Consider the following 243793-nt stretch of genomic DNA (forward strand, 5'->3'; position numbering starts at 1 on the left):
CTTCGATAAAATTCAACATCTCCTCATGCTAAAAACTCTTAATAAACTATGTATTGATGGAATGTACCTCAAAATAATAAGAGCCCTTTATTACAAACCCACAGCCAATATCATACTGAATGAACAAAAGCTGGAAGCATTCCCTTTGAAAACCAGCATGAGACAAGAATGCCCTCTCTTACCACTCCTGTTCAACACAGTATTGGAAGTTCTGGCCTTGGTAATCAACCAAGAGAAAGAAAGAAAGGGTATTCAAATAGGAAGAGAGGAAGTCAAATTGTCTCTGTTTGCAGATGACATGATTGTCTATTTAGAAAATCCCATTGTCTCAGCCCAAAATCTCCTTAAGCTGACAAGCAATTTCAGCAAAGTCTCAGGATACAAAATCAATGTGCAAAAATCGCAAGCATTCTTATACACCAAAAATGGACAAACAGAGAGCCAAATCATGAGTGAACTCCCATTAACAATTACTACAAAGAGAATAAAATACCTAGGAATACAACTTAGAAGGGATATGAAAGACCTCTTCAAGGAGAACTACAAACCACTTCTCAAGGAAATAAGAGAAGACAGAAACAAATGGAAAAATGTTCCATGCTCATAGACAGAAAGAATCAATATTGTAAAAATGGCCATACTGCCCAAAGTAACTTATAGATTCAATGCTATCCCCATGAAGCTACCATTGACTTTCTTCACAGAATTAGAAAAAAACTACTTTAAATTTCATGTGGAGCCAAAAAAGAGCCCATATAGCCAAGAGAATCCTAAGCAAAAAGAACAAAGCTGGAGTCACAATGCTACTTGACTTCAAACTATATTACAAGGCTACAGTAACCAAAACAACATGGTACTGGTACCAAAACAGATATATAGACCAACAGAACAGAACAGAGGCCTCAGAAATAACACCACACATCTACAACCATCTGATCTTTGACAAACCTGACAAAAACAAGCAATGAGGAAAGGATTCCCTATTTAATAAATGGTGTTGGGAAAACTGGCTAGCCATATGCAGAAAACTGAAACTGGACCCCTTCCTTAAACCTTATACAAAAATTAACTCAAGATGCACTAAAGATTTAAATGTAAGACCTAAAACCATAAAAACTCTAGAAGAAAACCTAGGCAATAAGATTCAGGACATAGACATGGGCAAAGGCTTCATGAGTAAAACACCAAAAGCAATGGCAACAAAGGCCAAAATTGACAAATGGGATCTAATTAAACTAAAGAGCTTCTGCACAGGAAAAGAAACTATCATCAGAGTGAACAGGTAATCTACAGAATGGGAGAAAATTTTTGCAATCTATCCATCTGACAAAGGGCTAATATCCAGAATCTACAAAGAACTTAAACAAATTTACAAGCAGAAAACAACCCCATCAAAAAGTGGGCGAAGGATATGAACAGACATTTCTCAAAAGAAGACATTTATGCGGCCAACAAACATAAGAAAAAAAGCTCATCGTCACTGGTCATTAGAGAAATTATAGACATACTCAAGCAAAAAGCAATAAATTGACAAAGATTGACCATGAGATAATAGAGATGATGCAATGAGCACACAAGAATTTTCAAGTAGATATTACAGCTATGCTCAAGAACTTTTTAAATGTTCATATGAACAAACAAATACAAAATCTTAACAAAGAAAAACAAAACTATAAAAAAGGACCAACTGAAAATTCTAGAACTAAAAAGTGCAATATCTACTATTTTTAAAAAATTGGAGAGTTTAACAACAGAGTGAAGATGGCATAAGAAAAAAATCAGTAAAAGTAAACAAGATCAAGAGTAGTTACGCAATTAAAAAACAGGAATAAAAAGACTTTCCAGAATTGCCTGTACAACAGTAATCTCCTTTCTGCCTTGAAAAACCTAGATTTTTTTTTAACTATCAGGCAGCATCATGTTCAGGAATGGTGGAACCACAGAAGCATGACATTTTGGGCTAATATGGTAACATCATCTCCTTTGTAACTGATGTTTTAGAGGTAGGCATATGACCTAGTTCTGGAAAATAAGAATGAGAATGAATGAGCTGGGGCTTCTGGGAATGTTTCTTACCCTGAAAAACAGCAATAAACAGGTACATGACCTATGTTCTTGCCTCATGAAGTGCAAGGATTTGATTTCCAGAGCTGCAAGCATACCAATAATAGCCAGGAAAAAGGAAAAAAATAAAAACAGCAAAAGCCTTGTGTCCTTGATGACTTTCCTGAACCTTGAAACCACCAAACTATGGACTTCTTATTATGTGAGATAACAAATACTTCATCATACAACATACATTAAGGTTGCATTTTCTCTAAATTGTATCCAAAGGAATCCTTGCTGACAGCAAAACTTACTCCAGGCCTGCTTCCCTAAGAGTTCACTGAGTCCCATGATCAGATAAGGTAGCAACTTCTTCCTTTGAGCCAGGACTTTTTCTTTTGAACACATGTCCTACTTGGTCTTGAATAGTCATGGTTTACCCTTTTCCAGCATAATTATTAATTGGATTGCCTTTTACTCTCAAAAAAACTGCATTTGGAGGAAACTTTTAAAATCTCCACATCTATTTTATTTTGACCCTTCTAATAGTTTCATTTTAGATTATCTTCTGCTTATTTACGTACTCCCCACTAAATGACAGGGCAGGAACTTATATTTTTATTGTTGTGTATTTTTTATTTTTGTTTTTATTTTATTTTTATTTTATATTTTTTATTGTTGTATATCCCCACAACAATGAGTGAACATATTTGGCATCAAAATTTAGCAAAAGGTCTGTCACATAGTTGAATATTAAAAGAAAAGGTAAATAGAACTGAAACAGAAATAATACATATTCCATGTAATTCAACCGCAACTGTTACTCTTTTCAAATTATAGGTTCCATCCTCTTATTTTATAGTGTATTTACTATAGATGTGCTGATGTTTTCACGAAAGTGAATGTTCTCCTAACTAAGGCCTACACAATTGCACAAGTGCTGGAAAAACATCAGTGGGATAGAATTAAAACACTAAAACCTGGAGTTGGCACAGCAGGGTCAGGGGCCAGAAGACAACAAAAGATAAGGGGAGTTAGAGGAGCTGGTTGAGAAGCCATGGCAGAAGTATGACCATTCCCTTGAGGTTGTGCATCCACAGCTTTGATTATTACACCCTTATGTCTGCTTCATCCCACTAAGAAAAAAACGTACATCACACTCATTTTCCATTCTATAAGAAGGACATTATGAGAATTTCTGACAATGAGAATTGGCTTTTATTCATAGAGAATTAGAATAAATGGAATCTCTGATTCCAGTCTTCCAACACTGTCTTACCTTCAAAAAGTCAAAGTATAAAAGTATAAAAGAGTTATCATATTCTGAGAATGCAACAGAAAACTGTTTCACTTCCACTTGTTATATGTGTTTCTACCCTCTCCATTTTCCTTTTTAAAATATTATAACATTTATTAAAATTGCTTAATAAAATGAGAAAACACATACAACATATTGTTAATTTTAACAGCAGGTTATAAAAAAGAATATGACGTCTGCTTTTAAAGTTTTTTTGTTTTGTCTTGTTTTTTGAGATGGAGTCTCACTCTGTCGCCAGGCTGGAGTGCAGTGGTACGATCTTGGCTCACTGCAACCTCTGCCTCCCAGGTTCAAGCGATTCTCCTGCCTCAGCCTCCCAAGTAGCTGGGATTACAGGTACGCAGCACCACGCCTGGCAAATTTTTGTATTTTTAGTAGAGACAATTTCACCATGTTGGCCAGGATGGTCTCGATCTCCTGACCTCATGATCCACCCACCTTAGCCTCCCAAAGGGCTGGGATTACAGGCATGAGCCACCACACCCAGCCTAAGTTTTTGTTATAGGTAGTATATGCATTAAAAAAAGTCAAAATATCAATAGTTATATCTGAAATTATGGGTGACTTTCATTTCCTCCTTTGGGCTTTTCTGAATGTCCCAAATTTTCTACAATGAATATGTGTTATTTCTATAATCAGGAAAAAAATGAATTCAAAGTTAAAGAAAAATTGCTGTTTAATAAGTAAGGTACCCTTAGGTCTTTGAGACATTATTCTTAATATATCTAAAAGTTGCCACCTTCATCGAGACTTAGTGATACAACTTTAAATCACTTGTGGGATTACACAGTCTCTTAGATGAAAACAAGGGAGGATTTAAATTGGCTACCAGAGCTACTGGTGGGTCCTCTAGAAAAACTTAGGGCCCAGAGGTTAGAGAGTACTTAGCTCGATGCAGATTGATTTACTATTGATTCAAACTTATGACATGAATTTCTACTGGGGATGAAAGCTTTATTTTCAGTCTGCCCCCTCACTGCTACTAACAGTCATCTGGATCTGAGGGATAGTTGCCTATGGTTTCTACAGCAAGACTGTAGTACAGAGAGAAAGTCACTATGATTCAAACAAATCTGAAGACGAACAGCCACAGTGACTTCCGTATATAGACAGAAAAAGATAGTGACACACTAGAGAAAAATAATGCTGAAGAGAAATGTCTGTGCTTATGTCTACGATGGCTTTGTTGTTTTGAAGACTGAAGTTGCAATAAGCCATGTTATTTATTGTATATGGCAAATTTGAGGATTTCTACACTGATGCCTAAATGAGGACAATTAGAGCAGAGTTTGTTTTCAGAAAGGAGAGGGAATATGTGAACTAGGAATTAGGAATGATTATTTTATTTGAAAAGTTTGGAATACAACAGTGAAAAAAAATCAAGGGAAATAAGGTATTACTGGATGAAGAAAATACTTGGATACTTATGCAGATCACTTTAAATTAGTTTTTCTCACCATGGAAAATCAAAGAATAGCAGCCTTAGGAGTTCAGATTAAACTAACATTATGTATTTGTACTCCCTTTGTGCCAAGACCTTTCAGGTATGTTATGTTAATCCTCACAACAACCCTACAAAGTACATACCATTACCTCATTGTACATCATCACTTCCAAGAAGACTGCTCTTTCCATTAAAACACAGTACTTCTCCATAAAGATTCCTTACTAGCAGGAAGAACAAAGGGGTAAGAGAAATGGATCACAGTGGGCTTCCATGGTGCAGCCCTAGAAATGATTAGAACATAATATCCTGATGTGCTAATAAATCCCAGAGGCATCCCCACCACTGAGATAGAGACTCCTACAACATAAGAGCTTAAAGCTTCGGCTGTATTCCTAGCAATGTTAGTGAAAAACACAGAATGATCTTAAGGCTGTGTAAAGAAAGGAAAAGAAGACTTAATTTTAACTCACCCAGTATTGCTATTATCAACTCCTTTCAGGGCTCCTAGAGAGTCATTTATTTGGACAAGCATTGGCGATCTCCTTGTTCTTCTCATATTGTGAAGAGCAAAGGTGTTTTATAAATGGTAGGAAAAATCTGGATGAAGCAGGATATAGAAGTAATATTTAGTGCTGAAATTCCCTCCTGAAGAAACCTTTCCTGCTGGGTGTAACATATCCTGCTTCAAAAGGTTCCTTGGGTTAAAATCAGGCAAACTGGGTGAGTGCTCATGTTTTACAACTACTGTCTCCTGCTAGTAAACATGGGAGAAGAAGGGTGAATGCTTCACAATCCACAGTTCTCAAATGAAGTTTGCTTTCTTCCCATAGGTGACGCCCAATACTGAGAACCAATCTATGATGGAGCCTTTGGGGAGAAATGAATAAAACCTGGAGAATCAACAAACTGAAATTCTACATTTTTATAACAAAGAAAAAAGCAGAGGTAACAGAAGCCCCTGATGTTTCCCTAGGCTCCCTCCCACCCACCAGGCATCACCTCTATCTTTTTTTTTCTTGTGTGATACAGCCGGATGCTTCCTATCAGCACTGCTAAGCTTGATCACGTTCTAAATGGTGGGTTCTAGAATCTTTTTGCAATAACTGAGGCTGTATCAGTATATCTGCTGATGGTGGATATAAGTGTTAGATCGATTGGTGGACATAAGAACACTAAATGGCATTGAATTAATCTGTGTAATATGATAGAACATAAAGTCCCACTCCAACTTCCTGTCCGTTGTCTGTTTTATTCCCTACTTGGTTTTTAGAGAAAACTGTCCATTCTACACATTCTTGCCACTATTAACTTCCAAGAAAAATGTGAAAATACTATTTCTGATATATATAGTAATAAAATATAGGTTAATTTAAAATTGTTTGGAAAATATGGAGAAGACAGATTATTAGTGCCCTGAGTCTCACATTCCAGAGAAAACCACAGTTAACATTTTGGTGTCATTTCTTCAGACACGTAAGTAAAAAATTGCAATCATTTATATTATTAGAAACTTCTTTTTTGTAATATTATATATGTGCATTGTCCCTTGTCCTTACTCTTCTCCAAGACTACAATTTGCAGTGGTGGTAGTCTCTGACAGATTAAATAGTCTCACATGTATACCATGCCCATCACATGCCAGACTGTCAGCATTCTAGAAGAAAAACTTATAGCTGTTAAAGCATGATTGAACTTGAAATATGATAGTACATGCAATGATATTTTTTCTGTTGTTGGATCATTCAGGGGAAGATGTTAAATAATAATGCATTTTTGAATGACTTTTAGGAAAATGCCTCCAATTTCTTACCATTTGTAATTATACTGACCAACTGTTAAAGAGAAATAACCTTCATTATCTTAATGAATTATCCTCCTAAGCTTAGATTACTGAGACATTTTACTAAGAGTGAATGTTGTATTCTATCAAATGCTTTTTGGCATCTAGTTAGATAACAATGTATTTTACTTTTGTTACCTATTTGCTTCATATATTGATAGATTTCTAATTTGGAATTCCATGTATTAATAAAAACAAATGACATTATTTTAATATACAGTTTGGATGTACTCTGTATTTCTGTACATGTATTTCATAAATTGGATTGATTGTAGTTTTATTGAGAGTTTTCAGTAAAAGGCTATCTTAGGTTGATAAAATAATTTGCAAACTGTACTATTAACTTCTTTTACATGAGAATAAGTTACATAGCACATAAATTATTTGTTTCTTATAAATATAAAATAATTATCAAAACCATTCTTTACCCAGTGTCCATTTTAGGAGTGTAGTACTCACAGTGGGATCCCTATTAGGTTTGGTTGTACTCTGTATTTCTGTACATGTATTTCATAAATTGGATTGATTGTAGTTTTATTGAGAGTTTTCAGTAAAAGGCTATCTTAGGTTGATAAAATAATTTGCAAACTGTACTATTAACTTTTTTTACATGAGAATAAGTTACATAGCACATAAATTATTTGTTTCTTATAAGTATAAAATAATTATCAAAAACATTCTTTACCCAGAGTCCATTTTAGGAGTGTAGTACTCACAGTGGGATCCCTATTAGGTATCACACAGTATATATGGCATAGCATGTGTTCAATAAACGAGTAAGTGAAGGTTGCTGTGGGGGCAAAAAGCACATCGTAGGGGCATCCTACCCAAAGAGGTGAAAAAGTTTTCGTAGAAAGTATCTAAATTGAGAGAAGTCCTTCCAGCTTAAGAAAACAGCATGTACAAATGAATGGAGAAAAAGGCACTATTTGGGGGAGGGAAAAAGAAACTCAGCATGCTCATTGCAGAGCATCAGGGGTGTCAGTAGGAGCTTTGGAATTTCTACATTAGGGGGCCTAGGGATGACAGTGTGGTCAGATGATGGGCTAGAGGGCTTTTCTTGAAGTTGTGTTGCATAGCAGGCATACTGTTTTTCCTCAGACTGTATTTCTCTGCTTATGTGTCTTTTGTGGGGAAGCTGGTGAATATTATTGAGAAGCAAACCCACTCAGTAACACCTTCCTTGACATTATCATGGGAGAAGAAATGGCTGAAGTGGAGAGAAAAAAAGGGAACTGAGGGAGTTAAGATAGGTTTTTTTGATAGGTTAATGGTTTTTTTGTGAAGTTATTTTTGTCTTATCTTATTCACCCTTAATTCTGGAAAAATATACTCCCTTACCTGGGACCTTTTTTGAACAGAGAAAATGACAGTCATTTCTTCTTCACCCCTTTCTCCTCAACAACCTCACGCCAGGATAGAAGTATTAAGTTTAGTACACTTTCTTTAACAGTAAAAATGACCCCTTTTCCTTCTCCTTCTTCTTTTCTCCTTCTCTCCCTTCACAACAACTATCTTCCAACAAATTGAAACTGCTGCCTTAACTGATTTCTTTGTGGAAATAAGTCCATGTGCCAATGTGACTAGAAACAGGAAAGGACGTGTGGAAGAAGGAAATCTTTTCTAATATACTAAGATAGTGGTACCATCATCTTTTTTCAACTTTACTAAAATCACTGTTCAGATGATATTCTCTAAGAGGAAGAGAAATGATAAGGAAAAGGAATGAAAAGGAAATAATTTTCCTGTATTTTCCCTTATAGGAAGACAGGAATGCTGCTGTCTATGACCAGACAAGAAATAAGCCCCTCATCCATGTCTTCAAGCTCTTTGGATATAGAAAGGCCAGAGAAAATGTGTGGTTTGGGGCAAGGATATGATCAGCAAGAAATATTTTCATTTACCACCAACACCCAAGGAACTCTAGCTATGACAGAGATAGTCTAACAAAGTTACACACATACCATACAAAGTATCCTTTATATAGTAAGTCAATAATACTTTTCTTGGGCACTTAACAGAATAAATATGAAACAACTGCAGGATGGCTGAGTTTTTAATGACATGGGGCTAAAGTTGTAAGTAGGCAGAACTAGCAAAAGATAAGTTGGGATGAAAAAGGTAGAAAAGGCAGGTACTAGGACAATTAAAGATCCTGAAATGCATATTGATTTGCAGAGTAAAAACAAAGGCTAGAGGATTCCAGGTGTGTGGCTGGTAGAAGCAAATGTGATAGTAGAATTCTCATGTCATTGTTCTTGATTATGCTAATTCTCATAATTATGAAATTGCCTGCTACATGTAGACAACCAAAAAGACCACATTCCAGCAGGGTGTGGTGGCTCACGCCTGTAATCCCAGCACTTTGGGAGGCCGAGACGGGCGGATCATGAGGTCAGGAGATCGAGACCATCCTGGCTAACACAGTGAAACCTTGTCTCTACTAAAAATACAAAAAAGTTAGCTGGGCGTGGTGGCAGGCGCCTGTAATCCCAGCTACTTGGGAGGCTGAGGCAGGACAATGGCATGAATCCAGGAGGCGGAGCTTGCAGTGAGTCGAGATCGTGCCACTGCACTCCAGCCTGGATGACAGAGTGAGACTCCGTTTAAAAAAAAAAAAAAAAACCACATTCCAAAGGCTACAAGAAATAAAAGGCTGTGATCCAGCTTTCAGAGTTTACTAGCATATCGTGTGTAATCAGAAATAAAACAAACAAGTGGTGCTTGCTATGTAAATTTAACACAGCAAGAAATATTTCTGTAATTATCTCTTGCTTAGAATCAGTGTAGGAATCTGTGAGAAGTAGTGTGGTCTAGTGGGTAAAAGGGTTGACTCTGGAGCCAGGCAACTGAATATTGGATTTTGGCTTTGGGATATATTATCTCTGTGACCTTGCAAAAGTCACTTAAACTTTTCTTTGTCTCTGTTTCCTCTCCATAAAATGGGAGTTAAATATGGTATCTATGTCAGTGAGTTGCACTGAAGATTAAGTGATTAATACATTCAATGAGCTTACAGCAGTGAAATGTGCTTACAAAAAAAGTGCTCAATAAAAATTAGCCATTGTCAGTTCTGTCACACATGGAAGCTTCCTGGCCAAAATTTAAAATAGTGTGGAAGACCTGGGGATGTGTCCAAAGCATTAAATACAAAAATCGAAAGAAAAGTATATATTAATAAGTACTTGTAAATAATATAAACTTGCCTGCAAAAGCATAAAATATGCATTTAAAAGGTAGAGAAAAAAGAATAGAGAATTTAGACCAATCGGAAAATTACAAAAGTTAAGAAGAAAGGTAATACTTGGTGACTAATATTAAAGGGTGAATTCTAGGCCCTAAAGAAAGCTGTACGTAATAGCAGTCCAAGATCCTTAGTTCCTGGGAACTAAACACCAATGATTCCCAGACTCTTAACTGGTTAGATGTCCCCTTTGGATCAGAAAATTGTTCATGTTTCATCAATTATGCTCCCAAATTTCAATTCCCTTGCCCTAAATTTAAAAAAAAAAATTTTTTCCTTCTGACCCAGTCAAGTAGACTTAAAAGTTATTATTTGTAATATATATGAACATATATATACTTACTGCTATTTTGATTCAATCATAATCTCCTTATAATTTTAGATGACATATTGGAACCACCTACTATACCTGCCACCTAATAGGTGTTATCTAAGTTAAATCTCACAATAAACTACCAAAGAGTTATAGCTTTCCTGCCATTTTCCTAGCTGAAACTGGTAGCTTAACTAGCTTAGACTCAAAAATGTTAAGTAACTGGAAAGTCATAGCGAGGATAACCGGCATGGTTCCAAATCTCCATGATACTTTACATACATCTTTACAAAAATAAAGCTTTATTTCAACATATTCATCAATAGATATTCTTATGTACCCACCTTTGAAAGTAGTTTGTCCCTAAATATTATGTAATTAGCGGACTGGCACTTCCCAGTATAGCCTCTGCTACTGTGATATTAAAAAGTATTGGGCTGGGCGCAGTGGCTCCCACCTGTAATCCCAGCACTTTGAGAAGCCACGGCAGGCGGATCATGAGGTCAAGAGATGGAGACCATTCTGGCCAACGTGGTGAAACCCCGTCTCTACTAAAAATACAAAACATTAGCTGGGCGTGGTGGTGCGCATCGGTAGTCCCAGCTACTCAGGAGGCTGAGGCAGGACAATCACTTGAACACGGGAGGCAGAGGTTGCAGTGAGTCAAGATTGTGCCATTGCACTCCAGCCTGGGTGACAGAGTGAGACTCCATCTCAAAAAAAAAAAAAAAAAGTATTGATCTCAGTGCCTTTTTTATCATTAGCAAAACTAATAGCCCTCCTCTTGCTGATTCCAGGGCCTGTTCTAAGAATAAAACAAAATGATGAACATGAAAGTTACTTGATAACTCTACATCAAAAATTCAAATTTCCCTGTCTCATGTTCTTTTCTAAACTCTGCAGATGACATGAACACATGGAGACAACAAATTACTCTGCTGTGACTGAATTCTTTCTGGTGGGGCTTTCCCAATATCCAGAGTTCCAGCTTTTTCTGTTCCTTCTCTGCCTCATCATGTACATGATAATCCTCCTAGGAAATAGCCTCCTCATTATCATCAGCATCCTAGATTCTCGCCTCCATACCATACCCCCATGTATTTCTTTCTTGGAAACCTCTCATTCTTGGACATCTGTTACACATCATCATCCATTCCTCCAATGCTTATTATATTTATGTCTGAGAGAAAATCCATCTCCTTCATTGGCTGTGCTCTGCAGATGGTTGTGTCCCTTGGCTTGGGCTCCACTGAGTGTGTCCTCCTGGCTGTGATGGCCTATGACCGCAATGTGGCCATCTGCAACCCACTGAGGTACTCCATCATCATGAACAGAGTGCTGTATGTGCAAATGGCTGCATGGTCCTGGATCATAGGCTCCCTGAACTCCTTACTGCAGACAGTCCTGACAATGCTGTTGCCTTTCTGTGGGAATAATGTCATTGATCATCTTACCTGTGAGATCCTGACTCTTCTTAAAGTCATATGCTCAGATATCTCCATAAATGTGTTTATAATGACAGTGTCAAGTATTGTTTTATTGGTGATTCCTCTTCTTTTAATTTTCATCTCCTATGTGTTTATTCTCTCTTCCATCCTGAGAATTAATTCTGCTGAGGGAAGAAAGAAAGCCTTCTCTACCTGTTCAGCACACTTGACTGCGGTCATCTTATTCTATGGTTCAGCCCTTTTCATGTACATGAAACCCAAGTCAAAGTTCACAACAGCATCTGATGAAATCATTGGATTGTCTTATGGAGTGATCACCCCAATGTTGAACCCCATCATCTATAGCCTGAGGAATAAGGAGATAAAAGAAGCTGGGAAGAAAATCCTCAGCAGACACGTGCATCTATGGAAAATATGAAAGGCCTTGAGGCATGTGATGTTCTCAACAAGGGATCAGATCAGGTGTTTCGTACTCACAGATAAAGTCACAGAATCTGGTATCAAGAGAGTGTGTATGTTTGTAAAGACAACTTTGGGATTCCCATTCTTTTCATCACAGAATGCTCATGTACGCCTTCTGAATAATGTCTTGTGTACAGAGTTTCAAGCTGTAGGTATCTATGCTCACTGATCCCATATAGGGATAAGGTTTTTCATCAAGATAAATCTCACTCTTCTCTACTCTTTATCTTTTCCTCTTTCTTACTCATTTTTCTCTCCCTCTTCTCCATGTCCTCCTCTTTCTTGACCTTCCTCCTCTTCCCTTCTTCATCTACTTCCTTTCTCCATCTTTCTTCTGTCTTCTCGGTCTCCTTTATCTGTCATTTTGAATAAAACATCTGTTGCTTTGTTGTACAGCATCCCCTCTTCTGGTAAAATAATATATCTTTTTTTTTTTGATATATCAACAGTCTATTCCTCTGAGTCCATGTGGTCTGCATGGGACTAACTCAACCTTCTGGATATAGTGGTAGATGTTGAACAAAAGCCTAGCCAATAAAAAAGCAAATTCCTCTCGCTACAGTGGCTCATTCAGGGTAGCAACTGAGTCAAGTCAGGTGAATCAAACTCAGCCCAAGAATGCTGTCCCAGTAGGGGGGAAAAAAGGCACTCTTTCCACTAGGGTTGCTTAACTGGAGAATTGTGAGCCTGGGGCCAATCTTTGGCAGTATGAGGAGAGAACCTAATTGAGATGCAAAGGGGAGTTCAGAAGAAGAGAGAGGGTATCTGATGCTGTTAACTCCTCGATTCAGCTGTGTCTAAAGTCATTTTCACATTCTTTTTAGTTCATGAGTCAATAAATTATCTTTAAATGAAAAGCTAATTTTAACATGAGGGGCATCATGGCAGACGGGAGGCAAGACTAGATTGCAGCTCCGGAGAGAGCAGCGTGCAGAAGCTTATACTGTGAATTTTAGTTCCAGATCGACTGCAAGAACAAACCAGCAATCCCAAGAGGACCCACAGACCCTCTGAAGGAAGCAGACTTCTCCTGCAGGACCCAGGAGACACCCCAAATACTCTGAGTGCCCCAACTGCAGAAATGGAAAAGGGAGACCCTCCTCTCCCAAACACACATCCCCACTAGAGAAGCTGAAGGTTTGTTTGCAGAAGTTTGTGACTTTACCTGGAGCTGACCTCAGTTAGAGAGCCGAGTGAAATACAGAGGTAGAGGAAGCAGCAGAAAGGCCCTAGGAGCTCACTGGGTCCCCAAGCAGCCCATTCCTGCCTGGCACCACAGGGATCCATCAGGAGGGTAGACAGAGGAGCAGGGGGTAAAACTCCACAGGACAAGGAATTCTCTAACTGAACTTTGTAACAATTTGAATGGGGCGAGAAGCCTCCTGGTCAGAACTCAGAAGACGGCGCGAATCAGGTGTGCAGAATTCACAGGCGGAGGAAGGACTAAAGCCCTTTTCTCTCGCAGCTGGGAGGCAGATAGCCTTGGACAAGTTTTCAAGCCTGTCTCACCCTCTGCCTGGACACAGACTTGGGGCTGTTGGGGGTGGCGGGGGCAAGGTGGGAGTGAGACCAGCCCTTTAGTTGGCATGGGAGCTAGGTGACACCTGTGACTGCCAGCCTTACCCACTCCTTACCTAGGAGACAGCCATAATCCTCCTAGGTACACAACTCCAGTGACCTGGAAATCACCCCCAGCCCCCACAGCAGCTGCAGCAAGACCCACCCAAGGAGAGTCTGAGCTCAAATATGCCTCGCCCTGCTCCCACCTGATGGTTCTTCCCTATCCACCCTGGTAGTGGAAGACAAAGAGCATATAACCTCACGAACCATCCCTCTCCACACTACTACAGCTGATGCTTTCTGGAAAATGCCACCTTCTGGCAGGACGCCAACCAGCACAAAAATAGAGCAATGAACCACCAAAGCTAAGGACCCTCATGGAGTCCATTGCACAATCTGCCCCCTCACCAGAACAGGCACTGGTATCCACGGCTGAGAGACCCATAGACAGTTCACATCACAGGACTCTGTGAGGAAAACCCCCAGTACCTGCCCTGAGCTGGGTAGACTCGCTGGATGGCTAGACCCAGAAGAGAGACAACGATCCCTGCAGTTTGGCTCACAGGAAGCCACATCCACTGGAAAAGGGGGAGAGTACTACATCAAGGGAACACTCCGTAGGACAAAAGAATGTGAACAACAGACTTTAGCCCGAGACCTTCTCTCTGACAGAGACTACCCAAATGGGAAGGAACCAGAAAACCAGCCCTCTTAATATGACAAAACAAGCCTCTTCAACACCCTCAAAAAATCACACTAGTTCACCAGCAATGGATCCAAACCAAGAATAAATTCCTGATTTACCTGAAAAAGAATTCAGGAGGTTAGTTATTAAGCTACTCAGGAAGGGACCAGAGAAAGGTGAAGCCCAATGCAAGGAAATCCAAAAAAAAGATACAAGAAGTGAAGGGAAAAATATTCATGGAAATAGCTAGCTTAAAAGAAATCAAAAATTTAGGAAACTCTGGACACACTTTTAGATGTGCAAAATGCTCTGGAAAGTCTTAGCAATATAACTGAACAAGCAGAGGAAAGAAATTTAGAGCTCAAAGACAAGGTCTTCAAATTAATCCAATCCAACAAAGACAAAAAAGAATAAGAAAATATAAACAAAGCCTCCAAGAAGTCTGGGTTTATGTTAAACAACCAAACCTAAGAATAATCGGTGTACCTGAGGAAGAACAGAATTCCAAAAGCCTGGAAAACATATTTGGGGGAATAATCAAGGAAAACTTCCCCAGCCTTGTGAGAAACCTAGCCACCCAAATACAAGAAGCACAAAGAACACCTGGGAAATTCATTGCACATTGTCATCAGGTTATCCAAAGTTAAGACGAAGGAAAGAATCTTAAGAGCTGTGAGACAGAAGCACCAGGTAACCTGTAAGGGAAAATCTATCAGATTAACAGCAGATTTCTCAGCAGAAGTCTTGTAAACTAGAAGAGACTGGGAACCTGTCTTCAGCCTCTTCAAATAAAACAATTATCAGCCAAGAATTTTCTATCCACCAAAACTAAGCATCATACATGAAGGAAAGATACAGTCATTTTCAGATAAACAAATGCTGAGAATTCACCATTACCAAACCACCACTACAAGAACTGCTAAAAGGAGCTCTAAATCTTGAAACAAATCCTGGAAACACATCAAGACAGAACCTCTTTAAAGCATAAATCACACAGGACCTATAAAATGAAAATACAAGTTAAAAAGCAAAAACAAAGGCCAGGCGCGGTGGCTCACGCCTGTAATCCCAGCACTTTGGGAGGCCGAGGTGGGCAGATCACAAGGTCAGGAGATCAAGACCATCCTGGCTAACACGGTGAAACCCCATCTCTACTAAAAATACAAAAAATTAGCTGGGCATGATGGCAGGCACCTGTAATCCCAGCTACTCAGGAGGCTGAGGCAGGAGAATGGCATGAACCCAGGAGGCAGAGCTTGCAGTGAGCCAAGATCGTGCCACTGCACTACAGCCTGGGCAACACAGCGAGACTCCATCTCAAAAAAAAAAAAAAAAAAGGCAAAAACAAAAAACAAAGCCAAAGTACACAGGCAACAAATAGCACAATGAAAGCAATGGTATCTCACATTTCAATACTAACATTGAATGTAAATGGTCTAAAAGCTTCACTTAAAAGACACAGAACTGCAGAATGGATAAGAACTCATCAACCAACTATCCGCTGCCTTCAGGAGACTCACCTAACACACAAGGACTCACATAAACTTAAAGTAAAGGGGTGGAAAAAGGCATTTCATGCAAATGGACACCAAAAGTGAGCAGGGGTAGCTACTTCAGACAAAACAAACTTTAAAACAACAGTGGTTAAAAGAGACAGAGGAACGGTACATAATGGTAAAAGGCCTTGTCCAAAAGGAAAATATCACAATCCTAAACATATATGCACCTAACACTGGAGATCCCAAGTTTATAAAACAATTACTAATAGACCTAAGAAATGAGATAGACAGCAACACAATAATAGTGGGGGAACTTCAGTACTCCACTGACAGCACTAGACAGGTCATCGGGACAGAAAATCAACAAAGAAACAATGGATTTAAACTATACCTTGGAACAAATGGACTTAACAGATGTATACAGAACATTTCATCCACAAGCTCAGAATACACATTCTATTCAACAGCACACGGAACTTTCTCCAAGACAGACCATATGATAGGCCACAAAACGAGCCTCAATAAATTTAAGAAAATTAAAATTGTATCAAGCATTCTCTTGGACCACAGTGAATAAAACTGAAAATCAGCTCCAAAAGGAACCTTCAAAACCATGCAAATACATGGAAATTAAATAGCCTGCTCCTGAATGAGCACTGAGTCAAAAACGAAATCAAAATGGAAATTTAAAAATTCTTCCAACTGATGACAATAATGACACAACCTATAAAATAAAAACCTCTGGGATACAGCAAAGGCGGTGCTAAAAGGAAAGTTCATAGCCCTAAACACCTACATCAGAAAGTTTGAAAGAGCACAATCTAAGGTCACACCTCAAGCAACTAGAGAAACTAGAACAAACCAAAAACCAAACCCAGCAGAAGAAAGGAAATAACCAAGATCAGAGCAGAACTAAATGAAATAGAAACAAAACAAAACAAAATACAAAAGATAAATGAAACAAAAAGCTGGTTCTTTGAAAAGATAAATAAAATTGATGAACCATTAGTAAGATTACCCACGAAAAGAAGAGAGAAAATCCAAATAACCTCATTGAGAAACGAAACAGGAGATATTACAACTGACACCACTGAAATACAAAAGACCATTCAAGGCTACTATGAACATCTTTACTCATATAAACTAGAAAATCTACAAGAAATGGATAAATTCCTGAAAAAATACAACCCTCCTACCTTAAGTCAGAAAGAATTAGATACCCTGAACAGACCAATAACAAGCAGCAAGATTGAAATGGTAATTTAAAAATTACCGATAAAAAAAAGTCCAGGACCAGATGGATTCACAGCAGAATTCTACCAGACATTCAAACAAGAATTAGTACCAATCCTTTTTGACACTATTCCACAAGATAGAGAAAGAAGGAACCCTCCCCAATTCACTCTATGAAGCCAGTATCACCCTAATACCAAAACCAGGAAAGGACATAACCAAAAAAGAAAACTACAGACCAATATCCTTGAGGAACATAGATGCTAAAATCCTTAACAAAATACTAGCTAACCAAATCCAACAACATATCAAAAAGATAATCCACCATGATCAAGTGGGTTTCATACCAGGAATGCAGGGATGGTTTAACATACTCAAATCAATAAGTGTGATACACAACATAAACAAAATTAAAAACAAAAATCACATGATCACTTCAATAGATGCAGAAAAAACATTTGACAAAATCCAGCATCGTTTTATGATTAAAACTCTCAGCAAAATCGGCATACAAGGGTTACACCTCAATGTAATAAAAGCCACCTATGACAAACCCACAGCCAATGTGATACTGAATGGGGAAAAGTTGAAATCATTGCCTCTGAGAACTGGAACAAAACAAGGATGCCCATTCTCACCACTCCTCTTCAACACAGTACTGGAAGTCCTAACCAGAGCAACCAGACAAGAGAAAGAAATAAAGGGCACCCGGAGGAGCCAAGATGGCCAAATAGGAACAGCTCTGGTCTACAGCTCCCAGCGTGAGCGATGCAGAAGACGGGTGATTTCTGCATTTCCATCTGAGGTACCATGTTCATCTCACTAGGGAGTGCCAGACAGTGGGCGCAGGTCAGTGGGTGAGTGCACCGTGCGCCAGCCGAAGCAGGGGCGAGGCATTGCCTCACTCGGGAAGTGCAAGGGGTCAGGGAGTTCCCTTTCCAGGGGTGACAGACGGCACCTGGAAAATCGTGCCACTCCCACCCGAATACTGTGCTTTTCCGACGGGCTTAAGAAACGGTGCCCCAGGACAGTATAGCCCACACCTGGCTCAGAGGGTCCTACGCCCACAGAGTCTCGCTGATTGCTAGCACAGCAGTCTGAGATCAAACAGCAAGTCGGCAGCGAGGCTGGGGGAGGGGCGCCCGCCATTGCCCAGGCTCGCTTTGGTAAACAAAGCAGCCTGGAAGCTTGAACTGGGTGGAGCCCACCACAGCTCAAGGAGGCCTGCCTGCCTCTGTAGGCTCCACCTCTGGGGGCAGGGCACAGACAAACAAAAAGACAGCAGTAACCTCTGCAGACTTAAATGTCCCTGTCTGACAGCTTTGAGGAGAGCAGTGGTTCTCCCAGCACGCAGCTGGAGATCTGAGAACGGGCAGACTGCCTCCTCAAGTGGGTCCCTGACCCCTGACCCCCGAGCAGCCTAACTGGGAGGCACCCCCCAGCAGGGGCAGACTGACACCTCACACGGCCGGCCAGGTACTCCAACAGACCTGCAGCTGAGGGTCCTGTCTGTTAGAAGGAAAACTAACAGAAAGGACATCCACACCAAAAACCCATCTGTACATCACCATCATCAAAGACCAAAAGTAGATAAAACCACAAAGATGGGGAAAAAACAGAGCAGAAAAACTGGAAACTCTAAAAAGCAGAGTACCTCTCCTCCTCCAAAGGAACACAGTTCCTCACCAGCAACGGAACAAAGCTGGACGGAGAATGACTTTGACGAGCTGAGAGAAGAAGGCTTCAGACGATCAAATTACTCCGAGCTACGGGAGGATATTCAAACTAAAGGCAAAGAAGTTGAAAACTTTGAAAAAAATTTAGAAGAATGTATAACTAGAATAACCAATACAGAGAAGTGCTTAAAGGAGCTGATGGAGCTGAAAACCAAGGCTCGAGAACTACATGAAGAAATGCAGAAGCCTCAGGAGCCGATGCAATCAAATGGAAGAAAGGGTATCAGCCCTGGAAGATGAAGTGAATGAAATGAAGACAGAAGGGAAGTTTAGAGAAAAAAGAATAAAAAGAAACGAGCAAAGCCTCCAAGAAATGTGGGACTATGTGAAAAGACCAAATCTACATCTGATTGGTGTACCTGAAAGTGACGGGGAGAACGGAAACAAGTTGGAAAACACTCTGCAGGATATTATCCAGGAGAACTTCCCCAATCTAGCAAGGCAGGCCAACATTCAGATTCAGGAAATACAGAGAACGCCACAAAGATACTCCTCAAGAAGAGCAACTCCAAGACACATAATTGTCAGATTCACCAAAGTTGAAATGAAGGAAAAAATGTTAAGGGCAGCCAGAGAGAAAGGTCGGGTTACCATCAAAGGGAAGCCCATCAGACTAACAGTGGATCTCTCGGCAGAAACCCTACAAGCCAGAAGAGAGTGAGGGCCAATATTCAACATTCTTAAAGAAAAGAATTTTCAACCCAGAATTTCATATCCAGCCAAACTAAGCTTCATAAGTGAAGGAGAAATAAAATATTTTACAGACAAGCAAATGCTGAGAGATATCGTCACTACCAGGCCTGCCCTAAAAGAGATCCTGAAGGAAGTGCTAAACATGGAAAGGCACAACCGGTACCAGCCACTGCAAAATCATACCAAAATGTAAAGACCATCGAGACTAGGAAGAGACTGCATCAACTAACGAGCAAAATAACCAGCTAACATCATAATGACAGGATCATATTCACGCATAACAATATTAACTTTAAATGTAAATGGACTAAATTCTCCAATTAAAAGACACAGACTGGCAAATTGGATAAAGACTCAAGACCCATCAGTGTGCTGTATTCAGGAAACCCATCTCACGTGCAGAGACACACATAGGCTCAAAATAAAAGGATGGAGGAAGATCTACCAAGCAAATGGAAAACAAAAAAAGGCAGGGGTTGCAATCCTAGTCTCTGATAAAACAGACTTTAAACCAACAAAGATCAAAAGACACAAAGAAGGCCATTACATAATGGTAAAGGGATTAATTCAACAAGAAGAGCTAACTATCCTAAATATATATGCACCCAATACAGGAGCACCCAGATTCATAAAGCAAGTCCTGAGTGACCTACAAAGAGACTTAGACTCCCACACATTAATAATGGGAGACTTTAACACCCCACTGTCAACATTAGACAGATCAACGAGACAGAAAGTCAACAAGGATACCCAGGAATTGAACTCAGCTCTGCACCAAGCAGACCTAATAGACATCTACAGAACTCTCCACCCCAAATCAACAGAATATACATTTTTTTCAGCACCACACCATACCTATTCCAAAATTGACCACATACTTGGAAGTAAAGCTCTCCTCAATAAATGTAAAAGAACAGAAATTATAACAAACTATCTCTCAGATCACAGTGCAATCAAGCTAGAACTCAAGATTAAGAATCTCACTCAAAACCGCTCAACTACGTGGAAACTGAATAACCTGCTCCTGAATGACTACTGGGTACATAACGAAATGAAGGCAGAAATAAAGATGTTCTTTGAAACCAACGAGAACCAAGACACAACATACCAGAATCTCTGGGATGCATTCAAAGCAGTGTGTAGAGGGAAATTTATAGCACTAAATGCCCACAAGAGAAAGCAGGAAAGATCCAAAATTGACACCCTAACATCACAATTAAAAGAACTAGAAAAGCAAGAGCAAACACATTCAAAAGCTAGCAGAAGGCAAGAAATAACTAAAATCAGAGCAGAACTGAAGGAAATAGAGACACAAAAAACCCTTCAGAAAATTAATGAATCCAGGAGCTGGTTTTTTGAAAGGATCAACAAAATTGATAGACCGCTAGCAAGATTAATAAAGAAAAAAAGAGAGAAGAATCAAATAGATGCAATAAAAAATGATAAAGGGGATATCACCACCGATCCCACAGAAATACAAACTACCATCAGAGAATATTACAAACACCTCTACGCAAATAAACTAGAAAATCTAGAAGAAATGGATAAATTCCTCAACACATACACCCTCCCAAGACTAAACCAGGAAGAAGTTGAATCTCTGAATAGATCAATAACAGGAGCTGAAATTGTGGCAATAATCAATAGCTTACCAACCAAAAAAAGTCCAGGACCAGATGGGTTCACAGCCGAATTCTACCAGAGGTACAAGGAGGAGCTGGTACCATTCCTTCTGAAACTATTCCAATCAATAGAAAAAGAGGGAATCCTCCATAACTCATTTTATGAGGCCAGCATCATCCTGATACCAAAGCCTGGCAGAGACACAACAAAAAAAGAGAATTTTAGACCAATATCCTTGATGAACATTGATGCAAAAATCCTCAATAAAATACTGGCAAACCGAATCCAGCAGCACATCAAAAAGCTTATCCACCATGATCAAGTGGGCTTCATCCCTGGGATGCAAGGCTGGTTCAAGATACACAAATCAATAAATGTAATCCAGCATATAAACAGAACCAAAGACAAAAACCACATGATTATCTCAATAGATGCAGAAAAGGCCTTTGACAAACTTCAACAACCCTTCATGCTAAAAACTCTCAATAAATTAGGTATTGATGGGACGTATCTCAAAATCATAAGAGCTATCTATGACAAACCCACAGCCAATATCATACTGAATGGGCAAAAACTGGAAGCATTCCCTTTGAAAACTGGCACAAGACAGGGATGCCCTCTCTCACCACTTCTATTCAACATAGTGTTGGAAGTTCTGGCCAGGGCAATTAGGCAGGAGAAGGAAATCAAGGGTATTCAATTAGGAAAAGAGGAAGTCAAATTGTCCCTGTTTGCAGATGACATGATTGTATATCTAGAAAACCCCATTGTCTCAGCCCAAAATCTCCTTAAGTTGATAAGCAACTTCAGCAAAGTCTCAGGATACAAAATCAATGTACAAAAATCACAAGCATTCTTATACATCAATAACAGACAAACAGAGAGTCAAATCATGAGTGAACTCCCATTCACAATTGCTTCAAAGAGAATAAAATACCTAGGAATCCAACTTATAAGGGATGTGAAGGACCTCTTCAAGGAGAACTACAAACCACTGCTCAAGGAAATAAAAGAGGATACAAACAAATGGAAGAACATTCCATGCTCATGGGTAGGAAGAATCAATATCGTGAAAATGGCCATCCTTCCCAAGGTAATTTACAGATTCAATGCCATCCCCATCAAGCTACCAATGACTTTCTTCACAGAACTGGAAAAATCTACTTTAAAGTTCATATGGAACCAAAAAAGAGCCCGCATCGCCAAGTCAATCCTAAGCCAAAAGAACAAAGCTGGAGGCATCACACTACCTGACTTCAAACTATACTACAAGGCTACAGTAACCAAAACAGCATGGTACTGGTACCAAAACAGAGATATAGATCAATGGAACAGAACAGAGCCGTCAGAAATAATGCCACATATCTACAACTATCTGATCTTTGACAAACCTGACAAAAACAAGAAATGGGGAAAGGATTCCCTATTTAATAAATGGTGCTGGGAAAACTGGCTAGCCATATTTAGAAAGCTGAAACTGGATCCCTTCCTTACACCTTATACAAAAATCAATTCAAGATGGATTAAAGACTTAAATGTTAGACCTAAAACCATAAAAACCCTAGAAGAAAACCTAGGCATTACCATTCAGGACATAGGCATGGGCAAGGACTTCATGTCTAAAACACCAAAAGCAATGGCAACAAAAGCCAAAATTGACAAATGGGATCTCATTAAACTAAAGAGCTTCTGCACAGCAAAAGAAACTACCATCAGAGTGAACAGGCAACCTACAAAATGGGAGAAAATTTTCGCAACCTGCTCATCTGACAAAGGACTAATATCCAGAATCTACAATGAACTCCAACAAATTTACAAGAAAAAAACAAACAACCCCATCAAAAAGTGGGCGAAGGACATGAACAGACACTTCTCAAAAGAAGACATTTATGCAGCCAAAAAACACATGAAAAAATGCTCACCATCACTGGCCATCAGAGAAATGCAAATCAAAACCACAATGAGATACCATCTCACACCAGTTAGAATGGCAATCATTAAAACGTCAGGAAACAACAGGTGCTGGAGAGGATGTGGAAAAATATGAGCACTTTTACACTGTTGGTGGGACTGTAAACTAGTTCAACCCTTGTGGAAGTCAGTGTGGCGATTCCTCAGGGATCTAGAACTAGAAATTCCATTCGACCCAGCCATCCCATTACTGGGTATATACCCAAAGGACTATAAATCATGCTGCTATAAAGACACATGCACACGTATGTTTATTACGGCATTATTCACAATATCAAAGACTTGGAACCAACCCAAATGTCCAACAATGATAGACTGGATTAAGAAAATGTGCCACATATACACCATGGAATACTATGCAGCCATAAAAAAATGATGAGTTCATGTCCTTTGTAGGGACATGGATGAAATTGGAAATCATCATTCTCAGTAAACTATCACAAGAACAAAAAACCAAACACCACATATTCTCACTCATAGTTGGGAATTGAACAATGAGAACACATGGACACAGGAAGGTGAACATCACACTTCGGGGACTGTTGTGGGGTGGGGGGAGAGGGGAGGGATAGCATTGGGAGATATACCTAATGCTAGATGACGAGTTAGTGGGTGCAGCGCACCAGCATGGCACATGTATACATATGTAACTTACCTGCACATTGCGCACATGTACCATAAAACCTAAAGTGTAATAATAATAATAATAAAATAAAAAAAAGAAATAAAGGGCACCCAAATCGGTAAAGATGAAGTCAAACTGTTACTTGTTTGCTGACGATATGACTGTTTACCTTGAAAACCCTAAGGACTCCTCTAGAAAGCTCCTAGAACTGAGAAAAATAATTCAGCAAAATTTCTGGATACAAGATTAATGTACACAAATCAGTAGCTCTTCTGTACACCAACAGCAACCAAGCAGAGAATCAAATCAAGAACTCAACCACTTTTACAATAGCTGCAAAAAAAAAATAAAATACTTAGGACTATACCTAACAAAGGAGTTGAAAGACCTCTACAAGGAAAACTACATAACACTGCTGAAAGAAATCATAGATGACACAAACAAATAATAAGATCCCATGTTCATGGATGGATAAAATCAGTATTGTGAAAATGACCATACTGCCAAAAGCAATGTACGAATTCAATGCAATCTCCATCAAAGTACCACCATCATTCTTCACAGAGTTATAAAAAACAATTCTAAAATTCATATGGAACCAAAAAAGAGCCCACACAGCCAAAGCAAGACTAAGCAAAAATAACATTTTATAATGTGACTTTATTAAATGTTTTGTTAGATTGTATTTATTCAATGTGGCATAGTTTTTTAAAAGGAAGAAATGGGTACAAACTAACACTGTAGTTTACTAGGATAATAAACCTTAACCTATCGGAGACCCCATTTCCCTTGACGTAAAATGTGGCATTTAGTCCCTAGCTTAAGGGGTCTTATGGGAATTGAATAAGGAAAAAAAAAGCAAAATGCCTTCTTGGGTGCTTAACTAAATGTCATGCAACAAAAAATATACATTCCCCTTACCTTTCTCCATATATGTCTATCTTGCCTAACAGACTGAGGGGGTTCCCTGAGGGAAAGATATGAAAGTAGTATGTACTTAAGAGTCCTTGGTACCCAGAACAAAATAAGCATTTATTGTAAAAGTGTGTTGAATGAGTGAATGGGTGATTGTCTTTCTTATGCTGAAGTTAAACCATTTTATTTGCCATTGCCTGAATAATTCTTATGACTGCTGCATGTGCATTTTTGCTAATACCATTCTCTCCACCTAAAATTGCCATCCCTTTAACCTACTATAAAAATTCAAGATTCTCCTCAAAAAAAGTCTCCTCTGACTTTAAAGCCTTTTTAACTCATCCTAGCAAGATTCTACCTTGTCTTCCTCTAAGTTAAATTCTTCTACAATCTACTTAGGCTTCGGGGTGTTTATTATGTTTTTATTATGTGTTTTTTGTTCTCTTCAATTATATATACAGTATGTCTGTTATTTTATTCAAAGGTCATCAGACACAGAGGCTGTGAGTTATCTGTCCTTGTAATACCACAAATGTTAACAGTGGGCTTCAATGAATAGATTCTTTGGATCATTGCATTTTGCTTTATTGTATAAAGTCTATTTGTTTATTAAGAGAATTTTATTTTCATAGAATATGAGCAATGTGACCGTGTTGTATGTAATACATATAGCTAGCAATAATCCTGCTTAAAATAATATTTCCTTTGTTGCATATACGGTTTTGTTTATTCTGGGCATCAGAGGTTTGACTGTAACAGATCAGCAAAGTCCATCTAACCTAGTTATACATAATCTGTGAACTACTTTACTATGCTTATAATTTGACAATGACCAAAATAAAATATTAACTTACACAACAGTGACTCCTATATATGTATCTCTAGCGCTGAGATACACTCTAGTAGGCATTTGAAATATAACATGTCCAGGCCAGGCGCGGTGGCGCACGCCTGTAATCCCAGCACTTTGGGAGGCCAAGGCGGGCGGATCACAAGGTCAGGAGATCGAGACCATCTTGGCTAACATGGTGAAACCCCGTCTCTACTAAAAATACAAAAAATTAGCCGGGCGTGGTGGCAGGCACCTGTAGTCCCAGCTACTCGGGAGGCTGAGACAGGAGAACGGTGTGAACCGGGAGGCCGAGATCACGCCATTGCACTCCAGCCTGGGCGACAGAGCGAGACTCCGTCTCAAAAAAAAAAAAAAAAAAGAAATATAACATGTCCAAAATATAAACCTTCATTTTCCTATCCCCAAACTACTTCTCTTCAAATGTTCCCCATCTCAGGTAGTGGCATCAACATATACTCACATCCAGCCCCCTAGTGAATTCTGTCAGCTCTCCATTCAAAATTTACTCTAAGTCTGACCACTTCCACTGCTACCGCCCTGGTCCAAGCCATCATCATCTCACGTAGGCTACTGCAATGGCTTCCCAAATCACATACCTGACTCCTCTTTTGTTTTCCTACAATTCCTTCTCTGCAGAGCAGCCAAAGCATTTTTAGAAGAGTATATACTGAAGTTATAAAACAGGTAAAAACGAATTAATGGTGCTTTAAAAAATCAGAACAGCGGCTGCCCATGTGGAGGAAGAGTTACAGCAGGTATCAACGGGAATGGGAAATGAAGGAACTTTTCTGAGGTCATGTTAACGTTCTATATCACAGTAGCAATCTGAGTGACAAAGGGATGTATTTGTCAAAACTGAATAATTAGGATTTATGAATTCAATGTATATAAATTTTAAATTAAAAGAAAAAACCATAAACAAATATTAAACTCTAGTTAATGATACATATGCTAAAGTATTTAGAGAAAAGTGTATGGTATCTGAAACGTACTTTAAAAGCATCCAAAAATGACATGGATTTAATGGGAGCATAGAGAGATGAATAGAAACATAGATATGAGGCTGGGCGCGGTGGCTCACGCCTGTAATCCCAGCACTTTGGGAGGCTGAGGCAGGCGGATCACCTGAGGTCAGGAGTTGGAGACCAGCCTGGCCAACATGGTCTCCCCAACATGGTCACCCCAACATGGTGAAACCCCATCTCTACTAAAAACACAAAATTAGCTGGGCATGGTGGTGCACGCCTGTAATCAATCCTAGCTACTCGGGAGGCTGAGGTAGGAGAATCACTTGAACTCAGGAGGTGCAGGTTACAGTGAGCTGAGATCGCCCCATTGCACTCCAGCCTGGGCAACAAGAGCGAAATGGAAGGGGAAGGGGAAGGGGAAGAAGAAGGAAAGAAGAAGAAGAAGGAGGAGAAGGAGAAGGAAGGAAGGAAATAAGAAAATCTAGTAAAATGTTAGTGGTAAAATCTAGTTGGTTGGTATGTGATGTTCAATGTAAAATTCTTTCAGTTTTGCTTTATGTTTGAAATTTTTCATAATACAGTGTTGAAAAAACTGTATAAAACCTGTCAAGAATACAGCTCTTGAATGAATGTTGTACGAGTGAATGAGGCAAGGGGAGAAATTGGATAAAAAATTGTATTATAAATTATCTTAAACAGACTTTAGGGAAAAGTTCTAGTTTAAAAGGGCAAAACTTTTTAATAGGTTATTTACAACTCTTACAAGAGAGAAATCAAAAATAAATTTTAATGGTCCCTGTGAAACTTAATTTCCTATACTGAATGCTTTTCAGGGTTTCCATTGCTATTCCTGGGGGATGGGTAAAAGGGAGGAGAAGGCAAGGAGAAATGAAATACATCAGAAGATTGACTAGAATCAGGTTGTAATATAGTAGGAAAAAAAGAAAACAGCAATTTTTGGCATAATGTGCTGTTTGTGATATTCCTTCATATATTCTTGGCTATTTCTGAGGGGATTACTGATTCCTCAGGCATATCAGATTGTACAAACCTTAGCAAAAAGAAATGTATTTTCTCCTACAACATTTATTCTGCAATTTCACCTTTTCAATGCAATGAAAACAATGAATTTTTTGATAATGCCATTTCTATATATCCACATGATAATCTCTTATAAATCTTATAACATTGCTACAAGATTGATATACAATAACAAAGGCTAAATGAGGGGGATCAATACCCCATCTTCCATGATGTGGTTATTACACATTGCATGCCTGTATCAAAACATCTTATGACCCCATTAATATATATACCTACTGTGTACTAACAAAAATTAAAAATTAAAAATGAATTTATACACAATTACCAATCATTCACATTTCCCAGGGCCTTTTCTAATCCGGAACCTTAATAAAAATTAAAAAGCTGAAGTTCAATTCAAGTAATCTCTAAATTGGCTGAACTGTTTCCTATGCTACTCATATTCTCATACCAGATGTGGGACACAAAATGATTTAACATGTGAGGCAATACTGGTTAAGGACAATGTAAGTAAACAGTATTTGTATTATAATAATGATTCAGGTAGTTACAGAATACAAATGTTAATATGCATGTCATAATGTATAAGATTATTTTAAAATGGGAAGTAAGACGTTACTCAATATAGTGAGCACCTCCAGTATTAGTGATGAAAGGACTACTGAGAATAAGTTTTACACTTCTGATCAAAAGCTTTAAATTTCAAAGCATTTTTTAAATAGCAAAAATGCATAATTCAGTCACTGAGTAACAAACAAGAGAAATTATCGAAGTAGATCAATCAAGACAATTAAATGGCAAAGACTATAAATCACATTTATCTTGGTTCAGAAGGAAAATATGTCTTGAGAAAAACATGCAGATTTAGATATCTCTGTGTTTAAAGTCTTTAACTTTCTTATATGGTAAACTGAAATTCTGGAAAAGAAGCTAACTTAAAAAAACAGTGGAAAAAGAGACAAGTAAAACAATTTTATATAAAAGGCACAAGGCAAACTCTATATTTCTTAGCTTTGAGTTAGGCTGGAAAATTTTACCACATTTTGAAATTAGTTATCTTACCATAACAATGAAATTATTAAAAGTCCTAAGAATGATTGAACAGACATAGTGTATGCAAAACTGCATTATGTTTCAATATGTGTGTATATTATGACAGTATTTGCTTTAAATTTCTTCTCTAAGATACTGAATTATGAAAGACAGAATTTACTTTATTCTTATTTATTTTGGAGACGGAGTTTCACTCTTGTTTCCCAGGATGGAGTGCAATGGCGCAATCTCAGCTTACAGCAACCTCAGCCTCCCAGGTTAAAGCGATTCTCCTGCCTTAGCCTCCTGACTAGCTGGGATTACAGGCACCCGCCACAACACCCGGCTAATTTTGTATTTTTAGTAGGGATGGGGTTTCTCCATTGTTGGCAGGCTGGTCTGGAACTCCCGACCTCAGGTGATCCGCCAATCTCGGCCTCCCAAAGTGCAGGAATTACAGGCGTGAGCCACCATGCCCAGCCTCCTTTTTATTTTTATAATATAAAAAGAAAAATGATAATTGTCAGAATAAACTTCTCTATACAGACACTACAGAAGATACCTTCCTTTTTGTTCTTTTATGTCTGTCATTCAGTCTAGATTTTGCAGTCTTATTTGGCAGGCACACTTAAATTTCAAAATCTAAAACTTATAAAAAGTGGTTTTCGATAAATATTTTTAAATATTTTTAAATGTTTACAATAATATCACTTTTTAAAATTAATATATAAGTATATAAGCATATTTATAAATAAGCAAAATATAATGGTAAAATGAGTATCTAAAAGGAAATATGGAAGTTGGTCTAAGAATGTTACAATGCTTCCTACACAGACTATTTATTACAGTTTTTAATAAATGAAGCATAGTCTGCTCTTCATAATGAATAATCTTATTATATTTTAATATCATATAGCATAGTGTTTACTTTCTCAAATGCTTTTCATAGAGTAAAAATGCCATCAATTAAAACAGAAGGCAAAAATTAATGGAATACTATCTTAGATTGTTCAAGCAAAAGCAATGAAAACTAGAATTGTGTATAAAACTATCTTTCAAGAGAGAAGGCAATATAAAGACATTTTTGGAAAAAAATGATTTTTTTTAACACCCAGAAAACTCTCGAAAGAAAGAAACTGTCCCTTAATAAAACAAATGGAATGGAAATCACTTTTCATAGAAAATAAGGAAATTGATAAATAACATGGGTAAATCCAAACTGTCACTGACTTTGTAAAAAATAGCAATTAGGGGACTTAAAAACAAGATAAAAATGAAATCTAAGATACAAATAACATGGAATATGATGAGAGGGATTAGAAATCAGAGATAAACATTTTCAAGTCCTTCTACTATTCAGGAGGATTACAAATATATTAAGTAGAGATCGCATTAAGTTAAACATCCATCTTAAAAATTGCAACAATCTGTATGTGTGTGTGTAACTTTGTGCACAAATAGTAGAAACTGTTTTAAAATCCAATGAAATCTTTATAAAACTAAGGATGCACTGGGAAAGAAAACAAGTCTCATTGAATACCAAAGAATCAGTATCATTCAAATCACAACCTATGTCCAAAATACAACATATTAGAAATTCATATTGAAAAGAGAAACTTGAAAAATATCTTTTTTTTTTTTTTTTTTTGAGACGGAGTCTTGCTCTGTCGCCAGGCTGGAGGGCAGTAGTGCGATCTTGGCTCACTGCAACCTCCACCTCCCAGGTTCAAGTAATTCTCCTGCCTCAGCCTCCCGAGTAACTGGGACTACAGGCATGCACCACCACACCCAGCTAACTTTTGTATTTTCAGTAGAGACGGGGTTTCACCATGTTGGCCAGGATCTCGATCTCCTGACCTTGTGATCTGCCTGCCTTGGCCTCCCAAAGTGCTGGGATTACAGGCGTGAGCCCAAAAATGTCTTTTAAATGTGGAAATTAAAGACATACTTTTAAATAATTCACAAGTAAAAAAGATCATGATAGACATTTCAAAATATGTATAACTTGATGATAACAATTACCATAAAAAATTGTGAGATAAAGAAATACTACAGTCAAACACATACATTAGAAAATAAGAGAGATTAAAAATTAATACACTAAGAATCTGACTCAGAAAAAAAGGAAATGGCCTAACATAGTACTGGAAGTCCTAGCCACAGCAATCAGACAAGAGAAATCAGAAAGGAATCCAAATCAGTAAAGAGGAAGTCAAACTGCTGCTGTTAACTGATGTGATCGCATACCTAGAAAAACTCTAAAGACTCATCCAAAAAGCTCACAGATCTGATAAATGAATTCAGTAAAGTTTCAGGATACAAAATAAACATACACAAATCAGTAGCATGCTATACACCAACAGCAACCAAGCTGAGAAACAAATCAAGAACTCCATACCTTTTACAATAGTTACAAAAAAAAAAGAAAAGACAGAAATAACATACTTAGAAATATACCTAACCAAGGAAGTGAAAGATCTCTACAAGGAAAACTACAAAACACTGCTAAAAGAAATCATCAACAACACGAACAAACTGAAACACATCCCATGCTCATGGATGGGAAGAATCAATATTGTGAAAATGACCATACTGCCAAAAGCAATCTACAGATTCAGTGCAATTCCCACCAAAGTACCACTATCATTCTTCACAGATCTAGAAAAAACCATCTTAAAATTCATATGGAACCATAAAAGACCCCGCATAGCCAAAGCAAGAGTAAACAAAAAGAACAAATCTGGAGGCATCACATTACCCAATTTCAAACTATACTATTATATAAGGCTATATTACCAAAACAGCATGGTACTGGTATAAAAATAGGCATGTAGGCCAACGGAACATAATAGAGAACCCAGAAATAAAGCCAATTATTTACAGCTAACTGATATTTAACAAAGCAAACAAAAACATAAAGTGGGGAAAGGACACCCTATTCAACAAATGGTGCTGGGATAATCAGCAAGCCACACGTAGAAGAATACAATGGGATCCCTCATCTCTCACCTTATATAAAAATCAACTCAAGTTGGATCAAAGACTTAAATCTAAGACCTGAAACCACAGAAATTCTAGAAGTTAACATTGGTAAAACTCTTCTAGACACTGGATTAGGGAAAGAGCTCATGACCAAGAACCCAAAAGCAAATGCAACAAAAACATAAATAAATAGATGGGGCCTAATTAAACTAAAAAGCTTCTGCACAGCAAAAGAAATAATCAGCAGAGTAAACAGACAACCCACAGAATGGGAGAAAATATTCATAAACTATGCATCCAACAAAGGACTAATATCCAGAATCTACAAAGAACTCAAATAAATCAGCAAGATAAAAACAAATAATTTCATCAAAAAGTGGGCAAAGGACATGAATAGACAATTCTCAAAAGAAACACAAAAGGCCAACAAGCAATAGCTAAAACATGGAAGTAACTCAAGTATCCATTGATGAATGAATGGATATGCAAAATGTGGTATATACATAAATAAAATATTATTCAGCCTTAAAAAAGAAGCAAATTCTAACACATGCTACAACATGGTAAAGCACTGAGGACATCATATTGAATAAGCCAGTCACAAAAAGATAAATACTGTATGATTCCACTAATATGAGGTAGTTAAAGGCATCAAAATCATAGATACAGAAAGTAGAAGAGTAGTTGCCAGTGGCTGGGGGAAGGGGAGAATGGGGAATTATTATTTAATGGGCACAGAGTTTCAGTTTTACCAGATGAAAAGAGTTATGAAGGCCAGACGTGGTGGCTCACACCTATAATCCCGGCACTTTGGGAAGCCAAGGCAGGTGGATCACCTGAGGTCAGGAGTTTAAGAACAGCCTGGCCAAGATGGTGAAACCCCGTCTCTACAAAAATACAAAAATTAGCCGGGCATGATGACGGGTGCCTGTAATCTCAGCTACTCAGGAGGCTGAAGCAAGAGAGTAGCTTGAACTCAGGAAGTAGAGGTGGCAGTGAGCCAAGATGGTGCCACTGCACTCCAGCCTGGGTGACAGCTCAAAAAAAAAAAAAAAAGAAAAGAGTTCTGGAGATGGATGATGGTGATGCTTGCACAACATTATGAATATATTTAATACCACTGAACTGTACACTTAAAAATGGTTAAGATGGTAAATTGTATGTTATCTGTATTTTACCGTAATAAAATATATATATATATTTTTTTTTTTTAAATTTACCAGGCCCAAATAATTTCCCTGGATAATTCTAACACATTTTCCAAGAACAGGTAACCCCTGTGATATATAAATTGGTTCATAAAATATTTAAAAAGGGAATGGGAAGCTCCCCCAACTCTTTTTGTAAGCCTGTATGTACAGCCCTGAAACAAAAACTGAACAGGGATAATGTGAGAAAGGAAAACTTAACAGCCAATCTCACTTATAAACACAGACAGGAAAATATAAAATACTAGCAAACAGAATCTAGCAATGTACAAAATAATAATACCTAACTTCCGGGTAAGGTTTATTCAAACGATGCAAGGAAGTCATAACATTGAAAATATTTTAATGTAATTCACTATAATTTCGATTGACAGATTTTAAAAATTATCATTTCATTAAATGCAAAAGATCTTTGATAAAATTTAATAGGCATTCATAATTTAAAATAAATAACTTAGCAAACTACAAACAAGCAAACTTTTAAAACTGATATAAGGGGTATTTATCAAAAGCTTACAACCGACAAATCCGCTTTAAGTTTACAAACAAGATAAGAATGCTGGCTTTCACTTTTTTATCCCACGCAGAGAAACAGTCTTGCTCTGTCACCAAGGCTGGACTACAGTGGAGTGATCCTGCCTCATTGTAACCTTGACCTCCTGGGCTCAAGTGATCCTCCCACCTTAGTCTCTTGAGTAGCTATGAGGTACATGCTAATTTTCTGTTTGTTTGTTTGTTTGTTTTTGAGACAGGGTTCTCTCTATGTTGCCCAGGCTGGTCTTCAACTCCCGGCCTCAAATGGTCGTCCCCCTCTGGCCTCTCAAAGGGCTGGAATTAGAAGTCTGAGCCACTGTGCCAGGCCTGTTTTCACCTCTTATAGTCAACATTGCACAGAGGTCCTATGTACGACAATAAAGAGAGAAGGGGGCAGTGGGAGAAATAAAAATCGGGAAGGGAAAGAGGGAAGAGGGGAGAAAGAAAAAGAGAAAAATGGGAAGAAAGGAAGGAAAGAAGGAAGGGCAGGAGGGATAAAGGAAGGAAAAGGAGTAGTAAAGATTGAAAAGGGAGAAACAAAATTGTCATTATTGCATAAAAATAAGATTATCTCTGTAGGAAGTCAGAAAAAAATCCATTAGAAAACCTTAAAATGTAAACTAATAAAAGGCTAAAGCCTTTTGTGGCAAGGCTGCCAACCACAAGATCAACTCAATAGTATTTTCCGCAGGAAATACACCTGGTTAGAGAATATACTTTGAAGTGCATCTCATGATATCACAAAAAGTATAAAATGCCAATGAATAAAAACTGCATAAGGAATTTTTAAGGAAAAATATAAATCGTCGTTAAAGCACACAGAAAAACCTCCCAAAAATTGGGGACACAAATTTTGTTCATGTTAGGAAATTCAAGAATAAATATATGAATTTATTCAGAATTTCTCTGTAAATCTAATATAATTTCCATCAAAATGATACTGAGATTTTTTTTTAGTTTCTCAAACTTATCCCAAAATTCATACTGAATAGCAAAGACAAAGAATAGCCAAGACAATGTTATAATAAGAAATGTGTATTTACTATACAAAATGTCAAGATGGATAATAAACATACAGTAATTCAAATTGCTTAGTACTGATACAGGTAAAGACAAATTAATCAATGGAACAGATTAGAAGGATCCAGAAATAGCCTAGGCATCTGTGGAAGTTTATATCCCAAGTGAATGGTCTTTGATTTATAATGGCATTACAAATCGGTAGGGAACGAATGAACTATTTAATAAACTGTTCTTTGGTAATGGACTACTAATATTGAAAAAAAAGATCAAATTAAATCTACACCTCACACTGTGACTAGAATAAATTTGAGAGAGATTAAATACCTAAAGGCCAAAAGCAAAACTGTAAAAATATCTACAGGAAAATATAAAAGAATATCGTCAGGCACAACGAAAAAGAAAGTACACCTTAAATAGGGGCAAAAGCACAAAAACATAAAAGACCAATAATTTAAATTTAGAAACATCTATGTGGCAAAATACTCTTAGAAAGTTTAAATAATAGCTACAAATGGGAGAACATATCAGTAAAACATACATCCAAAAAAAAAGATTACTCCGGAAGTTTTTGTTTGTTTGTTTTGAGATGGAGTCTTGCTCTGTCGCACAGGCTGGAGTGCAGTGGCACAATCTCCGCTCACTGCAACTTTTCCGCCCAGGGTTCAAGCGATTCTCCTGCCTCAGCCTCCCAAGTAGCTGGGATTACAGGTGTGTGCCACCATGCCTGGCTAATTTTTTTGTATTTTTAGTAGAGACAGGGTTTCAGCATCTTGGCCAGGCTGGTCTTGACCTCCTGACCTCATGATCCACCTGTCTCGGCCTCCCATCACTTTTGGGTGATGGGATTACAGGCATGAGCCACCATGCCCGGCCGGAATATATATATATATTTTTTACAGCATTCAAACCAAGCCAGGCATGGTTGTGCACCTCTAATCCTAGCCACACCTTGCGAGGCTGAGGGGACAGGATTGCAACATTCAAATCAATATGAAAAAGATGAACAACAAAATAAAAAGTTGGGCCAAGAATATAAACAGGGACCTCAACAAAAGAAAAACAACATGGACTATAAAATTATGAAAAGATTCTCAATTCACAAGAAATCAGAGCAATATAAATGAAATCAATGAAACATTTTTCATCCATAAGATAAGCAAATATCAAAGTCTTACAAGAATTGCAAGAATGTGCAGGAAGAGGAAATACGATTCACTGCCTGGGAGCATAAATAGCTACGGTGAACCAAAAATTGTAAAGTTGGCTCATTAATTCCACTTACAGGGATGTGCCTAAGGACATATCTACAAACTTACTCATTGAAGCATTATTTATAAACGTGTGAATATTTAAGTATCAAAAGAGGAAAGAGGAACGAAGTTACAATATGCTCAAATATTGGATTGTAAGAGAGCACTTAAAATGAGCCAACCAGCTCTAAATGGCTTATTTTGTTACCTTTGGCAAACCACCTAACTTCTTTAAGCTTCCTCTTTGCTGTGTGTTTTAGTCTGAAATGTAAATATCAGCTTTACAAAGTGAAATGAAAGACAGTAAGAAAGGACTTAAGTAAAAGGTATACTACATAACAGCATGTAAGAAATATCAGATATAATAAAATCTGATGACCCCTTGTCGGTAAATAGGCATCACTGACATTCTCTGAGAAAAAAAGGGATGAGAACCGAACATATGATTTGGGAATATTAAGTAAATATTTCTTAAAACCTTTAAAAAATGAAAGGGCAGCCAAGTAGGTATGAGAACTAACTAAAGAGGGCTCAGTTCTCAATAAACAGGTAATTATAAAAGAGACTTTAGTAATATAGATTAACAAATATGCTTCATTCCAAAAACAAAAAAGAGAAAACAAACAAAAAACAACAAAGAGGCAAAGCACCAACTGTTTTTGTTTGTTTTTGAAACTCTCACCCAGGCTGGAGTGCAGTGGTGCATACTTGGGCCACTGCAACCTCCACCTCCTGGGTTCAAGCAATTCTCCTGCTTCAGCCTCCCAAGTAGCTGGGATTATAGGTGCCTGCCACCACACCTGGCTAATTTTTGTATTTTTAGTGGAGACACAAGGTTTCACCATGTTGGCCAGGCTGGTCTTGAACTCCTGACCTCAAGTGATCTGCCACTCTGCCTCCCAAAGTGCTGGGATTACAGGCGTGAGCCACAGCACCTGGCAAGACCAACTGATTTTTAATAAAAAATAATATGAAACAGGACTTATACTGAAGTACCCTCTAAAGTTATGACTTTTATTACTTTCTTCCCAGTTTTTATTTTGTGCTAAGTGGAAGCTTCAGATGACTCCAAGGGAGTAGGAAAATTGGGAAACGTATTTTTTTTTTTTTTTTGAGAAGGCATCTCACTCTGTTGCCCAGGCTGGAGTGCAGTGGCCTGATCTCAGCTCATTGCAAGCTCCGCCTCCCAGGTTCATGCCATTCTGCTGCCTCAGCCTTCGGAGTAGCTGGGACTACAGGCAGGCGCCTGCCACCACGCCCGGCTAATTTTTTGTATTTTCAGTAGAGACAGGGTTTCACCGTGTTAGCCAGGATGGTCTCGATCTCCTAACCTCGTGATCCGCCTGTCTTGGCCTCCCAAGGTGCTGGGATTAAAGGTGTAAGCCACCGCGCCTGGCGGGAAATGTATTTTTTGAATACTCAGTATCTTTATATGAGAAAAAAATAATTTTTGATATGAAGGCAACTTCTAATAGCACTATTAAGCTATCATGAAAAGACAACTTAGAATGTTTTTCAGAGGGAATATTAATCTGAGAAGTTCTAATTTCCCATAAACTATTTCTGTTAACCTTCAAAAGCGATAGTGAGGCATTTGAACTTAGTTCAGAAAGAATGTGTCGAAAATCCTAGGCAGTATCCTGAAACACCTAACAAGGAGCAAAAGAGGCAATAGGCCCCTTTGGGTTGGATACAGCCTACTTGCCCCTTGCATTAAAGTTCTAGCTCTCAATACAACATTGAAAATAAATAAAATACAACAAACTTAAAGATGCTATAAAAACAATCAATGAGAGTCAAGTAAATCTAACTCAGATTAGAAAGTTAATCAATTACCCAGCTAGTAGGTACGTGGGACAACTTGTGGAAGTAAAGAAAACACTGGAGAGCATTGAATAATGAGTGTTCATTTGGAAGAGGAACTTAATGAAAAAAAATATGTACTAACAAAGTGTGTAAGTGCTTAAAGCTAGAAGATATCTCAACTTAAACACCTAGAAAAAAAACCGAGCCATATTTAATAAGAAAAATCTGAAACAAATAGCAAAAGGTTCAGAAATATTTGTCTAATAAAATTTCTCCCCGACTCCAGTTGTGAGGCACAGGGATTATTCAGAGCCAAAGATTTGCAAAGCCTATTTTAGGAAATAATTGTATTCACTGATATCAGGATTTAAAATGTCATTGGCACTAAAATTCATTTTCCAATGGAAAACGTAAAAGTCAATTTTTATATCTAAAAAGAGGTAATGGATATATAAACATGTTTATGTGTTTTAGAAATAAAAATATTAATAGAAAAAATTTAAATAAATTTCTAGTATATTTAAATATTTAGCTATTCACAAGTCTTTACTGCTTTACTCTAAGAAGTCTAGCTGAAAAGAGACTAATACAGAAATATCAAGACATGCTGACCACCTCAGAAAGAAGGATGCAGTGGTGTTTTTTTCTTTTTTCTTCGTTAAGGCATTTAATTCAATGTTCAACATACAACAGGTGCTTAACAAATATTTGGTGATATGAGGTCTCTTTTTAAAGAAAACTGAATAAAAATTGATTTTTTTAAAATTATTAACCCACCTTATTATTACTAGTAACCTGCCTTTACAGAAGTTTTTCTTCTATACATAATCCAGTATCACACACAAAAAAACTGTAAGTTAAGTCCACTCTATAAATAGCTATAACTTACATTAGAGGAACTCAAAAATAACAGAAATAGACATATGCACACACTGACACCTAATGAAGGAAAAGTGAGTCTATGCCACCATCTAGTGGCTGCAGAATAATAAAGCACCAAAACAAGAAAGTACCCAGGGATGTAGTACCAGAATATAAGCATCTAGAGTTTACATGTAGAGCTACTGCCCTCCTATTCAGTTGGGCCAGCATTGGCACTACCTGGCCTATTCAGTTGAGCCAGAATTGGGTCTACCTGCTTGCTTCTGCATGAGTCTGAACTTCAAAAAAAAACCAAGCGGGAACACCATCAAGTTTCCTTTGCTCACTTCATACAATTCCCACCGCCTTTCAACGGATACCTATTTGTTATGAAAGGTATAAAAATGCATCTTCACATTCGTCAGACCAGATGGGCAATAATAAAAAATTGGTCAGGAAAACCTCATACATTGCTATCAAACAGTCTGGCATTATGTAGTAAAGATGAATATGTACATAACTTATGACCCAGCAATTCCACTCCTGGGTATGTAATCCAGAGTAGTGGTTTGTAATCTCCAGTACACAGATCCTGAGTGAATCTATGGATAGAATTCAGAAGGTCTGATAAGTTGGATGAATAACAATCCTATCTTTATTGGCACCAACTTCTAACTAAAATTAATCATTTCCTTTGTTTATGAAGGTAGGCAACAAACCACAATATTAGCAGGACCTGTGACTTTGTAACCAATAAATATTATAGATAATGTCAAATTCCATTTATAGTTGTTGTAAATACATAAAAACTTCTTCCACACTTATCACTACTTCAAAATTACATCTTTCACACCCACCATTAGATATTGTTATTTAGTGCCCTAATAAAGAAGCATCTCTATTTCTTTTTAAAAAGTTTTTTTATATTTCATTATTCTAGTTCATTTTTTCATATTTCATTTTGTATTTTGATTATTCTAGTTCACTTTTTTCACTGTATTTGTTTTCTTTGCAACCCTATGTATTTGTTATACATTTAAAAACATTTGGGATCCACAGGCTCACAAGATTTTGAAAGGATTTTAAGACACAAAAAAAGGTTAGTAATACCTGCCCTAGAAAAATTCTTCTGGCAGAACCAGGAGACATCTACAAATAAATTCAAACAGCTTTGTTTATAATAGTCAGATGGACAAAAAAGCAGGGTATTTTCATGTAATAGAATAGCATACAAAAGGGATGTGAATTAATTATTACAACTGCATTAATGTGGTTGATTTGCAAAAGCCTAAAATTATAGCTAACAATTATGTAACAAAATAATAAAATTAGTTAATAAACAATCTCAAACAGGCAAACCATATACAAAAAAAATTTGTATATACTCTTTAGAGTTATATACAAATGTAGTTGAATTATTTCAGAAAAATCAATGTAATAACACAAAATTTGGGATCATGGTTACTTGAGGGAATTGGAGGAGAGGGTGGTAAGAAGAATGTGACCAGGAATGAACATATATTGAGCTTTTGAGCTGCTGGCAATACCCTTTTTCTTAAGCCTTGTGGCAAGAGCACAGACACTCACTTTATTATTCTTCTTTAAAGTGTACAGATATCTCATGCACACTTTCATACCTATGATGTTTGATATTACCTTCTTAGATAGGTCATCTCTGTCTATCCAATCCAAAATAACTACCCAGTTACTCTATATCATACGAGCCTATTTTAATAATCTAGTTTTTTTGATATGATTTTTCTAGCTTTGAACTATCTATCCTTTGGACTATTTGTCAGAATTTCAGGATACGCAACAATAATTTTCAAAATATTTATCCTATACATTTTCCATGCAGTTTAGGGATATGTTTTTTAAAATAGCCATAGATTATATTTTAAATTCTGTCTAAAAGCTACTTTCCACTGCAAATCTAAAATTACCTTAATAATCACATATCTTTTAAAAATAAATGGTAAACTGAACTGGTTTTACAATTGGGCTTCAAAGTCTGTGCCACTTTGTAGCAATGAAACTGAGAAAATTCTCTTTTCAGACTTCACCTTTTTCACTTACAAAACAGAGATAAAGCTTAACTCACAGTATTTGAGGATATTTAAAACCTGTGAGAAAGAGGAGAATATTTTAGCTACTTAGAAGCACTTAACAATGTTTAGCCATCTCTCAATTGTAGCCATGAATTTTGCCCCATCTGTATTTTCCTCTTGGAAGTTCCCTGTATCTTTCTGCTGGATGGATGCAGTTAATGATGAGAGTAGGGAATGGCAAAGCCACAGGGTAGAAGCCTGGCACCCTAATTCACTATGTATAGAAGAGCTACGTGCCAACTAGAAAAACCCACTTTGTATTCTTATAAAAAATAAACTCCTATAGTGTTTGAGTAATGAGACACTTTTTTGTGTGTTGACTTACAAGAGCTATTTAGTCTACCCTAATTAATATATTATTGAAAGATACTACCAAATGCTGAGTGTTCTGGCCTTCTTCCCTCCTCAGCCTCAGGAAACTGACAGCAAGGCTCTTCTCACACAGATAGGATACTGGAAGTTTCCCCTCCCTAACACTGACTACACAGATAAATAACTTGCAGATAACGGTTTGGGGGAGGGGATACAGCCTTCAGTGAAATACCCAGGTCAGATCACCTCACAGTGAAGCCCACTATTTGAAGAGATCCATCTGTGCTTACAGTGCTTTTAACATTTTTTTCTCACTCCAAAACATATTTTTAATGTAAACATCAATAAACGCAGGAAGGAAGGTGTATTTTGAGGGAGTGGTATGAAGAAACCTAAATCCTAATAATAGCCACGTCAATAGCTAGAATCCTGAGCACTTTTAGAATTCCATTAGCACTTTTATTCTTCACGTCTTACTTTATTTTTCTTTATATTATTTGACAATCCCTGATATATTTACTCTTCCTTTGTTTATCTGTTTCCTCCAACCTGGATGTTCCAAGAGGATGGGACTTTGAATTTTGCTCAATTCTGTACCCCAGTTTCTGGAAAAGTGCCTGGAACATGGAAGAAATTTAGTAAATATCTGTTGAATAAGTAAATGGATTGGCAATTACAGGGTTTAAAAAAAAAGGTCTAAGAAAATAATTTATTCATATAGATCCAGCCCTGATACAAATGATTTCTTTAGTCTTGCATGGTTACAAATAGATGTCTCTCTTCTAGAAAAACTGAGGCAACCCTTCCGAAATAACTAATTTTAAAAAGCCTCCCTTCCTGTGAACAGACAATTCCAAAGCTCTTCCACAAGGCACAACCAATACAACCACAGGTCATGGCCCTGTAATCCCTCCCTAGTCTTCATGATGTAAGCAATATTACATTAATGTGTACAATAATGTAATTATTAGCAAGAATAATGTAAACATTAATATAGATTACTGTTAATTAATAATGGAATTAATTACTGTAAATTAATTAACATAAGCATTATTAGATGCAGGAAGATAAGTGAATTTGGGGGCAGCGGCATCTATGAGACATAAATCCTCATCTGCCACAGAACGAAGTCAACACATACTATCCATAACTGAAAATGCAATAAACAGCAGAAAATACTTCTTACATAAAAATACAGAAACAAGCATTAAATGAAACATCTTAAAATGTTGAAGGCGGTTACTCTGGGAACCAATACTCCCGGACTGGGAGGACTAGACCAGGGTATGTTTAACTTTGACTTTTTCATTTCAGGCTCGATGCTGCCATTGCTCTGACCTCGTGGAAAATTTAATCTAAATCTTAATTAGGAGCCTTCTAAGATGGAGAACACATTCATTGCAGAGAGGTCAGGCTCAAATACACGTCTATCACAATATCTAAAATTAACTCAAGAAAAAACCTCCACGATTTTAAAGACAAAGCACTGCATATGCACGAACTCAACACCTCTCCTTCTTTCCCCATGGACAACACACCCACAATCCCTGCACATACACCAATCCACACAACTAAGCATTGGAGTGAATGAGGTGAGTGAGGGCCCAGAAAGTTGGAGCAGGAACGATCCGAGCCTTCAGTTAATCCTAACGTCACCTCTAACGTTTGGGGCAAGAACGTTTCAGGAAACCAATGGGGACCAACGCTCAGCACAGCAGAGAAAGACACCAAGCTACGGGACCCGCCGCGCCTCCCGCGCCAGGGTGGAGTTGACCCCGCCGAGCCCCGCCCCAGCCTGCGTCTGCCAATGATCCAGGAGCCACTCCTTTCCACTCAGGAAACCTTCAGAGGAGTCTCAGGACACGGCTGGCTGCTTTTCTCAGCGCTAAAGCCGCGCCATGCTCCTCCTCAGAAGCGCCCTGACTCGGGCGCTGGCCTCACGGACGCTGGCGCCTCAGGTACCGGCCGCGGGGGTGCCCAAGCCTTCACCCGACGGGAGGGGAGGGGCGGGGAGTGTTCCGGGAACGTGCGAGCAATGCGCATGCGCTCTCTGCCATGCGCGCCCAGACTTGGGGCCCAGCTGAGGTTCTAGCGTGAGCCCCGGAACCTCAAGACAGGGGTACCCGGAACGCGCGTGAGGAGGAGGCCGCTGCTAGGGGAATACCCCCAGCCGGGGTCGTCTCGCGGGCAGTCGCGGTCAGAAGGTTTTTCTAGCCTGGATGCCACACCCACCGGGACACTCCCATGGCGCCGACTGTTTCGTTTTTGCCGCCTAGCTACGTCGCGGCTGCGGCTCAGGGAGCGCTCCCATGTTGTCACCTGGCGCTGTGGAGCCGCGGTGGAGTCGTAGCTTTCCAAGCCACCGCCCTCTCTAGACATCAGGTTGAAGGAGGGAATTGCCAACCAGCCACTTGCCACGGCCTACCCCTTTTAAATGAAACACACAACTTCCGAGCATTTCGCGGAGACCCTTGAAGAGGAGGCCCAGGGTCCCGGTGGGGCTGGACCCTGCCCGCCACCCGCGCTTCGTGCGGTCGCTCCCCCAACCAGGCGGGACCCGAGCCTCTTATCAAACAGAACGATGACAGACAGACTCTTTTAACCTTAGATGAGAAATGAACAAAATGGAGCTTCTGATTCTGCCCTAACTTTCGGGAGTGGCCTATTCTGTGAATCCAACCTAGAAATTTATTTTCGTTTTCATGTTTAGGACTTTACTCCTTTCTGAAGGGGCAGGATGGGAAGGGGATTAACCTGTCCTAGAGACAGACTGAGGAACACTAAAGAAGAGCAGCTCATGTCCATTCACCCCGGGTTAACAATGCAGTTTTTACCCTAATGATTCTCCAGTGGGGCAGGGCCAGGAATGACGTCCTTATGGCATGATTCCAAACTTTTAAGTTTTTAAAAATGTCCATCAGTTATTCTCTTTTAAGTGAAATGGAGGTCGTTGCTGGGGGGAATGATCCCTAACTTGGAGATAAGGGAGGATGGACGACTCATGATTTCTGCCTTAGCAGCTAAAAGTCATCCCTGCAACAAAATTCTTAACACCCATCCGGCTCCCCCACCATACCCGGCTCCCCTGCGGTCTTCCTTCTCTGGCACCACCTGTCCACATCTCTCTCTCACTGTAGGTTCCCTACTGTATATTAATACTGCCCAAAATTGTAAAAATGTGTACCTTTGATCAACTGTTTTATCCTCCAAATACAAATTCCTCGAATCGACCTGAAATCCATTTGTCACAAATGCCCCATTGGCCTATCTCCTGATATATTTTATTACAATAATTTTGAAATTATGGATACTAGGCACTTGCTTCTTTACCAACATTGTTACTAGAGTTTGGTTTAAAAGCACAAAAGGAGTGTCCACGAAAGGCAGGGGCAGCTGCAGTTGTTTTTGTTGGTAGGCTTAGTCATTTGAGCAATAAGAATGTAACTCACACACGAATAGAATTAACTCTAGATAATTATCATTAAGCCTTATCATACACAGTTACATAATTTTGTATTTTGTAAACAAAAATATGTCGGAGCAAAAGCCTACTGCTTTCAGACAGACATACTGGCTAGTCAGTATAAGCCCTAATTTGTCCATAGCTTTGTAGGTATCAAAACTGTCTTAATAGATTATTCTGGTGTAATCAACTTCAGGAAATGGCACATGCTAATCAAACTTACGTAAGATGGATTTATAAGAATATCACGAGTGCCTGTGTGTATACCATGGGTGTATATGTGTGTGTGTGTGTGTGTGTGTGTATACATATATACACATAGATACCTACATAGAGGATAATCTTAGGCGAGGTATTTCTTACAGAAAGTTCAACCAGAACACAAATTAGAAATTTACAGTGCGTGTATGACTATTACAAAAGGAATTCATGGTTCTTAAGTGATATTTTCATCAATGTGGTATAAGTGGATTCATTAAATGTTGTTCACATTGCATCTGTAATTAGAAACTAATAATCAGAAAATTTTGACTCTGAATTTTCTTTTCTCAGCATTCATGTTCTACCATTATATTACAATGCAATTGGATAGGTCAGAGCTTTTTATTGCATTAGTTACATTCCAGTCCTATTTTTGGTCAGTGGTTTACTTCATTGAATTTAGGAAATACTTTGACCTGAATTGTAATTTCCATTTTTTTCAAGAACCTAAAAGAGTCTTCTTCTAGTAAACATTTTTTTCATTATGCCTGCCAAAAGTTACGTGCGTAGTTAATAAAGTTCTTTGATATGCATAACTGTAACACATATGCTCTTGACTAAAGATGCAATATTGGCTAATAAGAAAACTTTTGTGAATTTGTTAGAATCCTAATTGTAGTTCTTGGATAAAGAAGTATCATTAAGATCTCAGCGCCTTCTTATGAGCAATTTCTGAAAAAGTGGCTAAAGGTGACAGTGAACCCCCACTAGGAAACAGTAACTACACACTCAGCATATTTAAGAGTAGTTGTCTTTATTGACACCCTATGTAAACAAATGTATTTGTGAGGCAGGAGAATAGGGCCTCGAGGCAGGGAACCTAAGGACTTCCTAGAACTAAATCAAACACTTCAGCTATGACAAGAAATACCCTCTTCATTTGCATAGGGTGTACACAGAGTAAATGACTTTGCAACTTTACTTCATCCTCTTCATTTATATATGGCTTACACCAAGTAGCCAATGGGACACCTCTAGAGGGTACTGAAACCCTAGAAAATTCTGTAACCAGGGCCCTTGAGCCACTTGCTCAGGCCCCCTCCTACCCAGTGGAGTGTGCTTTCATTTTCAATAAATCTCTGCTTTTGTTACTTCATTCTTTCCTTGCTTTGTGCATTTTGTCCAGTTCTTTGTTCAAACACCAAGAACATGAACACCCTCCATCAGTAACATATTGAGAATTGACAACAGAAGTACAAACATGAGTAATGAGTCTATGAGTGTCCATTGTACCAGATTCAGATTAGGTTTTAACACAATATAATGAATTCTGTCTTCTCAAGATATTTACATTTGTCTTATCTTCTTCAGGTGTGCTCATCTTTTGCTACAGGACCCAGACAATACGATGGAATATTCTATGAATTTCGTTCTTATTACCTTAAGCCCTCAAAGATGAATGAGTTCCTGGAAAATTTTAAGAAAAACGCTCATCTTCGGACAGCTCACTCTGAATTGGTTGGATACTGGAGTGTAGAATTTGGAGGCAGAATGAATACAGTGTTTCATATTTGGAAGTATGGTAAAGAGTCATCCAATTTTGGCTTTCAGTATAGATTTTCATTTTTCAGTATAAATTTTCATTCTGTTAAATGTAACATAAAACTTAGTTCTTGGATGTATATTATTATAGATACATACAGGTTAACTAAGACTTTTGAAAAGCAATACCAAAAAAATAAATTCAGTTCTTATTCTTCCCAGTGGTACACCTGTAACCCCTTGCTTAAACATTACATTATATTATATTATAAGTTGGAAAATATGGCGTCTCATATATCAAGCCATAAAATTGTGAACTAGACTTTAAACCTCAGAAAAATGTTAAAATGGTTTGCTGTAAAGATAGTTCATGAAAAATTTAAAGCAGCAATAGTAAAAGTCCAAGTGGATTAAGATCACAAAAGGAAAGGAGAAGTATCTTTTCTTTTTTTGAAGCTAGGGGGCTGGATATCAGTATTTTAGCAGAAATAATTCAACCATTTAAGGGACTTTACAATATGGAAGTTTATAGGGGATGATGGTTAACTTTCAATCCTCACTGAACTCTGAGATTTAATAATTCTGTTATGTTTAGAGACCACATTTGTTTCATATCTGTACCCCCAGAGTTTTGAGGAATTCACTGTCATACTACTCTAGGGAGGTAAAAGAAAAGGAATGAAAGAGAGTTCTTCCCGTGTTGAAACTAACCTACGCCTGGTTTAGTAGAGGAAGGAGAATAAGTTACAAGAATGCCCAGAATGCTTGTTACTCCAGTGTCTACATCAGGACTTGATGATACCTAAAGAATTTTTAATAATTTCATTTAGTGTTTGGTTTACGGTTTTTCCCTGTTGTAACAGAAAAAGCCCCATTAAAATACAGTTTATGCTTTAGATGTGGTACAAGTTGTATCACAGCCCATTGAAAAAAACTAAGTTCTGATATACCTCACTTAAGTTGTAAGATAGGTATTCTTCCTTATCCCAATGTAAACCGTATGAAACTCTCTTGCCATTAGTCTTATGAGGTCCTAATGGTAATTATAGTACTAGGTCCATATGTTGGCAAATGTATATAACTGTTTGGGTAACTTAAATGGAAGAGAAATAAGTGCTGGGGAGAAAGAATGGATGACAATAAGAGAATCAGCATTATTTCTTTGAAATCTGTTTGTTCAAAGGAGAAGAGGCTTAAAAAGTACAGTTTTAACTTCACTCATGTTAAATTTGATTCAGGGTGTATCTGGACTTGACTACCCACCACCACCAAAGAAAAACAGTCTTTCTCTAAACTAGCACTGTAAGTTAAATGCCTCAATCAAGTAAGAATAGTTCACATATACTGAGTATTAACTAGTGCCAACCACTATATTCTAAACTCTTTTCATGTGTTAATTTAATCCTCATACAACCCTGGAGGTAGATGTTTTATTATCTCAATTTCACAGAAAGTGAGGCACAGAAAGATTCAATAACTTACCTAATTCACAAAACTGCCTACTATATGGTTGAGTCTATAAAGCCTATTATGTGACATTACAGTTAGTTTGCATTTCTACTGCCCTTTTTGTCCTTGAGCAACTTCAGGGCAGATGGTCACATCTGTTTACGTTGGTGTCTCCAAAGGCCTAACACAAGGTTCTTATATGGCATCAATGACCATTGCTGATTTGAATGAAACCCAGAAAAGTACAGGTGATTTAAAATTGAATTTTTTATTTTTCTTAATTATTTTCTTCCCACAGATAATTTTGCTCATCGAACTGAAGTTCGGAAAGCCTTGGCCAAAGATAAGGAATGGCAAGAACAGTTCCTCATTCCAAATTTGGCTCTCATTGATAAACAAGAGAGTGAGATTACTTATCTGGTACCATGGTGCAAATTAGAAAAACCTCCAAAAGAAGGTAAGTCCTTCCTTCTTAGTCACTGAGTTTTGATGAATAAAATACTAAAGAACTTAAGTGATAAAAACTGAAGTTCCTTTGGAAAAAAATAAAATTAATTCTTTGTTTTATATAGAAACATACAGTGATTGTTGTGGTAAAAATAAATGGGAGCTCTTACCCCATCCTTTAAAAAAATGAGCATAAAATAATGAGATATTTTTCAAATTGAGACCTTGCAGATTTGTAAAGCTTAACTGTGTTATAGAGAATGCTGACATGGTCAGTAGAGGTTGAGAATTTGTTTATTGGGAGCAGAGAACGTGTTGATAGGTAAGGGATAGCATATGAAGTTTTGCCATAATTTTAAAATAATATGATCTTTAAAATGTAAAAGTATTTCCATAAATTATAACTAATCTTAAATCATTAAATACAGCTTTGCTTATAAAACTGAATATTTGGGGGAAACAGATTAAGTGAAACTGCCAAGCTATATTACTTTAATCTAACTTTTGTGTCTTCTTTCTTGTTTCTCAGTTTGAAAGTAATTGCTTAAGATTTGTCTTCTTGCTGATTTCACTTCTTGCTGACTTAAAGAAACTATTACCTCAATCCAGTTTTAAATAAAGGTCAGATTAGAAAAGCATAAACTCATTTAAATGTTATTTTACTTCCCCCATTATTCCCAATTTTGTAGTGTATTTAGGTTACAAAAAATTTACAAAGTCTTCCTTGGATCTTTACCTCCTTAGGTGTCCCCTCAGCTCTCAGCACTATCTAAATAAAATAGTTCACTTCTCTGACAGTGTCAAATCTTGGTTCTCCTCCTCTGTGTACATCATTGCTTGGAAATTTTTACATGCTTTTCCTACTTGTCCCAGAGTTTCTTTCTCTCCACCAGCCCTATACTTCTGTCCAAAGTGTACAATACTTTTCAAGTATTTACCTGGATATTTAGGAAAAATAAAACCATCTCTGTAGGTTTGTTTTTTTTTCCTCCAAAATTCAAAGATATCACTTCAGGTCCACTCTTTGCTTTGCTGTTCCTGTTAAAAATGGAAACTTATAGGGAGAAATTATATGAAGAAAAACATAGTGGAAATTGGAAAGAATGAAAATATAGATTGGAAAATTCTTCTTTTATTCTTTTATTTTCTAAAAGCATAGACTTCTGCAGCTCAAAATTCTATATCATTATACGTTCTCAAGTTTTTTAACAAATGTTATAGATTAAAAATATTTCAGATAATAGTTTATAATAGCTTCCAGTTCTTTTTCTTTGTCATCTGTATGATTAAGCATAACAACTCACTCTTAAACATGGGCAAGGACTTTCTAAGCATAAAAGCAAAGAGAGTGCAAATATAGTAACATGTCTACATAATATGCATGTCTGATCCTCCAAATCTGTGTGTGTAGATAGTGAAAGACTTTTCACTGAGAAACGTGATTGGATATTGCTTGAATGTTTTCTGAAAAATTCTTTTTCTCCCTATTCCAGGAGTCTATGAACTGGCCACTTTTCAGATGAAACCTGGTGGGCCAGCTCTGTGGGGTGATGCATTTAAAAGGGCAGTTCATGCTCATGTCAATCTAGGCTACACAAAACTAGTTGGAGTGTTCCACACAGAGTACGGAGCACTCAACAGAGGTACAATTGTCCATTTCTTCTTATATGAAATTGTAATATATATTGTGACCTAAGTTCCTTGGGTAAGTTTCTTTCTCATTATAGAGTATGTTTTATTATTTATTGCCAAATGTTTAGTTTTTTGTAATTTTCAAAATTGAGAAAATCTGTTTTACATCTTATTTATTTAGAATGTTAACTTATGAAACCTTCAAATGCTGAATAGCTGTTTTCCCTCATACATCAAAATGATTAAATTTTTTAAACTGAAGGAACCTCGGCTGGGCATGGTAGCTCAGGCCTCTAATCCCAGCACTTTTGGAGGCTGAGGGGGGTGGATCACCTGAGGTCAGGAGTTCGAGACCAGCCTGGCAAACATGGTGAAACCCTGTCTCTAGTAAAAATAGAAAAAATTAGCCAGGCATGGTGGTGGGGGCCTGTAATCCCAGCTATTCCAGAGCCTGAGGCAGGAGAATCACTTGAATCCAGGAAGCGGAGGTTGCAATGAGCCAAAATCGTGCCATCGCACTCCAGCCTGGGTGACAAGAGCAAAACTCCATCTCAAAAAAAAAAAAATGAAGGAACCTCAAGAAATAATCTGTTACTTTCATCATTTCTTTTTCCTCTGAATGTACTTTTATTGATTTTTTAAAAATAATATTACTTGAGGTAGGAAGATTATCTCTAAGCAAAAAAGTAATATATGTTTTGTATAAATATTAAAGCCCTCCTCATAAAAATTTACCCATTTTACACCACAGTTTTATATATATCTATATAGAGAGATATAGTAAATATGTATATATATAGAGGTAAATTTATATATGGATATAAATTTATTTAATAAAACACATACTTGGGGTATTTAACTTGTAATGTTGAAAAACATTTCAATCAGAATTTCAAGATTTTTTGTGACAAATTCAGAAAAACATTTGTAAAGTTTATCTGAAAGGATAAAAGAGCTGATGAGGTAGCTCATACCTGTAATTCCAGCGCTTTTGGGAGGCTGAGGCTGGAGGATTGCTTAAGCCCAGGAGTTCACGACTAGCCTGGGCAACACAGCTTGTCTCTACAAAAAAAAATTTTAAGAATTAGTTGGGCATGGTGGCAAACACCTGTAGTCCTAGCTACTTGGGAGGCTGAGGTGGGAGGATTGCTTGAGCCAGGAGTTCAAGGCTACAGTGAGCTATGATTGCACCACTGCACTCCAACCCCTGAACAACATAGTGAGACCCTGTCTCTTAAAAAAAAAAAAAAAAGTAACGAAGAAAGAATAAATGTCTAGGAATAGCTAACAAATATTTGAAAGACTCATCATAATATCCTGTTGCCTTTCTATTATCTCTTTATGTCCAATGGACATCTCAAACCTAATATACCCATCTTTATGCAGAAATTCAACTTCTTGTAATAATCTATCATAAGAAAATAGAATATATAAAAACAGATGTATATTCAGGTTGGAAAATACATGGAGGAGAAACTAGTATGAAAATTATTAGATGCCTGTCTCACACCATATGCGAAAATAAAGCCAAGCTGGATTGTATATTTTAATGAAAAAAATTTAATTCATAAAATTGGTAAAACAAAATGTAGATGAATTTATTTAATAATGTGGATTGGGACTATATTTGTAAGCCAAAAGCAAATGAAGAAACTATGAAGAAAAAAAATCAACTTATGATTTTATTATACAAAGGCTCAAACTTTCTGGATGCCTGAAAATCACCATAAATGAAATTCAAAAGCAAAAATAAAGATAAAAATTTATGCAAAAGTAGATATGCACATGGCTACTAAATATATATTAAAGAAAATGGATATTAAAACAATAATGAGATGCCGTTTCTTTACCTTATAAAAGGTATACTTACATGGACATAGTCTTAGGTCAGGAAAAAATAAGTACTCATATTGTGTAGGGTTCATATTAGCTTAATCTTCCCCCAAAATTTGACAATAAAAATAAAAGCCTTATTTTTATTGTTTTTGCCAGTATTACTTCTAGAAAATATGTCTAGGTGTGTATGTGTATAGGTGTGCTAAATTATACAGAAAAGAAATTTGAAAGTATATAACATACATAGTAGTCATATTTCAGTGAGATAAATGGTTAAGTCTCTATGTTAATATTCTTTTTTTTTTTTTTTTTTTTTTTTTGAGACGGAGCCTCGCTCTGTGGAGTGCAGGTGCAATCTCAGCTCCCTGCAACCTCCGCCTCCTTGGTTCAAGCGATTCTCCTGCCTCAGCCTCTCAAGTAGCTGGGATTACAGCTGTGTGCCACCATGCCCAGCTAATTTTTGTATTTTTAGTAGAGACAGGATTTCACCAGGCTGGTCTCAAACTCCTGACCACAGGTGATCCGCCCGCCTCGGCCTCCCAAAGTGGTGGGATAAGAGGCATGAGTCACTACGCCAAGCCTCTACCTTAATTTTCTATACTGCACATATATAAGTTTTATTTTTTAAAAAACTACAGAAAATGTGTGTTCATACACTTTTTAATCTTAAATTCATTCTCAGTGTTAGGAGAATTGGTAATCAGTACAGCATTTCTGGAGGACAGTGTATACTATATACACTACATGTAAGTACATATATATAAGACATGCTGTTTGGTTCTCTCAACTTAAATTCTACTTTATATTAAGGAAATAATCAGATTCAGACTACCTGGGTTTGAATCCCAGGTACACTACTTACTTTTTGACTTTGGGTAAGTAAACCTCACCATACCTTAGTTTTTTCATCTATAAAATGATAGATTATTATGAGGACCTAGATTATGAGGATTAAATGAGTTAATACATTAAAATGCTTAAAACTAGGCCTGACACATAGTTATCATTCAATAAATGTCAGTAGTTGTCATCGAAAGTATTATTATAAACATATAGTTGTGCTCAAACGAAGTTTATGTTAATATTGTTTACATTAAAGAAACATTGGAAATGTAGTATGACCTTCTTTATGTAATACATACGTAATACAGAAATCGATATACATGTACATCATATCGTGTATTTACGTAAGCATAAGCAAATATGCTCATATATGTTTATTTGTATAAATATACAACTATATATAAAAATATAGGCCAGGCGTGGTGGTTCACGCCTGTAATCCCAACACTTTGGGATGCCAAGGTAATAGGATTGCTTGAGGCCAGAAGTTCGAGACCAGCCTGGGCAACAAAGTGGGAACCTGTCTCTACAAAAATAAAAATAAAATTAAAAAATAAAAATACATATATACACAAATACAGAAAGTGATACACCAAATATAAAAGAGATACACCAAAAATAAAATGATTACAGTTTGTTTTTAATCTGCATTTTCCTATACATCTAACATTTATATATTACAATTATAAAAACTTCATAAGCAATTTTGTACAAGAACATTTATTCCAGTATTTTATAGAATACTGAAATATTGGAAATAGTCTAAATAGTCAACAATAAGGGGTTGGCATAATAAGTTGCTGTATCTGTAAGGAGGAATTTATATAACCATTAAAAATTAATATTACCATAGAAAATACTGTTGATTTTTAAAAACTTGTTACTAAGCTAAATCTGTTATTATAATATACAATAAGACCCTGATTTGGTTTTACTCATATTTTCTAAAGGAAATACAATAAATTTCCATAGAGGTTTTCTCTATACTGTTAACATTATGCCACTTTTAATTTTCTTCTTTGTGTAACGTAAAATTTTAATAGTAAACACAATTTGCTCATAATTTTGCTTTTTTAAAAATTAAAGGAAAATATAGTAGGAAATCATAAAATTTGGGTCTTGTTTTGATTGTGCCTCTAGCTGTTTTACTTCAGTACTTCCATTTTCCAGCCTTGTATTTCTTCATCTATAAAACCAATTTGATTAATTTATCAATTTCTCTAGCAAGTCTCTGACCCCTCTGAAATCTTATCAGTAACATATTTAGTTTTACCTTTTTGATATCACTGTTTCGATTTAAAGAATAGGATGGTTTTGGCCAAGCGTGGTGTCTCACGCCTGTAATCCCAGCACTTTGGGAGGCTAAGGTGGGCGGATCACCTGAGGTCAGGAGTTCGAGACCAGCCTGCCCAACATGGTAAAACCCCATCTCTACTAAAAATATAAAAAAAAAAAAATTAGCCGGACGTGGTGGTGGGCACCTGTAATTCCAGCTACTCAGGAGGCTGAGGCAGGAGAATCACTTGAACCCAGGAGGCAGATGTTGCAGTGAGCCGAGATCACACCACTGCACTCCAGCCTAGGTGACAAGAGTGAAACTCTTGTTTCAAAAAAAAAAAAAAAGAATAGGATGGGTTTGATTCATTTTTCTGTTATTTCTTATTTGTTAAGGCCATATTTTTTAGAAACTACTTGTGGTTTATTTCTGCAGTTCATGTTCTTTGGTGGAATGAGAGTGCAGATAGTCGTGCAGCTGGGAGACATAAGTCCCATGAGGATCCCAGAGTTGTGGCAGCTGGTAAGCTGTTTGACTAGGCATGAATTATTTTTAGAACAAATGTGTTTCAGTCAGTAACTCTATATGCCTTTCTATGAAATGTTTTTCCAGTTCGGGAAAGTGTCAACTACCTAGTATCTCAGCAGAATATGCTTCTGATTCCTACATCGTTTTCACCACTGAAATAGTTTTCTACTGAAATACAAAACATTTCATTAACTGCTATAAGATCTGTCTGCTAATGGTGCTTAAATTCTCCCAAGAGGTTCTCACTTTTATTTGAAGGAGGTGGTAAGTTAATTTGCTATGTTTCTTGCATTATGAAGGCTACATCTGTGCTTTGTAAATACCACTTCAAAAAATAGTTCTGTTTACTTTCTGCATGGTATTTCAGTGTCTGTCATACATTAAAAATACTTGTCACTGTTTTAAGATCTTGACTCTTCATTTGTTTCAGAATAGCTCTTCTACTGTACTCTGACAACTCTTTGCTTTATAGCATTTTGTTGTATTCAAATGATAATGGTAGCATTTCCATGCTTGTGACAGCATTTTTAAATTATTAATATATTTTATCAACTTTTCCGTCATGTCTGTTTTCCTGTTTTTTTTTTTTTTTGGTTGTTTTTTGTCCAGCAAAATTTATTTTGTAACACCAAATAGGATTCATGAAAATTAACATATTTCTTTACTATGGAAAACCACATTGTCATTTGTGACATCTATATTAAATACGGTTTTCACATTAGTTATTTGTCACTTACTTGGAAAATGATGCTGTTAGGTCCTGGTATTAAAAATCTAGAAAAGACTTGTTGGTTTATGTGCTGAAATGTCTTTATTTATAATTAATTTTAACTACTATTTACTTCATTTTGGATCCTGTTTAACAAACATACTTGAGACATCCATTTGTTTTAATGGAATCTTTATGGATATGGAAATGCTTGCCCTAATAAAAGCCTACATATACATTCTGGTTCTTTTTGTTGAGTTTTATATATCTTCTCCGAAGCTATTGCTGTATTGCTATAAGGTAATGAGACAGTACCAATTTACCGTCTTTACTAAATATGAAGTTACCTCAAGAAAATTGTATCCCACTAACCCCAGAATCAGAGTTTCTTTAGTACTGTCACAGATGTGGTAGTGTTTTCCTACAAACAACTTTAATTTTTGTTTTAATTGAGTGCTTCCTATTAAAGTAGATTTGGTACTTCCAAGACTATGAAATCTATATTTACAGCTATGTTATTTTTACATTTCTATGTTATTTTATATTTCTATTTTACACTGCTGTTACATATAGCAAAGATAGTAGATTACGAATTAGCTATCTGAGGGAAATTGGAAAAGCAGAAAGCATAGTAACCCCTCATTTATCTAGCTCCCAGGGATTCAAAGGACAGATGAGTTTCCTACTAAGGCAAAGAAGACCCAACACTGGAGGTAAAAACCCATCACGGAAGTTAGAGGCATTGGCTCTGAGTTTTGTCTAAGAGTCTTCCATCTCAGTGTTTATTTGGAAAGTGTTCACTCAGGAAATTAAAGCATCTAGAGTTTACATATACAACTGCTGTCCTCCTACCCAGTTGGGCCAGCACTGGATACACCTCTCCTGCTTTTGCATGAGCCTGACCTTTAAAAAAAAAAAAAAACCATGCAAGAACATCATCAAGTAGATTGTTCCCTTTGCCCACTTCTTGTAATTCCCACCATCCTTCAATTAATACTTATTTGTTATGAGAGGTGTAAAAATGCATCTTCACACTCATCAGATCAGATGGGCAATAATAAGAAATTGGTCAGGAAAACCTCATACACTCCTATTAAGAATATACATTTATAGAACGGTTTGGCACGATTTAGTAAAGATGAATATGTACATAACTTATGACCCAGCAATTCCATTCCTAGTTATATACTCTAGAGTAGTGGTTTGTAACCTCTAGTACACAAATCCTGAAGGAGTCTATGGATAGAATTCAGAGTATGATAACTTGGGTAGGTAAAAGTTCCATCTTTATTGGCACCAACTTCTAAGCATTTCCTTTGTTTGTGAAGGTAGGCAACAAACCACAATATTATTAGCAGGACCTGCAACTTTTTAGTCAGTAAAAATCATAGATACTGTCAAATTCTATTTATAGTTGTTGCAAATACAGAAAATTTATTTTACCTTCATCACTACTTCAAAATTATGATACCTCTTACACCTACCATTAGATATTGTTATTTAATATCTTATAAAGAATAGGTCTATTTCTTTATCAAGAATTTGCTTTTAGCAGTCCTAAGCAAAAAGAACAAAGCTAGAGGCATCACACTACCAGACTTCAAAATATACTACAAGCTATAGTAACCAAAACAACATGGTACTGGGATAGAAACAGAAACAGACCAATGGAACAGAATATATAACCCAGAAATTAATCCATACTTCTACAGCCAACTGGTTTTTGACAAAGGTGCCAAGAACATACACTGGGGAAAAGACAGTCTCTTCAATAAATAGTGCCAGGAAAACTGGATATCAACATGCAGAAGAGTGAAACCAGACCCCCACCTCTCACTCTATACAAAAATTCAGTTCAATGGGTCAAAGAGCTAAGTGTAAGACCTGAAACTATAAAAGTACTAGAAGAAAATATAAGGGAAATGCTTCCGGACATTGTCTGGGAAAAAGTTTTATGAATAAGATTTCAAAAGCACAGACAACAAAAGCAAAAACAGATTATGTCAAACTAAAAAGCTTCTGTACAGCAAATGAAACAATCAACAGAGTGAAAAAACAACCTATAGAATGGGAAAAAATAATTGCAAACTATTCATCTGACAGGGATTCATATCCAGAATATACAAGGAACTCAAACATCTTACCAGCAATAAAAACCAAACAAATCAATTTAAGAATGGGCAAATGATCTGAACAGACATTTCTCCAAAGGAGACATACAAATAGCTAACAAATATATGAAAAATGTTCAACATCACTCATCATCAGGGAAGTGAGGTATTTTCTCACCCCAGTTAGGCTGGCTATTATCAAAAAGTCAAAAAACAAAGCTGATGAGGATGCAGAGAAAAGGAAAATCTTATACACTGTTGGGAATGTAAACTCTTAGAACTACTATGGAGAACACTATGGAGTTTCCTCAAGAAACTACAAATAACCCACTACTGAGCATTTATCCAAAGGAAAATAAATCAGTATATCAAAAAGACATCTTCCCTCCCCCATGTTTATTGCAGCACTGTTCACAATAGCCAAGATACAGAATCAGCCTAGGTGTCCAGCAAGATTAATGGATAAAGAAAGTATGTTATATATACACAATGGAATACTATTCAGCAGTAAAAAGGAATGAAATCCTGTCATTCACAGCAACATGGCTGGAACTGGTGGGTATTATGTTAAGTGAAATATGCCAACAAGAGAAAGTTGCACACCACATGTTCTCACTAATGTATAAGCTTTAAAAAAAGTTGATTTCAGAAATAAAAAGTATAACAGGATTGTAGAGGATGGGAAAGATTAGGAGGAAGACAAGGATGGGAGAGATTTGTTAAACAAAATTATAGCTAGATAGGAGGAATAAGTTTTAGTGCTCTATACCACTTTAGGATAACTATAGTTAATAATATATAGTTTCAAATTGCTAGGAGGATATTGAATGTTCTCAACACAAATGATAAGCCCCCGGGGGAGTGGCTTCTGTGAGACCTAAATCCTCAACTGCCACGGAAGGAAGTCAACACATACTCTCCATAACTGAAAATGCAAGAAATAATAGCATTAAATGACTATTATTTAAAAATACGGGCCAGGCGCAGTGGCTCATGCCTGTAATCCCAGCACTTAGGGAGGCCGAAGCGAGAGGATCACCTGAGGTCGGGAGTTCAAGACCAGCCTGCCCAGCATGGTGAAACGCCATCTCTACTAAAAATAGAAAAATTAGCCAGGTGTGGTGGCATGCGCCTGTAATTCCAGCTACTCAGGAGGCTGAGGCAGGAGAATCTCTTGAACCCGGGAGGCGGAGGTTGCAGTGAGCCAAGATCATGCCACTGCACCCCAGCCTGAGCGACAGAGCAAGACTCTGTCTCAAAAAAAATAAAAATAAAAAACATACGGAAACAGGTATTAGAAGAACAGCTTAAAATGTTGAAGGCGGTTAGTCTGGGGACCAGTACTCCGGGACTGGGAGGACTAGACCAGAGGTCGGCTGTTTTGCTGTTAAGGCTTACAGAACGATCTAGTTTCAAACTATCTATGTTTAACTTCGACTTTTTCCTATCAGGCTCGGTGCTGCTATGCCACTGAGCTTATGGAAAATTAAATCTTTATTAGGAGCCTTCCAAGATCACAGTGGGGTGGCAATGGGGGCAGATAACACAATGCAGAAAAGCGAAGGCTCACTGGTCTACAAATACACGTCTATCATAACCTGTAAAAGTTAACCCTGTCCCAGCCTGGCCAATATGGTGAAACTCCGTCTCTACTAAAAAATACAAAAATTAGCCGGGCGTGGTGGCGTGCGCCTGTAGTCCCAGCTACTGGGGAGGCTGAGGCAGGAGAATGGCGTGAACCCGGGAGTCGGAGCTTGCAGTGAGCCGACCGCGCCAGTGCACTCCAGCCTGGGCGACAGAGCGAGACTACGTCTCAAACAAACAAACAAACAAGTTAACCCTGTCAACATCTCGACTTTAAATGCAAAGCACTGCACATGCACACGCTCAACACCTCCCCTGCCTTCTCCAGGGGCAACACAAGCACAACCGCCGCACATTTACGAATCTACACAACTGCGCATTGGAGCGAATGAGGTCAGGGCCCAGAAAGGTGGGGCAGGAACGATCCCAGCCTTCAGCTAATTCTGTCACCTCTAACGTCTGCGGCAAGAACGTTTCAGGAAACCAAAGGTGACCGAGGCTCAGCGCCAAAGAGAAAGACGCCAACTACGGGACCTGTCGCGCCTCCCGCGCCGGGGTGGAGCTGACCCCGCCGAGTCCCGCGCCTGCCTGCGTTCGCCAGTGGTCCAGGAGCCGCTTTTTTCCACTCGGGAAGACTTCAGAGAAGTCTCACAAAGGACCCGGCTGGCTGCTTTTCTCAGCGCCGAAGCCGCGCCATGTTCGTTCTCAGAAGCGGCCTGACCAGGGTGCTTGCCTCACGGACGCTCGCGCCTCAGGTACTGGCCGCGGGGGCGCGCCCGAGCCCTGGCCGGAGGGGAGGGGAGGGGCGGGGGGTGTTTCTGGAGCGTGCGAACCACACTCAGGCGCTCCCAGACCCGGGGCCCCGCGCCGCCGCCGAAGTTCTAACGCGATCTCTGGAGCCGTCTGGCGCACAAGGAGGAGGCTACAGGCCGGGGTCGTCTCGCCGGCAGTCGCTGTCAGAGAGGTTTTCTAACTGGATGCCAGTGTTTTTGTGATTTTTGTTTTTGTTTTTGTTTTTGAGACGGAGTCTCGCTCTGTCGCCCAGGCTGGAGTGCAGTGGCGCGATCTCGGCTCACTGAAACCTCCGCCTCCCGGGTTCAAGCGATTCTCCTGCCTCATCCTCCGGAGTAGCTGGAATTACAGGCGCCCGCCACCACGCCCGGCTAATTTTTTGTGTGTTTACTATTTAGTAGAGTCGGGGGTTTCACCATGTTGGTCAGGCTGGTCTCGAACTCCTGACCTCGTGATCCGCCCACCTCGGCCTCTCAAAGTGCTGGATTACAGGCATGAGCCACTGTGCCCAGCCTGATGCCAGCTGTTTTCTAGCCTAAATGCCACAACCCCCGGGACACCCCCCTGGCGCCGGCTGTTGCGTTTTTTTAGGATAACGTCTCCAGATACAAATCTCCGAAAATCAACTTTAAAAGCAGATATTACAAATACCTCATTGACCCATTTTCTGAGGTAATAATATTTTTAAACTGTAGATACTAAGCAGTTTTTTATTTTCAGAATTTGATTAAATTGACCCAAAAAGAATGACCATCAAAAGAAAGGATAGTTGCAGTTATTTTTTGGTGTGAAGAAGGGTTTTCCAAGGAAACTAAGACACTTGGGCAATAAGGGCATAACTCATACTGGAGATGAATGAACTCAAGATAGACAATTATAATTAAGACGTTATGCACAGAAACTACATAGACATTTGCATGTTGTAACCAAAAATATGTCAGTGAAAGATGCCTACTGTTGCGATAGATTATTCTGGGTAGTGAGCCTCAGGAAGTTGTCACATGCTAACCATGCCTAAATGAATGGATTTGTAAACTAGAATGCCACGGGAGTGGTCTGTGTAAACACGTGTGTTTACATAAATATTTGCATGTACATACAGACAGACTGGATAATTTCTGACAGGGCATTTGCTACTGAACATTAAGCTCACTCAGGCTCAGAGGGCCAGATTAGGACAGAAATTTACCTATTGGGCGTATGACTATTACAAAGCGTGGTTCTTAAAGGATAGTTCCATAAACTTGGTATAATTGAGTGCACTAAATGTACATACTTCTTGATATTGCATCTGTAATTAGAAACAATGATGCAGACAATTCTGATTTGTTCAGTTTTTTTCCTTTTCGGCCTTTATGCAGTATACACCCATAGTCCAATGCAATTGGATAAGTTATAGCTTCCTTTTATATTAGTTACATTCCAGTCCTGTTTTTGACTGGTAGTCTTCATCAGTGGATTCAGGAAATACTTTGACCTGAATAGCCATTCCTGTTTTTTTAGGAACCTTTTAAAAACAAGAGTTTTTTGTTAGTAAACATATTTTTGGGCCTGCCAAAAGGCATGTGTACTTAATAAATTTTTTTCAATGTGTGGAACTAATACATATGGTATTGAGTAAGATGGAATATTGGCTAAACGGGAAAACCCTTTGTAAATTAAAGAGACTAAGTCTTAAATGTAGTTCTTGGGTAAAGGAGTATCATTATGATCCCACAGCCTTTATGAGCAAATTCTCGTGAGAAAATGGTTAGAGGTAGACCCCTGCTAGGAAACAGTCGCTATATATTCATCAGAATTAAGAGCAGTTATCTTTATTGACATCTGTATGTAAACAAGTGAATATGGAGAATTGACAACAAAAGTAAACAATGGATAATGAGTCTATGTGTGTTCCTTGTACCAGACTCAGATTTGGTTGTAACCAAATCTGTAATTGTACCTTCCCAAGATATTTACATTTGTCTTACCTCCTTCAGGTGTGCTCATCTTTTGCTACGGGCCCTAGACAATACGATGGAACGTTCTATGAATTTCGTACTTATTACCTTAAACCTTCAAATATGAATGCGTTCATGGAAAATCTGAAGAAAAACATTCATCTTCGGACAGCTTACTCTGAATTGGTTGGATTCTGGAGTGTGGAATTTGGAGGCAGAATGAATAAAGTGTTTCATATTTGGAAGTATGGTAAAGAGTCATCCAGTTTTAGTATTCAGTATAGATTTTCATTCTGTTAAATGTAACATAAGACTTAGTTCTTGGATCTATATTACTATAGATACATACAGGTTAAGTAAGACTTTTTAAAAGCAATAGCAAAAAAATAAATTTAGCAGATCTTCTTCCCAGTGGTACACCTCTAACCACCACTTGCTTGAACTCTTATGTTATCATAAATGAGAAAACATGGAGTCTCATATATCAAACCATAAAATTGTGAACTAGACTTTAATCCTCAGAAAAATGTTAGAATCGTTTGCTATAAAGATAGTTCATGAAAAATTTAAAGCAGTAATTGTAAATGTTCAAGTGGGTTAAGATCACAGTTGGGCCTGCCAAAAGACATGTATATTTAATAAAAATGTTTTAAATGTGTAACTAATGTATATGGTATTGACGAAGATGGAATACTGGCTAAATAAGGGAGAATGCTTAGTAAATTCATGAAATTCCTAATTGCAGTTCTTGGGTAAAGGAGTATCATTAGGATAAGAGAATTTTTTTTTCTTATTATTATTACAGCTAGGGCTGGAGATCAGCATTTTTGCAGAAATAATTCACCCATTTGGGAGCTTTATAAAAATGGAGGTTTTTAAAGGATGATACTTAACTTTTAAGCCTCACCCAACTCTGAGATTTAATAATTCTGTTAGGTTTAGAGATGACTTCTTCTTTCATTTCTGTACCCCAGAGTTTCAAGGAATTCACTTTCATACTACCCTAGGGAGGTAAGGAAAAGGAATGAGAGACAGTTCTTCCCATATTGAAGCTGACCTACCCCTGGTTTAGTAGAGGAAGGAGAACAAGTAACAAGAATCCCCAGAATGTTTGTTACTCCCATGTCTGTTCTTAACAGTCCACATCAGGACTTAAGGATAGCTAAAGAACTTTTAATAATTTCATTTACTGTTTAGTGATCAGTGTCCAAAGTTAATAGTCACAAAGTAATTTAATAGGAAAAGTGTTCATTCTATGCTTGACGTAATTCTTTAGTTTTTCCCTGTTATAATAAAACAGACCCTATTAAAGCATAATTTATGCTTTAGATAAACCACAGGTTGAAACATGTCCCATTGAAAAAACTGCTAATAAAGTGTTTATAATTCATTTATACGCTTTAGATAAACCACATATATAATCCACTTATGAGCATTAGGTGAGCCACAAATTTAATCGTGTCCCATTAAACTGCTCATAAAGTCTTTGTAATTCACTTGTAAGATAGGTGTTATTCCTTATCCTAAGCATAAATCATATAATTCATTTACTATTAGTCTTAGGAGGCCCTAAAAGTAAATATACTATAGTTGTCCCTCTGTATTTGCAGGAGGTTGCAGGAGGTTGGTACCAGGACCCCCTGTAGATACCAGATTCAGCTCAAGTCCGTTATATGAAACAGCATAGTGTTTCCATCAAACCCACACACATCCTTCCATATACTTTAAAGCATCTCTAGATTACTTTTAATCTCTAATACAATATAGATACTATGTAAATAGTTGTTATACTATATTATTTCACTTGTATTTTTTTTAAATATTTTTAATCTGCAGTTGGTTGAATCCACAGATGCAGAACCTGTGGAGAGGGAGGGCTGACTATACTAGGTCCCTATCTTGGTAAATGTATATACCTGTTTGGGTAACTTAGAAAGAAGAGGAATAAGTTGTAGAGAAAAAGAATTACTGACAAGAAATAAAAGAATCAGCACTATGTCATTGGGAGCTGTTGTTCAAAAAAGAGGCTTAAAAAGTGCATCTTAATTTCATTTATGTTAAATTTGATTCAAAGTGTACCTTGACCTAATCACCCACCACCAAGGAAAAATAGTCTTTCTCTATAAATCAAATGCTTCCATTAATAAGAATCGTTAACATATACTGAGTACTAACTAAGGTGCCAAACACCATTCTAAGCTCTTTTCATGTACTAATTCCTTTAATCCTCACAACAACCCTGGAGGTAGGTGTTATACTATTTTCTTCACTTCACAGAACAAGAAACTGAGGCACAGAAAGATTGAATAACAAACCTAATTCACACAACTTCCTAAGAAAGTCTTAGAGCCTATAAAGCCCATTCTATGTCAATTAAGTTAGTTTTTTACATTTCAACTCCCCTTTTAGACCATGAGTAACTTGAGAGCAGTTGTCACATATATTTATGTTGGCATCTCCAGCGACATAATAACATGGGGTTCCCATATGGCCTTGCACGTTTGCTGAACTGAGTAAAATTCAAGTAAAAATATGGGCGATTTTAAATAAAAAAAATTTTCTTAATTATTTTCCTCCCACAGATAATTTTGCTCATCGAGCTGAAGTTCGGAAAGCCTTAGCCAACTGTAAGGAATGGCAAGAACAATCTATCATTCCAAATTTGGCTCGCATTGATAAACAAGAGACGGAGATTACTTACCTGATACCATGGTCCAAATTAGAAAAGCCTCCAAAAGAAGGTGAGTTCTTCCCTCTTAGACTATGAGTTTTAATGAGTAAAATACTAAAGACCTAAAGCTATAAAGAGTAAAGTTCTATAGGAAAAAAATATATAATTCTTTGTTTTATATAATAATATATTATGAGTCTGGAGATAAAAATGAATTAGAGACCGGGCGTGGTGGCTCACGCCTATAATCTCAGCACTTTGGGAGGCCGAGGGGGGAGAATCACTTGAGGTCAAGAATTCAATATCTGCCTGGTCAACGTAGTGAAGCCCCATCTCTACCAAAAATACAAAAATTAGCTGGGTGTGGTGGTGCATGCCTGTAGTCCCAGCTACTCGGGAGGCTGAGGCAGGAGAATGGCGTGAACCCGGAAGGCAGAGCTTGCAGTGAGCCGAGATCTCGCCACTGCACTCCAGCCTGGGCGACAGAGCGAGACTCCGTCTCAAAAAAAAAAAAAAGAGAATTAGAGTTCTAGAGCTCTTTGCTTATCCTTAAAACATTGAGCTTATCCTTAAACATTGCTTATCCTTAAAACAAAAAATGAAGTATTTTTTTCCATATTGAAATCTAACGGATGCCTAACAAAAGTTGACATGGTCAGTGCAGGTGAAAAAGTGGGGCTTGGGAGCTAGGAAAACAAGTGTAGGTAGATGAGTCGTAGTTTATGAAATTTTGTCACAGTTTTAAAATGTATAAACTTTTAAATATAAAAGTATTTTTTCCACAAAGTCAGCTAATCTTAAATCATTAATTACATCTTTGCTTGTAAACTGACTGTTTTGGGGGAATGAATTAACTTACACTGTTAAGCTACATTATTGTAGCTTAACTTTTGTGTCTTCCTCTTTCTTGTTTCTCAGTTTGAAAAGATTTGTCTTCTTCCTGATTTCACTTCTTGCTCACTAAAGGAAATAATTACCTCAATCTAATTTTAAACAGAGGTCAGATTCGAAAAGCATAAACTAATTTAAATTTCATTTTATGTCTCCCATAAACTCAACTTTGTATTTTATTTTAGATTATAAGAGATTTGAAAAGTCTTGTTTGGATTCTAATGTACTTAAAACTCCCCTTAGCTTTCAGCACTAAGTAAAACAGTTGGCTTCTCAGTGTCAAGTCTTATTAACAGTTCCCTTCCTCTATGTTGTTCATAATTCTTTAGTAACTTTGTATTTCTTTCATTTTTCTTGTCCAATCTACCTTGTACTCTAGTTTCTTTTTCTCCACCCATCTTATACTTCTGGCCAGAAGGCAGAATGGTTTTTAAGCATTTACCTGGATATTTAGGAAGAATAAAACCATCTCCTTGAGGGTTTTCTTTAATTCCTTAAAGGCTCAGACATGGCTTCGGGTCAACTAGAAATAGAATCCTATAGGGGAAAATTATACAAAGGAAAAAGTTATTTCCTCTCAAAATTGAAAAAGAGAAGGAAATTTAGGATATCAGAAAGTACTTCTCTTATTTATTTCTTTTTTAAAAAGTGTAGACAGGCAGCTTGAAAATTCTGCTTCATTATACATTCTCAGTATCTGTTTTTTTGACAAATTTTATAGATTAAAAATATTTCAGTGTAGTTTATATATAGCTTCCAGTCCTTTTTCTTTATTTTCTTTATGATTAATTTTAACAACTGACCCTTAAACATGGACAAAGACTTTCTAAACATAAAAGCAAAGAAAAATAATGCAGAGAATCAATAAATATGACTGCATATGTATGTATACATGGATTATCCTCTAAATTCATTGGTTAGCCTTCTAATGAAATCAAGAAAACCTGGTTAGAAATTGTTTGAATGTCTTCTGTGAAATAATTATTTTTCTCCCTATTCTAGGAGTCTATGAACTAGCTGTTTTTCAGATGAAACCTGGTGGGCCAGCTCTGTGGGGTGATGCATTTGAAAGAGCAATTAATGCCCATGTCAATTTAGGCTACACAAAAGTAGTTGGTGTTTTCCACACAGAATATGGAGAACTCAACAGAGGTACAGTTGTCCATTTGTTCTATGAAGTTGCCATGTATATTAGATCAGTTCGTCTCTCTTTTTCATTTTGGTACCTGTTTTAATTTTTATCTCCAAATTTTTAGAGTTTGTTGTTTATAGGATTGAAAAAACCTATAAGCATCTTATTTTACATCTTATTTTTTTAGAATGTTAATACTTTATGGAGCCTTTTTCAAATGCTGAACTGCTGTTTTTTTTTTTTTAACTTTTGTTTTAGGTTCACGGGGTACATGTGAAGTTTTGTTACCTAGGTAAACCCATGTCATGGGGGTTTGTTGTACAGATTATTTAATCACTCAGGTATTAAGCCCAGTACCCAATTGTTATCTTTTCTAACCCTCTCCCTCCTCCCATCTTCTATTCTCAAGTAGACCCCAGTGTCTGTTGTTTCCTTCTTTGTGTTCATAAATTCTCATCAGTTAGCTCCCATTTATAAGTGAGAACATGTGGTATCTGGTTTTCTTTTCCTCTGTTGGTTTGCTGAGGATAAGAGCCTCTAGCTACATCCATGTTCCCACAAAAGATATAATCTGGTTCTTTTTTATGGCTGCATGGTATTCCATGGTGTGTCTGTACCACATTTTCTTTATCCAGTCTGTTGTTGATAGGCATATAGGTTTTCATGAAAAGATTCCAAGTCTTTGCTATTGTGAATAGTGCTGCAGTGAACATTCACGTGCACATGTCTTTATGGTAAAATGATTTATATTTCTCTGGGTATATATCCAGTAATGGGATTGTTGGGTCGAATGGCAGTTCTGCTTTTAGCTCTTTGAGGAATCACCATACTGCTTTCCACAATGGCTGAACTAATTTACACTCCCACCAACAGGGTATAAGTGTTCCCTTTTTTTCACAACCTCACTAGCATCTGTTATTTTTTGACTTTTTAGTAACAGCCATTCTGACTGGTGTGAGATGGTATCTAATTGTGGTTTATATTTGTATTTCTCGAATGATCAGTGATATTGAGCATTTTTTCATAAGTTTGTTGGCCTCTTGTATGTCTTCTTTAGAAAAGTGACTATTCATGCCTTTTACCTACTTTTTAATGGGATTCTTTGTTTTTCTCTTATAAACTTGTTTAAGTCGCTTATAGAGGCTGGATATTAGGCCTTTGTCAGATGCGTAGTTTGCAAAAATTTTCTCCCATTCTGTAGGTTGTTTACTCTGCTGATAGTTTTTTTGTTTGTTTGTTTGTTTGTTTTTTGCTGTGCAGAAGCTCTTAAGTGTAATTAGATACCATTTGTCAATTTTTGTTTTTGTCATGATTGTTTTTGGTGTCTTTGTCATTCAAAATTAATATCATTGACATAGAAAATTCGCACATTGTTGCAACATTTTAAAAAATCTTTTACTAAGTATAATATACAGTAAGACCCTAATTTGGTTTGCTCATTTTTTTTTTAAAGGAAACACACCATGTGTTGATAAAGGTTTATCTAGGCAGTTAAGATTATACTCATTTTTATTTTTTCTTTGTATCACCTAAGTTTTCTGCAGTAAACAATTTTTTATAATCTGCTTTTTTAAAAAAATAAAACATAGTAGGAAGTCATTAAACTTGGGTCTAGTCTTAATTGTGCCTTAGCTGTGTTTCTTTGTATTCTCTCTTCAGCCTTATGTTTCCAGTTTAACTTATAAATTTGTCTCCCAAATTTCTGACCCCTCTGAAATCTTATCACTAACATACTTAGTTTTACCTTTTGATTTTAATTTAAAGAATAAGACAACATTTCTGATTCACTTTTTCTATATTTCTTATTTGCTATTGCCATATATTTCAGGAACTATTTGTGGTTTATTTCTGCAGTTCATGTTCTTTGGTGGAATGAGAGTGCAGATAGTCGTGCAGCCGGGAGACATAAGTCCCATGAGGATCCCAGAGTTGTGGCGGCTGGTAAGCTGTTTGACTAGGCATGAATTATTTTTAGAACAAATGTGATTCAACCAATAACTGTATGCCTTCTTATGAAATGTTTTTCCAGTTCGGGAAAGTGTCAACTACCTAGTGTCTCAGCAGAATATGCTTCTGATTCCTGCATCATTTTCACCATTGAAATAGTTTTCTACTGAAATACAAAACATTTCATTAACTGCTCTAAGATATGTCTGCTAATGGTGCTTAAATTCTCCCAAGAGGCTCTCGCTTTTATTTGAAGGAGGTGGTGAGTTAATTAGTTAATCTGCTATGCTTCTTGCATTTTTGAAAGCTACATCTTCTCCACTGCTTTAAGAAATAGTTCAGTTCACTTTCACCTTGGCATTTCATTATCTGTTACACATTAGAGGTAGTTGTCACTATTTCATCATCTTGGTTTTTCATTTGTTTTAGAATACCTCTTCTGTATTTTGATAACTCATTGCTTTATAGCGTTTTCTTTTACTCAAATAAGGATTTTACATTTCCTTGCCTGACAGTATTTTTGAATTATTTATATAAAATATCTATCTTTTCATCATGTCTATATTTCCTGAGATTTGAAAAAAATTTGCTTAGTAAAGCTTATTTTTGATATAAAATGGGATTTATAAAAATATTAGATTGGTTTATTTCTTTACTGTGGAAAAGTACAATGTCATCTGTATTAATTATTGCTTTTACATTAATTATTAGTCATTCTAACTTGGAAAATAATGCAATTGGGTCACAGTGTTAAAAATCTAGAAAAGACTTGTTGGTTTATATGCTGAAATTGTTCACTTATAATTAATTTTACTAATTTCTACTTAGTTTGGATCACTAACAGAGATCTTGGGACATTTATTTGTTTTAAAGAAATATTTATGGTTATGGAAATGCTTGCCCTAATAAAAATCCTACATATTCATTGTTTTTTTAAATTCACATTTTATACTTACATGATCTCTAAAGCTCTTACTGTGTTGCTATAAGACAGTAATATAGTGATAATTTACCAACTTTATTGAAAATGTTGTTACATCAATAAAATAGCATGCTGGGAACCTGAGAAGGAAGGTTTCTTTAGTACTGCCACAGATGTCCCGGAGTTTTCCTTGAAACATCTTTCATTTCCATTTTACTTGATGCCTCTACCTACTAAAACTAGATTTGGTACTCCTGATAGTGTATATTTACAGCTATATTATTTTTACATTTTTACAGACTGTCTTCTGATAATCTGTATTTACAGCTATATTATTTTATATTTTTAAAATCTTATAGCTATAAAATAGTAAATTGTGAATTAGCTGTCCAAGGGAAATTTGGAAAACAAACTGTACAGTTCCCTCTCATTTATCAGGCTCTAAGTGATCTGCAGTTTATCTGGGCTATTATGCAATGTGAGATATTATTTATGAGAGTCAGGCAGTGGCAGCTTAAACAGACATGCCTCCTCAGCATTCTTTTCCATGCAGAGTTCAAAGAGGCCTAAGACATCTCACATTTATGTGAAATAGTTGAGGCACAAGTATGTGGCTAACTACACATAAATTACCAATAAAATTAAAAGTTAACTAAAATACTACAGAAGACATTTAATATTTTGCTTCAGAATGTTATAGTACCTTAGGGTTATGAACATCAATTACCTTTGATCCATACTATATTTAAAGGGAAGGGGAAGCTGACATTTTTATCTTTTTTAATAGATATACTCTAAGTTATCTTAAAGGCTTCCCTGGTTGAAGCAAAAATAGAATTACATGGTTTAAATCATATACCTTATTCTTCATACTTAGCTCCAAGTAGATTATGACTTTTTCTAAAACTTAACATGTCAGAGATTTGCCTTCCAGGGGGTCTAATTTGAAGAGGAAAGTAATTTACATGTATAGGTTTATATAATAGCATTATATTTTTCTCTATTTTATTCATTGTTTCATTCTCTTCGATGACTCCCAGCACCTGCTCGTCCATCTTCATTCTTAGCCAATGACCTTTCCTTTTACTTCACAAAGAAAATAACAATCAGAAGAGTCTTCACAAGTTCCCACCCCATCTGCCCGCTTTCTACAGCCAACCCCACATGCCCTGCCTTCTCTCCTCTCACTGTGGATGAACCGCTGGTGCCCCAAGCAAAGACAAACCCTCCACTTGAACACTCACTTGCTGAAGGATGTGGCTCAGGCAGTTTTTCTGTCTTGTCTCCTGAAGCCACAGTATTCCCCTTCAACTGGATTCTTCTCCTCAGCATACAAATATACTATTATTTTTCCTATCTTTAAAAAAAGTAAAATCACCCCATTTTTTTCCCTTACAATATGACTCAAAAGAGTAGTTCATACTTCCTGCCTCCATTTTCTTCCCTCACATTATCTCTTAAACATTCTCTGATCACGCCAGCCAGATTGCTTTTGTCAACTAATTTCCCCGTTCTCATTTTACTTGACTTGTTAGCAGTTGACCTCTTCTTTCTTCTGGAAACAGTTTCTTCGTTTCTCTGAAACACTCACTGCACAAGCCTTCATATCTCCTAGTCTCCATCTTGTCTCTTTGACCTCTGATGTAAGGACTGAGTCCTTGGACCACTTCTCTTTTCTATTTATACTTACTCCCTACGTCATCACCCCCAGTCTTGTGGCTTCAAATGCTATCTGTGTGTGGATAGCTCCTGCAGTCCACACCTCTTTTCTGAATCTTTTTTCAAATTCACACATGTGAATTTGAATTCCAGGCTCATCACTTCCAGGTGTGTTCCCCACACCTCCACCTGAATGTCTATTAGAAATCTCACACCCTTCTTGTCCAAAACTGAGCTCTTGATCTTTACCCAGAAACTTTATCTCAGCTAATGGCAACTCCAGGTTTCTGTTTTGCTCAGGCCACAGACTTCAGAGTCATTCTCACACTGCGTTTTCTCTCATACACCATTATGTACCTGTCAGCAGATCCCAAATATCTAGAATTTGATTGCTTCACATCCCTATAGCAACGATCCTGGTTCAAGCCAATCATCATCTGGATTTTTGGGAAGTGGTCTTAACTGGTGTCCTGCCCTTCCCCTCTGCTCTCAACCCTATTTTCAACACAGCAGTCAGAATAATCTAAAATATAAACCAGATCATATCACTCCTCTGCTCAACACCCCTTCCCAATACCTTCATATCTTCCTCAGAGTGATTGTCCAAGCCTCTAACTGTGGCCTACAAGTCTTTACATGATCTGTCCTGTTACCTTTTCCACTCTTGCTCCAGACCTGACCTAAGAGGCTTTTCTCTGAACTTGCTAAACATGCTCTTACCTGAGGGTCCATTCCCACTGCCTCTCCCTGGAATGCTCTTCCCCAGACATGCATCTGCATGGATCATTTCCATGCCTCCTCAGGTCTTTGCCCTCATGAAGCCTTCCCTGACAACCCTATTTAAGATTGTAATCCCCTCCCACGGTGGCCCCTATCTGCTAGAGACTGAATGTTTTTTTCCCCCACAAAATTCCTATGTTGAAGCCTGAATCTCAACTTAGGAGGCTGGGCCTTTGGGAGTTAGTTTTAGATGAGGTCATGTGGGTAATAGAATTAGTGCATTTATAAGGGCATGAAGAGTCCTCACTGTGAGGAAACCAGAATGTAAGCCTTCACCAGAACTTCTTCAGGCTGGCACCCTGGTCTTAGATTTCCCAGCCACTAGATCTGTGAGAAAGAAATGTTTGTTGTTTAAGCCACCCAGTCTATGGTATTCTTGTTACAGCAACCTGAACTAAGACACTATCCCTCTCCCCTGCTTTCTTTTTCTGTTATCACCATAATTAATGTTTTACTTATATATGATTTGTTAATGTATGTCTCTTCCCACTAGAAACCAAATTCTATGACAGCAAGGGTTTTTGTTTTCATTATTGTCATATTACCTGTGCCTGGCATGTGATAAGCCCTAAGTACTTGTTGACTGAATTAACATATGAGATGTGTGAGTTTGAACAAAGAAGTACATCATTCCTTCACATCTCATTTTGAGCCACTGTTAACAGATTACATAACTGTTATTGGAGGTGCCTCACTACTCCATTTGTAAAGTATTCCTGGAAGACACGATGAATGATTCAGCAGAAGTTCTGGCTATGGGGGAGTGCCATCAATAAATAAAAATAATACCATTGCCTGTTGGTTATAAGTTGCTGTCACAGACTATGAAGGTATTTGAATTGTATTTCCAGGAAGAGAAACAGATATGCAACCAATCTGATTCGGCTCCACCCCCTGCCACAGAACTCCCAAAGGATAAGCAAATGCCACTTGTAGACTCAAACTCTAGACTTCATTCTCAGCACCAGCTCTTAACCTACTGAGTAAATCCTATGAACCTGACTAGTGTGGCAACTGAAGTTGTACTACTTTCTGTCTTCAAAGGAGTGTGAACCTGGAGTATGTTGGAAGAAGTGTTAGGTTCATTAGAGAGACCTCTTTCATAACTGCTGTCACCTAGAATGTCTATTCTCTAAGCACCTTCTTGAAAGAAGCACATTGCCCCAGGAGGAGGAAATGGTTTGTTTTCTTTAGTGACAGATAGTTGGCCCAGGATCCTAAGGTAAAGGAGTATAGGCATTAGACAAAATGAGTTTTATAATAGTTGATTGGAAGAAATGGAAGTTGTTGAATCATAGGCTTCTACCTTGAAAGGGCAAGTCCGTAGTGGTCATGAACCACCCAGAGTGTGTACAAGGCTCCTGCCAGAAGAAATGCCTGTAGGATTAAAAGCAAAACAGCAAAGTCAAAAAGGAAGGGCACGATGATGCCCAGGTGCAGCCTATATTATTAACAGACAAGGAAAGAGTCCAAATAAAAGTTCTGTAAACCAGCTGTTGTCCTGTTTTCTGTTTCCCTTCAAAGCAAAAATATAGACTTGTGTATATTTGCGTCTCCCCTTCCTTGCCTCTCATTCTTCCCTGAAAATCTATTCCAGTTAGGTCTGCATCCTTGTCATGCTGAAATGACTCTTATGAAGGTCACCAAGGACCTCTGTCTTATCAAATTCAATAGCCATTCCTGCCTTTACCCATTTACATTCCTTACTCATCTTCTCACCAATGTTGGATATAATTGACAACTTCTGCCTTCCTGAAACAACAATTTTCTGAGCTTCAACATATGGCATTATACTCTTCAGATTTTCCTCTTTCTCGCTGTCCAGTCCCTCTCAATTTCCCTGGCTAGCTTCTCTTCTAAATGTTATAGGATCTCAGGCTCAAGAATGTTCCCTATCTTCATTCTCTCTAGGTAATCTCATTCAGTCCCGAGGCTTAAATATATATGTACCAATAACTTGCACATATTTTTTTTAGATGGAGTTTCACTCTTGTTGCCCAGGCTGGAGTGCAATGGTGCGATCTCAGCTCACTGAAACCTCCGCCTCCCAGGTACAAGCGATTCTCTTGTCTCAGCCTCCCAAGTAGCTTGGATTACAGGCATGCACCACCATGCCCAGCTAATTTTTTTGTATTTATTAGAGACAGGGTTTCAACATGTTAGGCTGGTCGCAAACTCCTGACCTCAGGTGATCCACCCACCTCGGCCTCCCAAAGTGCTGTGATTATAGGCGTGCGCCACCACGCCCGGCCAACTTGCACACATTTATCTTATTTTGCATCATTGACCCTGAGCTTCAGACTGAAATACCAACTGCATTTTTAACACAACCATCTACCTAGTTCAGGTCACAAACTAGAAGTCACCTTGCTAGCTCTTTCCCTCGGCCCTTACATGCAGTCTGTCAGCAAGTCCCGCTGGATCTATCTCCAAAGTGGATACGGAACGTTACCATAGCTCTCTATCTGTTGCTACCATCTTAGTCCAATCCACCATTATCTATTAGTCTTCCTACTGTCCTTTCTTCCCATATTAGCCAGTGTTCTTTCTGAAACAGAGTAGGTCACACCACTACTGTTTAAAACTCTCCAGTGGCTCCTTGTTTCACTAACAATAAAATCCAGATACCTTAAAAAGGCTGGCAAGATCCTGTGAGATGTGGTCCCTGCTCTCTCTCCAGTTCCACCCCCTGCCACTCTTCTCCTTGCTAACTCAGTACAAGAGACATAGTACAGATAGCTCTTTTACCACCTCAGCTTGCCAAGCTTTTTCCCACTGGGGCTTTTGCAACACTTATTCTCTCTTCCAGGAATATCCTTCGCACCCACCTTGAAAGGTTGCTCCTGCTCTTTTTATTCGGTTCTGAGCATGTCACACCTCAGAAAAGGCCATCTCTGACTTCTCTCCATTGTTATCCAATTACCATGTCTTATTTTCTTCTTAGCACCCTTGCTGTCAAAATATATTAGATGTGTTTGTCCACACATCATCTTTCACCACTGAAATATAAATTCATTAGAGCAGGAATTCTATTTTCTTCTACATTGTGCCCCCAGTACCTAGAGAAGTATCTGGCATACAGTAAAGTTCAATAAATATTTGTTAAATTAATGTATATTGATGCTGATGTGATTTTACAAGGTCGATTTTAACTGATACCTAACTTCAACAAAAAGAACCCTCTGCCACTTGACTGAACCTGTACCTTTGGACGAGTTTCTTATCCACTGAGCTGTAATTTACTCATATGTAAAATGGTACTTTTTACCTTATAAGGCAGGTGTTGAGAATTAAATGAAGTGCATGACAACACAGTAAACACTTGAAAACTGAAGCGAAGTGGTTTTTTTTTTTTTTGTACTTAATGTAGACATTACCATTACAAAGTGTCAAGTTTTTTGAATCTGGAAAAGTTCTTTTGGGCTTTTCTACAGATAGAAGAATGTTTTAGTCAAGACTCATGGGTAGGGCCAGGCGAAGTGGCTCACGCCTGTAATCCCAGCACTTTGGGAGCCCAAGGCGGACGGATCACCTGAGGTCAGGAGTTTGAGACCAGCCTGGCCAACATATAGTGAAACCCCATCTCTACTAAAAATACAAAAATTAGCTGGGCATGGTGGCGCATGCCTGTAGTCCCAGCTACTTGGGAAGCTGAGGAGAATCGCTTGAACCCGGGAGGCGGAGGTTGCAATGAGCCAAGATCATGCCACTGCACTCCAGCCTGGATGACAAAGCGAGATTCTGTTTCTCAAAAACAAAAACAAAAAGCAAAAACAAAAACTCACGGGTAACATATTTTCATCTAAATTACCTGCCTTTTTATTTTTCAGTAAAGTTTTTTCCTCTCCCTTGTCATTGTTCACGAAGAAACAGTGTTCTATGATTTCATTAAAGTCACTATAACATGAACTTCAAGATAGGAGGATGAAGTTGTCATGCTGATGCTCAGGGGGCATCTTGGCTCACTTCAAGCCAAGATTTTTCTGCACACAAAGTTCAGATCTGTGCCACAGAAAAAGGACTGCTCACGACACTTTGTCACAGCCATTCCCGAGGTCACAAATAGAGACAGCCTCTTGTACTGCCTCAAAAGGATTGTTTGACAGGGATTCTTCAAGTAGCAAAATAAGCAGACATCTTTTTCTGAAACTGATTCTTAATGAGCTATGAAAAATACATTTACATTTATCAGCACTGCTCATATGTTGTCTGCACAGCACTTATTACAGGAAAAAAGGAAGGAATCACCAATATTAGTATCATTTCTGTTTCCACATCTACTTCGCCTTCCTGCTCACCATTGCCACCACCCCCAGCACCTTGCCAGTATAACTGCTATATTGTGTCCTTATATTTTTGGTTGAATAAACAAAAGGGCACTGAAGGCTGCCTTTGTAGCTTTCCCTATACCAAGTGAACATTTATTAAATAAGCTCAGCTACAGAGCATTTTCAGAAATCTCAGTGCAGCTTCATAATCATTAAGTAGAATATTTATCTAAAAACCTCTAACACTTAATACCAGTTACTCAGTATCTTAACCAACATGAAAATACAAAACAATCTTTTATTTTCAAATAGTCCCCTCAGTTCTCTTTTATGATTAAGGGAACATTTGAATCTTTTCTAAAGTTTTTCCTTTTGATCCAAATCACTTCCCCTCTACTTTTCTAATGGCTTTATAACCCTTCAACAGTAGGTGGTGCCACAAATGCACAAAAGTAAATTTCTGTAGACCAACAGAACTGTCACAGCTTTATTTTGTGACTCATTATATTACAACATAGAAATATGCATTTTAATACTTCATATAAAGTTATTGACATACAAAAATTTTTTTTCTTTTTTCCTTTTAATGAAAATGATTTAACTTAGAAATCTGTTGTGAAACTTTTGTCTAGTTTTGCAATTCTCAGATATTCCAGTGCAAAAATAGATCCCATTACAGACAGCGTAAAGTGCTTGGAATGAGGGCCAATGATGAACAAAGAGCACAAAAACAGCTTCATCTTAGGGTATAAGAAGGGATAATAGCATACCTATTTCTATTATGGAAACAGAAACATTCTAAGGGGGATGCAACAATTTTGAAAAGAATTAGAGCAATATTTCTACAGTATTACATTATTACTAGTAGATAATAACAAGGGTACAAATTAATGTCTCAATATCAAAGTGGTTCAGGATTACATGACACATGGCTCTTTGGAAAACATTTTACCTGATATATACAACCACAAGAAGAAAACACAGACAAATGGCTTTAGTCAATGATTACTATACAGTGAATGAATGATGTGCAACATTTAATAGTCACAAAGCATTTGCTTTCAGTACATATAATGAAATACAGTAGTGTGAGGTTTGGCTGTTTTTTAACAATGAATTGTGCTGGGCATTTATGTATAGAGGGCTTATTATTTTCTTCTGTATTTCTCATATTCACAGTTGTTAATAAGTTTTCTGAGGTGTCCAAAAGATGCAAAAGCAGAAATTTTTGAACACGTATTTTGAGAATTTCTGAAGCTCACACAGTTACATTCCACAGGGAATATACAGAAATTTTGCTTGATTGAGTATAGAGTTGGTAAAAATTTCTACCACAATTAGGTTTACACAGGAAAATGTAAAAGATTACTATTTTAAAAGGTAACACAGTATTAATGAAGATGTATAACTATAGATTGTTTCTAGCTTCAGAAGAGATCCTTTCAATCTGTATTAAAATGTTGTTTTCTTCAAAATAGTTCACAGTACGTTTTGATTTTTTAAAATATGGCCTTGAAGTCAGAGAAACTGAAGTAAGGAGTTGCTCACAGATTTACTATAATGAAGAATTAGAATATGATTTTAGTAAAATGAGAAAACCAACATAACTTTGATTTTGAAAAATATTAAACGAGGAGAAATTATTCTATAAATTCTATATTTTTGAGGATACTGTAAAATGCAACGATGCCATATCACTAGTTATTGGAAATATGCCTTCATTACTTATATTTAAAATCAATATTGACTTTAACTTCTAAAACAATCATTTTTTTCTTTTTCAGCAGTGGGTTATATAATATTCTGTAAATTTAAAAAATATAGAAAGATTAATTTGAAATCTGAAGTCTTACACCTTTAGAGTTAATATTCAAATTTTGGAAAAAGTGGAAGAAGTTAGTAGTGATATTGAAAGATCACTTGAACTTCACCAAACAATAGTTCTCTCATATTTTTCTTTTCTCTCAAGACAGTTAACAGTAAGTATTAGTGAAACAGTATTTTTAAAAATGTTTACTGACTAGACAAATAAGACTGGGTTAGAAAACTCTGAAAAATGCTCCATATGGAAGCATTTGTTGTTTTTATATTTTTCTTGACTAGTGATTGAAGAGAAGAAAAATTTGAGATTGTCAGATTTAATGGGGTATCCAATATCTGCAAAGCCAATTATTTGAAGGTACTAAATGCCATAAACACAAGTTGTGTTTTTCAGCAAGTTTTCAAGCTAGCTGTTTTCCCTGTTGAAGAATTCATTGTTTAGACTTGTGACCCTTATACTTTCTTGGCTTTTGCATTGTTGCAATTAAAAAAAAAAAAGCTGCCCAGTATTGTTACAGTGGGCTCCTACAACCACAAGACAACCTATATTTGTAAACCAGTGAGCTGAATAACATGGCATAGGAAGTGTACTGAGACTTAATTCCTCTCTACCCTTATACATACGTACATACTCTTTCAGCTACAGCATACACTCAAAAAAATACTTGATTGATGAATTGAGATTAAGAGTATCCTAAATGATCTGAAAGAAACTCAAATATAATGTCATGAGATCTTGACCATCACATTCCTTTCTAGGCACTAGTCATGACTGATATGCAAACTTACATAAGAAAATAAAAATAGTGGGGCAGTGGCCATACTCCTCTGTACCACAGGGTTCTACAAAGAGGCCATTCTAAGGATTCAGAAGTCACTGATAGAACTTAAAATTCCAAATAACATTAAAAAGTACAAAGATTTTTGTCAAAATACAACTCCATCTTTTCATTTTCTAGATTAATTTAAAAAGCCAGAAATAATACACTTGTGTCAGATAAACATCTTGAGATGCAGTGTACCATGTTAGTAAGGACAAATGGGCACAGGCTTCCCTAGGTTTGAACGCACAGTCTCTTTAATCCCATGCCCTGGCTTCAGCAGCTTGCAGCCCCATTAGTTTGGCTGTTGATTCTTTGCCTCTTAACCAGGATCTAAGTATATTTAAGAGTCTCATAAGGATGACCCTATAGACCCATGGCTCGAAGCACAGGACAATATAACAATGGAACCAAGTTTCCTGTGCCTAGAGGCACCCACATTTTTGTTGCCTGTTACTGCCACCAGAACAGCTTATCAGAGGGAATCAAAGCAGGATGTGAGCCACACATGGCACCATTTTGTCAACTGATATTCAATGATGTTGATAGACTCTGAGCAGAGCAGCTTTCACAAAAGTGAGCATGACACACCATGGTGCTTCAAACTTTCTGAAAAACTTGGCACTAATAATTCTGGCACACTCATTGCCAGCAATGGATGTGTCACCGGGAAACCAGTCTCCTGGCATGGCATGGCTTAGTGAATGAGGATGTGCATGCCTTTTGATTTTGATCAATAATCACTGGCCATGATTACTTGATGAATTATTGTTGCAACCCCAGTGAGAATACACAGGAACAAAAAAAAAAAAAAAAAAAAGTGTGAGTTCAAACCCATATGTCCATTGGGTTACATAATACAGTTTCACATAGGTATAGGTAAAAAACTAAATTCAAGTCTTTCACTTGAGAGCCATACAAGACATAGGCTACAAAGGCACTGCCCCTGTAATGGAATTTTGTTTTCATTGCATTGAACTGCATTGCATTGAATAGTATCAGTACAGTATCCAGTTTACTTCTTCCCACATCAACTTCTGGCTCTTTTCTCCGCAACACTTCACATGGTGCAACGGAAAGTCTAGTTCCTCTTTACTTTCAGCCACCCCGTATGAACAGGATTCTTCATACATAGCTTTCTTTCACTTTCTCATCCTGTAGAAAAGATGTGAGAACTGCAACATCCACTACTGTCTGGTTTTTGTGTAATGAGAGGTCCTTTAAGTGGTCATCATCACTTTGGTCCTTGGCAAAGTTCACAAATACCTGTTAAAAGATTAAGATGGACCTTTATAAATACCACTCAACTTGCTCATTCTTTATTCTAGTTCTGTTTTTCCAGATGTTGAAATTAGGTCAAGTAGGAGCATACAGAATTGCATAAATGGATTAACTAGAAAACTGTGTGTGAAGGAGGGAAGAATACTTGAAAAAAGCAATAACAACTTAAAAATAGACTTTTTTTTCCCCCTTGAAATGGAGTCTTGCTCTGTCCCCAGGTTGGAGTGCAGTGGCGAGACCTTGGCTCACTGCAACCTTCACCTCCTGGGTTCAAGCAATTCTCCTGCCTCAGCCTCACAAGTAGCTGGGACTACAAGTGCACACCACCATGCCCAGCTAACTTTTGTATTTTTAGTAGAGACGGGGTTTCACCCTGTTGGCCAGGATGATCTTGATCTCCTAACCTCATGATCTGCCCGCACCTCAGCCTCCCAAAGTGCTGGGATTACAGGCATGAGCCAACCACACCCAGCCAAAAATTGACTTTCTATATCGCCCCCCACCCCCACATCACCAACTGCTCAGTCATCCATTTACTTTGGCACATACAGTCTTGATTAAAGGGAAGAGGGAAGAAAATATTTACTGAGTAATTATTAAGTGTCAGGACCTTTTTGGTACTTTTTAATCTTATTTAAATAGGATTAGGCACCAAGTAAAATGCCTGGCCCATGGTAGGTGCTCACTAAATGGTAGTTTTTATGGTTATTATTACAGTAAATTCTCACAATAATCCTATAGAGTACATAGGCATCATCTCCCTTTTCAGGTTCAGAGAGGTTTAGTAAAAAGCATAGCTAGTAATAGTAGATCAGGAATTCAAGCACCAATTCAAGATACAAACTGCTCTTGGACCTGTGGGCGGGAGTGTGGGGGCAGGAATCCACACCCTGAGAAGTAAATCTGTTTTGACACTCAAAGCTTACTTGGTCAAGTGTTGTCTGAGAAACAGAGTAGTCTTCTATGTGGAGTCGCTTTTTGCTCTGGGAGAGGATGCTGAATATCCTGGCCAGAGAAGATAACGAAGATGGAAGCTGGTATTGTAGCATGTTCCGGTGTTTCTCTTTTAGAACACTTCCAGGAAAGGCAAGTCCAAAGAAATCCTGGACAGGTTTCAGGTCCGGGTTGGACCCTGCTATTCGTACAACTATTGTATAACCATCTCCAAACCTGAAAGCAGGAAAAAATACCCAAATGGAGGATCTCCAGAAAACTATTTAAAAGAATACTGAACCCTGGGAACCCAACTTGTGCCATGAAAAAGGGCGGCCCCTGGCAGGCCCAGAAATAAGTTTCTGAGAGAAGGAACCAGTTATCATTTACTAAATACTTATTTTATGTGAAGCACCATGCCATGTGCTGTAAATACATGATCTCCTTTAATCCTCACCTGGACCCATGAAGTCTGACAGATGTTACAGAGAAACTGAGGCCCAGGGAGTTAGTCACTTGCCCATGGCTCAGAGCTCATAATTGGTAAGGCCAGGATGCAAACCCATTTGTGTTTGACTCCAAAGCTTGCGCTTTACATGTACTGGCACATGTAAATGTTTTTCATTTCATCTATAGCCCAAAGCTAGGAGGTAGATCTTCCAGGGAAACTGATTCTTACAGTAGTTAAGTAACTTGCCCAAGAGTCACAGCACCAGTAAATGGTAAAGACAGAATTTGAATGCAGTTCTGACTTCAAAGCCCTCATTCTTTCCACTATACCGTTTTGCTCAGTTTTATTTCCCTTTATTTTAGAGCCACCATTTATATACTCACAAAAGAATAAATAGCAAAAGCCTTCTCACTAGGCACTATCCCAAAGAAATTATCTTTGTTACCTATTTTTTAGATGCTGGACACTGCCAAGGCACCTGAACCTTCCATTGACCATGATTGCCATCCTAGTGCAAAGAGCTTCACATTCTTCCATACTGTGGTAAAACAGAAAGAGGTTTTAGTTTTAGAGAGATTCTCTATAACCATAAGAACATCACCATGACTTCCAGCATTCCAGCTTCCTAGGGAATTGTATTCTGTTACAAGTACATGTGGATATAGGGATGATGCTGTTCAGTGTAGTGGTGTTTACAATTGTGAACAAGTTGGAAATAATCCAAATGTCTACAAAAAGGGGAATAGTTAAATGAGAGTATATCCTAATGGAATACTATCCAGCCATAAGAAATGACACCTAAATGCACTGACTTGGAATAATGTTTACAATATATTAAGTGAAAAAGAGCAGTATTTATACTGGGCTTGCATTTTTTTTAAGAATACACATAAACACACACACACACATACACAGATTTGCATAGGAAAATTCTGCAAACATTAAACAGCCCAGTGAAGATAGTAGTTGTCTCCAAGTCGTATAATTTCACGTAATAATTGCTTTACTCTTTGCTTTTCTGTATTTTCTAATTTTTACAAAATGATCACATATTCTACTTGGAAAGTTAGAACATCCCACAGTGAGGAAGCGAAGACTTTACTACGGACCTATGAGATGTAAGCACTACTGATCTCCCCTCCTTGACAACACTTAGGGCACAATTCCACAAGAACCGCCGGGCTTTGGGATCCATGCCTGTGGTGGGTTCATCCTGTAATTAGAATAAAATAAGTCTTATTTACTGGGGGGAAAAAAAATCAAAGATAAATTTGTTTTTAAATGCAGAAGCATCTTTGAAACAGCTTAAATTTTAACTTACCATTCTAGTTATTTCTTGATGGACCAAAGAATTAGAGTAAGTTTCAAATTCATTTGTAAACAAGGTCATTATTATAAATGTCTTATTGATGCAGGAAACTCAAATATTCTGAGTACTTTTTTATATAATTAAATTTCTCCAAATAAATAGGGAAGGAAAAAGGCCATTTAGTTGTATTATCTTTTCATGACTGATAAGTATATACTAAAACAACTTTTTGTCTGAAACCTCCACTGAAGTCAGTATAAGATTGGGGTGAAATTCCTTTTTTTCTTTTTTCTTTTTTATTCCAGCTCACTCAGATTACCCTAGTATATTGCAATTGTTAGCCTTACAGAAACAAATTCCAGACCCATGTGGAATACATAAAAGCCTCAAAGGCTTCTTCCCGTAATAACATCAATGCTCTTATCTACAGAAGAAAAAGGGTCAAGGGCCACTGCCCAGTCTGATCTGTTTTTCATCTATCTGTGTGTAAGGAACTATGACCTAGTTACTACCTTGAGGATTTTAAAGCTGTGTCCACACTCTCCATTTTCAGGGAATGAACACAAAGATGATTAGAAAGAATGTTCCAGAGAAAGATCAAATCACATATCCAGCCTCAATCACACTAAGAAACAAAGTGCTTGGAGTGCCTCTATTTGGGAGCATCTGCAGGCATGGTACAGCCACCCCAGTGTGTGCCAAGGGAGAAGCTTCCCTCTGCTTCTCCAAGGTTGCTCCGCTGTCCCTGGGGGGAGACAAGCCAATCATACAACAGCCCTGGACATATAGGACTTTTGAAAAGTCATGTTTTCCACTCAGGCCAGAACAACAGTTTTCCATCCACAGTTACACTCACCAGAAACACCACAGGAGGCCCGCCGATCAAAGCCATGGCTGTAGAGAGCTTGCGCTTGTTGCCTCCACTATAGTTACCAGCATATTTTTCTCCATGCTTCACGAGGCCCAGTTTCCGAATCGCCCACTCACCAACCTACAGTGGTAAAAAGCACCTTGCCTTTGGTCTGGCTTGGGAATTTTATCATGCTGTCCTACACATACATGTATGAAAGTTCTTCCACTGAGTAGGACTAGATTCTATAATCATAACCTGACAACTGGTGAGGAGCCAAAGCAGGGAGAAGGGACTCGTGTGGTGGGAGCAGCACTCCCTCTCTGCCCACCCAGCCCCACCCCACCAACATTACAGGTTTCCACCCTGAAAGCAGATACAAAGAACCAGCATTTCGTGCTGCTGCATTCGTGAGGAAAAACAGCCTGAAGTCAATGTGTGTGGAAAAGCCATAAGGTATATATTGTCAGGATGCCAAAGGCGACAGGCTGGCTTTCAGGTGCCCACAGTACCTTGCTGACTTCTTTCTCTGGGACTCCTCTCAAAAGGGCAAAGAACTCCACATGTTCTCTCCCAGTCAGCAGCTCTGTGATGGCATCAAACTGAGGGCAGTAGCCCATGTTCTGATGTACTTCATGGATGTTAGATAAGATACTGCAAAGGACAAGAAAACTACTTAGATTTTAAGCAGGTAGAGATACTCTGGTCAGACAATCTGGCCTAATGTTCCTATAAAGTATGCTTCTCCATTACAAAGATACCAATACATCTGCTGCTACTTGAAAGCACAGCCTTTCTGCCCCCAGGATGCTAGCTCTTCCTGGCAGGCAGGGTTCCTGCCTCTGCCCTGCCCAGTCTTTGCACCTCCCTGGCTCTCTGAACACTTCAGTCTGCAGGTGCAGTCCCATTTCAGAATTTCTGCGGTCATGCCAACCACTGCACATTCTTTACCAACAATCTCAGTCACACTACCCCAGGGCTTTAACGCTAAGGCCCCATCCTAGACTTCACTCATATGCACCATTCATATGCACCAAGTGAGAAGGCCCAGAAATTTTGGGTGTGAGCAACACAGAACCTAGAGACACAATTTATGTGGTGGTGGGGTGGCTTTTGGGTTCTATGAAGCCAGTCAAGTGAAGAATCAGATGTGAGAGAAGTTCAGTGTCCACATTCCAGACTGATGACTGCACCTCAGCCACAGCGCCATTGCCATGAACTTGGCCTTTTGGCAGCATTCATTCCTCTCTGTGTATCTAATTAGCACCCCCAGGGTCAGCCTTTTTCAGAATTAGGATTGAGGCACACATGGACACCGTGCCAGGCCCTCACAGCTATACCAACCAAATCAGTTCTTACAACCAGTCCCTGTGACAAACCTTACTATGGGCCGGTTATTACTGCCACTGCTATATGCATCAGGAGCTTGGTACTAGGAGCAAGCCTAGGAAAGCAGTTGTGCAGCGCTAGGCCTGCTGTTCCCAGAATGTCTGTTCTCTTAGGACTCCTTTACATTGCTACTGAAAAATGTAAGAGACACGAGAGGAGATCATGAATACATTAATTTCCTTGCTCTTTTCAATTTTATTGGCTATCCCCCTGTCCAGTATGTTCAAATTGTGAGTCATTGTGCATTAGCGGGTTGGGAAATAAATTTAGTGGGTCATGACCAGCACTTTTTTAATGACGCAGTATAAAGTAGAATAAGAAAAAGCAGAGTGCACTACAATTAGTAACAGTAGGTACTGTTTTATGAAACTTTAGGTTATACATGTGTCTACATGTCTGTGTGTACATACTAGGTTGAGATATAAAATGTATTTCCCACAAGGGTCATGGTCAGAAAACTTTGAAAGCCACTGCCTTGTACTATCTCTCCACATAATAAGTCCAGAGAAGCCGGGCGCAGTGGCTCACGCCTGTAATCCCAGAACTTTGGGAGGCTGAGGCAGGTGGATCACCTGAGGTCAGGAGCTCAAGACCAGTCTGGCCAACATGGTGAAACCCCGTCTCTACTGAAAATACAAAAAAATTAGCCGGGCATTGTGGCAGGCACCTGTAATCTCAGCTACTCGGGAGGCTGAGGCAGGAGAATCGCTTGAACCTGGGAGGCGGAGGTTGCAGTGAGCCAAGATCACGCCATTGCACTCCATCCTGGGCAGTAAGAGCAAAACTCCGTCTCAAAAAAAAAAAAGCCCAGAGAAGCCCCACACATTTAAAGTACTTAGAGTAACATTATCTAAGAAGCCTATAAAATATAGCTGTATTCCCAAAGATCAGATTGCTTTGTGACCTGTGCAGTCTCAGAAAATGGCCTAATGATGGCTCTGTCCATTTGTATGCTCTTTAGAGAGGGCAATTTACTTTGTAGGAATTGTTCCTGAGGAAATAATAAAAGATGTATACAGGGACATATTTACATAGTGAAAAATGGAAACTAATATATGTCCAACATTTATAAGGAATTTATTAAATAAATTATAGGTACATGTACATAGGGGAATTTTATGTAGCAATGTAAAATTCCACATCTTAGGAAATGTAACCCATTGGGAAATATTCATAATACACTCATTAACAATAAAAACTAATTTTAAACTCTACATACAGTATGATCTCAATTGTATGGCACATTTATATGTGTATATAAGACAGATGTGGGGTGATGGAAAAGTTCTAAAACTGGATTGTGGTGATGCTTGCAAAACTCTCAATTTACCAAAAATCACTGAATTATACTCTTAAAAAACAAGCAAATTATATTGTATGTAAATTATACCTGAATAAAGCTGTTAAAAGAAGAGAATGAGACTGAAAGGAAATGTAAATTGTGATTATCTCTAGATATTGAAATCATGGATGATTTTATGTGCTTCTTTACCCTTTACTATATTTCAACATTTTTATGAACTCTAAAAATACCACTGTAATCAAAAATAACAATCTATTTCTTTAAATAAATTAAAAACAAAGTCTTTGCAGCAACAGGCCACTTCTTTTCTCACCTATTTTTGTTAAGGAAAGCATCTCCTCTGGTAACAGTGGTATCTCCTGTTAACATCTTGAAAGTTGATGATTTTCCAGCCCCATTAACTCCCAGGAGCCCAAAGCACTGAAAAGGAAAGATTAAGTTGTATAAGCAAACTCTAAAAACATGAATATAAATGCCCCTAACATGTAACACCTCAAACCTTCATTCTTAAATATCAGAGAAGAATCAAATATTTTCTTGGTTTTAACACATCGTATAGATATTTAAATAGGTATTTCATAATGGGACCATTTTAAGTGTGGCTGTATTTATAAATATTATTTGAGTTGTCAGGTTGAGGCCAAAGTTAATGTGTGAAAAACAGTAATGAAAGCCAGCTAGCCAAATTGCACCACCTACTCTGGGAAAAGGGCATAAAAGAACACAAACGGAAACCAGAAAGGAGAAAATCTATTTTTAATAATCTATTTGAATGTCATCACCATCCCAAATGGATCACAAAAGCATGTTTTAGATGTGCATGCTTTTTCTGTTTTTGTTGTTGAGACGAGTCTCACTCTGTCACCAGGCTGGAGTGCAGCAGCGCAATCTCGGCTCACTGCAACCTCCCCCTCCTAGATTCAAGCGATTCTCCTGCCTCAGCCTCCCGAGTAGCTGGGACTACAGGAACACACTACTATGCCCAGCTAATTTTTGTATTTATAGTAGAGATGGGGTTTCACCATGTTGGCCAGGATGGTCTCAATCTCCTGACCTCGTGATCTGCCCACCTCGGCCTCCCAAAGTGCTGGGATTACTGGTGTGAATCACTGCACCCGGCCCCATGCTTTTTCTTAAATTGCATTGGATTCTCTAAAATCATTCTCTTGACATACAGGGTCCCTTTCTTCTCGATGACTAATTGCTCCATCCTGGCATAAATACAGATGCCCTTAAAATCCACTTTTACCCCTTAACGAGCATCGTTGCTTGACTGGGTAGAAATAGTCTGAATTAATAGGGACAAACACAATATAGACAAAAGTGTCTTTACCTCACCAGGAGGAATGCCCACGCAAATCCTGTCAACAGCAGGCTTCCGCTTCCTTCTATATATCTGCAACAAACAAAATGTAAACATTCATGAGCCTCAGTGACTCACAGCTCTCCCAAGCAACTGTGGAAGGCAGGACTATAAACCACATACACTGCAACATAAGACTTGTCAATAAGCCTAAGCCATAGGCATATTTGATGTGTTAAGAGCCTTGGTCTGCGTTTGTGGCGACTGGCTTCTGAATGATTCTGAAGCTCAAAATAAAAGTGAACTTACTTTTTAACCTGTCTTTTTAGAACCATATCATTCATTATTATCTACATAATTTTTCATTTATTCAACATACATATGTATTGCAGGTATTTTAAAAATTAAATTCCACAGAGTAGAAATTTGTAATAAAAATATTGCAAATACTGTACAGATTACAAAAAAGTAAAATTTGGAGATGCTGGCATCTAGAGGGCTGATACAGACCCTCTTAAGCACTGGCAGTATATCAGCTTTTTGGACTATGAAACCCAAAATCAACCATTTATTCTCCCTACCTCAGTTTTGACTAGATATACAATATTAGTATGTTTTAATAACTAACACATAAATGTAAGCATATAAAACCAATATATTCGAGAATGGGAATTCATATTACAAAAGAATTCTCAGTAAGAATTCTTTAAGAAGTCTTCATGGTGTTTTTAAAATAAAATTGACAGAACCTTGGTATAGATGTACATTTTGGGAACACATGCCCTTTTATTAAGCAAGTCAGCAAACTGCTGGGTTATAGCACATAAAGCTGAAAAAAACTGAAGATGAGCTATTGTAACCTGTACTCTCTCACCTTCGTCAACTCCTTGATTTCTAAGATGTCATTCTGGCCTCCACCATCAAGAATTCTCTGTCTTTCCCGCCTCACATCTTCATCTTCATCATTCAGAGGAGGGAGCTTTGCATTTACAGGTCTTGGGGGAAAAAATAAGAAAAATGAACCTTTTAAACTATTTTTCAGGACAAAGATTCAGTCTCTAACGGAGTATTATAAAACCTACTCGCCACAGTTTCCAGGATGGGCAGGGAGGCGGCTGCGGGATGCCCACATCAGGAAAATCAGTTTTATCACATATTTTGAGTTCAGTTCAATCCAATCCCCATTGGTGAGTGTTTCCCTGTGCGCCTCCTCTGTGACCCTCAACCAGGTGCTCCACGGGTTCTAAGAAAAAGCTCACCTGGGCCTGATGAAGAATCTGTACTGGATCAGAACAGTAATGAGGAAGAACACCACCCCTTCCACGGCCATGGCAAAGAGGTTTCGTCCCACCAAGTCCCAAGATAATGGTGACACAAAGCGATTCTCCCCTAGTAGACACAATGCAGAGATCCGGTCAGAATGGAGGGATCAAAACCCATGGCCCTTCCTCAAATTTGGGCCTATGTTCCTTAAAATTCACCGATCTTCCAATAAACACCAATGGCTATCACCCATGACAAGGAGAAAAGACTAACAAGGGAGTGATCACTTTCCAAGTCTGATTTGGAAAAACTTTTTGTAACCCAGTGTCTATCAGAATTTCAGAGCCAATGTGTATTCGATTTGTAACTTCACTGAAGATATCTAGTATTTCTTTTTTTAATGAGACATGCCAAAAATCCTTTTAAAAAGGCAAACAACCCAAGTAATTTTTACAGTCAGTATTTTTAATAAATTCTAAGTTTTAGTAATAAGAAATATCAGATAGCACTTTAAGCAGATGCCCCTTTCAGTAGCACATATCCTAGTGAATCAATTAAATCACTAGATTCAATTAAATCTAGTTCCATGTAACCATTCCTTAAATTCCTTACATATCTCCCTTGTACCCCAAGTTGGAAAAAAGCCCCTCTTCTATGTCCAGTAAATAACATGGCCCATTTGACTATATTATCCAATGGATGAATAATAATCATATGGCTACAGGAGAAATACTTTTAACCATTCTAAAGGTAGAAAAAGATGTAATACATTATCATTTTATAGACTGTGTAAAAGATAATATATGACCTCATCTGCAGGCACATGACTTGCCTAATAGAGCCAAAGTTTGCATCTTTCCTTCTGATTCCCTGACCATCTAATTCTCAAAGTTGTGGTTTGACTTTTCCAGTGCTTCTAACCAACCCAGACAGTGGCATGAGCCAGTGGATCCAAGCAAATGCCACTATTTTCCTTACCTTCAAAACTGCCCTTTCACTTTTCTCAATGCTATCAGAGACACAGACAAATGGTTGTGTCACAAAACCCATGCCACAACCAGCTGTGTTGGCATGAGCCCTGTCACTGGGCATGGGGGTGGGGGAACATCCTGTGCTTAGTCACCTGCTTCTTTCCAAAACAAAGTTCAGGGTACCAAGGCCTATGCAGAGTGCCATCTCCATTAAAGCATCCTACAGCCACTGCTTCACTCACCAAACCTTTCCAGGGCATCAGCCATTGCCTGGTTTTTCACCATGTCAATGAGCCCTCGTCCCAGGCAAAAATGTGGGAAGATCAAGAACACGGACTTCAGGATATCATTGATATTATTCAGCTTCTAAAAAAAAAAAATGGGAGGGAAGGGAGGGTGAGAGAGAAGAAACGGATGTCATTCATGGTTTATCCTAAAAATGTATCAAATTCTGAAATACGGGAGTGAAGAAAAAATTTGATTCTCTAGGGACAAACCCGACCTTTTAATTCAGATACCAATTAAATAGCAGCAGGCATAGCTGATGATATGTAGCAATAAAATTCTATTCTTTAGAAAATCTGGAGAAATGCTCTGAGTATGGAGAAATAATGAATAAAGCTTAGAAACAGGCTAGATTTAATTAGAAGCAAATCCATTAAAAATCCCTTAGCATTTTAAAAGCAAATTGCTCATGTCTGGGTCAATATTTGACTTTCAGGATTTTGTCAGAATTTTAGAAATTCTTTTCAAATATGATCCCACAAGGCAACAGTGGCCAAATATCTACCAACTGAGTAAGGGGCTATACGCTGGATGCACTGTGCTAGGTCATGGGAGAGGCAAAAGTTAGTAAGAAACAGATTCCACTCCGAGTAGGAAAAGTATGTAAACAGGAAATTACCACGTAAGTGGATGTGCGTTGTACTGGAGGCATGGACTGAGGACTCTGAGAGCACAGAGAAAAGAGAGAACACCTCCCAGCAGGTAAGGAAAGCTTCACATTTTAGCTAAATCTTGAAGGGCAAGGGATATACTACCAGACCCTGTGACAGAAGAAGGGCATTTCAAGCCAGGCCTACAGGAGCATGGTGGTTGGAGACAACTCATCTGAAGCTTACAGCTGGGAAAGGGTGTGGTGGGTATGGACAGGAAGAGTTGTGCAACTGTAAAAGGCCTTGTGTGCTGTGTTTGGACAAAGGCAATGACAACCGGAATGGAGAGGAAGCCTTATTTTAGAGGTCCATACCTGGAAGAACTGACAACATAACCAGTTGAATGTGGGAAATATGCAACAGCAAAGCAAGCATCTAGGATAACTCTAAGAGCCAGCTTGGGCGACCGAGTGGATGGTAGTGCCACTGAGTATGACAGGGATGGCAAGAAAAGTATTAAGTTCCAAGGGGAAAGAAAACTAGGACATGTCCAGGTTGGGTATCTATATACTATCTAAATGGAACAATCCACTATGCAAGTGAGAATTTGAGATTAGAGTTCAAGGTTATGATCAAGGCTAAAGGCACAGATCTTAGAGATGACAATAAAAACACCAAGAGAGGCGATGGTAAAAGCCTTGGGATTGAATGGCGTCGCCCAGCTCTCGTGTGTAAAGTGGATGGCAGAGGAGCTTACTCTTGGTAAGAGCAACATTGAAAAAAGAAAGAAGTAAAAAAAAAAACTGTCAAAAGAAACTGAAAGGCTTGACCAGCAAAATGTAAGGCACAGCAAGAAGAAAGGTGCTTTGCCTTCTCAGGGAAGACAGGCTCTGAAGACAGGACAAGGCAGTCAGTAGCGTCAATACCACTGACAAGTGGAATAAGATCACAATTAAACACTGTCCTCTGGCTCCCAGAGATGCTCATCCCAGCAGGAGTGTTCTCTCTACATGACTCACATTGTCGGTGAAGAGCTCCAGCACAAAGGTGGCCACACTGCCATTGATGCCAATGAAGAGGTTCACGCTGGTGAGCACCACATAGGCCGTGCTGGGGATCTTGAACACAAAGGAGGCTGGGTACATGAGAGGTGTGATTGACCACCTGTTGAGACACAAAAAGATAAGTATCTAGTGAGAGTCCCCTGCCCTTCTTCTGACATTGGGCACCAAATGCCTTATCCACTGTGCAGCTCCCTCACTCAGAGGTGACTTACCCATACAGCAAAAGTAGAAGGGCTAGCACAGGCAGATTGGTGGAGGACACATAGGACTTCTGCTGGAAGCAGATGAAGATGATAATGACCAGTGTGGCAGGGACAACGTAATTGCACTAAAAGTGAAAACAAAGACATACAGTTTACCTCTAAATCAAATATACAATGCATCACACAAGTCTTCACCATTATCAGACAAGAAAGGGCAGATAAACATATTGGAGAGTAACTCTGAATTAATGAAGCCACATAAACTATTAATCAAAATACCGGACAATACATTTTGACAAGCATTTTCCCCTTGGCTGATTTTATAAACTACATGCCCTTTCTGTCTTTCCAACAGCCAAGCCAAGGTGTCACGCTCAGTAAACTTGCTGAACGATGGATTCCCAGTCAGAGTAATTTCAATTTCACAGGCAGCAAATAAGCTTCCATTCTTCTTCCCGAAGATGATTGTGTCTGTTTCATCATTAATGCTATATTATAGTCTGCCCAAGTTCAATCTCACATGTAATCTATTTATGAGGTAACTGCTCATAACATGAATGTCAGAATTGTTTCATCGCACTGAGAATAATTTTAAAGTCTGTCCTGACAGTGTATCAAGCAGTAAAATGCAGAAATAAAGACTTGACGATAGGACAATTATGAGAATTCACAGCTGGCAGAGCAAAGCACAGGCAGGGAAGTGATAGTGGGGCTTGTCAGCTGCTAGAAGAACTGCAGCTTCACACTACAGGGCTCTGCCTCAGTCCAATCCTACTTGACGTGTTTATCAACAACTTAGATGAAGACATGCTTCTAGCAAATTTCAGGAGCTCTAAAGCAGGGAGGGACAGATAATACTCAGGAAGATAAGAGATGGGTTTAGGAACTTGAACTTTCATCTCTGAATTACCTATGCCTGGCATAAGTCAGACACATAGCACTCAGTCTGTGTTTACTGAATGGAGTAATTACCGAATCAAGATAAAACAAAAATAAAACACATGTAATTTAATATGGATAAATATGAAGTTTAGTTTCAAAAAAATCAAATGAATTTGTATAGAATGAAGGAGTCCCAAATTTCACAATCATTTGTGTGAAATGGAGGTTTTGGTTTACCACTAAGTTGCCAGTAAGACCGTGCTCCTTCCAAAATGCAAAATCTTTGTGCTGCAATAATAGAAGTGTGGGCTAAAGATTAACTCCCTCTGGACTCATAGCCATTCAGACCACAGCCTGAACACAAGGTTAATTCTTGGCTTTGCTTTTGAAAAGGGATATTCACAATATAGAGCATGGCCATACAAGGACAATCAGATCAGAAGAGCGACAAAGTCTAAGGAGCTTGGTATAAACAGCAAAGACCTCATCATCATCTCCACCATCATTGCTCACATTTGTACAGTGCTGCGGAGGTTACAAAGTGTATTCTCATATATCATCTTATCTGGGGAATACTCAGGTTAAATGAGAGTGTGAGAGTTGTTTTTAAACATCCAGGGACTTGTTCAGTGGGAGAAGAATTAGATTTGCTCTGTGTAGCTTATAATTAATGGAAGTTACAGGGAGATATATTTCAGTGAGATATATTTCAACTGTACTTGACAATAATTAGAACTTCAGAATTCCTTCAAATCCCCCATATTGGTCCAAATAGAAGCAATATATTGTAGCCGGCACAAAAACATATTTGCAATGGATGGATAAGCTGCTGATAAAATGTACAGAGTTTTCAAATAACAGATGGCTTTCCTAGTAAGGCAAAGAACATTCTGACTCTGGAGGTTAAAACCCATCAGAGAAGTTAGAGGCATTGACTTGGAGTTTTGACTTGCATCTCTCTGATTCTTGAGAAAGTTCTCACATAGGAACTTAAGTGGTAGTGGTATTAATTTTCATCACTGTGTACAGAATTTTCCCTCTGGTGTGACATGAACTCTGGTACCCAATGCTGTGTTTGGTGTCATGAAAGTGATCACCTGCCTCTGGCTATTCCTTTTTCATACATCTTTAGAGTAGGTGGAACATTTCCTGATGATAGCCAGGGCTCTTTCTTATCCATATCAATCCATGGCCCTGACAGACATTAGAAAGATACAGCAGGCCTGTGTCCTTACCATATCCCAGACAAAATTAGAGAGCCAGTAGATGACAGGCTTCACTCCACTGATGAACTGCAGGTGTTTTGCTTTGCTGACCCGCTCCTGGATCAGGAATACGACAAAGCTGGCTGGGATGAAGGACATCGCAAAGATGACGCAGATGGACACAAGGACATCCACTGATGTGGTCATCCTGGAAAGAAAAAGGGTATGAAAATCTGAGGGGTCTTTGATGCAGTTGGGGCTCAATCAGTGAGGACACGGACACACACACACACACACACACACACACACACACACACACAGATATCTGAGGCACAGCCCACACACACACACACACACACACACACACACACACACACACAGATATCTGAGGCACAGCCCAAGGAAAAACATCTGTTCGCCAGACACATTTTATTCAGGGTTAAGATGATTATTTTTAAGTCTAAAAATATGACAATGTAAATGCCAAACTGATATTACTGAGGTCAAAAGAGTCCACTGCCACAATAAAACTAATGAAGGAAGTCAGAGTGGTTAATGGTATTCACTTTGGTCCACTGTTCGTGACCTTGTAAGAGCAGTAAGTTGTAAATTTTCACACACAGAGGACTAGTGGGGCTTGAAAACTAAATGAGAGCAGAAATATTACTCTGTAACTACTCAAATAAATTAATATTTCCGGCTGTTAATCAACTTGAAAATAACAGTATGTAGCCTATTGATCTAACACATACAAAAATTCTGTCAGATTCTTATAAGAATGGTCTTATAAGCCCATTACACGGGGTCTTGGTATAAAGATCCTAATGTCCTATATTAGTATCCTGTAGGAGTAAAGCAGAAACAGGAACTGCCATACTCCATGTACAGGAAAGGTATCTAATGTGTGTGAAATATCAACTCTGTGCTGAGTGCTGGGCAATTTACATGAACTGCTTCATTTAATATCATACATCTATAAAGTTTAGAGACCAGATTCAAACCCAGATCTGTATGACTCCAAAGGCTGCATACTTTAAACTAGCTCATCCTGGCTTTAAACTACCTACACACACACACACACACACACACACACACACACACACACACACACACACACACACACACACACACACACACACACACACACACACACACACACACACACACACACACACACACACACACACACACACACACACACACACACACACACACACACACACACAGCTTAATTTAGGAATTAAAGATACAAGCTAATAAAAACATATTCCACCAAGTTTAAAACAGTGGTTTTTAAACAAATCAAACTGATTAAACACTTATAATTAAATTATAATTTAATTAACAATTTTTGAACTCACTTTATATGAATTCACTAAATGTTATGATTTTTACATATCAGTGTCATTTTCTCTTCTGCAGTTCAAGAAGCCCAACCAGCCAATTCGTAAACTTATCACTTCTGCCCAGAGCCTGGATCAACCCAGATTTATCATAATGTAACAGTCTCTGCAGCTGTTCCCCTACAATGAGCTTCATATTTTTCTCCCCTCCTCCACGACCCTCTCCTTGCCCCACTCCATCCATTCAAACACAGCTACACTTACAGAGCCACCTCTGAGAGCTGCTGCTTGGTGAGATTCAGGGGATGATTGAAAGCAGTAATTCCATAATGGCTAGGGTTCTCTCCCTTTTGCAGGTTGGCCCGGAGAATGGCATTGTTGATGACATTCAGGAAAGAGCTGATTGCATGCCAGCCCTTGTTATTGAACCACACCTGAAAGAAAGCATACCAGGTACAAGATAATGCCCCCAAACCCTGCTCCTGCAGGCAGGTGTACACACACCAACCATGCCCATAAACCTCAGAAAGAAATTCTAGTCACATACCAAGGCAAAACACTATGATCAGAGAATATGGGGAAGTAATTGTAGTGTACAGGACATAGTGATCACTGACTATGTGGGCAGGCGCTGCGGTGAGGACCTTATATCTTTAACTCATTGAATTCTCACAACAGTTTGGAGATAGCCATGATTATTGTCTCCATTTCACAGATGAGGGAACTGAGGCTTAGACAGGTTAAGTAACTTAGTCAAGGTTACCTGGTATGTCTGGTGGCAAAGCAAATTCTCTGACTCACTACACTATACCGTACTGCCTCACTGGTAAAGTTAACAGTTTGCTCTTTTCTGTTGTGACTGCCCCTGCCAACTTTACCATGAGTTGAAAGTACTCCAGGAAACATAAGGATTATTGTTCATCAAAAAGCTACTAGAACAAAGACAATGGTTTACCTTGACATTATTTTTGGTGTCCAGTCCTGTCATAAGCCTTCCCAAGCTGTTGAGAAATCGATCTGCAGAACTGTCCTGTAAACAACAGAAACCTGCCTCAGTTGTGACTGTTCACATAGATAAGGGGCAACAGTCAATCTGGAACCTGTGGACAACAGGACGGCCCTGTGAAGAGCAATGCCACTACTTCCTTGTTCACTGAAATTAAATGTGAAGCCATTAAATAAATGGCTCCTGAGAACCAAGTGACCAGAAATCTACAGCAGTGATGCTGCCATGATGCCACAAGTCTAGAAGGAATCACAGAGAAATCCTGGGATGCAAAGCTCCAAGATGTTAATGTCTGGTTATCACAGTGGGGTGAGGACTCCTCAAAGTGCTCCACCGGCATCATCTGAAGAGCCAGAACCACACTCTGCCTGCAGATGTGCCAGATACATGGGCCCATCACTCAAAAGCAGACTTGTGGACTCTAGGACTGTCACTGCTGTCCACAATCCTAGGGTCCATTTTATCGGAGCCCCTTAATTCTCACCTAAAAATGGGAAACCTGAGACACAGAGAAATGAAGTGAGGACTTATCAGGTCCTGCAGACCAGCCTGCCAGCTTTAAAAAAAAAAAAAAAAAAAAAAAGATTCATTTCCTATTTAGTCAGTGATTGTTTCAGCAAAGTATGTTTGAAACCCAGTTTATTTACCAACTGGCCAAATTTGTAAACCTGGTTGTTCTGAGAGCTTTTTTTGAGATGGAGTCTTGCTCTGTCACCCAGGCTGGAGTGCAGTGGTGCAATCTGGGCTCACTGCAACCTCCGCCTCCTGGGTTCAAGCAATTCTCTCACCTCAGCCTCCCGAGTAGCTGGGATTACAGGTGCATGCCACCATGCCCGGCTAATTTTTCTATGTTTTTAGCAGAGACGGGGTTTCACCATGTTGGCCAGGCTGGTCTCAAACTCCTGACCTTGTGCTCTGCCCGCCTCAGCCTCCCAAAGTGCTGGGATAACAGGTGTAAGCCACCGTGCCCGGCCTCTGAGAGCTTTTAAATCTCTGGATTTAATTTTTTTTTTTGAGATGGAATTTTGCTCTTGTTGTCCAGGCTGGAGTGCAACGGTGCAATCTTGGCTCACTACAACCTCTTCCTACAGGGTTCAAGCAATTCTCCTGCCTCAGCCTCCCAAGTAGCTGGGATTACAGGTGTGTGCCACCAAGCCCAGCTAATTTTTTTGTATTTTTAGTAGATGCGGGGTTTCCTCATGTAGGCCAGGCTGGTCTTGAACTCCTGACCTCAAGTGATCCACCCACTTCGGCCTCCCAAAGTGCTAGGATTACAGGCATGAGCCACAGCTCCTGGCCTCTGGATTTGTTTTTGACCTACACTTTTAAACGTACAACTAACTAATTCAGTTTTGTCTGGCTCAAATCGCTAAATGCCAAAGACGGCTCTGTATGCCAACATATTCAGAACAATGAGCTGCCAGGTGATCCGTTTAACCCACCAACTACTCCTACATCCCAGCAGCTACACGCCCATTTTTCTGATACTTCTAACGATAGATATTGTACCTTGGCCAGCTTTAGGTGTTTCTTCATTTGTTTGATGGCATCATTAACTTCTTGACTCAGAGGAAGTGCTTGAGTATTACTGACACCCAGGGAAAAGCCACCATACCTAAAAGAACAGCCTGACATTAAAACCCAGACAGTGGGGTGCACAGTATCAGCAGCAGCAGACTCATTGCGAGTGTGTACAAGGTTCACTGAGTCAAATTCCTATTCAAAGGAGGGCTAAATTTTGCCTCAAAGAAGTTACACGTCAGCTTCCTCTAATAAATGTCGGCAATCTCTTAACTCCCATGGTTTCTGCCCAGCAGGGACGACCTGGCCTGATTACACACACAGTTAGATAGCTGAGACATCGAGGAAAGAATGGTGTTTCATCTCACAGATGCTCCTCCAACCCAGTGGCTCGGGCGTGAATGTGGGTCTGGAGGCAAGCAGATGGGGAGTTGGGAGAGTGGGAACCCTGCACTGTCCAGAGTAGGCTGCGCTGGCCTTATACACAGGCTCCGGCTCCTTTGTAGCATGAGGGCTATTATAGGGGCCTGCGTCTGCTCTGCCCAGAGATCCAGGGGTCCTGGCCCTTGGGGAAAAGGCAGAGAGAAAAGGTGGAAATCAGTAACAAGGAGCCTTCGGGCCCCCTGAGGTAGCCACATCACCTATCTCATTTTCCATGATGAACAAACTGGTTTCAAGAACTCTTCTGTCCCCAGTCCCACCTGTTCCTTCAAAACCCAGATGGGCAAATGGGTTGAAATACAGTGCAAAGAGATGGTTTTGGTGCTTCTTATTTCCTCTAAGACTTTCTTAGTCCCTTGCTAAATGCCTAGAAATTGTCCTTGAGTCCTTAAGAAGCCTTGGGAATCTGGTTTGGGGGGAAAGTATAAGTAGGTATTCCCCTCACAACACTACTTACTTGAAATCCCTAGACACCTGCAGGAGATTTCTGATTCTCCTCAAGGAAATCAGTACATCAAATATTTCAGAGGCCTCTGGAGGGGCTGCTGGGCACTGAGCCACGATGCTCTAGGCAGAAACTCTATAAAGCAGGCCTAATCTAAATCTGTCTGTGCTCCTGTGCGCTCCACATGTTCACAGGGCTCCCCTCCCCCTCACGGTGAGATGGCACCCAAAATTGTGTGAGTGACAAACAATCCCCAAGGCTTTCTGCAATCCAAGACACCTGCAACACGATCCTCCTCCTGAGCTAAAGGTGCCAGAAAGAGAGCAACTTACCTAAACTCATTCACCCAGATCTTGTTCTTTAAGCTGCAGACAGAGACAAAGAAACAAAAAATCAGTTCAAAGAAAGCACTGAGCCTATTCCTGATGATGCAAAAGGAGTAAATATCCACCTGAGGTTATAAGGAAGGGACAGAAATAATCCTAGAATCAGGCTGGCCTTGTAGGGTTGTGCCAGAGAAAAGACGCCTGTGCTCAGGCCTCTTCCAGCCTTCTCTCCATCATAAATACCCTACAACTTATATGAGAATCAGGCCTTGGGTTGAACCAATTTACAAACCACCTTATAGGCCAAGATGTAACCTAACTAGAAGCTTTTTCTTTCTTTCTTTCTTTCTTTTTGGAGACGGTTTTGCTCTTGTTGCCCAGGCTGGAGTGCAATGGCACGACCTCAGCTCACTGCAACCTCCGCCTCCCAGGTTCAAGCAATTCTCCTGCCTCAGCCTCCCAAGTAGCTGGGATTACAGGCATGCGCCACCACGCCCAGCTTATTTTGTATTTTTAGCAGAGATGGGGTTTCCCCATGTTGGCCAGGCTGGTCTCAAACTCCTGACCTCAAGTGATCCACCCACCTTGGCCTCCTAAAGTGCTGGGATTACAGGCATGAGCCACCGTGCCCGGCCTAGAAGCTTTTTCAATTAACAATAATATTTCAATTAACAATATTTCAATTGTGGATGACATATGGAGAAGTTATGCTGCTTTCTTGGAAATTCATGGTCACTATCATTCCAGCATGCCCGTGCCATTTAAAGTCACTGAGAAACTCCTAAGTGAAAGACCCCAACTGACCAAGTTGATGGGAAGGAAACCAGAACAAACATTTGCTGAGCCAAGCATTCAACACTAGGCTGCCATGTCCTGGGAAGCTAGAAGGCTCTCCCAAGGCTGCACAGCCAAGTCAGGCTCCTAAACCTTCCCAGGGCTCCCTCTACGAGACCACAAATTATCATGGAGTCCCCCATCAGAGAGTAGCCAAGGCACTCTATGTACATCATTTAATTTAGTCCTCGTGACAAACTTATAAAAGCAACATTAATATCACAATTTAGATAAAATAAGGCTTTAAAAGGATAACAAGTTACCTGGTCAAGTTGCTACTAAGTGGCAGAATTTGACTTTGAATCCATTTCTATTTTCTTTCTAGACCAGGCTGCCTCAGCCTTGAAGCTGACAACTGAATGTTCACAGTCCCTCTCGTCATCTTTTCTAGTTTGGGATAATATCCTAAACTTCCAATAGACAGAATCAGGCCACAATCTGCCATTTTCCCCACTGTTCCAGTCTGTTATTTGTAGGTCTTTAATTCCTCTAATTAGTAAAAATAAGGCAGGGGCCAAGTTTAGTAAAAAGTTACCTTTTGGCTATGATCTGCACATACGTCTTCACCAGATAATCTGAAATGTTTCTTCCCGTCAGGTCCTGAAGGATATCTGCAGTGTTTTGTTTTCTCTGTCATCACATGAAAACCAAGCATACGGGTCTTTATAGACAAGAATTGAAACAGAAAACAAATCAAGGACAACAGTGACCATGTCCACAGTGTGATCGGAAACCTGACTACAGGTCCCAGACACCGCCCTCAGTCAACCAGGGCAGTGCGACTTGGTTCACCCTGCCTTCAGCACTGGTAATTCACTTACACCAAGCCAAGGTCTTTCCCAGGAATTTATTCTGAACATCTAAACAATAAACATTGAAATGAGATTCTTTGTAGTCAAGAGATTTTTAGGAAGCACCATCATTCACTATGCCTAATAAATCTTCTGCTCACTGGAGTTATACTGATGACTAGATTAGCTGTTATTTTATTCATTTTATTTTTTGATATGGAGTTTCGATGTTGTTGCTCAGGCTGGAGTGCAGTGGCGCGATTTTGGCTCACTGCGACCTCCACCTCCCAGGTTCAAGCAATTCTCCTGCCTCAGCCTCCCGAGTAACTGGGATGACAGGCATGTGCCACCACGCCTGGCTAATTTTTGTATTTTTAGTAGAGACAGGGTTTCGCCACGTTGGCCAAGCTGGTTTCGAACTCCTGACCTTAGGTGATCCGTCCACCTCGGCATCCCAAAATACTGAGATTACAGGTGTGAGCCACCCCGCACCTAGACTAGCTATTATTTTCAAGAGTGGTAACCAAGACTTCTTTCAGTTATTGTACTCGTTTAGAATTGCTTGTCCTCATCCTGCAATTTGGTTGCTGATAAAAGCAGCAGAGAGCTATCATAAGCACTCCTCTTCCTGAAATTCTCAAGAAAAAAAAAAATGGCTCAGGACTCCTTCCCAAACAGAGTCTCTAAGAATACCAGAGTTGACAAGATCCACAGGAGTTTTCTGGTCCAGGCTCCCTAATTCAGAGGTGAAGAAACAGGCCCAGGCCTGTCAAAGGCTACCACCTCATTTGTTGCAGAGCCAAGGTTGGAAGCCAGGCCTGTCACAGTCTGTCCTGTGACTTTACTGCTGTGGGACAGGCATGGGCACAGTGTGGTCCAAACCTTCTCCCCTCAAAACTCACATGCCTTTTCCTACGACAAGAAGCAAGTTAAAGACTGAAACAGGGCTGGGCGCAGTGGCTCACGCCTGTAATCCCAGCACTTTGGGAGGCCGAGGCGGGTGGATCACCTAAGGTCAAGAATTCCAGACCAGCCTAGCCAACATGGCAAAACCCTATCTCTACTAAAAACACAAAAATCAGCCGGACATGGTGGTGCGTGCCTGTAATCCCAGCTACTCGGGAGGCTGAGGCAGGAGAATCACTTGAACCTGGGAGGTGGAGGTTGCAGTGAGACAAGATCATGCCACTGCACTCCAGCCTGGGCGACAGAGCAAGACCCCGCCTCAAAAAAACACAAAAAAGAAAAAAGACTGAAACAGACCCTCCCAACATGATATCTCACTCATTCCTGCTTACAAGAGGAAGCTACCAGCCCATCCTGCACCCCTTCTGCCCAATCACACCCTGAAAGTGACTCACTTGTGGAGGAGGCAGCCCCCCTGCCCCTGGGGGACACACAGGCAGCATCTTCTTGATTTTGTCGCTGCTACACTGGCATGCGGGTGAAGGGTTCTGCATCGTCCAGTTCCCATTCTGGAAGAGGTCCATGATGGTCTGGGGAACTGGGGCAGTGGTCCACTCTTCCTCCCCTGCCTGGCAAGGCATGTCTCTGCAAAGGGAAGACAGCAAGAGTAGGATTACCCGAGATGGCCTGGCCTTTCTGTTGCCTCAGGAGCATAGGATCATTCCATAACAACCACAAACATGCATCTATTCCCTCACCATTTGGAAAAGACAAGCATGATCTCATTTGATTGCTTGATCCCACAACAGCCTTGTACACTGTGACATCATTTATATCATCATTATGTATCATTTTATACATAAGTAAAACAGAATGCAAAGAGGCCCTAAACGTTTACACAGTGAAATCAGTTCAATCCAATCAAACCATTTGCTCACACAACAAACATTCGTTGAGCATCTACTACATGCCAGATGCTGTCCGGTATATTTGAGGGCCTAAGGTGAAAACACCTGCCTTCATGAAGGTGTATGCCCATGGAGGAGACGAACAACAAATACACTAATAAGATAATCTTAGATGGCCCAAAATAAAGCAAAATAAAAAGACAGTGACTGGGGAGAATGAACCTACTAAGAGAAGACATTTCAGCCAAAACATAAACAATGATGGAGAACAAGCTGGGCAAAGATTTGGCGAAAAGAACATTCTGAGCAAAAGTGATGGCAAGTGCAGGTACAAAGGCCCTAGGAAGAAATGCGTTTCTATTTTTTAGGAATAATAGGAAGACAGCATGGCTGGAGTAGGATAAGCTACGAAGAAGAGTAATGATAAATGAGGAGGAAAGGAGCCAGATGAGAGAGGCCGGGGAAAGAGTCTGGATCTTATGCTTGACATGCTGAAAAATGAGTAGAGAGTGGCAAGATCCAATTTATGTTCTCAAATGAGTAGAGAATTGGGGGATGACTGGGGTGAGAGTGCTCGTCACATAAAGAGCTATGCTGTCTACAGATTTTCCCTGGAGATAAGACACAAAGCCTTTAACCTCGTCTCCAGCTCTGAATTACTGTGGGACATCAGCAGGTCCCCTGCTCTTTTGGGGGCTTATTTTTTCCACTGGCAAAATAAAAGTTTAAAATGACTTGATTCAACAAGTCATTTCCAGTTCCCTTCCAGTTTCAGAATTCCACAATTTAAAGTAAAGCTACAGCAATTATTTCCTTATTATTAAATATTAAATATAATTGCCAGGCACGATGGCGCATGCCTGTAATCCCAGAACTTTGGGAGGCAAAGGCGGGTGGATCACTAAGTCGGGAGTTCAAGACCATCCTGTCCAACATGGTGAAACTCCGTCTCTACTAAAATTAGAAAAATTAGCCGGCGTGGTGGCACATGCTTGTAATCCCAGCTACTCAGGAGGCTGAGGCAGGAGAATCACTTGAACCTCAGAGGCAGAGGTAGCAGTGAGCCAAGACTGAGCCACTGCACTCCAGCCTGGGTAACAGAGCAAGACTCCATCTCAAAAAAAAAAAAAAAAAAAAAAAAATATATATATATATATACACACACACACACACACACACACATATATTATATAAATATATATTTTAACTATTTCTTGTTTTCTTATGTATTAAAAATTCAAATGAACAGTTTTCCAGATTGATCTCTAATTGTCTCCTTAAAGCACCTGAACTGACTAGAAAAGTCACACTAAGACACGCTGCCCTCCTGAAGCTTACACTCTGAGCATTCAAAAGGGGATTGGCTGAGACAAATTTAAATACAGCTGGGACATGCTCCTGTCAAATTTCCTTCAGGTCCACTATTTTTTTTGCAAAACTAAAAATTTGAATTTCAGTAACAGTTGTAAGGGTAAAGGCTCTTCCTTCCAACCACCTCCAGCAGACTGTAGGTGGGGCTCGGACATCATGTTTGAACCCTCTGATGTCAGGGCCGGGCCTCTTTTGTCTCTACGGGCTGGCTCTCAGCCCAGTTCTGGCTCCTACAGAGACTTCCTAAGCTAGCATCAATCCATGAGTTCATATGGTTCAGCTGGCCAGTGATGAATCCAGATAACTATATTATCATCTCATCTCATGCTTCTATTTTCCCTACACAACCTTCATGTGGAAAATCAAAGGCACCACAAAATCCAGATAGGCCGTGTCTGTGTCCTTCTCTATCCTTGTCATCTGGTTATTTGGGAACCAATATTGGCTGCTAGGATTTACCACCCATTATGTACTAAGTACTAACAAGTATTTAGTAACTATCCAATACTACTTAAGAACAAACAAGCACACAGTAGCTATCCATTTAGAAATCTGCTCTAGAACCTTGTATAAACAGGTTATCATGCTCACTGTTCTGTGGTGTGCAGTCACCCATCTTCCCATTGAAACTTGAAAGTCAAGTTTGCCCCTCTCTCCAGTTCTCCGGCACCTTCCCACCTTGCCATAATTTTTCAGAGATCACTGTTGTTTCATGACCTCAGCTGAGATTCTGCCTGAACCTGGCAACACTAACCCACCTCTACCAGCCTTGAGCACTGCCTCATAAGATCCTCACCTCTCCACCATCTTCACTCACAGTGATCTGGTGACCTCCCTTCCCCTACACTCACTTAAGAGTCATATGGATGCTTCGCTAAATTTATTTATTCACTGCTTACTTTTTAAAAGGAGGTTGTGAAGGAAAGTACAATAAAAATATACAATTTGAGAAGAAGAAAGTGTCCCTTTTTATAAAAATTCATATGCCATCTTTTCAGATTATAAAAGCGAAGAAGCTGATAAACAAAACCTGAAAATCGTATATAATGAGAGCCTATTGAAGCACTTAAGTACAGGGGCTGGGAGAGAAAGAAAGGAAAAGCGTTGATCAGTAAGTGTAAAGTGCTATTTAAATTAAATATTAATGTTCTAAATCAGTAAACAAATGTCTGTAATGATGTGCTTTGCACGGTGTTAGAAGACTCTCCAAACGTTTGTTCCTAGATAATTTAGTTCGGTTACTACCTTGGCTTTTTGTAATTAAAACATAATAATAATTCAAAGGGCAAATGCTGGTGGTCACAATGTGGCATGCAGTTGATAAATGCAGCATATTAGAAATCAAACCAGGCAACAAGCACAGGAAGCCTGCTTATGGCTGAAGTGGCACTCACGGGATTGGGTTTCCTTCCATACAGCGGGTCCCGAAGCCAGGGTCTTTCGTGAGGGCATTTAAGAGTTCCAGGGTTCCCGTGTCCTCAGGAGCATCATTGCTGCGGGTACATGACAGGCAGCCAGCTTAGTGATTCATTAAAACCAGTAATCAAGAGATAAAAAATGTTTTTATAAATTAAACATTTTAGGAAGCATTTCTCTGTGGCAGGCTCTTAAAACAGAAATGAACAAAACACAGAAACCACCCAGAAGGATCTCAGACTCCGGCCCTGTATTCGGCATCAGGGTGACGTAGAGCACTCCAAAGTGGAGCTTGTATAAATGGGCTGTATGTATAAAGGTGTGTATGTGTACACACATGTACATACACATATATATTTATATATTTTTTTAATTTGAAGAAAATCAACTCATTAAGTTTTTCAAAAGTGCTTTTACAATTATCCCTTTGGCACAGACAAGCAGGATTTTCCAAGAAAGGGCAAGAAAACTTTGTACTCTTTGCACACACAACTAGAAAGCACAAAAATAACAGGCACAGGTCACAAATACATGCTATGTTCCACAACTACGGGCAATACAGGGTCAGCAGCTGGAAAGGAAAAAATAAAGTAAACCTGAACTATGTAAGAAGAAAACGTGGGCTTAGAGAAAAAGAAGCCAATTCACATTTACATATATATATATATATATACTTTTTTTTTTAAATGCTTCCCTTTTGTATCACTGATACAGTTCCCTCATCTACAGGTCTACAAATCTTTCAGGACTGAAGAAAGCTCCTGCTAACAAGACCCAGAAAAATCCTTTGTCCTTTTCTTTGATGTAATGTATTGTTACGGAGTGGCGGATATTTTTATCTAAAGAACAAACACTACCTAACATCCCAAATATAACAGAATAGATAATAATTACGTGAATTATACTTTGCAGAAAACAAGTCTCTGGAGGTTCTATGCTTTGACAGCGTGCCCTGTGACTCAATTACAGAATTAAAACACAGCTCCACAAATCCAAATATTTTATAACTTAATCAGGGATTTTTGCAAGGGTAGATTATTTTACCTAAAACACATGTGGCTGTTCCCGACAACAGTAGGATAAAGAGGAGAGAGGCTGAAAGGCTCAACAGAAGACTGGCCTATTATTCAGGGTTAGTTCGCTGCTGTTCTATGCATGCAGTATTAGCTTATACAGGGACCTGAGCTGCAGCAGTAAAATTCATTCCACTGTGTAATCCTGAAGTCCATTCCCTTGGCCCTCGTAAACATCTTTGGTCTGCTTGAATCTTACCCCCTCCTGGGACGTAGAAGACAAACATACCTGACAAATGTGTACTGTTCGTTGTACATCCAGGGCTGAAGTTCCAGGCTGGGGTACTTGCCAAAGGGTGGCACGATCAGGCTGAACACAAGGGCAATGCAGACAAACACAGCTGGCAAGACAATCTTTACCCAGGCAGTGGAGGGGGCAGGGGGACAGCAGGAAATGGCAAGTGTTAGAAACAAGGCCAAGGGGCAAATCCCTACGAGTCCAGCCAGCCTCCCCGACCAACCAGCACGGCAATGAGGAATGCAGGGCCTATGACTGTGCTGCACCAAGGCACTCTTGGCATCTGGGACGCAATGCAGCCTGAAAACTAAACCTTTTCTCTGGCAACACGAGGCCAGAGGTTACGGCCACCTGGCAGAGGCACTAAGCCAAGAAGTTCACAAAGTAAATAGTGCTCACATTCAGGGTGACTCAGAACACTGGGTCCTGCCCTTCTTCCTCCTGAAGACTGAGAGGAACCCAGTTGGGCCATGAACCCAGGGCCATGAACCCAGGACCAGGAGCCAGAAGTCCTGAATCCTGGTTCTGTCTCTAGTACAAGTGCACCCATGTGAAGTCACTCTCCCCACTGGCCTCAGTTTTCTCATTTTAATCTGAGGTCTGAGAACACATGGCCCATTCAAATCCTACACTATAATAAAACCAACTCTACAGCAACGGCTCCAATCACGGACAACCATAGTCAATATCTCCCGTGATAGTCTCAGAAAGAATAAATATCCAATTCCTTCTTCAACCTCCTAAGACTTTCTACCATCTCTTCTCTGAAAAAAAAAATGACTTGGGTATACTTTATAAGTTAACCCAAAGCTCCTTCCATTAATTGTTGAGAAATGTATCCCTTATAAACTTAAAGATTCAAATAATGCCCCCAATTCTAATGTTCTGGGATTTCAATGCAGAAAATTAACATTGAGTGAATAATTCTGTACAACAACTACCATAATGAGAATTATCTCTATGTTGTCATTATTTATGGTTGTGTTATCAATAGTCATCATCAACAAACAAAGGTAACTGAGGATCAGAGAGACTAAGCAGCTTGCCCAAGGTCATACAGCCAATAAGTAGCAAAGTCAGGATTTAACTCGAGCTCTGTATGCTCCAAACTCTGGCTCTTAACAATATCCACATCATCAATATGGAAGACTCTGCAGACCTTTTCTCCACATTTCTTGATTTTATAGAGTGAAAAACTTTAACCCTTCTAACTAAGCAATTTAGCATGCAAACACTGACATGCAGACAATAGTGTAACAAGTCTTCTCTGTTGGCCAACTACATTCTGACCTATCTTTTCTATCAGTTTGAGTTAAACATCAACTCAGAGAAAAATCATGTTTCTAATAAGTTCACGTGTCAAGTGCATCTGGGCATAACAACTCTCATGTTATGACAGCTGAATACACCCAACCAGTTTTTCTACACTTTGTCCTTTTTATGTTCTCCTCCAAAATAAAAATAACATATACACACACAAAACTAAGCACTTACTAATGTCGGGCCCCATTCTAAGCACCCATTCATTTTAATACAACAACCCTGTATTGCAGGTAATATTATTATCCCCATTTTACAGATGAGGAGATTGAGGCGTAGAGAAGTAACTTGCCAGCAGATACACAACTGGCAAGGAATAGAACTGGGATTGAAATACAGATAAATCTGGCTCTGGCATCCATATCTTGACCAGGATGCTATCCTGCCTTCACTGGTCACAGAGCCTGCAGCCCACCCATGAAGCCAGAGTCTCTGGCAAAAACAGCACATCTCACCTGAGCAAAAAATCCTTTCCGACTCCGTCTGGCAATTAGCAGTCTCTTCCACAAAAGGGCCACAAACTGTTGCTGTGTAAGTTTCCAGCCCTTCACCTGGTAGGACCCTTTGCCATCCATCCCACTGAGCAAGTCTGTCTCTCTGGATTCTGCAAGAAGCCAACACTGAAGGTCACCTATTATCTTAGGTGTTTTCGGCATTGCCATGCTCCTTTTTCTGGTGTCTTCAACAACTATCTTGGAGGTATGTCTGAAGCTAAAAGTTTCTCAGAAGTAAAGGGCTTTCATGACAAAGCTATGTTCAAGGAAAAGTTATGACTCAAAATGGCTAACAGTAGCAGTCTCTGCCTTTCAGTCCTTGCCTGATCAGTACAGAAAACAAAGGTGTCTTGAGACAACTGAAAAGAGGTGTTCATGCGTAACCAGGTGTTACAGCCAGCCATTCGGATTAATCAAGTCATCAGTTTCTTATAGACTATTCTATGAAACAGGTCATGTATGTAGCTTGACATATTTGAGAACACACAATGGCAATTAGCATCTCAGCTTCTCACCTTATTATATTTTGGTAAAATGTGGACATATTTCAAATGATCTAAGTACTGATACTGTATGAAGTCAGGCAGTTATATATAATGTACGAGCCATACACTCTTTGAGCAGGGGTGAGAGAACTGGAAAGTTTTCCTAAAAATTTTCTAGAAATCCTTGTCCTAAATTAATGATACCTAACTGATGTGCTTTTACATCTTAACAATATTTGTTTGATGTCTTATCTCTTCTCTCCATCTCAGTTAAACACACAAAGACACACTCATCCAAAATATCTAAGTCTTTTTTTTCTTTTTTGAGATGGAGTTTTCACTTTTGTTGCCCAGTCTGGAGTGCAATGGCGCAACCTTGGCTCACTGCAACCTCTGCCTCCCGGGTTCAAGTGATTCTCCTGCCTCAGCCTCCCAAGTAGCTGGGATCACAGGCATGTGCCACCACACTCAGCTAATTTTTTGCATTTAGTAGAGATGGGGTTTCACCTTGTTGGTCAGGCTGGTCTCAAACTCCTGACCTCAGGTGATCTACCCACCTCAGCCTCTCAAAGGGCTGGGATTACAGGCATGAGCCATCGTGCCCAGCCTGAAATATCTAAGTCAGGGTACAATTAACTCTAACAGCAAATTCCCCTTTCTGACTCTTTCAAAATCACCCATCTACTCAAATGAATATTTGTTCAACAATTAAACACCTAATGTATACAAGAAACTAGGACCCTGAAGAAAAGATAATAAATACATGGGTTCAGAGGACTGAGGCACCATCTTTATGTCTTTAAAGGAAGTGATATGGATGGGCTCTTTCAGGTTTGATCACATGCACGATGCTGCAAAGAACAAGTGGCTTTTATCATTTCCTCACTTCTCTTTGGACTCTGTAGGGATCTATCACCTTGGCTAAAGGCCATCCAAAGAAAACAGCTGAGAGCATGAGAGAGAATTTCACATTCAAACAGTGGGACACTGTTTGATCTTGCCCTAACAGACCTGGGTCTATGTCAGAATCATTTGGATCAGCAGCATCATCTTCAGTGAATGGACGAAGACAGCTCTGCTTGTCCCCGAAGGCCCGCCTGTTTCGTCTTGCTGGCAAGGTACCATCTGAAGGCACAAGGAAAGAATCCCATACTTTATTTTATTTACAACAAAACAAACCTTCCCCATCTGCAACAAACCTACACTCTACAAATGAGAATGCAATAGAACAATTCAAAGGGAAAGGAACAATACTCGTGCACTGAGAATGCCAGCAGGAGGCACTATCTTAAGTGTGCCATTCCCCCTCAAGGCAGTTACCTGAGGTCTCAGCATCCACCCCACTCTCTTCGGCCACCTTGAGGAATATCTGGAAAATGACAGAGATGAGAACATTACAAGCACCAACATTACGAGAGTAGTCACCACTGCCATGATTATTATATTACTGAGTGGCATGTCAGCCCCTTAAGACAGAGAAGCCACATTTCTTAATAACACTTTATCAGAGTCACTTGGGAGAGAAGCCATTTTTGCCAGAGAACATTTCCTCAGTGGTGAGAACTATCAATCTAGACAATCATTTTCAAATTAAAGCTATGGCTGGGCGCGGGGGCTCAGGCCTATAATCCCAGCACTTTGGGAGGCCGAGGCGGGCAGATCACCTGAGGTCTGGAGCTCGAGACCAGCCTGACCAACATGGATAAAACCCGTCTCTACTAAAAATACAAAATTAGCTGGGCGTGGTAGCACATGCTTGTAATCCCAGCTACTCGGGAGGCTGAGGCAGGAGAATCGCTTGAACCCGGGAGGTGGAGGTTGCAGTGAGCCAAGATCGCACCACTGCACTCCAGCTTGGGCAATAAGAGCAAAACTCCAGTCTCATCAAAAATAAAACTTAAAAAAAAAAGCTATGACAGTAGGACACTGCAGCAGAAGAAATTTGTTCTGAACCTACAGGGAATGAGTCAAGTGGCTTCTTTCAGGACTGTGGCTCTAAATCTTTGAGTAGGCTAGTACTATGATAAGTTATCCAAGACAGAATGAGCAGGAGGACATAGAGCACTAGAAATATGATGGCAGCAATTCAAACATGAGAAGAGAATCTGAATGAGCGCAATAATTTCCAAACTCTAGTCTATAGACCACTGTGTCCAAAGTATGCAATAGAAGTATAGACTTCAAGGCCTTACCTCCAGAAATTCTGATTCACAGGCCCTGAAGCCAAACCTTAGTATGTTTATTTTTAGTAATATCCCCAGGTGATTCTGCTGCACTGTCAAGCTTGGAGACCACTGGGCCAGACAGCTTTTATATCCCCTTCAGCCCTCAAGGTCTGTGATGTTGTATCAGTAAGGGGAGGCATTACATGGATAAAGAGAGGATGGACTTTGAAGCCCCAAACCCCTGATTCTGAATCTCGTGTCAGAATTCCTGAGTGTTCATTTTTTCATCTTTTTTGAGAATTAAATGAGGTCACAGTGATTAAAAAAACAAAACAAAAACAAATCTCAGCACCTGGCACAAGTAGACTATCCATCCATAAACGTTGGTCATTTCCTATGTATGAGAATCCAGTTGATACCTGGCTGTGACACAGTCACACCAGGGAATTGCTCCTGATTCTGATTCAGTAGGTCTGAGCTGGGCCCAAGTTGCTGAATTTCTAACAAGTTCCCAAGTGATCCTGATGCCGCTGGTCCTCACACTGTACTTGAGTAAAGAGGCTCATTAAAGGGTAAATAAGTGGATAGGAGTTTAAGGTTGGGATGTAAATGTGTACCACTGGTTTCAACACACAGATCTCAGGCATGTACTGTGGTACAGAGGAAAATACTTCTTTCCTACTATCTCCCACTACCATCTTAAATGGCTAACTGGGGCCAACATTACTCAGATGTCGATGACCTAAAAACTCAACGACTAACTCCATGATAATCCTGCTCCCAATGCAGGCTACTGGTCTGGCCTTAGACATTTGGCTTTGCTATATATTCCAACAGTCAGCCACTTAACTTACTTCTTCCAGGGTCGTCTCTGAGATGCCATAACTAGAAATGCCCAGGTCTGAGAGCCGGTCATCAATCTCATGAAAGAGTTCCACAAAGGCCCCCTCCTTAGCAGCTTCATATGGCAGCACGTAGGTCAGCTCATGCCCTATGTCTTCCACCAGCCGGGCTTCAGACACGTGCTTCCTGATGAGGTTGGAGATAGCAGAGACATCTGCAGGGACCAGAATGCAAAGATGGCTCAATCAACTCAGAGGCGCTCCGGAGTGAGGGCTGGCCATCCCCCACCCTCTCATCAGAAGCCTGCTGCTCATACACCACACCTGTTCCAGGTGTTTAGGTCATTCTACATGTTCATCTCTGGTCTGAGGGTTGGGGGCAAAGGAAAGGACTACGTCTTATTCACCTTTGTATCACCAAAGCCAGGCACATTGTAGGTACTCAGTGTAGAATGGGTGGACGGCTGGATGGGTGGATGGTTGGATGGTTGGATGGGTGGATGGGAGGATGGGAGGATGGGTGGGTGGGTGGGTGGGTGGGAGGGTGGATGGGTGAATGGATAACTGAGGCTCAAAGTCTGGTGTCTATTGCCTAAGCTCTGGGATTCTTCAATAGAAAACCTGAGTAAAGGAATCTTAAAAGATTCTTCACCCTTTCCTATGCTTATAAAGTAGGCTCCCTCATTTACCTAAATAGAGGGTTAATCTAACAGCTCATGGAAGCAGAAGTCTTCCTGGGAAAAGCCAGCCATTAGGACTAGGCAGGGATGGCAAGCGTCAAGACTTCTGTTCCACATATGCTACTGGTGACACTGGCCTCCTACACACGCTACCCAAGAAAAATCTGGAAGGCTGTTCCTGATCTCCTGGGTTCTCATTCTTCTTATGTACTAGGCTCAAATCCCACCCTACTGGCTTGGCCCTCAGCTCCTCATCCCTGGTATTCAGTGTCCACTCCCCTAAGGGATTCCCCAAACCCCAATCATCTCAGCTCTCTGGGACACTGCCCTGCTAGCTCCCAAACCGAGCCCCAGGCACCCCAGCAAGCATTAGGCCAACCCGCCACCAAGCTGCTCCCAACCCTGCAGCCACCCAGCCCCAGCCCAGCAGCAAACCTTGAGTCAGCGCCACCAGCCTCTGCACCTCTCCTCCTCTGCCTCCACTCTGCCCAGCTGGGGGAAGCTCAGGCACCACCTGAATAAGAAACCCCAGAGTCCTTACCGATGGTCAGCGTGTCACTCTCATGGTCGCTGCCCAGGCCAGCATCAGAACTGCTCTGAGAAACACTGTCCTCCTGATGGCAAAGAAGGAGGTGAGAACGGGTCAGGGACTGAGCAAGGCAGAGCCACCAGCACCTTCGCCAGGGAGGGCTTCCAAGAAGCTCTGTTGTGTGAGAACTAAAGGAAAAAGCTTTCCCTGGGACACATGCACTGGCAGCCGTGGCTTCAGAGGACCCTGTCTGGCATGTGCATGCCGTGTGAACAGCCTCGCTTCCTGAGGGTGAAAGGTCAGGAATCAGAGTTGCCAAAACAACTGTGGCCTGCCCATGAATGCTGCAACGAGGCCTTTGCCAACCATCTCAGGCAAGGCCTTTACCTGGCTACGTGTCTAGTTCAGTGCTTCTCACACTTTAATGTGTGTTCAACCACTTGAGGACCTTGTTAAAATGCACAGATTATGATTCGGTACATCTGAGCTGGGCCCAGGTTGCTGAATTTCTAACAAGTTCCCAAGTGATCCTGATGCTGCTCGTCCTCAGACTGCACTTGAGTCAAGAGGCTCATTAAAAGGTAAATAAGTGGATAGGAGTTTAAGGTTGGGATGTAAATACATTAGGTACCACTGGCTTCAACACACAAATAAATCTCAGGCATGTACTGCAGTACAGAGGAAAACATACCTGGTAATTGGGTCTGGTCCCACCACTGTTATTTACCTGCTGGGTGACCTTGAATCAGCTACCAAATCCCTACAAGCCTCACTTCCCTCATCTGGGATAATAAATATGGTTACCTTCTTCCCAGGGCCTCTCTGCACTTTAATTGAGATGATAGAGGTTAAAAAAAAAAGGTTGTAAATGGTAACAGTGCTATATAAAATTAACTATTATCATTACTTTCTTTTACGCCCAGAGTCTCTCTGGCATGAAATCAGTGCCTAATAAATATTGGCTGTTTTATAGTTTAAAAGTTAAGGTCAATGAGATTGAAAAGTAATGAGCAGGAACACCAGGTCATTTGTAGCCAATGCTCTTACCTCTTGACAAGTCTCTTTTCTTTGACATAATAATGTCCTCTAAGGACCTTCTCCATCACTCTCTGTGCCTCATAGGAAAAGGAAAACGGGATTCAACAGAACTAGCACAATGGGAGCAGAGGGCTCCTTAGCTTTCCATGCCTGAGGTATGATATGGTTTCAAAGGGGCAACAGAGCAGGGAGATGGTGGCTTCAACATGGCAAAAGGTGTGGAGGTGGGGAAACCATTCACAGCCAGCAAGTCCTGGCTGCCCAGACCCAGAACCAGCCCAGCACCAAGACTGCAGCTCACCTTTTTCAGGTATGACACAGTACTACTACTGTTTCTGCAGGAACTGAGGGAGGATTCCACATCTTTCTTGACCAGGGTCAGGTAGTAGCCTGTTCCCAGCTGGTTCTTCAGAAACAGGGAGGAGCCCACACAGCACAGCTTCCCATGGGAGATGATGGCAATCCTGTCCCCCAGGATGTCTGCTTCATCCATGTGGTGTGTGGAGAGAATAATGGTGCGGCCTGCCAGGCACAAACACAAGGATGTGGGACGGGTGAGGCCTCTCAGTTCTCATTTGTCACAGTGGCAGGGACTAGAGAGATATTAGCAGGGGTAAGCACTGGAAGAGACCTGGAAGCCACCTTTAACCCTGTTTGGCTATGACCCCTAGAACGGCAAAGCTTTGGATATATAGGTACCGCATCCTCACAGAGGTAAGAAGAGTAGTATCTTACTTGGGAACTTGCTATATGCCAGGCATTGTGCTAGGTGGTTTGTGTGCATTCTCATTTAATTTAATCCTCTATGAGGTAAGCACCACTATTATTATCAACAAAGAAAGTGAGGCAAGTTGTGACAATGAGGCAATGTCTCAGGGCCAGCCAGGGTTGGCTCCAAGCCTGCCTGTGCTCCTCATACTGTACCACATCAGATCTCTAACCAGAGAGCCCAATCGTCTTCCTGCTCCTCTCCCCCTCCATTCATTTAAGCATCTACCCTTTCAACTAACCATACATTTAGCGCACCATGTTGGGGACAAAAAGATGAATAAAGACACAGCATCTCCTCTCAGGAATCTCAGTCTCAATGCCCTTTATCTCTTCTGTGATAACAGAAGAGTATCCCATGGCTTCACAGAAGCCTAGCCATGCGATACAGCCATACTTCTCAAAAGCCCCCCGCTCTCTCTCAGTCCATTTACTCAGAATAAATACACATCAGGCACCTTGTCGGTATTTCAGCAGCAGCTCCCATATTCCCCTGCGGGAGTAAGGGTCCACACCAGCTGTGGGTTCATCCAGAATGACAACCTTAGATCCCCCGACAAAGGCCAAGGCCACAGATAGCTTTCTCTGCATTCCACCTACAAAAAAACAGAGCGAGACAAACTCCAGGACCGGCCCCAGACAGCGAGTGAAGGCAGAAGAGGACCTAGCGGCACAGCCAGGGACAAGTTTCTGTTATCCACCTCACCCAGCCTGGGACCCTGGGGCAGTGCTGATTTTCCTCCGCATGTGTGTAGCCGGAGGAGGAGGGGAGAGGGCTAGGGAAGGTAGCTCTGGGCCGCACCTGACAGCTGGCTTGTTTTGCTTTTCAGCTTGCTTGATGGCAAACCAACATCCAGGGCCATCTGCTCCATCTCTGCCTTCACGTGCTTCTCAGAGAGCCCTTTCAAGCGGGCGTAGAACCAGATGTGTTCTTCGACAGTCAGCCTGGGGATAGGGAGGCAGGTCAGCTCTGGGCCCTACTGGATACCCCAGAATACAGTGTCCCCTGGCCCAGAACAGATGAGAATGGGCATATTTTTCTCTCCCCGTGCTTTTCTAAATAACTTCATCAATTTCTGAAAAATAATCTTCAAGATTCAAGGTAGAACAACAGTGAGCAACCACATGAGCTGCTCAGGAAATCAAAGTGAAAGTTGACAGATCACTTCCAACCTGTTTCCAGCAGGCCTGGCCACCATGCACCAGGCAGTTACAACTTTCAATTTCAGGGCCCCAAGATGTGGTCTTTAATGGGCTGTCCTCACAGCACATCCACCAAGAAGTCAGCTCAGCACTCACCTGGAGCAGCCCTCCTGAACCTCAGGGGACCTCAGGCTCTGAAAGCAGGGAGGACCCTGCACATGAGCCCCATGTGTTCACTTTAGATGAGGAGGGAGCACATGAGCCCCAGCTGTCCACTTTAGATAAGAAGAAACATAAGGGAAAAGCTTTGCCCAAGATTGCAGAGCTTAGGTCTCTCTCTGCTCCATCACACGGCCTCCCTGGGGGCCTTATGGCTGATGGGACGACCTGAGTGGGAACAAATGTCTTAAGCAGCAAATACAGGTCCATCATACCAGGGCCCTGAAGCACTACCAGGTCTGGGAAGTCTGCTCCAGGCCTCAATGAGGAGTGTGGCAGGGGAGAGGATGGGCTAAAGGGCCCTCCAGCATGACAATAATGGAAAGCAATGTTTCCCAAGCCCCCAACCACTGGCTGGGCTGATGTCACTTCTCCAGCTCAACCATTCACCTCCCACTTCTCCTAAAATCAAAGAACAACTAGTTCTCAAGGTGGTCAGGGAGGTGAGCCTGCCACATTCAAAGAAAGTAAAATGTGGCCAGACGCAGTGGCTCATGCCTGTGTTCCCAGCACTTTGGGAGGCTGAGGTGGGCGGATCACGAAGTCAAGACATTGAGACCATCCTGGCCAACATGGTGAAACCCCATCTCTACTAAAAATACAAAAATTAGCTGGGCATGGTGGTGTGTGCCTAGAGTCCCAGCTACTCGGGAGGCTGAGGCAGGAGAATCGCTTAAATCTGGGAGGCCAAGGTTGCAGTGAGCTGAGATCGTGCCACCGCACTCCAACCTGGCTACAGAGCAAGACTCTGTCTCAAAAAAAAAAAGAAAAAGAAAAATTAAAAACAAAAACACAACAAAGTAAAATGCTTAAGTCCCACTCTTCCCATGATGGCATGACACACGCATCCAGAAAGGGCCTATTCTTAACGTGCTGCTGGTACTCACATGTCAAACAGCACGTTATGCTGGGGACAGACCCCCAGGTTCTGCCGGATGGTGCTCATCTCAGAGCGAATGTCTTTTCCCAGGATGTAGGCGGTGCCCGAGGTTGGGGGGAACAACCCAGTCAGGATTGACCTGAGGACAAAAATTTAGAAGTACAGAAGTCAGGGTTGACCTACCCTTAATTCCAGATGCTCCATTCAGTCTGCAGAGAGAACAGAACACCAACCCTCCCAACACCCCCATTCCTTTCTAACGAACCTTACCAGACCCACACAAACGAAAGCTGTCCTTTTGCTTTAGTAAATAACTACAAGTAGGCCTATGGGTTAGAAATGCCAATTTTAGTATGAGCATTTTTTAAATGAAGTTTCCAATTTGCAATGAAAGTATTCTTTAAAAAATATATTTTGTATGCCTAACATCACATGCATGGAAAATGGACAAACACGAACATATTATTCAAAGATAAAAATAATTTTTGTGTTAGGTAGTAGGATTTCTGACTGCCTTTCAAAAATCTTCTGAAAAGCTCATAATATATTAATTTGATGTTTTAAAAAAAGATTAAAAAGAAAACAGGAAAAGAATGTCACCCCCCAAAGATATGCCCCTTGGAATGGTTGGAATGGTTGAGGAATCATGCTGGAAGCCACTGAGGCTAACACTGGTGCTTTACAGCCCCTGACCCCTCCTGACACTACCCACTGTAAGGTCCTTGAGGTCCCAGGAAAGGCAATCAAGCCAGCTGCCCAGCTGCTTCTCACATCTGCTTAGAGACAGAGTTCCTGGGAATTACCAACTCCCTCCAACATATGTAATCTATCTTTTCGTGGCTGCAGGATCAAGACCACTGCAGAATTCTGTGAACTACACGGGAAAGGTCATCTGAGGCCCCAGCTTGTTTTAGGCTGAAGAAATAACATCCAGCAAACTAGCACGTGGAAAGACACTCATGATTAGATAACATTTTCACATTTGGCAGCTCCTCATGTGCTCCTGCCCTTGTCCCAGGGACCAGCATGGTTTCCTAAGGTATAAATTTCTAATTCTATTGCAGAACCCTGCGGTGGCTGATTCTGCGGGAACCACGCCCTTTTCTTACATGGTGGTTGTCTTCCCCGCTCCATTGTGGCCCAGGAAGGAGGTGATCTGGCCCTCATAAAAATTCAGTGCCAGGCCATCGACAGCCACCTTCATCCCATCTCGGTAGACTTTTACCAGGTTCTGAATGGACACGCCCAGCTTCAGGTGGGTGGGTTCCTCCTCCATGCAGACTGTGACAGGAGAGAAGACAGAAATGAACCCACAGAAAGCACTGAGGAGTGAAGTGTAAGGACACAGGGCACTGCGCTTGTACTTTCAGAACTGCCTTCTCTCCACGTCCACCCTGGTTTCTCAGGCAGGCAGGAGGCTATAAATGTTTATTTAGGGCCTATTTGGGTACTGATGTTGGTGATGGGAATACAATGATAAAGGAGCATTCAGAGTCTATTGGGAAAAAGGACTTGACGAACAATTAAAATAGAGGATGCTGAAAGGTGTTTAAAAAATACATCTAAAAATGCCATGGAACTGTGATACATCCCTCCCAGGGAACACTACTCAGCAATGAAGAGGAATGAACTGTTGACACACACAACTTGGATAGATCTCAGGGGAATTCTGCTGAGTGAAAAAAAAAAAAAAAAAAAGCCAGTATCAAAAGGATACCTACTGTATGGTTCCATTTACGTAACATTCTGGAAATAATAAAACTGTAAAAATGAGGAACGCATTAGTGGTTGACAGGTGTCAGGAACTGAGGAAGAAGGGAGGTGGCTGTGGCCATTAAGGGGTAGCATGAAGGAGCTTTGTGACAATGAGATATTTCTGCAGCTTGATTGAGCTAGTAATTACATGAACTCACACATGATAAAACTGTATAGAACTAAATACACACACACACAAATGAGTGCACATAAAGCTAGTGAAATCTGAAGAAGGTTTGTGAATTGTACCAATGTCAATTTCATGGTTTTGATATTATTCTACAATTACGCATGGTGCTACCATTGGAGAAACTGGATGAAGGGTTTAAGGGAACCCCCTCATGTAATTTATATTACTTCTTGTGAGTCTGTATTTGTTTTAAAATAAAAAGATTTTCTTTCACGTGCCATGGAAGTTCAGGGCAGAGAGTGACTGACTACCTGAGAACCAAGGAGGGATGCTCAGGGGAGGGGATCCTGAACTAGATCTTGGAGAGAAAGGAGGAGTTGAGAAGATAGGCAAGTTAGAGAGAAGGTTCTCCTGTGAGAGCAAACAGTACACACAAAGGCATGGAGGTGTGGAAGAACATGACATATTCCAGCAACTGTGAGCATTTCTAGGTGACTGAAACAGGAGCTAGGTGTAGAGAGGAGGTAGGAGAAGATGATGAGGAACAGCAGGCAAGCATGCTACACTAAGGAGCATCATACTTTTACCAAGGGCAATCAGGGGATGGGCACAGAAGAGACTGGCAGAAAAGGGACCTATTAAATATTTAGGAAGCCACTCTAAGCACAAAGAACCCAGAAGGCAGAGCCTTTGATGAGCCGTGGACGTCTCTGTCTGCAGTCAAGAGCCAAGAGAGGATTAGGGATCTGGGTAATGATTACATTATGAAGCATAGGCTGAGCTCTGCAGTAGCCATTTGGTCTCAGCCCACACAGGCTCACGCACGGGTCACCATGTCACAGGCAGGCAGCGAGGCTATGGTTCCACAATCACGCTTGTCTTTACCTCTTTCTTCTAGCTTGTTAGGAGACCATGAAATGTGTGTTTGGGAGGGGGCAAGTAAAAGATACTTTTCTAGAAGCCAAGACAACAAAGAAAATGTCCCTCACGGATCCAGACTGTGAACTCCCAATAGGTCAACAGCATTGGACATAAATGGCATGTGAGGATTTGGAAAGGGACACTGCATGTGATTTCTCTGCCCCTAGAGAGGTTTCACAGTCTTTCAGAAAGGCAGGAGACATCGCTTGCCCCCAACAGTTAGCAGAGGCAGCAGCACTAGGTTAAAGAAAGAGCAGGAGGTCAACAGCACTTACTTTCTGACATTCTCTTCTGGTTGGAACCAAGGTTGCTCTTCTCATCACTTTCCTCACCAAACCAGTAGGACTTGGTGAAAGGAAAATACCAGGGCCTGGGAATTCCATACTGGCCTGAAACCAAAGCACAGGTATGAGCCAAGCTCAGCACCATCCCAGTATTCTGAGGGTTTCCCAGCCAGGTCCATTTCCTCCTTGACACATCCTTTGCGGAAGGAACAGATTTGAATGGATGTGGGGAAAGAGGGAGCTAACATTTGCTGAAACCTGCTATGTACAATGTACATTCTGCACGTCTGTCCTTCCAACAACCCACGGGGCAGGTGCCATCCCCATTTTAGAGATGAGGAAACTGAGGGATAACGAGCCTATCCAAGGTCCCTCAGCCAGTAAGTTAAGACTCAGAATTTAAATCCAGAATCTGCATGCCGCAAAATTGCATATTCAATGAAAGAAGTTCAAGCAGGAGTAATAAATATTTCATGTATACCTCCTTAGGGGAGGATCAGAGTGTGAACCAAAAAGGGTTAAATCTTGCTCTCTCAGAATCTGATCTGATATGAAAATTGTCCCAACGCAGGTTCCTCTTGGACTTGGTCAAGAAGATGTATTAAGAAAGAAGTACTAAAGAAAAATTCAACATGAATTTTTATTGAATGCTAATTAAATCACAGGCAGGCCTTAGAGCTAGTATATTTAATTATTAACAACCTGTACTCAGGAAACAGAACCTCTCCTAGTTGTACCCCCTCTGGGGACACAGAAATACAGAATTGGGTGAGCATTGGGAGGATTCGCCTGGGCTTATTGACCCAGTGTAACTGAAGTGGATTCACCTCCATGTACCAACACTTGTGTGACCACAGCTGGTTACTTAACATCTTTGAGTCACAGTTCTCTCATTTGAAAATTGCTGGTTATTACAGTAAATACTTCAGAGTAGCCTTGTGAGAATTAAATGAAGCAATGTGTATAAAACATTTTGCATGCTGCCTGGCACACAGTTTTCAAGAAACAAGTGCTGTACAAGTAGTGACAATTGTACTTTCAGCATCAGTTGCCTGTCCTTGGACTATCTGTTTACTATAGATCTATAGCCCAAACCACTTCCCAGGGAAGCCCATGCACTGCAGAGATTCTAGCACAAAGAAAGGACATCAGCTAGAAGTCATATTTTCCTAACAGATGCCCAAAGCAGTGTACCTGGAAAGACAGCCTCGATGTACCAGGTCATCACCCCATACAGGAAGGTGTCAAACAGCATCATGGAGACCGAAGTGGTGAGATTGAAGCCATCTTCCTCCACAGGACTCTCAAACAGGTTGTCCCACTGCACTCCAATGCCCTGCTCCTCAAAAAGGGCAAAGTACTCACAGCCAAACCCAAAAGCCACAGGAGACAGCAGGCTCTGTGAGAAACAGGCAAAGTCACCTATCCATTTCCTGGTCTGTCTCATTTTTCTATCTGTTCTAGTGCAAATTATACCTGGAGAAGTTTGAATTTGCAAAATGGATCAATCATAAGGTGCAGAAGTAGTATTTACCTATAGAGTCCCTTTAGGGGAGTGGTGGGCTGCCAAGTAACATATAAAATGATTCCATTTGTAACCACTCATTATACACAAACATTTCAGAAATGCATATACAGTGAAGTATAAAACTTTAAAAACTTTATGTTTCCAAAGATGCCCCAAGGCTCAACAATCCTGTTCCCCGACACACGTGCGCATACCCACAGTCCTCTGAGGCTCCCTGCTCAGCCAAGGATGGCTCTGGATCAGAGGTGCCTGTCTGGGGCTGCTGATGCCTATGGAGCCCAGACTGAGGCATCAGGAGCATCCTATGAGTCACTCTTAGCTTTCCTGATAAGTGACCTGGGGACATCTGACAACTTGCACTTGTAGGGGCTCACACACTATCCAAGATTTCCCCCTGCTCTGTATGAGGGAAGGAAGTGTCCAAGTCAGGAATTTGTGGGATGAGGCACCTGCTCCTCAGTTGTGCTTAGTTCAGAAAATATTACTCAAGCAAAACACCATGCTGGACACAAGGAAGACAAGAGAGGCCATCTCTGACCTCAAGAGTTTTCAGTTCTATTTGTGGCCTTGGCTTTGTCATGAGCTTAACATGGCCAACAGAGCTGGGAGATAAAGGGCAGAGATGGCATCTGTTGCCTGAAGCCATTCCTCAATGCCATTTATCCCCAGCCCAGTTCAAGATGCAGTCTGGCTCTCGGAAAAATTCCATTCAATGCAATTCAACCAGCATTCACTGAGAAGACTAAAGGTAAACAATTTAATAAAACACAATCCTTGCCCTTACCCTTAAAGAGCTTAGAATCTAGAGCTAAGGTTCATGTCCCATTGGAAAGAGACTATCATCTTCTGTTCTCAACTTGCTGCTTTTATTCAGGGACTCCAAAGGAAGGTCAAATGTCTACAGCCACTGAAGAAAGGCCAGAGGTACTCACAGCAAAGATCTTGAGTGTGAAGCCCACGTAGTCCTGCCATGCCACACACAGGACGTAGGGCAGGTACAGCGTGAAGTAGATGATGCCCCCACAGGCTGCTGCCAGGTTGGCTCTGGAGAAGAGTGTGCTAATCAGGAAGCACTGCAGGATGGTCACCACAGCAAACATGGACAGGAAGACAAACACCACGCTGGGGTCACTGTAGGGCAGCAGGTTTCCTAACTGGGAAGGAAGAGACACATCAAATGTGCTGCCTCAACAATCCCAAGCATTCACTTGTATGATCTACAGAAAAAAGAAAGGGTTTATTCCTACTCATGTTAGAGACAATGCGGAGGCATAATGCTGTTCGTCTTTCTGAGGAGGCAACTGATCATTATTATCCTAAAGAAGATAAGTGATTTACCCAAAACTACACAGAAAAATAATGGCAGAGTTATGAATACAACAGAGTCCAGGGCTTTCTACGCATCTCAGTGGGTGAGTTTGCTCTGTTTCTTCAATAGGTAATTTTAACTGGTTTCTCCTTATATAAGGACTATGACTGGTGGCACCAGAGAAGAGCTGTGGGAGATAATGTCCCATGTAACTTTTCTGTCTAAAAGCCAAGGAAAATGGCCAGGCAACTTGACTTTCCCCCTTGATCACTATGGATTCTGCATTCCCACAATCATCCAAACTCTTGTGGATATTTTGAGCTTATCTCTGGCAGATGGGTACATGTCTGCAGGACCCACCAGCATGCAGTTGTCTCAGAGCAGCTCTTATGCACCAACCATGGGACCACTACCTCTGCCACTGACCTTGCCCTTGCAGTTAGATATCAGAGCATGAGGGAGGGGTTGCTTTTAGCAAGAACTGTATCCTACTGTGGAACCTCAATAAAGTCCTTGACCTTCCTGAGCCTCATTTCCTTGTCTGTTAAAAGGGTTAGTGAGGATAGAAGAAGAAGCCCATGTGATGTGTTTAAACAGTCCTTGGCAATCAGTAGGAACTATTTGTAACAGATGGTAACTAGTATTAAATTAGTTAGTTCTTATCTCTTTGTACTCCCTTTGCTTCAAAAACATTTATTTTTACCTGATGCGTCTTTATATGAAATGCTTGCAGAGAAAGAAAATTCGGATATAAATATATTAATGTATGGTTCAGACACAAAACTGCACTGCCCAGAGTCCCCATTCAGGGAAGGCTTGTTGCCCAGCTGTCGGTAGACGGCCTCAGGCATCAGCAACTCTGGGTTTGTCACAGCAGCAGAGAGCCATATAGGCCCTGGGGCATGACCTTCCCAGGGCAGCCCACATCCAACGATTGATTGAGAGGGCTGGGGTAGGTGGTGTCAGGAGGGAGGCCTTGGGGGAGTACAAAGGGCTGGATGTTCCAGCTCGATGAAGAACAACTCTAACAAGCTGCATAATCTCTAGAGTGCCCCACGGGGTTGGCCCTATATCACAGTTCAACTCCTCCCTCTGCCCAATCCTGCATCTTCCATCTCTCTTCCATAGGTATTGAGCCCTCATAAATACCCATACATCAAACTCTATTTCAGCCTCTGCTTCCAGACAGTCTGCAACAACATATATCCTTCTGATTATTGTTCTTAGAAACTTAGGAAGAGTCGCCACCCAATATATCTAAGAAAATAAATAGCTTTCAGATGCTGCCATGAGCCACTACCAACCAGACAGCATGGCGCAGTTGAGCATGTGGTTATCTGGAAAGCATGAACCCTGCACTCTCATCCTGCTTAGCTGCTACCCAGCTGGGTTGACCCTGGGCAAGTCACTGTCCCTCTCTGGGCCTCACTTTCCCCAACGAAAACTGACGAAATTGCAGGAAATGACAGGTATGACCCCTTCTCTACCAGAGGCTTGGATTTTTTTTCTTCTTCTCCTCCCTTACCCCATGTTGAGCTATTTCGGAGTTCCCTGGCAGGGAAGAGTGAGTGAGGCTGCCTTACCTTCAGGATGACCACCAGCAGGCCAGCGCTCACAAGAAGAGGAATGAGGCTACTAATGAACCAGCTAAACCAGAGGATGCTGTTGTCCAGGCCCATGATCCGCATGGTCTCTTTCAGCCGTGCCTCCTTCTCATACACGATGCCCTTGATGATCACAGCCACTGAGTAAATCCAGGCCAGCGTCATGAAGAGGGGCATTGACCGGCTCATCACCCGCAGAAAGCTGGAGGTCCCAAGGAAGGACAAGGGGAGAAAGAAAGACACACGTGAGCCAGGGTGATAGGCCAAGGCCTCTGAGCCCACATGCTAGAGGGAGCACCACATCTGGGCCACAGAAGGAAAGGCGCCCTGGACTCCGAAATGTATGTATGATCCAATGCTTCACGAGCCATGCAATGTAGAGAGAAAAACGAGGCTAACAAAGTGTTGCCAAACCAAATTTCTTTGGGGGCTTGCTTCAGTAACTAGGTAACTGTGAGCCATACTTAAACTAAAGGTAGGTTATTTTAAAGTACTAAAAACCAAAACAAAAAAACAACTCATTCTCTCACAAAAGTTCAACATCTCCAAGGTCATCTCACTATTGACTTGCTTATCGTAACCCTAATCACAGCACAGACATACATTTCAGGCAGCTCTTGTCAATGTTTCAGATTCCAAGCTAGAATAGAAAATGCAAATTTGCAAAGTAAAAGGGACACAGATTTTGGACCCTGAACCTGAGGTTCACGTCAAAGCTTTACCATACAGGCACATATTCACTACCCGACAACAAGCACCAGCTCTCAACGCCTCTGAACTCCTGTGCCCTGTCTTAAGACATCCTTTCTAGAGTAAACCTTAGCTTAGGGGTCTTTGTAAAAGGCTTCCTTTAAAAAATTCCAGCTAATTGTTTAGAAGGTGAAAAACAGGAGAATTTCTGGTGACCCTGAAAAGCTATAGATAGCCTATACAAGGAAACACACTATTCAATGCAAAACAGAGAACCAATACAAGGAGAACCCAGCTCCTCCCGCATCCTGATCCCTACACACACACTCACACATCCCACCACCACCACCACCAACAGAGAATAAGAGAATTTCCAGAATCTGGAAGAAACATTACATATTTCAGATGTCTGCAATAACTACACCTCCACCCATTCTCTTAGAAGAAATCATTACATCCAAAGGCATAGTTCCCACAATGAGAACTTGGCAGCTTAGTGACTCAGCACTAAAAGATTTTCTAAAAAGTCTAAGAGGAAGAAGCTTTGTTCAGTTTCATTTGGGTTGTTTTGAAATGTGGTTTACCACCTAGGGAGAAGAAGTGCACACATTTACATAAACTGTGCTTTTATAAGTTTAGATGCTGTTTCTGCGTCTGGGGGTATGTGTGAGTATGTGCTTGCATGTGTTTGTCATGACACATTTTAAGCGTGCAGATTGAGCAAATTTTGACCGAAAGGGTAGAGTGTAAAAAAATTAAAGTGGTGGGCTGGGCGCAGTGGCTCACGCCTGTAATCCCAGCACTTTGGGAGGCCATGGAGGGTGGATTGCCTGAGCTCAGGAGTTCAAGGCCAGCCTGGGCAACATGGTGAAACCTCGTCTCCACTAAAATACAAAAAATCAGCCGGGCGTGGCAGCATGAGCCTGTAGTCCCAGCTACTGTGGAGGCTGAGGCAGGAGAATAGCTTGAACCCGGGAGGCGAAGGTTGCAGTGAGCCGAGATCGAGCCACTGCACTCCAGCCTGGGTGACAGAGCAAGACTCCATCTCAAAAAAACATAAAAATAAAAAGATAAAAGTGGCAACCATGGATGAGAAGGAAAGAGGTTTAGTAGTGTGTGCACATATATCTACGTCTGTCATGTGGCTGCAACTGTTGACAACTTATATCTGGCATCTTATTTCCAGATCACTCACCCGTGCACGCACATGCACACACATACGCACGCCCCCATCTGGCACAGTATAAACTGCTTAAATACAGTGGCTTGCAGGTAACTTACATGTCATCAACATAACAGGGATAGGGCATCTGTTGCATATAGACACCAGTTTTCTTCTCGGTGCCTGTCAGCACCCTGATGATTGCCTGCTCCACCACATCCTGCAAGTAGGCGAAGCCCCCCCAGATGTACCGCATGTCCTCAAAGGGGTCAGCTCGAGGACCAGGGTCCCAGTACCTAAAACCAAACCACAGGTAATCAACCATTCCTTTAGAACCATACGACTAAAAAAAAAAAAAAAAAAAAACACCCAAAACCCTACTACCTACCCTTACCAAGCCCCTTTTTCTATTTTTGTATCTTTTTTTTTTTTTTTTTGAGATGGCGTTTCACTCTTATTGCCCAGGCTGGAGTGCAATTACGCGATCTTGGCTCACTGCAACCTCCGCCTCCTGGGTTCAAGCGATTCTCCTGCCTTAGCCTCCCGAGTAGCTGGGATTACAGGTGCCTGCCACCAAAATTCCTGGAATTAATTCCCTTGAGTAGAAATGCTAAATCAAAAGATACTGATATTTTATGACCTATGAAAAACCTTCCAGCAAGGCATGTACCAATTTCACCAAAATCATGACACCAAGTTGAGTTTTTTTGTTGTTATTGAAATTTCTACCAAATTCTTAGTTAAAATAAAGTATCTCTTGTCCTAATAGGTGCTCTGGACCCCCTCAAGACCAGGCTGGTGTGATGGGATTCCACTTACCCATCCTTGATTTTATTTGTCCTCTCTACATTGTCAATGTCCATTCGGATCTTGTACTTGACATGATGGGGCAGCTCAATGCTGCCTGGGGTAATTCCGGTGAACACAATACCAGCCCAGAACTTCCTCTCATCCAGCAGCTCCATGGACTTGTTGATGAGCCGGACTTCTGTTGCTATGGGTTCTAGCTTGTTCAGGTTGACACACTGATAGAAGAACAGCCTTCATGAGAACGTTGGCAGCCAGGACAACAAGCAGTGGCTGAGACAAATCCTACACTAGGAGGCAAGGGCTGACTACACGATTGCTCATCCTCTCTCTCTAATGCTCTCTAACGTAGTTTTCCAATCTTCAACCAAGAATGGAGGATTTTGGTTTTTCACTGCAATTTAAGAGAAATTCTAAGAGTAATTTAGAGATATGTTATTTATTGATTTCGTGGGGAAAAAAGGTTAAAACAATGATCTTATCTTACTTTTCTGTTTTCTCAGCAATTCTGAGTCATAGCAACTAACCAACCAACCAAACAGACCAAAACACCTCTTACCCATCCCTACTGATATAATTTTTAATATAAAATTTTAAAAATTTAATTGGACCTGAATTAGATTTTAGATAAGTTTCACAAATAATGCCTTTTTAAGGGAATGCTTTGCTACCATTAGTCACTGAGATAGGAAAACCTAGAAGAAAATGGGTAGAAATATTCTCTTGAGCCTATATAGAATAAGCTAATTTACTAAAGCTAGAGTTTATTTACTCATTCAACCACTCAACTAACATTTATTGAGTGCCTTTTGTTACCAAATCCTGTGTTAGGCTTGAGGGATACTTTTGTAAATGAGACTATACATTATTTCTAAACTTGCCTCCTGCCTGAACCTTATTATAACCTCTCAGAGAAAGAAGCCGTTAAGTCTTTTCTAAATGATCCAAGCAAAAGATTCACCTCCATGAAGCGAGATATGGTCCGGATTGCCTGGTTAGTCTCGTTGAAAGCTTCTCTCCAGGTGTACACAGAACCGTTACTGGACTGGACATCCTCTGGGTGCTTGGCCAAAAACGCCACGATGTCTTGGGCTGTCCAATCTAAGCCATCCAACTGCTGTTCCCAAAAGTGGTCATTGTCCCTGCTGTCCAACAGCATCTGCCATTCCAGTGAGAAAGTACAAGTAGTAAACACCAACCTAATCTTGAGGAACACTATAAAATTTACAAAATACTTGCATATACACTGTCATTGTTGTATCCTCACAGAAAACTGAGGTAGATGACAGTGTCCCTATTTTACATGTGAGAAGACTGAGGCTGAAGGAAAAAAAAACATGATTTTAACCAGGGGTTGGTCATAGTATTACTAGATGTGGAGGTGAGACTCAAAGTCAGACCAGTCTGAATTCAGAGTCCATATGCTTTCCACTATACCAAACATCTCACTTAACATTATTAACTACAGTAACAACAACAATACTTCCTTTATATAGTTGCTACGTTGAATAGTGTATATGCTTCACCTCACACAACTCCATAAAGAGGGCACTTTTATTTTTTTGCCTTTTGTTGTTGTTGTCATTTTGATTCAGTGTCTCGCTCTGTCGCCCGGGCTGGAGTGCAGTGATGGAATCACAGCTCACTGCAGCCTTGACCTCCCAAGCCCAAGTGATCCTCCCATCTCAGCCTACCAAGTAGCTAAGACTATAGGTGCACACCACCACACCTGGCTAATTTTTAATTTTTTCATAGAGACAGAGCCTTGCCATGTTGCCTGGGCTGGTCTTGAACACCTGGGCTCAAGTGATCCTCCCACCTCAGACTCCCAAAGTGCTGGGATTACAGGCACAAGCCACCAGCCCAGTGAGTATCCTTTTAATATTTCTCATTTTATAGATGAGAAAATTGAAGTTCAGAGAGGTTAAGTCTCTAAGATTAGGTCACACAGCTATAAAGTAGCAAAGCCAGAATGAAAGCATAGGCCCTCTGTTTCTAGTGCACCTCCCCCACCCCACTGTGTTCTATCACCTTCCTCTTTTGAGACCCAGTCTGTTGATCCCACATAAAACCTAATTCCTTCTTACTGCTTAGTTTAGAAAAATAATGCTGCTGGTTTAAACCAACTAAAGTACAATCTTTTCCAATTGCAGGATGTACAGGTCATGATGCAAAGGAGGCCTATTTCCATTTTTTGTTCCCTTGCCGGTTGGGTCCTCACATGGGTCCTCACGAAAGAGAAGGACAGATCAATCCGCTCCTCAATCAGCAGATCCAGAGGGGCCGAGGCAGAGGCCTGCACAGATGTGCTGCCAGAAAAACAGCAGCTGCAAACTCAGCAAAAAGGAGAGGCATTTGCAACTCCTGTCACAGCTTCGAGAGAGAAGATGAAGCCCTGGTTCTACCGAATTGGAGTCTCCAAGGGTCTGAAAACCGCTGCTTTATAAAAAAAATCGGTCTTATTTTCACTAACATTATAAGCTTTTCCCCCCTTGCGGCTTTGTATTTATTATTTTAATGGGAGCATAATGATTTTATAGAGTATATGTAATTTCATTAATTATTCCTATAGTGCTGAACATTTAGTCTATTTCCAATTTCTCACAATAACAATATAGCAATAACATTTTCTCTCATATGGTGACTTCCCTAAAATTATTTCAGTAGGTTACATCCCTGGGGGTGGGTGGAATGGAGGTACACAGGATAGCACATTTTAAAATGGTTCTTGAAATTTTCATTCCAAATTGATTTCCAATAGAGAATAGCAATTTATACCATCACCAGGAAGGTACGTATGTATTTTTGTTAACATAACAGACACAAAATTGTACCTCACAAGTTCACAGAGGCCAGGGTTAGCAATTCTGAAGCCACTTTATTTGGAACAAACAAAAGCAGAGTGAAGAGATGCAGCCTTTAGGGTGAAGTCAGCCCTGCCCAGTATGGCTTCTGAACAACATGGCCAGAAAGAACAGCAAGACTAGAAAGATGCGCCTGCTGAGATCGCTGAGCACGTGGCCTCTCTAGGGTGCTCGCGAGGGGCAGGAGACCTAAGACTGCCTGCAAGGGTGGAGGCAGAGAGAAAACAGGGCCCGAGGATGGGTGGCTAAAAGCAGCTCAGAAAAGAGAACAAATCAGTGTCAGAGGGTTCCATGACTCGCCCGAGAGAGGTGCCCTGGGACCTATGGGGTGAGGCAACACGGGTAGACAGTGCCAGAGAAAGCAGAAAGATCAGAGCTACCCTAGCAGAAGCAGAAGCCTCAGCCATCACCTCGTGTGGGAGATGCCAGGCTGCAGGGGGTGACAAGCTCATGTCTGTGGAATTAAATAAACACTCTTTAAGAGAGGGAAGAAAGGCCGGGCGCGGTGGCTCATGCCTGTAATCCCAACACTTTGGGAGGCTGAGGCAGGTGGATCACTTGAGGTCAGGAGTTCAAGATCAGTCGGCCAACATGGTGAAATCCCGTCTCCACTAAAAATACAAAAATTAGCTGTGCACAGTGACACGTGCCTGTAATCCCAGCTACTCTGGAGGCTGAGACAGGAGAATTGCTTGAACCCGGGAGGCGAAGGCTGTGGTGAGCCAAGACCATGCCACTGCATTTTAGCCTGGGTGACAGAGCAATACTCCGTCAAAAAAAAAAAAAAAAAAAGAGAGAGAGAGAGAGAGAAGAAGCAAAGAAAACCGTTGGAAGAGGTTCCCTTTTCTTCCGCCCACAGGCTGATGACTCCCTCATCATCTATCTCCAGCCCAACCACCCTCCTCCACTGCAGACCTCAGTAGCCACTGGCCTACTGGACATCGCTACCACCCACCCAGCTAGAAATCAAGACTCGCTTTGATGCCTCCCTCTCTTTCACTGCTCCACCACTAAGCAGTCACCAGGCCTCATTTCTTGCTTTATGCCTTGGCCACTTGCAGAGCCTCCTCCCTGGTCTCTGCCTTCATTCTTGCCTCGTCCTTCTTCAATTCATCCACCCCATCAGAGTAACGTATCTACATCTCCCCTTGCCTGGTACCCTAGAGCTTAAAGGTCCTCAGCTTGACACACAAGTCCCTCCGGGGCATGCCCATGCCTTTTTCTCCGGCCCCAGCTCCCTCATTTCCAAGCGCACACACTGGATTTTCCCAGCTAGATTCCTAATGAATGCCACTGCCATGTTTACAAGAATCTTGTCCTCTAAGAACTGGGAGCTTATGAAGAGTTGGAGCATCTAAGGCAAACTCTCAATTTCAGACTAGGGAAGCATCTATTTGCCCACAAATCAAAATTCACTGAGTCACTTCACAGGGCCTCCTATAATCCTCTGAGAGCCAGACAAACAGAAAAAGTCCAACTAGTAGAAATATGGATTCCAAGGAGAGGACCAGGAAGAAAAGGCCTGAAACCACGCTTAGGTCTACGGGGCTAGATCATATAACCCTCCTTTAAAGAAGAGACCCCACTTTAATGGCATGAGCTATATTATTAGTCAGTGTGAATCCATACAAATCACTGTTTATGCTTTTCTCAGTATAAAGTCCTTTGTTTTTAAACGGACTTCCTCAGTAACCTGCCTCCCAGTGGATCAGGAAATAGTCCTAAACTTCGGAAGTGTTCCCCCTAGGTAGGTACAGCCTCTAAAACCCAGCTGCCCTTAAAGTCAATAAGGTTCAAAACAAGAAACCTGGCAAAATCCTCACCTGCTTCTTAAGGGGAGCAGAGACAAAAGGAAGAGGCCTCTCTCACCATGGAAACAGGAAATAGTCTAATGATTCTCTAACTCAGCCCAAGGCAGGAAGATGTGATTAACAGCACTCAGGCTCCTGCAAAGGAGACATTCTGTTCTTGCTCAGCCTGCTCCACATTTGAATCCAATTGTCTCTAGAGCACTTACCCTTTCAAGTGGCTCTGAAGCACTAAGTGCATTTCCCCTCCACACAGTAACAGCAGCTCGTCATTCACACAGTGCCCTGAGAATGAGTATCTCAGGCCAGACTACATGTAACATGATGCTTTTGCTCCCACACTTCTTTCCAAAACCTACCAAGACACAGGGAGATGCTGTGGCTGGCTGAGAGGCTGCAGCCAAAAATGAAAATAGTCAGGCTACTGCAATTACTCAACTCTACTTCCAAACACCAGCCCTCACTAAGTTTTTCAGAAAACTGCTATTTGACCATGAGTGGCATGGATGCTGATATGCACAGCGTTATCTCTGCACCATGGCCTGTACTTCTGGAGAGGAGGTGCCCTGTGACTTTAGCTATGCTCACTACATTCCCCCAGCTAGATAAACTGAAAGAATTCTCACCTCACTCACACCTGGGAAAGTGACCAGAAACTCACCCCTCCAGTATCAAGCAGGCACATGGTAATAATGGAAGGGACACTCACCCGGACAAGGTCCATTTCTTGGCTGTTCTCCATGAAGGTCCAGATCTTGGGGCTGAGTTCCTCCCACATGCCTTCCAGATCATGGAACACAGCCAGTTCCTGGAAGGTCTTGTTCACCTGGAGTCAGGTCGGGAGCCAGGGACCGCAGAAAAAGGAGGAGAAGCAGAGACAATGAGCGCTTTGGCTCCTCCCTGAAAAGATACCCCATCACAGCAGCCCCGCGCCAGTCCTCCCCAACCCCAAGAAATGCCTGCTTGTAACTATGATTCTATACCCAGGACTGGGGAGCTGGCCCAGCTCTGGTCTGCATCAGACTTGAGGTTTTCACTCTGGGAATCCCAGAATTGCCGTGAGTATACTTAGCGCACACCTCTGAAGCTACCTTGAGTTTTTTGCCCCCACTTCTGGGGAGATTCTGGGGAGGGAGTCTTGGGCTGGGGGCAGCTTACCTCAGCCATGACCTGCCTTGTGGCTGGAGTGTCAGGTGTATACAGGATCTTCCCAACAAGCAGCGGCTTCAGAGCTTTCCAGATAATGCGGGAAAGCGGACTAGACTCCAAATTCTTCATCAAATCATTGCAGTAAGGAGCTACGAAGAACAGGAGAGACAAATGCTCATATGCATGGTCATATACTGATAGAAACTTATAAGGGCTTTGGAGCCAGAGAGTTCTTAGTTCAAACCCCAGCTCTACCACTACTAGTCATATAATAAGTAACTTATCTGAGCCTCAGTTGGCTCCTCTGTAAAAGTAAAATTCATAACATCTATGTGGAGAGATGTGGAGATTATCTCAGATTAAACTGAGATATCTATAAAGAATGATGCTTGATAAATAATCAGAGCTTATTATAACATCAATGACAGATAACTCACAACTGAGCTGATCCAGAAAAATGTTTTCATGAAGAACAAGCCCTCCCAACTCCAGATTCACACTCTCATGCCAGCCTCCCATTTGTTTTCACTGACAACTAACATGACCAACATTTAAACTGACTCTTGAGGGGCAACCAGAAGGCTGAATTCAGACCTCAGTTTTCAAGCAAAAACCAAAATTTGGGGCCGGGTGCAGTGGCTCACGCCTGCAATCCCAGCACTTTGGGAGGCCAAGGCGGGCGAACCACGTGAGGTTGGGAGTTTGAGACCAGCCTGACCAACGTGGAGAAACCCTGTCTCTACTAAAAAATACAAAATTAGCTGGGCATGGTGACGCATGAGGCTGAGGCAGGAGAATCGCTTGAACCCAGGAGGCAGAGGTTGCGGTGAGCCGAGATTGTGTCACGGCACCCTAGCCTGGGCAACAAGAGCGAAACTCCGTCTCCCAAAAAAAAAAAAAATTCTCAGCAGGGCGCAGTGGCTCACTCCTGTAATCCCAGTACTTTGGGAGGCCGAGGCAGGCGGATCACGAGGTCAGGAGATCGAGACCATCCTGGCTAACACAGTGAAACCCCGTCTCTACTCAAAATACAAAAAAAAAAAAAAAAATTAGCTGGGCATGGTGGCAGGCACCTGTAGTCCCAGTTACTCGGGAGGCTGAGGCAGGAGAATGGCGTGAACCTGGGAGGTGGAGCTTGCAGTGAGCCGAGATCACGCCACTGCACTCCAGCCTGGGCGACAGAGCGAGACTCCGTCTCAAAAAAAAAAAATTCTCTTTAATTAACACAAACCATTATATGTACACTTAACAAAAACCCAAATACAAAAGTTGTAACAGACAAATGGGTTTGGTTATCCAGCAGGATCCCTGATTTTTAAAAATTCATTCTAAGCTTTTCAGGGTTTTTTAGATACTATCTTCTATATGCTGGAAAGATAATAGAATTTTTTTTTTTTTTTTTTTTTTTAATGAGGATGCCCTCACAATTAAGTCTATCATGGAAATGAAGGCTTCCTTGGGTCAACTTGCAAGCTGGGGGAGAGGAGGAGATGGGATTTAATTAAAGTTGCCTACAGTACCATCCTCTTCAGGCTTGTAAAGCAACTTGCGAATGTCTGGAGTGCTTTACTCCAGAGAAGAAAAGGTTCTTGTGTTACAATGAAGTACAAAACCTGCCTCACTCAGTGTCTGAAAGACACACCTGTGGTTGGAAATGGAGAAAGGTTCCCCTGCACCAAGTTTTCAAGGAAAAGGATGCCATTGCCTAAAACTGTGACATTGGATCCCTGCTGCCACGAGGCATATGGCACACGGGCCCACAAAAGTGCTTAAGTGTGGGGAGCAGATATGGAGACACAGGGTTATTTAACACTGCCTTGCAGCTAAGAATGGGAAACAATGAGCAGATCAAATGTCTGAGTGTGAGAACACACATGGCCACCACTGACAGTTATCTCAGAGAGCACAGATCCAGGCAGATTTGGGCTTGAATCCTGGCTCTTGTGGATTAACTCTGATGTGGCTCTGACCAAGGCACTTAACCTCTCTGAGCCTATGAAATGTGGGGTTAAAGAATCTTCCCTGCAGGGTTATCACGAGGGTAAAATGAGATAACTTAAACAGAATGCATAGTGCACAAGAAATTCTACTTAAATGTTAGTTTTTTGTTGTTGTTGTTGCTATTATCATTACTGTTCTTTTTATGTTATTATAAAGCTTATCTCAATGGTAATATTAAGACCAGAATATCATCCTTTTTAAAAATGCTTTTCTAGCTTTTTTGAGTTATAACTGACAAATAAAAATTGTATATATTTAAGGTATACAGTGTGATGTTTTAATCTATGTATACATTGTAAAAGGATCACCACAATCAAGCTGTTAATAAATCCATCACCTCATAGTTGCCTTTTTTGTGTAGTGTGAACACTTCAGATCTACTCTCTTAGCAAATTTGAAGTATACCATACAGTGTTACTAACTATGGTCATCACGATGTACATCAAGATCCCAGGAACTTATTCATCATGTGAAACTGACACTTTCTACCTTATATATATTCCATATATAAGTGAGATCTTGCAGGATTTGTCCTTCTACCGTTATCTCATTCTTGATCACCCTGAAAGCCACCTTTCTACATCCCACAGAAAACCAGGAGGTTGGCTGTCAATCATTCATTCCATTGATAAACACTACTGTGCACCTGAGATGTGCCAGGCTACATTCAGAGAACTGGGGACAGGTAGCTATTCAAGAGAAGCCTCTCTCCTCTAGGAGAGCTCAGTCTGGTGGGCAAATGGGCATGTATGTATCTAACGCTGCTACAGAGGGAGGAGACGACACAGGCCAAGGCCAGAACTAAGGCAGGGATGGGGTTGGGGACAGGGCTGGGGTCTGCACAGACACTCACTTGTAGAGTTGTCATAGAAGGTTTCAGCATCTTCCTCAGTGCCATTGCCTCCAAAGAGGGCTTTGTAGTTGTTGTCCTCATACCAGTTGAGAGACTTGATCTTCAGCCCCCCTCCCTCGGGATGCCCGCAGACAATACGAGACACAGCCTGGTAGATTTGGGTGGAGGAGCTGGAGCTGTTCACATTGGTCAGAAACATCACCTCCTGTCGCATGTCACTCCAGCTTCTCATGCTGAACAGCTGGCATCAGGGATGGGGAGAAAAAGGAGGATAGGGGAAGGGAGGAAAAGGTAGTGCAAGGGTTGGGGATGAGAAGAGAAAGAAACATCTTATTTTCTTGACCTCTCAAAAGCCATGTCCCAGAACATATTTTGTCTGATGTCATCTCAAAGCCTTGGGATGAGCTTGCCAGAACCTGGCTACCCAATCTGTGGTCCAGGGACGAGCAGCATCAGCATTACTGGAGACATTGTTGGAAATGCAGATTCTGAGACCCCTCTGCCAACCTGCAGAATTCAAATCTACAGCTTCACACGATGCCCAGGTGATTCCTATGCTCACTAAAGTTTGAGAAGCACAGCCTGGAGTTAGTGAAGACCCTGGACCTGGGCTTTGTTTCACTGGGATTATCTTCTAGTTTATAGATGAGAGTGCTTTCTCTGAACAGCTACATCTGATTGTGGTTGAGCCTATCAGGAACTGCTCTCATCCTCGATAACTGACTCACTTCTAAAACTCCCCGAACTCTAGTGTAGAAACTGAATAGCCCTCTTCCGCCTTGGGAGAAAAGGTACTGTATGTGAAGTTCCCTATCTTGGTCTCAGTAAAGTGTCAGGCAATGAAAAAGCATAAGGTGAAAAACTCGACTCTGGGCCAGGCACAGTGGCTCACACCTGTAATCCCAGCACTTTGGAAGGTCAAGGCGGTGGATCACCTGAGGTCAGGAGTTCGAGGCCAGCCTGGCCAACATGGTGAAACCTCATCTCTACTAAGAAAATACAAAAATGTTGGCCAGGCATGGTGGCAGGTGCCTGTAATCCCAGCTATTGGGGAGGCTGGGGCAGGAGAATTTCTTGAACCCAGGAGGCAGAGGTTGCAGTGAGCCAAGTGCCACTGCACTCCAGCCTGGGCGACAAGAGCAAGACTCGGTCTAAAAAAAAAAGAAAAACTCGAGTCTGAATCCTAGCTATGTCTCTCATCAGCTTACAGCCTTTGAAAAGTCATGTCATGTCTCTGAGTACTCAACTTCTCCATGTTTCACAGAGCTCGCTGAGACACAACTTGGCTTGGTTTTGGTAACCCTGGGGGGGCAGTAGATGCTTACACCATGGTCTGGACACTGCCCTCTACTCATCATCAAGACAAGAAAGCTAAAACAGTGTGTGGTGAGGCACAAATCCTATGCCACACAAGAGGATGCCCTGCACAGAACAGCTCCAACAGGGTGAGTCAGAAACCCCAGGCAGCCAAGGGTGTGTCTGTGACTGCCACTCAACAAGCATCAATGACCCGGGCAGCACTCTGTCTTACATGCAAATGTATTCCGGCACTTTGTGGAGTTCTCGGCCCCAATGCTATTATGAAATATTTATAGAGTACTTTGTATTTCCCAACATTTCACAATAAATCATTAATAAATCCCTATATTCCTTGAAATGTCACTGCATGTTCACACTGCCTGGGAAGACTGAGCTATAGAGCACAGAGGGGAGGGGGAGGGGTCACGAGGCCCTGCACCCAGCCTGGAAAGCTCCATATGCCTAGCTTTCAACCTCACAGCCTGCTGGTTCCTGTGAGTGGCGTGGTCCAGCACTCTCTAGGTCCTAAGCTTTGCCTTCTGCCTCCAGAAGGGAACTAGGCTCTCCAGAGGTGGGTCAGAGGCCACAAGGATTTTTTTTCTCCAGAGAGTGGGTATCTAGCACACTCCACAAGAACACAATTAGGTGAGGCGGACAACTTTTCCCAACTTTATCTTTTCATAACCTGTACGGGGAATACAGCCAGAAAGCGGACAGAGAGCCAGGCCATTTTGCCTTTTGTTGCTTATTGGAACAGCCCTAGAGATTTTTAAATAATAGTGAGTCAAAACACTCACTTCTCTTTCCATAGGCAGCCTCACCACCATCCCACCACTCCCCAAAAAACCAAATTTCTTCCCACATAAAGTCAGCAAATCTTTCTAAAGAAGCACCATACATTATTGAGTTATTGCAAACTAATGACTCTTCCCAGCACCCGCTTCAGGGGTAAACTCTTACTCTTTCTCCTACACCTCAGCTCACACTCCAAACTTTATCTGGGAAGTGCTTCCTGACTCTCAGGGAGGGATGGCTCTTCATCCTTTAGCCCACGGATGATGGTGGCATTTGAACATCATCGGTTGAGTGAATGAATGAAAACCACTTACTGCTTTCTCAACCCAGCACAGTGTCCTTTGCCCTCCCTTTCCCCCATCCCAGTCTCTTCTCAACCCAACAACCAGAGTGTAAACAGTCTAAACTCTAGATCACATCATGTCCCCTCCCCTCAAGCCCTCCACTGAATTCTCATCTCACCCAGCAGGAATCCAAAGTCTTGCAAGGCCTGTATGGCACTCACCTCCTCCTGCTCTGAGCTCCTCTCCTCCTGCCACCACTTGCTCACTTTCCCTGGTCCTTAAACACATTCCTTAGGCATGCTCTAGCATCAATGTCTTTGTATCTGCCATTCTTCCTGTTCGGAGTTTCCCTCCCTCACCACAGACATGCTGTCATCTCCTTCAGGTTCAACTGTCACCTTAGAGAGAGCTTTCCTAATCACCCCCTTTAAAAAAGCACCTTCTCATGCTCTATGCCCCTTACCCTGCTTTTTCTTCACTGCGTATATCCCTCCTGTGGCATTGTACACTGACCTGTTTGTTTCAGTCTCTCACCCCATATGCGCCCCAAGAGAACAGAGAAGTTAGCGTGTTCACTGCTGAGTCCCCAACACCTAGCAATGCCAGGCAGCTGGTCGGTGCTGGGTGGACATCTGAGATGCTGCCTCCCTGTCCTCCCTTCCCATCACCCAGATGTGAAACTCATGTCAGCTTTCATCCATCTTATTCCTCAAGTCCTCATTTCCTCCCAATTTCCAGGTTCTACTAGTGCATATTTTCTTTCTTGGAAGGTTCTCCTTTCTATTCCAGTTGCTACTGGAGGTTTTCACGACGAAGCAGGCAACAGCACAGGCTTCGGAATCTAACAGTTCTGGGTTTGAATCCCAGTTTTGTCAATTAAACTCATTGGGTGACTGGAAAAGTTGCCTAACTTTTCTGAGCCTTGGTGCCATCTGCAAAATGGACACAATGAGACCCACTCAGGTTTGTCATGTGGAGTATACAGGGAAATGGGTCACACTGTCTGAACCAAGGCAGCTTCTCAGAAGACATTCACTTCCTTTTTCTTTTCCTTTCAAGGGGTGTGCTTTGGTCAAAATTCTCAACTTTCCACACACTGACCGGACAAACAAGTGCAGTTATTGATCTTCTCCCATTTATCTCACAGAAATAGCAAGTTAGACAATGAGTAACTTGTGATAAAAGGGATTTGGAGGTGTTCTATTGAAAGAAGCAGATGGTCCTTGCTTGTCCTGGACCAGGAGCAAGCAGGGCACAAGAAACAGCTGCCAAGAAAAACGTATATTGTTCACTTGGAGAGTTTCCACCACATCAGCAAGGGGAACATCACCTGCTTCCAGTTTTGTTTTTTTTAATACCAGAAAAAAAAATCAGGGCCAGCGATGTAAGTGAAAACACCTGTAACCAAACCCTGAGTTTAGAGGCAGCCTCCCCTGTTACAGACCCTGCTTTGCTTTCTCTAAGGCTAGAAATGAACAAGGGACAGAGGGCTGGGAGGGGATCTGCAGAGCAATGCAAGGCATGTCAATGTCAGCTAACAGGGCCCTAGAGAAATAGCTACAGGCTTGCAAAACAGTTTCTCTTTCTCATTCTCCCCCTGAAAGAACCCCAGTTGGTCCAGCTTCTCTACCTAGTAAAAAAGGTCACCAGCCTTCATAACCAGGGTAACAAATGGCAAGCTGAAAGAAGGCTTCTCCTCTGGAAAGGGAACCCAAAAGTCAAACCTCATCAGTCAGAGACACGTGAGCAGAATTCAAAGAAAGAAAGTAGACCAGGACAGGAAGAAATACACTAACGTATCAATAGTGTTTGATCTCAGCATTTTTGTATTTTCCAAGTGTTCTGCATTTTCCACAATGAACATGCAATACTTTCATTGCTAGAAAACATAAAGTTCATTTTTGATATTTGAAAAAATGATGCAAGCACCAAAAAATGGGTAGGTTAGATACAAGCACCCAAAAAAGAAAAATGGATTAGAGAAGCAGCTAAAAATAAGGGTGGACCAAGTCTGAGACAATTTCCCCACAAATTATTATTTTCCAATGTCCTACACATTAAAGTCTGTGTTGTTTGTGAGCACTGCCCCCTGGCTCAGCTTCTTATGCAGGGGGACACCAGACAGCTCCTCGCTTCCAAGTCTAATTTGAGACAAGGCTGGGAGTCAGAAAGGTGGAGTGTGCACTGGCTGGGAGTCAGCGCTAACTGCTTTTGCAAGTGCCTACAGGCCCTCTGATCCTAGGACAGAGATTACTCTGATACATTTGTCAACATGTGGACCTAAAAGGCAAACTCAACTTAATGTTCATTAAGAGACCATATTCCATAGTTGAACCTCAGAAGCCAGACGCTTTCAAGGGAAAGGGCCGAATTAGGGGTACCACGTTATTCCTGTTAGTTAGCAAGCATGTGTGTTGGTAAAATGATTAGCCTTGCTACTGAAGAAGCAATATGGAGAAATTGCTGGTCAGACAAAAGCAGTGCATGGGCGGTGGCAGAGATAATTCTCCTCTTTACAAATGTATGATTACCTAGGGGCAAAGAGAAAAAATGGAGAAGGTTCTCAACTAGATATCCAGCTGTTAGCCACTAACCAATTAGCTGAGACATCTATGCATTTTAGATTTCTTCATTTCTAAAATAAGGAAATCAAAACATTATTTTTTACATCACTTATACTTTGAAAATTGATATTACATCCCATGTGACAATCAAATCAAAAGGACCTCTTGCCAAACTCAGGAACGAAAAAACTGATACAGTGGATGATCCGCTTTGTGGTACTGGAAAGACACAACTTACCTCCTGGGCCAGAGTCCCAAGACTATGCAGCAATGTTTTTGTGGCTTCAGCCAGCTCCTTGCTCGGGAGGGGAGATGTAGAGTTTAGTGTTCTCTGTAATGAGAAAGAAAACTTTGTTTCTGAGTTCAAATGTAAACCTGAAATCTCTATTGGAAATAAACAAGTGAATTAAAACTGTTCACAATCTTGAGTTTAACAAACAAGAAACCGACTAACCAAAACTAAAGACACTACAATTATTTCTAACTGTAAGTTTGCATTTTGTTCATTTTCAAACTCATTCTTTGATTAATGGTTTTAAGTGAAGTAGGAATATTGTACTTAAAACCAGTTCATATGCAATAGATTAAAAGGATCTCATGTGGGCTGGGGGGATGTGTCCAATACAACTCTGACCGCAAATTCCCAAATCTGTCTGCGTCTGCAAGATGGGTAATATGGGAATGGCTTTGAGAAGCAAGTTAATGATGGCTCACAAGAAAGGAAGAAAATATAAAGTTTAAAGCTGTCAAAAATAGGGAAAGATGGAATTCTGTCACTCTGTTCAAGTCAGCACTGTTTCTAACACTGGAAACTTAACGTAGAACACTTATTTTTACATCGAGTTTTAGTCAAATCTTTGTATGTACCAATTCATATATTTAATTGCTGTTATATGTCACCTAACTGCACAGCAGATATAGGACAATAATTCATTAGAAGAGGGAAAAGATAAATTCGGGCAGAAAGCATAAGCTAAAGAAAAAAAGAACAATAATTTACAGATGATGAAGTCAGAACTGCTATAGCTGAGGAGCCTCAAGTTGGGTTCTGAGTGTTCAGGCTTCCAAAGAGAAAAAGACATGAGGTCAGTTTCTTCATTGTTGTTTGTCAAGCAGGAAAAAAGTATCCAGGGAAAATCCACCTTTCTTGATGTTTCTATGAGCATTGTTTTATTCAATATCATATCAGACATCTCTGAAGTTTAGAGAAGTTTGGGCTATTTTGACATTTGTCATATCAGAGACTGCTGTGAAATTATAATGTAGACTACACAAAAAATGTCTAGAAGTGGCTGGGACTCACTCTCTCTGAGAAATAGCAGCCTGGGATGTTTTCTTTTAAAAAGAACTCCAAATGCAGAAGAGATTGAGTATCATTCTGATCATCACAACATCCAAGCATAATCCTCAATGTGCATTTCTGAGAAAACCTGCCTAAAGGTTCTATGAAAGAACTTGTCCAGCTGATTCATCTCTTCTGGAACGGGTTCTTCACCAGAGTCCCAGGATTCCCACATTCACAGTCCTCAAAGGGACCTATGTGGTCTCCCTTAAACACCAGACTCAGGTAGGCCTCTGTGATATGCAGAGGTGTTCGTGATTGTTCCTTCCATAGAGAGTAATTCATGAGCAAAAACAGGTGAAGTGTTTTGTTTTTACTTTCTCTCTTTGGGTTCACTTTATAACTAAAGGTTAACACACTAGAAGCTGAACCTATGGAGAACTTGCCTGGAAAACTATTACAAACACAAACTGAGAGATCTTAATTGAAAGCTATAGGAGGTAAAGTGTTTTTGTGTTTAACATTAGGCCTACAAGATGACAGATGTTCAAGACTGTATAGCAAAAACAAAATAAACCCAGGACAAAACAAGAAACGCCAGATTCACGTAACGTAAATTTAAGAAAAACTTAAAAATGTGGTAGTTAATCCACTTCTTTTATAAAGAGCAAATGGAAATAAGATTGTTAGGATTCTTGTCACTCACTCTCCCCCACCACCCTGTGCCCCAATTCTCCAGTCATGGGAACCTGGGGTAGCTATAGAACCCTGGGCAAATGACTCAAATTCCCCATCCTTCCATTTTCTCGACTATGCAGCAAAGTTTAAAATGCTGTGCACATATCACAGAGTTTTTATAAGCACTAGAACTAGAGGATATCTACAAAGCCCCTCGCACAGTGCCTGGCACATGGTAAGTCCTCACAATTGTCAACAATGTCATCCCCTGTCTTTTTCTTCCCTAGCATGAAAGTTTACTGCCAAAACTGGAGGGCTTTTGTCTGCAAACAGGGTTTTCAACTTCTTAAAAAGACAAACATCCTTTCTCTGTTTCTCGGCAAGGTCTTGAACTTTTTCTTCTATTGAAATGTCCTTCCTCTGCTAGACAGAGAGCTAGAGTTATCATCACACAGCATATCAGCCACACTCCAGTGTGCTATCTCTAATGGTATAATTACTCTCCACCACAAGGTGAAGACATCCTCATCCTAATTCCTGAAGGCTTGGGATAAAATGCCTTTCTCCCCTTCTAACCCTTTTCTTTTACTGAGCATTTGCCAAACTGCAAAATAAAAGATAATACTAAGTGGATGAAATATACATGATATGCATAATAGGTTGTGTATAGATATACTATATGCATCCATGTATGTATTTATGTATGTCTATTTGTATAGACATATATACACACATATATCTTACACATATTAACTGGCCTCAAAGTTGACATTTAAGTTGAAAAACCTGAAGGAAAATTCATTCCCTATGGTAGGTATGTGTATACTTATATGTGCACACACACAGACATACACATCTGTTTTTACAGCAGTGGTATAGCTTCTCTTGTAATTAAATTTAATTATCCAAAAGAAGTGACTTTATTTAAAAAATATATTAACTAAAAATGCTACCAGCTGCACTTGAATATGACCAAAATCATGGCAGAATTGTAAATGACCGGGATTCACTAACACCGTGAGGTTTGGGGAGCTACTGTATCAGAATCACCTGTGGTGTTTGTTAAATATGCAGATTCAGGCTGGGCATGGTGGCTCACACCTGTAATCCCAACACTTTGGGAAGCCAAAGTGGGTGGATCACCTGAGGTCAGGAGTTCAAGAGGAGCCTGGCCAACACGGTGAAACCCCCTCTCCACTAAAAGTACAAAAATTAGCCGGGCATGGTGGCATGTGCTTGTAATCCCAGCTACTAGGGAGGCTGAGGCAGGAAAATTGCTTGAACCTGGGAGGCGGAGGTTCCGGTGAGCCAAGATGGCGCCAATACACTCCAGCCTGGGCATCAGAGTGAGACTTGGTCTCAGAAAAAAAAAAAAAAAATGCAGATTCTCAGCCACCTGACACCTACTGAATGAGAAGTTTAAGAGTGTGATCCAGGAATCCTCAGGAGACTCTTTTGAGCACTGAGGTTTGAGAACCAGCACCATGTTCACAAAGTCTCCCTTCCCAGTATGCTTTGCGCCAATGTGCTTGGTGGTATATTCTGTGTCTGGTCCACATACTACAATCTGCTTCAGACTCTGAAGCAGTGAAGGGGCCACTCAGTTCACCTGGCACTGAGTAGGACCCAAGATGGTGCCAAACACATGGGGTGCCAGGTTTGTCACACCAATCAGATACAGTAGTCACCAAGTGCAGATGTTTCTAAAAACCCCAAACCCAACATCCACCCACTGTCACCAATACCAGTCATCTGTCTCCTGAAGGGTACAAATCAGTGAATGGGTCTGTTGTTTTTATAATATATCTTCTCCAACTGAATGCATTTACATCTTCAAGGGCAATAGTTTTTCCAACATCTTTAGGATTTTTAGTTTAAATTTCTTAACTCTGGAGCAAGCTTATTCTCCTTGTCTTAAAGGCCCCACACTTCAGCAAAACTCCAGGCACACAGCAGGGCCTACAGCATGACTGTTTAACCCAGGAATGTAGTTGACCATGGATGTAAAAATAGGTCCTTGTTAAATTTGCTGTGGGCATCAGACCTTTACGTTAGCAGACACCAATTCAATGCCATAGCTTATGATATGACCTTCTTATCAGTAGTCTGTATGTTAGGTTTGATTGCTTGTTTAATTTGACTGTTTTTGGTTTTGGTCTCTAACAGAAACATTGGCTGAACCCACCCATGAGTAATAAGGTAGAACAGTCAATGCCATTGTTAGAATCCCTTTTAAACTAGTTCTTTATTCGAGATTAAGTGCTCAGTATTCACTAATAATATTAGCAATAATATATATTGCTAATAATATATTGCTAATAATAATATTAGCAATCTGTAGTCAGTACAAACAAATTTCCATTTTCAAAGGAATGTTGGTTGGAGTTACACAATCAGGCATGGATTGACATCACAGGGTTAACAAAACACACAATTCAAATTCTACATAAAGTTTAAAGCTTGGATTATCCAGATATTTTGCTCATGACTTAATTTTACTTTTCTGTGCATCCAAACATACCATAACCTGAAAAAATTAGCCAAAGACTAGAAGCATGGATTTTTAAAAGTTTAGTATAAAAATAGAATACTATGGCAAAAATTAACCAGATTCCACATGTATCAACATTGATAAATCTCAAGAACATAATTCCGAATGAAGTGGCAGGCCAATATGCACACTTACACAATGCGAACACATTTAGGCCAGTACCAAATATTATTATACATAGAATGTAAGTATACATGATATAGAGGATTAAAACATCCAACTGCAAGATAAGAGTTATCTTTGAAGAATGACCTAGGGAAACAGAGGTGGCATCAGTTGTACCTGTGATGTTTTATTTCTTAAATAGAACCTGGAGTCAGCATGGCAAAATGATGGATGATGGTACAAGAGTGTTCTTTTTGTTTGTTTGTTTGTTTGTTTTGAGATGGAGTCTCACTCTGTCACCCAGGCTAGAGTACAGTGGTGCAATCTCAACTCACTTCAACCTCCCCCCGGGTTCAAGCAATTCTCCTGTCTCAGTCTCTCACGTAGCTGGGATTAGAGGTGCACGCCACCATGCCTGGCTAATTTTTGTATTTTTAGTAGAGGCAGTGTTTCACCATGTTGGCCAAGCTGCTCTCCAACTCCTGACTTCCAGTAATCCGGCTGCCTCAGCCTCCCAAAGTGCTAGGATTGCAGGCGTGAGCCACCACACCCGGCCAGGAGTGTTCTTTGTGTTATTCTCTGTACCTTTTTTCATGTTGAAACTATTTCATAATTTTCTTTTTAATTCAATGAAAAGATAAAAGAGGAAGGACAGCTGAGCAGGAAGAAAGGAAGGGTAAAGAATCTATGTCGGCCTGAGCACATATCAGATCTAACAGACAGATAACTTCCTTGAATAAAATTAACCCCAGGAAAGAATTCATGCCTTGAAACTAGACCACAAAATATGGTCCAGGAATCATGTGTCTGCACCTGCTATTAACTGTGGTCTCCTGCTCATGCTTACTTGACGAAGGCAGACGAAACTTGCCAAATCCTATTTCAAAAGAGCTTCAGTAAACAATTCACAGCTTGGAATTCCTACTATTATTTTTCTAACCAAAAACATTCTCCTGGCTACGAACTCATATAGGTCTCCATTGCACCCAGGAGGCAAGCGACTTTCTTATACGAAGTAAAGGAAATGGGAAAAAGAAGGAAAATAAAACCTTTAGCGAGGGACTATATTTTCTGAGTTAAGCTAACAGGAATTTATGTATGACTCAATATTTTCAGATCATAACTTATTACAGTTAGATCGTAACTGTAATGTCATTACAAGAAGTATGCACAAATGCTTACTGTTATTATTCGAAAGCTCCCACCCACTTCTGCAAAATGTGTTAATCACAACATACAATGTTTCCTAAAAGCATGACATTCTGCAACACTGGCCCCAGAAAGACAAAGGCTGTTATGCCCCCATTCTTTCTGGGTCTAAGAGATGGCTTCATTATATTCTTTCCATCCTCATGAACTTATGAGTTAAGTCGAGAAGGACTGAAGAATTTTTTAAAGGCTATAAGCTGGCAAAGTCAATTTGGCTTTAATCTTTGAGATGGTGTCTTATTTCAACTCAGTATGTAGCACAGTTCTGGGCACTTAACAATTAGACACTCAGTAAGTGTTTCTAGATGAAAAACGAAAAGGAAGAGAGAAGTACATGAGCAGATGAGAGATGGACTAATGTGAGTTCTGCTCCAAAGGCCATTCACATTCACAGAAATGCTGTTTCATATTCACCTCAAGTCACTCAGCCTGTGGAGCCTTTAATGGCTCCCCTTACTCTGAGAATGAGGCTCTATAGCCTCACATGGCTCACGAAGAAAGACCTGCCTCAGCCGACCTTTGCCCACCTCTGCAGGCATCATGTCTCATCGTTCCTTCTCCCATGAAACTCCCCACAGCTCTATCTGCTCCATGCTGAACTATCTCAATCAGGTACAGTTCCCCTAAATGCCACCTTCTCTTCCCTCTCCTCTCTGGACCAATGCATATACTATGTCCTCTACCTGGACATTCTACTCCCTGTTCTTTACCTAGCTGACATCCATTCTTTAGGTCCCCACTTAGAGGATGCTTCTTTCCTGACTGGAAAGACCGCAGTAGGAGGCCCCATCAGGGCCTGTATCACACCCAGCAGAGCGTCTCCTGCTCCATACAGCTGCTCCTTTCTTGGTCTCTCCCACCCATTCCCCAACCAGGACAGAAACAGAGAGAGCTGGACCTTGCACACGACTGCCTCCCTGGCCCAGAGCATGGCACTGATTAGGGCTCAGTACATGTTTGCTAAATGAATGAATGCATTTGTTAATCCATTATCACTACACAAAACGAACACTGGAAGATAATATTACTAATGCATTAGGAGTCACAGGCAAATAGAAGTAGAAAACACATCTGTGCAATTAAAATGCAACTGAAAATATTTTCAACTTATAAAAATCTCATCTACATCCAAATTTTTCAGGAATTCTATAACAAAATGAGAGGTGGGTATACATATATTGGAATAGTATTTTCAACACAATACACAATTTTGTTTTCCTCCTGGGAATGCATGTTACTAGGTGTTCATTGAAACATTTCAAATGTCCTTTAAATATCTTCATAAAGTAGACATAAATCTCAACTTCACTTTGCCCATATGCAAAATCCAACTCAGGCTGGGATTAGTATGTTTTAGTTCAAACTGAAAACAAGTAAACCACAAATCAAAGACTATCACCACCCAGAAGTAATCGCTATCTCTTTCTGGTGATTTCTATGACAGAAAAGATTTCCTCTGGGAAACATTTTAATATTTTTTATTGAAATACAAAATTATAGAACTACATTTCTTAGGAACATTCTAATCTTTTAAAAAATAATTCAACAATCTAAATGTTAACTTTTAAATTAGATGTGTTTAACGCATTCAAACGCTTCATTTTTTGCTGTTTCTAAACATAGTTAAACACATCTACTACCACATAATTCAGAGGAAAAAATTAAACCTGTATCTTAGATCTGGCAACAATTTTCAATGAAGAAATAGTATAACTAAGGTGAAAATGTCTGTATAAATGGAGTTGAGCAGTCATATTAACACATTGCTATATCTACCAGCTAGTGCTTTTCTTTTCCATAAGAATTAGGTGAACATAGAGTCTGAAGACTAAATCTACACAGTGTGTCATTCCACCAATTACCAACCCATGAGGATTGTGGCTGCTTGCTGGGAGAAAGCAAGTAAACAGGTGGGCAGTCAAATCACACAAAGCCAAACAAAATCTGATGCTTTCCAACAATGTCTGGGTTCCAGACAGGAGAACACGAAGAGCAAGTGTTCTCTCCTGCAAAAACCCCACACAGACGCTTTAAGGACTGCATGTAACAAGTTGAAGTATCTAGCCCTAAAAAGCCATGAGGCTGAAGGTAACAACGAGCCTCATCTGTATTCTGGGTCCTTGCCTAAGAGTCAAGAAGAAGCTAAATAAAGACCCCTCAAGACAAGGATGACTTTGTTCACTCCTTATCCACCTGCTTCTTCGATCTGTACACAGCCCAGCTGTGACATTACTTGTCTTCTGGGAGCCTCAGGGTCCCCTCACTTTACCTTCTTTCCCTCATGAACCAAGATCCACTTGGTGGGAATGTGCTGGGCACACTGGAAGACATGTGGACAGTTTCTGTGGAACCACTGTTTCCAAAAAAAAACTTTTTTTTTTTCCCACGTTATTGAGATGGAGATAAATCTGCATGCCTGGACTTCCAACCTTAAGGATCAGACACCATTTTCACATCACTGAGGCAATGGTGAGTCAAGGATAGAGCCCAAACCTAGCTCATTCAACCCCATATTCCTCCCACTACAGCCCACAGTGTCCGTGTTGGCAAAGACTGCTGTGAGTGAGCTGGTCGAGAGGTCATCAGTGAAACTGGAACAAGAGGACAGCTCTCACTCTGTAGACCAAGACCTACAAAGAATTCCTCAAATTCCCAGACTCAGCCTTCAGCCTGGATCTCAGTGCCCACCAGAATGAAAGCTCCAAGTGCATCACATCTGCCTTGTTGGTGGTCGAACTCCAGTGCCTAGAACAGTGCTGGTATAAAGCAGACATACAATAAACACTTGATGGATTTTTTTTCGATGAATGTCTCATACCTTGTTCAGAGATGTTCTGCTCCCAAAGTCACCTCAGTTTGGTTTGTACATTAAAAACCCTAATAGGTGATGCTTATTATGCTTTAGAGTCACTTTCCAAATATGGGCAAGAAAAAGCAGAGAGCTGCAGAGGGGTCAACAAAACCCAAAGGCACTGAGGGAACACTTCAAATACATGATAAACTATTCCTTCCAATCAAGAAAGCTGTAGCAGACTGAATATCCCCCGCAAAGATGTCCACACCCTAATCCTGGAGTCTGCGAATATGCACATTTCACGGCAAATGCACTGTGTAGATGTAATTACAGTTATGAACCTCAAAATAAGGAGATTATCCTGGATTATGTGAATGGGCCCAAACTAAACACCTGAGCCCTTAAAAGTAAAGAACTTTCTCTGACTGGAGACAGATGTGACAGGAGGCGTCAGAGATTTAAAGTGTGAGAGATACTCAACCTGCTTGTGGGAGAGGGCTCACACGAAAAGCGTAAGAAGGAATGATGGCAACCTTTAAGAGCAAAACCCAGCCCCTGCTGACAGCCAGCAAGGAAATGGACTTCAGTCCTACAACTGCACGGGACTGAATTCAGCTGATATCCTGGATGAGCTCCAAAGCAGATTCATCTTCAGAGCCCCCCCCCAAAAAAAACACAGCCCCACAAACACCTTGATATCAGCCCTATGAGACTCTAAGAAGTAGACCTAGGTAAGCTCTGCTGTATCCTGGCTTCTGGCCTTATGAAATAATAAATGTATGTGGTTATAAACTGCTAAGTATTTGGTGACTTGTTATAGTAGCAATAAAAAAAAAAAAGTACAATCAGAAGCAAATCAATCTCTCTGGCCAAAATTTGCTGGTCCACTACTATGACTCCTTCCCACAGTCCAGAACAGATTGGAGGTTTCTGTGAGACAGGAGAGTGGCCCTGTCCTTGCTCTGGGAAAGGTACATGCTGCTTTAGGAAGGACCCAAGGGAAAGTTAAGAAAAGTTCACCTGCCCAGCACACCCTACAGCAAAATACACCTTGCTGAGCAGCAAGACAAAAGAAGCCCCTGCCAGGTGGCCCTGAGCTCCTCCTAGAAGTTGTTAACTCAACAGTACAAATACAATGAGGGCACTCCGTAACAAGTCTCCCTCATGACTAAGTGCATTTATCCCACAGATAATATTTCATATATACACCCACCTTTGTTCTCATCAAAAAGATATCTTTTGAGTTGAGTCCAGCTCCTAGAAAATACCTGACACATAATAACAACTGAATAAATATTGCTCAATGCATGAGTAAGATTTTTAAGTAAAAAGCAGAGAACACCTAATGGAAGCTGCTCTTAACCCCAGGGAACTTTAAAAACACAACAGCGTTCTGACATCCAGTTTTAATTTTCACACAAGGTACGGACTGAGGCATAAATAAGAATCTTTGGGTGAAAGGCCTTGACAATATCTGAGCAAGAATGCAGTTTTTCACTGAAATACTCGCCAGGACCACTTTGCTTGGTATGAGTTCTAACACTGATCTACAGAAGAAAACGTCTATCTTTTTTTTTTTTTTTTTCTGAGACAGAGTCTCACTCTGTCACCCCGGCTGGAATGCAGTGGAGCAATCTCAGCTCACTGCAACCTCCACCTCCTGGGTTCAAGCGATTCTTGTGCCTCAGCCTCTTCAGTAGCTGGGATTACAGGTGTGCGCCACCACGCCTGCCTGGCAAATATGTGTATTTTTAGTAGAGAGGGGGTTTCATCACGTTGGCCAGGCTGGTCTTGAACTCCTGGCCTCAAGTGATTCATCCGCCTCGGCCCCCGCAATGTGCTGGGATTACAATAGATGTGAGCCACTGTGCCTGGCTGAAAACTTCTATCTTGACGCAACTGTTTTCAAGGACATAATTTCTATTACTCAAGTCAATTAAATTATCAACTTCTATTTATTGAGCACCTATTGTGTGCCAGACCCCATGCCAGGCTCTTCATATGTATAACCAATAATCACAACAAAGAGTCAAATATATTATGTGTACATAGAAGAAGAGAAAACTGAGGCTTACAGGGACTAAATAATTTATCCGACATCAATGCCGGTAAAATATTCAAATGCAATATTCAAACCCAGACCCAGCTGACCCTCCCACACTGTCACACTTTCCCCATGTTGCCAAAACACTGCTTTCCAGAGCACCCAGATTCTGAAGGAGGCCCAGGAGAAACTCACAATACCCTTGGCTGGAAACAGGGAAACACTCACGCACACACAAAAGAAGGAGAAATGTTTCAGAATACGTCTCTCATGAAATTCCACTTTTGGTACAGAAGGACATATTGAAAGAAGAGTTTCTCTCCCCATCATGTTGGGCTTTGCATCTGGTTGCTGCTACTGCTGCAGTTCTTGGCGCAGTTAACTGCCCATGTGCAATGTCATCACATGTCACATCCATCTACCATCACAAATGTTGAAATTTCAACCAAGCAGCAATAGAAAAAGGCTGCTTAATGCAAATCAAGTATCAGTCCCAGCATTCCAATTAAGGCCCTGCTTAATTCAATAAGTAAGAGTCACATTTCAAAATGTTTGGAAGTCTTTTCATCCCAAAGCCTTCCTCAAAACTCATCTTTACACAAAAAAATCCTGATCACTCATTCTATTCTAACTCAAGAGCCCCATTTTGAAGACAGGTCTCTTGGTAACAGCAGAGGGGCAGAAGCAGAACCTGAGTACTCCACAAACCCAAGAGATATGCAGAAAGCACCTGGTAGTAGCCACCTTAATCAACACCTGGTCATAAACTAATGCATCCACAAGGCACAACCACAACACAGCAGGATAGGACTCAGTGTAGCTGATGGTTCTGAAGGTGCATTTCCCTGCACTCTGTCACGCTGCTAATCCTCCCAGAGAGATACTGTCAGGTTGAAACCTGAGCTGTTAATTGTCAGATGAGGGCTAAACAGTCATTCTACTATGAGTATAATTCAGGCATTATGTGAGTGGAGGGATTTTACCGGGTTGTGTACACAATAGGTGTTTAATGAGTAAACAGAAGTGAAACGGAATGAATGGGCACAGCACCAGAACAAATTACGATGTCTTCTAAAAACACCCATCTTTTCCAAAATTTCAATCATTCCAACTGAAAGGTTGAGCATTTCTGTCATGTAGTGAAGCAGCCCAAAACAGTCCAAGAAAATGGTTTTGTAATAAAGTTTTGTACCATTCATAATAACCTTTGACCCTCTATGATTCACAGCATAAAAAAGACCAACGGGCTGCAAATGTCTGCATAAGTCAGCTTCTCTAACTTTTTAGGCCAGTTACTTAGGGTTGCAAAGATCCCCATAGAGAAATAAATCTTACTTTAAATTATAACATGGGACCAGGCACAGTGACTCATGCCTTTAATCCCAACATTTTGGGAGGCCAAGGTGGGCAGATCACTGGAGCTCAGGAGTTCGAGACCAGCTGGGCAACATAGTAAAACCCTATGTCTACTAAAAATACAAAAAATAGCTGGGCATGGTGGCAGGCGCCTGTAGCCCAGCTACTCGGAGGCTGAGGCATGAGAATCACTTGAACCTTGGAGGTGGAGGTTGCAGTGAGTCAAGATCGCGCCACTGCACTCCAGCCTGGGCAACAGAGTGAGATGGATCTCAGCTCACTGCAACATCCACCTCCTGGGCTCAAGCGATTCTCCTGCCTCAGCCTCCCAAGTAGCTGGAATTACAGATGCCCGCCATCACACCAGGCTATTTTTTGTATTTTTGTAGAGACAGGGTTTCACCATGTTGGCCAGGCTGGTGTCGAACTCCTGACCTCACGTGATCTGCCCGCTGTGGCATCCAGAAGTGCTGGGATTACAGGCGTGAGCCACCACGCCTGACCGATACAAAAACTTTTTGATGGTCAATCAAAGGTATGAATCCTGAAGTGTGTTTCTAAGGTCACATTCCAGGGTATGATCTGGGAACAGGGTCCAGAAACTGAATATTCTTAATTCCCTGGGAGGACCAACTCTCTATAAAGAATTCATGCTGCACAAAATCCAAGAGTATTACAATTTCATTTTATTATAATAAGGAACATCTCTTTCCAGATACATCCTTCCTCCAGGAATCTTTCCCTGGTTTTAAGAGAATCTATCTGGTGAGTAGAAAACCAGAATCCTAGATATTAAATGATGATGTTTGGGGTAGGGAGAGGAATTTCACCAGAGCTCTCAGACCACCTAGAGACATATTTGTTCTGGAACTATATAAAACATTCTGATGACCAAACTGCTCAGGCTCACCGCATTTTTTGGTTAAGAATGAATGGGTATTCTCATAGAGTGCTTCGCTTCTCTGAACTATTGATTCCTAGGCTGAAAAAACTCTGTTGGAATTTTTCTTTGCAATGTTATTACTAAATAAGCTAATTAGTGTGGTCTCATCTAATTCCAGGGCCTTCCAACTGTGACAGCCCACAATGTCATCTTTATGATGGGTTTTTAAACATAAACAGATATCCATCTTCCCATCAATGGTTTCAAGACTTTTTTTTTTTTTAATATGAAGAACTCTGTTTTCAAATGAACTCTTGCTTAGTATTATAATAGTAAAAACATGAAAAAGCAGGTCTTCTCTGATTGAAATAAGCACAAAAAACTTTTGGCTTAAACTCAGCCACACCCAGCTTATTCTTCCCATTCACCCTTTGGGAGACGGCCCAAAAGTCTGAAAGAACACTAAGAACACTTAGAATACCACTGAACTAAATTATATCACAAACTCCCAGCCAGCCGTACTTTTCTACAAAACAAAGTCATGCTGTCCAAGGAAAAACCTCTCATTCTGAAAGCATTAGTGCTTGAAGTTTCTCCACTGAGCAAGGCTACTCACCAGGATTGGCTTCAGAATGTCCACGTTGGAACGAAGTACTCGCTCTGCTGCAGCCAGTTTCTCCCTTGGTAGGCCACAAAGCTCGGAAACTTCTTGGTCACCAAGTTGAATCATCTCTTCTGATTTTGATCCATTGCACAGACTGCTCAAATGTAACTGGTAGCCTTGCAAAAATACCTGGAAGCATTTCATGCAAACAGAGACAAGCACAACAGGATTATGAAGATCAGAAGCTGGGTCCTTGAAGTCTTTTGGAGAACTTCATATCAATACAGCTTTGAAGATCTTAAAACAGGTACCATTGCAACAGTCCAATGCATCAGGTCTCTTTACTGAACCTCAGAATGTATCAAAGCACAAGGCAAAATGACAGGACACTTAAAACCTGCAAGTTGCATTAACTCAATATCTCCCACACTCTTGTCCTTCTCGCAAAGAAAAATCCAGAGTCCAACTCGTTTTCTTAAGAGTGGGACACATGATTTGGCAAACAGGAATCCAGAGTCTGAATTCCTGGAACCACTTTTATTAGAGGAACAACATCCTCACTATTTTGCAATTTATGTTGTCTTTAAGCAGGACTGGGCTGAAATATGGGGAGAAAGCATTTATGCTATTTACCTGTAAGTATAGATATTTAACTAAGACACAGAACTATGTTCTAACAATTTCAGAATTTGGAATTCTCCATTTTACTTGCCCTAGAGCAGAGTGCCAGAAAGCCAGGCCTCTTATCATCTCATTGATAGGCCAATTCTAAGTCATTCTTTTCTTTATACCAAACCCACTAGAGAGCCTCGTCTTAGTCATATTTTACTTAATTGCCTTTCTGGGCCTAAACTATTCTACTTCATACGTGGTCCAGTGGACCACAAGCTTTGAAAGAAGAGCTTGTTTGTCGTGCTCACTTTGCATCCACAGTGCTGAAACATTATAGCCAGTATTTGCTGAAGGAATGAACAATGCAGACTCTTTATTACACCATTACTAACTGCCCTGTTAGTTTAAATTGGGGCAGGCTGATGTGCTTGTAGAACAACCTAAGGTGAGTGATGGACCAAAAGCCTCTCAAAACCCATGCAGCTTTTGAAATACTGCAGAGCATTTGGCTTACCATGATTCCCATTAAGTTTTTGCTGACTGCCCGAGATACTCAAGCACACTTCAGTTCTACTCGTTTCTTTAACTGGTCCTTGCTGCTAGGCTGTCAGCCTACAGCTGGTGTCTATGTTTAAGAATACTGACAAGAGGCCAGGTGCCGTGGCTCATGTCTGTAATTCCAACACTTTGGGAGGCCGAGGCAGACGGATCACCTGAGGTCAGGAGTTCAAGACCAGTCTGGCCAACCAACATGGTGAAATCCAGTCTCTACTAAAAATACAAAAATTCGCCGGGTGTGGTGGTGCATGCCTGTAATCCCAGCTACTCAGGAGGCTGAAGCAGGAGAATCACTTGAACCTGGGAGGCAGAGGTTGCAGTGAGCTGAGATCATGCCACTGCACTCCAGCGTGGGTGACAGAGCAAGACTCCAACTCAAAAAAAAAAAAAGAATACTGACAACAGAGGGCCTTTGCTGATGTCACCTTCTGCCTCTGCCCAATCATGCTTTGTTCCCTTTCCTTTCCTTACACAAGTATTGATCCCAAGAATTTTTCAATAAATGTCTTGTATCCTCAAAAAAAAAGAATACTTACAATACAGAAACTCCAAGGACCATCCAAGGACCACCTCCATGCTTAGGATGCCCCTTATTTTAAACTGATTAGATGTGACAGATATGAAATTGGCAGGGGGCAACGGAAATTATGCTAAATGCAACTACTTTCAAAAGCCTGATGCCTTTGGCCCATCTCCTAACCACACAATTGGTAAACACAAGGCATATTTTCCTAGTTTCAGAAGGGCAAGCAGTAAGCACATTTTTCTAATTTTAAAAATTCTAGATCATGTGAAGCAAAAAGCTTATTTTCAAGAATAAACATTTCCACTACTTCTGCTTCTTGTAAAGACAAGCTAGTATGCAGACATGAGATAGGGGAGGAAGCAGTTCCCCTTTCTGCCAGAGAATAAGCTCAAAAAGTGTCTCTGAAAAATCAATAACCATGCAATCTGGGTCTGGTGCTACCCACGGCACAAGAGCTGTCTAATAATGATGCCAGAGGAAGTTTTCTATGATTCTAAAGTTAAAATTCAACATAAACACTAATATTATTTCCTGATTTTATAAAATTCTTTTTTTTTTTTTTTTTTTTTGAGATGGAGTCTCATTCTGTCAGCCAGGCTGGAGTGCAGCGGCGCGATCTTGGCCCACTGCAACCTCCGCCTCCCAGGTTCAAACGATTCTCCTGTCTCAGCCTCACGAGTAGCTGGGACTACAGGCGCATGCCACCACGCTGAGCTAATTTTCATATTTTTAGTAGAGACAGGTTTTGCCATGTTGGCCAGGCTGGTCTCGAACTCCTGACCTCAAGTGATCTGCCCGCCTTGGCCTCCCAAAGTGCTGGGATTATAGACGTGGGATTATAGACCTTTGAAGTGATCTCGTCCATCTCACCTGAGCTTTGTGACACTAGTCCGTTCATTTCTGTCTCCCCAGTGCCATCTCACAGAGCTAAAATTGGAGAGATTTAAAGCCTTATTCCCACAAGCTGCAGAGACTGATCTCCTATTTAATGCAAAGCAAGCAACAGTTCTCAACTCAGTGCCACTGCGTCCAGCCCTGATTTTATAAAATTCTTAAAAGTCTCCAAATACACCCTTGTCTAAAGTCTCCTGTCTTCAATTTTTTAGACAGAGCTCCTCCAGATCAATAACCCTTAACCATGGTTATTGTCTCCGAACTGTGAATATTTTTTAAGTTTAACTCAACTTAAAATGTATCCCTTGTAGGAGGAAGTCATCACAAATGCCAAGTGACAAGCCAGAAATCAATTTTATTTTAACCAGCTGGCCCATGACACCAGGTTGCATATTCCACTCCTGGATGGTTTGGCAATTCCTGCCTGAATAGGGAAGTAAAATTAAGTGAAGTTGTATTCAAACTACCTCCCTCCCCTTCACCACTATTACAAGGACAAGGGTTTATTCATTTCTTTCCAGTAGCTGCACAACGTAATTGCCATCAGCTCCACTGAGGAAGCTGGAGGCGTCAGCTTACCTTGTGGAGAATGACATCAGCCCTCAGCATCTTGTCCACAGTAGACTTTGTGAGAGAGAGGTTGTGATACAGGAACCCAGAGAAGGTTTCATTGTCCACCAGGAAATCTTGAAGCTTCAAGTCTATTGAGAAACAGTATTTTATTTTTATTTAGTAAGTAACTCCAAAAAAAAAAAAAAAGTGGGCACAATGGGACAGTGGAGAAACGTATCATAATATCGATGATCAACAGTTGCCTGGCTAAACACACACAGGAATGAGACAGGGGAGCATCGCTATATCAGGAGAGGCATGAAAATATTGCTTTCTGAGCACACTCAGCATGTGCTCCTCAACTCAAACAGTATGTTGGTGCTGTTACACACACACACACACACACACACACACACACACACACACACACAGCCTTTCCCTTTTTTTTTTATTTTGAGACGGAGTCTTGCCCTGTCGCCCAGGTTGGAGTGCAATGGTGCAATCTCAGCTCACTGCACCCCCCCACCTCCCGGGTTCAAGAGATTTTCCTGCCTCAGCCTCCTGAGTAGCTGGGATTACAGGTATGCACCGCCATGCCTGGCTAATTTTTTTTTTTTTCTTTTATCTTTAGTACAGGCAGGGTTTCACCATGATGGGCAGGCTGGTTTCAAACTCCTGACCTTGTGATCCAACCTGCCTTGGCCTCCCAAAGTGCTGACATTACAGGCGTGAGCCACTGCGCCCGGCCTTTCTTTGCTTTTCAAGCAAGAAGTCAAACCTTTGAAATGATTTCACCCATCCCACCTGAGCTCTGTGACACCAGTCCGTTCATTCCCGTCTCCCCAGTGCCGTCTCACAGAGCTAAAATTGGAGAGATTTAAAGCCTTATTCCCACAAGCTGCAGAGACTAATCTATTTAATGCAAAGCAAGCAATGGTTCTCAAACTTAAGTATGCATCAGAATCACCTGCAGAGCTTGTTAAAATGCAGACTGCTGGGCCCCACCCGGGCCCCACCCCAACAGTTTCTGATACAGCGGCCCTGGGATGCGACTGGAGAATCACTTACAGGTGATGCTGATGCTGCTGACCTGGGGACCAAGTTTTGACAAACACTGGCAGAGTGTATTATGCGTATCAAAGTGCCTTCACAGACACGGTCTCATTTTCATTCCAAACATAAAACGTAATACAAAGCTCTAAAACCCAGGTCTGCCAGGCTTTAGGAAAACACATCAACATATATTTAAACCATCAGCCCTACTAAATGATTTGATTGCTAAAGGATTTCATACAGAATCTCTCTAAATAATAGGACCTCTGGGTACAGTTAGAAAAGGCTTCAATCCAGTGCAACAAACGGAAAAAGCAGCACTAAGAATACAGAATTTTAGTCTCTAGAGTTGGAGGCTGTGTCTGGTGGCATCACTGCGTACCTCATATCATCTTTCTGAACCTCAGTTTCTTGATCTCCAAAATGAGAGGTTTCTGACCAGATGCTTGGTAGGAGCCCTATGACTCTGAAACAGTATAGTTTTCCCTGACTCATTTCATTTGACTGTCTACCTCTTCTCCTTCCAACCCACTCTCCTAACAGCCTAACTTCTTCATAATAAAGATAAAACCAGCTCATCAGGACCACATCAACTGAGTCCACAGGGCCAGGTACTAAGCAACCTCTAGAGGGCAAACTTTGCAAACTGAAATCATTTACCAGAAGAGAAACAGGTTTGATCTGAAAATGGGGCTACAGTGTGAGGCTTAATGAGGACAGGAGTTAATCCGCGGAGCTAAGAGGGTCACACACAGAGATAAAGTAGCAGGAGGGCCTGACAGCCCAGCCAGTCTCTCATCAATGCCGCATGATCCAGGTGTATTCTGCTTTAGGCAAACTTCAGTAATACTGAGTTATGTAGACAGAATAAATTGAGCAAGATTTACATCGCTAGAGAAATGATTCACTGCTACCCCTCCTAGTTATTCCTCATGACAGCCAGTAGCTGTTCTTAGGCCCAGTTAGTGTCCCTCAGAATCAGTGCTCCTTCAGACTGCTATCTACCTGATGCTTCCCATCACATATGACTCTACATTGTTAGCATCAGGCTCTCTACTGCAGTTGTCAAACCTCAGAGCACCTAAGTTTCATTTAGGGAGCATGCTAAAACGCAGTTTCTTGGGCCCAATCCCCAGAGATTCTGAAATAGTGGGTCTAGAGTGCAGAGCCTACAAATCTACATTTGAATAAGCATTCCTTGCACTTTTAATGTTGGAGGAGGGAGGTGTGGAACCACAGTTTAAGGAACATTGTTTTACTTGCATGCTGTCTCCACCAGAATATGCTTACAGGATAGGGAATATGTGTTCTTAGTACCACCAATGCCCAGATCAGGCCTGGCACAGAATTACTGCCCAGTGAAGGGTAGCTGAATACTAAACACTAGGAGATGGGATTAGTGCTGACAAGGTTCCAAAAGTATCTGAGTACCATCATAGGAGATTTCCTTTTAGCTTGTCAGGTCCAGGAAGAGCCCAGGGATGTCAGGACCATCCCCAGGCCACACCCAAGGAGTGAACAGGACTTCTAACCACTAGAACTGCCTTCCCAGGAACAGAAAGCGACATCCGGGATCACTTTCTGTTCTTGGGAGAAACAGGAAGGAAGGTGTAAGCTGGTGGCTTCAGTCGAGGACTGGTGTGAAAAGGTAGACATTAATCACTGTACAACCATGGAAAAAGCACCACACTGGGAGTCAGAAACCTGGGTTCTAAATCCATTTATTTGTCGAGTCATTTCATGTAGTTGTGCCTCCACTGCCTTACCTATAAAATGAAGGGTCAAAAAAGGCCTCTGTGAAACCTCAACAGAAACAGAATACACGTATTAGCTAACCCTCACTGACTAGGTGGGCCATAGATTCCTCCTGAGCAGAACCAGAGCAATACATCATATTGCACCAGGGAACTTCAAAACAGTTCCCTCCTTCCCAAGCAGGGTGGCAGAAGTGTGGGAGGGCGACCCAGGCCACCCTTGCAATGGGCCTAGGTCATCCTGCAACACTCTCCAGACCAGTGAGTGTGCTCAGCATGTTTATAAGACTTCTGTTATGTTAACAGGCTCTGAAGATGAGAACATCTGGATGTGATCAAGCTCCAACCTCCTATCAGTGAATCCCCCAGATGAGACATAAGAACCCAGAGGCTGATTAAACAGTCAACAACCCTTGGCTGTGCACGTGCATGGTGTGGTAGGTTCGCTGGGTTGGGAAGCAGCAGGGAGGGCCAAAGATCCTCCGCTACAAAGAACTTGCAGCCTGATCACATGGATATCCACCCGTGTAGGCTTAGACTCACACACTAGCACCAACCTGTGCGAAAACAGGAAGGCAACATGGTGTAGTATACTGGTTCTCAAACATGACTGCCCGTTAGACTCAGCTGGGGGCTTCACAAAAATCCCAAAGCCCAGGCCACACCATGGAGCAACTAATGAGAACTGCTTGGGTAAGACCCAGGCATTAGAATTTAATGAAACTTGGCTGGGTGCAGTGGCTCACGCCTGTAATCCCAGCACTTTGGCAGGCCCGAGGTGGGCAGATCACTTGAGGTCAGGAGTTTGAGATCAGCCTGGTGAAACTCCGTCTCTACTAAACATACCAAAATTAGCTGAGTGTGGTGGTGGGTGCCTGTAATCCCAGCTACTTGGGAGGCTGAAGCAGGAGGATCACTTGAACCTGGGAGGCAGTGGTTGCACTGAGCAGAGATGGCACCATTGCACTCCAGCTTGGGTGACAGAGCAAGACTCTGTCTCCAAAAAAAAAAAAAAAAAAAGAATTTAATACAATTTCTCAGGTGATTCCAGCCAAGTCTGAGAAACAATGATGTGGGGGAAACATCAGGGTTTGGGACCAGAAAAACCTAAATTTGATACTGCACTCTCCTGTGAAATAGCTGTGTGACTGTGAGAAAGTGACTTTACCTCCCTGAGCACAAATTTTCTTACCAATGAAGTGAAGGTAATAGTATCCACATTTCAAAGATACGAAGATCAGAGATATTCATCATGGTAGGTGCTCAATATATGGTAATAATTTGTGATTACCAAAAAGATTTTTTCACTCAACTTTACCACTGTGCAACAATGCCATTTATAGAAAAGATGAGGACACAGTCCCTGCCTTCGAGGAACTTTCAAGGCTGAAAGGGGAGATAAAAAGGCAAATCAATTCAAGAAGGCAGAAGGAAGGATAACAAAGCCAAAAGGAGACAGTAAATGGAAGCACTGGCCCAAGATGAGGTTTATCTGTAAGTGCTTCATGGCGAGCAACCAGACTGGAGCCAAGTTCTGGAAAAGGACAGAGTCAAAAATCCCTGGAAGTGGCTGGAGAGGAAGGGGTAAGACCTCTCATGATGACAACGACCAGGACATTTTGTGGTCATAATGCTATGCACACAGTAGATTCTCAACAAAGGAATGAACAGGCAGATAATTAGAGAAGAGATTTCTCAAAACCTCAGATTTGGGTAGTAGGAAGGGGAGAAAAAAGGAGGGGGTGAGGACAGAGTACAGTGGCTTTGTATCTGCTGGTCTCAGTCTTCTCCCCTATGTTGCTGACAGGAAAATGGGTGGAAAGCCAAGAATATCAAGAAAGCCAGATGTCTGAAACATACCTTCTCCTCTTACCCCATCTTCATGACATGGCCCATGAGTCACCTCCTCCAGGAAGCCTGCCCTGGCCTTCCCACCCTCAAGCTGGGTTAGGTGGCCAGCCCTTTTTTGTGACTTTTTTTTTTTTTTTTTTTTCATTGAAATGTGTAAACTTTATTGACAAGAAGACAGCTTCAAAAGAAATAGCAGAGCCCGAGTTTCACCCTTTCACCCAGGCTGGAGTGAAGCGGCCCGCTCTTGGCTCACTGCAACCTCCAGCCCCCTGGGTTCAAGCAATTCTCCTGCCTCAGCCTCCCCAGTAGTTGGGATTACAGGCACCCACCATCACGCCCAGCTATTTTTTCTCTTTGTATTTTTAGTAGAGTTGGGGTTTCGCCATGTTGGCCAGGCTGGTTTTCAACTCCTGACCTCAGGTGATCCACTCGACTTGGCCTCCCAAAGTGCTAGGATTAGAGGCATGAGCCACCGCGCCCGGCGTTTTGTGACTCTTTTGTACCCAACATCCTATGTTTCCCACTAGTACCGCACAGATCAAGCTGCAGTTACCCATGTAAATATCCTGCTCCCAGAAGAACAGAAATTCCTTGAGGGCCAGGGTTTGTAATTCCAAAGCCAGCAGTGCCTGGCACAGAGGAGGCACTCAGTAAATTGGATGAACGAATGGATAGATGGATGGATGAACTAATGAATGAATGAATAAATGAATGAATGAATGAATACAAATGAGTGAATAAATTAATGACCTGATGTGATTTGGGGAATTGCCGATTGCAGAGAAGTAAATTCACCTTGCAGCAAGTTAGGGAAAAGATGAAGCAGGACATGAACTTGAAACAAACCAGGTAAAGAGGACACAAGACTTCTGCTAAACCCACTCAGCCGTGTCAGCCCAGGTCAAGAGGAGAGTCAGGTAAGCAACAGCTAGAAGCAGAGTGGGGAACAGGAGAGAGGAAGGCTGAGTTGAATAAATGATAAAATGGAGATAACAATGACATCCACCCTCACTGGACTGAGCTAGGTATTAAATGAGAAAATGTACCTGCAGACCTAGTATAATGCTGGGCACTGAGTAAGGTGCCTGGTAAAGGATGGCTAATATCATCATCATTTTCAGGAATGACTGATCTGAGCAGATTCATGGCTAATTTAACCTTAAAGCATATTCAGAATAGACAAGACACAGAAGTGGCTTTGGCAGCTAAGTTGAGGTGTTGAATTTGTGATCTAAGGTATGCACATGTGTGTATGTGTGTGCATATGTATGTGTGTATTATAATACATATTAGCCTGGCTGAGTTCCTAAGACAGAATTATTGAGTTCTTTCTGCTGATACTATCCATAAGGTAAAGGAAAGGTTGCAGCTGACTGATTTGTCTACTCATGACATTATGAAAGAATAAATAAATCTAGTATTTTACAGGGAATCACCAGGAATGGTCATATTCGCCAGTCACTGCAAGGATGGATATAGGTGGAAGATTACCTGGACGAAAGACCAATCATTCCACACAAGGCAGCGAATACTTCCTGAACAGGAGAGTCATTTAGTCATTTAACTTTGGCCAATGAGTTAATGTGGACGTGGATTTTATAATCAGTAAAATGTGTGGGTTGGAGAAGATGATCTCTGAGGTCTTCTTACCTGACATTGAAAGGAACACAGGGCAAAACAAAATCAGCACTGGATACAGCATCAGAGGGTCTGAATTCAAGAGTCATCTCTGCCATTTCCTGACTGTGTAATCATGAAGCTTACTTTCCCCCCTATTTAAATCTCCCTAAGCCTCAGTTTCTTTGGATATAAAATAGGGCTAATACAGCACTTTGGGAGGCCAAGACAGGTGGATCAACTGAGGTTGGGAGTTCGAGACCAGCCTGACCAACATGAAGAAACCCCGTCTCTACTAAAAATACAAAATTAGCCGGGTGTGGTGGCGCATGCCTGTAATCCCAGCTACTCAGGAGGCTGAGGCAGGAGAATTGCTTGGAGGCAGAGGTTGCAGTGAGCCGAGATCACGCCATTGCAATCCAGCCTGGGCAACAAGAGCAACACTCTGTCTCAAAAAACAAACAAACAAACAAAAAATGGGGCTAATAACATTCACAGGTTGTTGTGCAAACCAAAGATCAAGAACGTGAACGTGCTCTTTCAGGGGAAAAAGCTGACTTTCTCCAAGTGTTCGCTCGGGTAACTGGAAGGTATGACCTCTGTCACAGGATGCGGAGCTGGGCTACTGCTGCCAGCAGAAGAGAAAGTCACTATCCAGCAGAAGGTCAAGAGAGCTCTCCCACCACAGTTTCTTCAATACAGACCAAAATACTTGATCTGCTGAGCTCAGCCTCCGTGATTTCGCCTGGAGGAGCAAACAGTGGTCTACCAATTAGCCAAGAGCTTCGCTGTGTGTACCGTAAAGTGGGGCAAAGGAAAGGAAAAAGAACAAAAAACAGGTGACATGTGTGTTTGTGGGCTGGAAGAAACGAGGCAGAACCCTCAGCTTCTTGCCACATATCTAGGCCTCTGGGACCAAGCCGAGGAACCAGCTGGGACCTCTGGGACCCAGGTCCAGGCCTCTGGGACCAAGCTGAGGAACACACTTGCACGTGCAGGCAGAGGGGTGTGACGCAGGGTAGGGGCGAGGTCCTGCTTTCCCGGCCATTCAGTGTTCCTTCAGTTCTCTGGGCATAGAGGACAAGGAAGGTGGGAGGAGGGAGGAGAGGGAGGAGAGGGGTGGAGGAGCTGGGGGGAGGCTGGGAAAGAAGGAGGAAAGGAGAGGAGGGGAGGGCAGCTCAGGAAGGCGGAGGAGGAAAGCCCTTCGCTGAGCTGAGCTGAGCCAGACGGGGTTACTCTCGTTCAGTGCCCTCCAGTCCCCAGCTCAGGTTTCAAGATCTGTCTTCTCTTTTGCTCAACATGAAAAGGAACCAGAGCAATCAGCTGCTTTAGAAGTGGGTGGAGGAGGCAAATGAAAAAAAAAGGAGAAGTAGGGAAAATCACATCAGCATCCCAGGCCCAGATGGTCTTCTTCAATGGACCCGTGGGGTGGGGGCCTCCCAGCCAGCTAGGAGCTGTCAACTGGGCAGGGCCTGGGAGGGGGAGACAAATTCTAACTCGTGGTTTTAATCAGCCTGTGCTTGTCCAGCCTTACAAATAAGACCTTGAAACACTTCTCTGTTATACAAGGGCTGGTAACAAATACACTCCAGTGTCTTTATGGTATTTTTTTGGTGTTTTGTTTTCCTGATGCTCTGCTGTCTTCTTGAAGAATAGATGCTGCCTGCTTCACCAATGGCTGAGCACTCTCTGGGAAGACCTGGTTGTTGGGTGCTGAGGAGAAGGGGTGAGGTGGGGTGATGCAGCTGCTCCCTCAGGCGACTCCTTAGAGCAGGGGAGAGTGGTTCAGGGGTGTGTGGCGCACACAGCCTAAGGACACCCATGCTGTTCATCCCGGCCTGGGCTTTCCAACCCAGGAGACGCTTCCTTCTCTACAGAGAAGGCTCACCGAGGGATACCAAGACATACCTGAAAAAACTCAGTTCCAGAATTTTCCAGTTATGTGGCCTTGGGAAAGTCAGTTAGGCTCTCTGAGCCTCCATTTTTCTGTAAATGGAGGTCTAGCTTCCTACACGTGTGGGTTAAGTCATCACTAATGACACTAAGTGTGTTAAGTACTCTGAATGCTGACTCACACATACTCCTTGAGAAAATACAAGCTGAAAATTAAACATGTTCAAAATAAATGTGGATAAAGTCATAGATGACAATCTGTGAAGAATTCCCAAGAGAAACCAGGATATTTAGGCTTATGCTCCCTGAACCTTCCAAGGCATTAGGAAGCCAGAGTCTTCTCTTTCAACCAATGGGAATACCATAACTTTAGGAACCACACATTCCTTCTAGTATTTTACAAATCATATAAACTTGTATTAGTTCAACAAACTTCCGAATGGCTACAGTACCCAAAATACTAGTGTTGTGGTTCAAAGGGATAATATTTTTCTCAGTGTTCCTTGAAGGCAGGAGCTAGCCTATAACAAAAGAGGCGCTGCGTAACAAAATCCCTGCCCTTGCATTCTAAGAGGAGATGGCCAGAGGGTCGGGTGAGCAGAGCGGTGAGCCTCCAACCCTCTCTGCCACTCCAGAATCAGTCAGCACTGGAATCAGGGGTGGAACGAGACATTACTCATCTTCCCCCAGATTACTTTGCTAGTAAGGCAATAGCACACCTGCTATGATTTGAACGTGTCCCCCGTCAAAGTTCATACATCGAAACTTCGTCACCAATGTGACAGTATTAAGAGGCAGGGCCTTTAAGGGGTGATTAAGTTATGTGAGCAGTGCCCTCACCAATAGCATTAGGGCCCCTCACAGACGCCATGAGTTTCATGTGCGTCCGTGTGAAGAGACCATCAAACAGGCTTTGCGTGAGCAATAAAGCTGTTTATTTCACCTGGGTGCAGGTGGGCTGAGTCCGAAAAGAGAGTCAGCGAAGGGAGATAGGGGTGGGGCCGTTTTATAGGATTTGGGAAGGTAATGGAAAATTACAGTCAAAGGGGGTTGTTCTCTGGTGGGCAGGGGCAGGGGTCACAAGGTGCTCAGTGGGGGAGCTTCTGAGCCAGGAGAAAGAAATTCACAGGGTTAATCACTCAGTTAAGGTGGGGCAGGAACAAATCACAATGGTGGAATGTCATCAGTTAAGGCAGGGCAGGGCCTTTTCACTTCTTTTGTGATTCTTCAGTTACTTCAGGCCATCTGGGCGTATACGTGCAAGTCACAGGGGATGCGATGGCTTGGCTTGGGCTTAGAGGCCTGACAATGAGGACCCCTATAAAAGGGCTTGAGGGAGTGGCTTCAGTCCCTTCTGCCAGTTGAGGAAATGGTGTTTGTCCCCCTCTAAGGATGCAGCAACAAGGCACCATCTTGGAAGCAGAGAGCAGCCCTCACCAGACACCAAACCTGCCAACACCTTGATTTTGGATTTCCCAGCCTCCAGAACTGTGAGAAGTAAATTTCTATTGTGTATAAATTACTCAGTCTCGACAATTTTCTTCTAGCAGCACAAACAGAATAAGACAATATCCATGTCTTACTGAGAAGAGGGAAGGTGGGAGAGGTTACTGGAAGCCCCTAGAATAAGGGTTGAAGACCCTGAATGGAAACAAGTCCCCCAAAGAGCCAGTGCAGCCCCAGAGGGAAAGGATGTCCTGGTCACACTGGCCAGGGCGTGGAAGGGCACAGTCAGGCTGGCTTTGAAGCTCAGGAGGAAATGGAAGATAACACTAAGACATAACATTGACCCAAATGAATTTTGGACCTGAACAGAAAGAGAAGAAGAAACAAAGAACCAACATCAGAAAAAGCAAGAAGATAGCTGAGAAGAAAACTCTGCCTGAAGAACAGAGAGGCAGAAAGATGAGCAAGGACACCTGGAAGACAAAAGGAGTGAAGAGAAGGTAAGAGATAGAAAGTATGAAGAAACAGAGTCCAGAAACAGGAAAGACTACATCAAACAGAAGGGGCAGAGAGAAAAAGAAAGAGAGTTTGAGGCATTCAGTTCCCAAGGATGAGCTGGTCTCTGACTGAAAAAAAGGACCAGACACTTCAAACACCACACAACATGGGACTAGAATCAGCCTTCAGGGCCCCGAGAAGTCCAGGCACAAAGAGAACGGAAAAAAGATGAGTTTACAAGTTAGAGATGAGAGTCTTCCTAAGGCTGGTCTAAGGAAGAATTAACATGCACAATGTATAAACAGCTTAATTTTTTTCTAACTTTTAAAATTAACAAAATATATTAAGGTACATAGTAGTGCTTTGTGGGCACAGAAAAGTGACTCATATTTACCAAGCATTAGGCACACTATTAGCATTATTTTCCAGAATCTTTAAGAACAGCCTATAAAGAAAGGTATTATTATTATTCCCACTTTTCAAATGAGGAAACAGATCTGGAGAATATCTTGCTCAGGGTCATAGAACAAACAAGTGGTAAATTTGAACCCAAACAGCTTTGACTGCAAAGCTTTGGTTCTTTCCACTATATCAGCAATTTAATGAGATGTTTTAAAAATGCTTCATCATGATTTTGGCCTCAAAAGCTGGGGATGGCACCTATGCTTCCTAATGTTGGAATAAGCAACATGGCAGCATAATGTGGGGAGAAAATGCTGAGGCTGGGAGTCAGACAGACCCCGATTCAATGTACAACTTTACTCTGTAATCTTGGGCAACAGACATTACCGTTTTGAGCCTCGGTTTCCTCATCAATGAAATGGAGATAATAATACCAATTTGCCCCTGCTAATGCTGTTTGAAGCTTTCAATGTCATCACATATGAAAAATGTAAAATGGTATCATTATCCGGTGCAACTCAGTCTGTTGAACAGTGTCGCTCTGAGATTGCCTTTTGGTGCCTCAATGCAACAGTGACAAGAGGACCAGAAATGGGAAAGCTTTCAATGAGAAACAAACTGGACTCCCAAATTGCTCTTTGCCACCTACAGAATAAATAAACCTTATGCTGGAAAAGCAGGAGACATGCAACACTGTTCTTGATGTTAACAATTCAAAAATTTTTAAAGGCAGTCTGATATTTGTGGGGGTACATGCTGTTCTGTAATCGAACGCAATTGTGTTTTCTATTCTTGTCTGAGTAAAGCTGACCTTTGATTTGATTTAGTTCAAGTAATATTTCAACACTGCAGTGGAGCGTTGCTCCCCACCCCCACCTGCTTACAGCCCAGCTGGGGCCAGGCCCTTGCCCTGGATGGAAATCAAAGACCTGGTTTCTGAGACGCAGCCTGGCTTTGACAGGTCTGGGAAAACTCATGGTAGTGGAAAGTTTTCCAAATATAAAATTCTAAGGCCTCAAATCAAAACTTTTGACAAGTGCATACATACAGAATGTGAATTGCAATCACCTAAAGATTTCAAAGATTTTCCATTTTGATGATATAATGTTGACACATGTGTCACCAGATCTCCCAATAAGATGACACACTGGGGGCCCACAAGGACAGAAAATATAGTCTGAGGCTGTAACCTCAACTTTAGCGGCTGCCTGAATGGGTGACGGGGTTCAGGCGGAAAATGAGAAGTGGCTGTGAGTCACAGGATGTTCTTTCTAGATGGGCCTTGGGAAACATTCCATCGGTGCCTGAAGCCAGGAAGTGGAGTGAATCTGGCATTGCTTTCAGAAGCCCTCTTGTCTCCTTTCTCATCCCAGCCAGCCCATGCCCCATGTCCTGTGACTTTAGGGAAGCTTCTGGCTACCCAGAGCTGCTCTCTTTAGGATATAACAACAACAGAGCATGAGAAACTGGAATTCTGGTCCTATTACTGCCCCTTGCCAGCTGTGCTTTCTTAGGCAAGTTACTTGGCCTCTCTGAACTTCAGCTCCTTCATGTGTGTATCCCCGACATTTTATGATGATTGTAAAAATGCAGTGAGCTTAAGAACAAGCCTGGTACCTATGCTGGGCCAGGCACTGTACTAAGTGCTTCCCCTTATTAGTCCATTAATTTGCCACAACAGTTCTGAGGGAGGTACTATTGTCAGCCCATTTTGAGGAAACTGAGGCACAGAGCTGTATGGAATTATCCAAGGTTACACAGCTGATAAGCATCAAGTCAAGATTTGAACCTAGGCCATCTGGCTGCCAAGTCTGTTCTCTTAACACCAAAGTATATTTCCCAGGGAATATTTACAAGATGTTAATTTTCTACCCACTTCCTTCAACTCCCTGCCACAGCCAACTATCTTGCCACGTCACCAAAGCCACGCTGCTCCCTGGAGCTCACGTCTTTTTGATTTCCAAAAATCAAACCAGAATCAAAGGTCCACCCCACTGACTCCTTAGTACTATCAGTAAATCCGACAGCCAGAGAGGCATGACCCTTTTCCCTCAGTAAAATCCAGCATAACCCTGGGGACTAATTTCCAAAAAGTATTAGTCAGAGCCATATCAGAAAGGCCAAACAGGCCAGGCGTGGTGGCTCACACCTGTAATCCCAGTACTTTGGGAGGCCAACGCACCTGAGGTCAGGACTTTAACATGACAAACATGGTCAGGAGTTCAAACATGGTCAGGAGTTCAAACACGGTCAGGAGTTCAATTGGCCAACATGGCAAAACCCCGTCTTTACTAAAAAATACAAAAATTAGCCAGGCATGGTGGCGAGTGCCTGTAATCCCAGCTATTCAGGAGGCTGAGGCAGGAAGAATTGCTTGAACCCAGGAGGCAGAGGTTGCAGTGAGCTGAGATCGTGCCACTGTACTCACTCCAGCCTGGGCGACAGAGTAAGACACCGTCTCAAAAAAAAAAAAAAAAAAAGAGGGCCGGGCACAGTGGCTCATGCCTGTAATCTCAGCACTTTGGGAGGCTGAGGCGCGTGGATCACGAGATCAGGAGTTCACCCCATTTCCACTAAAAATACAAAAATTAGCAGGGTGTGGTGGCACGCGCCTGTAATCCCAGCTACTCAAGAGGCTGAGGCAGGAGAATCGTTTGAATCCGGGAGGCGGAGGTTGCAGTGAGCCGAGATCACACCACTGCACTCCATCCTGGGCAACAGAGTGAGACTCCATCTCAAAAAAAAAAAAAAAGAAAGAAAGGCCAAACAAGCCAGATTCATGCCATGAACATAAGGGAAGTGGCAGCTGAGCCACTGACTCCGCACAAAAGTCCAGCTGAAGGGAGAGAGAAACTCCATACTCCAGTCAGGATGGCAGGCTGCTGCCTCGGATCTCTCTGCCAGTCTTGTCCCTTTCCGAAAGCCCCTTGACCTTAACAAGGTGTTATGTCCTCCAAAGGGGTCATCTCCAGCCCAGTGACAAAATGCCCAAAGATATTTCTTATCTTTTCCTGGCAAAATCCTTATAAGCTTCAGAGATCTCCACGTCCTTAAAAAAAAAAAAAGGTATTTCAGAAGCCCCCAAATCAGGAGCCATAGCAGGCCAGTTGCAGCCCTAGTCCTCACTGGAGAAGGCCAAGATAAGGAACTCCAGGCCGTGGCAGAGAACCATGTAGGTTGTGCACTATCCAACTCAAATCATCACAGTTCTCATGGAGAGTGCCATTCACATGGACCGCGGTGTGTATGTACCGCCAGAAACGTGTGACTTGTCAGCCCTAGGAACAGCTTGAAAGCCATCCCTACCTGTTCTAGGCATATTCAGCAGGTCTAGAAAATGATCTTTGTGGTCCCACAAAGCACTCACTGGCCTTCTGGAGTGAAAAGGTACTGGTGTGGCCGTAACTTTGGACAGGGCAAGACACCTGCAGAGCTAAGATCTTGCTTGACTCAGAAGTTGCTGAGTTCCATGTACAGTAGAGAGAGGCTACCTGGCTTCCAGCCACACTACAGAATTCACAGCCCTGCCCACACCACTTTGGTCACGCCAGCTAAAAAAAGACGGAGAACTTCCCCCAGATGCCCCACAAGTCTAGGAATTGTTTCCAGACCAGCATAAGCAATGGCAAGGCTGAGGGATTGGCTATGGGGGATGTAGCAGTGGACAAGGGCCTCGCTAAGTGTGGAAATGGGGAACAGACGGAAGCTGGGGAACTTCTCAGAGGGGATGTGAGGATGGCCTACCCCAGGAAGGCAAGAGGCTTCAGCTCCAGCATATGCACTTCCCAACTATGAGCCAAGTAGGATGTCCTAACCACTGCAAGGAGGTACCTGCTCAAGAGGGGACTGTGTCCACAGTGCAACCTGGAGTTGAATGAGAGTCTATAGTCAAGATTTCAGGATGTGGGAGAGGAGCAGGCCTTAGGACCAAGTGGATGTCTGAGCGGAAATGTTCAGTAGGAAGCAGGCTAATGAACCCATTAGGTATCACTAAGCAATACATTTTAAGTAGCTGAAAAGGAAATATACAGTAAAAATAAGACAACAAAGGGTCACCTCCTTCTCCCACCCAGTCATGATTCTCAGCAGCAACAACCCCATCAGAAAGGCCTTAGCTTGGGCCAGTCTGCTTCTCACCCCACCTGAGAATGCCAGATTCACCAGAGATGGGGCACAGCGATGACAGGTGGCTTGGAGTGGGGAGTGAGGATGACTCCAGGGCAAGGGAGGAAGCTTTGGAAGGGGAGCAGTGCTTCTTGCCTCACCATGCCCTGGCAGGAGCAGATGCAGGTGGCAGCCTGAGGCTGACACAAGTTGGTAGGGGGCTCTCTTTTTAAAACAAAATAGTATTTTTTAAAAACCCTACTTTTGCAAACTTTACAAAAACATACCACTGTGTAAACATATTGCTAAGACCCCCAGAGAGGACCTTGAAAGGGGCTATGAAAAATAGAGTAAATATTTTTAGCTTCCCAGTAAATCTACTTTAGGCCTCTGGGTTCATGGCCGCCCTTCCAGAAAGCTCTGGGAGGCAATTTTGTGAAAGAAAGAAGGCCAAGACTTTTTGAAGAACTTCTGTCATCATTATTATTCATAGGCTCTGTTGACCTGGGTTAACACAAGGGAATAAACTATATAATACAATTGTTTAAAGCACTTTTACTTGACCCTCACAATACCCTGTGAAGGACGGGTATTTTATTTTCTCCCACCTTCATTCCACAAAGATTCTCTAATGGCTCACCATGCACCCACTACTGTGCTGGGGCTTGGGATGGAATCATGAGCAAGGCGCCCACCTTGCCCTCAAGGGGCTATAGTCTAGCAGACAGCCCACATCCTTGGGTGGTCCCAGGTGATCCCCCATCCAAGTACTGACCAAGTTTCTGGGCTGAAGCATTTTCTGGTTGTTTCACCAAAGTTCCAATTGCAAGGCAAAGAAACTTAAGGCCCAGAGAGGCCGAACAAGTGGCAAAGGCCAGTCAGCCAAGAACAGAAGGGGAAGCAAAGCAACTCGAATTTATTACGTGTCAACTGTGGGCTATGAGCTTCACTATCGGTCATCCACAGACATTGTCTAATTTAATGCTCAGTGACCCTCAGGGCAGCTAATCTTCAGGTAAACTCTGGGCCAGAAAGAATCAACACATGCCCAAAGTTCACACTTCATGAGGGATGGAGCATGGATTTCTTCCCAAAATGAATCTTAATACAAAGCCCCACACTCACTCTTATATGAATGTTTTCCAATCTTCAATCATTTACAAACTACTCTCACAAGTTTTACCATATTCACAGAAAATGTTTCTTTGAATTAACTTTAATTATATTTCTCCTGTTGAACATCCTCCTAAGCAATAATTTCCATGAAATTGCAATTTGATGTGGGTTAAAATTAAAAGTTCTCATCCACGTACTGCCTAAAATCATCCCAGATACCACACAAAACTCACCCAGAGAAACACTTATCTCTGCCAGTCTGCATCTCACAGAGAAAAAATACAGACATGTCACTTTCCCAAGGGTTTCTGAGGATTTATCCAATCTTTACATCTGAGTTGCAGTCACCATAAGTATTTAAGATGAATGAATGCTTCTCACACTGCCTTGCAAACATTAATTAATTTAGCCACCACTCAACTTGTGTGCCTGTGCTCTGGTTTAGGAAGAAAATAATAAAATGTCTAAAAAGTTCCAGTGATGAGAAAAGTGGGTGAGGCACCCTGTGAGAATTCCTCCTTGGATTTCTTATTAGGATGATTTCAAGGATAATTAAAAGATTTGTCCACGGCTTAATTCCTGAAATGGGAGTTCTTCCCAGTTGGAAGATTATTAAAACAGCACAATAGAGCACTGTAGAAGGAGAACTGCCTGGAGCAGCAGGGGGGTTTAGCCATGATTTATTCCCAGAATATCCCTTCTGTGGTTGTGTAGACTTGGGACAGTCACTTCCCCGTTCTGGGTCAGATTCTTCTCTAGAATAGAAATTCCATATGGAGAGGGGCCATATTTGTCTTGGACACCTCTGTGTCTCAGCACTTCAGTGATTGGCATATAGAAGATGCTCAATAAATAAGGGTTGAATGACTGAATCAACTCATTTATCTATAAATGAACTAACTGGTCTCTAAGGTCTCTTCCAATAAGTGGGAAAAAAACGACGCTCTAGCCAAGGAAATCATGAGAGTATTTGAGTAGAGATCCCCATATCTACAAATCATCTGTGGATAGTCCAGCGAATTTAGCAGATGAAAACTGAAGGAAAGAACAAGACAAACTTTCCAACTGGATCACAGAAGCAGGAGCCCAGTGGCCCAGCACTGATTACAACATAGGCCTGAATGGTAGTGTCTATAGAATCAAGAATCACTTGAACTCAGGAGGCAGAGGCTGCAGTGAGCCAAGATTGCGCCACTGCACTCCAGCCTGGTGACAGAGCGAGGCTCTGTCTTTAAAAAAAAAAGAAAAGAAAAGAAAAAGGAAATTAGTGGTGTTTTAAGGCAGTCTCCACCACTAAGATCAGAAAGTCGGCTTGACAACTTACCCCCATCAGCCAGTCTATTTCAACTGCTGCATAAATTGCAAGGCAGAAGAACAAGGCCAGGTGCTCAGAAATGCATCACTGTCTTAGAAGAATACTGGCTCTCATTTATTGAGAATCTACTATGTGCCAGATACTACATTAGGTTATATAGTTTACATTTCAAGTTAGCTGCTAGTTTATAGTTGAGGAAAAAAGGGTCTACAGGGGTGGTTAGTCTCCACTGGACTGATCCAAGCTTCAGGTCTTTGTCCCACAGTTATCGATGACTTGAATGAGGCCAAAGAGAGTTGTTTATCACATCTCTAGATGATGAGAAAGGAGTAGCAGATATAATACATGGCAAAATCAGAATCTAAAATGGTTTTGGGAGGATGGGATGGCATAGGGAATCTAAACATGCAAAATAAAAAAAAGACATTTTTCCCTTTAGTTCAAAAAGCCAACAATACAACAAAGACATGGAGAACACGCAACTTGCAATTCTGCCTATTTAAAATAATCACAATTTTGTTTGAGTGCACATGGAATATGAGTCAACAAGGTGACGTGAATGCCAAAATGCCTAATGCAATCTCAGACTGCATTAACGGAAATGTAGCACTCAGAACAAGGGAGGCAAAAATCCCTTCCTCCTCTGTGCCAGAATACTTTCATAATTTCCAGTAAATTTCAAGAAGCACACAGACATACTGAAACACATCCAGAGAAGAGGCAGAAATGGGGAGGAAAAACATTCCATAAGAGGAAAGGAGGCCATTTCGCCTAAAAAATCATGGACTTTGGGAAAACAGGGAAAGAAAAACATGAGAGCTGTCTTCAACTATTTCAAGGAAAACAGAATTAGACTTGTTCTCTAGAAAGCATTAACAGGGTGGTGAATATTTTCTAACAATTAGAGCTGTCAACACCCAGAATGAGCTACTTAGTGAGAGGTAGGTCCCTGCCCTGGGAAGGTGGGTGTGTGGTAAAGGAGGTGAATGAGGACAAAGCTCCAAACCAGATCAGCTTCAAGGATCCTCCCAGCCCTGAGGGGAGAGACAGCACAGGAGGGCCAAGCTCATCATGCTGTGATGGGGTGTCAGTGCAGATAAATACAGGTCTCTAAGCGGGGATCCATACTGACATATGCCAGTCTCAGCTTCTCTCCAAAATTGACAGAGTGCTATTCGCAATCAGCAAAAAGTTGGCCAGGTGCAGTGGCTCATGCCTGTAATCCCAGCCCTTTGGGAGGCTAAGGCAGGAGGATCACTTGAGCCCAGGAATTCGAGGCTGCAGTGAGCTCAGTGAGCTCTAAGTGCACCACTGCACTCTAGCCTGGGGAACAGAAAGAGACCCTGTCTCTAAAAAAATAAAACTAAAAATAAAAATAAATTTAAACAAATAAATAAAATAAGTAAATAAAAACAAAATCAGTAAAAAGTTACTGATTTCCTGTAGGAAAAGGCAGTGTTTCTGTGCATTTCCCCCTATACTGAAGCCTGTTTTGTGCTGCAAGATAAGCAAAGAAAGAAAGAATTTGAGAAACAGCTGCAAGGCAGAAAAGGGGACATACTGCGTGAACAGAGAGATGTGAAACAAGCACTGACACAATAATACACTCAAAATCTAAGGGACCTTCTCTCCTCAGAGCTGTGCACACAACTGTAGGGTTTTTAGACACAGATTTGGCTTCTTCACCACTTAACTCATGTCTCCAGTTTCTCAAAGAAGGCCAGGCACGGTGGCTCATGCCTGTAATCCCAGCACTTTGGGAGGCCGAGGCGGGCAGATCACGAGGTTAGGAGATCGAGACCATCCTGGCCAACATGGTGAAATCCCGTCTCTACTAAAAATACAAAAATTAGCCGGGCATGGTGGCGCACGCCTATAGTCCCAGCTACTCAGGAGGCTGAGGCAGGAGAATCACTTGAACCCAGGAGGCGGAGCCTGCAGTGAGCCAAGATTGCGCCACTGCACTCCAGCCTGGTGACAGAGCAAGGCTCTGTCTTTAAAAAAAAAAAAAAAAAGAAAAAGGAAATTAGTGGTGTTTTAAGGCAGTCTCGGCCACTAAGATCAGAAAGTCTGCTTGACAACTTACCCCCATCAGCCAGTCTATTTCAACTGCTGCATAAATTGCAAGGCAGAAGAACAAGGCCAGGTGCTCAGAAATGCATCACTGTCTTAGAAGAATACTGGTTCTCATTTACTGGGAATCTACTATGTGCCAGATACTGCATTAGGTTTTATAGTTTACATTTCAAGTTAGCTGCTGTTTTATAGTTGAGGAAATTAAGGCTGAGGGGTTAAATGGCTTGGTTGAGATGTCACCACTCCAAAAAAATCATAATTCATATTCACTAAGTGCTTCCTATGTGCCAAATACTGTTTTTAAGCAATTACATGTTTTATCTCATTAACAGGTAAGAAGAGGTGGCTGAAAGGGTGCTAACTAACCTATTCACAAAGTCATGCAGCCACAAGATAATGTATGCTAGCACTCTCCTCTGCACCACACTGTCTCTTGCTACAGAGGTAGAGGAAATATCCCCAGCTGTGCCTCTGGTCAACCAGCAGGGGCTCTCCAGTAAATAAGGAAGGACTGAGGCTTTGATCAGGGGTTGTTGCTACCTTTCTGTCTCCTGCACCAGAAGAAACGTCCATGTGCAAGACCAGGACCTGCAGGTCAAGGAAACAGCATCTGGATGGCCTGGCTGCGCAGCCAGGAGTGGTCTAAGTGGATGCTCCAAGCACAGCCATACCTCTCTCTGCTGTGAAGCAGCACCTCCTCCACACTACCCCTAACACAGCTTTGCTTCCCTTTGTCATCAGGTCCCACATTGCCCATTGCCTCTTTTACTGCCCAAGGAAAGCACAGTTCTGTAGCCTTAAAAAAAAAAACGAAAAAAAAAAAAAAAAACCTCAAATCTGAGTCTGGTTTAAACTCTAGAACTTTATCATTTCTTCTTTTGCCAAATAGAAAACAAACTGGTAGGCCTTTCAGCAAAGGCCAGCCAACTCCATCCCTCCCTAAACACCAAACGGAATAAAAAGCACTTCCCTGGAGCAGTGGCAGCCATTGGTCCATGATGGGGAGGAGTAATTTATCACTGACATTGTTTAGAATCACCGGCACATGGTAATAATAAAATGCAGACCAGCTTCTATCGGCTTCGTTATTGCTTCTACATTCTCTACAGACCATGCATACGCCATTACTAGCTGCACTCAGCCAGCTGCTCCCACCAGCCTCTGTCCCCTTGCCAGGCCACTGCCTGAGAGGCTGCTCTGATGCTATGGCAGCCAATGCATCAGTCAGCAAATGCCCACTCCTCAGATACCTCCTGGATGGCATGCAATAAATTGCCTGGAAACTTACCAGATCAGAGGTAAAGATTTCACTTTTTAAAGACAACAAGTTCAAATGCCCATCAGACTAATTGAAATGACTAGGGGAAAATGAATTGCATTCTCTTTTTAGAAAGAAGTGCTTAACTGTCACTTATCCATATCAACTCACAACTGTAATTGCTCTTATATGCACAGAAATACCCTGTCTATAAATCTGTCCATTCACTGCAACCATATGGCCAACTCCAAAAAAATGCAGTTGGCAGCAATCTGCACCCCTAGCTGTCCCTAAGGCCAAGTCTGTGGTATTCTTCTCTGGGGACTTTTCTTCCGTCTTCCCAGAGGAGATTAGTACATCAGTTTCTGTGGCAACCAGCTCCCCTAGTTTCTTCACCAATGCCTCCTGGAGAGGGGCCCTACAGGCCAGCCACCAAGGAGAAAAACCCCTTGGGGAAGATCTAATGGGAACAAGCCCCAGACACCTGGGCTGCTCTCTTTGCCTGGTGCAGGTCAATTTCCAATTATAAACGGATGCAGAGAAGGTTTTTACTTACTTGAGCTGGATTTCTTGATCTGCTGTAATGTTCTCAGAACTTTGCGCATGTCCTTCATGCTGGTGTCTTTCTGGCTGTATAAAAGAAGCCTCCGAGCATCTGAGAACAGGCGAGACACACTGTAAAGGGTGCAAGAAAAGGAGAAAGGCTCCAGTTAGGCCAACTGCCTCTGCTGCTTTACAGAAGTGACTGCCAAGTGCACACAACTCAGCCTGGCTCCCAGGTCCTCCACAGGCTGGCCCTAACCCACTCCCATGGCTAACCACACCCAGCTCCATTCATCACCATGTGCCCTCCCCCACCCATCATCACTGCCCCAAATGCCCTTCTCCATTGGTCTACACACCCAAATCTTACCACCCTTCAAGGCCCGGCTCATCATGCGTGTGCACACACATGCATGCACACACATGCCCCCAGAGCCGACTTATCCATGAGGCACAGTAGGCTCAGTGGCCTGGGCCTGGGATACTCTTAAGGGCATATTAGAATGTTTTAATCTATTTTAAAAGCAGAATTAAAAGTTAATACACTAAAAATGTATGAATAATCATGAATCTGGTCTGGATTGTATTCATCTTTATACCAATGCAGTCATGAAATATAATTTTTAATATCTGTGTATGGAAGGGGCCCATGGAGGCTACAAAGCCAGTCTAGGGTCCATGAACATGACAGTGTGGCCCTGTGTGCTGCAGCTGCAGCTTCCTCAGGATTGTCCTGAGCCCCATCCCATAGTCCTTAGTCCGTCCTAACTCACATCACAGTCCTGTGCATTTGAAGAATCCTCAATGTCTCATTTGGGAGACACTTATTATGCCCATACTTATGTCCAGGCACTGAAGCCAGGAGCCAGGAATACAAAGGGAAGGGGCAGCATCCTGCTTTGCTCATGGAGCTCACACTCGGGGGAGAAAGACCTGCAGACATTGTAGTCTGATGGGGCAGTGACAGAGGTGAGAGAGGGGATCTGATGCAGAGAAGACAGAACTCCCCTAGCCTTGGCTGTCAGCTCCTTATGAGCAAGGACCCTTCCAGCATGCATCTTTGTGCCAGCCCCTATCCCTTAGCTCCAGAGCCAGTCCATTCAGATGCACGTCTGCTGAATGACATCATTAACAACATATAGTATATTCCAAAATAGCTAGCACACAGGACTTGAAATGTTCACAACATACAGAAATGATAAATACTCGAGGTGGTGGATACCCCAAATTCTCTGAAATTCTCCCTTCCCTCATTCTGCAGACTCTCTCATACAAGCATTTACAAAAACAACTTCACTTAAATCCAGCCATTCAAAATTCTCCAGAAGACAAGAAGGGAAGGAAAAGGATTAACTGACAAGTTTGGAAAGAAAACCTGATCTGATACTTACATGGATTTGTTAAAGTTTCCAACAACTCCGGGAGCCTCCCCAGGAGTCGGGTAACGGAAACAGGGGTTGTTGGCATTACAGATAATCCCCTGAACCCAAGGAAGTGTTCCTGCAGAGGGCATGGCTTTATTTGGAAAATGGCCTGTTGAAATCGAGGAGTAGAAAAACACAGGGAGAAACATTAATTCTCTGAAGCGATTTTGAGGTTCCATTTATATAATGCTTCATGCCAAGTCTGTCTGACCCATTCCCCACATCCCAGAGACCTGTCTCTTCTGAATAAATCTGACTCTCAGGTGGAAACGTGGCCTCACATGCCATTCTTAATCTAGTGGACATCATCTGTAGAATGGGGTTCATGATACCAGCGTTGGAGAAGTGATGAGAGGGGTCCTAAGCAGAAAGTCCCTGGCATCCTTAGTTCCTCTGTGACAGCCAGCCTCAGCTCTCAGACATAGAGGGGACTTCGGGATGCCCTAAGCCTATTTTTTCATACTCTAAGGAGGTAACTATGGTAAGATAAAGTGGGCCGGGCACGGTGGCTCGCGCCTGTAATCCCAGCACTTTGGGAGGCCAACGTGGGCGGATCACCTGAGATCAGGAGTTCAAGACCACCCTGGCCAACATGGTGAAACCGTGTCTCTACTAAGCCTACAAAAATTTGATGGGCTTGGTGGCAGCCGCCTGTAATCCCAGCTACTCGGGAGGCTGAGGCAGGAGAATTGCTTGAACTCAGGAGGTGGAGGTTGCAGTGAGCCAAGATCATGCCATCTCACTCCAGCCTGGGCGACAAGAGTGAAACTCCATCTCAAAAAAATAAAAATAAATAAAATAAGATAAACTGACTGACAAAGAACACTCGCAAAGTCAGCTGGCGTGACTGGGAGTAGAACCCCCATCTCCATGGTCCCAATCCAAGCCTCTTCCTCACACCTGCGGTTAGATTGGAATTTAGCTCGTCTCAAACCCCTCTGGTACTCTCCTCAATTTGCCAAACGTTTGTCAGTTTCACCTCCTCTGCCAGCTACAGAGCTCCTCAAGGGCACCTGAAAAACACACAGACTTGGGGTCTGATGTCATCTGTGAAGCTTCAGGGGTTTTGTTGTTATTATTGTTGTTTTGTCACTAATTAAAACCATGAGGCCCCATGCACTAGGCCATCCTCTTGCTCTCCTCTTTCTTTCTTACAATGAGCTTCTTACCAAAAGGATGGGACATATTTGGGCTTGGTCCTAGGATTCGGTTTGGCACAGTTTGGTTTGTGGCCGTAATACATGGATGCTGCTTATGAGGATCAAGATTAATAGGCCTTGGACCAGGGGCTCTTATAACCCAAGTACCTGTTCAGGTATCAACACAAAGGCCAGAGCTCCAGCTTCTATCATATTCTCAGGGCTATCTGTGACCCCAAAAGAGTTCACAGTTATGAAGAACCACAGCTCTAGGTGGTGAAGAACAAGTAGCTTCACAGGCTTTGGGGTCAAACCAATTGGAATTCACATCCAGTCCCTGCAGCTTGCTAAGCAGTGACTTTAGCCAAGTCATTGACCCCATACCCTCAGTTTTCTCATCTGTAAAATGGTGATAAAAGTACAATCAACTTCACAGACCTGTGGTGAGCATCACACGAGACCTTCCAGGCAAAGCATTTTTGCAGAGTGCCTGGTGTAGGACAAAGGCTCAACAAATGGGCCTATGAGGATTTTCCAGGCACTGTGGGAGTGAGTCTACCGTAGCACTTACTCTGCTATTGCCCAGCAGGAACACTCCTTCCATCTCACAGCTACCACCTCCCTCCAAAGCGGGAACCTTGTTTTATTCATCTTTTTATTTTCATGCAAATGGGCTGAGTCTCCCCAGAAGTTAACCCAAAGTCAGGACTTGCTGCACTTTGCATTTCAACATAGGGTCTTTCTTTCTTTTCTATCCATACTCCAACCAGAGAGGAAACATCCAAAGCAAGGATGTGATAAGATCTGATCACTGTGGCCACCCTCTGCAGGGACTCTGGCCTATTGAACATTTACACAGTTAATCTCCCTATCTCCCTGTTAATAGTTCAAGGAAAACCAAACAAGGCCCCTTGCCTAAGTCAGCTGCTCTTCATTCAGGAAGATTTATGTAACCCAGCCAAATACTCAAAGGACCAAAAGATTCTCTCCTTTCAATGCCAGGAGATACTGGCACTGTAGACAGAGTGGCATAGGTGAAAAGCAGCACAGGGCAGTGACGGTGAAGGTATTTCAGGTTATCCCTTAGCAGGGGTGGCAAAGGCCCTTCCTTGTACGTTGTGCCCCATCCTATTTGCAAACAAAAGTAGGATCAGGACTAGGCAGTGGGTGCACAGGAAGACAAGTAAATAATATAATGGGCTCTCAGGACCCAGGGAAGTTTTTAAGACCTTGATAACTCTGGTTTGAACTGGGGAAGATTTACAGAGAATTTCACACCAGTCCTTTGTTCCTAGGGACAAGACACCTCTTCAAGTTTCACCTTAACTTTTAACTCTGCTCTTCCAACTAGGTCCCTGGAGGGTGACGAGAACAGAAGGTAAGGTTGCAAGAAGTGCATGGATGTGGCCGGGCATGGTGGCTCATGCCTGTAATCCCAGCACTTTGGGAGGCTGAGGCAGGTGAATCACCTGAGGCCAGGAGTTCGAGACCAGCGTGGTCAACATGGTGAAACCCTGTCTCTACTAAAAATACAAAAATTAGCCCGACGTGGTGGCACATGCCTGCAGTCTCAGCTATTTGGGAGACTGAGGCAGGAGGCTCACTTGAACCTGGGAGGCAGAGGTTGTAGTGAGCGGAGATTGCACCACTGCACTCCAGTCTGAGCGACAGAGCAAGACTCCATCTCAAAACAAACAAAGAAGTGCATAGATGTAAGGAAAAGTCTCATTTACCATCTGTATATACAAGAATATCAGAACTTTTCTGAAAATTTATGATCTGGAATCAGAGGAATCTAGGTTAAAACTCAACAACTTGCCCAAGATCACAACCTCGGTGAAGGGCAGAGGCAGGATACAAACAAACCCCAACTTGTCTGATGCCAAAGACATTTGCTATTTCCACTACACCATCCTGCCTGCTTGTAATCATTCCAGAAAATCATTCGTCTAGTAGATGAAAAAACTGAGTTTGCCCTTGAAACTTTTACTTCAGTGGTGCTTGGCATAATGCTTAAATAAAATCTAAAATGTATTTGCTCATCAATCAGAAAAATCTCTTTGGGGTTCTAAAAGAGAAAACAGAATTATCTCATAGGCATATAAATTGTGTATAAATTTTAGTTTATGCTTTTTTTTGTTTTTTGAGACAGTCTCACTCTGTTGCCCAGGCTGGAGTGCAACAGCACGATCTCGGCTCACTGCAACATCAGCCTCGCGGGTTCAAGCAATTCTCCTGCCTCAGCCTCCCCAGTAGCTGGGATTACAGGTGTGCGCCACCACGCCTGGCTAATTTTTGTATTTTTAGTAGAGACTAGGTTTCACCGTGTTGGCCAGGCTGGTTTCAAACTCCTGACCTCAAGTGATCCACCCACTTTGGCCACCCACTGTGCCTGGCCCGCTCTTTTCTTTTTTGGTGAAATCAGAAAATCACGTCTCAGAAAATGTTTCTTGAGGGGTGTGTGTGTGTGTGTGTGTGTGTGTGTGTGTGTTTAATATGACTATGGGTGATGTGCATTAGAAAATCAGCAAGTAAATAACTGTTGCTATGTATTGTGAGAAAGATGGGACCAGGCCAAGAAACACAATTAAAAGGTGGCCCTGGCCCCACTGCTTTCCTGGAAAAACAGTATCTCATAAGCTTGTGGGTCTTGTAGGGGTATGGACTGAGCTGCTTAGCGGTAGGAAAAATCACCAGGGCAGTGAAACTGAAGTCCCAGCTACATTTCCCAGCTACGTAAATGTTGATCCTTTAGATTTGGCTGTTTCTGCAGTGTCAATCCACCCACTGAGCCCGGCCCTAAGAGAAAGACTGTGATTGTAAGATGATACACTGACAATAATAATATGAGGTAGGTATTACTATTCTCTGTTTAAAAGAAGCTTAAATCACTTGTCCAAGGTCATATGCTTAGTGAATGCTGACACCAGAATTCATACCCAGATAACCTGACATCTGGAGCTTGTGTTGTTAGCCACTACTGTATTTTCTATGCTCACTGTAAAGGCTGTTATCAAAATACATGATTGACAGTCAGATGATCTAAGTTCTATTCAGGGTTGTTATGAGAATAAAATAAAATAATATTAGTAAAACTGAGAAGTTCTACACAAATGCTGCTTAAAATTCTGTGTTCCGTGATTTGCAATGTGTGATTAAGACATCATGCATATGGAAAAGACTAGGTGTTAAGGCATTATCTTAAATGTGCTTTTAATCACCACTTTCTAAAATTATCAGTAAGATCATTCTATTTTCATGATTTAAAATGTGTAAAAGAGATGTTGTCTACTGTTACAATTATCACCATTCACTAGGACTGAAAACAGTCTCCTGAGTTCATGCCTTATCAACAAATGAGAAGCCTAGGTTTTCTGATTCAAAGCACGTGTGATGTTTCCCAAAGACAGCATCTTTGAAAAGTCCAATTTAGCCTACGTTCATTGCCTGGATTTTCCCTGCCATTGGTGAGTCTCAGGCAACATCCACAGTTACTTACATTCATGTTGTTCATAGGGTGGGTAGCTCAGCCGAACAGAGATCAGGATCAGGAAGATAAATAGAGGCCAGGCCACTTCCAGCAGCAGCTGACACTGAGTGGGAAATAAGACAGAACACTGTAAATTTAAAAATAACATGGATGTCCAATGCCACTGGGATCTGGGAAATCCACAGAAAACTTCATTTACTAATTAATCAATTTCGCCAGTCTCTCCCACCACTCTCTAAGCTTTAACAGAACTGTTTGGAGTTCCAACATTTTAACATACCATTCCATACACCTCTGTGTCTTCCCTTAGGTAAGGGAAGATGCTTCCTATCCTGCTTTATCTGGTTCACTTCTACTCATTCTTCAGGATTCATCGTGGCGTAATTTCCTTTACTAAAATCTCAGCCTGAGCTAGAAACCCTCCTCCTGTGCTACTCCAGTAACCCAGGCACACTCCTCCCGTAGCATTTTCCTGGAGCTCCTGAAATCATCTGTTTCTGTTGCTGGCTTCCTCAGCACATTGAGCACTCTGAAAGCAGGCACCCATCTGTCTGCATTCCCAGCCTTAGCACAGTGCCAGGTATGTGGTGACTATGTTGAAAGGAGAGGACCAGGGCAACCTGCTGTGCTAAATACACACAACCCTCGCTCCTCTAATTGCACACAAAGCTGATCCCTATGGGGCAGAGAAGAGGGCTCTCAAAGACAATGAAAATTCACACATAGTTCCATATTGACCTGTGTGCACTCAGGACTGTAAAGAGAGAGTGCGAAGTCCTTCCCCATTTGTCCAGGTCTGGTCACCATCTTCTCCGATGAGTTAAAAGATCACTGAACTTCTAAGCAAGCATGATACACTGGTTAAAACAATGAGGTTTCTCCAAAGGAAAACCCTGCCTCAGTGAATTACCAGGGGATAAATTAGCAGAAGGACAAGATGGAAATCACTAGACATAATGTAATTGAGCCAGTAATGTTCAGACAACTAGTTACACTGCCTGAAGTCTATCACCTCTCCCATTCCTTTCATTTCTATATTCCAACATTGTAATCAAGATAAACACCAAAGAGCCCAAAAGAGTCACAGGGCCTTGTGTTTAAGAGTAATTATAACTTATAACTGTTGCTTCAGAGTCACACAGCCAAGAGAACACTGGTATAAAATCCCTTTATGTCTTCTTTTTTTAAAAAAAGCAAAAGATTGGGCTGGGCGCAGTGGCTCATGCCTGTAATCCCAGCACTTTGGGAGGCTGAGGCGGGTGGATCAGCTGAGGTCAGGAATTCGAGACCAGCCTCGCCAACATGGTGAAACCCTGTCTCTACTAAAAATACAAAAAAGTAGCTGGGCATAGTGGTGGGTGCATGGAATCCCAGGTACTTTGGAGGCTGAGGCAGCAGAATCGCTTGAACCCAGGAGGCGGAGGTTGCAGTGAGCTGAGATTGTGCCACTGTACTCCAGGTGGGGCGACAGAGAGAAACTCCGTCTCAAAAAAAAAAGCAAAGATTTTTTTTTTTAGACAGGGTCTTGCTCCGTCGTCCAGGCTAGGGTACAATCTAGAGATCATAGCTCACTGTAACATCAAACTCTTGGGTTCAAGTGATCCTCTCCCCTAGGGCTCCCAAACTGCTGGGATTACAGGCGTAAGCCACTGCACTCAGCCAAAGCAGAAATTTTTTTCTTGATCTTCAAGTCCTTATATTTTTATGGAAAATTTGAAAATAAAAAAATACAGAAAGTTTAAAAAGGTAAATATAAGTCACCTTAATCCTACCTCCCAGAGACAATCCCTAGTAGACTGAACTAACAATGGATCTCTGTTAATATCTTTTGTCTTTTTTCATGCATACATAAATAATATTTTTTCTCTACAATATTGAGACTATGCAGCATATATACTTTTGTATTCTGCTTTTTCATTTCATATCATACTGGGAGAGCATTTCCCATGACATAAAATATACTCTTAAAACATGTCTTGTAATGTCTACTTGATATTCCACTCTATGAATAGATCATAATTGAACGTTTCTGCTATTGCTTGTGCTTCAGATTGTTTTGAGTGTTTATTTATTTATTTATTTGTTGTTGTATTTCTGATATTTAAAAAAAACAGTTTTCTATTTCCAAAGACCTTTGATACGGTTCTCCATTACACTCTTTTAAAAAATCTTTTCGGGGATGGACATGGTGGCTCATGCCTGTAATCACTTTGTGAGGCTGAGGCAGGCGGATCACCTGAGGTCAGGAGTTGGAGCCCAGCCTGGCCAACATGGTGAAACGCTGTGTCTACTAAAAATACAAAAATTAGATGGGCATGGAGGTGTATGCCTATAATCCCAGCTGCTTGGGAGGCCAAGGCAGGAGAATCACTTGAACCCAGGAGGCTAAGGCAGCAGAATCGCTCGAACCCAGAAGGCCTAGGTTGCAGTGAGCCGAGATCACGCCACTGCATGATCAGAGTGAGACTGGGCAGAAGGAAATACAGCAAGATAATGATAGTGGATATACTAGGATGATAAGAACATAGGTGTGGCTGGCGCAGTGGCTCCTGCCTATAATCCCAGAACTTTGGGAGGCCAAGGCAGGCGGATCACCTGAGGTCAGGAATTTGAGACCAGCCTGGCCAACATGGTGAAACCCCATCTCTACTACAAATACAAAATTAGCCGGGCGTGGTGGTGCATGCCTGTACTCCCAGCTACTTGGGAGGCTGAGGCAGGAGAATCACTTAAACCTGGGAAGCGGAGGTTGCCGTGAGCTGAGATCACGCCACTGCACTCCAGCCTGGGTGACAGAGCAAGACTCTGTCTCTTTAAAAAAAAAAAAAAAAAAAAAAAAAGTGATGTTTTTAATACTTTCCTGTCTTTTCTAAATTTTCCACAATGAGCATGTACAAATTATCTCATGGAACAAAAAAACATTGCTACCATAAAACTATCAAGAATAGTTTGCATAGACGGCACAAAAGAATGAAAAATAAAGGCAAATGGATCCTTCTCTGGAAGAAAGCATGCTGACAGTGGAGTACTCAAGACCAAAGATGGGGCTGGTCTTGCTAATATTTCTGTAAATAATCCCAAAGAGGCAACATACTCAAATCTCCAAGCTTGGGAATGACATTCAGCCTTTTCTTTTTTTTTTTAATAGCAAACACCTTTTTATTCTATAGCTTACTTTTTAAGTTGAGATATACATATATATCACATTGCATATCTTAAAGATATACAATTTTTATTTGTCAATTATACCTCAATAAAGCTGGGGGTGGGGGTGGGAAAGAAAGCAATTTTCTTTCTGCCAAAGAACAAAACCATGACTCTACGAAAATAAACTTTTCTCCCAGCTGAGCCAGGACTCCCTCATCTCAATTTCCCCAGGTACTTTGTGTCTGTATCAGCACTTGGTACACCAAGAACCCTATTTATATATAAGCTTCTCCTTTAGGGTCACTTTCTTCTTACTAAGCCTACCACATGATAACAGCTTTAAAAATGTTTGGTGAGTAAATGAGCTGAAGTTTAGAAAATAATGAACATGGAAATATAAATCAATTGAGCCCTTTGGGAAAGCAATGTAACAATACGTATTCAAGAGTCATGTTTATCCCATTTGCCCAATTACTATTCCTGGAAATTCATCCTAGGAAACTAAACTTAAGATATCAAAAAGCTATATGCATAAAGTTATTCATTCATTGAAACATTATAATTGCAAAATATTGGAAACAACTTAATTGCATAGCAATAGGGAAATGATTCAATTATGGTACATGTACTCAACAATATATCATGCCATCATTACAATGTTTATGAAACACACAAATCATTAGCCATATAATATTAAGTGAAAAAAGCAGAACACAAAATTATATGCCATTCCAAGCTTGTAGCTAAATAAAATCACTTACAAATATTAACAAAGACAGGAATACAACTTTTTTTTTTTAATGGCATGACTGTAAATAAATTAAGAAAATACTGAGGCCGGGCGCGGTGGCTCACACCTGTAATCCCAGCACTTTGGGAGGCTGAGGTGGGTTGATCATGAGGTCAAGAGTTCAAGACCAGCCTGGTCAACAGGGTGAAACCCCATCTCTACTAAAAATACAAAAAATAGCGGGGCGTGGTGGCGGGAGCCTGTAATCCCAGCTACTCGGGAGGCTGAGGCAGGAGAATTGTTTGAACCCGGGAGACAGAGGTTGGAGTGAGCCAAGATCGCTCCATTGCACTCCAGCCTGGGCAACAGAGCGAGACTTCATCTCAAAAAAAAAAGGAAAAAAATGAAAAGAAAATACTAATGAAATTAGGGGGAAAAAATGAAACTAAACAAAGAGTATGAGTAAGATAAATAGTCATCAACCTTGAAGCTCTGAAACTACCATTTGTACTTTTAGGACAAATAGTAGCTACCGTTTATTTAGGGCCCAATATGTACAAGGCACGTTTTATATTAATTACTTAATTTAATCCTCAGGACAACCCTGTGAGATAGGAAACATTATTGTCTTCATTTTATATGTAGCAAGGCTAAGGCTGGAGGAAAGGTAAATCACAGAGATAGTCAGTAGCGGGGTTGAGATGAGCAGCCAATTCTACCCAGCTCAGGAGGCCACATGACATTCTATTTGACACCACGGGGGACTCAGGTAGGAAATGGCCCCACTAGGTGGCATGGTCTAGAAATATCAACAGGATCCATAGAGGTAAGATTAATTCACAGCTTGTAGATTTATAATACTTACAGCCAATACTGGAGAGCTACTGTGTACTCAGGACATTTTGTGTATCTCATCTCCAGTATTTAATTCACAATAACCCTGCGAGGTAGGTTGTATCATTACCATTTTAGAAGTGAAGAAACTGAGGTTTGAACAAGTTATGAGCCATAAGAAACTGCACCAATGTTTGAACCCAGATCTACCGACCCTTAAGCGTGTGCTTTTGTACCCATCACGCTGCCATCACAAAGCTATGTTTGGGACATATACCTTTTAAGATATGCCACTTGAAAGAAACCTAGCACTTGCCAGCCCTGCTGAGCACTGATCTGACCCAATGAATCAAGGCTTATGTTCCTGGACATCTCTGCAGCCCCCTATCTAGGATCCTGTAGGGCAGCAGATGCTCAAAATATGTTGGTTGACTGAAAAAAAAATGAATGGATCTTCCCCATGGCAACTGACAGCAAAGGGCAAACAAAGAATCTTACAAGCCATTTGCAGCAGCTGAAGCTGGTGAGTGTAAGCAGATCAGGAAAAGAGGTTTAAAAAATTGATGATGATAATAATAATGAAAGGTCTTACTATGTACCAGGGTTGTGAGTGCTTTATATACATTAACTCATTTAATTACCAAACAATCCAATTAGTACTCTTGTTATACACATTTTACAGCAGAGGAAGCTGAGATTCAAAGAGTTAATACACTGCCCAATGGTCCAAGATTGGCAAATGGCAGAGCCAAGAATCAAAGCCACTCTGACTGAAGGGCCCCTTCTCTTCGCCATTATGGACCCCAACCTCCTTATGCACTTTGCCTTCACTTACCAGAGCATACAGACGCCTGCTCTCTCAAAGCCCATGCTGAGCTGAGACACTAGCATGTATGAGTGAATTAAAGAGACTGTCTCCAAAGTTCACACCACCTGAGCCAGAGAACTCATGACAGACAAAATTTAATCTTTGCCCTTTTACCTTGGACCTCTAAAATTCTTCCCATCATTGAACGTAGAACTCACCTTCCAAACCCAGGGGAATGTTCCAGGTATTTCTTTTCATAATAGCCTCCCTCTAGAAATCAAACTTGACTTCTGCCAGGATATGCCATTATGGCTACACTCATTAATAAAATCAGATTTCTCCTCCATCTCTAAGCTTAGCACTTTTCTTAAATATAAACCCTCATAAATAGCTTCAAAATGAAGTTGATCCTTTACTTTACCATTATAAATTCCTACAGAAAACTCTTCTAAATCTTGCTTTGGTGCCTACTCACCCAACCCCACACCTCCCCATGGGGTGAGAAGATAGGGAGAAACATTGTTTTTAAAAGGTGTTTCTCACCAAAGTCAAAGCTGCTCCAAGAGTACCAAAGCACCACTTTGCACTTCCCATCTTGTTATTTCAACATGGGGATAATATGAGCAGGCACTGCTAGAGCAGATTTTCTTGATAGCGACCCTACTGACATTTGGGGCCAGATAGTTGTGTGAGAGACTCTCCTATGAATTCTAGAAGTTTATCAGCATCCCTGACCTCAACCTCTAAATATCAGCACATACATTCCCAGGATTGTGACAACCAAAAATATCTCCAGATGTTATGTCCCTGGTGGAAGGGTGAAGGTGGGGTGGGGTAGTGGGATAACTGGCCCCGGTTGAGAACCTCTGCTCTAGAGTTATTATGAGAATTAAATGTATTTCACATAGAAGGCTTAGCACAGAGTCTAGTACTTATCATCTGTTATTCAATATGCATCAAACCACTCTTGAATCATCATTCATAGTTATGCCAACATCTCCCACACTACAGATGTTCACTGTCCACTTGATTATTCATGCCTGACTTTTGCTGCTGGCTGCAGAAGTTCATAGACCACAACCCAGTCACTCTGTGAACCCATTTCACTACCTAGCCTGGAGGACACAGTCACGGTGCTCTTAAATTCTTGAGATTTATTCACGTTAATTCAAGGTTAGGGCAGTGCAAGGGCCATGTACAAAGAACAGAGAAAACTAGCAGAATAAAATTGGGCCTTGGGCAAGAGGCTTCTGAATCATGGTAGCCAAAATAATGCACTCCGTGCTGAAAAATGAAGTCACTGTTTCTTAGTATTGAGAGATTCTTGAGAATATAATGGGGCATGAAAAAGGAAACAAGAAGAATAAACATCAGAAAGGAAGAGATGAAAATATCCTTTCTGTTTCCAGCATGGTCATAAATCTAAGAGAACTCACAAAGTTAACTAAAAAGCTGCAAATGATTTGCAAGTATGGGTAAATTAATCAGAACCAAGGTAAATTCTCCTAAATAATAGCATTGCTATAAGCCTGTGAAAACCAGTTAAATTAATATAATGTGGGGAAAAGAGAATACTATTCACGGTGAGAACAGACACATAAACAAAAAAACCTAGGTATTAACTTAGCCAAACATGTGCTTCTTATATAAAAGAAAACCACAGAACTTTAGTAGGATAAATAAAGGAAGACGAGAATTAAGGAGAGCTAAGCTCTGCTTCTTGATGAGATCATTTAATATCCAAATTTCCCAAGCTAATTTACAGATTTAACACAATTGCACTTAAAATAGTGATAGGGTACTTTTTTGAGCTTGATAAGGTAATAACATTCAATGGGGAAAAAATAGATGAAAATATCAAAAGATATTCTGAGAGGCAAAAAGGTAAGTAGGGGACAATGAGCTCCCCCATATATCAGAATGTTCATCAAACTGAGGGCACATTCTGGGCTCTATCAGCACCAAAACTAAAACTACATATTAAGTGACCAAATGAATAACTCCAAAATTGCTCCCTACCCTTTTTTTTTTTTTTTTTTTTGAGACAGGGATTTACTCTGTTGCCCAGGCTGGAGTACAGTGGTATGGTCATAGCTCACTGCAGCCTTGACCACCCAGACTCAAGCAATTCTCCCACCTCAGCCTTCCAAGTAGCTGGGACTCCAGGCAAGTACCACCATGCCTGACTAATTTCCTTATTTTTATAGAGATGGAGTCTTGCTATGCTGCCCAGGCTGGTCTTGAACTCCTAGTCTCAAGCAATCCCCCCACCTCAGCCTCCCAAAGTGCTGGGAATACAGGCATGAGCCGCCATATCCAGGTTTTAATAAATGTCCCAAAAATAACTAGAAAAGGAATCACTAGTTAATCAATAGTGATTATTTATTAAATAATCACTGGGATGACATGATATGAATGTCAAGAAAAATTAATTTTAGACCCATCCCTAACAGCATACATGCCGATGAGACTTGGGAAAACTAAAGTGAAATCTTAAGGATCACATCAGAAAAATGCTAGAGAGGGGAAACGACTTTTAAAACCAGGCCTGCCTTCCCTGAACTACAAAGTCTCATGCATTGATGGTGGCTATTTAAATTGGCTGGATCCTCTGGAAAGACATCTGATTAGACACTTCAAGCGCCATTTCCCTTCAACCTAGTAATCCTGTTCCTCAGATTTTGGCCTACAGAAATAATACAAAAATAATAAAAGATTAAATGTATAGGATCTTTATAGTAATTTATGGAACAATCTAAATGTTGGCAACAGGGTTTGAACTTATAAAAACTGTGTTGATGGATTACTGCACAGCTATCAGGAATGTCAAAGGCATCATCCTACAGTAGATTTGGAGCCAAAAGATCCCAGCCCTCCTCTTAGCAACTTTTTTTTTTTTTTTGAGACAGAGTCTCGCTCTGTCACCCAGGCAGGAGTACAGTGGTGCAATCTTGGCTCACTGCAACTTCCACCTCCCAGGTTCAAGCAAAATCTCCTGCCTCACCCTCCCGAATAGCTGGCATTACAGGCAAGTGCTACCACGCCTGGCTAATTTTTGTGTTTTTAGTAGAGATGGGGTGTTACCACATTGACCAGGCTGGTCTCAAATTCCTGGCCTCAAGTGATCCGCCCACCTTGGTCTCCCAAAGTGCTGGGATTATAGGTGTGAACCACCATGCCTGGCCATTAACTTATTAACAATACTCTCTTCATCTGTGAAACAGAAATTGTAATGCATACACCTCAGAATTGCTGTGAGAATCAAGAAAATAATGGATATCAAAGTATTACTTTCAAAACTATAAAGCACAGCCTACACATCAGAAATCATTATTCTAAATAAGATGATGATTTAGAAATACGTGAACACGCACACTAAATAATGTTAAATGAAAGAAGAAAACAGAGCATAAAATGTTCCATGTATATGTAATGATTACGATTGCTTTCTTGGGCCACTGTCATTCAAGTTCCCTCTATCCCAAGAGTCACCAGACAATGTGGCCTGACTACCTCAAGGAATCCTCTTGCACATAAAATAAAATTAAATTCTTGTGGGGCACGGTGGCTCACACCTGTAATCCCAGCACTTTGGGAGGCCGAGGCGGGCGGATCACGAGGTCAGGAGTTTGAGACCAGCCTGGCCAGTATGGTGAAACCCCATCTCTACTAAAAATACAAAAATTAGCTGGGCGTGGTGGTGGGTGTCTGTAATCCCAGCTACTAGGAGGCTGAGGCAGGAGAATCACTTGAACCCGGGAGGCGAAGGTTGCAGTGAGCCGAGATTGCTCCATTGCACTCCAGCCTGGGCGACAGAGCTAGACTCTGTCTCAAAAAATAAATAAAGAAATAGTAAATTAAATTCTCCTTCCCCAGTTCCAAGGCCCTGAATGATCTGGTCATGTCTATTACCAACTCATCCCCAGTCAGTCTTATTCACTCCACCAGTGCCACTAGCTTTCTTCTGTTCCCTGACCTAGGGGACAGGTACCCCCAATCTCTCTGCCTGGAATGGAGTTCCCTATCTCTAGGCCTCTGATCTTTGCCTGGCTAACCATTGCTTGAACTTCAGGGCTCTCAGCTTTAATGTCACGACCTGTCATTCTAAATGACATCCCTACCCACACCTGCTAGTATCTAACACCAGTACCCCAGTTTGTCGGTTTTTTTCCTTCATAATCCTCATCACAGTTTATAGTTATATTTTTATTTGTGTGATGATGTGTTTCACATCTGCTGGCCTCAATGAACTGTAAGCTCTACGAAAGCAGTACTCATGCCCGGCTGCTTCACCACTATATACCCAGCTAACCATCCCACAAGTAATAGATGCTTAATAGATATTTATCCAAATGAAACAATAAATGTCTATCTGTTTTAACTTTCTTCATTCCGTAGAAGAGCAAACTAAAGCTCTGGAGAAAGGAGTTTTCCTAGGCCATTGAGGCAGATGGTGGCCAAGCTGGGATTGGAATCATGACCACTTCTGGCGGCCCAGGAGTAAGGACAGGGAAGAAATGTGTCAGGTGAAACTAGAGGTGGGGAAAGGATGCAGAGAGTTTCCATCTACTCTGTAAAATTCTCTAAAAGCTCATAAATGAGGAGGTTGAATTTTTGGATAGTTCCATTCTTTTTCATTAAAGAATGCCCAAATAGTGGTACTCTGGCTGGGTGCAGTGCCTCATGCTTGTAATCCCAGCACGTTGGGAGGCTGAGGTGGGTGGATCACTTGAGGTCAGGAGTTCAAGACCAGTCTGGCCAACATGCTAAAACCGCGTCCCTACTAAAAATACAAAAATTAGCCAGGCGTGGTGCTGTGTGCCGGTAATCCCAGCTACCCGGGAGGCTGAGGCACGAGAATTGCTTGAACCCAGGAGGCAGAGGTTGCGACGAGCTGAGATCATGCCACTGCACTCCAGCCTGGGCGACAGAGTGAGACTCAGTTTAAAAAAAAAAAAAAAAAAAAATCACAATTAACTATTTTCCCAGCCACATGACTAGTCAGATCTATTTGAGAAAATTAATAATAAAGGCAAAAGAAAAGAGGCCATATGGCCACCCTCACTTTGTCCAGTTTGTTCCATGGGGACCTTGGCCCCTGGATCAGCCTAAAACCAGATGAGGATCGTGAAAGCTCTGAAGTTCTCTTCCCTTTCCTGTTCCCAGCCCTGTTTGTACTGAATACCTGCCACCCACACAAGTTAACTGTTACTTTGGACCCAAACTGAGCTTTGCACCCAACTTTCACAACTCAATTCAATTTATTCTTTGCCTAACAGGAACAGCGGAAAACTAACCCTGGCTGATGGTCCCTCCTGAGTCTGCACAATGGGGGCACAGGAGAGGCGGGGGACCCAGGAGTTAACCAGCAAACCAGGACACAGAATGAAAAGGCAAGCACTGCCTTTCAACAGGGTTGCTCTGGGGTATACTGTTCAGCTCCAGGCTGAACAGAGCGTTTCTAGTGTTCCTGGCGTCAGCACACAGGCTTTATGTATTCTTTCTATTCTTCCTAGTGCAAGGGAGCCTCCTGAAGACCTGCAAACTAATGGGCCTTAAGACATTTCCCACTCATTCAGTAAATACTTACTAAGCATGTCCCAAGGCCAGGCTCTGTGCTGGGCTCTGAGGCCAAGCGTATACACTCCAGGATCTCAGGAGACAGGAACTGTGCAATGAACTTCCATACACTACAGGCAACAGTTATCATGGACTGCTAACTTCTTCCCCTACCTAACGGGCAGGGCTGGTTCTCACTATGTGAGCTAACAAGGTGGCCCCAAAACCCTTAAGAGGTTCCGATGTCTAAACAATACAATCTAGAAATCTAAGCCAGGTGGATTGGAAAGTAGCTACCAGTCAGAACTTGAGATTCAGAGACACAGAAGCTTTAGTATACACAGAGAGCAAAGCAAAAAAGGGTCTGCAACTGTAGGGCCACCAGGAGACTGGTTCTGGTGCTACTTTCTTGACTGACCAACTCTGGGCACCTGTGCCCCCCTGAGCCCCAGTTCTGTCAACTGTACAAGATGCAAGCCAGATCTTTCCAACTCTAACAATCTAAGCATCAGCAACCTGAAATAAATCACTTTTCTTTCTGATTCAGCAAACTATACATCCTTTAGAAATCAGGAAGGGAGTTAAGGAAAACAGGCTAGCAGGCAGTGGTATAACAACTTAAGCCCCTTTGTGTCAGGGTGTTGCATCCCACTTCCTTCTTTAACAAGAATTCTGCCACAAGGCTACAAACTGCCTTTGGCTAAACCTGCCTATCTCTCTAATCTTAACACTTTTAAACCCATCTGCAATAACAAGCAAGAAGCAACAAGACCAGTGGAGTCTGGCCCAATTTGAATGACCCAACCCCACATCCTGTTGCAGGATTCCTTCCCTGGCTAAGCACAGAAATCCTCTTCCCTGCCCTTTCTTCTACCTTCAAGCTGCTAAGCAGCTGCAAAAAAATAAAAAATAAAAATAGTTTGGAGGAGGGAAGAAAAGTGACTGTGATGGGACAGTATGAGGCTTGGCCCTAGTCCTGGGGATCTCAGCTTCTGGTTGCAGCTCAGTTGCTGGCTGGATGACCTTGGGCAATCCCTTCCCTGCTTTGTACCTTAGCTTTCTCATCTGTAAAATTAGAGGTTCAGACTAGACTACTCCAGAGCCATAGCCCCCCTTTCATTGCCAAGATGATATGATTCTTCCCACTACTCACTAATGGACACACAACATGGATAAACCATGGCAGAGACAATTTCCCAGCAAGTGGGCCCCCTCCACCAGGATAAGAAGGGGCAGGAGCCCTGGATCACACTGTAGCAAAGGAATAAGACCTGGGGATAACCACAGGAGGCAGGGAGAAAGGCAAGGAAGGAGTCAGAAACTTCAATATTCTCAGATGGAGAATAGGCAAAATAATGATACCACTGAAAAGCGATTTGGCACATTGAGTTAGAGTGCCAGCTCCAAAGTCAGATTATCTGGATTTGAACCCTACCTGTGCTCCTTGTTAGCGGTGTGGACCTCAGACAAGTTACTTAACCTCTCTGAGTAGCACATTCCCCAGCTACAACATGTGGAAATAACAGTACATGGCGGGGCCTTAAAAGGAATAAATCTAGTTAATAATGCTTAATCAGTTAGTGCCTCACACATGGAAGCTCATTCTAAGTGTTTGCTTTTATTTTATTAATATAATATTATCTATTATACTTTACAGTTATTATTAAAACAGATAGGATCCATAGATTCTAGTCCCTGTTCTCTCACTAGAGACCTCAGAATTCAGGTTCCCCATTTGTAACATGAGAGGCTGAACACAATCAGTTTTTCTCAAAGGAAGATCTGTATACATATTGCTGAGGGATTATATTTAAGTTCTCTAAGAGGATTTTAAACACTGTGTTTTCATTTCAACAGTCATCTAAACAAAGTCTAATAAACCCATATGGATTTTTTTTTAATGCTTACTTTAAAGCCAAGTTGTGGCACAAGATTTCAAAGCCCAAGTTTATATTTGTGTTTATGATTGTGTTGGCACCAGTATAATTGTAGCAAACACATGAGGATGGAACAGGTGCCATCAAATTAAAGTCATACAAGTAGAAAAATGGGTGGAGAATTCAATCATTAGCACATGATTATATAGACTGGCCAAACTCAAAACGATCAGCATGACAGCATTTACTGCCATGCAACTTATAATTTGGTTTCAGTTGAACAACAGCTGCCTCACCACATTTAAGGTATTAATTTGAATGGTATTGATTTTGCAATTTTGTTTGCACTTAATTTGTAAATATGTATGGGTCATATAGTTGTATAACAGCCTATAAGAAGTTTATACCTACTTTTACTTCCTAATATTTAAGTAACAGTATAATAAAAAAGAAATTTAGTGAACAAAAGGGTACTCTGACACTTTTGTTCTTTTACAGACAGTGCAAGCATTCATCTAGTTTGAGGAAAACTGAATGGAATTCTCTCCAAAGTCCCTTGTAGCCCTTTGAATCTCAGAAAGATGATCATTTTGGTTACAGACATGTTAAGCTACATTAAGACAGCCAAGTGGGGATACTGGCTTAGAATCCACGAAAAAAAAATAAAGGCAGGACAGGAACAAGAGACTTAGAAACTAACTACAGAGAAATGCATCCTAGAGATGGGATCTCTAAGGAAGGGTGTTCAGAGATAGAGAGACAAAGAGCTGACGTCTGAGCTTCAGGGAGCTCACCATGCTCTACAGCCCTCACATCCCTCTGTGGAACAGTTCCATTCACCTGCACATTAAAGATGATCTCCAGATTACTCAAAGCATTATTGGCCCATCTGGGAAGTGAATGGCTTAGAACCCTCCGCAGAAATTAAATAAGTCTCAGTTATTATATTCCTCCAGGCCTGAAGGAAAGAATCCAGACTGACACCAAGATACCCAGTATTGATCTCTAAGAGTGGGGCCATTAACTCGCTTCACCCACAGCTTCCAGAAATACAGGGGCCCATCAGGGGCTTTTGGAGAGCCAGGTGGCTCCCAGGGCTGCAGCAAAAGGAAAAAGTGGGGTGTTCAGGGGCAATTCAGTGCCAGGTCCTAGGGATCAGAACTCATGCCTGGGCAGTAGCACAAACCAAAGCTACTATTTCTACCTGGCTGCAAATCTGCCCTCTATGATAAGCCACACACCATATCCGGACCACATAGTCCTGTGTCCATAAGAGCCAGATTCCATCAATCCCTGTGTGAAAACCAACCCAGCTTCCTTCCTTCCCTCCCTCCTCCAATCCCCAACTCAAAACCACAAATAAAAGAATGAGAGAACCCCCCGCTGCTGGAAAACCCAAGCTTACTGTTTGTCTTCTTCTGAAAGTGAGGTTCTTCCACAGCAGCAACCTCAGCTGAGGCCAACAAGCCATGTTCCCTCAGCCAGCACCCACAGCGTGTGGCTCGGGAGCCCTGGAAGGCAGCGGCCAGAGCTCACAGCAGGGACGCCGTGGCTGGTCATTAACTGAAAGATAAAGCAGGAGGGGAAACAGCCGTCAGTTATTGCTGCAAAGCCATACACCAATGAGGACTGCTAATCCAGCCCTCTCAGCTGAGACCTCCAACACACAGCTCTGCGTCATGACTGCTTCTCAATCGGTCATGAGTCCCCAGCTCCCAGCCTCTGGGTTCACCCATGAAGAGGGACTCGGGAGGTGTTCCGACAGCAGGCTAGGAGCTAGTTGTTATGGTCCTAATCATTTTAGTTCTATGGATGTTATCGTTTGGGAATGAAGAATGCATTTCTGAAAATAGACCTCTCTCAGGTGGCCAAAACACTGAGGATGGAAATGGCATACTGGAATCCCAGAGACCTACCTCTCTTCTCTAAGAAAATGCCTCCCCTTACATAAAAAGTCAGCAGCATTTGTAAATTTTGCCTCAAGCCTGGAGTGACTTATACTATTCCCTGAACTTCCTTACAGACTAATTTTCAGTGGGTTACACAATTGAGTCCTTCAAATGATAAAAAGCACCATCGGCCGGGCGTGGTGGCTCAAGTCTGTAATCCCAGCACTTTGGGAGGCTGAGGCAGGCGGATCACGAGGTCAAGAGATCGGGACCATCCTAGCCAACACGGTGAAACCCCGTCTCTACTAAAAATACAAAAATTAGCTGGGCGTGGTGGCAGGCACCTGAAGTCCCAGCTACTTGGTAGGCTGAGGCAGGAGAATCGCTGAACCCGGCAGGTGGAGGTGCAGTGAGCCAAGATCGTGCCACTGCACTCCAGCCTGGCGACAGAGCGAGACTGTCTCAAAAAAAAAAAAAAAAAGCACCATCAATAAAGCAGTTTCCTAATCTGGAAAGCCACAACGTGCCTTAGATGAGTGTAAGTAAACACCAAGAAAATGCCACCAACACCTGGCTCTCAGGTAATGAGGACAACCCTAGCGCTGTGTCTCTGGAAAGAAAAACAGTATCCCATGGAGAAACAAGTCTGCTACGGCAGGCTCAGGGCATCAACTGTGAAACTGACAAACAAGCTCCCACGGTCAGCACATATGCACACTTCTGGCCTTGTTCCACCTGCACCTGAACATACCACTCCCCCTACTCCGTTGGGTGTCACAGGTGCCTCCTTGGAGGACTGTTTGCCATGCTAGGGCAAGAAGGTCTTCTCATGAACAAGGGATACTACATTCTGTGTGTCCCAGCCACCCATGCAGCAGTTGCCCTTATTTAATGCTGGAATAGTCCCAAATAGTTATACTAAAGTTAAAGCTGGGGAGGGGGCAGAAGATGAAAAATGGAAGAAGGGAGGACACACAGGTGAAAATTCAGCCCCGCTAGCACTTGGTAGCCATGAACTCTCCTAGCTCTGCTTATAAAATGTCTCAGTGAATCACTGTGGCCTCTAGAGGAGTAGAGGCAAGGGTAGGGTGGGACACTGGGCATGAGGAACAAAGAGCAGAAGGAACTAAGAATGCAGTAGCGAGGTATGGATATAAAACCAAGCGCTAGACTAGAAATCTGTGAGTCCAAATGAGATCTCCATGCCAAGATCAGTCTCTAGTAGAAAAATACCCTTTTATCTCCCACCCAACAAGGACTTGGATTAAAACTTCTAGAAAAGTCTAGAGACTGGAGGAAATTGCAGTGTCTGAGAAGAAAAGACGGCCCACCACTATGTATTCCAATTCATTCATTGACAGTCCAATAAATCAAGAAAATCTCTGAAATAGTCAAGCCTTACGACCTATTTCTTTTCTTTACCATTTGCTCAGCAAACTTCTAGAAGGACACAGACCTCCAAAGTTTCTTACTCTAAAAAGAGGAAGAGTTACACGAGCACTGCAACAGTCTGTTCAAAGATGACAACTGGCAGCACAGCATTGGCAGCCGGAACAGCATTGTGAGACACATGCTTGTCATTCCAAATTGTTTTCTAAGTGGCTCAGGACAGAGCTTGCATTCCAGAAATACTGAAATAAATAATTAGCTAGTTTTTCTCATACAGAAGCTGCTCTTCAGGAATCACTTCGTTGATTTAGAAGCTACATGAATCTCTTCAGATCCCCAAGGTAACACTGAGGAGGGTACAATTAAAAAAGGAAAATTATCAGAAAGAGCCCAGGCATGAATTAGCCCCGGCTTCCCAACTATGTGCCCCGGCCAAGGCTTTATGCTCTCTGAGCATCAATTTCCTCATTGTAAAATAAGGATGACAATACTTACCTTGTATGGTGTTCAACTGTGTTCTACCGTGCATTTAACAAGATAATATAAATAATTTCCCAACACAGTACATGGCTTAATGTAAGTGCCAAAGCAATGTGAGTTCCCTTCTCCCCATTTATCTTTCTTCATTCCAACAATATCCTCTAGCTGAGAAATGGTTATATCCTGTCCAAAAAGGACGTTCCATTATTTCTAGCAAATCCATTGTGGGTTTCTGGAAAGATAGGAGGGGCAAAGCAGGAAGGATGAAATCTTAATAGCCTAGTGTTGCAGTACCCAGAGCCAAACCCAAATATAGAATATCACCTCCCCAAACCCTGAGTGGAAAAGCTCAAAGGAAGAGAAGACACACCTCTACACAACGTTCATGAGAAGAAGGGAAGGATGAGTTTTCTTGGACAGCATTGTCTTGGAAGTAAAGTGTCTGGGTTTCAAAAAAAAAAGGTTCTGACTCCAAGGACTCTCCAGGAAGCACACGGAGAAGGCTGGTAAGAAGTAGCATAGAGGACAGTAGAAAGTTCTACCGTGGCTTTGCTGGGCACACATAGGGAAGCTTCCTGCTCCAATTCCTCCCGCCCACCTTGGCACTGACCTGGCCTCCTGCACAATTTGCTCCCCCATCTCAGAACACAATGATCAATACTGGGAGCAATTCTGTCCTAAGAGGAGGGTTTGGCAATGCCCGGCCCCTTCTGCTCAGGTAACTGAAGCCAAAGGGACATTTCCACATCAGTTTTCCAAGTTAGTGAACAAACAAACCAAAACCAAAAAAAAAAAAAAGATATAAAAGAGTACTATGTACTAGATTTCTCAGTGTTTCAAATGCAGCACACTCACTTCTGCCCTCATACACATTTCCAGTTACTGGCTGGAAAGGATCCCACTTCACAGTCATCCCAGTCAATAGGCCACTCTGATCCTGCTCCTAGATGACCACAACTGCCACCTCACTGGTCTCCCATCCATTTGCCACAGAGCACCCAAAGTTACTCAGCTAGACCAAATATCTGAATATGCCACTCCCCCACTTAAAACCTTCTGCCAGTTCCTCAGCACCTGAACATAGAGTCCAGTGCTCACCAAGGTCTACCTGGCCTCCCTTCTGTGACTCCCTACTCTCTTGCCACTCCCCACCTGCTAAGCAATGCCCTGGAGATTGTGTACAGGCTCAGAATATGCTGCACGCTCTCCTACCACTGGGACTGCACTGGTGGGTTCTCTTGTCCTAAGACACTTTTTCAAGCACTGCTAGCCTGCCTAACTCCTAGGTCTCAAACTTAGGTCTCCACTTCTTCAATGTCCTTTCCTGATATCCTCCCCGGCAACTGACACGTGGGTTCAGAGCCCTTCCTACGTGCTCCCCAGGAAGGCTTGGCTGGGAAAGAGGATTTCTACCTTCTGAGTCAGAGCAGAGATCATTTCTGTTTCCTTCATCCCTGTTTTCCTTAGTATGCAAAAGGGTCCTGGCTTGTCATAAGCACTCAGGGATGTCTGCTTAATTAATTAACTAAGAGACGGACAGGAGAAATAGGGTGTCAGAATTCAAGGGTGGCGGCACTCCTGGACCTGTGGTAACTCATTTCTCAAGCTTAATTAAATGATTTGGGCAAATTATCCCCAGAGAGGGAGCTCTGCGTTCAGCAGTTTCTACCATACGCTTCAAAGTCACAAAGGACTGCTGAGCTTCCCGGGTGACTCCTGGGGCATCCTGAAAAACGTAATAGAATCTAAGTCTGTTTCCCATAACCGCCAGGTTTAGCTAAGGACTGGGCAGCCTCCCAAGGGCAGCAGGGCCATGCAGTCGACTTCCCGCTCGTCCTCACCCTCAAGCCCGAGGCGTACTCTCTCTGGGTCTCATCAGTCACCCAAGTGGATCACTCCTTGCCAAAATGTGACAATCTCCACACCTCAGCCTTGTTTCATACAGTTTGGGCACAGCAGAATTGACTGCTGGAAACCTTTGGCCAATTTTTTAAGGAAATTTTAACTGCAAATGCCACTGATATTTTGAAGTTATTAATATCTACAGAATACAACAAACAGACTGCTAAATTAAAACCTTCCCAAATAAGCAAAAACACTCATCATTAGTTGCACAGAAGTGCAAATTAAAACCACAATGAGATATCGTTACATACCCACTAAATTAAACATTAAAAGCGCTAGCATGTGTATGGAGACACTGGGACTCAATACACTGTGGAACTGTAAAATGGAAGAGCCACTTTGGAAAATAGTTTGACAGTTTCTGCTAAAGTTATATAGTACTATTATATGACCCAGTCATCCCATCCTAGGTATTTGTGAATATTTACAGAAGCCTTATACAGAATAGCCAAAAACTGGAAACAATTAGTTGTCGAAAAGACCATCAACTGGTGAATAAATAAAACTGGGGCCGGGCACAGTAGCTCATGCCTGTAATCCTAGCACTTTGGGAGCCAGAGGCGGGTGGATCACCTGAGGTCAAGAGTTTGAGATCAGCCTGGCCAACATGGTGAAACCCCGTCTCTACTAAAAATACAAAAATTAGCTGAGCGTGGCGGTGGGTGCCTGTAATCCCAGCTACTCGGGAGGCAGGATAATTGCTTGAACCTCGGAGGCGGAGGTTGCAGTGAGCCGAGATCGCGCCACTGCACTCCAGCCTGGGTGACAGAGTGAGACTCCTCCTCATAAATAAATATATAAATAAAACTGGGACACTTACTCAGCCATAAAAAGGAACAAGCTACTGTTACATGCGACAACCTGGATGAATCCCAAAAGCCTAATGCTAAGAAAAATAAGCCAGACACAAAAAACTACATACTGCATGATTCCATTTATATGACATTCTGGAAAAGGTGAAATGAAGGGGACAGAAATCAGTGCCGTGGTGACCAGTGGTCATGGGTGGAGGGGACGACAGACTGAAAAGGAGCATGGCAGTGGTAGATACACATGTGTATCCATTTGTCAAAACTCATCATACTTTTGTAAAAGGGAAGTCTTACTGTGGTAAATTACACATCAATAAATCTGAACCAAATAAACTGCCTTCTATTATCATAATTAACATACCTCACAAGTCATAACTTGGAAGACCTAAGAACTGGATAGTGTAAAGCCCGATTATTGTGTGATCTCCTTGGAAGAGGAATAGTAGATAAATATTCATTACCACTTATAAATTCCACAAACAACTGCAGCCTTAACTCTGCAGGGCACCCATGAGCCACAACAAATATTTATCGAGTGCCTATCACATGCCAGGTGTGTTCCAGACCTTAGAGATTCAGTGGTGAACAACAGAAGCAAAGTTCCTTCATTCATGGGGCTGCTGTTCTACCAGGGATGGGAAACAGACAAATAATAGTGGGTTGTTCAAACAGTGGGTGGTGGTGGTAGGATTGACGAAGAAAAATAAAGCAGAGTAAGGGGACAGAGAGTAATGGGGTGGAAGTTATTCCTTTCTGATGAAGCATCTTTAGGACAATGAACTGAGAGAGTGGACCATATGCTACCCACAAAGGGGTGGCTTAAATGACAGCTGGGATTATAAAATTACTTTTACTTTTCCCTAAACCAAAACGTGGAATACCAGACAGCAGACAGATTCAGTGATGCTGGCAAAAGAAATACACACACACACACATACACACACACACACACACACACACACGTTCACAGGGAGCTGGCTGGGAAGCGGGAAATGATGACCCTAGTTAGCACCTGGCACGTGTTCTTGCACCTCTTCCTCACCAAAACATTGTGCCCTTTTGAACTTCACATGCACATTTCCAGGAGAGATGAGAGATGAGAATTATAAAGAAGAAGAAAGGGGGAGAGAGGATGACACTAAAAAGACAAGATAGGAGGATTTTTCTCCATTTGGCACAGCCAAAAGAAAAACAGGAACTCCTTCCCGTGACTGCCCTCTACTCTTCTACAGCACTAAATCTGTCTATGGAAACACAGTGAGGAAAGAAAGTGCATGTATCTGTACAGCTACCAGAAGCTGTTTGCTTGTGCAGTAGCAAAAGGGCTGGCTGGTCTTTTTCCTTCCCGCAAGAACACTGCCAACACGTGAGATTTAGTGCTGGGCTGGTATCTAAGGGTGACAGTCAGCCCTCATGCCTGAGCCAGGGCAGGTTCCAGAAGAGGGAAGTCTCCAAGCAGGGATCATACAAGTGTCACATCTCACTGGGACAGAGAAATTGGCCCCTCTGGGTGGAAGAGGAGAGGCTTCCACAAAGTCATGTTCCATTTGACTGTCGTATTAGTAGATAAAATCTCTTGGAATGTTGAAGACTCATTCCCACTACACCCCTGCTGCAATCTTATAGACAGAGAAGCTGAGGCCTCCCCCAAAGCAAGTGACTTGCCTAGCATTAGAGTTGGTTTCTCAATAAATAACTTTTTCAACAACTCTTATATGCCCCTTCCCACTTAGCTATTTCTCCTATGATTTTGTTTGTTGTTCTGAATGCATTTCTCAGAGTTCTATCCAAATAGTTCACATACCCAAAATGTACAGTTAGCAACTAATTTTCATCTTTCAAAAACAGTGATTATATGACAGCTATTTCATTAAACCTTAAACAACAAGAGAGTATGTGTATGTGTGTATGTGTGTGTATTCCACTTTGTTCAACAAACTTCCAAAAAGTTAACAGAAGTGAGATGAAGTTGAAATTTCCAACAACAGCTATCAATATCTCTCTTTTTTATTATTTTATTTTATTTTTTAGATGTAGTCTCACTCTGGTGCCCAGGTTGGAGTGCAGTGGTGTGATCTCAGCTCATTGCAGCCTCTGCCTCCCAGGTTCAAGTGATTCTCCTGCCTCAGCCTCCGGAGTAGCTGGGATTACAGGTGCCCACCACCACGCCCAGCTAACTTTTTTGTATTTTTAATAGAGACAGAGTTTCAACATGTTGGCCAGGCTGGTTTCAAACTCCTGACCTCAAGTGATCTACCCGCCTCAGCCTCCCAAAGTACTGGGATTGCGAGTGTGAGCTACCACTCCCGGCCTAAGTATCTCTCTTGATGAGGCTGCTTCTAGATGTCTTTTTCGTAATTGAGGTATAATAGACAAATAAAAATGTTATTTATTTACAGTGTTCTAGATGTCTTATATCAAAAACAGCTTGCCAGTAAACTACAAAGCAGGAGGTGGATTTAACTATATCAGATATGAACTGAAAATACATTGGTGCCAAAGCTCTGATTGCCTATTCATGAGATGTTGACGCAAAAGCAAGAATCACAGATATGACTCATGTGCCTTATCTCCAGAGAGATGCACAGGGTCCTATAATATTAGGACATGAAACTTCTAAGCCCAACAGAACATGCTTGCTTTGGAAAAGGTCTGTTCTCTAATTGCCTCTCTGATCATGTGTCTTTGGATTGGTAGCCACGTTCAGGGACAAGCCTAACAAGGTTACTGAAGGCCAAGAGACCTGGAAAGAACAGGTTCACTGCACCTATGATTAAAGACAGATCGTGGCTGCTGTGGGGGTGGGAGGGGATGTTGAGAGTCATCCTGCAATTTCTCCCAGGCTGACCCATCAGCTTAATTGAGCCTAAAGCTAATCTGACTGCCTCAGTTTAACTTTTCTGGCCTCCAGATGCTACTGGGCCCTCTATCCTTAAGGGTATCTTTGCTAGGACAGCCTTAAATTATACCTCCTCACACTCCTGAAACATTCCATAGACCACAATTCCAGGGAAACTGCCTTGAGTTAGAGGGCCTTGCAGAAGGGTCATGGGCTGGTACTCCCCCCTGAAACTGTGTTCCTATTTTTAATGGCAACATTTTAATAGTCAAATTTGAGAAGCCAAAAGGGGTAAGAAATCCTCCAAGGTAAAAGTCAAAGATGAAGTGAAGTTATCCAATCATTCCAGAGGAATTCAATCATTCTAAAAGAGGTTCTGCTATCACACTGTCCATTTAAAAATATATAGATCCAGTGAATTTTATTAATTCCAATAATCTGTAACTTGGGTGCAGTTTTTAAAGTACCAAATGCATCATACTTACTTGATTGTTAGTTACAATAAGATAATAGGTAATTGTACTTCCTTCTTTCACTTGAATACATATCCAATTTCCTAGACAAAATGACTGCTAATAGCTAATTTTCAAAATAAGGGCTATGAATTTGTAAAAACTGAAACAAGAAATCCATGAATATTGTACAAATCTATAACTAGCTTTTGAGAAGCATAATTCTTCGTGTTGTCAACAGTATAATTTTACAGGAGATCCTGACCGGGTGTGGTGGCTCATGCCTGTAATCCTAGCACCTTGGGAGGCTGAGGCAGCAGGATCACTTGAGCCCAGGAGTTTGAGGCTGCAGTGAGTTACGATCACGCCACCATACTCCAACCTGGGCGACAGTGCAAGACCGGGTCTCAAAAATAAACAAATAAATAAATAAGGAGATCCTAAAGGTTTAACTCCATCTACATCATGTCACTGATACTTGGACAACCGAAGATCCTATTTATCATCCTCAACATTCCCGTTGCCACCAGCTAAATGGTCTCAGGGCTTCTAAACCTCACAAGAGCCAGGATTTCTGAAAGCAATCTGTCCTGTACCCAAGTCCTTGCTTCATCACTGCAGAACTACGAAGAAACTCTAACAAAATGTTAGAGATAGCCTCTCTTCCCCTGCTGATTTCCGCTAAGCAAACACCAAGCAACCTTCAAAGGAAGACTTCAGCAAACAATACCACTATTTGCCTTTTCCCTGGTCGGGGGTATGTAGCACATAGAAAAAAAGAACCCTTCCTCTAGAAAAGAAATCAACCTTTCAACATTCTATGTCACAGAAAAAAAATCAATTTTTTTCAGCCACAATCATAACACCAGAATAAAAGAGATCTGAAGGGAAGGGATTAGTGAATTCATAAACACCCTGAGCTACAGAAACACAAGCAGGCAAGCCTCTATCAGCAATCCTCTATTTGCAGGAAAACTTGGCTGGATAATGTTCCCTGCTGTTGTAGGACAGTTTTCCAAGAGAATTTTGGGAGAAATGGTTTAGTGACTGTATCACCAAAGATCATTTTATTTGGATCACATCTCTGAAGAATCAACGTCTTCAGATGTTCAACCTTCTCCCAACCTGAAGGATTTGTATTTATGAAAGTGCTCAAAGCATTTGGGGGGGGCAGACAAACCCAAATCTTAGTCACTGTCTTTATTTCTTTTCCTTTGGGTCTATTCTACTATGCAGAAAATTCCCCAAATCCTTAACCCCTTTGTTGTCTTGAGTTAATTGTTTCAGCAGGAAGAAAGGAGGTTTTAGAGTCAGAGAAAGCTGGGTTTGAATCCTGACTCTGCTACTTACCAGCTCTGGAACCCTAGGGACTCTGAGCCCCTGTATCTTCTCGAAAAAAATAGAGCTGATAATGTATGTAAAACATTTATCCAGTTCCTGGAACAAAGTAAGTGTACAATAGCTATTATCATGATTAATTCTGCCAATTTCACGGAGTGAAGTATTCATCAAGGGTGGGGCACAGAGTGAGTGGTTTATTAAAGGAATCTCTTTTCTGTATTCTTTGTCCACAGAAAGGGCCTTTCCAGAGCAAACTGGAGCGCTCTCCAGTACCCAGTGCATTGGTAGAGGTGAAAGCATTACACGGTATCCTGTTGCCACTTCTGACCATTGTTTTACTATAAAACCCTCTCTTGGGGGTCCTCGCACCACTCACTTATCCTATTTTCTCTACATTCTCACGGAGGTTGCACCTATCCTCCATAGCACACTGCCACCTCCCTACAAGTTTTTATTTTATTTTATTTTATTTTATTTTATTTATTTATTTATTGAGACGGAGTCTGGCTCTGTCGCCCAGGCTGGAGTGCAGTGGCGCGATCTCGGCTCACTGCAAGCTCCGCCTCCCGGGTTCACGCCATTCTCCTGCCTCAGCCTCCTAAGTAGCTGGGACTACGAGTAGCTGGGACTACAGACGCCTGCCAACACGCCCGGCTAATTTTTTGTATTTTTAGTAGAGACGGAGTTTCACCGTGTTAGCCAGGATAGTCTCGATCTCCTGACCTCGTGATCCGCTCGCCTCAGCCTCCCAAAGTGCTGGGATTACAGGCGTGAGCCACCGCACCCGGCCCCCTACAAGTTTTTAGCACCTGACTCAGTTTTCCTGTCCATCCCATTTCTTCCAGCCTCTATGTCCATTAGAAATCTCTATTAGACATCTGAGCCTTGGCCAGGCGCAGTGGCTCATGCCTGTAATCCCTGCACTTTGGGAGGCCGAGGCAGGTGATCACCTGAGGTCAGGAGTTTGAGACCAGCCTGGCCAACATGGTAAAACCCCATCTCTACTAAAAATACAAAAAAAGTAGCTGGACATGGTAATGGGTGCCTGTAATCTCAGCTACTCAGGAGGCTGAGGCAGGAGAATCACTTGAACCCGGGAGGCAGAGGTTGCAGTGAGCTGAGATCATGCCATTGAACTCCAGCCTGGGCAACAAGAGTGAAACTCCATCTCTAAAAAAAAAAAGAGAGAGAGAAATCTGAGCCTTATAATTCCTCCATCTTTTCAGCTCTACCTACAACCTTCTCTAGTGTACCAACTTATCAGTGATCCCTGATAAATTAAGCCATGTGCAACAAGCTACTGTGTCTCACCATCTTCCTACTCTCCACTACACTGAACCCACGATGACGCAGTGCTCCACAAACATATGTAGAATGGAAGTAAAAGCTCAGGGATAAGAAAAGATAGTTAAAGCAGATTCACTACACTAACAAACCAGTCAAGAAATTTCACTGAAAGTAAAGGTTTGGGTGACAAAATTTCCAGCTGTGTTCTAAGAAACATAAGTTCAAGCAGGAGTGCATTTAATTTGATTTTTCCTCAAAGCCTCTCTAATTTGTAGGGAAGGACATTCATTTTCATTAACTTCATGTGAGCTGGAGAGAATCTGTGATTGAGGCTCTAGAACCCCTGGTAAACATGCCAGCAAGCAAGGGCACCTTCCCCGGAGGTTCAACCTAGAGTATAAGACTGTCAGCATTGGTAAGGAGCCTTGAACTCTAAACCCATAGGCTCAAGTCAGGAACTCAGGAAGCCTATCAACACCTGGATACAATTTTGCCACCTTAACCCTTTATTCCCTTTACTTGTGCCAAACTGAGTTATTCAATCTCCAGGTTCTTGTCCAGTTCTAGTTCATACAGTATCAGCAGCCTTCCCCAGAACATCCTTTCACCAGCCAGCTCTTGAGAGAGTCATATGTCATGTGTGCAAGACACGTCTATTTCTGCAGCCCGGCGAGGGCCAGCTAACTCGGTTAATGACAATTTAATCAACGTTCCAGGGCAAGCAGAGACACAGAGTCTAAGTCTTGCCCTCCAAAACTTCAACCAAACTCCTTCTTTCGAATAACCAAAACAAACCTTCTTGCTGGCTGCCTCACTAAATTAAGAGAAGAAAGGGGAATAAGATCACAAGTTTAAATCCACTTACTGGTGATTCTGAAAAACAAAAACTTAAGGGTGTTTTTCTTTAAATATTGACTACATGAACTCTATTGTATGAGGTCTGAGAGGATCCTACAAAAGGATCTGTATTATTCCAATATTATCAAGATTCTGAGTATTCCCTACAGAAAGAACTACTGTTATTAAGATTTTCACAAATCAAACATTCTGTGTGCCAAAGAACAAAGTGGGAAAAATTGAACAAAAGTGGGAATAATTCCCAAAAATGGAATTATTGGGTTGCATTTTTGGTAGCCTCCTTTTCTCAACCGTAGCTTTGAAAAATTCACACAATCCAATCCCCCAAGCAACAACACGCTAAGTGTTTACATCAGGTGAGAGCTGGTGTTGGTCACATACGCTATGAACTAGAATTGGACAATGTCCCAAAATGGAGTGCCATCTGGGGTCAGAGTGCCATGCTCTCCTCTGCAGAGTCCAGGGACCTATCTACTGTGCTTAATGGAAGCCACTGGAACCAAGGGTCACACAGCCCTCTATTTGCTCCACAGAGAAGAAAGCCATGCTCTGATCCTGTGAAATGTGACTGGAATTGTAAACTGAAAAATGGCACTAATTCCACTAAATTTGCAAATCCTGCAACAAGACTGACAACTTAATAAACAATACTTGACCAAAGGCTTTCTTTCTCGTGAACTCAAGGTTTTCACTATAATTAACACAATCATTAAAGTAAAAAAAAATAAAAATAAAAACCCTGCCTTGATTCACAGTTAATTTTAAGCAGCCAACATCAACATCGGGTTTCACGCTTTTGCATAAAGAAACAGCCTTTAGGAAACCCTCAACATTCAGGATTTTGTTCTGATTCAGACTTACAAAGAACAATATTTATTTGAGAGAAACAAAAAATTCCAATTGAAAAATGCCTTAAGATTCAAATTGGACCAACAGACAGGAGAAATAAATGAGGTCAGTCCAATATTTAACATTTCAGTGTCCATTTTAAGCTGAAAGGAACAGATGTCTAGAGACACAATTTCTTTTTTCTCTCCTATAAAGGGCACTGTAATAGTTATCCTAAATTCTGGTATAGTATGAAGAAGCCTGGATTAAAGAGGCAAGAGACTAAGATTTTAATTTGCAGTTAATGGCAGCTGGAGAATAAATTTAGCAAGCCATTCTACTACTGTAGGTAATGGAACAGAAAACAAGTCTTTTTTTTTTTTTGTCTTTTTTTTTCTTGACACAGAGTTTCACTCTGTCACCCAGGCTGGAGGGCAGTGGTGCGATCTCGGCTCACTGCAACTTCAGCCTCCTGGGTTCAAGCAATTCTCCTGCCTCCACCTCCCAAAGTGCTGTGATTACAGGTGTGAGCCACCGCGCCCAGCCAGAAAACATGTCTTTTTGATGAAGAAGCTGAAGTGGATGACCTTCTGAATCTAAGAAAACTGCTTGGGACTTGGGTATTCAGTAGCCATGGAATATACATCCCAAAGAGCATAAGAAACTGTAACACTAGACCCCAACAACAAAAATACGTTGCTATTTCCTCCCACATTGCTGGTAGGGGTGCAAACTGGGACACTTTGGCAACTTACATTAAAATGCTATGAGAGAACAGGGGAAGCATTCCTTAAAAGTTCTAGGGAAGGTGTTATGGAGGAGGTAGCATGAGAAATTCAGCCAAGTGGGAAAAGCACAAACTTGGGAGTCAGACAGACAAAAGTTTGAATCCCTGGCTCTGCCATTAGCCAAATATGGAACCATAAACAAGTTATTTAACTTCTCCTTGGGTCAGGTGCATCATCTGAAATATGGGGCTAAGATAATAATAGGCAAGCTCAGTATTTCCCCAAATGTGGGAGAGTTACACAGGATGAACTTAAGTGATATTCAGAGGATTTTAGGAGATGAACAAGCACAGTATTAAACATTGAACCACATCATGAGAAAATATGGTTCTTTTCAGCACTTCTTCAGCCTATATAACATTCTTAGTACATTAAGGAGTAAGCGGCCAGGTGCGGTGGCTCACGCCTGTGATTCTAGCACTTTGGGAGGCCGAGGTGGGTGGATCACCTGAGGTCAGGAGTTGGAGACCAGCCTGGCCAACATGGTGAAACCCCATCTCTACTAAAAATACAAAAATTAGCCGGGTGTGGTGGCACGCACCTGTAATCCCAGCTACTAGGGAGGCTGAGGCAGGAGAATCGCTTGAACCCAGGAGGAAGAGGTTGCAGTGAGCCGAGGTGGTGCCACTGCACTCCAGCCTGGGCAACAGAGCAAGACTTGTCTCACAAAAAAAAAGGAGTAAGCTTTTGTTTAGTCTTCTTTTTGACACCTCTTTAATGCTTGCTAATTCCCTTTTCAACAAAGTAAGAGAAGTCTCATGGTCAGCTGAGGCCTTTGGGAACCAATAGTTTATCTTACACATAGACTGTAAGAAAAATAATTTGTCTCCATTCAAATTATTTTTAAAATTACCTTTCATTTATGATAACTCATACTGGTTTTCCAATTACAGGTCAAATATAAAGTTATTTTTAAATATATTGATGATTACAAAAATGTGAGTCAACTTGAGTGGGCTGAAATGTTACCTATCTCAGAGTTCCAGTGAAAATTAAATGAGATCATATATAAGAAGAACTAGCCCATGCTGTGTTCTATCACCCACATCTGGTTGATGGGTAAAATTTCAGTAGGTGAGGAATACGAGTAGAAGATCGAGTGTGAACCAAGGCAAATACATGAGATGGACATGAGATTCCAGAACAACGAGAAGCCAAACAACACCAGGAAGGGGTTCTTAAAGTAGAAGATGAAAACCTGTAGAGAGAGACTCATTTAACAGGTACCAAACCATACTATATGTTAATCAGTCTGGTGAGAAAACCAGCTATAGTTCCTTCGAGCATGTGTCTCATAATCCAGGACAAAACTATCAAAATGGGTCACAGTCTCATTTCAAAGAGCCTTGAATGCCAAGCAAAAAGAGATCATTAATGGTGGCAGATTCTTAAAAGTCTTTCGACCTTTGTCCAGCACCTAGTACTTTCCACAGTACATGGTGTTTAACAAACATTTGCTGAACAACTAAATTTCCGTTTAAAAGCACTGTAGGTGTATTGGTGCATTTAATTTTGAAATATAAATATGTATTGTTGTTAATATCGTATCTTCTTCTTCCTTCTCTCTCACAGTACCAGACAACAGCCTAACCCCAACTAAGGTAAACTCTGCCACCAAACATGCCTGGGAGTGGAGAAGGGTCTGCAGGTCAGTGTAAGCTCATCAGTCTGGGCCTTCACTTTCTCCCTGCCTTTCCAAGGAAAGCTGCTGCTTGCATCAGTGTTGCCTTTACGTCAAAGTGTATCACCTAAATACCAGATCCAACAGACTTCAAGCCCCCACCCTCCAAAGACTTGCTTCTTCAAGAAAACAAGCTTGGTTTGACTCTTGTCAAAAACAATTACTCCCAACCTGGCAACCTACAAGAATTTTGCAAAGCAAGGGTGAACACGGATATGACAACCAAACATCTTCCTAGCAGCTCCTTCCCCCTCCCTGAGCCTGGCCAGAAACCTCTTCCTCCTTTTACTCCTTCTTTCCACTCCTAATTTGTTATGATCTCTCAAGCAACAAATTTGGGACAACGCTTTTAGAAAGCTTTGTGTCTTACCCACCTACCCCCAGTGAGGGTCTTCTGAGATACTTAAAACTATCCTCATGAGGTATAGTCCAATTCTCCTCCTAGGATGGGTACTAGCATGCTATTCTCGAAGCATGATGAATGAGCCTGAAGAGTTGGTTATGTTTTCCTTTGATCACCTATTGGCTTAACAGGAATCCACTATAAGAAGCAAAACTTAGGCAGGGCACTGTGGCTCACACCTGTAATCCCAGCACTCTGGGAGGCCGAGGCGGGCGGATCACAGGGTCAGGAGTTCAAGACCAGCCTAGCCACCATAGTGAAACCCTGTCTCTACTAAAAAAATACAAAAATTAGCCAGGCATGGTGGCACGTGCCTGTAGTCCCAGCTACTCAGGAGGCTGAGGCAGGAGAACTGCTTGAACCTGGGAGGCAGAGGTTGCAGTGAGCCGAGATTGTGCCACTGCACTCCAGCCTGGGCAACAGAACGAGACTCCATCTCAAAAAAAAAAAGCAAAACCTATACCCAAAATGATGTCCGAGATGGAGAGTCCAATTTTATTTTAGAGAGATTTTCCAAATGGTGAGTCAGAAGCAAGAACAGTGTCTCACTAAATCATGTTTACTCAACTGAAACTTATTGAATTAAACCAACTCCTCCTTCCTTTGCATTTCAGATGAGAACCCCTTCTGGTTCTATGATTCAAATCTTCATTCACTCAAAGCAGGTAAATAGGAAATTTCAACAGCTTCCTCTCCTCCCTCTCATTCCTTTCTTCTGTCATCGATCTGATTAGGAATGCTCTGAGGCATTCCCTGGTTATTTCTTCTTTACCTCTCAAAATCCACATGGTATGTTACACTAATGCTCAGCATGTTCCTCAGATCTCTAGATGGCTCTAATTAAAGGATCACCCCTTCTTCTGAATACAGACCTGGGGTTAGAGGACATAAGAGCTTGAAGGGCTCTTTAAAAGTCAAGTAGTATCATTTTACAGACCAACAACCTAAAAAACAGAAAAGTAAAATGACTTGTCCAAGGTCACATGGCTTCTTAATGGATTTGGGGCATTCATTAACACCCTGTAATTACACACAAAATTTGGATTATATGAGCCCATGTGTATTTTTTCTGAAGAGAAAATCCGTATCTTTCTTCAAAGAAGCCAACAATCTCTTCCCCAAAATATAGTAACCACTGACAATTATATGCATATTTGAAAAAAAGTTTAACTAAAATTTAATGTTCCAAGTCTGAATAGTAATATGAATTGGTGATCTAGAATAAGAGTGGAACCTAATTTAATAACTGTCATTGTTATCATCTTTTTTTTTTTTTTCACGTCTGGGATATCAATGCAAGTAACATGGGATGAAGATAATTTGATGTGGAAGTAAACTATAAAGCAAGTTTTTTTGTTGTTTTTTTTTTTGAGATGGAGTCTCGCTCTGTGCAGTGGCACCATATCGGCTCACTGCAATCTCCGCCTCCCGGGTTCAAGCGATTCTTCTGCCTAAGCCTCCTGAGTAGCTGGGATTACAGGCTTGCGCCACCACACCCAGCTAATTTTTGTATTTTTAGCAGAGACGGGGTTTCACCATGTTGGTCAGGCTGGTCTCGAACTCCTGACCTCATGATCCGCCCACCTTGGCCTCCCAAAGTGCTGGAATTATAGGCATGAGCCATTGTGCCCGGCCTAAAGCAAGCTTTTAAAATCACTGAAAACACTCGTATGAATAAATGTCACTATAGGCCAAGCATTATATTATATGGTTCACATTATACACACACGCAAATACCTATTTTACAGAAGATGAAACTGAGGCAAAGAGTGATCAGCAACTTGCCTAATGTCAGATATCCATTAGTAATAACCAGAATTCCAATCTACATTAATTTGACTCTGATATCCATGTTCTTTTTCACAAATATTTGCATCTACACTTCAAGATGTCCTAATACTAATAATATATTCTATTTACTTATTTAGGAAGAACTAAATCAACTCTCTAAGGTAGCTTCAAGGAAGTCTTTCATAAATGGTTCAACTACTAAAAAGTTCTTCCTGGGAAATATCATAAACTAAATACCAGCTATCACAAAATATCTGGACTTTAAGACTAGCCAGATAAAATGCTTTGACTTCCAAATGCTTCTTGAAAGTTGGATTTGGCAGAGAAAACACTGGGGAATTTTAAACAAACACCCCCCCCCAAGAAAAGACTTTATAGAAGAATAGATCCAATGCATATGAAGTTACTCTGTTTTTTTAAAAAGTGTTTAAATCTCTAAATTACTTAGTGAGTCATCTCACTCTTATTAACAAAAATAAATTAATATACAACTCAAAGTACTTGAATATGGAATGCCACAGACTAGAGCATTTTCTTAAATCACAGCTGCCTCAGAAACGGAAATGAAACTGAGCAAAACAGAAACGTTTGTTCTACAAAAAGTAACCTGGCCTAAATAACTTAAGTATGCACTAAAATTTCTCAGTCTAACATAATCCTAGCCTTAACTACAGTTGTTTCTCATATAATTCTAATGCTTTTCTGTGATTATCCTGTTATCTTAAGTAGTCTTTTAGAAGACAGGAAGCAAACATGAGCTTCCCATTCTCCTTGTTGGACTTATTTAAGTCAGCATTTATTAAATTTTTTCCATATTAAGTGGGATGAATTAAGGCCTGGGGAGAATGAATCAAAGACCTTCCTCTAGAGAAGCATACACTCAAGAGGAAGACAAATACATGTTAACTATAATTAAAAAACAGAATTAAATACATGACACAAAGAGTGCTGTAATCCAAGTCTAATGGAAGTAAAGAGAAGGGGATCTTACTTTCAACTCAGGGATGGGAAGGAGTGAATCCAGAAGAGCCTCATGAGGCGGGAAGCATTTAAATCGGGTCTTAAAGGAGGTTTACAAAAGCTAAAGGGTTTTGTACCAACTTTGTTTTCAACATGGGAAAGACAGGATTTCACACTTTATTTTGTTTTAAGAACCAAATCCAATGCTCCTCCATTGTTGGAATAAATGCTCTTTGCCTGAATGCTATTTGTGGTCTTCATAGAATGGAGAGTAACTGAAGGCCCCACCGGAAATCAATTTTATGTAAGCTTTTCATTCTCTGGCCTCAAGTATTTCTAAAATGTACCTTTCTATGCAGGCTACTTATTCAGGCAACTATTTTCAGGTGAAGATACTTAAATGAAAATAGAGAATCACTTTTGGCCTTTTGCTAATATTTCATTTGTCAAAACTTTGATAGTCTGACAAAGTCTTTACCATGAGACTGGTAAACTCATGGAAGCCAAATTGTCTGGGATGCAACTTCAGCTCCACTACTTACGAACTCCATAATCATCTACCTAGCCTACCTATACCTCAGTTTCCCATCTATAAAGACAATAAAAGTACCTATTTCACATGGTTCTCATGAGAATGAACTGAGTTATTACACGGAAAACTTAAAAACATATCCAACATACCATAAATCAACAGTAAGTGTAACTATTTTTACCAAGAGGTGTCTTCAAAGAGTTTATTTCTAATTCACTACACCAATTAATAACAAAGGCACTTTCTCATCCTATTTCACTTTTACAAGGCAGACTTTTTTTTTCAAGATGGAGTCTCACCCTGTCGCCCAGGTTGGAGTAAAGTGGCAGGATCTCGACTCAGTGCAACCTCCGCCTCCCAGGTTCAAGCAATTCTTCTATTTCAGCCTCCCAATCCCAATAGCTGGGATTACAAGCACTCCACCACCACGCCCAGCTAATTTTTGTATTGTTAGTAGAGACAGGGTTTCACCATGTTTGCCAGGCTGGTCTTGAACTGACCTCAAGTGATCCTCCTGCTTTGGCCTCCCAAAGTGCTGAGAATACAAGAGTGAGCCACTGCACCCAGCCAACAAGGCAGACTTTGAAACTGTGTTTATTTTCCAAAAATATATATATCTTAAGAAAAAGCTAAATTTGATTTCTAAACAGTTAACAGCGGTAACAGAGAAATAGCTTATTTCAAAAGGTCCACAACATCATCAAGGACAGGACAAGCAAGAATCATATTGTATTACAACAAATTTTTACAATTCACCAAAGTTAGGTTTTACAACTAAACTAACAGTTCACTTCTCTTTTTCCTTTGTTTCTTATGCCCTTACAGCCTAATACTCTATCATTCCATTTTCTATAGATCATACAGGAAAACATTTTGAGATCACACAGCTATTCGCAAACATCTGACTGAAGCAATAGTATAGTTTTCACTATGAACCAGGTAAAAAATTAGAGTTGAGTAAATTTTATTCTATTCTTTCCAGGATGTTGCAATTCCTATGCCACCAAGATTTCAAGTTAAAGAGAATTTGGCTGACCCACTCACAGCAACAAGGAAAATATGATACAGGCTGTAGATTCTGATAAGGATTATAGCAGATGAATGTAGAGAATGTGGTGATCATCCTTGAAAAGCTCCCTGGTTGCAGCAGCTGAAATGTTAGTGCGGGAGTTAAAGAACTCCGGAGCTTACTGGCTGGATTCAAGTCTTAGCTCTGCCTCTTGCAAGGTATATGGCCAGAGAAAAATTAGCTTCTCATTTACTTAATCTTGTAAACTAGGGACAATAAATGGTTTTTTTGTGAAAATTCAATTAGCATTTGATGACCTGCACAGTGGCTTATGCCTGTAATCCCAGCACTTTGGGAGGCTGATGTGGGAGGTTCGCTTGAGCCCAGGAGTTCAAGACCAGTCTGGCCAACATAGTGAGACCTTGTCTTTACAAAATATTTTAAAAATTTAGCCAGGCGCAGTGGTGCGTGCCTGTGGTTCCAGCTCCTTAAGAGGCTGATGTATGAGGATCACGTGAGCGCAGGAGGCTGAGGTTGCAGTGAGCCTTGTCTGTGCAGCTGCACTCCACCCTGTGCAACAGAGCAAGACCCTATCTCAAAATAAATACAATGAATAAACACATGAAAAACATTTCAAACAGTACTTGCTACACAGTGCTATATAAGTATCTATTCAACATTGCAATAACTTTGGCCATTCATGGTTGTATCCACATGCAGATATGAAGATGGCTGCATATTTTAGAGTAGGCCTTCTCTCAGCATAAACAAAACAAGTGTTCAGAATGATCTTTTAAAATTTGATGCTAGAGTAAATGACCATAACAACTACTATAATCGTATTATTTATTTAATATCTGGATACTTTAAAAAAATGTATTTGAGGCCGGTGTGGTGGCTCATGCCTGTAATCCCAGCACTTTGGGAGGCTGAGGCTGGCAGATCACTTGAGGTCAGGAGCTCGAGACCAGCCTGGCCAACATGGTGAAACCCTGTCTCTACTAAAAACACAAAAACTACCCGGGTGTGGTGGCACGCACCTGTAATCCCAGCTACTCAGGAGGTTGAGGCAGGAGAATCACCTGAACCTGAGAGGCGGAAGTTGCAGTGAGCCAAGATCACTCCACTGCGCTCCAGCCTAGGCAAAAGAGCAAGACTCCATCTCAGAAAAAAAAAAAAAAAAAGTATTTGGTTTTAAAAGTATTTTAGAAATGCAAAAACCACATGCATTTTGATATTTTCTAGACATCTAGATATCTTCATAATTAGAAGAGTCTATCTAAAGTAATGTTCACTTATTCTAGGAGCTAAAAATGAAAACAGTTGAAGACCTTAATTTGTAGCCACTACACATATAGCTTAAGTATCCCGGCTTATGGGAGAGAAGATCCTTTAAAAAAAAAAAAGATTTAAATGGAAAAATATCCCAACCAACTCTTCTCCAAAAAGGTAAGTACTACAGAAGATAATAAAAAGCTAAGTCGCTGAACTTCTTCAGTTTCATTCTTTTTTTATGTTTACACTGGGACTTCCTTGAGCAGAAGAAACCAATCCTTGAAAACAATCAAGCCCTGATCACTCTTTTCCAATCCTGCACTAATGCACTGTCTCACACAAACCGAAAATATGTTCTAAGTCAAAATGTGTCCAAGGGTCGGGCGCAGTGCCTCACGCCTATAATCCCAGCACTCTGGGAGGCCGAGGCGGGTGGATCAAGAGGTCAGGAGATCGAGACCATCCTGGCCAACATGGTGAAACTCTGTCTCTACTAAAAATGCAAAAATTAGCCAGGCATGGTGGCATGCGCCTGTACTCCCAGCTACTCAGGAGGCTGAGGCAGGAGAATCGCTTGAACCCAGGAGGTGGAGTTTGCAGTGAGCTGATATCGCGCCACTGCACTCCAGCCTGGGCAACAGAGCGAGACTGCATCTCAAAAAAAAAAAAAAAAAAAAAAAATGTGTCCAGGGTCCATTATAGGCCTGCACTCGTAGAAATAACGAGGGTTGAGATTTCAAATGCTCATCTGCAGGGGAGACAACATATCACAGATGTCCAGGTTACAGTCAGATATGTCATTCTGGAACACTATGCGGGTGCTCAAATACAGACTCCTAAACTGCTCTGACAACAGTAGCAATTCTAGTCCCTTAAATGGCTTGTAGTCATCATGAAGGCTGAAGACCCTCTCCCTTCCCCGGTCCTTCTGATTGTAAACCAATGTTTTCCTAAAATTCCCTAGCATTAATTACTTTAATGGTTTGTGGAATTATTTAATGGTCTGTGGAAGTACTTGGGAAAAAGGCTGACAATGGAAACTTTGTATTTGAAAAATATTGTAATATCTGTAGAGGTTCTACTCAGGAATACTTTCCATGTTTCCATACTTTCTCTGATTTAGGAGAAAGTTTCTCAAGAGAATGATATTCTCAACAGAAACGGAAAGTTTCTCAACAGAAAGCCTCCATTATTTTTGTGGTAGGTATGAGAAGAATAGGCTGAAACAAAAGGGGAGATGAAAACTTAAGGACTTTAAGTTTTGTTTGAAAAGAAGATCATAATTTAAGTCTGGGTTCTAAACTACGGCCGTTAAAAAAAAAAAAGAAAAAAAACTCAAGAAAACTCCACTCTAACTTGGGGGAAATTTTTGTGAGGTTCTCTTCCTGGGAAGCAGGGATTCGGCCATGGAGGGCAAGTGACTTGCTGATTTCAGTACCCAGAAGGTTTTTTTAAATATGAAATTTGTCCACTATGAGATGAATGTGTATATACTACCCATTCTCTTCTTGGAGTGTCATTGAAAAGTCGAATTTTAAAAGCTAATGGTATCAGTGCTGCAAAGGCAGACCAATTACTGCCAGTGCCAGACAACTTTTATTTGTTTATGTTCTTAATCTTATTTCTTTCCTTCTTTTTGATAAAAGATACACCTAAAAAGGCACCTACACATAACCCTGGCACCTTCCGCCTCCCCAAGAACCTTCCCGCTTTACCAGTGGCCTGGGAGTTGGCAAACACGCTAACAACAACAACAACAAAAACAAAAAACAAAAAAAACAACCAAACGGGCTTTCGCCTCAACCTCATAGTTCCTCCCCGTCTGCAACCATCGGTCTTCACCGGATTCACAGTCGGAACCGCGAGCAAAGACACCTAGTAGAGCCGGCCGATTCCTAGGTCCTCCGGCTAGGAGTCGCTGCGGGCCAGTCTCCAGGGGCCACCGCAGCCCGCGCGCCCAGCACCCCCACCCTCACGGCAGAGCCCAGCCCAGCCCCGCGGCGGAGCTCCGAGTTCTGCACCGCCCGCCGGGGTTACTCCCGGTCATTCCACTGCACCACCTCGCCCCAGCTTCCCCATCTGCGCCCAGGCAGAAGCTGCCCCGAGACACCAGCGGCAAGGGTCTGGAAGATGGGGCGGCAGGGAACGTGGGGGAGGGAGGATTGGGCACCCCACCTCCGGGTTTCCGCAGGCTCTCCTAAGTCTTGTTTTTAAAAGAAACAAAAGTCGGCCGCACGCGGTGGCTCACGCCTGTAATCCCAGCACTTTGGGAGGCCGAGGCCGGTGGATCACCTGAGGTCAGGGGTTCGAAACCAGCCTGGCCAACAAGTTGAAACCCCGTCTCTACTAAAAATACAAAAATTAGCTGGGTGTGGTGACGCGCCTGTAATCCCACCCAGCTACTCAGGAGGCTGAGACAGGAGAATCGCTTGAACCTGGGAGGCGGAGGTTGCAGTGAGCGGAGATCGCTCCATTGCACTTCAGCCTGGGCGACAGAGCGAGACTCAAAGGAAAGAAAAAAAAAGAAAAGAAAAGGAAACAAAACTCGTCCGCGCTCTGCACCAGGGACACCAGATCAGCTAAGCGCACGAAGACTGTAAGCAGGGCACGGAGACTGTAAGCAGGACCTCCCTACCCCTCAGGTCAAACAAAGCCCCAAGGCCTCTAGTGAGCAATAGCAACACGGACCCTGTTTGGGACACCTCCAACTCGAGTTCTCGGATTCACAGTCCGGGACTGTGCCGCTCCAGTCCCGGGGAGCATATAGCCGATTCCCAGGTCAGAACAGACCAGCTTCTTAAGAACCGAGTGAGGACTCAGTGCTGGCATTTGTCTCCGTAGGTACTGGCCGACCCGCAACCAGAGGGGTTTCTAACCAGCTCAGGGCCCTCCGAACAAAGAAGCGCTCCGTGCCGGACCTGCAACTCTCCCCACCCGGCAGCAGCGCCCTCAGCACGCCCGGGAACCCCCGATCCTTCTGAGCTTGGGGTACTGCGCCCGGGTCTCCACCGCCGGGCAAGCCCCGAGCGCAGCAGCGCAGAGTCCTGGGGTCACCAGAGTTCGTCCTAGGACATCCTCTCCCCATTTACGCCGCCCCCGGTCCCATTTGTGTTGCAAGTGGTGGGGATGTGAGGCTCCGGATCAAAGTCCCCGAAACCGAGCGCTTCCCGAAGCCTCGTTGGCCTCGAAACAAAACAGTAACGCCCAAGTAAGTCACTGGAGAGCCTCTTACCTGTTTCCCACTTTTGTGTTTGCGTCTCTTTCTCCTACCCCTTGACAAGCCTTCCGGAGAAGGGGAGAAAACAGAACGGGGGAAAAAACAAGGAGCAAAGCGCCCTGAGAACTGGCCCTATTGGTGCGCGGAGCCCCCCGCCCTGCCCTGCCGCAGCCCGGGAGAGAAGGGTCGGCTCGGCTCTGCGGGTCCCAGCCCCACTCACTCTCGCTCGCAATTACGGGGTTTTTGCCGAGACTAGTTCCTTTTATAGATTCGGCTGCACCGAGCGCAGAGGTTACTATCGGTCAAAGCCTGTGCTCTCCCTCCTCCCCGCCCCCTTCCCGGCCTCTGTTTATGTAGTTCAGTCACTCAGCAGAAAGCACGTGGAGCCGGGGCCCGCCCCTTAAACGGGCGACGTTCAGCCGCCCAGGACACAGCTAGGGGGTTGGGGGGAGGTGGGTGGGGTGGGGGTGGAGGGTGCAGCAGGTGTCTTAGGGTCCGCGGTCTGCGTCCCCCTCTCCCGCCCGGGCCCGCAGGCCTAAGACGCGCGGGAAGCCCTGGGCTCAGGGCTGCGCCGCAGACTCTCTAGTCCACGTTCCCGGCAGCCAAGGGCACCAGCGGAATTTGCTTCCTCTAAATCGTGCTTTCCGCATTTTTTTTTCCTTTGTTAGTTTCCTCAGCCGGAAGGAAGGATTGGGGGAAAGAGCTCGAGGCTGAATCTCTCTCAGGACGCCAATCATTTTGTCTTTTGTTTCCTTTCAAAGGCCTAGGCTGGGGTGAGGGGAAGGTGGACAGTCGTCTGGGTAACCGGCTGCTTTTGTTTTCCCCCACAAACCTTGACTTTGATTTTTGATAGGCGACCTACTGCCTTCGAGATTCCCAGCCTGAGCTCCCCAGGTCCCTCAGAGGACCCGAGAGGAACATCTTACTGCTTCTATTCATAAACTGAGAGGAAGGAGTCCACAAAAACAAAAAAGAAACAAACAAACAAAAACACAGAACAATATGGACCAGCCCCCTTTAAATTTCATTATATTGATCAGCCTCCCTGTGATAAAAACACAGGACTTGTATTTAGTTTGTATATATTTGTGAAGTGCAGCCAGAGAACTGCAGTCGTGTAAAATTATGTAGCCACTCCAGACCTCCAACTTCTCTGTTTGCCTTTGGCTGTAGGGAGCAAAACTACCCAAAACAATGGAGAGGCAAAAAAAAAAAAAAGGCAAGAGTAGGAATGCAGGCCTACACACCATATGTCTAAATATTTAAGTCATCCATCAAGCCAACAAACTAAATGTCACCTCATTCTGGCCAAAACTCAGGTCAAACTGTGAACAGTCTAAATACGAACCTGAAGGGCAGATTCATAGAAGACTCAGGACAGACCCGTAGAAGAGGCCCAAGCAGGCCCTGGAAGTGCACGTGGAGGCCACAAGTTCTCCTACCTTGACAAAGATACCTTTGTAGCCACCTTGAAGGGCAAATTCACGTTTAGACTCTTCACAGTTTCACCTGAGTTTTGGCCAGAATGAGGTGGCATGAGAGAGCTGCCCGAAGCCTACTTCTCTTCCTACCTCCAGCTCCATCATATTCCAGAACTCCCACCACCTGCATGCAGACATTCAGCTGCACAAGCCCCCTCCACGCTACAGTCAACAGGATCTCCAGGCCACGGCTCAAGACCAGGTACCCACATCAGTGGTTCTATCAACACTCAGGACAGACCCATAGAAGAGGCCCAAACAGGCCCTGGAAGTGCATGTGGAGGCCACCAGGCAAGGAATTCTGGAGTCCCAGGTGCTCATAACTCTGGGTGGCATGGCCCCTTTGCACCATGGACTGTTTGCCCTTAGAAAGGGATGGATCTGAGCCAGGCACAGTGGCTCATGCCTGTAATCCCAGCACTTTGGGAGGCCAAGGTGGGCAGATTACCTCAGGTCAGGAGTTCGAAACCAACCTGGCCAACATGATGACACCCAGTCTCTACTAAAAATACAAAAATTAGCCAGACGTGGTGGCGGGCGCCTGTTATCCCAGGAGGCTGAGGCAGGAGAATCGTTTGAACCCGGGAGGCAGAGGTTACAGTGAGCCGAGATCATGCCACTGCACTCCACTCCAGCCTGAGTGACAGAGCAAGACTTCGTGTCAAGAAAAAAAAGAAAAAAAAAAAAAAAAAAAAGAAAGGGATGGATCTCAGAAAGGCCAGAGATGAGCCTTCTAAAGCCCAAGGCCCAAGAGAGGGGACCCCCTTGCCTCAGTCAAAGAATAACCTTGGTCAATAAAAAGCTTGACAACCACACGATGAGCAATTTAGGTAAAGTCTTTCTGCCTCTGTTTCATCTTGTTTTTTTCTTTTTTCATCTTTTTTCCTTCCTTCCTCCCTTCCTTCCTCCCTCCCTTCCTCCCTCCTCCCCTCCCCTCCCCTCCCCTCCCCTCCCCTCCCCTCTCCCTCTCCCTCTCCCTCTCTCTCTCTTTCTTTCTTTTCTTTTCTTTCTTTCTCTTTCATTTCTTTCTTTTGAGACAGGGTCTTGCTCTGTCTACCCAGGCTGGAGTACAGTGGTCCAATCATGGCTCACTGTAGACTTGACTCCCTGGGCTCAAACGATCCTCCCACCTTAGCCTCCCAAGTAGCTGGGACCACAGGTGCATGCCACCACATCCATCTAATTTTTGTATTTTTTTTTGTAGAGACAGGGTTTTGCCACGTTACCCAGGCTGGTCTCAAACTCTGGAGATCAAGCAATCCTCCGGCCTCAGCCTCCCAAAGTGCTGGGATTACAGGCATTAGCCATTGTGCCCGGCCTGTTTCTTCATCTTTAAAATGGAGAGAAGATGTATATTCTGTCTTCCTCACAGGGGTTTTCTGAAAGTGAACTTTGTTGAAACCGTTGAGCTCCTTGGCAGAATGGTGTTATAAAAGCAGAGTGTTATTAAAAGGTGTTATCTTTCCTAGCATGATTTTAGAGAGTAATTAGATCTCCCTGACCCTCCATCTCCTCTCTCCTTCTTCTCCTACCTATTTGAAGTCGACCACCAAAATCATTCTTTTTTTTTTTTTTTTTTTTAATTGAGATGGAGTTTTGCTCTTGTTGCCCAGGCTGGAGTGCAATGGTGAGATCTGGGCTCACTGCAACCTCCACCTCCCGAGTAGCTGAGATTACAGGCGCCTGCCACCATGCCCGGCTAATTTTTTGTATTTTTTAGTAGAGACGGGGTTTCACTATGTTGGCCAGGTTGGTCTCAAACTCCTGACCTCAGGAGATCCACCCGCCTCAGCCTCTCAAAGTGCTGGGATTATAGGCTGAGCCACTGTGCCTAGCCCAAAATCATTATTTGTGGAATTTTTAAGCATGTAATTCCAAAAGGTATGAAGGTAATCACTTAGATTGCTCTAATAAGGGAATGGGCAACAGTTAAGTCCTATACAAATAAGACAAAGATAAGATACTACAAAAAGGGGATGAGCCCAAGAAAAAAATCAAAGTCCCAGAGAGAGAACAGCCATTGATTCTAAATACAAAAGTCTATGGCCCCAACCCAAACTTATTTCACTACCTGTGGTTTCGAGAAGCTGGTCATCCCCCACAGTGAATACATGAACACATTGTAATGTTTGAAATGTTTATTTTTCTTGTTGATCTCTTACTGTTAGAAGAGCTAAGTGATTCAGCCCAAAGTGGCTAAGTGACTCGACCAGGTTGTACACAGGGATGTAAGTTTGCTGACACCAAGCTCATACTTTACAAATGTAATATCTTCATAAGACAAAAATACTGGGCTGGGTGCAGTGGCTCATGCCTGTAATCCCAGCATTTTGGGAGGCCGAGGCAGGCGGATCACGAGGTCAGGAGATCGAGACCATCCTGGCTAACAGGGTGAAACCCCGTCTCTACTAAAAATACAAAAAATTAGCTGGGCATAGTGGCGGGCGCCTGTAGTCCCAGCTGCTCGGGAGTCCCAGATGCTCGGGAGGCTGAGGCAGAAGAATGGTGTGAACCGGGGAGGCGGAACTTGCAGTGAGCCGCGATCACACCCCTGCATTCCAGCAGAGCGAGACTCAAAAAAATATATATACTGAATCTCAAAAGCTAGAGCCTAAGAGATGCCCCTTGAAAAAGAAGCTTACAAGTGTGAATTATCTTCCCTCCAGCCCTTAGGTTGGTTTGTCTTTTAGTATATTTCAATGAGCTTCCCCCTCCCCATCCCATCCCTGCCCCCCACACCAACACCAAAACCCCAAGTCCCTCCTCTAGGTGACTCCTTCCAAATACATAGGAAGGCCCTCCTTTGTTGCTGTTTTTCTGGAGAGGCTGATTCTGTAAATGTAGCCTGGGTGGCTTGAGGTTCTATTCTGAGATGACCCTGGCATCTTCTAATTACAGAATCAACCTTCAGGCAGCTGTGGCCTTGCAGACTCTGCTGGAGGTCATGGAACTACAGAAAAGCTCAATCTTATCATTCTATTGAGGCTTTTAAATTGGAGATTACCTAAATGGCATTGCTTGGAGGTTGCTTTGATATATCTGTTAACTCATCTGCATAAATGTACATGTACACATTGTTTAAAATACAAATGATTTTCACTGCACCCGAGTTTTTTTGGTTGATACTCCTACCGGTTGCTAGAAACTCTGAAAAAACAGTAATGCAGGAAGTCAATGAAGAATAAAAAAATATATATTCTAAAATGATGTTTTAAGATGTTTTAAGATGAATTTGTTATGATTAAGAAGTCCTGGTGGGTCACGGTGGCTCATGCCTATAATCCCAGCACTTTGGTAGGCCAAGGCGGGCAGATCACTTGAGGTTAGGAGTTCGAGACCAGCTTGGCCAACATAGCAAAAACCCGTCTCTACTAAAAATACAAAAATTAGCCGGGTGTGGTGGTTCACACCTATAGTTATAGTTACTCGGGAGTCTGAGGCAGGAGAATCACTTGAATCAGGGAGGTGGAGGTTGCGGTGAGCCGAGATTGTGCCACTGCATTCCAGCCTGGGCAACCCAGCGAGACTCTGTCTCAAAAAAAAAAAAAAAAAAAAAAAAAAAAAAAAAAAAAAAAAGACGAATACCTAATAGCTGAAGTCTTGGAGATTTTCTGGAGAGTGAGAAATGCCTCAAAATAAAATAAATAAATAAATAAGAGGGATAAAAGGATCTACAGTTCAGATTGAGTCAGCTTAATTCCAATACACAGTTAGACATAGAAACAAATTGAGCAATCAATAGTCAAATAGAAATGTACCAGGAACCATCATTATTTGTGCAGCAGACCATGTATTGCAGAGGCTCTCAATCAATTCAATTTAATTGGACCAATGTTATCCTCTTCTGTATTAATGTGGCTCCTGTTGACATGCAAGCAAGATTCAAAATTATTATTGCTTCTGGACTTGAGTAAGATGTTTGTTCTGTTTGTCATTGGGATCAAGAGGTTGGCTTTGGCTGGGCACGGTGGCTCCGGCCTGTAATCCCAGCACTTTGGGAGGTCGAGGCAGGTGATCACTTGAGGTCAGGAATTTGAGACCAGCCTGGCCAACATGGTGAAACCCATCTCTACTAAAAATTCAAAAAAATTTAGCCATGCATAGTGGTGCATGCCTGCAGTTCTAGCTACTTGGGAGGCTGAGGCAAGAGAATTGCTTGAACTGGGAGGCGGAGGTTGCGGTAAGCCAAGATCATGCCACTGTACTCCAGCCTGGGTGACAGAGCGAGACTCCGTCTCAAAAAAAAAAGAGGTTAGCCTGCTGGATTACAGACAAATACTGCATATTCCACTGGATTTCTAGTTGATTAGTGAGTGATAATTCTTTTTAAAAGCCACCCTTCCAACCCTCTTTCCTTCAAGCTATACCCTTAAGAGCCAAACTGCTGGAAAGATTTCATCTCTACCCCCTCCCTTTTATTAACACCTCATCCACTGCAGTCAAATTTTCACTCTCACAGCTCTGAATCTATTCTGTCCAAATTCATTAACAACTTCCTTAGAGAGAGACAGGCCAGGGATGGGTTGGGGGGGCAAATGTGATCTCTTTTTTTCTTTTTCTTTATAAAATATTTTTAACATAGAAAAGTAAAGAAAAATATCTTAAGCTCAGAAAAACCACTTAATTGGTAGTGCTGTTGACCTCTTTTAAATCCTTAGGCTATTCAGTCTCTGGTATTTGACACTACTGACCACACTTTCCTTCCTGAAACTGATTCCTCTCTTTTATTTCATGAATCTGGTTCTCTTCTGATTCTTCTGCCTCTTTAACAACTCTTTTTCTGACTCTTATTTCTTTATAGATCTCCTCATACTGGTTTTCTCTTTTCATTTCTACTTGCTCTCCTAATCAATATTATTCATGCCCTTGGCTTCATTTAAGCCCTGTACCGCCAGCTCTTGTCTCCTTGCCAGGCTCACCCACCGTGCACCCTATGCTGCCTGGTAGAATATCCAGCAGCATGGTGTGTTGTGTGTTGAAGCCAGCACACAAGCTCACAAGAGTTGTTTTTGCATATCTCTTTTTGTTTGTTTGTTTGCATATCTCTACCAGCTAGCTTAAAATCATGCCAACGGCATGAATATTACACCATTGGAAATCCAATATAAATCAGTGTCGATGAAAAGAGTAAAACTCTGTAAAATATTTAGAGATTTATTGTGAGCCAAATATGAGTGATCTTGGCCCTCAGGAGACACAGCCCTCAGGAGATCCTAAGAACATGCACCCAAGGTGGTTGGGATGCAGCTTGGTTTTTAGGGAGATATGAGACTTCAATCAAGTAAGTTTAAGAAATACATTGGTTCAGTTCAAAAAAGCAGGGCAACTTGAACTGGGGGCTTCCAGGTTATAGATAGATTAAAAATTTTTCTGGTTGACAATTGGTTGAGTTTATCTAAAGACCTGGGATCAATAGAAAGGAAATGTCTGGCTTCAGATAAAGGACTGTGGAGACCGAAGTTCTCAGTGTGCAGAGGAAGCCTTCAGGTAGCAGGCTTCAGAGAGAATAGATTGTAAATGCTTCTTATCAGACTTAAGGTCTGTGTTGATGTTAATGCCAGAGAGGTATAATGAGGCCTGTGCGACCCCCACTTCCCGTCATGACCTGAACCAGTCTTTCATGTTAAATTTCAAGTGTGCCCTTGCAGAGGAGGAAGTTCATTCAGATGGTTGGGGAGCCTTAGAATTTTATTTTTGGTTTACATCAGGGTTTAGTTTGGTTTGGTTTTTGTATGGAAAGCCACTTGTTAACATTTATTAGGACAAAATTTTGCAGGTCATTCTACAAGTAAATCCAAAACAAACAAATTTCTTGTCTTTCCTTCAAATCTCCTTCCACCATCTGCCTTTTTAAAAATTTTCATTTAATGACATCATCGTCCAAACATTCACTATGGGAAATCATAGTCATCCTTGCTTGACTTTTTCATCTGTCTCTATCTTTCTCTTCTCATTTGAAAAAGCACCAAGGTCAGGTCAAGTATACCTCCCAAATATTTTTTAAATTCATTATTTATTTTTCATTCCCAGTGTCTAAGTCCAGGCCAAACATCTGGGCTTCTGTATTGCAGAACCTCCAAACTGCTGTTCCTGTCTCTAGTTTCTTCCCTTTCCTATTTGTCTTCCCTACTGCAGTAAAGTGATTTTTTGCTTGGGGAAAAAAACAAACAAGCAAACCAACACAAAAACAATCTAATCATATATTTTCTCCCTCTGAAAAAAATTTTCTTTTTTTTTTGAGATGGAGTCTCACTCTGTCTCCCAGAATGGAGTGCAGTGGCACAATCTCGACTCATTGCAACATCTGCCTCCCAGGTTCCAGCGATTCTCCTGCCTCAGCAGCCCAAGTAGCTGGGGTTACAGGCACACACCACCACGTCCGGCTAACTTTTTGTTTTTTTAGTAGAGATGGGGTTTCAGCATGTTGGCCAGGCTGGTCTCCAACTCCTGACCTCAAATGATCCACCCGCCTCTGCCTGCCAAAGTGCTGGGATTACAGGCGTGAGCCACCGCACCCAGCCCATCCCTCAAATTTTACTATGGTTCTCCTTTGCTCACAAAGAAAAAATACCCTCAAAGTTCTGTAAGAAGACCTACAACGGCTCTGAAAACACGACATTGGAAGGCCTTTGAAGCCTGATCATATGACCTGCTTCCTCCTCCACCCTCTTCCATCCATCCACACCCCACCCCTTACTCACCCCCCGTTCTACCAACTTACGACTCTGATCATACTTTCCCATTGCTTGGAAACCCTTCCTCTCATTTCCACTCCTGTCGTCCTGTTATGCTTTTATTCTAGAAGCAGTAGGAAAGAGGGGCAGAAAAAAGAAGAAATTCACTTCCCTCATTAAATGGAAACTTGTGAGGTAGAGGGTAGATGAAGAAAGAGAGAGAGATTTTCAAGTCTCCAAATTGATAGGCAAATATTACCCCCAACTCAGATCCATTATCAAGTGTAACAATAGATTCACAGAAGCAGTCAGTACCCTTAAATTTGCCAAGAAAATAATTGGACTCAGGGGATTAAAAGAAATCAAGTGTTGGTTATAATAGAAGTGGTGCATCCGCATTTCTTTCCTTATTCAGAGTACTTTTTTGACACTTAAGAATCCATATTCCTGGCTGTGATTTCTGGGATGAGGGACTGTTTTATTTCTTAGCCAGGAGCTTTTCTTTTCTCTGACATATTAACAAGAGAGTAAGTCATTAAAAAAAAAAAAATCGTAGGAAATATTCCAGATACCTTTTCTATTAGACTTCTAGAGAGACAATCCTCTTTCTCTTTCAGCATTTTGGGAACGATTTCTTCAGAAGTGCATGGGTTTTCCTCTGTTGTCCTCAATAGTCTGTGTTGTTTGACCCATCCTTGCCCGGTATTCCTTATGACTTCTGGAATTGTCTGGACAGAAGAAATACTGTTGCCTTGTCAAAGGTTAAATGTGGAGATGTGCTACAACCCCACTGTGAGAGCAGGCCTTTTATTTCCCTTCTGTATTTCCATTCTTCTGGTGACTGATGTCCAGTGAAATTTGAGCAATTTCTTAGCTGGCTACTTGTCCTGGTATGTAAATTAGTGGGGAATGAGCTCCATTCATAGAGGCCTGGGCTTGCCACAGAGCTGACCCCAAAGCTGGTTTCCTCTTGAGTGGCTCAATCACCTAGCAGAGTTCAACAGGAAGCCCCCACATCTGCCTACTCGCCACTGGGATTGGAAGCCCCGGACACACTGCCTGAATGAGAAAAGAAAGCTAAATTGGGGGTGCAGTCTTAAGGTATCTAAGGAAAATAGAATAGGAGGTTGGGGAAAAGAGGGGAAATAATGTAATCATACTCATAAAAACTAAGGGTGTTAGTAGGGCTCAAAGAGGCCCAACATTCTGATAGTTAGTTTAGCAAAATGTATCAAGAGACTTTGGTCCAGGACCAGTGGCTCATGCCTGTAATCCCAGCACTTTGGGAGGCCGAGGCATGCAGATCACCTAAGGTCAGGAGTTCGAGACCAGCCTGACCAACATGGAGAAACCCTGTCTTTACTAAAAATACAAAATTAGCCAGGCGTGGTGGTGCATGCCTGTAATCCCAGCTACTCGGGAGGCTGAGGCAGGAGAATTGCTTGAACCTGGGAGGAGGAGGTTGCGGTGAACCAAGATCGCGCCATCGCACTCCAGCCTGGACAACAAGAGCGAAACTCCGCCTCAAAAAAAAAAGGCTTTGGCCCGCTAATTTTACTTGGAGGAATTTATACTAAGGAAATATCCAACAGTATGGTAAAAAAAAACTTATGTTCAAGAATGTTGTCACTATTTTATTGATGAGTGAACATTTTAAAAATACTTAATCGTCTGATAACAATTCTAAAATACCCATTGATAAATTCACAATAGAATGTTATATAGGCATGAAAGGTGAAAAGAATGTTTTCAAAGAGTTGTGATATAGGAAACTGCTCATGGTAAATGTGAATTGAAAAAAAAAGCAAAGCTATATTTATGTGTATGATTCACATTCAGTAAAAAATAACTGTTACTATATCAATAACCTTTTTCATTGAATATATGTGCCTAGAAAAGATAACAAAAAAAAAAAACCCAGATAAGTGCTAACAGCAATTACCTGTGGATGGTAAGATTATAGGTAATTTTTTTCATATAGGTCTATATTTTACAAAATTTATAAGATAAACACATGCTATACACACACACACACACACACACACACACACACACACACGTAAACATGTTTTTTTATATACATATACTTTATTTTTTGAGACAGGGTCTCACTCTGTTGCCCAGGCTGGAATGCAGTAGCCCCATCTCGGCTCACTGCAACTTCCACCTCCCAGGTTCAAGCGATTCTCCTGCCTCAATCTCCCGAGTAGCTGGGACTACAGGCGCCCACCACCATGCCCGGCTAACTTTTTTTTTTTTTTGTAATTTTAGTTGAGACAGGGTTTCACCATGTTGGCCAGGCTGGTCTCAAACTCCTAACCTCAGGTGATCCGCCTGCCTCAGCTTCCCAAAGTGCTGGGATTAGAGGTGTGAGCCACTGCGCCCAGCCTCATATGCTATTTTTTAATTTAGAAAAATGATATGAAAAATAGAGTTTGTCAAAAAAAAAAAGAAAAATAGAGTTTGTCAATAATTAGTAGGAGGAAAGAGTTTATAAATGAAAGGCAAACAAGAAATTACCACATGGAAACAGCAAATCCTAACATATTTTAAAAGCATGTGTACATAGTAACAAAGAACAGAAGAGAATTTGGAGAGACAAAAATAGTTAAGACAGATTTGATGAGTATGTAAACTGTAAAAGAAAATAGAATTTTAGACCAATCGTAAGAGTTTACTACTAAATGAAAGTCCTGTGTGTTTAAACCTTTCTGCTTATCTGATCTTCTGACTTATCCTTCTTATCTGCAGAACATATCTGGGTGTCCATCAGCATGTTACTTCACATCTCTGTACCTCAGTTTATTCATCTTTCAAATGGAAGCAATATATAGAAGCTGTCTTACAGAGTTGCTCTGGGTATTAGATGTATAATATATGTGAACTGCTTGGTACTGTGCCTGGTATATGGTATGTGCTCAATAAATGATAGTTGTTTATTATTGTCATTTATTATCATCATCATAATTAAATATTATTCCAAGCAACAATATGTGTTCCTCATAGTCCAACAATAATTTAATAAATGTGACCTTTCCAAAACTCCAGTCTGCAAATTTTAAATAAATATTTTCAATTAAATTAATCAGTATGAATTATTCACCATCCTGGAGTTCAACTATGGTCTGCCTCTCTCCTCTCTCTGTGTCTCAGATGTGGGAGTCTTGCTTTCTCACCCAGGCTAGTGTAAAATGGCACAATCATAGCTCACTGCAGCCTCTAACTCGTGGGCTCAAGGGATCCTCCTGCCTCAGCCTCCTAATTAGCTGGGATTACAGGCATGCACCACCATGTTTAGCTGATTTTTTTAAATTTTATGTTTAGAGACGGGGTCTCACTATGCTGCCCAGACTGATCTCAAACTCCTGGTCTCAAACAATACTCCCACCTCAGCCTCCCAAGTCACTGGGATTACAGGCACAAGCCACCACGCCCGTGTCTCATATTTCTTTTTAATTTCCTATCTACTCACCCAAATACCCACCCATTTATTAGCAGAAAGTCCAGTATCTCTCTGATATGATACCTCTCCCTCCTCTTTCTCTCTCTCGCTCCCCCTCCATCTATCAGAATTGCCTCAAAGCCCTGGGGTTCTAGAGATATGGGAAATCCAATCTGTTCACCATCATGCTCCATATTTTCAGTGGTCAGTTGTGCTGTCACTAGCACACAGTAGCATCACTGAAGACTGGTTGCACACCAGGGGCCCACTGGCCACACCCAGCTCTCTGACACATGGTTTGGGCTGAAGAGTGTTAGTATTTTGTTTGAAAAAGCCAACAAGGGCCAGGCGCAGCGGCTCACGCCTGTAATCCTCTCAAAGTGCACTTTGAGAGGCCTAGGCAGATGGATCAACTGAGGTCGGGAGTTCGAGACCAGCCTGACCAACATGGAGAAGCCCGGTCTCTACTAAAAATACAAAATGAGCCAGGCATGGCGGTGCATGCCTCACTACTTGGGAGGCTGAGGCAGGAGAATCGCTTGAATCTAGGAGGCAGAGGTTGCGGTGATCTGAGATCACGTCATTGCACTCCAGCCTGGGCAACAAGAGCAAAACTCTGCCTCAAAAAAAAAAAAAAAAAAAGAAAGAAAGAAAGAAAAAAAAAAAAACAGAAATAGCCAACAAGTTTGGAATTGTCACACAGAAATGTTTGTGTTTCTCATTTCTGTTGAAAAGGTGGAAGATCTCACCACACAAGACGTATTTCCACATAGCAACAATCAGCTGGTACTGAAAAGTTCTTTTTAGATGGAGCATGCTGTTTGCACTTTGCAAAGTCCTCACTAATCCTTGTTTTTTGTTTTGTTTTGTTTTTGTTTTTGTTTTTGACACAGAGTCTCACTCTGTCACCCAGGCTGGAGTGCAGTGGTGTGATCTTGGCTCACTGCAACCTCCGCCTCCTGGGTTCAAGCAATTCTCCTGCCTCAGCCTCCTGAGTAGCTGGGATTACAGGCACCTGCCACCGTGCCCAGCTAATTTTTGTATTTTTAATAGAGACAGGGTTTCACCGTGTTGGTCAGCCTGATCTCAAACTCCTGACCTCGTGATCCGCCCGCCTCAGCCTCCTAAAGTGCTGGGATTACACGCGTGAGCCACCGCACCTGGCCTAATCCCTGTTTTTCTCCAACAGTCTGCCTTACTCCTTCATACTATATGCCCCACCCCTTGTGGCCCCTTGGCCTAGAAGTTCATGGGGAGTAGGGAGAATTACACGAGTTGACATTATTATATACTGCACCCTGAAAATGTGATGAGGGAAGTGGCTGAGAATATGAGTGTAGCAGGGAGTGAATTACCTAAATCTTGGTAAGGTTAAACCTAGCTGATAGTCGTTTTACAATACTATATAACTAAATTTTCATTTCTGTGACAGTAATAAGAATTGCATCTTTTTTTTTGAGACAGAGTTTCGCTCTTGTCGCCTAGGCTGGAGTGCAATGGCGCAATCTAGGCTCACTGCAACTTCCACCTCCCAGGTTCCAGCAATTCTCCTGCCTCAGCCTCCTGAGTAGCTGGGATTACAGGCACCCACCACCACGCCCAGCTAATTTTTGTATTTTTAGTAGAGACGGGGTTTCACCACGTTGGCCAGGCTGGTCTCGAACTCCTGACCTCAGGCGATCTGCCCGCCTCGGCCTCCCAACGTGCTGGGATTACAGGCATAAGCCACCACACCCAGCCCCAAGAATTGCATCTTTTCTTAAAGATTGTCGCCCTGAGTTTCTACTTTTGCCAGTTTGCCTCTGATTTTTTTAGGCACATGCTTATGATTGTAACTGAACACAACTTGAATCACAAAGCAAAGAAAGACATTACAACCTCTAACAAAAAACAACAGTACTCCTCGAAAATCTCACCCTTCACCAGTATCAAAGGCATAGTAAATTCAGCAGGGAAGAGTCAAAGAGGTCAGAAGCAACACTCTCTGTTGATAACTAAAAATGAGTCCAAAGATTACATCCAAACCCGTAAGAGCCTAAAGTTTGACCCAAGTCCCTTAGTTTATTGAATGGAACCCTGTAGATAAACAAAGGAAGCAAAATGAAAAACACTTACCACCCCTTCACTGGGGGTGCACAATAAGACAAAAGCATTCCCAAATGAATCTTCAATGTGTGGGAGAGAAAGAATTTTGAGTGACCTAAGATTGAATGAGATAATGGCACCTTATGTTTCTGTGAAATATTTGTCACCTTATATTTCTAGGAAATGACCAGTGTGTCATTAAGAAATGTAATACAATGAAAACGAAGTTTGAAGTTTCACCCTCCTCATTTTCTTAAAACCATGCAAAGGCAAACAGAAATGTGATACTATGAGATTTCAAGGAAACTGCAGAGTCATAGTAATTTGATTCTAAAAACAGATGCTTGACAAGAAGTTATATTTAAATCAACCATCAATTTGATTTATTATATAAACTATCAGGACATAATTTCTAAAGTCAGTAATAAATAACCTTTCCATTTCATCCTCCCAATCACCATATGCATATAATTATGCTTTATGCTAAACAACGTACATTATTTGATTTTTGTTGTTGTTTTTTTTTGGGTTATTTTTGGGGTTTTTTGTTTTGTTTTGTTTTGTTTTGTTTTGTTTGAGACGGAGTTTTGCTCGTTGCCCAGGCTGGAGTGCAATGGCGGGATCTCAGCTCACCACAACCTTCACCTACTGGGTTCAAGCAATTCTCCTGCCTCAGCTTCCCGAGTAGCTGGGATTACAGGCATGCACCACCACACCCGGCTAATTTTGTATTTTTAGTAGAGACAGGGTTTCTCCATGTTGGTCAGGCTGGTCGCAAACTCCCAACCTCAGTTGATCCGCCTGCCTCGGCCTCCCAAAGTGCTGGGATTACAGGCGTGAGCCACCGTGCCCGGCCTTTTTTTTTCTTTTTTTTTTGAGATGGAGTCTCGCTCTGTGGCCCAGGCTGGAGGGCAGTGGCGTGATCTCGGCTCACTGCAACCTCTGTCTCCCGAGTTCAAGTGATTCTCCTGCCTCAGCCTCCTGAGTAGCTGGGATTACAGGCGCCTGCCACCATGCCTGGCTAATTTTTGTAGTTTTAATAGAGATGGGGTTTCACCACGTTGGCCAAGCTGGTCTCAAACACCTGACCTCAAGTGATCCTTTACTTAGCGTCCCAAAGTGATGGGATTACAGGCGTTAGCCACTGTGCATGGCTGAATTTACTTTTTAAATATCAAAAGCAATGCCTCAAAAATGTCGAAGAGTGTTTGTAACCCACACATACTGGAGGGTAAAAATTTAAACCATGGAAATAATATTGTTGACCTCAGCAGTCCAAAAAATATGCAGCTAAATGCTCTCTTTTGTAGTGTATTTTGGCAGGCAACTTTGGAGGATGGGGTACAAAATATTTGAATAAATCGGTTTTGATCCAGGAAAATTTTAACATGGTCTAAAATGCGAACCTTCAAGCTTTACATGAGTTTTTGTAAAAATAAATTTTTAAAATAGATCAGTAATACATGCTCATAATCAAATGTCCAGACATAACAAAAGTAGAAAGACTATGAAAAAGATACAAAGAAGAAAATGAGAATCATTATAAACCCACTTCCCAGAGATAATTCTGTCCATTGTACCTTCTTCTAGAAATTGTTTCTAAACAAGTTTATTCCATATATATTATTTGTAATCTATTATTTTCACTACATTATAGTGGACAGTTTTTCATGTAAACAAATACAGATTTTATCATCATTTTAAATGAATGTATAATATTTCACTGTACCTATGTATCACAACTTGAAAACAAATTCCTTCAGATAGACATTTTGGTGTTTTGTTTTGTTTTTGGGACAGGGGTCTCACTATGTTGCCCAGGCTGGCCTGAAAGTCCTGGACTCAAGTGTTCCTCTCACCTCACCCTCCTGAGTAGCTGGGACTACAGGTGCACGCCACTTTACCTGGCTGGTTGTACCTCTTTTTTATAGTCATTTAAAAAATGCAGCCATGATCATCTTTGTATTCTCTTTGCACACATACACAAAGATTTTTTTTTTTTTTTTTTTTTGAGACGGATTCTCACTCTGTTGCCCAGGCTGGAGTGCGGTGGCACGATCTCGGCTCACTACAACCTCTGCCTCCCAGGTTCAAGTGATTCTCCTGCCTCTGCCTCAGCCTCAGCCTCCCGAGTAGCTGGGACTACAGGCATGCGCCACCATGCCCGGCTAATTTTTGTATTTTCAGTAGAGACGGGGTTGCCCAATGTTGGCCAGGCTGGTCTCAAACTCCTGACCTCAGGTGATCGTCCACCTCGGCCTCTCAAAGTGCTGAGATTACAGGCGTGAACCGCCGTGCCTGGCCCCCAAAGATTCTTTAGCATAGTTTTGCAAAACTGGGATTGCTGAATAATAGAACAGACAAACTTTCCATATTTATACACATAGCAAAATTGCCCACCATAAAAGTTGGCCTCAATGTGTACTCTCACGAACAAGGTGTTAGAATCCCCAGGCTTTTTTTTTTTTCATTTTCAGAGAGTAAAAATGACTTTTTTTTCTTTTGGTATACAGTTCTATGAATCTAAACACATGTATAGATTTGTGTTACCATGACCATAATCAGGATACAGATTCATTTCATCTCCCAAAAAAACTCCCTTGCATGGTCTTTATAGCCACACCCTCTCCACACACCTAAATCCCTGGCAACCACTGATCTATTCTCTGTCCCCATAATTTTGTCGTTTCAATAATGTTATATAAATGGAATCCTAGAGTATGAAACCCTTCAGACTGACTTCTTTTACTCAGCATAATGCTTTTGAGATTTATCCATATTTGTTGCATGCATCAATGGTTCTGGGGTTTTTAATATTATTATTATTGCTAAGTAGTATTTCATTACATGGATGTTGCACAGTTGATTTATCCATTCACACATTAAAGGACATTTTCTCTCGGTTTTTGGCAGTTATGAATAGAGCTGCTATAAAGATTCACTTACAAGTTTTTTGTGTGCAAGTATAAATTTTCCTTTTCCTAGCATAAACACCCAGGAGTGAGATTGCTGAGTCATATGGTAAGCGCATGTTTAACTTTACAAGAAACAGCTAAACCGTTCCCCAGGGTGGCTGTACCATTTTGTATTCTCATCAGCAATGTCTGAGGGTTCCAATTGCTCCATATCCTTTTGAGCACTTGATATTTACAGTATTTTTTACTTTAGCCAGCCTTATAGATATATATTGGTATGAGTAAACCTAGTTTTTCATCCCTTTTCAACAGTCTATCAGTCTTTAACTTATGCCCACTATAATGTATTATTGTTTTGATTTATATTTTCTTTGATTATACTGAAACATAATCAATATGGATTAAATAAAAATAAAGATTGAACATCTTTTCATGTTTATCGGTGTTTAAAATCCAATGTTTCTTCTTTTCTTATTTATTTGTTAAAAGCTCTTGTTAAACCAAGTGTTTCAACTTTCTGACTGTTACATGTGTTGCAAATATTTTCACCAGATTGCAATCTTATTTTAATCTGTAAATCTTTTCCTTTAGGGCGTCTGGCTTTGCTGTTTACAGATTCCTTCTCCATTTCAAGATGATAGAAATATTCAACTTCAAATTTCTTCAAGCACTTGCATAAATTATTAAGCATTTGACTTTATTGGTACCAGCCCCCTCCACCCAAGTCCAATGAGGGGAGACTCAGAAATGGGTTAAAGGTCACGGCAGTCAGCTGTACTTACTGTTTGATAATGAAAACTTTTTTCAAAAGGTGTTTCCTTGTCAGCAGGGATGATTTTATACAACCACATCAGAACATTAAGTAAAATATTCTGCTGAGATTTAAAGTAAAAAGTCAGAGATACAGCAGGGGTAGTAGGGACATTGTTCTAATTCTTTGTGGGAAGGATGGGGTGGGGGTGAGGAGAGACTCCCTGGTGAAACTTTGCTAAGAATTAGATCTGTTTAGGCCAGGTGCAGTGGTTCAGGCCTATAATCCCAGCGCTTTGGGAGGCCGAGGCGGGCGGATCACTTGTCAGGAGCTTGAGACCAGCTTGGTCAACATGGCAAAACATGGTCTGTAATAAAAATACAAAAATTAGCTGGGCATGGTGGTGCATACCTGTAGTCCCAGTTACTTGGGAGGCTGAGGCTGGAGAATCACTTGAACCCAGGAGGCGGAGCTTGCAGTGAGCCACGATCACACCACTGCACTCCAGCCTCGGGGACAGAGCGAGACACCATTTCAAAAAAAAAGAGTTACAACTAATTACAGATTTTGCCTTTGATACCAGTATAGCTCAAATCTCCCCCTAAACAGTTGCTGGCATAGTCAAGGATACCTGGGTCAGTACCTCAGAGCCCTCGACTTGATTTTTTCTCCTTCTTTATCATGAGGCTTACCATCTCCTGCTGCAATGAATTAATATCCAAGCATTTATTTTGTAGAACATCCTTATAGACACCTTTCTCACATGTAGTGTTTCCACACTGGGTTCTTTTCCTTTGTGCTGTTTACTCTCTTGCATATTAATTTTTTCTCTTTTCTGTAGCTTGCTTCTCTGGCTCTCCTCAACACCAGTCCCAGTCATGGAGCCTCTTCCTCTGCCTTTATCCTGAAGATCACTTCTAGGGAAGCCTCTGCTTAGTTCAAGCCATTCTCCTGCCTCAGCCTCCCGAGTAGCTGGGACAACAGGGGCCTACCACCACGCCCGGCTAATTTTTTGTATTTTTTTTTTTAATGGAGACAGAGTTTCACCGTGTTAGCCAGGATGGTCTTGATCTCCTGACCTCGTGATCCATCCACCTCCACCTCCCAAAGTGCTGGGATTACAGGTGTGAGCCACCACGCCAGGCCAATTAGTTGTAACTCTTTAGTAAAATCAACGAATGGTTTGTCTGTATGTTATACATAAATTATAAATAAATTATTCCCAAAGGCATTCCTTTTTTTTTTTTTTTTTGGCGATGGAGTTTCACTCTTGTTGCCCAGGCTGGAGTGCAATGGTGCAGTCCCAGCTCACTGCAATCTCCAAGGCCTCCCGGGTTCAAGCAATTCTCCTGCCTCAGCCTCCCAAGTAGCTGGGATTACAGGAGCCTGCCACTACGCCCGGCTAATATTTGTATTTGTAGTAGAGATGGGGTTTCACCATGTTGGCCAGGCTGGTCTTGAACTCCTGACCTCAAGTGATCCACTTGCCTCAGCCTCCCAAAGTGCTGGGATTATAAGCGTAAACCACCACGCCCAGCTTTTAAGGCATTCCATTTTTAAAGATTGTTTAATAATCCCGGATGTTCGTCATTTATGTCAAAAATTCCAAGTCCCTGTCATATCCAAGATGGAAACAAAAACCATATCCTCTTACAAGTTCTACCTGCATACCTGCCTACCTACTAGAATGGAAAGAGAGCATTCCATGATTGGGCCTGAAAATAAAGATGTTACCAGCGTATATGTCGTCATCATCACTATCTTTAGAATGGTTGCTTAATTCATATTTTAGTATCATCATTGTCAAATAGTGAAATGTTTATAAAATGTCAACAATTGATCCACAAGCCACAATAAGTGAAAGTAATGAGAAAATTATCAGGATAATTAGAGCCAAAAATAAGTTCTTTATATAAGCTTGAAGACAGAATCTCTGAATGCCCATAATTATGTATCTGACGATGTTAACAATTGCTTTAGGCATTTTTTTCAGTAAATATTTACGGGGTACCACCCATGTCCCATACACTGTGCTAGGTCCTACCCATGCTTTGAAGTAGCTCACAGCTTAGAAGAGGGAGAAAGAAAGGAAGAATTAACATTACATGAAACAAGCTATGATGAAGGTAGAAGCCAGGAACTGAGGAAGCACAAATGAGCGACGACTCAGCCTGAAAGGTCTGAGAAAGTTTCAAAGAGGAGTTGACAACTGAGCTGAGGATTTTTTTTTTTCTTTTTTTTTTGAGACAGAGTCTTGCTCTGTCACCCAGGCCGGAGTGCAGTGGTGCAATCTTGGCTCACGGTAACCTCCACCTCCCAGGTTCAAGCAATTCTCCTGTCTCAGCCTCCCGAGTAGCTGTGGGATTACAGGCATGTGCCATCATGTCCAGCTAATTTTGTATTTTTAGTAGAGAAAGGGGTTTCTCCATGTTGGTGAGGCTGGTCTCCAACTCCCGACCTCGGGTGATCTACCCTCCTCAGCCTCCCAAAGTGCTGGGATTACAGGCGTGAGCCACCGCACCTGGCCCTGAGCTGAGGATTTCTCCAGCGTGCCTTTTATGCCTTTACCCATTCAAAGGTTAGAAGAGCTTTCCAGGGTGGATGGGTAAAGGCATAAAAGCACAGGAAGTAGAGCAAAATAAGGTGGGTGCAGGCAAAGTCGCTTACTGGGGCTGGAGCCCAGGAAAGTCATTCAGTAGGAAGTGGCATCAGTGAGGTAGGAAGGCTGTCCCAGGCCAGCTCAGAAAGGGCTGAGGAGCCATGCCAGAAGGCCTGGATTCACTGTGTCCCCTTCCCTTCTGTTTTAGCCTGAAATAGGCTTATAATAAAAGAGGTCCCTATCTTCATTCGTCAAGTGAACCAAAACATCCTTGCTCTTGAGACACTATAGTAGGTAAGTGTGAACACTCTGAAACCAAGTGATCTGGTTTTAAATCCCAGCCTTTACCCCTGAGTAGCTGAATGACCCTGGTCAAGTTATTTACCGTCTCTGTGCCTCAGTTTTATCATTTATAAAATGAGGGTGACAATAATACTGCCCCATAGGTTTGTGGTAAGGATTCATGAGTCAATAGAGTCATACGTTGCTTAACTACAAATATATTCTAAGAAATGAGTCTTTAGGTGACTCTGTCATCATGCAAACATCATAAAACAAACTTACACAAACCTAGATGGTATAGTATACCACATCCCTAGACTGTACAATATAGCCTATTGTTCCTAGGCTATGTAACCATATAGCATGTTACTGTACTGAATACAGTAGGCAATTGTAATACAGTGGTATTTATGTATTAAACATAAAAAAGGTACAATAAGAATACAGTATAAATTTTTTTTTTTTTTGAGATGGAGTCTCGCTCTGTCACCCAGGCTGGAGTGCAGTGGTGTCATCCCGGCTCACTGCAAGCTCCGCCTCCTGGGTTCATGCCATTCTCCTGCCTCAGCCTCCCGAGTAGCTGGGACTACAGCCGCCCACCACCACGCCTGGCTAATTTTTTGTATTTTTAGTAGAGATAGGGTTTCACCGTGTTAGCCAGGATGGTCTCAATCTCCTGAGCTCGTGATCCGCCTGCCAAGGCCTCCCAAAGTGCTGGGATTACAGGCGTGAGCCACTGCGCCCAGCCTAAAAGATTTTGTAAATGGCACACCTGTATAGGACACTTACCACTAATGGAGCTTGCAGGACTGGAAGTTGCTCTGGGTGAGTCAGTGAGTGAGTGATGAGTGAATGTGAAGGCCTAGGATGTCACTGTACACTACTGTAGACTTTATTAACACTGTACAGTTACACTACACTACACATTTACAAAAAAATTCTTTAATACTAAATCTTAGCTCACTGTAACTTTTTAACTTTATAAACATTTTAAATCTTCAAACTTATTTATTTATTTATTATTGTTTTTTGCCCAGGCTGGAGTGCAGTGGCACTATCTGGGCTCACTGC

General features: G+C 41.6%; 3 protein-coding genes, 2 long non-coding RNA genes and 1 pseudogene across 7 annotated transcripts; 4 read left to right on the forward strand and 2 right to left on the reverse strand.

The window, feature by feature from the left end:
- The first annotated feature begins 11124 nt into the window (after positions 1-11124).
- LOC100439494 (olfactory receptor 13D1-like) lies at positions 11125-12074 on the forward strand (annotated as a pseudogene).
- A 30407-nt stretch (positions 12075-42481) lies between these two features.
- Positions 42482-54801, forward strand: NIPSNAP3A (nipsnap homolog 3A). Its single transcript, NM_001132298.1, is given in 6 exon segments — positions 42482-42597; positions 45675-45885; positions 47593-47751; positions 49235-49384; positions 53764-53850; positions 53941-54801. Coding segments are annotated over 6 exon segments (744 nt in total). The 5' UTR covers positions 42482-42537; the 3' UTR covers positions 54018-54801.
- LOC129047968 (uncharacterized) lies at positions 45701-53626 on the reverse strand. Its single transcript, XR_008509918.2, has 3 exons — positions 50348-53626; positions 48680-48779; positions 45701-45948 (listed from the first exon to the last, which is right to left on the reverse strand). It is a non-coding gene; the product is annotated as an uncharacterized LOC129047968 (long non-coding RNA).
- A 3731-nt stretch (positions 54802-58532) lies between the features above and the next one.
- Positions 58533-72486, forward strand: NIPSNAP3B (nipsnap homolog 3B). 2 transcript variants are annotated; one of them, XM_024252565.3, is made up of 6 exons: positions 58533-59015; positions 61032-61242; positions 63575-63733; positions 65557-65706; positions 67541-67627; positions 67716-72486. In XM_024252565.3, exons 1-6 carry the CDS (start codon positions 58956-58958, stop codon positions 67790-67792), a joined length of 744 nt encoding a protein of 247 aa, XP_024108333.3. In that variant the 5' UTR covers positions 58533-58955; the 3' UTR covers positions 67793-72486. The 2 variants fall into 2 exon arrangements, with proteins under 2 accessions (XP_024108333.3, XP_054376370.2); XM_054520395.2 differs by lacking the exon at positions 65557-65706 and having other exon boundaries at positions 58565-59015.
- A 3233-nt stretch (positions 72487-75719) lies between these two features.
- ABCA1 (ATP binding cassette subfamily A member 1) lies at positions 75720-222826 on the reverse strand. Of its 2 annotated transcripts, none has more exons than XM_054520393.2 (50): positions 222509-222826; positions 198163-198320; positions 183812-183905; positions 179141-179282; positions 177763-177881; positions 156851-156972; positions 153694-153870; positions 140414-140506; positions 135234-135474; positions 132389-132528; positions 131940-132056; positions 127520-127717; positions 126571-126776; positions 125871-126047; positions 123879-124101; positions 121919-122140; positions 120653-120857; positions 119450-119563; positions 117478-117649; positions 116376-116507; positions 114929-115071; positions 114585-114722; positions 113660-113880; positions 112227-112305; positions 111124-111326; positions 109425-109473; positions 109116-109229; positions 107581-107729; positions 105797-105921; positions 104473-104571; positions 101255-101444; positions 99638-99732; positions 98275-98307; positions 97045-97150; positions 95485-95559; positions 94794-94963; positions 93217-93394; positions 91109-91224; positions 90852-90996; positions 89200-89323; positions 87983-88112; positions 87598-87718; positions 86754-86816; positions 85734-85840; positions 83241-83382; positions 82735-82869; positions 81679-81782; positions 81015-81107; positions 80112-80355; positions 75720-79170 (listed from the first exon to the last, which is right to left on the reverse strand). In XM_054520393.2, exons 2-50 carry the CDS (start codon positions 198226-198228, stop codon positions 79030-79032), a joined length of 6792 nt encoding a protein of 2263 aa, XP_054376368.2. In that variant the 5' UTR covers positions 198229-198320; positions 222509-222826; the 3' UTR covers positions 75720-79029. The 2 variants fall into 2 exon arrangements, with proteins under 2 accessions (XP_054376368.2, XP_024108241.3); XM_024252473.3 differs by lacking the exon at positions 112227-112305 and adding an exon at positions 112333-112405 and having other exon boundaries at positions 222509-222825.
- On the forward strand, positions 221247-224784 carry LOC134759794 (uncharacterized). Its single transcript, XR_010136572.1, has 3 exons — positions 221247-221892; positions 222118-222484; positions 223347-224784. It is a non-coding gene; the product is annotated as an uncharacterized LOC134759794 (long non-coding RNA).
- Positions 224785-243793: the final 19009 nt, after the last annotated feature.

Source organism: Pongo abelii, chromosome 13 (assembly GCF_028885655.2).
Source record: "Pongo abelii isolate AG06213 chromosome 13, NHGRI_mPonAbe1-v2.0_pri, whole genome shotgun sequence".
In the NCBI taxonomy this organism is placed as follows: domain Eukaryota; kingdom Metazoa; phylum Chordata; class Mammalia; order Primates; family Hominidae; genus Pongo; species Pongo abelii.

Excerpts from the sequence above, each read along its gene's own strand:
- NIPSNAP3B (XM_024252565.3), top strand. The coding sequence starts at position 58,956 with ATGTTCGTTCTCAGAAGCGGCCTGACCAGGGTGCTTGCCTCACGGACG. Across the intron at positions 63,734-65,556 it reads AGAAAAGCCTCCAAAAGAAG|GAGTCTATGAACTAGCTGTT; the intron begins GTGAGTTCTTCC and ends TCCCTATTCTAG. Across the intron at positions 67,628-67,715 it reads TCCCAGAGTTGTGGCGGCTG|TTCGGGAAAGTGTCAACTAC; the intron begins GTAAGCTGTTTG and ends ATGTTTTTCCAG.
- ABCA1 (XM_054520393.2), bottom strand. The coding sequence starts at position 198,228 with ATGGCTTGTTGGCCTCAGCTGAGGTTGCTGCTGTGGAAGAACCTCACT. Across the intron at positions 127,718-131,939 it reads AAGAAATGGACCTTGTCCGG|ATGCTGTTGGACAGCAGGGA; the intron begins GTGAGTGTCCCT and ends CTGGAATGGCAG. Across the intron at positions 86,817-87,597 it reads AAATCAAGGAGTTGACGAAG|ATATATAGAAGGAAGCGGAA; the intron begins GTGAGAGAGTAC and ends TGTTTGTTGCAG.